Here is a 288,358-nt window from a genome sequence, read left to right on the forward strand (position 1 = left end):
ATCTCATTGTTTTGCATGCAAATCCATACTGGTCACATGACAAGGGATAGACCGTGTTTTTGTGTTGTTGTTCTTGCACAGGGACATTGAATCAGCACTTAATGTCTTTTTACATTAGTGAAGTCCATGCATGGTGCAGCTGATGAATTTGGCTCTCGCAAAGTCGTCATGAATCCAGTCAAATCAGAACCCAATAACGACCCAGTAAACATTACCAGGTAAATATTTAAATCAAGATTATTTTGTGCCATATCATATGCCTCATACATTATCCTCACAGAAGTAATGCCTTGTGGTGAAGCGTGATTTAAGAGGGGTGTAGGGCTTTGTGCAACCCGGTCCAGAAAAAAAGCTAAGCTTTTTGTAACAAGAGCCCTACACATTAGATGGATTTATTTTATAATTGACATTAGTCACTAAATAATGAGGTAATTGGTCAGCAAAATTTGAATGATTGCATTGACACTGAGGGTTTGTCACCAAGAAAATGTTTCATTTGAAAGTCAGCTGTGAGCCAATAAAGAGAAGTGTCCTGCAGGCTTAAATTACTGTCTAATGCCTCACATGTCAGGCTATTAAATGTTAAAGAATGGACAATGGTATGCCAAGCGTCTTGGAAATGAATTTGCATATGTAAGCCATCATTCAATACATAATTGTTTAAGATCCTGCCGTGTTGTGTTTTTATTTCTTCAAGGTGAGGAATGACCCACAGAACAGATTAATGCACACAAATTCATAAACATACATCCATAAAACCACTACAAAACCTCCCTGTTCTTTACTGTAATGTAAAACAGCATGTTATATTGTTAACTTGTGGAGCATTTAGTCATTAGCAGTCTTTCGTTGATCCTAACACTGACTGAATTCAGTGTGATTCATGTCCATTATATTGTACAGTTATTCGGGCAGTCTAAAAAGGCCCAGTGTTTACATGATCGTACCGCATGGTGTGTCTCAGCCCCTCCCCCGCACAGAGCGTCGCGATGACGCCATGACGTCACACACGCACGTAAGTTGTTGGGCTGGAGAATTCGCGGCGATGGCGACGACGGCTCGGTGCTGGGAAGGGACGCAGTGAAGCTGGCCTCGGCTCGGATATGACTAATGTTTATTTGATCGAGGTTTATTTGCTGCTCAGTAATTGCACGGGCTTCGGGTGAATCTTTGGCTTCCAACTTCTCATCACTCCTTTCACTGGTGAGTCCGCCGGTTGTGGTCGTTCCTCGGTGTGTTTTGACAGAGGCCTCCGTTTTGGGTTCCGCCCTCCATCTCATAACAACAAAAACAGTTGCAGAGAGCTGCGCTAGCTCCACCAGCTAATGTTAGCCAGCCAGCTTACTGGCTGGTCTATGCCATAGCTACTAATGGCAAACACCGAGTACTATGAGAGTGCAACACAACAGAACACTGCTTACTAGTAAATGTTAATATTGGCTGCAATCAAAATATCCACTTTGGAATAAGCGTTAACTTGCTAGCATTACTTTACGGACGTGCTATTCTTGATGAACTATTGACGTTAGCTAACGTTAGCTGCAGGGGATCTAGCTTAACGTTACCGTACCCAAAGAGAAGGAAGAGCGGCAGTAATGTTACCGCTAGCTAGCTTGTTACTTTTGTCTATTGACATGGGTAGTTATCTATCCGACGAACCTGTTAGCATACGTTAGCTGCTGACTTCTGCCTGGCAATAAATGGCTCTCCGTAGTTGTTAGTGTTGTGTTGCAGAGCACTCGGCTTGCTCGCACGATTCAGAAGTGTTTGGGTATGTTTTTTGGATGACTGCAGCTTATTTGTAATTAAAAACGTACGTTTATTTCATCAGCAAACGCTAGCTGACTTGAAATAACGTTGCCATTTTAGCTAGCGTTAGTTAACAAAGTCATTGAAAGTGAAGTCATAATGTTAACAGTAACCTAGCGGAATACGTTTTCTCAGACACAAAGTTAGCCGACGTGTATGCTTTTTAAGCGAGTTAATCCTTTTCAGTGCCGCTGTTATGGTCAATACCGCTACCTGATAAGATAACTAGTCAGTCATTGCAATTCACCCCCTCAGTCTGTATGTCTTTTTGAAACTTTCTAATATTAGTTATAAGATTGAGGCTATTTGCTGGATAATGTTGCAGCCTGTGATGCATGGTGGCCTGTCACGGGATAGGAGTAACGTTAAGGCTCTAAGGGGCTTAGCCTTCCCTGTGTGACTCTAAACTCAGAACCAGACTGAGCCGTAGCCACGGGTCATGAGCCCGCTGCAGTAAACAGAGACCTGTGTGTGTGGCAGATATGCTTTATCAGGTAGCACCAGCAGTAAAAGTTGGACTGCTTGGTCAGTGAAGTAATGGCCTCCTCTGGCTGCCTCACAGTGGGATTTTTGTCTCGTTTCTGCCCATAAGCATCTTAAATGATCCCGAGAAGGTGTGTTGAGGTCCTGCTCATTCACCGACCTTCTCAGATCAGATTTCAGTCTCTGCAAGAGTAGATGACCTTTACAACTATTTCTGGGCCTGTATCCTGAGAGATCCCTAACAGGTTGCCTGTTTTGAAAAGAGGTGCGAGGCGATATCACTTTGAGGATAATCTCCATTACCTGTTCATCGTTACCTGGACAAAAAAAAGTTTGTATCTATTCATGTTCTTGGCAAATGACTGTTTTTGTTTTTCCAGCCGTTCCAACTGTAGACTGGACAGAAATTTAATACCAGCCACCAGCCAAGTGTTTGGCTCTGCCATGCATGTGTGCTTGACCAGCCATTTGGGCAGGTAACCAACCGTTGTTGGGTCATTTAACTACAAATAAACATTATTTGTAGTTAAATCACCCAACAACGATTTACACTAGCACATCGGCCATATCTTCCATTAGCTTGTATTAACCTCAAGACATGGTGGCAGGGGTTTACAATTATGTATGAATCGAGTGTTCTTGTTTATTTCTGAAGGTGAACATTAGATGAGCAGTGCACGTGACTGAACCATGTCTGGCTGGGCTGTAGACTTAGTGCTTCAAGATCCAGTCGGCTTTCTTTCCATTCCACAACTGAGTTTAAGTGGTATCTCTGAGCTCACATGCAAGCCACTGTGACCACCAGTACAGCTATATTTACAAGGGGAATCAAAAGAGCTTCTGTAGCTTGAATGTCGCAGTGAAAAAGTCTGCTGTTTGCATAATGTAGACACGTTTGTAAGGAAAAGCATTTGCTCATTCTTCAGGTGTGTGTTTGCCTTCATTTCCACAGATTTCCATGTCTTACTTGTGAGAGTTTCCAAACAGGATCATCAGGACTGCTCATCGTCCGTTACTGATTGTCTGTGGTAAGTCTAAAAGATATATTGCATTACTGTTTTTATGTGATATTTTCAGCCATCTGCTGTTTCTTTAACTGTGGCCGTCAGTACTTTTGCCTCTCTTTACTACATTTGATGCAACTGACTGAATATAAGCTCTACTGAAGACCTAAATCCTGCTATTGCTGGCCAAGCCTTCCCTTGTTGTGCCATTTCATGTCGAATTGATTTGCTATTGAACGTTTTTGAACATGACTGCCCAACCACAGGCTCACGATCTCCTGGTCGATCACGAGCTACAATCAGTTCATTGCATAGACCTGCTCCCTGAGAAAGTATTTACACATCCTGATGCTTGTGTATAACATCTCTAATACAATAGGCCGACAGTCTGACCAGCCTTCAAAATCCAGCCACATAAGCACTGCAAATGAATATAGAAAGGGGTGTTTGTTTGGTTTATCACTTCAGGTACTAATTCAGATTAGATGCAGAGACTTTTGAATTTGCATTTGCACCAGCTGGTGGAAAAAAACAACACTGTAATTACATTGTTTAGATGATAAACATGTACTTATTTAAAGTATGTTTTGGTGCATTTTGTGCCTTTTTATGTGAGAGTGAACAGTAGAGAGATGACAGGAAATGATGGGAGAGAGATGGGGAATGGCATGCAACAAAGGTCCCCGGCTGGAATCGATCCAGGGACATTGCAGTTTGTGGTCGGTGCCTTAACCCGCCAGGTTTCCCCGATAAACATGTATTTACATTGTGGGACACTAACCTTCTCCCAGAACAATGATGTAAACCTTTAAAAGTAATTAAGTTTAGGTTTCATATTTATTTTCAGCAAACCGGCTGTCCAAGAATGTCCATTAACACTTGTTTTATGAGAGAGATGAGATAAACCTGCCTGATTAAAATGGTGAGCTGCTGATTTGAACAACTGAACCTTGATTTGAATTTCAAAACCAATGACCTTAACTGACCTTAAATCAATGCTGTTAAAGGGACTTTGTCAGAATAGCCAAAATAGTATTTTGATCATGAATTCACTTTCTATAAATGTTACTCCGTATTTGATCCCAGTGGTACTGGCTGCACAATGGCACACCTCCGGCAGGAGGAGAAAAAGATCTTAATTTGGAAAGTTTGGGTGGCCCGAGTTTAAAATGTAATCAGACCACTTGTGAGAAAATGATGGCTGCTTTAGTTTTTTGTTTTGAAGGCACAGCGTATAATTTACATGTTTTTCTTTTGGTCAGAATTACTTTACATCAACTTTCTGTGTTCTTCTTGTACAGACTGGTCCAGGCCAGAGTTCCTTGTTGGGTGACCTGCACTCCTTCACAGGGGCCATGGTAAAGTACCTTCAGTTCATGCATGTTTTGGAAAATAACTGCTGTGTGTCCTGTGGCTTGGGTGCAGTCTGCAGAATTGGAATCTCTCCATTGATTTTCACCTTTAATCGGCCCTGTTTATCAGGAAGCAGACACTTGCATCAGCTGCACCGGTGTCAAAGGTCCTCCGGGGCTGCTGCCTAAGGAGGGCAGCTTTCAGTATTCACTGCAGAAATATGTGTTGTGTTGTTGCATCATGACAGAGCCGCTGGATTGGGTGCGTTGCCTGTTTAACGGTGTGCGTATATGTGAGTTTTTGTGTTCCCGGCATGCTGCTGAGTGGCAGCTGCCCCCTGGCTGGCCTCAGCACGCTGCTCCTTCAGCCATGGCAACTGTGTGTATCAGCTCGGCTCATGCTGAGCCAGCATCCAACAGGAGGTGCCGTCGCTGTCCGTTATCTGCTGTCTCTTTCGACCACCTTAATCTTTCTTTGCACAATGTTCGGACTGAACTGACTAAACACCCATAGATTCATGTCGCTCTCTGTCAGCACAAGGCCAGACATTTTTTTCCACCAGTTTGCCCTTGAGGAAAAATCCCTGACTCTGCTTGTATATCCATGCCTCGCATTCCCCACAGATAGGCATCCTCTGTGGAATATGTTCATCTTGCATAAGACTACTGTTGACCTCAGACACTCGGCCGCCATGAAAGCCTACAGACCGCTGGTGAAAACTGCCTTTAAACAAAAAATGTCCATAATTCGATTTTGCCAACCCTAAATTTGATTAGAACTCTCTTTTCTTTTCAGGGTCTTGTGTAAATGAATTACCATGTCTATTTCCAGTTTGAGAGCGCTGTATGTTACTGGCATCTGTTATACCATGGCTTGTTGATTATAGTAAATTAGCCTGGGTTGCACATTACAATGTGGGTGGGAAGGAGAAGACAGCCACGCAAAGCAGCATAAATGCAGCACTGTCAACTTGGTTTTAAATCCACCCCCTGTCACAACAGGGGTTGTGACACTTTCGCCATTTCCAAATAATGTGAAAGCCAATCAGATGGTGCTGTGGCCGGGAAACTCGAGGCAAAGCAAAGTGGAGGCGTAAGACTCCCCCTAAAAAAAACTACTACTACGATGGTCTTGAGCAAGACTTTTAACTCCCCAAACAATTCCTGCAGAGCAGCTTAGTGGTCAAAGCTGTGAATGCATGTGTCAGTGTAAATGAGTGTGCGACAGCAGCAAGGGGGATAAATGAGGAAATGCTCAGCCAGCCGTCCCTGGACAAATGTCTCAAAGGCCATATTAAAACTAAAGAAAAATACGGGACTGAAAGAAGGTTGTGGTTGTTAAAGCTGATACTAGTTAAGTAAAGAGTTAACAGGCCTTTTCCTGCAGGAGGAGGAGGGGCAGCAGAGCTTGGAGTGTATCCAGGCCAATCAGATCTTCCCCAAGAAGTCCCCCGTCCTGGAGGAGGAAAACATGCAGGTGAGGAACCTGCTGCCCTCACTGCTTATCTCGTGTCGTAAAAAAGCTCCGTTAACCTGACAGTTATGTGTAAATATGTGGCTCTTCTCTGTAATCAGTTACATAACCACCATGACACACGACACATGACTTAAGCTCACTTTCAGTTTGACCAGTCAAGTGATATCTGCAAATAAAAACCGACTTATTTTATGTGGTCCCTTCATTTACATTTCTCTTTGCTGCTGCTTAGAGCAGGTAGCTGATATTTAACAGTGGTAGTTGTGTCACGTGGAAAACTTTCATCAGCACAAAATGTCTGGTCATGACGGTCATGAGCCCAGTTTATACTTTAAAGCCTTTACCTGCAAGAGTGAACCATCTCATTCTGCCTGACTGTGGTTGTAAAAATGGTTGACCTGTTGATAGAAGCAGCATCTAGTGACACGATCGATCGTACCACAGTCCCGTGCATACATCATAATCACTGGGGATCTGTGTGGCTCTGCAGTTTGTTTGAAATGTATTATCTCCTGCTGTTGCTAGGTGCCCTTTCCTGAGCTGCACGGGGAGTTCACAGAGTATGTGGGGCGAGCAGAGGATGCCATCATCGCAACGTCCAACTACCGCCTACACATCAAGTTCAAAGAGTCCATTGTCAACGTAAGTATCTTTGAAAAAGTGACCGATGAGCTTCAAGGCCAGACACGATTTAGAGAATGTCTCTTACGCAGCTCAGAATAACTGAATTCAGATCGCATTGTCTCTGCTCGAGGCTGTGTGAAAGTACGTAATAATGTTTTGTGAATGGATAGAGTTGGGGGGGGGGGCGGCATTGTGCCAGCGCTGTTGTGACCAGGCCATTCAGAGCTGATCTGCACTGGCAGCAGTGTCGCGTGACTCTTCATCACCTCTGTTTCTACACCCGCCTGCCCGCTCCGCTTTCTCTCTGCACTTGCCGTTGCCTTGGTTGCAGTGGTTCCAGAGGGGATGCATAACAGTGGCAGCCTCACTGTCCCTTCTCACCACGATAAGAAAGAGAGACTAGCTTTGTTACCCAAGTGTGTGGCCACAAAAACCTTCCTCATTTGTTTTTGTTTTTTAGACTGCTGCTACTAAACGGGCTCCATTAAATTTAGAAAAGTATGACTTAGTCACATCACATATAAGCATATATATGTACATATACATTTGTACTATATTTTCTATATTGTGGACTCTAGGATATTGTTATGTTAAGTGTGCTATCTCTCACCATCTATTTTCATGCAACTCGAATGTTTTTAGATCACAAATTCAGTATTTAGCATCATTTGACCAAGAAATGTCACTCTAAATGCCTCAGGAAAAGCATATGCTGTGTTCAGATCACCAAGCTGCTCTGCTGCTGACATGTAAGAGCAACAGCTGCAGTGTTAATATAACCTTATATTACCTAGTGTATATTGCCTCAGTGACTTTGTATTGTTTAGTTAATCAAACCTTCATATGTCAAGGCTCTATTCACTGGTTCTGATAGTTGCATCCGTCCGAGTGTTTCCTGTTTCTACTAGCTGCCCGTCACGTGTTGCCGGGGTTAATTGGACCTCAATGAGCCTCCGGTTCTTGGCTCACACACCGCCTCTCTGTGCTCACATCAGACAGAGCCAACGCTCTCCTCACACATATTTGGGTGGGTTGACGAGGCATCTGCATCACATGGCGGAGCTCACAAATCAGGGGTGGGAGGTGCTGCAAGAGAGCGAGAGGCTGTTAACAAGCAGCCTAGGAATTTTGGTGGTGGCCAGATTAGGGATGTAGATTAGAGGGCAGGAATTAAGTTGTGGCAGCAGGATGCTCGAACATCCGGAATGTGCTGCGATAGCAGCCCCACACAGACAGACAATAGTTAGGAATCGACGTGCATCACTTTCATTATTGTTCTCTCTGTTTTGTCTTGGATAGAGTTGTTGTTGTGAGGTGTCAGTAAGTACCCAGCAGAGCTGCACAGTGTGGAGTGGTTGACTTGAGTGTATCATTTGTGTATGTGTATGTCTGTTAACCGGCTGGTGCCTAGGGAGTAGAGTCCTGCTTGTTCATCCTGTTTAACACCAGGTGCTGGATTAAAGTACACGTGATGATAAAATATGTGGTGGGGGAAAAATTTATCCACGCAAAGCATTCAAGCTGCCAATCTTTTAATGCAACTTTTACACTGACAAAATCTCCATCAGGCAGCAACCCCGTCATTGAACTTGACCTGCTGATGACTGGCTGCCGATCGTGCATGGCTCTGAACTGCGCGTGAACAGCTGCTTGAGCCACACCTTTAGTGAAAGCCCAGTGTGCTACTGAAAAGTGCTCTTTACTAATTAACAGAGCTTAGTCAAAAGCAGCATATTGTGGGTATTTCCCTGCAGTATTCAAAGTAAGTCATAAGCCCATGGCAGCTCTGTACTTTGGATGGTATTTTGCCTATAAACGATAAGACTGTAGCTCTGGGCCAGAAGGGAAATGCAGACACAAGCTCTTCAGGATCTAGTTCTGAGTGTTGTTGTGCTCCCATACTCAAAGTTAAGAAGATTATGTATATTAACATGGCTCAGGGAGATGAGATGTGATGTGAAAAATTAATGAAAATGCACCTGGACAAGTAATCTGTGTGACTTGCATATTTCTAGCAGTTTGGTTTATACAATTAAATATTTAGATTAAAAATGCAGCACATGTGGCTGATTCTTGGCATGAAAGTGTTTCACTGTGTTGACCACCACTAATTTGCAAAATGGATTATCAGTTGCAGTCTACCACGCTACTTGTACTGACTGCATGTGTTTGCTTGGTATATTTTCGATATACTTGAAAATGCTGTTTTAACTTTGACTGGGTGTAGAGTTGATGTTCCCCGTCTTTCTCTCCGCAGGTTCCTCTTCAGCTCATAGAGAGCGCGGAGTGTCGGGATATGTTCCAGCTTCATGTCACCTGTAAGGACTGCAAAGTCGTCAGGTATGACCAGTGATATACTCCTCCCGTTACCTCCTTTTAGTTAAACGTATAGGGAACTTCTAGACGCAGGATGGTCTAGACGTTACAGTTAGCAAAGCCATGTGGCGAAGGTTGCAAACATAGCAGACGCTATAGAGGAACGTTTGACGGAGATGAGCCCAGAATGACCCAAAGCAACATGGCAGCTTCACCAAGTTCAGTGCTCCTGAGAAACAGAGCGGCCTTTTCCTCACACGCATCTAATCAATGCAATCGACTTGGACTCGTATTTGCAACACAGAGGTGGTTAACGACGCATAGAAGCTGTTGCATTTTGCGCCCAAGAGCTGCCACATTAAAATATGTGTAGGTGAAAAATAATATCACTGCCATTTCACAATGAATTAGGAAAAACCTCACCTGTTGCTCAGCCTCCTAAAATTCAAACAGCAGAGCTGCTGCACTGCTTCCTGCACCCAACACTTTACCAGCTCAGCTTGTTTTCTATCCTGCTGCACACCGATATCCTTTTTCTCTGTCACTTGGAATGATCACTGTGGAAGTTTCATGGGGAAAAATCCTCCATGTACACGTTTCACCTGTGATAGTCCTTCACTCTTCAACGCTTCACAGAAGTTGGGAAAACACTAATTACAGTCGGTCACACATCAAAGGTGACGCTCAGGTGAGAGCAGTGGTCTCTGTGTGGACAAACACTGCCAAACGGTCTTAAAACCCAGCATCTGAACCCGGAAATGACGATGATACAATGTAAGTAAAGAAACGGCAATTAATGACATTTTAAGAACTGGTAGAGATTTGCTCTTTGGTGAGGGAAGGATAACAGTTCAGGCAAATGTTTGTGTTGTACGTATCTGTCGTCAAAAATACCAGACTTGCGCCTTAATAATATTTTGTAGCATGTTGAAGGTGTAACTTTGGCTTTTGCATTTGATCCCCAGGTGTCAGTTCTCCACCTTTGAGCAGTGTCAGGAGTGGCTGAAGCGCCTGAATGCGGTAGTGCGCCCTCCCTCTCGCCTGGAGGACCTCTTCTCCTTCGCCTTCCACGCCTGGTGCATGGATGTGTACGCCGGCGAGAAGGAGCAGCACGGCGAGCTGTGCAGACCAGGTACCCTACTGTCTCTCTCACGCCCTCACATAACCCCAGCACAACCTTCTGCTCCCCTCTGGTCTTATCGGACATCTCCGCTCACTCTGTAGGCGAACACGTGACCTCCTGGTTCAAGAACGAGGTGGAGAGGATGGGCTTTGACACTCAAAACGCCTGGAGGATATCTGACATCAACAGCAAGTTCAGGTAATAGAGGCTTTCATTCAGGATACCTGCCGCTGTGTTGATTTCCATCACTCCCAGCTAGATAGATAGATCCGCCCTTTGCTTTCATTGGCATACAGCCCAAGTGTGTGTGTGTGTGTGTGTGTGTGTGTGTGTGTGTGTGTGTGTGTGTGTGTGTGTGTGTGTGTGTGTGTGTGTGTGTGTGTGTGTGTGTGTGTGTGTGTGCGTGGGTGCGTGCGTGCGTGCGTGCGTGCGTGCGTGCGTGCGTGCGTGCGTGTGTGTGTGTGTGTGTTAGACAGTGGGTGGTTGTGTTATTGTACTCCGCTGGTGCTGTGCTCCCTGGCCAGAGGAGAGCTCAGCCCAGGATTAGGTGTCTGTAGACAGAGACTTTTGTTGAGCCATCACAGCCCTTTGGTGCTTGCTCTCTCTCTCTCTCTCTCTCTCTCTCTCTCTCTCTCCCCCTCCAGTTTAAACTCTTGCTCTCTCTGCCCCTCTGCCCTGCCAGGCTTTGCCCCAGCTATCCTCAGCAGCTCCTGGTGCCAGCCTGGATCACTGACAAGGAGCTGGAAAATGTGGCGGCCTTCCGCTCCTGGAAGAGGTTTCCGGCTGTGGTTTATAGGTTTGTGTGTTTGTTTCACACAGGCAGAAGGTTAAACTAGTTCATTGCCACACAGCAATGTAAAAGATGTCTTATTTGATGGTGAAAGGAATGAAACCATCTTCACATACAATCTTCATGAATCAGCGACACTGTGGAGTCTCATTTGGCTTGGAAAACCACACCATGCAGCTAATCACTAATGGAGGACTACATTTCTCTATTTGCTTCTGTTCAGAGTTTGTCAAGACCACTGACTTAACCCATGACGTACGCTGCGTCATGGCTTCAGTGAATTGTGGTTGTTGTATTTAACGAACAGGGCTTCAGAGCCTTTTGATCTTTGTTTTTGGGAAACTACTCCAACCAGAAATGGCAGCTTTGTGCCCTCATTTTGTGCGTCACAGCACCTGAAATAAATATGAGACAAAAGTTTGCTTTGGTGGCTGTATAATTACTGAAGCCAGTGGCTCCCAACCTTTTTGGCCTATGAAAACGAAGGGAGGTGTCTACTCTCAGATTATTTAATTGGATTGCTTTTTAGAACTGAAATGTTTAGTCGATGAATTGATAAGTTGATTGTCAACTTTGATCGTGATAATAATTTCTTTCGTTGTTTTTTAAGCAAAAAAAGTCAAAAGCTCACTGGTTCCAGCTTCTCAAATTGGAATACCCCCCTAACATAGGCACCAGACCACGGGGGCTGTGATCGCCCGCTGCGGCCAGCCAGAGGTCAGCTGGTGGGGCTGGAGGAACGCCGATGACGAGCACCTGGTCCAGTCCATCGCCAAGGCCTGCGCCGTGGACGGCAGCTCCCATAAACACCTTTCCAACGGCAGCTACACCAACGGCTCCGACCTGCCCGATACCGACTTTGGTAAGAGCTCACACTCAGTCAGCCTCACTCGCTCACTGACACACTGTATATACACCCACACGCAAACACGCACTTAGGTCTGTGTATCTGCATGAACAGCAGACGCTGCCGTGCAGTCCGACCTGTTGGGGCTTGTCTGAAGCAGAAACAAACACACAGATCACAGTAACTTCTTATGTCAAACCCATTCTGAAGGATGTGACTGGATGAAGCTTTATTCTTGATGCTTTATTTGGACCAACCTCACCCCCCCAGCTCTAGTTAAACAAACCTGATTTGTACTGAGAGAAATGTTTGCTGTGTTTTGTTTCTGTCAGAATCCTCCATGACCAACAGCTCAGAGGTGGAGACGTTGGCCATCCAGCCCCACAAGTTACTGATCCTGGACGCCAGGTCCTACGCTGCTGCCGTAGCTAACAGGGCCAAGGGGGGAGGCTGTGAATGTCCAGGTAGGTCTTCTCTGCTCAGTCCCTGGTTACAATCGGAATATGGTCAGTGTGTGCTGTGGATTCAGGAGCTCAGTTCACCGCAAATGCGACCGTTCTGCGTGCTAAAATGAAAACCTCCACTAGTTTTTGTTTAGGCATTTTTCTTACCATTGTTTTCCTCCTGTTCCAGAGTACTATCCCAACTGTGAGGTGGTGTTTATGGGCATGGCCAACATCCACTCCATCCGCAAGAGTTTCCAGTCTCTGCGTTTCCTCTGCACTCAGATGCCTGATCCAGCCAAGTAGGTTTTTTTAATGCCTCCAGCAGTGCCTCTGGTTTCCCCTCTAAAGGTCTGCAGGCTAAAACTATTAAACCCAAAGCTCTCCAGCTTTGCTGTAGTAACTGTAGGTAGCTAGTAATCACAGCTGTGTTTTGGCCTTGGCTATACATCTGTGCCTGATTTAGAAAGCCTGGCCCAACCCCAAGTGGAGGATCTCTTTCCATCTGCGCTCCCAGACTCGACGCTACAATGATGTGTAATTGAAGCACGCTGGCTTAAGAGAGCGTTGTTGAAAGTGGTTAGAAGATCAAATCAGATGGCAAAAACAGACTCCGAAAAATCCTCCTGACTGTAGATCCTAACTCAACATGTTTAATAGGGCCACACAGTACATGTCTGAGTACAGATCCTTATTTGTGGGTCTTAGTCTTTTGCACATACTTTGTGTTTATGCAAAAAAAAAACCCAGCAGATTGCACCAATTTATCATTATTTTTCTGTTTTTTCTAAAGCTAAACCTAATTTGTATCAATTCACAAAGCACGATTGCTGAGAGACTTTGACGTCTCTGTCACAGGTGCTCCAGGTTTATAGACAATACAAAACACATGTGGTGCTTAGAATAATAACCCAGAGAAGATAAGACAAGTGAACCATTTACTCATAATTGAAATAGGTCAAGGTCTATGCATGTCTCCCACTGGTCGTGTAATGTTACGCAAGCATTATCCAAAGGCAAAGTCATCTGCTTAACTTTTCCATACACCTGGAAGCTGCATTAGTCAGTTTGTGGCCACTAGGGGGCAGAAAAACATCCGAGCAACACAGCTGCCGTGTAAAGATGTTTTTGTCAACGTTGCCCACTTTTATATCCAGCAGATGGAGAGATACAACTTCCTGTTGTTCTTCCTTGATTGTCTGACTGTCATGAGACACGAGATAAGCAGAGCATAAAACAGTATCAGTGACTGTGAGGGCCTGAGCAGAGCAAAGTATGTAAGCAGTGGAGTTGAGTCATTTATTTGGAGCCGTGCTTCTGGGAACGCTAATGCTGTAATGTATGTAAATTTGCTACTGTTTGCTAAAAAGTTCACTGTATGAACAAAGGTGATAATAATGCCAAACACAATAAATGTGCTTAGATATAAGCACAGGTTTAAGTCAAGCAATATTCAGTTTTCATTTATCTGTTGTTAGTAGTAGTAGAAAGACATCATGCATTTACATCATGGTTGTGCTTAGCTATACAAAGTCACAGACACGTCTTTGACAGGGTTGCAAGCAATGCGCTGAAGCTATAAATGCTGTGGTATGTGGCACTGGTCCATGCTATGTACTTGTCCTTATAAAACATGTGTGCCGTCGCCGAGTGTCTGAGGCATGTGAGGTCCTCTGATGTGCTGTTGCTGTCTGTGTGCCTGCAGCTGGCTTTCTGCACTGGAGAGCACCAAGTGGCTGCAGCACCTGTCCCTGCTGCTGAAGGCGGCGCTGCTGGTGGTCAACGCTGTGGACAGAGACCACAGGCCCGTCCTGGTGCACTGCTCCGACGGCTGGGACCGCACACCTCAGATCGTTGCTTTGTCCAAGCTGCTGCTGGACCCTTACTACCGCACTATTGAGGTACAGATGAAGACACTGCTTCTTTTAGTTCCATCCCTGACCCTGGCCTTTGTCAGCATTTCAATTCTTTTTTGTTGGGTGTATATTCCCATGAAAACTTGACATTATGTAATAACTCTGATATTTCCAGTTGCAGCAGTGTGATTGGTCCAAAAGTATCACGCCATTGTGAAGCAACATTGTACCGAATATAAGATCTTGAGGTGTCTTCGTGCAGGGCTTCCAGGTTTTGGTGGAGACCGAGTGGCTGGACTTCGGCCATAAGTTTGCCGACCGCTGCGGCCACGGAGAAAACTCTGAGGACCTGAACGAGCGCTGCCCCGTCTTCCTGCAGTGGCTGGACTGTGTTCACCAGCTGCAGAGGCAGTTCCCGTGCTCCTTTGAGTTTAATGAGGCCTTCCTGGTGAGTACAAGTTTGGTGGTCAAACACAACTAGCAAAGTCTGACTCTGCTCAGATCCATTTCAGAATGTTTTCATGTACAGAAGTGGAAACGACATGCAAGTCAAGTGCATTCATGTCAGTTTCTCTGATATGCAGCTACAGTCTGGGTGTCATAAGTGGTACGAGGAAACTCCTGTCATGTCTGCTCTTATTATCATACCTCAGGTGTGCATACAAGCCTCTACATGTCAGTTTGTGTGTGTATGCAGGTGAAACTGGTGCAGCACACCTACTCCTGTCTGTTCGGCACCTTCCTGTGTAACAGCGGCAAGGAGAGGGAGGACCGCCACGTTCAGGAGAGGACCTGCTCGGTCTGGTCACTGCTGAGACCGGCCAACCGCACACTGAGGAACATGCTCTACTCCTCACACTCCGAGACCGTACGTCCACCCTCTGTCCCTAAAGTCTTTAGTCTTTAGTCCTTTTAGGAAGTGCATTACTGCCAGTTCTGGTTGTTCTGGCTGTTCCGGTTTTTCATTTAACCTGATGAAACTTTAAAAGCATGAGCCGAACAAAATCTATTCTGAAGCGTGTTCAAAAAGGCCCATTGAAACCCAGCAAGGCAAAGGATATAAAGAAGTTAAAGGTGTTGAGGAAAACGTGTCAGTGGAATTAATCAGGAAAACATGTCTCGCCTCCCCAGGCCTGGCTTTCCCAATCCTACAGGTTCAGACAGCAAAGGCTTCAACTGCATTATGAGAAAGACGAGCCACAGAGCTGTGTGTTTCATAATGTCGTTTTAGATTTATTGCTAATTGTTGTGGTCTCAAACTTGATTTAGGGGCCTTTTTGCTATTGCATTTTTATGGTTGCTATTGTTTTTGTGTTTGCATTTTTGGCTGCGGGTGTCATGGCTATAAATATTGTCCACTTACCATGAGGTTCACGTTCATGTCAAATCTTACTCAAATGTCAAATCAAAACTTCAAAGAATATTTTGCTCCTATGATTTGTCATTTTCCCCTCTGTCCTCCTGAGTAAAGTGTGCAGCTGTTGTTGCAGGTTCTCCACCCAGTGTGTCACGTACGCAACCTGATGCTGTGGACGGCGGTCTACCTGCCCAGCTCCTCCCCCACCACCCCGTCCGATGACTCCTGCGCCCCCTACCCTGTGCCCGGTGGCAACCCGGAGGACACGCCCCTGGCCAGGTGAGCCTGGCGCGCTGGCACCCGACCCCCCCTCTCTTCCTCCCTCATGTAAGATAAACACAGGTCGAGGACTCCCACAGCCAGAGGGGCCCGGCTTTTCAACTCCACTGCTTACATACTTTGCTCTGCTCAGGCCCTCACAGTCACAGATACTGTTTTATGCTCTGCTTATCTCGTGTCTCATGACAGTCAGACAATCAAGGAAGAGCAACAGGAAGTTGTTTCATTTTTATGTTGACACAGTTTATGACAGCTGAAGTTAAAGAGACCAATCCTGAAGGCTTCTCTGTCATTATGTTTGTGCTGCATATTTCTTGTTTTGATGAGGCTGACATGTGATTTGATTTATTAACTAAATATTTTGTAAGGATTATATGTGCAGTTGCAGATGAAATCATAGGGTGTCAAACACACTGAGCTGAGATGTTGTTATGAAATGCTGTTTCCTGTGCGTAATTCTTCTCTCGTTTCCTCTTCAGACATACGAAGACTCGCTCCTTCGACAACTTGCCCAGTGCATGTGAGCTGGGAAGCTCGCTGGCTCCTAACCGCCGCTCCAGTGACCCGAGCCTCAATGAGAAATGGCAGGACCACCGGCGCTCTCTGGAGCTCAACATGGCAGTGGGGCCAGAGGGAGGGGGAAACCAGGATCAGGAGGTGTGGCCAAACGGAGTGGGGCCTTACCCAGATGGAGTGGACTCTGAGCTGGATGACAGCCCGCAACCCCGGGGCTCACACGCTGAGCTCGGAGAGGGGGCCTCTGCGAGCCCAGCAGCCACAGGAGAGGAAACAGAGGAGGCGGAGCTCTCAGTAGCGGTGGGCGTGGCCGAGAGCCAGATGGAGAACATCCTCCAGGAAGCCACTAAGGAGGAGGCGGGAGCAGATGGTCAGAGGGAGGGAAGTGCTGCTGTCACACATGTCATTAACGCTGTTGACACAGAGGTGGAGAAAGAAGCAAAAGTTGAGGAGGATGATCTGTGTGCAAAGGTCAACGGGACTGAGTCGAAGAGTGAAGCATTTGCTAATGGTCACCATCCAGAAAATGGCGTAATGGAGGCCGAGGAGGATGGCGAGTCTCCCCCTCTGCCCACACAGAAGGTGGAGGAGCTGGATCAACAGACAGCTGAGGTGACTCAGACACCAGAGGATCTGGTGAAGCAGGATATAGAGAACTCTTCTGTGCAAGAGGAGCTTGCACACGGACCCAGTGAGTCAGGCTCCGGAGAGCCAGAGCAGCTTGCAGCCCATAGAACTATAACTAACGGCTTTGTGGACAGGTCACCTGAAGAGCCAGGTGTGGATGAGGAGACCTGCCCTGACTCTGAATCTGACCATGGTGTCTCAGAGCCGGTGGAGCAGGCGGATAAGAGGGCCTCCCTGATGGAAAGCTCCACAGAGACTTTAACTGAAGAGGCCTGCAGCAGGTTGGAGCTACCAGCACAGCCGCCTGTATGTCCGAGTCGTCAGCCCTGCAGTGATGGCAGGAGCCAACCGCCCTGCTCCAGGAAAGAGAAAGGACTGGAGACCGGCGAGCATGGCTCTATCAGAACTTTAAACGGGGGCAGCAAGCGACCCTCTGTCAGTGCCTTTCAGTCTATGAGCGCTGACCTCAGCAGGGACGGGCTTTGCAACGGCGAAAGCTCCGAGGGGGAGCCCTGCGGAGGACCTCACTGGGCCAAAGGGAACGGGGAGAGGGCCCCTCTGAGTCGACAGGTGTCCCTAGCAAGCTGCAACTCCCTGATCCTCCATCCGCGGGGAAGCTGCTCCCAGCACCGCTGGTGCCACGCCCTGCTGAGCCGGGCCGCCATCAGCCCGGAGCAGCCGTCCCGCAGCCATCTTGACGACGACGGGCTGACGCTGCACACAGACGCCATCCAGCAGAGGCTGAGGCAGATCGAGGCGGGACACCAGATGGAGGTGGAGACTCTGAAGAAGCAGGTGCAGGAGCTGTGGAGCCGCCTGGAGAATCAGCAGCATGCCGGCTCCCACAGGATCAACGGAGACATGGGAGACGAACTGGTAAGAGGGTGACAGGTTGACAATGTGACTGACCTAGCTGATCTGTTCACTACCTGGATGTTAGTTTTTAAGATGGAACTTCAGCCGGATGAACTCCTTCACATTCGCTGGTTAAAGTGAGCTTGATTCTGATTGTCTGTGTCTCCCTCCATGCAGACCTCAATGACAGACTCCGAGTACAACCTGGACCCCAACTGTTTGTCGCGCTGCAGCACAGAGCTCTTCTCTGAGGCCAGCTGGGAACAGGTGGACAAGCAGGACACTGAGGTGAGCAGCCAGGCTAACCTGAAGCTAATTTTAGGGAGGGAAGGCGGTATCTGTTTGTAGCTTGCATATATGGACTTCAGATCTCTTCAGAAATGGCAGTTAATGATGGTTGATGGTAGTTGAGCTGCTCTGTAGTGCAGTAGTGAACTGAGATTAGTCTGTACATTACAGGTGACTCGCTGGTACCCAGACCATTTGGCAGCCCAGTGTTATGGCTGTGAGAGCAGGTTCTGGCTCGCCACCAGGAAGCATCACTGCAGGTAAGTTCTGAGGCTTACCAAGCTGCAGAAGCTCAAACCTTCAGTCACGATCCCTGTCATCAACGACTCCTCTGTCCGGATGGGGCTTAAAGAGATGTTTCCTCTGTTTGTTTGATTTAGTATTGCACTTCCACAAAGATGCAGCAGAGGCAGAGATATGCTGACTTTTAGAATGGGTCCAAAAACGTTGATTCCCACATTTCCCATAATGCAACTCGACCCTCCCTGCCTGGTTAACACCCATGGCTTTCAAACTTCACACCTGCAGTTTGTAACGCAGACTTCCTGTTACACATTTTAAGTCTCTAGCGCGAGCCGCGAGAACCCTGATGACATCATGAGGGTGATGATGTCATTAGGGTTACTTTCTTAGACTTGAGAGAGCTCCCTCAGAGCCTCTGAAGACATTATACTACTGTGTTCAACTTGCCTTGGTGATAGGTCAATATATTGATGATATGTATTTGATGTGCTGAGACAAAGGGCCAGATTGAACCACATGTGTCCATTCAAAGTGTACTCGGAAGTATCGCGATACCTTTTGGTTATTTGAAGTGTGCAGGATTCATGTGGTGCATTTTAGTATTCTGTCTCTTTCTGTCAGCTGGTGTTATTTCCTCTGGCGTTATCATGTCTTCGTGTCACAGTCTTTACTTCCTTTTCTTTGCGGTGGGTTGGATCAAGTTAACCACTGAGTGGCCAAAATTCGAGAAGGATTCATTTTGGATGATAGTCTTTGGTTGATTCAGCCAGGGACTCGAAACTCAAACGTCTAGAATTAACAGCATAGCACTGTAGCCATCTTAGACTTTCTACCTTTTTACAAAAGAATTGTAACACACATCTGCAGCAGGAAGTGTGTTTTTAGTGTGTTAAGTGTTCTCCACTGTTCAGGTAGTTCTTATCCATTGTTTGCCCCTCTCCTCTACAGTGGCAGGGAGCCTGTCCAGGAGGTCTGGTGAGATCCGGCTCCCCTGTCCCTCCACCCTCCACCCTCCACCCCTTTTAACCTGGCATTGCTGCACCTTCTTCCTCCTCCTAATCCTTACCCCCACCCCCTCCCCTCCTTCCCCTCCTCACCTGGTTTCCCTTCATTCTGTTCTTGTTGTCAGCAAATTCTCAGGGAAGTCTCTCTTCATTTCTGAGATGTATTGACTTGAATGTGCGTTTCCATTCAGCAGTTTTTAATTGGCTGTGACCGTGAGCATGGTGCTGTCAGTGGCAGAGCTGTGATTGGTCGAGGGCTGATTGTCATTTCACCTGAGAAATTCAAATCTAAAAAAACAAAACAAAAAAAAAACGTGGACTTCCTCAACCCTCCTCCTGCCATAGCACCACATCAGCACCCTGCCCCCCACCACCACCCTCGACACACACCCAGGCAGCATGCTGCCCCATACCAGCCTCCAGCATCTCACCTTCCAGCACCAGCACAGCATGGTACTGGAGACCACTCAGTCCACCTGTAGGTGTAAAAGGCTGGAGACTCAGAGTCAATTAGATGTTTCCTTTTTTGTTTTTTTAAGTGTTTCTGTTCAGGGTGAGTACAGGCAGGTAGAAGGGACCCCAGTGTGTGTTAGTGTGTGAGCATGGCCTTACATCTGAGTCTGAGCATGGGTATCTGAAACCTCCAGTGTGACCTGCCTTCCTGTCCAGTGATGATAACGTGTTTTAATGGGCTGAATAATCGAGTTAGCTCCACTGAGTGACAGAGCACCTTTTCTAACCCGGCATGTAGTGCAGCGTCACAGCAGGGCTGAACTGTCAACAGGATGAGTGGGGTTTGCTCACATCTCAGAGCTCCCATACCTTCTTTCCACCACCATTACCATGCGTCCTAGGTGATTGGATTGTAATCAGAGCAACAACAACAACAACAAAATATCATTTTCTGTAAATCAGTTTGTTTCCAGGAGACACTTCATTCGGTTCAGCTTCCTGTTCTTCAAATGTGGGTTAGCTAATTAACATGCTAACATGATGTCAGCCAGATGAAAAGATCCCGTCAATTCTCATCCGTTCTTCAAACCTATCAGAGGTTTGATTTGTGTCTTCTTCCTCTACGTTCCACTGTAGTTTATTTGGAGTTCATCTCACATACTGTACACCATCCTCCTGATGTTAGTAATATAATGTTTGTTAAAAAGTACAGTGTCCAGCTGTTCACATCTTCTAGCTTTATCTTTTAACTTAAAGCACTTAAACACATTCCACGTACGCAATGAACCCCTTCCAAAGTCTATCGTAAAGCAGAGTAAACTGTAAAGATAAGGTTTGACAAATGTCCAGCAAAATAAAGTTGGATGTTGATGTATTTTCTTTTGCTCATTTTTCTTTTAGGTAAACTGATTTTAAAAGATCATGTATACAATTCAATTTTACACCAACAGCTCTTTTGGGGATTCTTGAATTATATCAATGTTTTTTCTCTAAGGAAAGGTGTCCTATGTACGAGGTTTATCTTGAAAAGTCCAGATAACTATCAATGAGCTGACAACAGCTCTAGATGAGCTTTGAATAAATCAAAACCCAGGCTTGTACGTAAAGGGGACGCATGGTAACTGTAGGTGTGAAGAGGTTCTGTCTGAGAGTCCAGCAGTGACCGGTTTGTGTGTCCCTACAGGAACTGCGGTAACGTGTTCTGTGCCAGCTGTTGCGACCAGAAGATCCCAGTGCCAAGCCAGCAGCTGTTCGAGCCCAGCCGCGTCTGCAAGACCTGCTACAGCAGCCTCGAGCTCAGGCCGGCTCCCCTGGACCTGGAGCTGGAGAAACCCATCACGGCCAGCTCCAACTGAGGCTCCGACGACCGGGGACGGGAGGGGCGTCGGGCTGAGCCGACAGCCGCTGACACAGGCACACTGCTGAAGAAGAGCACAGGAGCTACACAGAATGTCCCATGTACTTTGTGTGTGTGTGCTGCAGATGTGGAATCTAATGTGTATATACAGAGGATGACGTGTTGGCGTGATGCCAAGCGCTCTGAGCGGAACGGTGGGTTTGCACGGGGGTGGGTGGTGTGTGTGTGTGTGTGTGTGTATGTGAGAGGAAATCACACATTGGCCACACAGAGGGTTTGTGGCTGTGATGGGACTGCACTCCCGAGGCCAGAGGAGTGAGAGTGGACATCCTGGTGCCTTGGACCAGGCAAGCAGAGAAGGTCGTCTCACTGTGTTGCTGAAGTCTCTTGGAGGGCTTCGGTCCATAGAATCATTTTCCCGCTCATCAACGCTTCTCATCAGACTTCTACGTACCCTCATCTCCCAGCTTGGACTACTACTTTTCTCCGGAAGATCAGGAGCGACGTGGAAAATGGCAATCATGAGACAGTCCCACAGCTTTAGAAACATCTGGATAGCTGATGCTCACAAATGCTGTTCAGGGAAAAGCTTAAAGGGTCAGTTCACCCAAATTATATATTAGAAAATATTATTTCCTAAAGGTGGTATCCAACCATGCATTTAAATTGAATTTGAATTGCCCAGGTTTTGAGATCACATCTCTGACATTTCACCCCAATACAGTGGAGGTGAACTGAACTATTATTTTCATTGTCAATACTGCAAATCAGTCCAAACTAAATGATATTCAGTTTAATGACATATATGATAGACATGTTTTACATTACAGAAGCTGATGTTGCATAGTAGCTCGAAACGATTAGATCATTTTCTGTAATTTGACTATTCGATTATTAAATAACTAATTGTTGTTGTCACAGCACTGAAAAGTGACATTTAAATCAGTACTGCAGTGATTTAGAATTTGTCAAAATCCTTGCAGCAAAGGCCGATATGTCCTGACTTTTAGTCCCTAGTGTGGGTCAAGCTTTAAAAAAAAAAAAAGAAGCTTGATACTGCGTTTCCCATAATGCAGTTCAATAGCATCCTTCCTGTCTGGTAACCACCCACATCTTTCAAACTCCATGCAGGCTTTCTGTTGGAGGTTTGTGGTCTCCACACCCAAGGAGAGATGACCCTGATGACATCATCAGTGTTATTGTTTCTCCTCCAGAGCCACAGAAGACATTGTACAACTGTTTTCACAGGTTGAGTAGTAGTCCTCATGATGCGTGCCCCTTTTAAAGAAAAGAAAGCTATATCTCTTTCCAGAAGCCGTCTCCTCATAACTCTGGATAATCCACAGTTTTGGTATTTGGGTGAACTGACCCTTTAACATGCTCTGGGCTGAATCTCAACTCGGCATATTTGCTTGCTTTTGTTTTGGTGGGTTTTTATCAGCGTTTCACTCAGAATGGAACAAATATGTGTGTGTGTGTATGCAGCAATTTTGACAAGCAGTTGAGTCTGCGTCAGTTTTGAGTTTGTGTTGAGATTCAGCTCAGAGTGCGGACAGGAGCTTTAGATTCTTTTTAGGTCTAAGTTTTTAACAAAAATGCTGTTGGGATATTCAAATTGTTTTTGTTTTTTTCCCTCAAAGCACCATTCTGTTGAATACTTATCGTGACCAGTGATGAGAGTAAATATTTCTTTTGCTTTTAAACAAAATCACACATGCGAGTCTTACAACAGGACTGGTTAGTGATTTATAGAAGAGGCTTTAGAAGACGTGGCCCTTTAACAGCTGATGTCCGATCAGCTCTTCCCTGCTGATAGACTGTTATTACTGGTCCGCAGGGAGTGGAAACTGATGTGTTGTGGCGCTGTCAGTTTGTGTCAGACGGCAGACGAGCTGCAGGTTGTTTGTGTCCGACACGGGCTGACTGACTGTGTAATCTCTCCCGTTAGCCATACCTTCATGCCCTTCACTCACAGAAGTATATTTTTACCCAGCAGGCACTGGGAGCTGGACGTCTCGCTTACTGTTCAGGCCTTCGGTGGGAATCACAAGTGAAGGTGTGAATTTGGCACGTTTAAACTTCAAATATTCACATGTTAAAGACGACATAGTTTTGTTTTATTGTTGAGTCGACCGTGACCTCACTTGTGATTCCCGCTTTGATTGGCTGAAACACGAAGGTGAGCAGCGGCAGCAGAAAGGGCTCTTTGGCGTTTTTCAAAAGTCTGTAACTCCACACATGGAATATGTCAGAGAAGCTTCACTGAGACGCCCACTCTGCCTAACACCCATTCAATGACCTCCTTTGCACACACACACGCGCACACACACACACACACATACATACACTTTTTTGTAAAATAAATGAATAAAATAATATATTCAGATACTTATATAGCATTTAAGAAAAATGTATAGAATCCTTGAATAGTGGCTCACTTAATTAGTCACCAAAAAGTTTTTTTTTAATTCTTTGTTTCCTATGTTATTAATTGCAGAAAATACGTCTATTTTGCAACCTGTTGAAGATAACAGGGGTGTTGTGTTTTTTTTGTTTTTTTTTTAAATAGAGAAGCAGGGTGTCCTGTTTTGATGCTGCAGTGGTTTTCCCCTTTTAAATGCGATCATTACGTTGATTTAATTTATTAAGGTTTCGTTGTTGAATTGCTGTTTTTGAAATCCAGACAATTCAATTGCCACAGGATAATCAGTGTTTATGAGACGGGGAATGAGAGATGGTTCTGATCTGTGGCTACGGCGACGCTCGCCGTGTCCGTTTAGTATCAGCCAATCGCAGCGGGATTTGCAGATGCGACGATTGGCCGATTTGTGAGGGGGGGGACCGAAGTCAGAGGCGTCACCTAGCATCATGCGACCTCTTGACGATCATGTTAAATTGAAGAAAAAAGGAAAAAGTGTGTCTGTAGCCAATGAGACGTCTATGCACTGAGAACAGTGGTCCAAAACAAGCAGCCTGAACCCAAATGAAAAGCCCGCCCTGCCCCGCCCCGCCCTGCCCCACCCCCCAACTCACACGCAGACATTTCTCCATTCAAACCCATCTACAAACACTACCTCTACTTTGTACACACACACAGATCCACGCTGAGCTTCTGTCTGCTGAGTGACTCTTGCTTTCCGCATTTGCATCATCTAGAATGGCCTTTGTAGTTGTTACTGAGAATCTGTGGTTTCCTCCGTCAATCAGCTGGAGCTTTTAAAGGTACAGCACGTGGCCGCAGACTTTGATTTCTACGATGATCTTGTTGTTGAGACTGCCAATCTTTTTATTCCTCGTCCTCCAGCTTGTCAGCAGAGGGCTCAGATAGTCGCACGGTGACGACAAAGTTTTGACCATCGGAGGAAAAGCATAAATAGAAGTGTGTGTGTGTGTGTGTGTGATTGACAGCATGATACTCTTTGATCATGCCGGAGCCGTATGACCGCTCTTGTGTTCCTGACATCTGCTGTTGGGTCTAGATGTGGTGGTGGAATCAGCAGCAGAGTGAAGTGTGCAGTGGGGGCCGCGGTTTAATGCGGTCAGAACAACAACAACAGGCGTGAAGTGTGTGTTTTTCCTCACTGCCTTCCTGTGGAAGTGGTGAGCGCGTTGAATTCGACAGCTCCACCTTCAGTCTTTCAAATTGAGTTGAAAAATAGGAATTTGTTTTGCCCCTCATAGATGAGATGCTGTCAATTTAATATTCAAGTGTTGCCACAGCAACAAGAGTGGCATTAACTGTCCAAACATTCATTTCTTTGTGAACTTATTTGAGATGGTACTACTGCATTAAATGTGCAGCGAATTCAAATGTTTGATTGGACCCTGACCAGCCTCGCTCTAACCCAGCTCTGTGTTTTACTCTCAGATCAGCTGGAGTACTGATCTGCAACCAGAACACTGACTTTACATCTCAGACCGTGACCTGTGATCCTAGATCAGTGCTCCTGCTATCAGTAGACGAGTTGTTCCGAGGCTTCACACTCCTCCAAAAACTTGTGTCTTATGTCCTAACTGTTGGAAGAAAATGTTTGCCAACACTTCGTGAGTCATGATTTCTGAAATACGGACTGTTAAATGTCAACACAGGACTAGTTGATTTGAAAAAGATGGCTACGTGAGATGCGTAACGTCCCTTTATCAGCTCAGTCTGAGGCCAAAGCTCTTTAGACACACTGACAGCCGGCAGCATGAACCCGTACTCTGTATCTTCACCACCGTCACAGGCACGTGGGGCACCGAGCTTATCTTGTTCAACAATCCATGAATGTGAAAAAAAAGGAGAGGCTATTTTTTGCACATGACATTAATTAGACACTGCCACAGAGTGCATCAGAATAAAGCTGAAACTGAGAGTGTGCTTTTCAGTATTGTAACGAGCGCCGTGGTTGCTGGTTGTGTGTGTGTGTGTGTGTGTGTGTGTGTGGGAGGGTTGGGTATCGTGGTAAACAGGTCACCAGTTAACACACACACACACACACACACACACACACAAGTTGCCAGGATGATCCCTTGCTGTTTTTTTTTTTTTCTTCTTTCTTTTTCCCCTCCCAAGAAGTCCTCTTGGTCTACACATGTTGTATTTCTCTTCATCAGAGGCGTCACTGCAGCGGCCCAGTAATCACGTGTGAATGCATCGAGCATTGTGTGTGTGTATGTGTGTGCGTGTGTCTCTTTTTGGTGGAGACTGGTGCCAAGCAGTTTTATTACGGGTCTCTCACAAAGGGATCACTCGTGCTTTTGTTTTGATTCCCCCCCCCCCCCCCCCCCTTCTGTTTGATAAGCACTTTGAACCTTCTCTTGTCTGTCAGAGGAGTGTGTAGCTGTACATAGCAATTTCCTGTAACAACAAGTGCTCCTTGTTCAGTCTGAATATTTTGTTTTGTTGGATTTTACTTTAAAAAGAGCATTACATTGTTGTAGAATTAAAGGAAAAAAAATAAACTAGATAAACCTACTGTGTTGTCTGCTAGCAGCACCTGCTCTCACTGATTAAAGCTTGATGGAATATCTGAAAACACACACACACACACACACACATAGATGAAGAAAACAGTCAGACACTTCAATCATGTTTAATGCATGTACTGGTATACATCTCTAAAAATCAAGAAAATCTTAAGATACTGTCTAACATCAATGTCTACTTACTGAATGCAAATTCAAGTGAATACGTGACAGAAAAGAACAACCAAGAGAGAGAGAATCAAGATCGAAAAGCGACGAGTGCTGCTGTAAGTTAGTCATGCTCACTGATGTGACGAATGGAGGTGGTCTTACTGGCTCTAAAGAAACGATACTAGAAAGTGACGACCCCTGACGATTACTAGACTTCATAGCACTGCACAGAAACAGGACATCTGTACCATAACCAGCGGCGGCGGCGGCGGCAGCGGCAGTGGACTAAGAGCAAGCTGAGGCGGGGTCAGCCAGCCAGCCTGACTGCACGGCGTCCGGCGTCAGAGGCAGAGCTGTGCGTTTTCTTGATCTTAGGTTTGCTAAAAACAACACAAGGTACACTTGGAGCAAAACATTGCTTAGTAATTGTTTTACAAAGTATGGCCGGACGACGACTGTCAATAAAGCAATCATGTGCAATTATATATCAAAGGCTATTGAGTCAAGAGGACCACACAGTTGATCCAAAGAAAGAAGACTGGTCATGTGACAAGGACGAGTTTTTAACTCCCGTTCAAATCCAATCTCGTGTGCAAAGTGTTGCCTCCTCGGACCTCTTTCCTCTTCGTGATTTATGCGAGTAATTAAATGTTGGTTTGATTCTCTGAACAGAGAAAAAACCTGATATTGAACGTGATACTTCAGATTCTAATGAAATGTTGATATTGTATTTCTTAACCAACGACATCAGTAATCTCCCTGCAACATCTTTAGAAACTCATTTTTAAAAAAAATAGACATGGCTTTGCCAGCCGACTATTCCCTTTATCTATAAAAACTCAGACAGCAATATTTACAACTTTGAGTAGATCTTATAAAGTAGATTCTCCTGATCTGTCGATCAGCCAAGGTTCCCTGCCACCAAATCTAAGGAGGGACTCCTCCCATGAAAGCACGTGTCAGAAAAGAGGATTGTCGCAGGAGCCGTGTCCCAGTGCAGGTTTATGTGTTGTTGAACAAGGAACTGAGACCGCACTATGTACAGGCAATGGGGCTGACGGTCAGCCTGAGTGATGTGTGTGTGTGTGTGTGTGCGTGTGCTTGCGCTCAGTGTGGATCAAGGGTTTCCCATAGTTGCTCTTCAACCTCCAGTCAGGAGCAGCGCGGAACTGGATTCACACCGATGACTGATCCCATACCTGCGAGACAAGAACAGGGGCAAAGGGTCAATGCACTGGTTCAACAGCTGTCTCCATTTGAATTCACCATTTCTACTCATGGCACTTTGAAATGAAATGATGTGTGTGAATGTCTTAAATGTGTCGGAGGCTGTCGGAGCAGGCCGTGTATGCACATTCATAGTTCCAGGTTTCTGTAATTGAACGAGAATGATATTTTCTCACAACTGAGCAGCCTTTTTACGTAAATGAGAATTTCCCCCATTGGGAATAACTCGCTAGCGCAAGTCAAAACATAAGGCTAGTGATATTCTATATTTGTATTATTGGCAATAAATCCCACGAAGAAACCAAAACCAACAATGTGTCTGTCTGTTCCCCAGTACTGTCTAACATCCTCATCCTGTCCGTGGCTCTCAGCCCATCGGTTCCTGCTGAAGATGTAAATCTTTAGAAATGGGTCACGAATAAATTGTTTCAATCAATCCAAAAAACAGGTGGGCACTGTAGTTTTGAGCTAAACAGAGAGAATTTTTATTTTATTTTATTTTATTTCTGTCCCCACCACTTTCCAAATCAAACCCACGCCCTTGCTTGTGATGTGACGAAATGATGACGATGAACTGAATCAGAGTTACAGTCCGCAGGACAGAAGGACCAGCTCTGTATGTATGACCAACAGAACCATGAGCTGTAATCAAATCCAAGGTTAAATATTCGAACACCCTTGCTACCAGCGGTAATAATTGCTTTTGCTGCTTTCACAGTATTCTCATATTTTCTCTATTTGTTCTGTATCTTGATGTTAGAACTATGATAACGTTGTTTTTATTGTCTATTATTATTATTTCAACCGTCTTTCCTGTATATTGTTTTTCCCCATTATGTTGTTGTTTTTTGCTGCTTGCTCACTTTGCTGTTGTTCCCCCCTCCCAAGAGCCACGAGATAAATCTGACGGCTTTCCTAACTTGATTAATATGATGAGAAGGAAGGAGAAAAAGATTACTGCTCTCGTTTTTTTAGTTGTTTTAAAATATTTCCTCTCTGGAGAGTTTTGTCTCCTCAACACTCTTGAAATGAAACAGTCTGAAAGCAGAAGGCGGTCCGGCCGGGGTCACACTGTCCATACAGCGTAGACCTGTGACGAGGGGCCACAGGAAGACATCGCTGGGCTAGTAGGGGTCACGGGCCAAAAAGTGGTCTCAACTACAAATATAATGTGCAGTGATGGGACCTCCCTGTGCTGTGTGTATGTGTGTGTTGATACAGACAGGATGCAAAGGAAGAAAGAGGGACATGCCCACAGCCAGAATCCAAACCCCCTACCTTGTTAACGGGGGCGAGCTGCGTTCGGACAGATCCTGCGTGAAGCCGGGTGCTGTCCCCGAATCTCCCCGGGGACCTTTCCCTGCGACTGTCGAGCACCCTGCCGGGCGACTTCTCCCTGTCCAGCGGTCGGGCGGGAGACTTGTCCCGTCTGAACTCGGTGCGGCCCTCCCGGTAACGGTGCGGGGTGCTGGGCTCCCTGTGCAGGCCGTCGTGGCTGCCGGGGCCCGAGGTCAGACGCTTGGAGATGTGCTCTGTGTAGGTGGGCGGGCCCCGCTTACTGGGACTACTGCGGGGGACACAGCAGAGAGCAACAGACAATGTGACGAGGGACACCAAACCTCTTTCAGAAACAAGAAGGTTTTATGTTTCCACAGCAGATGGCACTGTTGTCCTGTCCAATGGTCCTCGTGGTGAAAGTTCACAGCAAATGTGTTTTGAGGTAAAATAGTTTTATAAGTGTTTTGTAGGTGTTCTAGTGTTTTTAATCCACCTACACGCTACAATTTAAATTCTGTGGGTTTTTTCTCTCTTGTTCTGTTTTTGTTGTTGTTGCTCAAACTAAGTAAGGGAGCTGACCCTCGGCTGGAGCCGGTCCTCTGCAGCTCTCCCGACTCTCTGATCAGGCTCCCCTTGCAGCAGATGACCCGCAGTTTGTTCTGGTAGGAGGAGGCCAGGTAAATGGCCCCGGAGGAGATGGCCGGGCCCAGGTAGCGAGGGTTGGGGATGTCCAGGTGGGCCAGCACTGTAGGACTGCAAAGGGTAGACACACAGTGAAGTGGCAAATATAGCTAACAACCAAAGCCAAACGTCTCTTTTGCACATTTGGTCCAAGGCAAGCCGGTCTGTCTCACCCCAGAGAGGCATGTCCCTGAACCTCGATGACGTCCAGGGAGTTGAAGTAGGTGACAAACAGGTAGGGCTCTCTGTAGGCTGAGAACAGTGGGACACGATGTCAGAATGTGATGCTGCGTCGATGCAGCATGAAGCAGCGGGAGTTACAAAGTGTATTTACCAAAAGACAGAGGCAGACGGCTCCACTTGATGTCCTCAGTGCGGCTTCTTCGTCCGTACGTGTCCACAAACACTCCAAACTCTGCCACATAAAGAAAGCTTACTGTACACTCCTCTGTGGGCCTCTTATGCTGCCCCCAAGACAGCGATATCACAAATAATATATCAAAAACATGGAGAGAGAAAAAAGCGGGTCAACACTATATAATATATATAATACACTTTTGTGTTCATGCTGGCAGTGATGGTCTGTACTGTCCGATCACACCGACGGCGCTTTACCTTCCTGCAGCAGCGTGCAGACTGACTCACCGTGAAAACACAGCAGGTATTCCTCCTTCTGCATGCTGCTGGCCACCTGCATGATGGCGATGGGGAAGCTGTGGGATGAGGCGGCGAACACCGCTGACGCCAGCGACACGTCGTTCTTGTCCAGGAACTCTGCAGCGGACCAATCAGAAGGCCGGGGTCAAACACTATTTCAAAACTCTTCACAAATTAGGACAGCTTCAATATCGTCCGATGAATCTTAGCTGTTATCCTGTGATTATTATGTATCGTATTATCGTTGTTATATTGTATATATATATATTGCGTATCTGCAGGCCACAGTCAGACCTCGCTCACAGACAGGAAAGGAACATTATAACGACAGCAAGATACTTCGATCCTCGTGTGGGCTGAACTACACATTGTACATTATGTTCATGTTCCGCCCTCACCCTCGAGCACGAACTGCTTCATCTCAATCTCGTAGAACTTGTTGGTGCCGATGATGATGCTGTAGCTGGTGAGGTGGACGCAGCTGCAGGGCTCCAGAGTTTCGATCTCCTGCAGGATGAAGAACGGAGACGTGAGTGACAGACAGCACCGTGCATTGGATACAAGAAACTCTAGCGATGGCAAAAGGCTTATTATTCTCTATTTATTCAAAATAACAAAACAACAACATAAGAATGAAGCGATGTGATCCTGACTATTTACTACTTTTATACTTGGAAGGACATCCAAATATTCAGCCTCAGCTCTGCTGTGCTGCTCTTCTGTTTTGGGGTTAAATTCAGCCTCCATGGACATAAACTGTGTAAATATGTCAATATGTTTTTTAACTTTAACTGTATTGCTTTTCATTTTGTTGTTACGGGATAAAACCCCAGACATTTGTGTCAGTGAGGTACAGGACATTTTGATACAACGTGTTCTTCATACAGAGGTTGTAGTGGTGTGATGGGTTTTAGAAGCAGTCCACTTTGCCCGTTTTTCATGACACGTCTCTCTATTAAGCGTACGGTGGACACGTGGAACAAACGGCTCAGACTCCTTACCTTACGAATGCAGTATTTGTTGAGACTGTCGTTGTAGCGCAGAATGGTTATCTTGTTTGGCATTGCAGCACATATACAAGGCCCGTTGTCTATCTGCAAAGAGAGCGCAGGCGTCAGACTCTAAAGTCAGTTACGTTTTTTTTTCACAGACAAAAAAAGAGAGAAGAAGACCTACTCTCCCTGCAGCAAACAGATGGCAGCCCTTCACCGTCTCAAAGATGTAGGGAGCCAGTTCAGACTGGCTGGGCAGGTGGGACTGAGCCAGAGACTGCTTCACCCTCTTGATCTCCACCAGACACAACGCCCTCTCGTCTCCTGCAGCACACAGACAGACGTCACCGTGCTGTCCTGTGTGACAGGATGGATCATATCTACAAGTTCCAACGACATTAACAGAACGGTAGCGTGGCCTTTCGAAGTTTTTAATGATGAAAAATAATTGCAGCGCCTCAGTTATATGCCAATTTGTTAAAATGGCAGCTAGTTGTGGCAGGAGACACTGGCTCCCTGAATGGAATGAACTAAAAGTCTAGACTCAAATCCCGCTGCTCGGTAGACCCTTATCATCTGAGCTGAACGCGACAAAGCTCGACCCCTCACCGACAATCATCAGCAGCTTCTCCTGCTCTTTGATGACGTGGATCTGAAAGACCGATCCCAGGCCAGGGATGTGAGTCAGAGAGTTCTTGATAACATTCAGGGCGTACAGACCCTCTTCGGAGCCCACCAGAACTACCTGCGGCGCAGCGAGAAGACACAAATCATTAAGACAAACATAATTAGGAGACAGCTCAAACAGGGGCAATGTGGTGGCATCTGCTCTGTGCTGCATGTGCCCTCATCGACTAAGATCTTTCTACTTTTCAACACAACTGCTACTGTGGGGGAAGGTGTTTTCTAAATCCAGTGGTTCCCAACGTGGGACCCCCACAAGGGGTCACGAGATCAATCCAAAGGGTCGCAAGGTGATTAATAGGAAAGTGAAGCTGAAAAACATATTTCTTCTTCACAAAGTTATGTTTATGTTTTGGGACTTTCCTCTAATTACTGGATAATCTCAAAATTATAATAAAGCAAGAAAATGTAAATGGTTAAAATGGTCACAAGTGTGCAACCAGTGACAAGCAGACATAACTTTGTTTAAGGGATCACAGGCTGAAACATTTGGGAACCACTGCTCTAAATGACCAAATGTCTAAAATCAGCAGATTCACTATTTTAAGAAATGTTGCAGTGAGACAACACGGCCAGTACTCTCCAATAAAATGTGATTGACAACCGGTACCTGATCTGTGAGGGGGAGGGTGCAGTTAATATCCAGCCTATCGTCTCCCTCCAGCTTTAGGAGAGAGTTTCCTAGAAGCTTCTGTAAGAGCAGAGAGAGGTGAGGGGTCAGCGGGGTCTCGACCTCAACATGACCTCAGGGGGAGGCAGCAGGGGAGCAGAACAGAGGGGAGGGGCGGGGGGGGCAGAGGGAGGGGGGCTGGACGGCTGCAGGACTGTATGCAGGTTAGTAGTGTCAGAGGTGGGACCAAGTCACAAGTCAGCGTCCAGTTTTGAGCTCACAAGTAGAAAGTGAGTCTAGTCGTTGCATTGTTAACCCCTGAACCACCTTTAATTCTGGACCTCGACCAAACAGCTGAGATGTCCACTTACAGGTAAAGTACACGTTCAACAATCTGCATACAAGTCTTTAATTTGAGAAATGAAACATTTTACATAGAACACAAACATGAAACATGTTGAATACATAAACTAAAAGGTTAACCAGTGCTCATATTATATATTATATATGAGGATTTCCTGTTCACTTCAGTGTGGACACAGTGAAGTCATGGTTGTGTGTAAGTGTGGCGTTGTCCACTCATTATTAACAGTATTATCAGCATTACTGGCCTCTTTAGTGACAGTATTTTCATTAAAAACAACAATTCATACTGATATAATAATTTCCACAAATATACAATGGAATCACATTCGATTCATCATAGTGACAACAGTTTATCATCAGTATTCAATGGCAATATTCAGCTTTGGTAAAACAGAAAAGGAAAAAAAAAAGAAAAAATATATATTACAGAGAAGCGTTTCCCTGCCAACTGGAAACTCCTGCCCGGGTAAAAACCGCAGTGCACTCTGGGGATTTTAGTTCTGGGGCTTAACATGCTTAAGCCACGGCACATAAGCACAACACATTTTTAAACAAGATATCACAACTCAAAATGTGCTCGGTCAAACGGCCTTTACGGATACCAGATTCAATGGAAGAGCCACAGCTAAACTTCAAGTTACATCAACGATAACAAAACATTTACCGTTAGCTTTTGTCAGGTCACGCTCGACCAGGAACTGACTTTATAATCTTTATAACGCTGTTTTGTCAAAATGTATTCAATGACGAGTGAGGTTTAATAGCACGAGGTACCTCACTCTTGACTGGCTAACCTGAATGTACCTGTAGATGAGCAGGCAATACCAGCATGGGAAATCATCATCATCATCATCATCATCATCATCATCAAGTCAGATGTTATACGATGGAGCAAAAGATGAAGTAATTTGATACATGTGATGGTCAAATCTAGCCCCTCCAAACTGTTTCTGTCACCCAGTTTGCGACACAGGCGAGTCAGGGTCACGTGACTTGAGTCCCAGTCTCTAAAGAGTGTGCAGAGTGGGCAGCAGGGACAAAACACAGACGGGTACACGGGCAGGTAAAGAAAAACACCCCACTGTCTGATCCCCGGTCCCCCTGGACAGGACAGCTGAAGAGGATCGACCCAAAGATGATCAAACATCTTGGTGAGAAGTTGTGTACTGCGGTTATAAAAACAACACGGGGGGGGGGGGGGGGGGGGGATATTTCAGCAACATTGAAACCATTACATCAGCACAGGTAGAGTGTGTACAGGACATGACAGCGTAGCAGAGGAGAGTGAGAGTGAGGGGTGGGGGTTGGGGGGAGGGGGTGATCAACCAACACAATGACAGACACATGCACTACTGCGTGCCTCGTGAAGGATATGCAGGTGTGTGCATGTGTGGGTAAGTCTTACGTCTACGTCTTTCTCTTTACCTGGACCAGAGGAGACAGAACCATTTGTCTTTTGGACACAGCAGCCTATGTGTGCAATGACACCCAATGGGATGGGCAGAATAGAGCAAATCAACAAAACGTGCCCATATACCGGACATACAGTGTGGCACGATGAAAAAGCAACAAACAGCAGTGAGAAAGACAAAGAGAGAGAGAGAGAGGGAGAGAGAGAGAGAGAGAGAGAGAGGAGAGAAGAGGGGGACAATTAACGACACAGAAAAGTGAACTGGGGCTCATCCATTAAAACCTAGGTCTTAAAATCATGAATAGCCCCCACACAGTTAAACAGCCGGTTTTTACGACCACGGCCGCAGACAAGACAAGCCTTTTATGATTTGAGTCAGCAGACATGGAGGACACAGAGGGCCAATGGCCCCGGTCGCCCCCCTCCTGCTCCAGGGATACTCACTGCGTCGGCCTCGGCCTTCTCCCGCGAGGCTCGCCCCGCCGCCACCACGGACTCCATGACAGCCACCCAGCGCTGTTTGTCTGGGAAACTGGGAGCCATAAAGTAAACTGACTGTCCAGGCCAGCAGGGGGTGTGACAACGGGACTCCAGCTTCAGGACGTAGGGAACATCTGACACAAAGGGAACATAATTAAGGCTTCAGAACTGATGCGCTCTCTCATTTGAATGCTTTCTAGTTAATCATAGTGAAATCAAACTGTGCTTCATTTGGCTGGGACTCTGGGGGACCCTGTAAATGACCCCTGGGGGTCTCCGAGCCAAACTAGGAGAACCATAACTCCTCTAAAATACATTTTTAAAGAAGTACAGAAAATGGCTATAAAGTCTTGTATTAACAAGACAAAAACATTGAGCACTGGCGAGGAGAATACTGAGAGAAAGTTACAGATGAAGGGGGGGGGGGTTGGATAAAGAGAGACGCAAATCAATGTAACAGCACACTTTATAGTACCTGACTTGGCGGTGTTGGGTAGCTCAGATGCCCCCACTGCTCCATGAACAACCACCTCTCCATCTGACAAACACAGGTCAAACTCCTCCAGCGGCTTCACTGAATCTGAACAACACACACAGAACAAGCACGTCTGTAACTAGAGGTCCTCTGGTAGATCCAGGACTTGTTGCTGTGTGTTGCGCACCTTCTCTGGGCTCTATCTCGTAGATGGACACTTTAGTCCCATCCAGGACCACGTATTTTCTCTCCCAGCCCTGGCCTCGCTTCCCATTCCTGCAAACACACACACACAAGGCCAACTGCATTACTACAAAGCACAGAATGATGAAACGGATGCTGCAGGAAACTCTCCTAATGCCTTTGTTTAAACTGGTTTAAGTACCAGATGGGTGGACTTTGCCAGACAGAACATAACAACGAGTGCCTGAGAGCACTTGCGTTTGGTAACATCAGCCTGCCCGATCAGTGGGAGGCGATGACACAGCCTCACAGTGAGGGAGCACCAAAGAGAAGCTACATTGCTCGAGACAAATACACTAAACGGTGTGAGGGACATGACGGATATACAGCACGGAGTGTCTAAGATGTCGGCCAGCTTCAATGCTCCTTGGCATATGATCCACATCGTCTTAACACTCCCGAGACTATTCTCATCATCCGAATCTGCAGGTTAATCTTTCACCCGTCTGTATGTGTAAATCAGACGCAACATCGTGGGCTGAAAAGCATGCGTGTTTCTGATCGAGATCAGCTATTGTGGCACGTGCGGAAACCGTAGGACCCCCACCCCACGCATGGCCCGCACCCCAATAGGAAGACTGACTGGCATAGAGCGGTGCGAGAAAAGCTCAAACACCGACACCCATCGCTAACCTGGGCTGCTTCATCCAGCCCTCCAGGTGCATGTGTCCGCTGGCCTCTTTGAGCTGCTGGCCCGGGGAGCTGCCTTTGTCCCGACACGGGCCCTCAGACAGGTGCAGGGAGCAGTCGCTGGACATGCCACACGTGGCCGGAAGGCAGGGGGAGCATTTTGGGTGGCACAAAGCGTGACATTCTGAGGAGGGAAACAAAAACAACAACACTGTTGAAGAGAGAGAGAGAGAGAGAGAGAGCAATGCTACACACAAGCTTCTGGCTCCTCTCCACACGGGGGGGGGGGGGTCTGTAGTTAGTGCTGGTCAGTTAAACAACTCAAAACATTTTAATTTAGTATTTTAACTGTGTGATGTTTGTTATGTTATAAAAAGGTTAGGCAGAACAATGGGGAGAAGTGAGCAGCAGCCATCACCATAGTTTCATAATAACACTGCCATATATCATCTGTATGACCACTTCTATTTATACAATAGAAAATACATCACAAAAATAAATAATAGGAAGGCTAAAATGTTAATTATGTTTTTATGAATGGGGCCACCCGTTAAAATATGAACTACAATGTATCTTCATTCAGTTTACATAAAGGCAGTGTGGATCATTTGGTTCAGAGCCGCCCCTTTTCGAACACGTCTGCAACTCACCCAGGCAGGTAGCAGCTTGGCGACCAAAGTGCACCGTATCCAGGCACACGGTACACTTGGCAGCTCTCATGTTGAGTCCCACCGTGAAGCGGTGAGGGGTGTTGTGGTGCACCACCCTCTCTCTCTCCCTCTCTCTGTCTCTCTGACTGTCCTTCAAACGACGGCTATACTCTGAATACAGTCAGGGAACACAGTGAGGGCAGGCGGCTCCAGTACCGTGTCAGGCACATCCATCACTTCATGCCATACCCGCTATGAAATCAGTTCAACAAAGGAAGGGTTCCAAAACAACTGTAAGATGTTGAGCAAAAAGGCATAAGCAAGTAAACTCTGAAGACAAAAATGCTTGGAGAAGAATGTAGATTGAATCATTCCCTTTGCTTTTGCCCACTCTCTGCTGCGTTTTAAAGGCATTATCCAGCCAGGATCAAGTTTATTCACTGTGTGTCTACACACCACTACATTTCCCATAAAACATCTGGTCTCCTGTGAACATGAGGTTCATTTGATGTACATGTTCAAAGCAACTTCAATGCAAATATTCACTTGTAGATAATTATGCAAACATCTTTTGGAATTGAAATACATCGTAAAGCAAACAACTCAGAAAGTTACTGATGATTTATGGATTTTCTGATGTTTTTCTTTCCCATAATATACACTCATAGAGTGCTGCAGGGATGACATGTTTTTGTAGGCCAACCCGGGAAGTTAGCATCGCCCTGGTTCCCTCGACTAAAAGCCAATGGGATTTCTCCATGGGATTTATTATTTATTATTGCAGAAAATAAACTCTGCGGGAAATAAAAGTTTAAATAGATATCGATATATAGACAGATAGATATAGAGTATAAACACAACGGGGCTGTAAAGGCGGACTTGTTTTAAACTTGTTAACAGCCGCCTTTTTGAAGACACATACAAGCTTCATGCTTCATGAGCGGGGCATCCGCTGACGTATGTTATGCCGTAGAACAAAACAATTTCAGGCATCTGACCAAAAAACCCATTGACTTCCAGACAAGGGAACAGGAAGTGCAACTTATTTCCGTATTTTAAGACTCATTCCTGCAGCACTCTATTGTGTTGCTCTTATAGTTTTTTTTATGTCCATTTTACGTTTCTTGTTCTCTGTTTTTATTGTTGTCCTTTTCCTTCTTCTTTCTGTCGCTGTTAATATCAGGTCACACTGACATAAGATTAAGGTAGCTGCTGTTGCAACCTTGACTCTTTCGTAAGAAGAAGTGAGATGGAGTGGTTAATACCTTTAGAATGTGTCAGAGTGTGGGTTCAAACAGCGTTTTGTGCATTGCAGAGTTTATCACACGGTACATCTCTGTTAGTGTATGATGTGAAGTTCAGGTGGGACTGTAGTGAGTTAAAGAGCAGAGCAGACTTCCGCAAATCAGATTGGCTAAGCTTCAGCAACCAAGATAAAATGCTTCAGATTTCTAAAGCTGTGCACTGAAAAGGGGGGAAAATTTACTGACCAGCCTGTTGGGACCTCACTTTTTTTTCTTTTTTTTTTAATAAAAAGTGCAGAGCTTTTAAAATCTGGCTTTTCAAGGATGTGGATGAGGCAAAAGTAGAAGAGAGATAAGAGACCAAACTGCAGAAACCGCGAGTTTGGACGACTTACTTTCAAAAGTGACCCTCCTTCTCTCTGAAAGGTGTGTGAAAGAAAAAGGATAGTAAGAGCTTCATGAAGGATCCTTTGTGACTGATTTAACATGTGTGTGTCTACGGTAAGGGCCAGAATGTGTCAAGCATGACGCTATAAACCTGCATGTAACACTTGGGTAAACATCATCCCTCCACTCACCCTCAGGTGTGGCAGTCTCCTTCCTGCGTCCAGAGTTGGAGGGTGCCAGGTTGGTCGGGCCCTGCTGGTGCTCAGGAGACTTCACCATGGCGGACATAATCATCTGCTGGCGTGCTGTGGCCGGGTTTGTAGAGTTACCGTGATCCTTATACTGGAGCGCTGGGGTTGGAAGAAGAAGAGGAACGGCATGCTGGGTAAAGTGTTGTCTATGTTAGCAGTTTACTGTTGCTAAAGTGAACAGGTCTCACCTTCCTCTCTCAGAGAGCGCAGCTCCGCTCTCATCTTCTGCAGAGCCTCCTCCAGCTCGGAGCAGCGGGTGCGCTCTTTGTCCAGAGCCACCTTCATGTCGCTGTACTGCAGAGGCACCGGCTGGATGGGGGGCACGGGGGAAGCCTGGCCTTGACCCTGACCCTGAGCCTGGGCCTGGGCCTGGGCCTGGGCCTGGGCAGCCATGGCAGCCAACAGGTCCTCTCGACGACGCCCGAACAGACCCTGAGGCACAGGAACCAACACCGCCGTCACTTGTTTTAAACTTACTTACTTTATTTCTGAGTCTAATTCAGTGGTGATAATCTACAACTCTGTCTGGTGGAGGTTGTAACAACGAATCATCGAACACATCATATTAATTCAAAACCCCTTCCAACGACATCCAAACCGGTGTAGGAAGACAAGGCCATTTACAATCAACCCAATGAGATGTAGAATCCTGTCTGACCTTTTTCTTCTTGGAGCCACCGTGGGCCTGGGACTGGAGGAAGTCTATGAGCTTGGTCTGCTGGGTGATGGTCCCCTCCATTTTCACCTTCTCATGGGAGTACACAGCCTGCAGGTGGAGCTAAGTGAACATCACTACCGCCATGAATTTCTCCTCAAGTACTTCACTTCACACAGAGAGGGTGACAGAGAGACAGAGAGGAGGGAGGGGGGGAGTGTATGCTGTGGGGTAAAACAAAGTGTGTGTGTGTGTGTGTGTGTGGGTGAGGGGGGGGTGTTCATGTGTTTTTCACTGTTAAAGCAAAGTGACAGAACAATGGGGGAGAAACAAGACTGGGAACCTCATAATCTCTCAGTAGAGTTTTTTTTTCCTGATGTTATACATTAGTACATTTATATATGTGTTTGTGTGTGTGTGTGTGTGTGTGTGTGTGTGTGTGTGTGTGTGTAGCAGCACCTGGATGTTCTCCAGCTGGTATTCCAGGTCAGTCCTTTCTGTCTTCAGCAGGTCGGTCTGGTCCAGAGCGTCCTGCAGCCCCTGGGTCAGACGGAAGATGTGGGTCTTCTGGGCATCCATCTGCTGCTGCAGCTTCTCTTGCTGTGGAGGTAACACAGCTGTCACATTGCTGTCAGATGACCTTGCCACTCACGCTTCTCCCAACTGACAGCACCAACCAAACCTTTCAGCACGGTTTGACATTTGTTACCGTCATCTTAACATGAAGATGTGCCGTAATAAGCACAAAGGAAACATTTCAACATCTACGATGTGTGCGTAACGCAAAGGAAAACGACAGCAATCACACTGGCATACGTGTGAAACTCCAGAATGTACCTCCTCCAGCAGCCTCTGCTTCAGATCCCTCTCGCTCTCCAGCTTTTGCTGCAGACTGCGGGCGTTCATCTCCAGCATGGCATGCTTCTTCTCCAGATCATTCAACTGAGAACAGACAGCAGCAAGAGCCTGCTGTAACATGTGCGCAGCAACTAAAAAGTCAAATGCGTATTCGACAGTGTGGAAATGCTCACAGTGTCGGCGAGGCTCTCAGCTTTGAGTTTCTGGTCTTTGAGGGCCTGCTGCAGGGCCAGGATCTCAGCTTTGTGCTCCTTAACTGCCTGCTCCACAGCCTGGCGAGACTCAGAGTTGCGCTGCTCTGAACGAAGCCTAGAGCATTCAGAAAACCATTATACACATTTTAAGTGTCTTCCAGTTCAGCTATGATGTACAGTTGTTATTGGAATAAAAAAAAAAATCCAGTTTCATGTACCCGTGTGTATATGCATGTATTTCTACATGGTTTCAAAGCAGAGAGTCTACAGTTCTTCTAGGGGGTTAGTTCAGAGTAAAGGCTTGGGTTTACAGTTAAAGGAAAACACGCCTTCTAAATTCTATCTGTGTTTTGATATGCTTTTTGTGTACCCAGTTCTCATCACCCGCCCCGCCTACACCGAGTCCGAAAATAATTTCATATATTTCCCAGAATACCTTTTGACGAACCCTAGAGAATATGCCCAAACCTGTTGCATTCAGTGTGTGTAGGCGGAGGGAGCCAGATCCAACAGCAACAGCAACATTCAGAGCAAAACGAGAGTTTTTATTTCCAGTCTAGAAAACAGAAACTCATAACCCTCTCTCAAAATGTAAAATGTCTTGTGGTGAAACTATATCATGGACTACTGAAGCCTATTAATCTCAATTGTAGCTCCACTACAAACTGTGTGTGTGTGTGTGTGTGTGTGTGTGTGTGTGTGTGTGTGCTCGTAACCTGTTCTGTTTCTCCGTGTCCAGCAGTCTCTGGATCTCCCTGGTCCTCCTGTCAGCCTGGCTCTTCTCCTCCTCCAGCGTGGCCCTCCAGGCGTCCCACTGTCTCTCCTTCTCCAGCAGCTCGTCGTTCAGGGTCTCCAGCTCCAGGACCTGCTCCTCCAGCATGGTGCATGTGGTCTTCAGTGTCTCGAGGTTCTGGTACGGAACAGGATTTAGATTAGAAATACCTCGGTTTGATAACCAAACTGCAACTCTGGGAGGCAGTGACAGAGTGCTTGTGGTCCCACAGCTTGGGGTTTTAGTAGTAGAAGTATTCAGACCCTTTGCCTACGTAAAAGTAGCCCTAATTTAAAAATACATGTAATACTGGAGTATTATTATCTAAAGGTACTTTAAGTGTGTCAAAAGTAAAAGTCCTCACAGTGCAGGAAAATGACCCCTGTCAGTATATTATTATATTATCTTATTTTATCTTTATTGGTGGTGCTGCTGGCCGACAGGGAGCTCATTTTAACTATGTTACATACTGTTGGGTAGTTGATCTCTCACAATTCATCGTGTTTGGAAATTACGTATGTTTTGTGTGTAAAATCTACGTGTTTGTAAAATGTGCAAAGTAACTAGTAACTATAGCGGTCAAAAGTAAATGTAGTCGAGTAAAAAGTGCAATGCTTCTCTCTGAAATGTAGTTGAGTAAGAAAGCATATACTGTACATGTAAAGGAAGTACTCATGTGAAGTTCAAGTACCTTACGATTACTGTACTTAGGTACATTGAGTAAACATACTTAGTCACTGTAAGCTTAGTCTTCTCTCCAGGATTATAACCTGCTGCAGTAGCGCAAGGAAGACTCGGGGCCCCGCAAGGGAAGTTTCAGCACGGCAAAATTCAATGCACATAAAACAGAAGCTCCAAAATGACATTACGCAAAGACGAGATGTCCACTCCCTGGCCTTTCTCCCACCAGAGCCCGTTGGTCACAGGCCATTATGCAGAAAGGAGACAGGAACCTCTTTCTTTCCATGTCAGACATGGAATTCAAGCCGCCACGGCACTTCCACACACAGGCTTACGAGGTGCATTTGACGGCAGCCTCAACAGCATCCCAGGAGTTTGACAACTGACTGACCATGTGAATGACCTTCGGTTTAAATAATAACCCCAAAACTGCATTAAAAAATAAACAGCACCAGTGCTCTGTGGAGTTATTTACACGCCATGTTTGGAGCGGTTTTCTATGTTATTCCCAGGGCCTACACAAAGCGCTGTGTTTCTGTCTTCGAACGCACTGCTTGAGACAAAGCACGGGGGAGACAAATATAGCCTGCGCTGGTGCTGCAGCAACACCAAGGCCCTCTGAAGTCCAACGCTTCCACAGCTGACACGACCTGGGAGTGATGGGGATGACACATCCCTCCCACACGCCACCCCATCCCTCGTCTATGACTTCCATCGCTGGTTACACAACCGGCAGGACCGAGAGCGCTGCTGGACACCCACACACGCATCCTCCCACAGGGGCTGCGCACACACATCACACAGCCTCCTCTCTCTCTCTCTCTCGCTGCATCCAGAGTACAGCACATAACAATACTGAGATATTCCCAGGGTTTCTCTTGCCTGATTTACACTTAACACTGTCAGAGCCGGGAGAGATGTCTAGGTCACCTGTCAAAGGTAGTGTGGAGATATCACATAATGCGAGTAAGTGAAAACCTGGTGTCTGACTGGCTGTGAGTGGGAAGTGGGCAGGGGGAAGGGACCTGCACTAGAGGAAGGAGTACAACTGTCTAAGAAAACAGAAAACTGTTGGGGTTTTTTTGCTTGTTTTTTTGTTGTTGTTGTTGTTGTTGTTGCAAAGTTTTCAACTAATGACAGCTGATATTTTGTGGTAATTTCATGCAGAAATATGAAAACTACTAGACTGCAGTGGAGACATGTTGTCATGCTCAGTGGTAAGCACTGTGGCTGTAAAGAGCTGGGCTCAAAAGTCAGCTGTTCGATTGTTTGGGTGTTTACTTGGTGATCTAGCGACCCGTCCCAGTTATGACAGAGGATGAACGGATGTTTCTCTGTTCAAATAAAAGCAGCACTAACAGGAGCACTGCGTGTGGAATCTGATCAAAACGTCCCATTACAAGCCATTTCCTGCGGAGTTTTCTTCTGTTACTCACCAAGACACACGTGTGTGTTCTGGGGTCCAACCAAGGTGTTCAATGCACTCCTCATAAAACCTTTGCAAAAGCAGATCTTTTTGCTCATTTTGAAACCTGCACTGTTTACATTCATGTCTGCTTGCCAGCAGTCTCCTCCGCTTTGCTGTGTTTCTTGGTGCATTAGCGCCACCTGTAGGTCAGTTGAATAGTGTGGGACTGTGTAGCAGGTGAAAACAGTTTGACAACATGACTGGCTCAAAACTGATTTTTAATGAGAGACCAGCATCAGTCAATTCAATACAACGTACCAGTTTTGCATAACTGAGCACTGCCTGTCCACCTGACTTGCCTTTCTTTGGACTGCTGAAAGGAACCCACATGAGCAGGGAAATGACATGTAGCAGCCAGGTACCTGCTTCTGGTTGTTTAGGTGCATTTCGCGGTCGGCAACCTCCCGACGCAGCCTGTCCACATCCTGGCTGAGCTGCAGCCGGTCTTCTCTCTCGTCAGAGGCCTCGTCCAGCTGCTTGGACAGGTAGAAGTTCTGGCGGTTCAGCTCGGCGTTCTCCTGGGTCAGCGTGGTCAGCTGCTCCTCCAGATCTGTGATCACCTGCAGGAAGTCAACAGGACACTCAGACTGGCAGTTTGAAGAGAGGACGATATACAGAGTAGGTGCTCTGCACCCAAAGTACATCAACCAAGCAACAAACAACTGCTAATAAACTAGAATAATAATAAAATACATCCTTTTCTTTATTCTTGTTGACACACAGACTGTGTAAAAGGGTCTGGAAAAGGTCTCTATTGTACTGTTGTGTACTCAGTGTACACAATAAATGTACATCACGTTCATTTCACAACGTACACGTATGAAAAGGCCAGGCTAACATTGTGCATAAAGGCACAGCATTGTGCACGTTATTGCTCATCCACACAAAAAACACTTGACCTAACACCCCACACAGTCTAAACTCTGCTGCTGCATTATTACATGATGCAGATATCTGGGTTAGTGATATAATGCAGTAATCATTTTGGCATGATATCGAGGCTACTTGTTTTGGAGCGAGGAAGCAGGCTAATCATTTCATCAGCATCAGTCTGTTCCCTTAATCAGCCGTGACTGCTGTGCTCGCTGTAGGGAAATGAGGGTTAGAGGCTGGTAAGGCCGCCTGTTAAGAGCTCCTTATTTTCAGCTCTCATGGGAACACCACACCACGCAGAACTTCCAGGTGGCACGGGGAAGGGGGGGGGGGCAAAGCTTTTAAGTACATAAATTAGCTGTCTGTTCTGTCCTGACTCAGTGCTTCTGCTCCCCCGAGGCACGGGGACTGACAGCAGCAACTAAATACTTAAGGCGGGGCGAGGAAGTCAACGCTGGAATAGATGCAGTGGTGATCTGGCAAGCCTCTATGTTTACTCCACTTGCCTGTCACCCCCATCTATAGAGCGACTTGCAGACCTGAAGTAAATCACATCCGGGGCTTTGCATCCTCAACATCGCTGAATACAATTTGCTCAATACTATTTGTGAATGCTGTGGGAGTGCAGCAAATAAAAAGCTCAGTTAAAGAGGCGCTAAATCAGTCCCACGGTTTCCTTGACTAAAATGAACGTGACGTTTACTGTACAGTGATGGTACAAAATAAAGAGGAACATCTGCTCTCTCCAATGTAACCACTTCTTAGTGAAATCATTGCTACCTAGATATGTGTGACTGATGTGGATAAAACTGCAGTATATATAGATGTAATGGTAGTTCAAAATGTATGGATGAAATAACCAGATGGAAATGTCTTTTGACTAATGCTCATTGATTTACATTTCCCATAATGGTCAAATACAACTAAAGATATTGAAAGGATAGCTCCCTCAGTAGAAACAGTATGATCAAATCTCTCTACATCTGTCATATAGCCAGATTCTAATGTTAGCTCTGTGAAGATAGGATCTAAGCAGGAAGAATGAGCTAAGAACCTACTGACAGCGTCAGTATTTCTACAGTCTTACCAGCAGTCAGCAAATTGACTGCAGTCTGTTGATTGTGGGATGTTTTGTGAGCAAAGTTGACCTTTTTGGCCTGATGATGGCACGGGAGGAAAGCTGTGTCCCACATGGAAAGAGTCCATCCTTTGAGGGGACAGGAGTGTGCTCAGTATATTTAGAGCAAATTGACACTTTAGAGTTTGATATGTCTGTCTGTGCAAATGGAAATAAAGGCCTGGTGTTGCTGTTGGTGCTGGGTTAGATGGAGCACGTACTGAATTTACTGACAATTTGCCCCGTAGTTGTCAAGATATGTTCCTCCAGTCCAAAGTGTTCAACGGAAAGACCAACGGACAGACCAACATCGCAGGGCTTAGCAGGGCAAAAGAATAGAGTGGCATTTCGAGCTCTGCTTGTTGCAGAATTTGGCTGTGCTCGCCTGAACATGGGCCAGCTGAATCTATGGACAGTGCTTACTGAACAGTTTGCGAGTGGGAGGATCGCAAAAGTAGGGCAATGGGATAAAGGAAGACCATGATGGTCTCAGTGTTTATTCAAGGTACATGAATTTGAAGGCACTGAAACCCCTTAAATATGACAGCATGTTGCTCTTAAGGTCAGTGGGACACCAGGGCTCCACAGTAACACCATCCCATGTTGGATCGCCACATTAAGATGTATAAAAAGGTGGCTGCTATGGAGCAGTAGTTTCTTGAAGCATCATTAGTGGGTTGGCTTCACATGATGCCTCATTATCAGAAGCTCTGGTGACAAGATGCTGTGAATGTTGTGAAAGAGAGAGAGGACATAAATATCTCTGCACACATGGAAAGGAAAATGATCAAACGATGACAAATTTCAAGCTCCAACTTAGTGTGTTAACTAAACCGCGGTCTGCAAGAGCGGCAAACAAAAAGAACTGTTCCAGCAGGTTTGGGAACAGTAGCTCATTCAGTTGTTAACGTGCACAATGGGATCACAGAGAGCAGTTCAACTGAGAATGAATTGACCAACAATGTAAAAATTGGTGCCTAACAACAGCAATTCTCACTTTGACCATTGACACAATGCTTTGGGACAGCTTTGAAAACATCCTACTTTTCACCAGCCGGCAGATGACGTAAATAGAAGCAGTTACAATTGTTATTTCCACAAAAAGGACCGCAAAAAGGAAGAGTGTGATGAAATGGAGAGTAGAAGGGAAATATGTTTTTTTAAATGAAGCCCAAGAATGGCAGAAACACATATGGGCCGACACATTCTGGACACTTTAGGTTGCTAGTTATGTGTGATGATGTGTGATGATTCAGCTGGCGTTTGGTGTCAGAAGAGCTATTCTATTCCTGGAAAGAGTGAAAGAGCAAAAAGAAAACGAGAACAAAGGGAGAGGAGTGAACAGCTTACCGCACAGCTGTCTCTCAAAGCATCAAACTTGCGCTGTATCTCATCTCTGTGTGCCTGGCAGGTATGACACGAGGAGACAGAGACAGATTTCACTGAATTATATAACATCAAAGGAGACATGGTCTTCAGAACTCCTCTACTCTACTCCCTCCCTCTCTCTCTCTCTCTCACTCTGAGCACAGTGATCTCCTCCTCAGCCTCTGCAGTGGTGTCCTCCAGCTCACTCTTGGCCTGCTGCAGTTGGCTCTCCAGAGCGTGGCGCGCCGCCTGCAGGTTGCTGATCTGGGATTCGCGCTCCTGCAGGGACAGGGTCAGCTCTGTCACCTGGCGCTTAATCTCCAGCTTCTGCTCCTCATGCTCCAGCCCGATCTGCAAGGGGAGACGGAAAATGGAGCCATCCAGGGTGAGGGAGGAGGAGGAGGAGGAGGCGGAGGAGGAGGAGGAAGTGATTCACTGACACTTCACCTCGTCCGACTCCGCCTCGATCCGTTGTGCTGCTCTCCTCCGTCACGTCTGAATTCAAAATAGCAATAGCAATGTAATAACACATCTGCACTGAGGCAATAAGGTTGTTGATCAATCAATCCAGATGTGGATTTATAGCCCATAAAACCTTTCTGAAGTATTGTATAGTAGAACATTTCAAAATAAAAGTCTCTCACTCAAGCGAGCGGCTAGAGCCTATATATGTAATCATTTAACAAACGTTTTATGTGCTGCATCTGCTTCCACGTGGGGTCATGATGCACTATGATTATTTCCTCAACATATATTCAGGAGAGCAATTACACACAGGTGTGTTTCCACTATTTGGAGCCAGATAAGTACAGACGGAAGAGGCCTAGTGCTCAGCTCTATCTATCTAACATATGAAGGTTATGTGTTACGCTCAGAGACGCAGATTCTTTGTGTAAATACTCTCTGGTCAGAAAGCCTGTATTCACACGCTCTCCCAGTAATACCCCCTCACCTCTCGAAGCCTGGTCTCCAGCTCCAGCACACGGCCCTTGTTGCTCTGCTCCTGCTGACTCATTTTCTCGAGATGCTCCTCCAGTTTGGCATTCTGGGCCTCCAACTTCCCAGCCTGCGACTCCAAGTAGAACTTCTGCTGGCGAAGCTCTGAGATCATCTCCTCCTGGGCTTTCCTGCCAAGACCACACAGATAGCATGAGTGCAAACAGTTTAACAGGAGGCAATGCAGCCTGGTATATATATATATATAGCCCGGGATGTTTTATTTGCTCCGGCGAATGCGTCTGGCCCCCTCCCATTCAGACAGATTTCTATCCATCCTGATTCTGGTTCAGGCCAATCACAACCGTTTATCTAATATGGGGTGGGTTTCAGCGCAGTGGAGGCATTTAACAACCAAGATGGCGGCCGCTGATGTGGAACGTTCCGAACCTGCAATGGGTCAGTATTGAAGGAACTGGACGGTAGTTCAGGTTACGTACAAATGGCAAGTGTTGACTTCTAAATCGTGTCATGCCAAACGTCTGTGTATTATGTTGAACTAGAAGCCATTTGAATTGGATGTTGGAGGTAGCTACCTGACGTAGCAGCCTACTGCTACGCCACACGTTCCGTTGCTCTGATTGTAACCAGCCTCTTGCCCTTCATCTTATGCCATTAGGACTGAAGCAAATATTGCACTTGGGACAATCAACTAAAGGCCACAGCTGGATGGAGATTTGGAGAAATTTGGAAGTTGTTCTAATGCTTTTAATTGCTGTCAAACAGAATAACATTGTTTTGTGTATCAGTACTTACATGTTTTTCTGGGTGTAGATGCTGCTGTTGGCAGCCAGCTTGTTGGCCTCAGACAGCTCAGCGATTCTCTGCTCCAGGCTGTTCATCTTTGAGTCCATGGCATTTATGGTCTGAATAGAGATCGTAGACAGTGTAGCTTGTGTTTTAATTAAACATTCAGTTAGATTTTCGCATCATCGGCTTTATCTGGGATCAGATCATGGCTCATTATTTTTGTGCTCTACACTAACCCACCCGAGATGATTCCAAACAAGAAATCTATGTCAGTGTGATAGGTGTTAAAATACTAAAATAGTGTCGCCGCCAAGCTGGTCAGTTCTTACCGCCTTCTGCTCACTGATGATGCTGCACTTCTCCTGCACCTCCTCCTCATATTTGCTCTGACTGGACTCCAGCATCTCCTTATCAGCCATGTCCGCCTTCATCTGGGCCTCCAACACCTGCTCAATGCCAGGCAGCCCACAGAACCATAACCAGGATATCACTTAACAGGACAGAGAATGTGAAGATGACATACTGCAGATCTCCCGAGCATCAAGCACACCCACAACTCAACCTCAAGCATGGCCCGCCAAACATGGCGCAGAGCACGTCAGGGTAAACCTGCCTGCAGTTTTACAAAGTGCCAAAGAATCTGGGAGTTCTGAGATTTTACCTTTATCTTGTCTTCATAGAGCTTCTCCTTCTGCTTCAGATGGGTCTCCAACCGCTGGGCTGTGGCTTGGGTCTCTCGCAGATTCTCCTCCAGCGCCTACACACACACACACACACGCAAATATGTTATGTTAGTGATGCTTCCTGTTGGCCATTTTATGTAGTAACTCAGCTGCAGCTCGCCTTTGTCACTATGGATGTAGGAAGCAAGCAGGTGTTAATACGCGTGAGACACAGTGTCATCCATGTCAATGAGGTCAACCCGACCGTCTCTCAGGAGCCACTCTTTGTTGACCTTTTTCGCTGGAAACGCACACGTGGAACTAACACACAGCACTCAAGCCCTGGAACTGACACACCTACTACCTGCATATTCAGACCTGGGATCAGGTTGAAGCTGGGCATAGGTGTGCAGGGGATTAAGTGACGTGACCAAACTCTATGGACTAATAACAATCATAATTTGTATAATTATATATAGAGTGATTCGTATACTTGGCCCTACCCTAATGTGTCACACAAACACAGTTGGAACACGCCCATAATCAGGTAAACTAATTGAAAGCACTTGTGTGGGTGTATCATGGTATAAGGGCTTTGAAATGAGACGTGATGCTACTTATTGTACGGGGTAACTTTGTGCATATAGAAATAACATCCAGTTCATCCATAAAGGTAGTGAATGATAAGAGGGAGGTTTTTCAGAAATATTATGTAAAATAGCACTTCCTCTGCAACGATGACAATGAGCTATGTTTATCTCACACCTCCTCCGATTATTTTAGCTCCGCACACGTGGTGAAAGGTGGGTTACCAGAATCTTATCCGCCATCTGCTGAATCTGCTGGGCCTTGCTCTGGGCCTCGTCCTTCAGCTTGGTCTCGCGGCGCTCGACAATCTCCAGCCTTTTCACCTGGTTCTCCAGAGTCTTCCTGCCATCCTGCACACGCGCGCACACACACACACACACACACACACACACACACACAAGCGTTAAAGGGCGTACAGAATGTTTCTTTTAGTTTTTAAATTGCAATCTCAGGGCAAAAGATCCACAGTCCACAGTCAATCATAGCACACTCTGTAGAAATGCTAAGTAGACTTAAGATTTCCACTTCAAGGAAGAATTGATGATGCACTGCAGCAACCGCATCCGTTTGGCTTGTTAGTAATGCACCTCTGCAATGTTTATATCTCATTATTCCAAGTTCCCCACAATGGTTCCAAAGAGCCCATTTGCATTCATGTGTGATGGTGTGAGAGGTCTTCGGAGCTGTGTAAATTTGACCATATTTGCGTTTTCTTTCCTCTGACGCTCCTTTCCAAATGAACCTATGCTAATGACCAAATTAACATGTCTAGTGCTTGATGTGAAGTCAATAACAACCCCTTGCAAAAATCAAGTATATGTAACTGTAGACACGAGCAGGAATGAATACATAATGTATACACACACGTATATCTACAGCAGCATCATATTAAAGACGACTGTGTGAGGCCACCGTGCAGTTCTGACCTATAAACAAACAAAGGGTTTCTGAGACAGATACTTATGAGACAATGATGAAGATGATGAAAGGTTTGCCTGCTTGTATCTGCACTCTTGCACACTAACTGAAACCTGCACACTTTTCCTATATCTGTTTAGCAGAAACTTGATTTAAAGAGTAATTTAAAGGGTCCAAGAAGCAGATCCAATAGCAAAAACAAAACACTGGAGCTCATAAGAGTGTTAAGTTACTGAAGTGCAGTGAAATAAAAAAATGCACCATTATTAAAAGGCATTTCCACAGCTATGGATCTTTTCTTTTTGTTAAATCTAATATGTATGAATGTTAAGGCATTCACAATGTACCCAGTGAATTTGGCCTGTTTAACAGTTTATCTGCATTACAGCAGAAGCACTGAGCCGCCCGAGAACCAATTCTCGAAATGTCACATGCAGACTGATTAGCTTCATAAGACCAGCAACAATAACTGCCTTTCTGTTCAGGACCACAGATTGTCTCCACACAATGAATACTACTTTGTTAGTCATTTGTTTTCTCAATGCATGCATCAGGACTGTACAACTTAATGCACTAAAGGCCTCATACTCTGCTGTGATGTAGGTGAAAGTCTGAGACTATGCTTGTCTGCAGAGGCGCATCAATGTTTATTTATTTCATCAGCTTTGTTTAGTTTTACCCTGTGTGCTTTAAAAAAAAATGGGACAGCGAGGTAGCTTCACAAAGCAGGAAATACTACAAATCGCATGACATCACATAATGTCATCACAAGTGCGTTTGCTTTTCAGACTGTGCTATCTGACATGCTATCGTGCCGTCACAGCACAAGCGTTCCTCAGAAGGTGCAAAAACAACATGTTTACGAGACAACATATGGGCCCTTTGTGCTTAGCAGATACCCAAGCCAGATTTATTCATGTAACACAAGAGGTTTGTGATGGCGCGAAGCTACAAATGACAGAATAACAGGACGAAACCGGCAGGAGGCCAGGACACATATATGCTAGGCTGTGTGTGTGTGTGTGTGTGTGTGTGTGTGTGTGATACCAGAGGTGTGTGTGTGTGTACCTCAGTCTCACGGAGGCGTCTCCGCAGGCTGTCACTGGAGTCCTCCTTGTTCTGTAGCCTCTCCAGGTCTCGCTCCACGCGCTCTTTGGCCATTCTCATACTCTGAAGGAGGTCTGTAGCCTCAGCACTGGCCTTTAACGACTAAAATCAAAAAGTATATGTTCGCACTTGTTATTTACACACACTTGAATGTAACAGAAAGTCTATATTAATCTCTAATTTACAAAACCTCATGTCCAAACCGATACAACATGCCACTGTAGACTGTTGATTAACAACTACATCAATGAAAAGAATTGAGTCAAAATAAAAAGCATCTGAACACGTCGCAGTATAATAATTGTGTATAATTAAATACATGAATAAATGAATCAGTTATATATGCAGCTGCTTTGCCTGCTCAGTATTCCAAGCAACACTGGTGACACTAGGTTACAATATAATATAAAGCCACAAAGGAATCATTGACATCCTTTTAAAAACAACTTCTGTATATTGCTAATATGAAATCCTTCAACTTCACTGAGTCATTTTAAGAGAGACAGTCCTACCCTGCTGATTATTTCATGAACTAGCTTGCACCGAGTCAGAAGTAGACCTATCCCAAATGTGGGCTCAGTCAGCCTTGAATATCAGCAGCAACAACCTCATGTGCTCTTGGCAGAACGGATGGTACTTTTAAATATTCATTTCTAGGAAAAGACAATTAGGATGAAATTATCTTTACTAATGAGGCAAAACTGTTTGATTGCTGATAATTAAGCAGTAACTCCAGTTTGAGAAGACAGCTTAAATGCTCTCGGGCCATAAACCAAATCTGACTGTAGGCCGCAGTTTAAGAGAGAGAGAGCGAGAGAAAGAAGGAGGTCAGGGAGGGTAAAGAAGGAGTTTATACAATCTTCTGAAAGTGTAAAATGATGTTACATCTCTTGCATTTGGGAATGCACGCTCACATAAATTATTCATTCATCTTCCCAACAAAAATATCCTACCTTGCCGAGCTTCTCTTGAAGATCTTGGATCTTTATCTGCTGCTCGGCACTGGTCTAAAAAAGAAAAACATCGTTATGATGTGTAAAGATTGATCCTTTGTTGTTAAAGTCACTTGAACTTATCAGTGTCCTTATCTAGACATATTTTCTTTTGCAGTTCTCTCCAATCACAGAATCTCATTTCAGTAAAATGAACTTCATAAACTACCTTCTCCAACTTGGTCATCAGGTCATCTGCTTCTGCTTTGCCTTGCTCTTTGGCCTGTGAAGACACGGGAAACTCTGAGATCCCTCCCGGTGATGATCATGGCAAGTAGACAGTAAGGTAGAACCTCATAATGACTACAAGTCAGTTAAATGTGATATGTGTTATACATTGTGTTACACTCCAATACAGAATATGAGCAGTATGTAACGTTCGGGATCATTGACAGCTTTAGTTACGGTGTAGACCTTCTGCATCCGATGCTGGTAGTCGGCAGTCTTCCTCTTCAGTTCCTCGCTGCTCTGCCGAGACTCTTTCAGCTCAGCCTCGTACAGGTCGCTACGGCGACGAGCAGCAGACAGGTCCTCCTCCAGTTGTCTGATGGAAACTCGCATCTCCTCCAGCTGGGCATGATATTCCTGCACAAAGAAACCATAGAAACCTCCGGATAAGAGAGGAGAGGAGGAGGAGAGGAGAGGACAGGAGAGGAGGAGAGGAGAGGAGAGGAGAGGAGAGGAGAGGAGATGAGAGGACAGGAGAGGAGAGGAGGAGGAGAGGAGAGGAGATGAGAGGACAGGAGAGGAGAGGAGAGGACAGGAGAGGACAGGAGAGGAGATTAGAGGAGATGAGAGGACAGGAGAGGAGAGGAGAGGAGGAGGAGAGGACAGGAGAGGAGATGAGAGGACAGGAGAGGAGATGAGAGGAGAGGAGAGGAGAGGAGGAGAGGAGAGGAGAGGACAGGAGAGGAGATGAGAGGACAGGAGAGGAGATGAGAGGACAGGACAGGAGAGGAGAGGAGAGGAGAGGACAGGAGAGGAGAGGAGAGGAGAGGAGAGGAGATGAGAGGACAGGAGAGGAGAGGAGAGGAGAGGAGGAGAGGAGAGGAGAGGAGGAGAGGAGATGAGATGAGAGGACAGGAGAGGAGAGGAGAGGAGAGGAGAGGAGAGGAGAGGAGGAGGAGAGGAGAGGAGATGAGGAGGAGAGGAGAGGAGATGAGAGGACAGGAGAGGAGAGGAGAGGAGAGGAGAGGAGAGGAGATGAGAGGACAGGAGAGGAGAGGAGGAGGAGAGGAGGAGGAGAGGAGAGGAGAGGAGGAGGAGAGGAGAGGAGATGAGAGGACAGGAGAGGAGAGGAGGAGGAGAGGAGAGGAGATGAGAGGAGAGGAGAGGAGAGGAGAGGAGGAGGAGAGGAGGAGGAGAGGAGAGGAGAGGAGGAGGAGAGGAGAGGAGATGAGAGGACAGGAGAGGAGAGGAGATGAGAGGAGAGGAGAGGAGAGGAGGAGGAGAGGAGAGGAGATGAGAGGACAGGAGAGGAGAGGAGGAGAGGAGAGGAGATGAGAGGAGAGGAGAGGAGGAGAGGAGAGGAGATGAGAGGAGAGGAGAGGAGGAGAGGAGATGAGAGGACAGGAGAGGAGAGGAGAGGAGAGGAGAGGAGAGGAGGAGGAGATGAGAGGACAGGAGAGGAGAGGAGGAGGAGAGGAGGAGGAGAGGAGATGAGAGGACAGGAGAGGAGAGGAGAGGAGGAGAGGAGAGGAGAGGAGAGGAGAGGAGGAGGAGAGGAGAGGAGATGAGAGGACAGGAGAGGAGAGGAGGAGGAGAGGAGAGGAGATGAGAGGAGAGGAGAGGAGAGGAGGAGGAGAGGAGAGGAGATGAGAGGAGAGGAGAGGAGGAGAGGAGAGGAGATGAGAGGAGAGGAGAGGAGGAGAGGAGATGAGAGGACAGGAGAGGAGATGAGAGGAGAGGAGAGGAGAGGAGGAGGAGAGGAGGAGGAGAGGAGAGGAGATGAGAGGACAGGAGAGGAGAGGAGGAGGAGAGGAGAGGAGATGAGAGGAGAGGAGAGGAGGAGAGGAGAGGAGATGAGAGGAGAGGAGAGGAGGACAGGAGATGAGAGGACAGGAGAGGAGAGGAGAGGAGGAGGAGAGGAGGAGAGGAGAGGAGAGGAGGAGAGGAGAGGAGATGAGAGGACAGGAGAGGAGAGGAGAGGAGGAGGAGAGGAGAGGAGAGGAGATGAGAGGAGAGGAGAGGAGAGGAGAGGAGAGGAGAGGAGGAGAGGAGAGGAGATGAGAGGACAGGAGAGGAGAGGAGGAGGAGAGGAGAGGAGGAGGAGAGGAGAGGAGATGAGAGGACAGGAGAGGAGAGGAGGAGGAGAGGAGAGGAGAGGAGATGAGAGGAGAGGAGAGGAGAGGAGGAGGAGAGGAGGAGAGGAGAGGAGAGGAGGAGAGGAGAGGAGATGAGAGGACAGGAGAGGAGAGGAGAGGAGGAGGAGAGGAGAGGAGAGGAGATGAGAGGAGAGGAGAGGAGAGGAGAGGAGAGGAGGAGAGGAGAGGAGATGAGAGGACAGGAGAGGAGAGGAGGAGGAGAGGAGAGGAGATGAGAGGAGAGGAGAGGAGAGGAGGAGAGAGGAGAGGAGAGGAGGAGAGGAGAGGAGATGAGAGGACAGGAGAGGAGATGAGAGGAGAGGAGAGGAGAGGAGGAGAGAGGAGAGGAGAGGAGGAGAGGAGAGGAGATGAGAGGACAGGAGATGAGAGGAGAGGAGATGAGAGGAGAGGAGATGAGAGGACAGGAGAGGAGATGAGAGGAGAGGAGAGGAGAGGAGAGGAGATGAGAGGAGAGGAGAGGAGATGAGAGGAGAGGAGAGGAGAGGACAGGAGATGAGAGGAGAGGAGATGAGAGGAGAGGAGATGAGAGGACAGGAGAGGAGAGGAGAGGAGAGGAGAGGAGAGGAGAGGAGGAGAGGAGAGGAGATGAGAGGACAGGAGATGAGAGGAGAGGAGATGAGAGGAGAGGAGATGAGAGGACAGGAGAGGAGATGAGAGGAGAGGAGAGGAGAGGAGAGGAGATGAGAGGAGAGGAGAGGAGATGAGAGGAGAGGAGAGGAGAGGACAGGAGATGAGAGGAGAGGAGATGAGAGGAGAGGAGATGAGAGGACAGGAGAGGAGATGAGAGGAGAGGAGAGGAGAGGAGAGGAGAGGAGAGGAGATGAGAGGACAGGAGAGGAGAGGAGGAGAGCAATATGATGAAAATAATAATAATTACACTTAGTGGAGCACTCTGCCAAAAAGTGAACGGAATGGAAGACGGTCTTTTCAAATTCTGGCTACTTGTGAGCACTTTAGCCAGTTAACAGGACTGTATTTGTTTAGCAGCCATTAAGGGTGCCCTTCTACCAGTGCAGCAAATTTGGGGAAAAATTGGCAGAGTGATTACTGCATGTCTGAGGTGGAAAAGAGCTCTCCATCAGCGCCAGTGTTGTCTGGCCTGAACCTGTTTGAAGAAAATGTTCTTGTTAGAAGCCACTGCATCATTGATAAGAACAAACTCATTCATAAGAGATGTATTTTAGCTACGCTGCGAGCACAGTAGCACGTTGTAACTGAACAGAATGGATGAAAGCCATTACACGTCATATGTTTTGGTAGTCAGGCGAGTACACAGACACTTCAAATATGGCAGCAGGTGTAACCACAGTGATGGTATATAAAGTCGATGAACAGAGACAGGAACGTGGGGAGGGGAAAATTCTGATCAGCCAGAGTCACTTAATGCACATGCCTGTTTAATAGTAATTAGTCACAGCCTAACGGATCTCATTTCAACCTCCTCATCAGCTCACAGGGCACATCGGCCTGTCTGTCAGGCTAATCAAAAGCAGCATCCTTCTGCATCCAGGGAGACTGACGCTCTACCGACGCAGATTAGGACAAGTGAAGAAGACAACATCAGACACGGTGAAAACAACGCTAAAATAGTTTGACTGTCTCCCTCATCTGTTACGTTAGGGAGATGTTGGCCTTCCATATGTATGGAAACTGACCTGAAAAAGCACCAGTGAGGCGGATGTGATCCTTATAACAGCGCCTGTGTGACTACCCCTCACTGACAGCTCCCATCAATGAGGATTGACTGGATCTCCTGGGAACTACTTTTCATCTTGTCGTGACTTCCCGAGTAAATAAGCGCTATAAATGATTTCCACATTTCGGTAACTCTTAGGCAAAACAGTGACTCAGTATGAAAAAATTAAAGACGAGGGAATTCGGCTTTCAATATGACGTTAAACAACGAAGGCCTTGGTGGAGCTCTGAATCACAGTTATTACAGAAAAGCCATACAGTACAGTTCCTGTCCATGGCTCACTCTGGTTATCGGCTGCATGAAGAAGCAAACATATTTGCGTCACACGAATTGAGCCGTTGTGGTTGGCTCGGCTTGAAAACACCATAAAAGACCATAAAAGACATTCAAAACTCATACAGTTTAGTGTAAAGCCGGCAATCACTCTCAACGCTATCAATTCACACTGCAGCTTTACAGATTTAAAACCTCCTAGAGACTGAGAGAGACCTTCAAACCGGTAATTATCTGTCTGTTCGCTATCTTGGGGCTGCTTACAATCTTTATCCACAGTATCATCAGCCTTAAAGACTCATCTTCAAGTACGACTGCACTTCTCGGAGTTTAACTCTCAGTGAGGGTGATATTACTGTAAATTAGGTAATGGCACATCTGTTTATTTCATTTTGTTCTTTGGCTGGATGCAGGGTATCTGGAATGGAGTTCCATACAAGCGTTTTTCATCTCAAACCTCGGAACGTCGAGGAACATATCAAAGAGCAGTCTTTTTGTTCACGACTGATCAGCCTCAAGATTAAAGCTGGTAAACTCGCACGCTCTGCTGTTGAGGTTATCCCCAGAGTTCCACTCAAAAGACTACCTTTTCTTTCTGCTGTAGTGTTTCATAGTTTTTGAATATATTTTTCCTAGTCATTGGTTGCGATTCATCTCCGTACTGTAAGAAAATCAGACCGCAGACACTTGAAAGGACTTGAGTGTAATTAACCGGAGTGAATGTTAAAAGTACCCTGTGGAGGTTTTTGTCCACTAGCAGTGCTACGAAGCAACGTTTTTACATTGTTACAATGACTAACTCGCTCTACACTGCAACACAAGGACAATGATGTTGGTTCCTCCGCATGGGGCGTTTTCAGCCAACTCGGGCCGGGCTTAGCGAACCGTCAATTGTCAGCAGATGGCGGTAATGCGCCAAGAATAGCACCAATGAAGAAAAAGAAGAAGACCCCAAGCAAACATGGACGTAAATAATGCATGATTAAAACATTGGCAAACGTTTTAGAGGGAGGAAATTTGTCGGGACTCAAGGATATACACACAATGTGGGTACCTTCAAGTCTGCTTTCATTATATTATCATTATGAGATAACCAAGTGCACCCTCAATCAATCTAACAGAACGCTAAAGAAACAATGCAGACCTGTCCACTTGCAAGTGTAACTGTACAAGGGATTTAAAAAAAAAAATGTATGCACTCATACACACACACAACACGCACACACACACACACACACATTGACGGCCCAAGTGTCGAGCCTTCTAACCCATTTTGTGAGATTGCCCATAGTTCTACTTTCTTCTTCTTTGCTCTCGTGTCTCTTTGCATATGTTTGCAGGTCTTAATGGCTTTGGCACAGATTGCTTTTCTCTGAAAAGGAATCTATCCCCAATCTCTACTGTTTGTTGATCCAACACTGCATGGCTTCTGCATGGAAATGATAAACACTGCAGTCATATGACAGAGCGTGGGAGACAGATGCTTTTCAAGATGAAGTGCTGGATTTAGCTGGCGTAAATACCCTGCTGAGAGGCACCAATGGGAACGCAGAGCCAGATAATATTCATGAGCAGCGGACTACATTTGAAGATACATACTGTACTCTTATTGTTTTAATCACAATTTATCCAGAGAAGGTTTGCTATTTCTAAATCCCCCCCAGTTATGAGGTGATCATATCAACCACAGTGTTACAGACCAACATGAACCTTTACATACACCTCCTGATAATCCTCATGGGGTTGTGTTATGAATATTCCGCTGACAGAGTTCAACTTTAACTTGAGCCTACTGGCAAACAAATCCTGACCTTTTATTTGGAGAGACCCTGGACAGAAGACATAGACTTTGGTAGTAACGCACTCCACAAATGTCAAATTAACTAATAAGTCTATAGTCACGCTTGGCCTTTGAGGCTGTAAAGAAATAGCACTTTACATCGTAACATGCTAAAATGTACATTAGCATAGCAATGTTGCTGAGGAAAAGGATCTGACAGCCAAACACCCTTTTCCCCACGGGCCTCAATACGCTTCAACTGAGAAGCAAGGCAAACACTCTCTGAAACCCCTTGCGTGCGTTGGAAGTGGGGGATCTGCGTCCAACAACTTTTCTAAACAGACCACCTGACAATCATGCCCATTTCATGCAGCGGGATCTGACATTCTGGGTCAAACTACTGGCAATGTTAATGGATCGTGACAGAAGAAGAGAGGGTTTCGTACTAAGCAGACTGTAACTTTGGAGGATTTCCACTTGATGTTGCTAACTCAGACTGCTGACGCCTCATATTAGCTTCAGATAGACTTTTTGCTCAAAACCAGGACTGTGGATTCTGTCCCCCATCACTTAACATTGTAAGCACATTAGGAGAGAATCTTTTAATGGTCAGTAGGAACAGGAGGAATGATTACAGCAAGCAGAACCTGTTTCAATGTCCATATGGGCACCTGACCACACCTCTAAACGGGGCTCCTGCCTGGACTACTTCAACAGGCTTGCATGAACCTCCTCTACTATAATATTGTATTGTATAATTGTAATTTTTGAACCACAACACAAGTTAAATTGCGTTTTCTCCCTTTAAAAGGAAAGTGCATGCAGTACATGATATTAAATGCAAATCTCTCTCAGCAGGGGAGTTTATTAAGATAAGAGACAATAAAATGCACTTTTCAGGACAGGGTGCATTCCTCTAACCAGCATCGCTCATTTTAGGGGGATGTTTCGAGTGATGGTCAAATATTCTGTTTGAGCTGAAGCCCCAGCACCTCATCACGACAGCCTGCCCACTGCATCAGTGCTCTCTTTACTCGTAGGTATATGGCCCTCATTGCCATAGCAACCATTGCACAATGCATTCAGTGCTTGGTAACCAGCACTAGTGTAGGCTGAGGAAAACAGGTTGCTTTTCTATTACCTTTTTAAGAAGACAAAAAATGGTGCATAATGCCAGGAAGATGATTGTTCGTGCTCTCTATCTGTTGTCCTAAACTGTCATGTCTTGTAACAGCTTAATTGTCACAGTTGGCAGCGCTCGGCCGTGTGGTGCCGCCACACATGCAGAAGCATGCATACATGCCACACACTCATCACATTTGATTTCAGTAATTAAGGGTTGCGCTACAGTAAAGCTCCCGTGTCTCTTTAATTAATAGTATTCCTCATTCACACTGAGTTGACCCAGCAGACACTTGATACAGAGAACTACAGACTATATAACCAACTCCTGCAAATTAATGAACTTAACGTTTGTTTGTTTATTCTTTGTGAAGTGAATTTCTCCTCACAGCCACGTGGTAAACTGACCTTTTTTTCAGATAAAACACTGTAGATGAACTGCATCCTTGTGTAGTATATTCAACAATAATTCACATAAATAGGGGACTGCGACGTGAGGGTTTTCTGAACACGCTGTCTAACATGATGTGGTAGATGTTATACTGGCTGCAACCCTACGGAGAGTGGTGAGGTCTGATTAACATTCACACCCCACACACTGACCTGCTCCATCTGACTGCCATTATGAAATGATTATCATTAAGAATTGTACAATGATCGCAATGTTAGGTAGCTGATCAGTGCCTTACTGTGCCTTGGTTTAGTTTTGAGCCCACGACATTAGGAGTAAATAGTGTGTATCTCAACCCACTGACACACCGAGATGACGCCCACGATGCCGTCCTACCTGCTCTTTGATCTCCTGCAGCTTGTTGCTCTGCTCCCGGATGTCATGGAGGAGCTGCAGGGCTTTATCGTCCTCCTGTGACACCTCCATACGAGCCTGTTCCAAACTGCGCTTCAGGCTCTGAAACCAACACATGCATGCACACATTCAGTCAGCTGATAGTTAGTTAGCTAAAACTAATGCACTCGAACGCAACAGCAAGGCCATAATGTGCTTATAAAAGGAGTGGAAAGTGTTAAATAGGCGTCACCAAGGCGCTACTCACACTGCATTCTGTGATGTAGGTTGCCAGGTCCTGTTCCAGGATGGTCCTCTGGGTCTCTGAGGCCTTCAACTCTATATCCTTCTGCTGCAGCACTGACTCAAGGTCAGACATCTTCCTCTGGACGAGTGAGATTTCCTGCTCAACCTGGAAACGAGAACATAGCATGGACCTAACTTTTCTCTGACAGTTTGGTATCATGTATCATGAATCTCTGGGAGCCGTGGATGTGAGCAGATACGTTGCTTTATGAGTGTTTAAGATATCTTCTTACTGTCTAAAATACTAACTGCAGTATAAGTACCAATACACTTGTAATGTTTCTGTGTGTGTGTGTGTGTGTGTGTACAAGACTGCGCTTGTTTGGTGGCATTTGATGATACAATTAGATGTGCCATTACAGCATTGCAGGAGCACTGGAAACCAGAGAAACAGCAGTCACAAATACACACTCACAGCACTTAGTGTATGGCAGCACTAACACACAGTCACAATGCAGACACATGTGGGGCTGGAGCCAGTAAAAACAATATAACAACCTTACTGCACAGAATCACTAGATGCTTCAAAGATTTCCCATTTCCACCACATATAAGAGACAGTATAGTGTTGTGATTATAACGTAGTTTATTTATGGAATATAAGAAAAGCTGGAAGTAACAAACTACATTTACACTTAGTGTGTTCTCTAACTCAGTAGATGCTTGTGGCCATTCTACAGTATCTTCATCATGGAGGTGATGCCATGGCTGCGTTGGACAATTTGCCGCCACATTAAGAGGATACGTTTTGAATCATACGGACTTCATTACCCAGAAATCTCACAACAGTAGGTCAGCAACGTTTGCGCTCGTTGGATCTAAAATGATGCGAATTGCCGTCTGTGTTTCCCTAAATGGAGTATTCCCTGTTTGGCGAGTCGCTTCACACATCGCTGCAAGCTGCTAGGTGGAATATACCGAACCACGTGCCACATTTTACTTTTTGTTACAATTACAGGACAAAATAAATAGTCAGGACTTCATTTTTGAATCTCACTCCCAGACAGGAGAGCAAATCCACCATAAGATTGTCTTTACCAAAATAAAAATAAAAATACTTTAATGTGACATTATCAAACAAAATGATGATTTATGGTTTATTTTCTTTTTTTTGATCACTGAGAGAAATAAGTATTTTTGTAAAATACTAATAGTACTTTTGAGAGATGAACCTAGCTTGACCTCTCTTTTCACAGTTTTTCATTACTTTTAAGGTAGTTTCACAATCATGCACCCATGGGTGATTGTCTTTAGCCTGTCCCACTGTAACAGATTCACGCCTCAAGGACGGCAAACAGTCAGAGAGTGACGTGGGGTGCCAAGACACATGAGGACACACCAGCTTAGCTACAGCGTAAAGGCACACTGACATACAGATGGCTGACTTTGCGCGCTCTGGAAACAGACTCTTACCATGGGGAGAGTAATACCTGTGACATGTGTCCAGCAATTCTGGCGGTTTGGTGTTTTTAACGAGGTTTTGTTTTCCGAAGGGGGAGTGGGGGGGGGGCGGTCTTTTCTAGAGAGTGGATGGATGTAGTCACTAATCTGTGGGAGAGGAGAGCGAGAAGAGAGGATGGGAGATAGGGAATAGGGAGAGAAACATGACAGTAAACAGTCTTTATGCACAACCTCTCTTGGAAACTGAAGGGCTGACTCAATGCTCTTATGTAAAACACTTACCTTTTATAATCACACTGTATGCATGGCTTTTTACTGCCTGCCAACTGGAATAATTTACCTCCCATGTGTTCTGATACCCTAAAAGTTACAGCATGTCTCGAAATGTTTACCTATCAAACAAGTAAATAAGGGATATCAAGCCCTGGATCAGTGGACCCCCCACAAGGGGTCACAAGGCAAACCTGAGGGGTCACAAGATGTTTAAGAGGACAGGAATACATAAAAAAACCCAACATATTTCTGCAATACCAAATTATGATTAATTTTCGGACTTTCCTTTAAATCTTTGCTTTTCTTCTTGTGAATGACCCGATACTTTTACCTCTACAACTCATGCAGATAAAACAACGGGGGGGGGGGGGGGGGGGTCACTCTTTGGATGAACTGGTCACCAGTAAACAAATGCAAGCTGTGAAGGGGGGGGTCGCTTCATTTGAAGGGGGTCATAAGACAAAAAGGTCATTACAAATACCTAATCAAGCAAATGTGCCCTTATTAAATACACCAAGACCAAACTGTAATATTGGTTCCAACTGCAAGAATTAGTAATCAAGAACTGACGACGTGAGAAGTTCACACAGCACATAGACCTAGTCATCCCACGGTAGTCATGCTTTAGACATCGCTAACACTTCTTCCGTTCATACAGCAACGTGATCACACAGATGACTGGCAGATAGATGTATGATGAGTGCACCACAGGAGATATGCACACTGCGCTGACCAAATATGCGCTCATATTCTGGCTTAACGGAGGCTATAAATAGCCTGCTCGTGTTCACACAACAGCCTCTTTTACCACCACTGGATATATTTGGCAGCTTTTGTGATCAAGAGGCAGGCGGAAGACTGAGCGACAGGGAGGGAGAGTGTCTATTAAAAGCAGAGGCTCACCTCCCACTCCTCCCCACAGTAACATGCTCAGAGGATCACACGCAGTAGCATCTGTGTCACACAAAAAAAACAAAACATAACAAAACTAACACAGACATTGCAGATGAACAACGGATACTATGAGCCTCTTAGAGATGACTCTGGTGCTTACTAATATTTGCCCAGAAATGTGGCTGATGTAATCCTCATGCTTCAAGGGGGTCATTTGGGGAGAAGGTGGGTTGTTCAGCGGCACAGCATGTGCCCGGGCCGCATCGGAATACTGCCTGGTATTCCGGTTTCGTTGGCATGACACGGTGCCGGAGCAGGTGGCTCGTAATGAGTGATGATGGCATGGGCAAAGCGTTAGCCGAGGTGAGCTTTCTCCAGCACCTGCTGATCTTCAGCCTGTAAGCGCATGACGTCAGCGGCACATATCCCTGCTGTCTGGTTCGGATGACATGTCAAAACGTCCTGTTGGTATATTGTTGCTCTGCAACCTGCAGGGTAGTTAGAGAAACCACTCTAACCTCGCAGGTGTGATTCCCCCCAAAGATTCTGAGAGACACAGACGCCTTGTGAGTGCTGAGACGCTGCATGATTTAAAGTTGTGTACTTCTCAACAATGTGGAGAACTTCCTCAACAGCCAGCCAGTGGTTAGGTCGGTGGCCACAGGGTGCCATCCTATCACGCGGCACCAGATGGGACTCAGATCTGGCTGTCTTCCTCCCAGACTCAAGTGCTAGCTCACTGCCCATAATGAGCTGAGCTAACAGACTGTGCAGCTGGGCTCCTCCTCTGCAATAATTTGCTCCCTGAAAGCAATTACTAATAACTATACTTTTAAGAGCTCATTACAACTACAGGAAAGACAGTTCGACCCCTGAGCTGGCCTATCTGTGGTTAATGAACATCTCCGGATTCTTGCTCCTGAAACGCAACGTACATACATGTTCCAGTCCAGAGGATGACATTTTGGCTTGGATTCACAACCGGCACAAGCGGTGTAACCACAGTACCTGCGGATCAGGCAAATGCTGCTTGTCGATGAGAGCTCGTCAACAACAGAACAGTGACATTCACCGAGGAACATTGGCTTCCAACTCAGCCGAGGAGCTCTTTTCTCGTGGGCTGAATAATGTGTGCTGGGCAGTGAGTCAGAGTTGTTGAAGAGGAGGAGAGTGGAGAGAGGTTGCATCCCAGTCATGGTGTTGCTCTACATTCAGTCTGCAGGGTGACCAGGGGCCAGTGCCACTGTATGGGCTGTAGGCAGCGGTGAATCACAGACCTGTTGCAACACTGTAGTGGCACAGATCCCTCTCTAAAAACAAGCTCGCAGTCCCTCTCCCATCCACTCCCCTCCAGTTTGATCTTTCCTCTCCACACACACTGAGAGACATTTTATGCCCATTGTCATGACAACAACAAATTAGTAATACCACAGTCGTGCAAAAGGAGGATTGAGAGCTTCAGGCTTCAGCCGTTGCAGCAGCTCTCTGGTTTGTCCGGCCCTGTAGTTTCCTGCTGAACACCGCGGGCTTTGGAGATGAGGGAAGGTTATGCATGAATGCATTTGAATACACTGTTTTTTAAAAAGATTTTCACAGTAGTTAGGGGAGCAAATTCTGTTCACAGTTTACACATAGGTTTAACCATCCAGCCTCATGGTTACTGCACCAGCACACTCAAAGGAATACCTAAACACTGGTCAGAAACAGCTGCCTTTTGTTACATGAGCTATTAAAGTAAGAGCCCACCCTGAAACGGTTTAAAAGGCCTGCAGTTCCCACGCAGCCAGTTGCAGGAAGATATGTTGTCATGTGGAAATCACGGCAAGCATCCTGTGGAATGTGTTGCAGTAGAAAGGGTGTAAACCCAGTCATCTAAAACCACAGTTAGCCTCTAATCACTAATTGGTCGGTATTATTCCTCAGCTCTCCAATGACACGGCTGTTGCATGGTGATTGTCGTACGTAACAAGGTGGGTTAAATGTGGCACTGAAAGAACACCTTCAGTATTCACCAGGGGCCTGTCAAAGCCCCAGACCTGCACCCGAATGCTCTGGTATTACCAATGGAAGTGGCGGTCGAGTCGACGGAGTATCGCAATCTATAAAAGTGAGCACTTCAAAAATCCGGTCCATCATTATATCACAAATCCAAATGACAAAGAGGATCAGTGTGGGCTTCTAAAGGAGGCTTTAGGGAAAATGACACTTGAGGATATGGAGCTCTCTCTCTCTCTCTCTCTCTCTCTCTCTCTCTCATCACAGCTCACAGTAGAATTGACAGGACTGCTCTGCAGAGAGTTTTTTGACTGCACACAGGTGTCTCTCATTTCCTCTGTTGCATCTAGCACCAATTTGGTCTCCCTCCACAAACAGGTAAACACACATTCAAATAAACACCAACAGATGTGACTGCACAGTCCTCCTGCCAAACCTCTAATTATGTAATAAATATTGTCTACATATTCTCGGCAATTTATAAAGTGTGCTCCGCGTTAAGCACATAATACTGCTGTATATACTATCATCATCTATTCATCTGTTGTTTTCTCTGTCTCTCCCACAGACTCTTCATTAATATTCTGTTTTGTTCTGCCTGAAAAGTCCTGTGCGTACTGTCATTGGTGCTCCAGCTGAATAGGCGCCAGAAAGAAGCAGCAAGCCTTCCTTCACCTCTCCTCTAGCCTTGGCAAAAACCTGCTGTTACCATAGAGATACTTTCCTCCAACCACCGTCTTCGTCTTGTCATACTTTTTCCAACTGATTTCAGCTTTCTTTCTGGACTCAACTACTACAGCGCCTCACCAGCTGGAAGCTTAAAGTGAGTTGAGATCATTTAGGGGGGAAAAAAACCCTGCATGGACACTTTGTCTCAAAACTTCCTCAGTCTTGGTATAGATAAAAAACAAACAAACAACGTATACAAACAGTGTGGAGTTTGAACGCCTCCCCGGGGAGTGATAGCCATCTGTACGAGTGTATGCTACAGTAAGCACAGTGATGAAGAGAGATGGGCAAACAAAGACACAGCGTTTCAGTGTCGTGACCAGGAATAGCGCTCACTCCTGATAGACAAGATACAGCTGCTGCATAAGCTGGGAGCTACCGACGCTATCTCATCACTCCACAGATCCCCAGCTGTAGTGGCGGTCCGTCAATCAGTCAGGTAACAGCTCCAACATGCTGAGACCGGGCAAAATAACAAGAGCTGTAAAGCAAAGACACCGATTTCATTCTCTCCCCGACCAAGTCATCACCCTCACCCCCCTTCCTTATCGCTGATGGGAGCAGTGCTGTAAGTACAGCAGCATAGCACTTACTGAGAGACTGCTGCTGAAGCTCCTCAGACGCGGCACCACCTCGTCCAGTAAGCCCGTTCATTTGGGGTCTCCCTCGGAAGCCACCAGCCGGAATGAGAGCTTCGCTGGTTCATCAAATTCGGGGATGTCATCCTCACTGGGGAGAGAGCGGAGCCGAGGGGGAAGGGGCGGGGGGGGGATGGGGTGGGGGATAGAGATGCGCTGTGGCAGGGCAGAGAGCTGTGAGGCGGCGAGAGCGACTGGAGATTACTGCTCACAGAGAGGCAGAGCCGAGGAGAGAGGGAGGGAGCGGAGGACCACAGAAAAGCGGCATTGTGGAGTAATGCAGCAGACCGGTGATCACATACTGTGGCGAGTGAGACGAAGCTCTCACCCTCTCTCTCTCTCCTCTAACACCCACTCACCCTTACCACCCCCCCCAACTCTTTCCTCCTCTCCCTGCTACTGCAGCAGCCGTCACTAATCACACTAATGTATGCAGCTTGACACACTGCGTTAACAGTTGCAAACTACTGTACGGCCACTAAAGACTCCTTCAACTTGTGCAACTCATTAGTGACTAAACACAACGAGCCCCACTAAGCCTCCCCTGAATGAGCAGAGGCGATGCAATCTGGTAACTGGCAGGTGCGATCACAGTGAAATGCTGCTTTCATCTGCAAGGATACAAGAGCAATTAAAAAGGTGTAGAGTTTTTCCTAAATAGCACTGTATACTTCCCTGAAAAAGTCAAGGTTTGTAGCAAAAAGGGCACGATTTCTACATTTTATAGCAGAAACAATACTTTTAAAATACTGCATGTTTGATTCATACCATACAGTAGCATTTCGATAGGATTCATAAACTCATCAATGGTTCTATTTACAGAGATTATGATAACCCTTTTCTCAGATAAATGCAGGAGTTGTGAACCTTCAAGTCCGTCACACCGTTGAAGTTTCACCCATATTTTCCCTTCAGCTTTCTTGTATGGTTACAAACGTGTTCTTTTTGCGTTTCGATAAAGCTCAGCAGGGACCGTAATCCAGTTCAGCCAAACTGCCACTTGCACCCCTCCATCCTTGACTCTGCATTTCTGTAATTGCTTGCAATAAAGTCACTAAACAGTGCATTGCTGCTAAACTGCACGCACGGTGCACTGTGTCCGAATAATCTCTAGTAGCACTGTAGAGGAGTACAGTGAAAGTACTGTCACAGGATGTACACAGACAACAACGTAACAAAGTAAATTGAAGTATTATCGTAGCAGGGTCAGCAGTAATACAGTACATGTCATGTCTCAACCTAACAAGGCCCCCGGTGTCTGACACACCAGCTCAGGCTCACCTCAATTTGCTTGTTTTTATGCAAATGTAAGTCAAGTGACACGTCACTGTGATACTGACTCGCAAACCACACACACACACACACACATACAGTGACAGATTACACACACACTGTAACAGATGGCAGAACCTAACCTGGCAAGCAGTACTACATCAGTGAAACAGAAGGGACAAAATGCTCAGAAGGTGAAAGCACAGTGCTGTACAGTAATCAGTGGCAGACAGAGCACGAGGGCAGTGCTCACTTATACTTCTTACTGCTTGTTAATTAGACTTTTATGACTGTAGTAGGCATGTGAAAACCCTGGCTATAACAAAAGACTGTGTTTTCGTACGCTGGCCTGGAATCAGATCACATCTCCTCTATCCCCATCTCTTCACATCGTCCCTGCTGTCGGGATCTGATTGAATTTGTCTCTTTGCTCCCTGAATCCAATGCGTTAATGACATCCTCTTTTTCTTTTTTTCTAGCTCAATTGCGCCAGGCTTTCTTCGATTCAGACGAGCAGATGTGTCGCTGTAGTCCGAAGAGGAATCTGTGTCTGGACAAACACATATCCAGGAAGAATAAAAAGTTGTCCCCCCCACATGGACACCCGGACGAGGCCGTCACCTGCCACAGAAACAGCGTATGTGCTGAAAATGACACCTATGCGACCTAATATCTGCGCAGGAGAGAGGCATGGAAGTTTTCTTAGCAATAAATTATAATGTGTAATAATGAATACCTAGTACACACAGAACCTACTTTTATCTTACAGATTCAGTTACATAACGCAGCGTGCTGTTAGAGGCATGCACAGTAGGAACAGCTACTGTACACCCTGCTGTGGTAGACAGCACAACTGTACATCTGTAGTAAATGCAATGGTGAACAGACCTATGGCTATTACAGATAACAACTTTTTTTCATTACGTATACTTCAAGTCACATTAATAAAAACAGTATTCATTTCATGTAATAGCTTAGAGCTCATGATTTACTATCAGTATGAAAAAAAGGATGCCTTTTCACCGTGATGTGCAGTATTGGGTTGAGGCAGAGGCATCATACTGATGTTACCTAGCAACAAGGTACTGTATGTCTCTAAAGCCAGTCCCAGCTAAATGCTGAGGTAAAGATGGAAAATTACAATCCTTTTCACTGGATATTTTCACTGTAATGTAGTGTACTGTAATTCATTACTTGACAGTCCAGATCTTTCTGTAGCGCGCAAGCAAGGGCGTGTTTTTGCTCCTGCAAAATAATGGTAAATGCTAAATTAAATTTAAAAAAACAAACATATAGTATATACCAAATGGTATAGCAATGGCAGACCACAGGGGGTAACATAAATGATCAGACAGAGCAGTACCTCTTCAGCAGGTGCCACAAGCTGTCCAAGTACCAGTGTGAAAACGCTGCCATCCACTGGCAAAACACCGACATAGCTACTTGACAGACCACACAAGATATATTCTTGTGTGTTCCGTCAAGTTGGTATGAGGTTGTGACTATCAGAGAGAAATACTGCAATCTAGAGGTTTGAAGAGCCTGGTTTTGTTGCATAACAGGCAGCCAAACTGTGTGTTAGTGGGAAAAAAAAGGCAGAATCAGGCCTGTATGACTAAGGGATGATGTTACATAAGCACAGAACACTAAGTACTAGGAAGACACTGCTCTAGATACTCACTGTAAACTGTCGCTATCAAAGGAGCTAAACTCACTCTTTAAGAGAATTCAAGGCTGCTTACTAATGTAAATCAGGGGACGGGAGGTTGACGTTGTTGACAATCCATCGCAGACAGAAGGTTATTTATGTCCTCTGATGTCTTTGTGATTGGTTGTAAATACTGGAGCTACAACTGTACGACTGCAGATGTTTTTCAAAAGACTACATTATTGTTTATGAAATATGAATCAAAACAAATATTAAACCCAAAGTAATCAAATCATTGATAAAAAATCACTGAGCAGCAGACCTGATCTGTGCCGCTCTTTAGAGCTGTGCAGCGTAAGTATGGTCTTGTTCGTTTACCCATCATTTTGGGGAAAGTGGATGCAATATCATTTTTTTTTCCACAGAGGGAGCCATAGCCTATAATAAAGAGCAATGACGCTGTCATGTTTATCTCCATCCAAAGAGGCAGGGCAATGTGGTGGACTGGTGTCTGTTTGTCAACACTCCTGACAAAACGCTTCATGCTCTCTTCAGTTCCTTCCCCTACGATGCATTTTATCAATAGAAAAAGAGTGACATACTGCTGAGCTCATTATGTTGTGATGTTTTAGCATTAAACACTATTCATTTGTAAGCTCTCTGATGAGATTTGTATTGTATTTAACGGTGCTTCTGCCTTGTCTTTTCTCTCTGCTGTGTGGTGTAACAGTAAGTAGTAATTGTTATCGTAAATTATTGTTTGTAATAGATATTCTAATAGTAACTGTAATAGCAACTCTCAGGCTGCTATACAGAAAGTCTTTTTATATCACAAAGGATGTTGTTGTCTTTGCTTTGCATTTGCCCTCAACTCAACACTGGCAGCATCACACTAATAAGGATAATGTGGGCTGCTAAATTAATTCAGCTTAGCGGTTTATCAAAGCAGTGAGGTTTTGATGTGCTCTGAAGGAAATCACCCACGGTCCACTGCGTGGCCCCCCTTTGGCCCCTGAAGCTAGGCGACAGTGGACCAGCAGGCTGTGACCCACTTCTTTTGTGCCTTCACTTTATCAGATCAAGAGGCTTTGTTTGTAATCATTCATCGCCAATGACCCCCCCCCCCCCCACACACACACACAACATCCTAACCTCATCCCTACCCGTTCATCCCTCCGCTCACGCACACAGATACACACATATTGCTGTCTCTGTGAGGGCCTTCACTGAGTATGTTAACTCCTTCACCTTTAACCTCAACTCACACTAACCTAAACCTAATCCTAATCCTAACTGTAGTCTTCACCCTTCATTTAAGCCCTGACCCGAAATTAGCCTCTTAAAGTAGTTAGCAAGCAGCTCTCAGTTTGGGATGTTTCCTCTCCCCTTTTTCTCCCCCTGGGGAAAATATGATAGCAACATTTTGACCCCCAACTAGGAAGTCATACATCTATTCCTAACAGGTCATGAGTGAGGTCCAGCTGACTGACTGATCAGAGTTCTGAATCTAATATGCTTAGCTGCTTGGGACTGGATGCCACCACCTTCGTCTTTTGGAGAGTACCCATTAAAGTAAACAGCCACAGGGCCTGCAGAACTTCAGCCTGGTGGCCTGTGAAGACCAGGCAGAATGCAGTGGAGGCAAACAGCCACAATTACCACCGCACTTGCTTAGCAATATTATACACTTGATTTAATCTAATTTGATTCTGTCATATATAATAATAATAATAATAATTATTCATATTTTACTTAAGTAAAAACACACAAGTATTACCAGCAAAACGTACTAGTAGGTAACTGTAGGCTACTCATTTCTCAGAATATTATATATATTATATATAATATTAATATTGGATTATTATTATTTCTGATGCATTACCCTGTCAACACCTTCTATATAGTGGAGTAAAACGCACAACATGTGCCTCTGAAGATGCAGTGAAGTCAGCATATAATGGAAATACTAAATTAAAGTCAAATAGAATTGTCCTGGCAGAACAGTGCTGTATTTCAGTCCCTGTCCACCGCGGGGGTGGGCACATTTGTGTCAGTAGTTAAATACAGTTAGTTAAAAGTGAGAGCCCACTTCCTCACATAGACAGTGCCTTTTAAAAACAGCTCAATGCTGGGGTGACACCCGGACAGAGGCGCAGTGAGGACGTTACTAGTCTAACAGCTTATTCTTGAATATCATAGTAATACGTCACATTCTCCGTTTAACAAACGTCACAGGTGTCTCGCTTCACCATTTCTGACGACGGCTGCTGCGTCACTCCAGGCACTTCAGCCCTTCACGTGCTCACCTACTGGGTGCCACAGATGTGCGCGAGGAGCACCAAAATATGGCGCTATCATTTCCAGCCAATGGGAGGGCCGTTTGTAACAGGTTGCAGCCGGCGTCACTGCCGTGGCGGGAACGCGCCTTCGAGACGGGAAAGAGGTTGAGAAGGCATCGGGATCGCGCTCATCTGTTTGGCTGGCAAATGCCTCCGGTGTAACAGGCCGATCATTATGGGGGACTCGGGACCCCGAGACGGGACGGACCCTGACCGACCGACCGCTGCGCAGAGCTCATCGAGGCGGTTTATACCGGGATAAACACATTCGGCGTGCTGAGTGATACGGAGCTGCAGAGGAGGCGGTGTTTGCTGGGATTCAATCAGAGCCAGAGCCGCGGCTGCTAGGTTAACGAGGGGGGAGCGACGCGAGGGAACTGGGAGGACAGCACTTTGCAATCTCACTGGATCCGGCTCGGAATTGCGGGAATGATGGATGAATTGTCGATTACAAACCGGTCCGGTCGGCCCAACCCTGTCAGAGCAGGGTGGGTTCATCCGGAGTGAAATCGCTCGGCTCTTATCCGTTGGCTTCCCCGCCGCCGGGCGGCGATGTCCGCTTTCTGCCTCGACCTGCAGACGTCTGCCGTGGTTTCAGCACCACTGGAGCTGGACAGCGACTGCATGGAGTCCCGGGCCAGCCCCGCCGCCCAGGAGCCCGGCGGCTTTCAGGGTCACCCGCTGCGGCACGCCGGCTCCGGAGGCCTCGGCATGGCCTTGGAGGAGGAACTGGCCATGCTTACGGGGGAGCGGGACGACGACGAGGAACTGCCGGACGCAGAGACGCCTGCGGTGGGGCATAACGCAGACTTGCTGTCGCTCTTCCGTCAAAAGGAGAAAGACTTGGTTTTAGCTGCTAAACTCGGCAAAGCGCTGCTGGAGAGAAACCAAGACTTGACCAAGCAATACGAGAAAATGCACAAAGATCTCAACGAGAAATTAGAGGTAAACCAAGACAAGGAAATAGGACTTAGTCAAGTTTTAATGCTGCCCCAAACCTGGTTTGGCCCTCAAAATGCCATAGTCCGGTAGTCGAGTTTGGGCCTTCGCAATGTAAACAAACTCAAGAGGATCATAAGAAATGCTGCCAGCAGAGCTCCACGTTCAAGCTTCCAAAGAAACAGGGCATGAGTGCCCTTTTTTAAGGTGGCATATCATTGTACCTAATGTGCTATAAGCTGGGAACTATAGAGCCAAGGGAAACTTGCTGGTCATTCTGATCTAAAGTTAGTCTGAAGTCATTACAGACCAACACCTAAGCTAAAATATATATATATATGATTATTATTTTACACATCATGTTTACAATGAATCTTGTACAGCTGAGCTTTTGTTCAAAATCCTTCACACAAGCCAACACGTGGGCCTGTGGAACACCACAAAGACTAATCCTGTGGCTGTCCAGGGCCGACTGTATCTACTGTACATCTGTTCGGCCCTTTGATCCATATTCATCCCCATGTTCGGCTCAGAGACATAAGCTGCCTCTTAATATCAAACTCCTCCTGTCGTTGATGTTGTTGCAGTCCCTGTTATCCCAACTCTAACAGCGCTTCATGTTGTTGGGGTGGGGGGGGGTTTGTGTGTGTGTGTGTGACGCTGTTTTGGTTCTCTTTGATCCCTCCTTTTGTTCGGGCATCTACTCAGAGATGAAAATAGTGGCCACACAGATGCCAGATGCTTCGGCCTCGGTCTTAACCAAAACAACAACCCCCCATCCAAACTCTGGCAGCCGCTGGTGGTGCAGTGCATCTGTCCGCTGTTCATTTCCATCGAGAGAACAGAGGGGGGGGGGAAAAAAGAAACATCCATTAGCTGAACTGTCACTCCAGGAGCTTTTACTCTATGTATCAATATCTATATGCTGCATAGCTCACGATATTATGTCCAACCAGTGCTTTTCATTTTAGGCCATCGTAGTTGCAATTTTTAAGTCTTGTTTTGTAACAAAAGCGCAATCATATGTTTTCCTGTTAATGCTAAATGTATAGTCATGGCACAGAGACATCATCAGTCTCCGACTTTTGCATAGAAGGGAAAAAAAGGTGTGCATGGTTACTGAGGGGATCAAGTTGCCATCCTGAACTTTTTACTTTTATGTCCAAGGATTGAACACATCTGTTGAAGCCTCAGCATCTGTGTGAAGTCTCTGACAGACTGTAAAACTAGGGCGACGCTGCAACACTCAGTCTAAGCAAATAAAGCCTGTCGCCCTCTCTCCTCCTGTCCACCCGCAGCACTTGGAGCAGGAGAAGCATGAGCTGCGTCGGCGCCTGGAAAGTCGAGAGGGGGAGTGGGAGGGCCGCGTGGCCGAGCTGGAGACGGACGTCCAGCAGCTGCAGGGCGAGCTGGAGCGCCACCAGGTCCAGCTGAGAGACGCCGACAGGGACAAGACCAAGGCCATCAGCGAGCTCTCTGAACAGAACCATAGACTGCTGGAGCAACTCAGTAGGGTGAGGAGCATGTGTCTGTGTGCGTGTGTGTGTGTCCGTGTGTGTGTGTGTGTGTGTGTGTGTGTGTGTGTGTGTGTGTGTATGTGTGTGTCCGTGTGTGTGTGTGTGTGTCCGTGTGTGTGTATGCGTGTGCTTCAGATGCACTGCTTCAGGCCAGCTGGGCCAATCTGCATGGAATTAGTCTGGGCTTTGAGTCACTGTGTCACATGGTCTTAATGATGCTTTAAATGCCCTTCCACCCTACCAAGAAATATTTCTTTGTGTGTGTGTGTGTGTGTGTGTGTGTGTGTGTGTGTACAGCATGTGCTTCTCCCTGGCCTGACCTCAGGGCCACTCAGTCCAATTCAGGTCTGCCTGGCTGACATGACATAAGATGCTCATCCAAGTGAGGATTCATCATCCCTCTGGGAGGGGGGGGGGTTACCTCCATACAGCCTGTCTCTCTCTCTCTCTCTCTAACTTCACCTGAATTATGCCCACTCATCAATATAAAAGTGGAGCTTCCGGGTCTTATGTTGAATAATTTAGCGTGATTGGACTGCACACTTATGCAATATGCACTCCTGCATATTGACAGGTAATTTGAGTGCAGTTATTATGACGGGCAGAGTCGAAGAGGCCCCCCGTGTGAAGCGTTCAGGTGGATGGACAGATTGATGGATGGACAGACTGAGGCTGGATGCAGAGTGATGGAGCCGCGAGTGTTTGTAGCCACAGCTGATTAATCCCCCGCTAAGGAGCTCAAGTGCAACACCTCAATGTGCTCCATCCAAACCAAAACAAGGACACTTGATCCATACAGAGTGGTCCCTTAGGTGCAGCAACACAACAGCTCTGCAATGGACCTAAAGAGAGGCGTCGCGTTGCTCAACTCTCTTTGAGACTACAGTGTGCTGTTGTGGCATTGGCCTGGATTACACTCTGGCTTTTCTTGTTCTTGTTTGTCCACATTCATTTTCCCACTAGAAATAATAACATGCTTTGTCCCTATATTATGCTATTTTTTTTAATCAAAACTGAAAGGCTACGTAAAAGGGATCACTCCAGCACGCCTCACAACTGATATGTCACAGCGATGAGCTTGCCTTCCAAGTGCAGGACTGTGTCATGCCGCTTAGCCTGTCAGAGGGATTAGATATACAGTACAAACACCTGTAAGTCCGTTATAACAACTTAAGGGCCATAAACAGAGGCAGGAGAGTGTTGTCAGCTGCCAGGTAGGCTGGCAGCGGGTGCCGAGGCTACATTTCAGGATGCCCCAGAGCTGCGTATGCAAAGGTTGACAAGCCTGTGCGGGTGCTTTGATAACCCCCGTCAGCAGTGCTGTCCATGGATGACGCTCGCAGTGTGTGTGTGTGTGTGTGTGTGTGTGTGCGTGTTGTTTCCTTTCCCGGGGGAAGATATGATCTGCTGCCAGGCACACTGCTGCTGCTCAGGGAGGAGCCGGCTCTGTGCGGTTGATTTTAACCCCCAGCTCGCCGCTGTGCAGGGCGGCTCTCGTTCTCATCTTCATCAGATTAAATCAGCCTCCTGCCCCGTCTTGCCCCAACGCCATCATCACAGTGCAATCAAGGACTGTCCTGGACTGGTCAGTCGCTATGGATCTGAGCAAGGGCAGGCACTTAGCGTAATTAAACCGCATTTAATTGAATTGAAACCTGGGTGTGTGGATCTATAAAGATATCCCCTGGAAGTGGTGTATATTGTGTTTTGAGGGGAGCATATCTTGTGGTCCTTGCGGTGACTCAGTGAAATTTATGAGACCTAATTGACTGCATCGATCCGGATCTCATGATTCAGTGGATCGGGCAGACAGAGGGAGACCTGCTGGGTAATAGAATAAATGAGGTCAGCCACAGTGCTCGCTTTCTCTCTCATTTTATCCGTCTTTCCCTCTGTCTGTCTTGCTTTCTTCTCTCTCTCATTACTAAGCAATGGGCTGTGACTAAGTAATGTTAACTGCTTACAGCTCCGTGTGAATGGCGGGAATGTGAAACTACCCTGAGGGAACCCTGCTGCAGCGAAGCCACTTGAGGCCTGCTATTTTCATCTGGCCTCCCTGGTAATAGTTAACTCTTTAACCGGAACAGTCTTGTTGTGATGTAAATCGGCCCGTACGTGGCCTCCTTTAAACCCTGTCCAAAGCTATGGAGCAGCACATGTTCCCGTACACTGCCCAAGTGATTATGAGCTCGTTATTGTAGTCCTTTGGCGTGCCGGCTGGAAATCACTTTTCAGAGAGCGGAGCCTGGACAATACACACATCTATCGAGGACCAGGCTCCTAATTGACAGGACAACCACATCCACAGCCGCTGGGTTTACAGCTTGCGGCTGCCATTGTTACACCACAGGAAGAACATTGTGCTCATCGAGACTGTGGAGGACGAATAATGACTTATTCATCGATGAACAAACAAATAGATACACATTTTAATTAATCAATCATCAGAAATGAATGGAAGAACATAAATAAATGAATGTAGATTTATAGAAACGTAGAAATACATTTGATTTGCATTTAATTATTTAAGTGATCATTTCAGATTGTATTTATTTATTTATGGGTTTTTTTTTTAAATCAGCTTTTAATGTATTTATTTCTAAATGTATTTCATTTATTTGTTGATGAATAAGTCATTGTTTGTCCTCCACATGTAACTGCCCCTCTAAAACGCGGGGGATTCCTGAAGCAAACTTCAAAGTAGCCAAAGAGGACATTTATAAACACAGTGCACCCCCCCCCCCCCAACAACTCAGGAATTCAATTGGCTGCAGTGGGTTGACCTTGAGAAGGCAGGGCACTCCATAGGAGGTGATGTAAGTCATGAGGTAAGACACAGGGCTGAGGGGATTAGGCTATAATCCGTGCTAATAGCTCTGCCATATGCATCCAGTCAGGAACCAAAACAACTCCAGTCCATACTCTACTTAATGAATAACAGCAGGTAACTTCGATATTTGGGCAAAGAAGATCTAAAAATGTCGTCTCTGGCTCTGTCGTCACATCTTATCCTGGGACACAAATACCCCCTGTGGCTTTTCCTCTTTGGGTGTGGGTGTGTGCATGCGTGCATGGATTTTCCAATACTGGGTGATAAAACTATACATTATATTCAATACACCCAGAGAAATGAGGTTCTCATTGATCCAGGAGTAGAGCCGAGGTGGCGTGTGCCGGTCTGAACGGGTCTTGAGTGTGAGAACAGCCAGTCGCCTCGGGCCTAATCTGATCAGAGTGAGCCAGCGGGAAGGGGACCTTTGCCTAATTACATTACCACACATGCTCAGAGAAGGCTGGGGATGCACTGACTCCAGCATAAGCGTCTGCATGTTTTATGGCCGCAGTCCATTCTGCTCCCCCCAATCCTCTAGAAATTACTTAATTGAACGCTGACAGCAGCCTCCGGTGACTCATCAGAGTTGTTTATTTGAGGTTATAAGGGAGGACCAATTCCACTTGGAACTCTGGCTTCCTATGTTGTGTCTGTGTCTCATCCGCACAGTGTATCCGCATCACACTGTTTCACTCCTCCTTTTACAACCTCCGGCCAGCGTTCGACACGGTCCCTGGGCCTCTGTCCAGCCATCAGCTCCGATCACGTCCAGTCACTGGAGCACATAACGTCTGCCCCCCCGTCAGGCCGAGCCGGCAGTTGCTCTCAGCACCGGCCTCCCTGATCGGCGCGTATTGCCACTCTTGAGTATTTGTTATGCAACTGTTTGAGCGCGGGGTTGCCCATCCTCCATAAAGTCTAGACAAGGCAGCGCTCTGCGAAAGTGACTAAGGAAAATACCAGAAGCATTGAGACCACAAGTCGCAGCTCCACCAATCCCACTTCTCCCTGGTTGCCATGCCGACCGGAGTGACATGCAAATTGAAACTCCATGTGTTGTTACCATGGGAATGTGCTCTACAGAATGGCACAAGGATACAGATAGTTGGATGCTAGGACCTGTGATGTACCTGCAGCCACATCGGCCGCTGACAGACTGCGACTGATGTCGACCTCTCGAGTTTTGGCCCTCATCTGGGAAGTGAATGTACAGCATAAATGTCAGAGTAAAGAGGCTGTGAAGGAACGTGTCTCTCTGCTGAGCCCTACTTTGCTGCCCTGGATTCTGTCGCAGCAGTCTGATTTGCCTGTCGTGCTGATAATGCCTGATCTGGGATCTGAGGAATTTATGTGCAGATTAAGTGAGTATCTGCAAATCAGGCAGTCTGCGGTCAACTCGACACGATCGCAATCTGCCGGCGTGTCGGGCCAGTGGGTCAGATGTCACGTTACCACTGTGACCTGCCGCTGCACTGGCCTCCACTGACCTCACATCTGTCCCTCCGCACAGAGAAGACACGTAAACCCTCACATCTGGCCGCTGTAAGTGAACACCCAGTGGCTCAGAGACGCCAGCTCATAGTATAACAGTGAGACAAACTGTAGCAGTTCGGTTAATGCTTTACTTTTTGTGGGGTTTTCAAATCTAGAAGCGGCATGTGACAGTAGCACAACACAACATAACGTAGATCAAAAGGTTGTCATGGGGTACAGAGACATACAGTACATATATACTTAAACAGTCAAGAAGCATGTTCAGCACCCTGTGCCATGTAACTGATCAATTCTTCTCCAATTTCTGTCAAAAATATTTCATTTAACTCTCAACTTTTTCATCAAATGAATTTCCTGAACAATATCGAGCCATCACTCTTTTCCTGGAGGATCAGCTTTGGAAGAATGTCTTGTTAAAGCTTTTTTTTTGCCATCTGTGTGAAACCTTCTCAGTGTTCCTCTGGCAGTTCCTCATAGCGCAGTTGTTTTGAATGACATATCCCAGGGTGTCTTTTATGAGGGGAAGAGATGACACTTTTCAGTGTGGTGGAAATAAATTGACCTTCCTTAATTCCAGTTTTACCACAATTCTTTTATAAAAAAAAACTATACAGTGTTACGACAGTAGCCACAGTGCTTCCAGAGTGCTGCATTATTGGTGACCAGAGCAACAGAGCTGCAGGCAGCTCGGCCCTCCCGGAGACTCCCTGCAGAGCACAGAACTACAACCAGTGTCAGCTCAAGACAGGAGTGAACCGGAGTGAGCCAACGTATCCACACGACCAGCTGTTGAGCCTCCTCACAACGCTCCGCGAGCTTCTTGAGAAGCTGCAGCAGTGTGTGGTGCCACCTAGAGGCCGTGCTTCAGATTGATACCAGCCGTCTCCATTTTCACTCAGCGCCCACTGATTGAAAGACGAACAGGGATAAAAAAAGAAAAAAAGAAAGAAAAAAAAAGGATAATTAAAACATGTGTGGCGATTCCCATAGAGTTGAGCACTGCTTGCCACAGTACTAAAATGACATTTGTATCCTTTCTTACAGTGTATTTGACATATTAAGTATATGTTTAGCCTCCTCGGTGAGCTGTTTTTTTTTTTTCAGGATTTTGCTGTTGCCATGGCAGTGATGATAAAGCAAACGGTAGCTTCAGTGCGGCTCTATGCTAATGAAGCTCCGCCAGGCTCTGTGTGGCCTGATCCCACCTGTCCAATAAGCTCAGCTGATGCACTGAGCCTGCTGCTGGGCCGGATCGCACAAATACTGAGCAGTGGACTATTTGGGGCTTTTAAAAAGGGCCATGACATTTGGGTACAATTGGGCTTTCAGAGGAAATAAAATGCGTCATTTACAGGAACAGACTGCGGGAGGGCTGATTTACAAGCAACACTCTGTCAGTAATACTGAGTACACAGTGAACGTCAGTGTGTTTATCCATGTCTACGTGTGTGTGTGTGTGTGTGTGTGCTTACACTGGCTGTCAGACTCCAGTGAGTCACCTCAGTATCTTAGTGAGGGAACACAGACTAAAAAGCTGCTGTGCAATCTTTCTAGTTTAACTGAGCAGCTGATGTAACACTCTAACAATGTGTTGTTGTGTCAGCATTACCATGAACATCCATGGATTGTACACATCAAAGTCTCTGTCTGAGTCTGAGTCTGGTGAATTGCCTCGAATGATGTCACCTGGGTCAGTGTCAGTTGGGGCTGAGGACTACAAGTTGGTGCGACGTTAGAAAGAAGCGAGCTCCACTTTCACCACTCGTCACGAGTCCGACACTGTTACAGGAGTGCAGTGCTAAATCGGTGGAGTGCTCTTTGAAAGTAAGAGCAGACACATTTAAGGCAAATCTGTACTCACTATTTCTTTCTCTCTGTCCTGTCTGTCTGTCTGTCTGTCTGTCTCCGTCCAGGCTGCAGAGGTGGAGAGGCAGCTGTCCACTCAGGTCCATTCATTACGGGACGACTTCAGGGAGAAGAGTATGTCTACAAGCCAGCACATGACACGACTAGAGACTCTACAGGCTGAGGTGAGCTGCCGTCAGTGCCATTTCTCCCATTATACACATCACTTTATACTAAGCACACTTGATTGAACTGTACTTTTTTAGAGTGCATACAGTTTGAGCAGTCACCCAGCAAAAGCTGAAGTGCGGCTAGGTACTTTTCATTTGCAAAAATAATGTTGCCTGCTTGCAGTTACTGGTCCTCAGTGAGAAGCCCGAGCAGCTGAGGTGACAGCAGATCCCAAGGGAAGTTAAAGCGAAACTATTTCACTTTTGAAGGAAGAAGTAACACATTCTTCCTTATTCAAAAAAAACACTTGAATTCAGTAGCAGTGAAACGCACCCTTCTTCGATCGAATACACTCAGGAGTTTTGCTGCTGCACTCTTACTTGGTCTGGTACGACCAGCAGCTAAAGGTAGCTAACCTTAGCAAACCTTTATGACAGACGTTGCTGTGTAACTTTAGCTTTACAAAGGCAGTTCTTCTCTACATGTGTTTCTGTTGTATTTAGCATGTTGCAGATAATCCTTTCAATGGTAAAACAAGATGTAAACACACCATACCACACCATCACTCCCACTCCCCGGGTCACCTGAAGATGATGTCATTAAACTGTTGGGGGAACAAATTCAATGTCCCGTTATCGTACAATTACTGAGTTACATAAGTTTCTGGTGACAATAAGTGGAATAACATCCTGCTACAGGGAAACACAGTATTTCAGAGGAGGATGGTGTTCACCTTTCTCCTACCATGCTCATGGCATTTCTCGGAAGTGTTTCTTCTTTTCCTCTCTTTCTGTAATCGTTATCTTTATCTCTCTCTCCCCCCCTTCGCCCTCCTTCCCTCTTGGTTGGAGCAGCAAGGGCTAGAAGTGAGTGGTTACTGAACGCTGTCAGACTGCATGCTGCATGTACCGCCTTGTAGAATAATAGAAACAAGGATTGCACCATTTAAAAAAATAATAAATCTTTTGAATTTGAAATTGCTTCTCCTCTGTCCAATCAAATGAGTTGATGATAAGTGGTATTATTTCATGGGGTAGATTATTGAATCTCATGCTGAACGATATACTGACTCTTTTGACCTTTTATAACCACGATGCCATAGAATTTTACACTTAACCCCCCCCCCCCCAAAAGAAAGATGTATTTATTATTTATATATATGTATTTATAAATGACAAAATCCCTTTTTGACATTTCCACGTCCTTATGGCAATCCCTGTTTCCTGAGATCGAGCATGATGTGATGTCAGTTGTGGCATGTATTGATATCAGCCAGCTGCGTCATGAACAAAGGTACTGTTAGAGCTTAACAACAATTCAGATGTCCCCGTGGCTTCTCTTCACAGCCAGGCAGAAAACACCCAGACTGCAGAGCCTGCGCTATAATTGGGAGAAAAGGCTACCGCTCTATATTTAGCTGAGATACTGCAATGTCTGGGTGCTCCCACTTTTCCAACGCTTTGCCTTTATATGCCATGTGCTGATGACTAATGGCTTTTTGCCCTATTTGTGTGAAGACAGAGACTATAGCAGCCCAAAAATATCCAGGATCTGGCCATGTGGATGCTCATATGCTAGTGAAAACAACTGATGCACATGTAAGCTGGTAACTGAAGTAGGTTACCAGATGTAGGCCAAAAGCAGGAGGGACAAAAAGACATGAACAGGAACTGATGTTTGTTTAATGGGGAAAGCTGCTCAGGCAGTGACAAGGGGAAAACAGCTCATGAGGAACATGTGGTGTTGCTGCAATGCTTGCTTTCAGTAGAAGGCCGTTGCACATGCATGGCAAGGAGTAAGCTGATATCAAGCTGTGTGGAGACGCAAACATATCACCAAGACATTCCTGAAGACGAGGGTGGCAACTAACGCCTACGCCCGTGCTAGGCAACACACATTCTTTAGGCCAGCGGGAGTACTTTTTAATCTTGTGTAAGAGCCCAGTTTGCCTCAGAGTCAGGACAACAGCAAAACTTAGCCTCTAATCAGGTCCATAGCCGCCCATCTGCCCGCTACCGACCAGGAAGTCGAAACAATCCTCAGTTTCTCCCGCGCAGTAGCTAACTGGTGCTGTTTGACATTGTCAGATTAAGATGCTGTCGGAGAGGAAGATGGAGCTGGAACGTCGGGTGCACGCCATGCTGGAGGAGAACGAGCTTCTGCAAAATACAGTGGACGACCTCAGAGAGAGGACGCTGGTGTTGGAGAGGCAGTGTCACGAGAAGGACCTACAGGTACAGGCACAGCAATGAAGGACTGTTAGATCTCAAACCTTTGAGGAATAGATGTAGACACTGTGAGTAAATGACCTTCTACAAAGCTGCCTTTGTGCACACACACACACACACACACACACTACAATTTGTCCCTGAAGTAGTCACCCGACTCATCAGACCTCTACAGGTACCTGCTGTATACTTTGCACTGTTGAGTCCCAGTTTTGCTTCCGCTGTTGTGTCCAGTTACGGCAGAGCCAGCTGGAGCTCCAGGAGGTTCAGGTGTCTCACCGGCAGCTGACTGCTCGGCTGGAGGAGCTGTCGGAGGAGCACAGCCTCCACAGCCTCACCCCGCACCCGTCCAGCCTGCTGTGTGAGATAGAGCAGAGCATGGAGCAGGAGGAGCAGGAGCAGGAGAGAGAGCAGGTAGTTACAGTGGGGCTGCGCTTCAGATCACTGTCAAACACTTTGCTGTGCTTTTCTGAACACCTCCTCCCCCCTGCTTGTCTGCTCAGCTGCGTCTTCAGCTGTGGGAGGCCTACTGTGAGGTTCGCTCGCTCTGCTCCCATCTCCGGGGGAACGACGTCACGGACTCGGCGCTGTCCACCGACTCTTCCATGGACGAGTCCTCGGAGACGTCCTCAGCCAAGGATGTGCCTACTGGGAGCCTCCACACCGGCCTGCTAGAGCTGCGGAGGCTAACACAGAATCTGCTGGATGGCAACGAGTCCACGGTAATGAACAACACACTGGCAACTAGTCAGCACTAAAATAGCCTCCATTTAGAAACGTGAGGTAATGCCTAATTTTAGGCTTTTAGTCATTTTCTAATAATTTCCCAAGAAGAAATATGCAATTTGGTATTATTATAGGGGAAATAGAGATAATGGTCATAGTAAGAACCCACTCTTTTATCTCAGTTCTTAAGAAAGCACCAGGAGAGCACCAGGGGCGTATATTCTGTGTGAATTAAGCTTGTTTTGTAGATTACACACTGGCAGATTGTTATATTCATCACTTCCCTAAAGTAGGATCTGACCTGAGATCCCGTGGCTCCAACTGCCCCTCCTGCTGCCTCTGCTCAGTCATTTGTCTCTGGATACTTTGCATTGTGTTAATGTTTACACCAAGACACCTTGTAATGTGTGACCAGTTACTTCGTCAAACCACACCCCTGTCAAGAATCATACATCAATGACAGCTTCATAACTAGCAAAACTGAGCAGACACATGTAAAGAACTGTTAACTTTGTCTCAGACAGAGGGTGAACTGAGGGGCCGCATGAAGGGCCAGGAGCTAAACAAGGACTTTTTAAACTGTGAATCATGCAAAGCTACTCTAGTGGAGTCCCAGAATGAAAATATAGAGCTGAAATGAGCAGCAAATATGGGACCTTTAAATAGTGGTTTATAAGCAGCTGTTGATTTCCAACCACTTAAGTCCTAATGAGAGGAAATGCATGTTAACCAAAGTAAATACACATTTATTATTGGAATCTTCATTCTACACGTGTTGATTTGTATGCTTGCCTCTAGACACATTTTTGCACATTCAGCTGACCTGCTGTGCACTGACTGAAAGACTTTACAGGTTACAGAGCAGTTATTTGCAATTGATTCATTTTCCATTTCATTAATCACACAATCCTCTCCGGGAACCTTGCTATGAACTGACAGCTAACTTAACAACACTTTGATGGGATGGAGAGGGCCTACTTCACAGTAACAGCGCACATGCATACAGTGATACAGTGAGTGTGTGTTGTGCGTGTTGAAAGGGCTCGCGGCGCAGCGATGAGGAGGCTCTGGAGGAGCAGGTGAGGAAGCTGGGAGAGGAGCTGAGGGAAGTCAGGGAGCTGTACGAAGCCGAGCAGGACAAGACGCGCAGCAGTGACGAGGAGGTGCTACAGCTGCACAATCAGGTACAGGCTCACCCATACACATGCTGTTGTACGTGAAACACGCAGCAAGAGGTCAGGTGATACATGAAGAGGTGAAGACGGCAGAAGCCTTCGCACCGAGGCGTGTGAAAGCGTGTCAGACGGCCCTCATTAAGTCAAGATCACACCCAGTCTTTCGCTGCATGAAGGAGTGTCTAAGAATAACATTTAGATGGCCTAGTGATGCACATGTAGTGCTCACCAGTTTGCGTGCCAATGTGAACTTGATATTGTTTGTAATATAGGACATCGCTCCAACCTTGTCGTCTTTCTGCCAGGGCAGCTCACACTCTCCTGTGGGTTTGAAATGCCAACTTACATGATTTACACAAAATAAGCTATACACACACACACACACACACACACAGACAGACGCACACATGGGTGATGAACTGGGTCAGTTAAACATCAGCCTCACACATGAGCACACCTCGGTGTCACGCTGACATTCAGAGACCAGATGAGGCCTGCGTCTCACGCGTCTGCGTGGTTCTCCCGTCTGACCTGCAGATGGCGCTGCTCTCTGTGGAGATGTGCTCCCTCAGGGAGGACAACGAGCGGATGAAGACCATGGCTGAAATCCGAGAACCCAGCGAGCAGCTCCAGAGCGCTATCAGAGACAGAGACGACGCCATAGCCAAGTAGGTTCACGTCACGTATGCAAACATGCAGAATGTCGCTTGGAGTTTAAAGGATAATTCCATTTTATCACAACTTGGGTCTTATTTTTATAGTGCTGGCTATTATTCCTATTAGTAGTATTATCATTGTACTCAACAGGTGAATGGCTGAGATCTGGGGATGCGGTTACATCCCTTAAACATATAACATGTTATATCTTTTTTGTTAAATCCATACAAAAAAACAATTTGTAAAAACAAAAAGTCATGAAGTCCTTCTGTTAACATTGGACTAGCTGTCCCCCCCCCCCCCCCCCCCGCCTCCACTCTTCATGCTAAGCTAAGCTAAGCTAACCGGCTGCTGACTGTAGCCTCATATTTACCAATCTTCCCGTCCAACTCTCTCATCAAGAGATCGAACAAGCGCGTTCACCGAAATGTTGAACTGTTCCTTTAAAGAGCTGCAGCAGAGTTTCTGTAGAGCCTTCAGCAGGACGTCACCCGTCGCTCTGTCTGTGTGTCCTGCAGGAAGAAAGCAGTGGAGATGGAGCTGGCCAAGTGTAAAATAGACATCATGTCTCTGAATAGCCAGCTCCTGGACGCCATCCAGCAGAAGCTCAACCTGTCGCAGCAGCTGGAGGCTTGGCAGGTGGGTCGAAGGTCACAAGCGATACATTAGTAAAAGCCTGATGGTGTTTTTGTAGTATTTTGGAACAGCTAAGGTCGTTACATAAATAAAGCTGTACTGTAAATGTGTAAGTGTGGTGTCTGGAACTTTAGATATGATATAATGTATGTAAGAATGAAATGATTTCTAGAACAGTTTGTCCATTTCCTTCCCTTCCCTGTAACTTGTTTTAAACAATTTTAAACAGTACGCTAAACCACTCAATTAACTTCTTCATGTAGCCTGAGGTGTGTGTGTGTGTGTGTGTGTGTGCGTGTGTGTGTGTGTGTGTGTGTGTGTGCCCCCCACCCCCCTCCCTCATCTGTAACTAGCAGCTCTTTCCTCTCTCTTCTCCCTGCCCACAGTTTGCCTCCTCAGGGCTCTTTACTGTTTGGCTCTTGTGGTTTCTGATCTAGTGGCCTTTCTCAGCTTCCGTACCACCCTTTCTCCCCTGTGGTACCCCCCCCCCCCTCCTGCCTTAGAGGTGAGCCCGAGCCGCGCCAATCTCGCCGTTTCACCCCGCACTAACCCGACTACGCCATGCCGAGCCATTCCATGCCACGGTTAACTGACTCAGGAGAAAAACACCCATCCCAGCTGAATACCATTAACCACCACAGAGAAACCATCCACACCCGCCACCCTCTCTCTCCACCTGGCTCTGTCTCCATCGTGTATACACCTGTATCCTCTGTAGGAATGTTTTCAGGAGATTGGTCCACTGGTCAGCTCACCTGTTGAGAGATGCAAACACAGACACCAAAAGACACCCCTGCATCCCCAGTAGATCACAATGCTTGGGTGGTGCATGGTCATGTGTATGCTGCTGTATGTTGGGTGATATTTGGTGACATCCAAAGTAGAAAGACGAACCCTTTTATGAAATACAAAGTGTGTATTCATATGCTAAGTACTAGTTTTCCCATCACAACTGTTGCCAACTTGATTTAGTAGCTTGTCAGAGCCCCCTGGTGGCCTCATCTCTCAAAGACTACTAACAACAAACCTGGCAATGCTTTCCTTCCATTAAGTAAGTATTTGGTGCCGTTTAGAACGGTGGTTCCAGACTCTGCACTAATGTTTGCATTGTCTTGTGAATCACTGCATAATTTGACCTCCTCTGGCCTCTAAAACCTATTCAAATAAATCAGTCTGAGAGGAAAAATGACCCTCTTCACGACACATATACAACAAATGGACTTCATTTCAAGAGGTTACAAGCTGTAAAGGTCTGGGAAATACTGATTTAGAATATGTCGTCATCTGGAAACCTATAGTGTCTTTTTGAGCAACCAGAAGCCATTTTCCTTGAACATATTCCTAAACCCAAATGAACCACACTGAAAATCTGAGGCCAGGTAGTATTAATTAAAGAGAAACTGTATAAATTATACAGAGAGTGTGAGGAAACGGACTAGTAGGTTAATGTGGCCATGATCATATTCTCTGTCAATCATGTGCTTAACTGCCAGACTGGGCTGCAGTTTTTGAGAGAGATTAAGTGAAAAACTCTGAATGAAAGGTGATTGTGGTGTCTCTGTTATCAGTACCTAGCAGGTAACTCGATCAATGAGTCTGATCTCCCCAGAACTTCCTGTAACACCCCGCCACCATATGTCCTCTCTGTGCGACACTTCTCTCCTGTCTTTCCCTCACTCGCTCCTTTGTCCTTTGGCTTCAGGATGATATGCACAGAGTGATTGACCAGCAGTTGATGGACAAGTACCAGGACGAGTGGCGCTCGGCCCCTTCCTCCCTGTCGGGGTCGTCGAGGGCCCACGGCGGTCAGTCCTCCAGACGAGCTCACCGCATCTCTGACCGGGACAAGAGACTTTTCTCTTTTTTCAAAAAGAGCTGAGCCCCATTGGACTGGCCCTGAGCACAGCAGACAGACAGAGACAGGCGAGGGAGAAGGAGGGGGAGACGTCACAGTACAGGGGTAACAACACAGCCAAAGACGGGCAGTTGCACACTGAGGTTTGGGGGGGGGGGGGGGGGGGGTTGTCATTTTGCACTTTATCTGTCCCATTACTCTTTTCCTCGCTGACTAATTGGCGACTGCTGACAATGAGAGAAAGAAACATAAGAATAGGACTTTGGCTTCCGCCCCTCTCATAGAAAGTTACAGAACATGAACAGGGTCACAAAGTTTACCTCCAAAGAGGAAGGTTTCCTTGTAGTGCCTAAGACCATCTCTACTAGCCCACTGCCAACTTTGTAGAGAGGGAACACGACGTACAAGCTGTCCCTGTATGCATCCCAGTTAGCAGGCCGAGGAGTCTGGGGAAAGACAGGTGGATGTATGGGACACACGTGCAGGATCGTGGGAAAAGATGGCAGGACAGAGCTGTACGTCCGACATGGCAGGATGACGATCCTGCTCCAGCCAGCCCGTATGTGATCTCTCAGGTTTATTCATTTGTTCAGGGGACAACATGAGGCAACCATAGTGTGCTGTATATGTGACAAAACAACTGACAAAAAAGATTGCTTATTTTTCTTATTGACACCCGTGCAGGTATTTCATTTTACGGTGAAGATTTAGTTTCAGTTCCACTCTGTTCTACGGAGCGTTTTAGCCTTTTTTAGCTCATTGTTTGGGTTCAGTCTCACTGCTCTGATAAATTATACCCGCCCGATGTCCCTCGGGGAGCTGGAGAGCGACCGGAACTTTAAACGGTGATGATATGCTTATGCTGTGCTATACACATGCATGTTTAAATTCTAAGACGAGACATCCTGACTTTTAATCCACAAATCAGGTTCCAAAAACACGGGATCCTACATTTCCCATAATGCAACCAATACTCTTTTCATTAGACTCTTCCTGCCTAGCAAATGTCTTCATCTGTCATATTCCACAAGCCCAGTTTGTAGCACAGGTTTTCTGTTTTGAATTTGTACTTTCCAAGTTAAGTTAAGTCACAAAGCTCCTCCAGAGCCACAGAAGACATTAAACAGCTGGTTTTACATGCTGAGAAGTACTCAGTACCATGACTAGTAAACTAACTCAGTGGAATTCCCCTTTAAAAGCTTGAGCAGGGCAAGAGGATCCTTACAGTGTGTCACGTCTGTGGTGAACTCTATGAGGCCTTCATGTTTGTCTCCCACATCTGAATAGACCTCTGGGTGACTGAACTTTGTGATATCTTTTGTCCAGGTGGTATCATTTTTCCCCCCACAGTTCACGTTATCTTTAATATTTAAAACATCTATCATTTTTCAAAGAAAAAGGCGCTGTCCGACATCGTTCTCATGATGTCAATCATCTTCCTAGTTGACCAAATTTTCAAAATGTTTACATCAGCTCGGGAAGGGGGTGGGGGGGGGGGGGTACGTAGATTGCTCGTCAACTTTCCAAGTCAGTCAATCCAGCTCAACAATAACTTGTTGAATTTCCTGTCACTAAAAGGCACGTCGGTGTACAGAAACTCCTCTGCAGCGGTCAACATCTGCGCTGCTTTGTTTCACCACGAATAGAAAAGGTCTACCTCCATTCTCATTGCTTCAATACTTCATTGGCACTTTAATTTCTTAGCTGCCGGGCTTCCGTTTTAGGTGACATATCTGTGACTCCATTGGTAATACAGTGCGTGTTGACCTGAACTCTCCGAGCATGAATGACTTACAGTGTGGCACAGTGATGTCTCATGTCTGTCTGTGTTGTCTAATGCAAACTGTGCAAACCTATGCAGGTGTCTTCTTGTCGTCTCAGCTGGTTGTTGGGAAGGATCAACCCAAAGAATGATTTTTTTTTATAAAAAGTCGAATAGGTTTGGACGAAATCGATATATTTATAAGAAAAAAAAAAAAAGCATACCTTTTGAATGAAAATCTTTTTTTAGAGAGAAATATACCCGTACATTGTTATTTCTAGGCTGTTTTTTTTTCCATGTGTGTCCTAACCGTGAGCAGGAATTCCACTGGTGAGTTGGACATTATCACTCGTGTGTGTGTGTGTGTGTGTGTGTGTTTCTTTGACTGTTCGGGTGTGGCATGCAGTGGAGCTGGCCAGAGATTCATGAGTACTTCTAAGTTTCACCCAAATGATTCACCTAAATGACGGTAATTTAGCGGAGAGAGAGACCCCCTCATGAATCTCCAGTTAATCCAAGAGTGCCCCATAAATTGCTAATCCAGTTGATGGTTCTTGATACCACTTCCTGATAAGTCACCCTTTCTAAACAGTTTGTAAACCGTAATTGATTCTTTTTTAATTGTTAAGAAGTTGTTTACTTATGCTTTATAGATCTGTTACGAGTTATAATCAGAAAAGCCTTTGGGTTGCCAGGTTGTGAACATTTTTTTCTGGCTGTTGAGTCCCTGATAGGGTCAAGTCATTAAAGGAGTAGTTCGACATTTTGCTTCCTAACAGAGAGTTAGATGACAGATGCCACTCTCATGTTTGTCTGTTAGATACAAGGCTAGCAGCCACTTAGCTTAGCTTAGTACAAAGACTGGGAACAGGGGCAAACAGCCCGCCAGGTGATCCTCTCATCTGAGTCTCCATCTGAAAGTGAAAAATGACGAACTATTCCTTTAATAGTTCACGGTCAATAAAGGGCATTAAACGCTAAGTCTGCAGTTATAAATGTTAATACAACATCAATAAAGAGTCACCACTTTCTAACAGCAAAAGTTAGTAAGTCATCTCTAAATACAAAAGCCAATAACTCATTAATTAAGGGTTCTTACAATAGGCTAAACAGAAGTCTGCATTTGCAAATAAATTGTTAATAAACTAATTTTGGTCCCAATGCTCTGCAGCCCAGAAGGTCAGAGGTCAAACGAGAGAAATAAAGACAGATCAAGTGTCCCTCTGAGGGAGGATAAACACCAGCCATAGAGACTTTCACAACTTGGAAACCCAAAATAAAGTAACAAGGAAAGCCTCACTGAGATAAAGAATCCCTTTTTCAATAGTTCCGCAGCACTAACGAGTAACAGAGGAACAAGGCGAGATGACTCAAAATGTGCCACCAAATCAGAATTAAACAGAAGTGCGATGCAATTTCTTCCCAGAAATCAACCTAAATGGCACCGATGTATCTAAAACCACAAAATAACTGAGACCCATCCAAAACAATGACGTCATCAAGATTGGAAAATACCTCAAAACATCATCAGGTCCACTGGTACTGTATGAAGGGTGCCTTATTAGAAAGTCCTTTCACCGCTCCTGTCTGAAGATGATGAGATCAGAAACTCCAAAGAAAAACAGAAACATGTTTCTCCTCCAGGCGGAAACAGATGGAAAGCGTGAATGTGGGTGGATTCAAAAACTGAACCGTCATATTCACGAGTTTGTAGTGTGGGACTCCCTTCCATTGGCTGATTGACAGGTGAGAAGAACCCCAGTTGCCGGCAGCGAGCTTGGATTAAAACACCCATCACTGCTGCCATAACCAGACTGTAATTTGTCTCACTTCGTGTCACATTTTAGTTGTAAACAATACGCTGTAACATATTTGGTTCTGTCCACATTATGTCCTAATTGCCGTGTCTGTTTCTTGTTTGTATTGTTCAAGACTGTCGCTCCGACACTGTAGACTGTACTGATTCATTTTCCAGTCAGAAGCACTTTTTACAACGCCGCCTGCTGCGTGTTTCTGTGGTAAACATCCCGGTGCTGCTGCTGCGGGTCCAGTGTGTGTTGCAGTGACGGACAGACTTGTCTCCACTTGGGCGAATGTTGTTGTTTTGGAATTTAGTGCTATCGGTGGGCTCATTGTGCTCCATGTGAGTGCTTCCATTCACCACTGACTGACGGCACTGTTTCAGTTACAGAATGCTTCAAACTATTCAAAATATGTATCATGCAATTTTCTTAGCATTTTGGGGATTTTTTTGTACAAATAAATACTTTACAATCTGCTCGTCTCCCCTGACTTGGCCTTGAAATAAGCTGATTCTGTCTTTCTGCTGAATTACGAGAACACCGTCATCCACAAAGAATTAAACAATAGCAGGAAGGAGGGACCCAACAGAAGTTGCTCAAGTTGGAATTTGTACAAAAGGATTGTATGTCACCCCCTGCACCATGAGGGCGAACAACAAGCAAACTGAATGAGCAGCAGACCAATAACATCACAACATGAGCAAACCCGTCATGGTGTCTTCATGTCATCTCGGGTGGTTGTCGTGAGGCATCAAGACAGAGAATGATTTTCATAAAAAGTCTAAATAGGTCTGGGTGAAATCAGTGTACTGTAACAATGCACACCTTTGAATGATGGTCTTTTAGTCGCCACACTAGCAACTTGGCTCTCTGACTGGCACTTTCAGTCGGTAGACCGCTTTGGTCCAGACTGAAATAGCTCAACAACAGTCAGATGCCACCAGCAGGTCAACGGTTTCACTTACCCTGTGAAACAGCCCCACACGTACTGGATGGACTGGCACAAAGTCTTTGTACAGATGTTCATGGTTCCCGGGTGATGAACCCTAATGATTTTGATGAGTTGTAATACCTGCGGTGATCCCCTGACTTTTCATCCAGCGGCATCATCAGTCACATTTTGTCCAATTCTTTGACTCATGACTTAACACCTTCAACACCTTAATGACGTTCCCATCAGCCTCAGCTGTAGGCCCCTTTGTCTTAGCATGCTAACACAACACTAAGGTGAACATTTGCTCAACATTGTGAGCATATTGGCAATAAATGTAGTGGTCTCTCCAGAGCTGGGTGTCCAACCTCAGTACTGACCACAATGTGGCTGTTGCATGGGTATTTAGTTTGCATCAGTCGTATTCTGTTTTTTATTTTATCAGATTGAAATGTTTCCTGATCCAAATCAGGAAACATTTCTGTCTTGACACCCGTGTTCTGAAGACCAAAAGGAGCCGAGCACAATAACAAGTGCTGAATTGATAGTATAAGGAACAGGGACTGCATGTTTCTCTTTGCTATTTTCTCTTTGTTGTTCCCAAATGAATCATTCATAACCTTTTTCACAGCAGACATTGTATGTCATTAATGTGATTAGTTCCACCTGTGTTTGACAAGCCAAAATGTCCGCTGTGAAAAAGGTCTGTTCCATTTTAGTATCACTCTCTATGTTTCCCCCTGGTCATGTGTGTGCCCCCCCCCCCCACAGCACGTTCATATTCCCCCAAACTTGAGATTGAAGTGTAAGTATTGTTTTGCTGCTGTACTGACAATGAAAAACCCATCAGCCAAGTTACTAGTGATGTGTGGAAAACAGGCCGTTCAGTGACGACAGGAAGACAATGAAAACAAAGACCAGACTGTAACTGTCATGAGTGCCATGTTGCTGTTTATGGGGGAAACTGAACGTCCTCTTGTAAAACACGATGACCTGCCTACGTAAGACCAAAGACAAGCAAGCAAGAAGCTTCCCAAAGACCAGTGAACACTTCCTCCCATAGTTTTATTCACAGAAAGCAAAAAGTAAAAAATAAAACCAAAAGACACAGGTTTAAAATGAAGTTAAGACCAAGTCTCAAAGCACTGACAAGTGAGATCAGTCATTATGTGTCAAATATTTATTCCTTTAAAACGTTTATTACTGATTAAATTCATGTAGGGAAAAATGAATAGTACATCTCTTGTTCTCCAGTGTACAGCAAACCACAGCTGACGAGTGTGTTTCAACCATAGCACACGGGGCATGTTTAACACATGCGCAGTTTGGTGTGCTAACTATGTGTGTATGTTCTATATTGAATATAAACACACAAATATATTTATATATACATACACGTAATGAATAGAAATCATAAAGTGTGAGATTTTATACTATTCCTAGGCCCTGGAGGTCACAGTGACCTCTCGGCGTGCATCAGGATCCCAAACCGGAGTCTGTCCAGAGGATGAAAACTAAATGTTTCCAAACAAAGCTCAGCCAATACCTACAGCTCTCTCCATTTCTCACTCTCCCAATTCAAAAGAAAGACAAAAAATATGTCAGTTATAGACACTGTACGAAGCTCCGGCCTCTGTGACAAACCCTGCACATGGAGAGGGAGAGGAGCGCAGGCCCGAACACACAGGGATCCAGTGCTGCAGCTCACCCCCGTTTGTTCCGACATTAACAGTCCCACTGTCTGCCACACTCTCACCGTGGATGTCAAAAACACTGTCCGGTAACACTTCAGTCGAGCAGGTAGAGGGGGGGGGGGGGGGGGGGTCAGACTGTAACATTAGTTAACTGTTTCTGCGGGCTGAGAAAAAGCAGTAAATCCTCAACAGTCTGAATGCATGTCAGGCATTACCTTTTACATACCCCTTCAAACAAAGTGTTACATGCTCAGAAACAAGGGCCAAAACCACAGTCTGCTATGGATTGGAGGTCACCGCGACAACCACCAGAGGCCAGTTTCCAGAGTGAGAGCCTCCTCGCGCCCACTGATGGACCAAATGCAGGAGGCGAGTCCGTCGCTGTGAGAGGTGCTGATATGTGGCCGTCTGGGGAAAGAAGGCCAGTGGCTGCAGAAATACAGAGGGGGAAACAGGGAGAGGGAAGGAGGGCAGCCCTGAGCGCTTCCTGAGGACTCAGCAGGGTCCCAGCAGATCCTGATTCACCCTGCCTCTTGGCCAACCAGGGACCACTATGGCAACAGTCCAATGAGAGGCGCCACTGAGCTCTTAACATTTTTTTTTTTAAATATATATTGGCAGTATCATTGTTTAAAAAAAGATGGAGGAAAAGGTTTAAAAGCAAACCCCGGAAGCGTAGTAAGACTGCGGTGAACGGTGCTTTCAGAGCCTGACGGCCCGGAGTGGCTCCACTGCTCTGACGCACTTAAAATTAAAACAAAAAACAACAGACAAAAAAGAAAAACATAAAATCAACTGTTGGCTCAGCACTACTGGAGGTTAGAGGGGAGAGGGTGGGAAGCTTGGCAAAATATAGACAAAGAAAAACAAAACATGAGAAGTCACCAGTTCTGTCCATCGGATTCGTTGCTAAAGGTCGTCTACCAATCATCATCCTCATCATCCTCATCCGTGTGATTTTTTATTTCATTTTTTTCAAAATAAACAGGCGCCTGTTCCAAAAACCAACCAAACACCCGCCTCCCCCCTGCCCCCGCTCCCACCTACCCCACTCCCCCCAAAAAAATAAAACTAGAAAGAAACAAATAAATCCAGAAAAGGGTGGGCCCTCCTTCTCCTCAGGCGCAGAGTCTGACTCGACTCTGAATGTCCCGTGTGCAGTGGAATGAGAAGGAGAGATGAGATACTGATAGAAGAATATGGGGATTATGTGGATAGAAATCTGAGCATTATGGCGGTCAGTTGTCAGCTTGCAGATCCTTTAAGAAAGGAGGACCTCAGGTCAATGGTGCCCATCTGTTGAATTCCAAATAAAACTTGATCTGACGTCTAATAAAATCTGTACATTTGTTTTTTTAAGTCTTCATGATTAATTTGTCCAAAGGGGACATTTTTTCCATTGATTTTTTTAATTATTTTTTTTTATCTTTCACCGTATATTTATTAAATCTTTATCTGCTCTTTAATTTAGATGCTCTGAGTCCCATCTTGTGTGTATGCGTGTGTGAAGAAAAGGCGCTGCCGGCCTTTTGTGGATGGCTTGGAGTTTGCTAGCAGCACTTTTTCTTTCGTTTACTGTTCCGGGTGAGTTTGACCACGTCGTTCTGTTGCTGCTGCTGCTGCTTGGCTAGCACCTCCTTTTTGGCTCTTAGCACTAGCTCTGTGATGCAGTTGAACATCTGCAGGAGAAGCACAAACCGACGACGCGGGGTGAGTACAGCAATCAGTCGGCCAGACGAGCCACAGCAGAGTATACAGATCAGCTTTTTTAGACTGTAGGAAGAGACTTCAGTGATCAAAAAACAAAACAAAAAAACAACCGTGGCTGAAATCTGTTCAATATGTCAGAGTTTGGATTTCTCCAATCAGCAGTCAAACAAAACCATCAACATCCTGGTATTTTCATAGCATTAAAAAGGAACAGTTTGTCATTTCGGGAAATAAATGAGAAAGAGAGTTAAATGAGAAGGTCTGCAGCCAGCTAGCTTAGCTTAGTTTAGTGAGAAACTATGATTGTAGGCATCTGACATTTATACACACAATAATTAATCGAGAAAATAAGTAATTGATAAAGAAAATAACTGTTAGTCGTAGCCCTAAAGTGTATTTCCCCAAAACGATTCCTTTAAAGGAATGGTTTGTACGATCAGCCACGGCACCTTCAGCCCACTGAAACAGCCGACTGTCCAGCAGGTATGACAGAGCATTCAGACATGTTGCCTAATTCGAGCCATCAGCTGAGCTGCATTGCATACCGGGCATGTCCCAGAAAGTGGTCCACACAAACACGTCAGTCTGCAAACAGCCTGAGGCCAGAGACGTCACAAACAACGGGTTACCTCTTCAACATTGATGTTCTCTTTTGCACTCGTCTCAAACAGGTTGATTCCCATCTGCTCAGCAAACTTTTGCGCGTCAGTCGTCTCGACCACCTTGGAGTTGGGGTCGTCGTTTTTGTTTCCCACTGAAAAAAATAAAATAAATAAATATATATATATATATAGCCAAGGCGTCAAAACAAAGCTAGGAACAATTCTTCACTCTGCCTCCAAATAAAAAAAGATGTGCACTAGATTCAAGGGTAGGGTCTATTTTTAGGTAAATGGTGCCAAGGTGACAACAGTGCCGGGACTTCTTCTGAACACTGAAAGGTGACTACTCACCTAATATTCGGCACACATCATCACAGTTCTGGTTGATTTCATGTAGCCATCGTTTGACGTTGACGAAGGACTCTGCACTTGTGACGTCGTACACTACTATGACCCCATGCGTTCCCCTGTAGTATCTGAACATGCAGCAGGAGAGAGACACAGTCAACCTCGGACATTAGGCATCGCAGTGAGTCCCAGAAATTACAATTGATTTAAAAAAAACAAACACATCCAAACATTGTGTCAGCTCGAACACCTGAACAGCTGAAAGTTGAAACAGTTAGCTAAAAATAATGAATCAAGAGTAGAACTAGCTAGAAGTAATGGAGAAATAGTTGAAATAGTTAGCTAAACATTTAAATATAAATAATATATATTATATCCACTTTCATATCATCAGTTGTGAAATGATTTCCACTCTAAAAATCGATTCAAATGAGCACATTTGGAACATGATAGGTGGTGTCGATACAGGGCTGTGGGGGTACAAAAGGTTGGGAACCACTGAGGTAACCCTGCTGATGTCCAGCAGGGAGAGACAAATCTCAGTTTGGAAGAGACACAGCTTAATCATTTTAGAATAAAACAACAACAACAACAACAAAATCCTTAAGAATGACAAAATGATCTAAAATTAGACTGTCTGGTTCCGCAAGAGTAAACATCTGGCCCTCTATCAGTGACAAAAACATATTATTGTCTTGACTGACTCAACAAACTTTACCTCAAAAGTAACTCAATTCAAATAATGCAACACTGAAATACATCAGGACAGCATGCGTGAGTGCTTGAGAGAAGGAGGACAGCCCACAGAACTGAGACCAGCATCTGTCCCACACAGGCAACTAACCCAGAATGTGACAGTTCAACTGTGAACCTGCAGCCAAGCTTCAAACACTGCGCCAGGCCCCCAGAAAGGGAGCATCCCTGGTGTCGCTGCACTCACAAAACAAACACAAAGAACCTTTTGTCAGGCTTACTCTGTGTGTGTGTGTGTGTGTGTGTGTGTGTGTGTTAGTGTGTGGGTGTGTGTGTGTGTGTGTGTGTGTGTGTGTGTGTGTGTGTGTGTGTGTGTGTGTGTGTGTGGGTGTCAGTGTTTCTGCCTGGCGTGACAGTGTCGGGATACGGTGTTGTCTGAGCATGTCCCCAATGTCCAGTAGTAATGGGCCACCAGACAGCAGGGGTGGGTGGCTACGTGTGTGCGTGTGTGCGTGTGTGTGCGTGTGTGTGTGTGTCTCAGTGCACATGAATAGAGAACCATAAACTGCCAAACACACACAGCAGGCATGTGGGGCCCAACCTGCAGTCCCCTGTACTGCAATAAAACGCTGCACAAACAAGGTGATAAAATGTTAATAAACAGGCCCTGTCGGCCTTGGGGGTTTAAGGTGCTGACCATGTGATCCCAACGTCCCTGGTTCAAGACCGACTGGGGATATTTGTTGCATGTCATTGCTTATCTCTCTCTCACCCCATTTCCTGTCTGTCGCTACTGTCTTATGGCCCCAAAACAGTAAATACCTGGAAGGGTTACAGTATCGAGGTTTTGCAAATGAACGTATGTCTTTACAGAATAAAATCATGAACTCACAAGAAGAAGGGAAAACCTTTTGAGAAATGAAGACTAAAAGCTGTGTTTTATGTTACTCTGGGACTTTAACGGTCTTGATTTGGGCCTGAGGCTGATGGCAGCTGTGGGTAAGCCACAGGCACACGGCCGCAGGGTCTGACATATGGCTGCCTCCCTAGGTTAGTCTGCACGAGCAGGTCTCTGCCCGTGATCCATCTCCGCAGTTAAATTCGTTTAGGACCTAATGAGGCACCACGCCACTCTGCTTCAGCACAGCGAACAATCAGCCAAAATAGGCCGCCTGCTCGGTGGAGGGATTCCTGTGGAACGACTGGCAGTCGTGCTTCCAAAGTAGGACGGTCATACTCCTCAGGGGCTGAAGCGTCAGCACTGCAGAGGATTTCAAGCTTTCTGATCGTCCTCACTGCAGCGCCGCTTGTACATAATAACAACTATCAAACATGCCCTCCTGGCCTCGTTCAGGACGAAACTCAAATGGCCGGGACAGTGACAGTTCAGTATGTCTTGCGTGTAGCCTCTGTCTGCTTCAGTCAAAGTCAAGAAGGGGTGAGCAGGTAAGATGACTGCAGTTTGCCAATGCTGTGTCTATCACAGCCGCTCAGACAGCGAGAGCACCTGCACATTTATGCACAACCCTTATTTATTACCCGCTGTCCATGTGAATTGCAAGGTAATTGAACGGCAAGTCCGTATTTCAGCAGGGCACTTAGAAGGAAAAAGAAATCATGAGATTGACAGCTGGCATTAGTGCGAGGCACTGAACACATGAGTAACTGGCTGTCAGACACATTGAGGGACAGCAACAGGAGCAGTGACCGGGGTGCCGTTTATAGACGATAATATTATAATATTGAAATCAAAAGACTATGTGCACTGTGAAAGGTTGCTCGTAGTGACAAACGCAGAGAATTAACACCCAACTCTGCAGGTCCTCTCCGCTCTACGGAGCTTTATGGCGTCTTCCAGCTCATTATTTTGGTTTCACAGCGCGCAACATTACTGCTTTCATTCAGTCTCTCCACTCTCATCACAGTACAGGCAGCATGCAGCTGTTTTCAGTGAAAAGGCTCTAAAAGACCAACTGTACACAGCCTGCTCAGCGCCAAACAGCCAACGCCAGACAATGTCAGAGACTAGCTGGTGAACACAGTGGAGCATTTCGCGGCCAAAAGGCCAGATACTGTATTTCCCTCAGGAGTAGGCGGAGACCAAAAACAGAGCATGAAGCAAAAAAAAAGCAAGTGAACACTGGAATTACTGGTTTATGTGGACAGAGACATGACTTCAAATGAATGCTAATGTTGTTTGCAACTGAAAGCCAACAAGCGATATTATGTAAATGTTATAGCTCGTTTCTGCTGCCCCCAAGTGGTCATAAAATCTGTTCATACAGACTTAATATCTGGGTTTAAAAAGGACCTTTTCTCCCAAATAGCCCTTGTGGTAAGTAGCCATGCAGACAGTTTTGATTGTATTGATTGATTGATTGATTTGACAGATTTGAAGTATCTGTCTCCACTCTAATACAATGGAGGGGAGAGCAATTTTGTTTGTGTTGTTCCAGTTACTCTGCTTAATCCACAGACATGGACAAAGACAAAGTCCCTACGTAAACGTTGTATCCAGAGTAGGAGGGACACTGTGGAAAGTGATGTCATTGTTGTTAGTCATTATTATTACTACTACTATTATTATTATTGTTAGTAGTGGCAGGGGTCAAGACAACATGGTGAAAAAGCATCCATTATAGATACCAGTTAATGCCCAAAACGTTCCCCTAAATAAATAATCCAACATTTTAAATATTTGAAGATCACATACATTTTGCATTAACTGCATTTTCTCGGCCACAGATCTAACCCCCCCCCCCGTTACTGATGTGTCTTCCAACGCCCGATTAGAACCATACACGAATGTGATGTAATCCAGTCGTCTTCATCAGCACCGCGCTGCGAGCCGCAGGAGTCCGGGCAAATGATGCAGTGTGTTTTGAAAGCTTGCCCCACAGGGAAAGTGTTTCCACTCCAGAGTAGTGAGCGGCTGCGCGTTTGTTTTGTGTTGTGACTCAGCGGAGGCTAACTGGACAGATGGTAAAGAGTCGGCGGTCAGATTTAGCTTCACGGGCCTTGTGTTGGACACATGTTTGACATCTGTACTTCTACGAGGGGGGAAGCCCTGCTGTTGTGTTGCAACATGATACAATAATAATGCGGGTTGATGGGAGTCTGAATGCGCCAGCGTGAGAAAATCCAACAAATATGAGTCCTGGATTTAAAAGGATAAGACCAGCATTGTTTTATCTGTTAACGGTCTTGTTGTCATCAACACTGATCTTCTCCTACGAGCAAGTATTGTCTGTGTAGCCTGATTTACCTTGTGCCTCTGTATCATAAAACTCAGAAAAAAGGCACGTCTCTCTTAGTGTTTTTAATAGTTTTTGGGCAGCAATGGAGTTCCAGACACATAAGGAGCATCAGGTCTGTGGCTATACAGACAATACTTGGTGGTTTTTGGTCTCAATTATCACCATAAAAAACACGTGGAAGCTCTGTGTGAACCCAGAGCCGCATGGATGCTGTACACCACCACGGACAGCGGTGTGACACACATTACAAGCATAAGAGGGTAAAGACGCCCAGCCCTTGCCATCATGTCGCACTACAGCACGAGACCAGGAGCCTCCCTCTCACATCTGTAATTAGGATCTCTGGGGAATTCCACCCAGTTTCACAGAGCAGCACCGATTCAGTCTAGTTGTCTACAAACTGCTTCCTCAAATCTCAAATAATACCTAATCTGAAGGCCGCAAAGAGCCTTTCTTGGTTTCAGATTCAACTGCTGAAATGAAAATGACGAGCTTCACCTGGAAACCCATGCAAATGTGTGTGTGTGTGTGTGTGTGTGTGTGTGTGTGTGTGTGTGTGTGTGAGTGGATCTGCTTACGTGGAGGTGATGGTGCGGAAGCGCTCCTGCCCTGCTGTATCCCAGATCTGTAGCTTCACCTTTTCCCCGTTGATCTCCACCGTCCGGATCTTAAAGTCCACACCGATCGTGGTGATATAGCTACCTGCAAACACACATACCGAACACAAGGTCGCGTGAATGAGACACAACGGCGACAAAGTACCAGTCTTGAAATGATGCTACAGTGGCTGAGGTAGAAGCGCATACCTGAAAATGTGTTGTCTGCAAATCGCAGGAGGAGACTGCTCTTCCCCACTCCTGAGGAGGAAACACAAGCACAGGATGAGGTTTAGCGTACAGAGTACAACAGGTTTCAAAAATAAAAAATGAATGAGTGCATTCTTCAACATTTTTTTACTTGTAGCTTTCAAACTAAATTCTACAATTGTTTCCGGGACAAACATGAGGTTTTGTGCACCACAAAACGTCAAGTTTCTGCAGAGTTTTGGCTGCTCATATTATATTCTAGTTAGCAAAGAGTAACACCACGTGACAGCTGCAAACCAAGAACAAGACACCAACTTGAACAGTTGCTGTAATCCTTGTGTACCTAAAGATTTAGTGCAGACAAAGTTGTACCTGTTGCACAGCATACAGGGTCGAAGGATTTAAGGTTAGCGAGGCTGCACCCAACATGTTCATTTAAAGCATTTTGATGACGCTTGTACCTACAGAAGCTTAAATCAATGCAACAGCAGAAGAAACAACAGCAATTTGGAAGCTTGCGCCGAAGCCACAGAGGCAAGACAGCAAGTGGAACAAATATATCTCTGGGTTGCTAAAATTATCGTGCATGATAAGTCGTTTTTGTTTTGTTTTTTAGGAAGAAATAACAGCCACACAACAGATGACAGGAGAAGTGAAAGCGAAGGCTGAAGGGGAATGGGATTCAAAAAGGAAGATAGATGAGAGGGATCAGTGCTGTGTCTTCAACAGATCAGTTGTCAGGTTACAGCTGGAAGTTAGGAAGTTAGCTCTGCGGCCCAGCCTGGGGTGGGACTCAACCTACAGCCCTGTTACTTAGCCTCCCTTTTGTGTTATTGTCATCTCGTGTTTGATTGGCCCCAACATAAAAGCTCTCAGGTTCCTGTGGTCTCCGCGCTACAGACTTTTGTTCAAACAAAGAATAACCAAAGCAGGAGAGAGATCATCGACTTTTGGTGCCTTCTGAAGCTTTAATATTCCATGCCTTCCTTTCGTCTATAGTAAAACCACCAGAATGTATACTCCTCAGGGTGCCAGTGACGAAACCATTCATGACATTTCCATTTTCAACTTTTGCGGCCTGGAACTTGTGAACGGGACTTCATGTTGCACACCGGAGCTTGTGTCAAACCCCTCTCCGTGAGAAGGTTTTGTCATGTGCTACTGTGACTGGCCAGAGGCTTAACAAGTCCGACCAAGTGATAAAACAGCCTCGGTGCAGCTTGGAGATCTGCAGCGTGTGGAACTGTCTCTCAGCATCAGCAGAAGATCTGTCTACATGCATCTGAGGAGGGGCCAGAGGTCAGAGCGTCTTTCCTAAATAATCTCTGTGCAGCACCACAGACAGCTGTACATCCATGCTGCAGCTGAGTGGACACTGGCCTCTGTGTGTGAGTGGCAGTGAAGGGCTTGCTGTGCTGCCTTGCCCTCTACTGTGAGCAGCCAGCTGATGGGGTAGTGCCAGGATCGGGGCTGTCAATGAATGCAAAGATCATTGCCCACAAAGAAGTCCTGCAGGCTGAGGCTCTATTCCTACTGAGGGTGGAGCCGCATTACAAAAGCAATGTTTTCACTTTAATGGGGACTTTAACACATGAAGAGCAGCCCTCATCATACCTGTGTGACCGAGGCATTGTTTGCCATGGGTTTCACCACAATAAAGAAGGTAAACACAGCTACGGTGCCCTCAGCAGACAGTCGCACTTAATTGAGTGATACCACAGATGACACTAACCACTTTGTTAGTCTCACCTAACTGTACTCTGACTGGATGGGTGCAAACCAGAGACTGCAGTGCAGCATTCCTCCACTATTAAGCAGCTAGCACTACCATGCTAGCAAGCTAAATAACAAAATGCTTTTCAAATGAACCTAGCTCAGTAGACTTGGCGCCGTGCTGCAAACATAAGGAGCTATCTTTAGCTCATGCAGACAGACACTCAACTTCTTAGGACACTAGCTTCTCAGCTAACGGGAGTTAGCAACGTAAGAGTTAGCTATAAAGTGTAATGTTAGCCTAACTTCCAACTAGCTAACACAGCTAATAGGAGACACAAACTAGAGGCCAAATTAGAGGAGTATGGGTCCCCCCCGTGCAGTTATTTGGGGTTACAGCGTGTGTTTTGTTGTGGAGCTAAAACAATTGTCTCAACCGATACGAGAGCAAGACTAGAAAATCTTCGAGAGACAAACCCTGATGATCTGGAGGCGATATCCGGCCTGATCGGCTGACATGCCTTGCCCGGGCACACAACCTCCGCCCTGTCACCGCCACAGAAATATGGCGGATGTGTACATTTCACCAATCATTTCCATTCAGAAAATAAAAAACAACAAGTAGTAAACGCATCATACAAGTACACTGCGGGCCTAGAGCTGCAATTCTTCTTCTACCCTTGTAAAAAAACACGACAAGGCCCACTTCCCGTCCCGCATCCCCGGCGTCGGCTTACCGCTGTCACCGATGATGAGCAGCTTGAAGAGGTAATCGTAGTCCCTGGCCATGCCGGTAGCTGGTGGCTCACCCCCGCCTTGTGCAGCTTCTGTGCTCGGTTTGCTGTCCGACCCCCTTGGCTCGTAAAAAAAAAATCACCAGCCCCCAGATCCCCCGATATGAAAGAAAACGACCACTACCGATGCTAGAAACTGTTAGCCCCCCCGAGCCGGCGGCGTTTTTCTCGGGGTTTCGCGGCGTCAGCAATCCTCTCCCTCCGCTGCAAACAGCCGGAAACTCCGCTTCCTTCTCTGGTGGAGCTGCACCCAGCTCTGACCCGGCGTCACTGCGCAGGCTCCTGCTACAGCACAGCCGTCCCATCCCATTGATGAACACCACACATGCTCCTCGAAGGGCAGAGGACTCGTACCATGCCGTTGATTCACATCTACAAGCAGGGGCCAGTAAATGGCAGGATCCTTCACATTTCTTTAAAAATGATCTAGACAACATAATCATACATTACACCTTCTATTAACACTAATCAGATTAATGGTTAATGTGTCTGAGCAACATCAAATTAATTTTAATGGGTACAATTCCTCACATTCCCTCTGTGTATATGTGCTTTGTCTGCATACAATCCTCACATGTACTGAAGTCTAAAGTGCCAGTATGTAGTGAACAGAGGAATCTGTGGAGTTAAATTAAGTGATGAATGCCTCTGTGACCTCTGACCCCACCCTGAAGAGAACAGCTTTCCAATATTTCACACACTACATTATGAAATCAAGATCTTTTTATTTTGTATTGCCTTTTTACAACCGTATCACTGATATAAGAATTATTTTTATTCTTATAAGAGGTTGCGCTCCCCCCAAACAACTCTCACACACAAAGTCCAAATAAAAGTTAAACACAGGGGTGTAGTTTCGTTACAGCCGCATCTTAAATGCTTGAAATCATTTTGGTAAAATAAGTAGCAAAACATTGAAACATCAAAACAGAATTGGCTTTATGTAGTTCAGTACAGAAGAATAACCTGCACATTGTGAGATAAAATAAAAAAAGTTATAAATTGGGCTTAAAGGCCGCTAAAACAATGATGCAAAGTGAGAAAGAGAAAAAAAAAAAGAAATTTTTGGGGGGGAATATGTGGGAACACTACCCATCTCAGCCTTTGTCCATGAAGGGCAACATGGGCATGTGTGGTGAGTGTGTCTGGGGTTGTACAGTGGGGATCTGCAGAGATCCTTTCATAGCTCAGTCCTGCTCCGTCACGTTAGGATGGTGTCGTCTATCTCTTCATTGGAGTCTTGCAGGCTGGCGATTTTCTTCAAGGACCGGCGGTGACACTCTGACAATAGGTCGTTACTGGCAGAGTCCAGAATGGCAGTGATACTCTGAATTGTAGAAAGGGAAAAAAGTAAAAATGAGAAAGTCTTTTCCTATTTATGTTATATACATCTGTACATTAAAGTAGAGAGTCTGCAGTCTGACCTGCATGGTTTCCTCTCCCTGGCGGAGTCGTAGCAGGTTGACGATGGTGTGTTCGCTCTGAGCTCTGACGCTCGTGTTCTTGTCCTTGGTGTTGTCCAGCAGACTCTTCAGCAGGGGCTTGATGAGACCGGCCTCCATGGAAGGCGTTGCCAGGTCTTTGAACACCCACCACAGCACCCGCTCTGACACCAGTCTGATGTCACTGGACTGATTCTGAAGACACTGCGTGGTCACACAGAAAACAGACGTCACAACACAAAACCTCCATCGACTACACACCACTGAAGCAGCTACTCATCACAGTATTCAATGAATACTATGAATGTAGTCTACACTCCTCAAGTTACTATTGGACTTTTCAGCCTATGACCTAAAATGTCTTCATACTACTAATATACAACCAATACTAACCTGGTAACAAAGAGAAATACAGTGGTCAAATAAGAATCCTTACTACGAAGTGAAAATGGAGTTTTACATCAAGTAACCAATGCTGAGCAACAGTCAGTGCAACAAGACAGCGCTAATAGATTTCTTTTGTGGCTACTGAACAAGCTGACACATTATCACACGTTTTTGTGGTGAACGTGATAGCAGTCGCTTATTTAGACATCCAGCAAACAGAGCAACATTAGCATTCATTTGGTGTCATGTTTCTGGCCACCTGATGAAGTCCAATAATAACTCTGTCATGACCCTTCAGCTGCTAAATTATCCCCCGTGTTCACCAGCTAGCTGCTAACTTTGTCTATCTAAATACAGCTGCCTGCTGCTGCTGCTGAAAATGATGCTAATAAGAGCGGACTAAACCAAAACAGTCAAATACGGGGCCTTAAAACCAAAACAATGAGCTGAAAGACGTCAAAGAAACTCTGAATAGCTGCAGGGAACTGCAGGGTCGGGTGATAATTATCATAGGTTCGTCATTACTAGTGCTTGCTCATGGTGGGAACTGCTGGGTCTCTGTAATAACATTATAAAGAGTTGGTCAAGACCTGCTCTATTTGTAAAGTGTCATGAGATGACTTTTGTTGTGATTTGGCGCTATATAAATAAAATTGAATTAAACTGAATTGATACCTTTCACATTATACATAGTCATTTGACCAAAATAAGTAAAATTCTAAATATTTTTCCAACAATATATAATTTGCACAGAGCCAGAGCCAATAGGGTGAAGAACCTATTGGCACTCACTTCCTCACTTGTACAAATACATAAAGGGAAGTAAATAGCCTGTGAATCAGTTGAATAAAACAGTTCCTGCTTTACCTTGACAAACTGTGTGATGATGCGCTGAGAAACACTACTGCCTCCCTCTGTTCTGAGATGATGCCTCATCAGGTATCCCATCCCTCTGATCCCACTGGTGGCAATGGGAATCTGGAAGAAGAGCACCATCACAATATGTACTGACACACCTCACATAAGGGCAACAGGAAGAGGACACGGGACTGTAACCTACACTAATTACATACCGTACCTTACATTTACCATTTAAGTTTGAAGTCTTAGGAATTTAGGAATAAAAAAATGGGAAAATAGAGATTACTTTCAGTTTTGAATTATCTATTGAAAATTGTTCAGACAAAAAGGTTGGTACGTAAATAAGACTACAGTCGGTTTCTTTTTTCAATCATGGATGCTAGTTTTATTTAGCCCCTACTTAAATGAGTAGTTTGACATTTTGGGAAAAAGTTTGGGAAGAAGATTGATACCACCCTCATGTCTGTACGCTAAATATGAAGCTACAGCCAGGACATGTTAGCTTAGCTTAGCATAAAGACTGGAAACAGGGGGAATCAGCTAGCCTGGTTCTGCAAAAAGGTAACAAAATCCACCTACCAGCACCTCTAAAACTCACTAATCATTATGGTTCAACCTGTTGTGGTTTTTACAGTGAGTTATGGGCTAGACTATTTCTTGGGCAGGAAGCAGAGACTTCCTGGAGTCTCCGCTGGTTGCCTGGCAACCTTGCGGTAACAAAACCAGCCAAAAAAATTGTTATAGCACATAACTTCCAAAACCACACTTGCGAATACGCATGTTTCCCAAAATATCAAACAATTTCTTTAAAGGTGACTTATACAGGATATTCAATGTAGCCCTGCGTGTCAGTTCACGAGAGATGTCGGGAATATGTTGTCAAAGAACAGAACAGAAGGCCACACAAACGTTCTCCTCACCCTGTCAGCAGTGGCGTTGGCCAAAATTGTCTCTGTCACAGTATCACAGTATTCCTTCCCACACAGCTTCTCAGGAGCAGCCTTGACAGCTATGGCCAGGGCCAAGCTACGGCCATGACGCACCATCCAGTCAACACCAGACACGTCCGCTAAAGGGAGGGAAGAAAATGTATTAGCTTGTGCTCTCACTGTTCCGCAGGTGCACATGAGCAGAAAATAAGTCAACACTTATACACAGGCAAAATCAAAGCGTGATGTTGGACAAATATATCAGAAGTGTTACTATAAATATATTTATTAAAAAAGGACATGAAAAATACAACTTGCGCTGAAAGAAAAACACATTTATTAAGTCACTATTATTATTTCAGTCTGTACACCAAATCAATTGTTGTAATAAACAGCAATGATATTAAAATAGACAACCCAACATCATAAACATGATGTGATGTGATGATAACTTTGCATACAAATACCAACCCAAGACGTGCTGAAGTAACACACTCTTCAGCTCCTCCTCTGACAGGAAGGCACACAGCTCACCAACGCAGCCGGCTGACGCCATACGGGTCGCATCCTACACGCACACAGACAGACAGACAGACAGACAGACAGACAGACAGTCATTTATTCTCAAACTGACACGCAGGCTCTAAACCACCTTTTTAGAAAACCACATCCTCCCTGCCTGACTTCCGTTTTTCTACAGTGATCACAGAGGAAACTGCACCACTGAACAACTCTCTGTGAAATCCCTTCTAAGTGTTTATACCTTTATACTTTATTTCATTACTACTTGATGTATTCAGCAGCTACGGGCCCTGGAGTAGACAAACCGGCATGTTGACACAGATAAAAAATAATCTCCACAGCTATACTTGCTGCTGCAAGGCATCTTCTCCTCCTGTCATACCTCATCATGTCCCAGCATGCCTAGCAATGTGGTGGTGATGTTCTTGCGGATGGTTGGGTCCACCTTTGACCCGGCCCCCTGGATGACAAACCTTAAGGCTTGGAGCATAGTCTCCCTGTGAGAGGGGTAAAGACCACAACACAAGCATGAGAACGACAACTGTGTACCCTAAAAACACATGACCCATACCACTGAAGCCCAGAAAGTCAATTTGATTTCATGCGGTTCTTTTAGTTTAGGACTACTTTACGGGGGTTGAGAATAGAGCCTGGCTGAAATTCGGATTTATTTAAGCAGATACCAATTTTGATATTTGAGAGCTTTTAACAAAATCTGACGATATATTAGCTGATATTCATTTTTTAACATGAAACTATGACACAAACAAACATTTTTGATCCCTTAAATTTGGTTATTAAAGTTGAAAAATAAACGTGTCAGTGCTCTCTGGTGGACAAACTATGTAATGGTGACACTATTTTTAAATAACCACATATATATATATATTTGGAATCTCTGTATTAACATGTCTTGTTCGTTATCAGCAGACATATGTCGATACTGATATATCTGTGGTAAGTTAATATCAACCAATAATATTGGCCCTCTAGTTAAGAACATTTTGGGACAAATGTCAACTCACAAAAACAAAATATCATTATAAATCATTTGTGTGGAGTGCTTCTGGTGAGACCATTTCACACATATACATTAATCGTTATGGTTCTCTTCTTTGTTTTTACCAGTAAGTGGACACATGGGCCGACTTCATGCACACACCCTTGTGTCTGCTTGCAGCCCCTCATCACCGGTTATGGATGCATGAGTTGTGAGGAATTAAACAAAAGAGTGTTTTTCCTTCTCAAATTGCTTGATTTGAAGGATTTGTAGAGATTTGAAGAGGTGAAAGTATCCAATATTTCACAAAAAATAAAGAGAAAAGTCAGAAAAATTAAACAGTTTGTGCAATGGAAACATATATTTTTCTGTTTTATTCCTTTAATCATCTTGGGACCCCCTCAGAGTGATTTTGAAATGTGGGTCCAAATTCATGATACGTTTCAGTGAGAGTGTTTTCATCACTCCTCTCACTCAAACTACAGTCATGTCCAAGTATAGTTTTGTGACACAATATCAAATTACAGTTCACTTTCATTTTACTAAATTCACTAAATTAACAACAACAGTTGTCGTAATTTCAAAATGGGATCAAATGTGATTTAATATGTGTTGTCTCTCTGGGGGTCTGTGATATTAATAGCGAAATCTGTTTCCAAAAGTAGTTTGATTAGAGTTGTCAGGGCAATGTGATTCAAGTCTCTTCTAACTCTTCTAAGATTTCAGTATTAGTCTGCTCTGTCAGTGCTCACCTGACTCCTGAGTCCTCAGCGTTGCGGATGGCAGAGAGCTGCTCAGTGAACAGTGGGTCCACCTTTGTGTGGATGGAAACCAGTTGGCCCAGAGCCTCAGCAGCCCTCAGCCTGACCGCACGGCTCGAGTCCTGTAAGGCCTTCAGGAAGGTGGTCTGCAGCTGAGGCAGGAAGGGCTTCAGGGCAATGCCCACCTGGACGAGGAATACAGTCCAGAGGTTAGAGACTGATCATTTGATCATCTGTGGAGAGAAACTGGGAGATGCAGGTACAGACCTTAGCCAGCAGCAGGGTGAGAGTCTCCAGCAGGGCGGTCTTGACCGTCCAGGCAAAGCGGTCTCCCAAGATACGAATGAGCGGTCCAGTGATGTTGATAACAGAGGGCCGCAGTGCCTCCGGGGAGGTCAGTTTGATGACTCCTCCTAATGCTTTAGCTGCCTCTTCTTTCTGCTCAGGGCTACCGGTGAGGACACCTTCTCTCAGGACAGGCAGGATACAGGTCACACCCTTTGCAAACCAAGACAGAAAAGAACATCACATGATGAATAGGGCTGCAACAAACTATTATTTTCATTAATGATTCATTCATGTTTTGCGATTAACTGCTTAATTACTGAACATGGCCCACTATGATTTCCCAGAGGCTGAAGTTGACATCTTCACACTGCTTCTTTACATTTAATGACATCAATTAGAGAACAGCAACAAATCCTGACATTTGTGAAGCTGGAACCTGTGAATGTTTTTGCTTCTGAACATTTTTGCTTTATAAAAAGGTAATAAGATAAGGATATAAAAATAAACATCAATTGATGTTGATTGCTGTTGACCAAGTGTGTTCTTAACCAGGCTTAAACCATGGCCCCTGAGAATTCTCAGTTTTGACTGTCTTGCAGGATGGATTAGCTCTATTAACAGTGTGATGGGTGTTAGCAGTCCTAAGTTGAGGCACCAGTATTAAACAATAAAAGACAAATAGCATCCAAATCAACTAGGAAAGAGAGGACTTTTGTCAGGGGGGTCTTTACATCTGTGTCATTCATTACAATCATGGAACGTACAACTTGTCAGGTATCATCCCTTAAATATTCCTGTCCAGGAATAAATGAACTGATTGCAAAGGAGAGTTACGGTCACATATAGTGACATGTGGGAACCAGATTCCTGTACACTGCAGTGTCAGAGCAAACTTATATCTGTCATTTCACAACCCAGGAGCTCAGGAAGACAAAAAGATTCTGTAAAAGAAGAAAATCATCATGCAGTGATGAGGTCCCAGTGTTTACTGTGTCAGGAGGAGCCTTCTTACCTTCTTTGGCAGACAGAAACCAGGCAGGTGCTGACCCCTAACGTCTGCAGCTGCTGATCTAATGTCTCGATGCAGGTCATCAATCAGAGCCAGCTGGCTGCTTGCATCCAGTTTCTATGCAAGAAAAACAAACAACAATCAGACCACATTTACTCTTTGATTGAGAAATATTCAAAGTACTGATCTGTCTATTGTCTTTTCACCATATTGTGTAAATAAATATGTGCAGAAAAACTATGGTGTCAAATTGTCAAGTGTACGTATGACATTGTGTACAAATATCCCCCACTTTTATTTGCACTTCAACATACCTTGGTAATGGAGTTGATGGTCTCCCAGCTCTGAGACAGGACGTCAGGGTTGGAGTCATTGAGAAGGCGGATGAGACCTGACAGCAGGGTGCGAGTGTGGGCACTGTAGTCCAGGCGGGTACGAGCAAAGTAGGCGTTGAGAATGGTGACAGCAGCCTGTCTGAGGCCGGGGTCAGCGCCTCGCGTGGCCTCCAGCAGGTCCTCTATGATGATCCGCTGGCCCACTTCATCCTCCACTGAGAGAATCACTGTCTGACAGCTGCACAACTCCTGGAGCAAAGGTAACACACACAGGGGTCCCGGTTAGTTCTTCAGGCTCACACTCGACCGCAGCAGTAGACATTACAGTGAGTGAATGCCGGTATTACCTGTGCTTCATCCTCTGTTCCCAGCTTTTCTTTGAGGGAGGAGAGCAGGGCGGGCAGGATGACCCCTAGGTGGCGTGTCAGAGCGTCTCCAGCCACGGCGGACAGGAAGGCCAGGACACGGGTGTTCACAGGAGGAGCAGTCAGCTGGAACGACCAAAGAGGACATCCACTTTAGTCAGGCACAGTCGGACACGAGACTAAGGCCTAAAAAAGGACAACTTGACTGTGACACTTTACCTTTGGAACCAAGTATGGCAGCACAGAGCGACTCTTCACCGCCATGACTTGCTTCAGGCCATCCAAAGCAAACTCAGCCGTCTCCTCGTCATCCTGAAAAAAGACGTGTGTGCATTAAAAGCCAGACTGAAAACCTTGGAATATCATCTGAATGGCGCGTGTGTGCTCGTTCCCTCACCAGCTGCTTGAGCAGGGTGGGCAGGATATCGTCCAGTGCCTGGTGACCGATGGTTGCGTGAAGCTGCTCAAAGGTTTTGGCTGCAGCCTCTCGGACCTCCTCCAGAGGGTCACAGAGAGCCTTCCTCACTGTGGGGACCAGTGACTCAGAGAAGACGAGCACCTACAGTACAAACGCCATAACGTTAATAATGTTTTATCTATTCTCAGACTCCTGGCCTAAGCTACCTGGTTGTCAACAGGGTACACACTTCTAATTTGTTCTGTTTTTTACTTTTTGGTTGTTTATTTCTTTTATTTAGATTCTAGATGGAAAGGCACACTGGTGCACACCATGCTGTTATATGTCCTGCATTCAAACCATTAAAAGCCACCAGGACTCACAGACTGCTCTTTTCTGAGTATCTATTTAAGTGCAAAAGTTAAAGACGTTGTGTGTTTTACTTATTAAGTAAATTAAGTACTTTTGAAAGAGAGGGTACATACAATCCTGGTTCAAACTAAACTGGGAGCAGATCTCTCTCTGTGTGTGTGACATCGTCTGTGTGACTCACCGCGTCTTTGCTGGTGGACTTCATGATCTCACTGAGCCCGATGCAGACTCCCTGCCTCTCGTCGCTCTTGTCAGAGCGCAGTCCCTCCTCCAGGATGGGAATAATCTCAGGGAGAATCTTCTCTCCCAGCTTCCTCACCAGATCACCCAGCGTCCGAGCAGCGATCTGAAACCACACGGCGTCAGTATAAGGCCCTTCTTTCACAGCGACAGGAAAAAACGAACGCTGCTGACAGTCGCCAAGCAGGGAACATAAACACAGAGAGGGAGGAGTAATACCGTTCTCTTGTCAGGGCAGGTGGAAGCCAAGAAGCCCAGCAGAAGACTGAAGAGTGTTGGGAGGATCTCTCGAAGGGTTCTGGGGGTGTTGGACACCACGATCTTCCACACGTGGAGAGAAGCCTGTCGAACCACCAGCTGAGTGTCTGAACGGCCCATATAGAGACCAGAGAGGACACGATTACGCCGCTCAGCACCGAGAGCTCCAATGATAGCCTGGGAGAGAAAAAGTCAAAAGGTCAGCACTCCTCGACACATCAATGTATGAACAGACAAACATCAGACTGTCGTGACGGCAAATAACAAAAACACAACTTTTACTTCCTTTTATTAACTGAATGGATCTGTGAAGAATTTTTTTTGTAGAAAATACATTTATTCATACTTTATTGGATGCAGCTGTTCCAAAGTTGTCATCCTCGGAAGCGGTCTCTGTGGTCATCTTTCCTGTCACTCCGGAGATATGGAACAACAGATCTCCAAGCAGCTGCACAGAGCTGAACCTGCAAGCCGTTGGCATGGACGCACAGTTGGTCAATATAAGATATAACACTTATTCCAGCGCTAGTGTGTTTCAGTGTATTTCTGTCTGACCTGATTCTCCACAGGTCATCAAACAGGCCCTGTTCCAGCTCAGGGAGCAGCAGTGCGATGGCGTCCTCGGCGTACATGCTGATGATTCGCTGGCCGGCTCGCAGTGCCGTGTCTCTCACATATTCGTTCTCATCAGCCAGAGCCTGGCGGACAACACAGAGAGGGTATGAGCAAATGTTCTCACCAAAATCTGGTCCCGTATCCAGGGAAAAAAAAACCCTGCTGGAACCTGGTATTTTTAGCATGTGTATGCTTGTGTGTGTATGTACTTAAACAAGGATGCTTTCTCCAAACCTCATTAACACTTGATGCAACAGTCATAGATATATATATAGATATATATATATATAGACTGAATGGTATCAGAACTAGGACAGCGAGGTTCTGAAACAGCACCTACCAAGAGGCTGTTTGTGCCCTTAACTCTTAAAACATTAATGTGCTGTGTCTGTAAGACACTGTACGGGTAAGTATACATTGGTATACATCATAGCTGGTTGTGGCACTGATAGTATTCCCAGGGGAATGCTTGTTTTAAATATTTATTATCATTATTACTACTTAATTTACGTTTCATGGCCCAAGGTGGTCAGCGTATGTGAGGTGGGGTTGTTATTGTTTTTGTTTTGTGTGAGTTCACCGAACCAAATCCCTATCGACTATGTTGAACTGGCAATAAGGTACTGAATCAACAAGCGACTTAATCAGATATGCAGACATTTATACCAAGTCTGACCATATCTTTTTCTAAAAAATGTGATTTCATTTTAAGATTTTCTATTCACACTTCTGTTTTTAATATTCAAACTCCTTATATAGAAATCCTAAAGAGAAATCCTGGGAATCCCGAGTAAAAGGTGGGTACATTATAATATATAAGTATAAATAAGTAGTCATTTTAAAATCACAGGAAAATCTTCGAGAGTGAAAGCAAGGTGCAGTGAAATCTGATTCACAGCAAAATGGCAAACTACCCTCTGGTTCTAACAATACCTTGAGAATGCAGGGGATGATGGGCCCAACGTAGGGAGTAAACTTGTCTCCAAAGGTGAGGGGCAGGTAGATGAACATCATGATGTAGCCATCTCTGACGTGGGAAGCGATGTCTACCTTGCTGGCTGTTTGCACCACATCTGGCATTAGCTTGTCCAGCTTCTCCACTCCCAGTCCAGCCATCACCTCAGCCAGACCTGAGGGAAGACACCAACACACAAAACATTCAGCGAGTCATTTGATGAATGATATTAAGAGCTAAATCAGAAACAGCACAGGGGAGGAGTGGAGAAGAACCCACCTTGTGCAGCTCCAGAGCGATCTACAGAGCTCTGTTCGGAAGCCAGTGTCTCCATAAGCCACGGCAGCAGGTCGTCAAAGCAGGATTCACCCATCCCCTTCACCATGGCACCCAGGGCTTTGGCAGAGACTGTACGTACCTGGGGGGGAGGAGGAGAAGAGGAGTAGTTACAGGTTGAAGTTCACACAGATTACACACATATTATGGTAGTACTGTTTATATCAGTAAACACACCTCAGGCACCGGGTCCAGCAGAGAGGCCTTCAGTCCAGGAATAACACTGGGCAGGTAGGGTGACAGATCCTGTAAACAAAGACACGTATCACACCATAAACAAAATGCAAGTCTTTAGAATACACTGGTTTGGAGGACTAGTAAAAGTTTTATTTTGTTTTTAATTCATTGTCACATTTCGTTAATGCCGTGTACCTTCTGGTCAGTGAGGGAGTACATGTTGCCAATGATCTGAGCGGCCATCTTGCGAGTGTCTGTGGAGCGATCCTGGAAGGCTCTCTGGACGATGGGCATGATGAGGGCCAGGGAGGGGGCGTCGATGAAGTGTACGAACTTGGTGTCGAGCAGCGTCTGCAGGCACGTCTGGGTCCTCTTGGATGGATCAGTGAGAGCATCCAGCAGGATGGGGGTAATGGCTGAGAGAGGAACAATGACACCGCTATTAAAATACTGCTATATTATACATCAGTAAAGACAAGCAATTCTTAAAACTGTACTTTGATTGAAAGCCTCATTTATATAGGTTGTATTTTTTATAACTGTACTGTTTTGACTCATTGGCATTGAGTTTTTGTGATTGGCAAAGTCAAAATACAAATGAATGCAGATTTAATAAACATGACAGTTGAAATTGTGTTGTTTTGTAAATTGATCCCCTCATTAAGTGAATCAACATCTATTTGACATAGCCTGAATAAAGATATAGCAATCATTGAAACCCTAAAAACACAAAGAAAACAAGCCTTTCTCTGGCTATGAGTATGCCAGTGCTTTAAAGAGTACAGATGTAGCATTACACTCCTACAGCAGCCATTTTGAATAATGTGGAGCCGTGTAATAATTAGAAATGGGCATAGAGCCCCCCAGCTCTGCCTGGTGACTCTGAGTCACTTACCCAGGATTTCAGGGTTGCGGATGACAGAGCCGATCTGTCGGAGGGCCTGCTGGCCGGCCTTCTGCACCTTTACATGGGAGTCAGTCAGCACCTCAGTCAGCTTGGGCACGATGCTGGGCAGGCAGGAGGACAACTGCTTGGGTGCACAGAAAGCCATGGCACCCAGCAACTCCACTGAGCCTGGAGGAAGGGGGGTGGGGTTCACAAGAAGCTACTGTTTGAACAGCTCATTTGATTGTGACTGTCACTGTGTTGATATGTGATTATAAAAAACTTTACTGATCATTACTCAGTTACACACAACTATTATCACATCTCTAGACAATAATGATGTACCAGAAAACTATTCCCCATGGCATTAAAATGTCAACGTGCTACAAGACATCAGTGTATATGTATATAGTACCGGCAATGTGGAGTAGCATGTATGCTGGGACATCGTTTCCCTCCTCTTTGTAGCATTATACCCCCAATATGTCAAAAAACCATGAGGTGACCAAAATGATGACAATCCTCTCGCGACATTCCAATAATTCCTAGGAACCCTGTGCATGTGGGGGCTCCTCACCTGCTTTAGTTCTCCAGGACTCCTCCTCCAGGGCCACCAGCAGGGAGGGAAGGACCAGCTTCACCCCGTGGGCGCTCAGGTTCCTCATCACAGCCTTGGCACAGTCATCTGCAGCCTGGTGGAAGAGAAGGCAGGGGGTAAAAAGTGTAGACAGGGATCCTACACATTTTTACACACGAATTCTATGCTGATCGAGGACGGGAACACTGGATGATGCAGCAAGAAAGACCTCTTGTATTTTTGACATTTAACATTTTGATAATACATTTAAGACAGTAAGACAATAAATACACCTTGTGAGACTTATGTGAGCAGGAAGTGAGATATCAGTGCAGAAGAGACAGTGGTCTCTGGGATATGATCGGCCCGCTCACCTCTCTGACATACTGGTTCCCGTCTCCAAAGCAGAGCAAGAGGTGTGGCAGCACATGGACCACATACGGCTCAAACAGCTTCCCCAACATGTTACACAGCATCTCAAAGGCAAACAGCGCTCCTGGATAGAGACAAACAGCTGGTCAGTGGTTTCTTATTTTTTAACCCCCCCCCCCCCCCCCCCCCCCCCCCCGAAAAAAAAAAACGTTGCTAAACTTCACTGACCTTCCCTCCGTCTGAAGTTCTTCTTGTCCTGGATGGCGTCGGTCAGCGTGGTCATGATGTCCTGCTGTTTGAGCGCCAGGATCCCGAGACCTTTGACCAAGCCAGCCAGTCCGTACGCTGCTCCCTTCCTCTCTGCGTACTTGTCGCTCTCCAGCAGCAGCTGCAGCAGGTTCCTTACAATCCCTGCAGCGTCCTCCTTGATGGCAGGGACTAGAGGAGGTAAACAGCTGGCCACAGACTCTTGGACCTGATGAGGGATGACAAACCACATGAGATGCTGTCCAAAAGAAAGGGCTGAATGAAGAGTAATGGGAGTGTTAGCAAAGTGGGATCTGTCTAAAAAAAATGACAATAATTCAAACTCTTGGATGCTGAACACTCTGAGGGTGAGAAGCAGGATGAGTTGCTTACCTGCTGTGAAGGTGTAGAGAGTGCAGTGATGAGCTTGGCCACGATGGGTTTGACCTTGGGGTCATTTTTGTCCAGATGTTTGGCCAAGGAGCCCATGAGAATAACCACACTCTGACGGACAGAGTCGTAACTGGCGTCCTGGGGAGCGTTCTTTAGAAACTCCTCAAACACTGGCAGCAGGGAGCTCACGTTGTCCTGTTACATGAGGCAGGCACATAAGGTACAGTGCCAGACATATAATACGTGGTGCATACATGAAAGCATGTGTGTGTTTAGGCTGGGAAATGTACAGTAGTTGGCTGTAAAAAGAAGCGTGCAGTACCTTTCCGTGTGTGTTGAGCGCAGAGAGGGCAGCGTCCAGCATGCAGCGTCGCACCTCGGTGTGGCGGTCGTTCAGAGCATCAGGAACAAAGAAGAGGAAGAGAGGGGTGACCTGAGATTCGTCCAGGTACTGGGACAGCTTGTTCAGAGCCAGAGCAATGCCGCACCTGACAAAGACGTGTGTGCGACAAAAGCTCAGTGCACAAGAAGGAACATTTAAAATGGTATGGTTTCTGTTTACTCTCTGTTATAAAGGGATTAGCTTTTATGGTCATATCTGAGATATAACAGCTAAAGCGAGACATTAATAAGCCTGGACTGGGGGTTTGGGTATAATCAGTCACAGCATGACAGATATAGTGGATAAAAGGCTGGCTCTCTGACAAGCACCTTCCAGCCCTTTCCTCATCAACATTAGTATTTTTTTATCTCTCCCTGTTGGAACTAATCCAAATGTTTCTGGCTTGATTGATGTAGGCTAATGCAGATTAGTACTGGGGTTAATTGAGCATTCATGAGCTTTGGGTCCCGAGGACCCACTGATTTTCCCAAGATAAGTGCATTAAAAAACCCTGGTATAGCTCATCTTTGCAAACAAACATCAGGATTTACCTGGCCTCCCATTGGTCAGGTGGAGATTCAGAGATGACTCTGCCCAGGGCATCCAGCACAGGAGGTGGTCTCTTCAAAAATAAAAAATACAAAAGTATCATCGTTTGTTTCTGAGCTCAAATTCACCCACAAGCAGTGGCCAGAGCAATAAGAGTAATAATGTGGTCTGGCCATGGCGCAGGGTCTCACATAGAGTTTCTGGTGGTAGAGCTCAGTGAGCTGGCCGAGCACTGTGGCAGACTGGTCTCTGTACTGGGATACGGCACTCGACAGAGCTTCGGCTGCGGCAGATCGGACGGCCTCCTCGTGGTGGGTGACGTCTCCTATTAGCAGGGAGCAGAGCTCGGGGACCAACTCCAGGTCCAGAGACTCCCAGAGTCTGAGCAGGAAAGACAAGCCAATAAATCAGTTTAACTGTTTAATTCTTTTTGAAGGATGAAAAGTCTTTTAAATGACACTTAAAGCAGCACGGTTCAATAATCGTATGGAAGTATGGTGAAGAGAGAAAGGGGGGACATGAATGTGATTTGGAGAACAAGGACAAGACTGCTGTTGGAAAAGATGAAGAGGACACTCATGTAGGGACCGATGAGATTTAGGAAAGAACGAGCACTCAGTTAGTAGAAGAAAGGAGTATGGCACCCCATAATACATACTTTTCAGCCAAAGCCCGGCCCTCCTCCTCAACATCAAACCTGGCAACCCAAAGCCTGCGCAGCAAACTCAGCCCGCTGGCCTCTGTGCTGTCTGTGGGCAGGGCAAACTCCATCTCCACCAATCCCTGAGCACAGAGAGACCGGGTGTTAATAGCATGTCTACTAGGAATACACATAAGCTTTGCCACTAAACTTGTTCTAGAAACTGTTCTCCTTTTTTTGTGTAACAAACGTTTGGTTTTCAGCTCATAAAAACTTAATTTGTGGAGAAAACAGCTGAAAACCATCACGTGGTGACATTCCCGGTCTGTGATTCACCTGTTTACTCCACTATGGCATAGGCCATCTTCAACCAATATCAAAATGAACGGATCCAAAGCTCACCCTGAGGGAAGCATCTCGCACAGAGAAGCAGGGCGAAAGCAGGGCGTCGAGCAGGACGTCTATCTCTTGCTGCTCTGCCACAGTGCAGCCGTCCCCTCCTCCAGCACTGGCGCACAGCGCTGTCAGGCACTGAGCCGCCAACACCTGAAACACAGAAAAAGGAAGAATCAGGCAAAAACAGATAAAGAGCTTACAGAAGCTAATACAGTCGATGAGTCACACACAGTGAATACAAACAACGAGAAAAACGCAGCACTAGAAAATGAATGCTTTGTTACTAAGAAATATAGCCAGGATGGAATCTGGAAAAGAAAATCAGGCCAACAACAACAAAAAGTAGATGTGTGAATTTTAAATGAATTAAAACTCTGCCTGTAAAATCCATTGTTTACCTGGAGTCTTGGGGTGGATGTGGAGATAATTCTTGTCAGCAGCAGCAGCATGTTGACACGTGGAAGCAGTTCTGGGCCGTTCTGAGACAAGAAAACAAATTGAAATTAAATGACAGTCACAAAAAGCTTTCTCAATTTTGCTATGCCATTTATTTTTACAGACCAATGGCTCTGCTGACTAGCTATGAACAAGGTGCGAGAACACAGCTATGTCGATGTAGGGGACTGAATACATGCTGAGACACATGGGGTGTCTGCACTGATGGCTTTTTATTTTTTTCCCCACATAATCTTCCAACAGTCTTCCTGCGCAGCTCACAGACAAAAGAACATGCAATGGAGGTGTTTGTCTCTACCTCATCTATAACAATGTCATCACTGTCTGTGTCGGCCCGAAGCTGGGAGTGTTCGGTGACGACTTGCAAGGCTCTGATCATCAAGTTCTCCGCCTCCTCGGTGCTGCCTGAAGACTCCTTGAGCATGGCGTTGAGGAGAGGGAAGCAGAAGGAGAAAGCGGGAGCAGACAGCGGAGCCACGTCTGAGAAAAAGAAATAAATAAATAAAAAGAGAGCAGTCGGTATACCAGCACTGAGTTGCGTTTCTTATTTTAGAGTCGCTTGCTACAACTCTGACTTGCTACTGGGATTACATTTGAATGAAAAAGGGTTTGATACATGTGATGTGCATTAGATAACACTTACATTCTACATTCCTTAAAATAAATAGGAAAACAGGACAATAGTTCGATTTTCAACAGAAACTGAGTTGCTGTAGTGGTTTCAAACAACATATAACACATAAACCTGTTTGTAACTGTAACTTCCACTAGTGTCCATGACTGTGCTCACCACCAGTCTTGGCCTCTCTCTGCGGGACAGTGTGGTTGTGCAGCAGCAGTATGGTGCGGTGGGCTGCTGTGTCCAGGTCTTCCTGTTCCCAGGCCTCGTCCAGAGCACACTCTGGCTTCAGCAACCGTAAAGTCACATGTCCCACAAGCACGGCTGGAGGGTAAAAGACAGACATTGACTTGAGATGCTGAGGATGTGTCTATCAATACAATACAATACAATACTAAGACAAGCCATGTACCCAGAGAGTGAAGGTGTTTGGGCATGAGGCACACTCCGATGTCCAAGAAGACCTGCTGGATACGTGGAGCAGCCAGAGGGGATTGTAGCAGTGGCATTAGGACCTGGAGGGCAGCAGGGAGCTCCCTGGTGATCTGAGGTGGTCTCTCTATCAGAGCGGCATCCAGCAGACCCACCAGGCTCTGCAGCTCCACGTCCAGCTGGTGACAGGGAGAAGGAACCCACAGCTCAATAAGGAGAAATGAAGAATCTCAGTTTTAAAGATTTCATTTGGGTGACTTGGTTCCATACCCCTTGAAGTCTCTTGCGAATAGCAGCCTCCTTCTCCAGCTGGATTTGCATCATCTCCTTCTGTTTGCTGGTTAGCTGCAATTCCTCTTTGATGCCTTTTTTCTTCTTAAGCTCCTGCAAGATCAAAGAGAAATCAAAATGTGTCCCAGATGTTAACACCACCAAAAGAAAACACACAGAAGGTGGTAAGAGCACTTTACCTCCTGTAACTCCAGTTCAATGATCTGCTCCTTGTAGGAGTAGGCCTTGTTCTCTCTCTTCATGTTGCCTTTCTTGGTGCTTTCCTTCTGGGCGCTGCAGCAAGCGTAGAGCCGGAAGACAAATGTACATAAATGCCAAATAGACAACAGAAAGTTCTGGCTATTGCTGTCGAGTTCACCGTTAAGTCCACAGTGGTAGCAGAGGCTTCACACTACCTCTGGACGATGCTGTTATCATACAGTTGTCCCTCTGGTGTCTGCATGATGGCGTACTCCTCCCTGGTGACGTGGAGTAAAGCGGGTTGGGAAAGCCCCTCGGTGATGTGACTGATTACCCGCGGTAGCAGCTTGTTGGGGGAGAGGCAGGAGAGGGCGCCGACTGCATTTTTCATCGCCTGAGGAGAAAAACGTGACCACTAAGCATCCTGGTAGCATGTAGAATACATCTGCAAGAGTCAAACACCAAGGTCCCTCTTCAATCAGTCTTGGGTTCTTCACAGGAGTCAGTTAAGTACACTTTAGTGTTCTTGTGTGTATAAATCTCATGTAAATGCCAAATAAAGAGGTGTGTCTTATTTTCTGACCTGGTTGCCAGCGTTGACCTCCAGTAGATGTGGCAAAATAGCCTCCAAATTCTTTTCTATAAATTCTTCTGCTTTTATGTTCATGGAGGAGAGCAGAATAGGCCAGAGTCCACAGCGAGCTCCGACTGAAAGAGATATACATGGAGGGGACGAGATATATAAATACAGATCACATATGGGACAGAGGACCAATACACTAGCCCAACAAACCCATGTGTTATTAAGCTGCAAATCCTGGCACATGGAGAGCAACTCATAACCCTCATACCTATAGATGGATGATGAGCGACTATGAGGATCTCCATGGCCAGATTCTCTGCTTCGGTGGGGTCGCCCCATTGGCTGGCAGAGGAACAGACCACACACAGCGCGTCCAGCAGGACACGAGGGGGAGTGTAGCTGCGACCCAGCTCAGTCGGCTCTCCGGACTCGGATACCAGGACGTCATGGGGCAGAACCTGAAAGTGTACAGCACACAGTCAATAACAACCAGGCTGAGAAAACATAAACACATGTTTTAACGATCAAGCTGTAGCGGTTGACCGATTCAATAATCCACAACCAACTTTTAGAGGTGTAGCTCTATGTTTGTCAACGGTGAATACTCAGTCTGTACTTTGTGTTTGTTGATGACCACGCAGAGTTCTGCTAGAAGGCCATGAGCAAGACTGGATCCACCCAGAGAGGAGAGCAGCTTCCTGATTGTCTGCTGTGCCCGTTTCCTCACGCGCCAGGTCCGAGACAGCAGAACTGCAACTGTGGCATGATGATACATCCTGCAGAACATTCACATGGAGGTACAATTAACTAGTGACTAAAGTAAATGACAGATTAGAACAGATTGAATACATGAGCTGTCTCTTTGGACTCTTATAATCACTTCAGGCCAGGGATCATTTGGCCCTGATCTCCCCCTGGTATATATACTTTTTAATCCTCCAGGTGTACACAGTATGCAGGAAAATATGTGAACAGTGCCTCTCATGTCACAGCTGCTGGTGTATGCATTGTTTAAACTTGAGTATGTAAGCGCTCAAAGACATTTTCAAGGCCAACAGTTCTCTACATGTTGACAGAGGGACGGACTCACTGTGATTTGCTGGTGCTCAGCCTGTGAGCATGGTCCAGGAAGAGCCTTTCACAGAGCAGCAGCACTGTGAGCAGAGCTAAAGGCAGAGTGAAAAAGACACAAATGAGCCATCATTGCATGCTTTAATATTTCAAAACCGTCATAAGCCTTTAAGTTAGTAAGACAAGTTGCCTTACTTTCCTCGTTGGCCTGGGAGAGAAACTTCTCTGTGGTGAAGAGTGGCTTCTTCTCGTCTAAGATCAGGTTCCAAAAGCTGGAGAACTTAGCCTCTGCAGAGACAAAACGATACAAAATATTTTTCACCTCCCATCCTTGCTAAGCTGAGAAGTTTTTCAGCAGTCAAGTGAGAAAACGTAGTGATGCCAGCCTCACCTGTCTGTGTCTCCAGCAGCGCCAGTCGACTCAAAAGAACAGAAGCTGCTACACCTTCTGCGAGCAGAGCATGCTGGGAGTTTTGCGCAACAGCCTTCTCCACTGTTTGGAGGAGCAAGGGCATGAGGTCTGAGGCTTGGGCCAGAGTGTCACCTAAAAACCAGGGAAATGGTGAAAGCACAAGAGTGAGGACTGAGTTCAATTTAAGGATCCACGTATTAGACACTTAGCATCGCGTCCCCCTGCGTGATGACTGACCTCTGAAGGCCCCCAGCATGGCCTGAAGGTAGGCGTGTCGAACCAGGGAGGTGGACGTCTTGAGGGTGAAAGCTTTCTTCAACCAATCCAGCAGAGCGGTGGGAACTTCCACTGTGAGACGACTGCTCCACTGGGAGAGCACAGACACTGCGTGCACCAAGGTACCCTCGTGAACTAAATAAAACAAAGACAAGTTAGGAACATTACACTTTGACCTCTTGAAGAATTTCTTATACATATGACTTCTAAAGATAATTTGTTAGAAGTTAATATGTCAGTCAGCATTCTAGCAGCAAGGAGAGGCAGAAAAGACGACACCTTCTTGTTGTAAATAAGGGATGAACATCACAGTGACTGCAGAGCTGAGCGTCTGGCTGGAGGTTCCTGACACGGCATGATGGCTGCAGCTGGCAATCCCTAGGACAAAAACTCTCAGTTTGAAAAAATGTCTGCTTGCAATTCTATCTTATTGGTAGCTAATAATTGTCCGTACGGTCTCTTACCTGCCAACACACTCATCTTTTGGGCAACAACTGTGAGCTTTCCCTCAGACCCTGCAACCACGAGAATTATGATTCAGGTGAGTATAAACAGACACGACTAAGACAATATTTCAGGGCTATAGGTAATTAATTAGCTCACCTCCGAGGATCTTGAAGAGGTGTGTGACGATGTCCTGAACAGCAGAGGGGTCACTGCACTGCTGGGCCAGGTTCTGCATGGCCTGGACCGCCTCCTCCATCAGCTGGGCATTATTAGCTTTTAGCTGGCCTGAAACACACACCATACCAGTAATTAAATACACTTAATTATACTAAATGGTGCACATAGTTTTACCAAATCATACCCTCATGACAGCTGCATGCATGCTTTAAAAACATGTTCCAGAAGATGCAGACAAAGCTAAATAAATTGAGCATTAAGGCCTTACTTGCGATGGCCTTTCCAACATCCATGGCATACTGACTGAGGTCCAGAGTTACAGCGGAGACCAGGCAGGAAACGGCTGGAAAGAGACCAGACGATGTTTTAATCCACTGTATGAGAGCTGCCTGAGCATCAAGCAGGCGAGTATTTAACACCATCAACAGAAACTGAAAGCATCTCACTCTGCATGGCGTTCTCTGGACTCCGGAGCATCGTCTTCTGCAGTGTAGGCAGAAGCAGCTCCTTGAACTCAGAGTGGGACACATGACGCAGTAAGGAGCCACTTTTGTCCAAAATGTGCAGTTGTGGTTTCGTCTTGCTCATGAGGACTGATTTTATGTACAGGTCCAACAGGGCACTCTGAAAATCAGTATACACAAGGTTACACGTTGTAGCCCCAGACTATATGTATCTGAGCGAGTATCACAGCACGATTGGTTAACGATGCGAGAGCTAAAGAACCAATGAACAAAACTCACCTTATGCTTCTCTATCGTAGCTTTGTCTTTCTGAGCAGTGCAGAAGTCTAAACACACTCCCAGCATGGCCAGAGTAGTGGGGCTCTGGTCCAGACTCAACAGTGTGCTGATGTACTGATCAACCAGTCCAGGGTTCTGTTAAAGACCACAACAAAATGTCAGACCTATCCAGCATTCCTGTGTGCACTGCAGCTGCTCTCAGCTCACAGATGAGGATCCATCACCGTTTGTGGATTTTACAGGTCCACAACAGCAACGGTAAACCCTCATCCGGACAGGATTAATATTACAGGGGGAGGTGGGTAATAAAACATTTCCCCTCCTCTCTCATAATAAAAGTCTGTGGTAAATTACAGGAGCTGGTTCTGGAATAGACAATGATGTGCTACGAGCAAACCATGTGACCTTCATCAGGCTTAGTATTCTTTTATTAGTAGAATTATATTAAACTTTAACACAGACAATTTAAAGGGGTGAACAATCTAAGACATGCTCTTCAGATGGGATGAAAGTCAGTAACCAGCGCAGCTGATTTAGTCAAGATCCTCCCTAGCCTGGTTGCAGACCTCTGCATCACCAAATCATCGTCTCTGATTTGTATAGTGATTTAAATTAAGTGAATGACTGAAGTGAAACAAAATGGCAGTTGATCTTCAGGTTATATCCTCCCCTCCGACCAGATCAACATGTGTCTTTTACTGCCTGTGTGCTCCATGCAGTGTCCTGTACTCACTTCCAACAGGTGACTGAAATTCTTAAGGCTTGATTTCTGAGCCGTGGTCTTGGCTCCACCCACCACCTCAGCCACAAGAAGGCTCTGAACCTCCACCTAAAAGAGAGGACAACAGACCACAAGGTGATACCAACATCGAAAAATAAAACATGGACCCTGGTCAAGAGTGTGCCACTTCTGCAGGTAAACAAGACGGCAAAAATGTAAAACGACAGACACTCTTCTACTGACCATTTTCTTCCAGATGTGTCCTTCTCTTTTCTCTGGGGCAGAAAACACACTGGAGACTAAAATGCAGGTCCAAGACAAGCCAATGAAGGCGGCAGAGCCTGCGCTTTTACTGCAAATATAATAAGGCATGCATAAGAGAGGGGAGAGGACAACCGGGATAAAATACAATCAAAGACAGGTTCCTAGGTTCCTATTTAATCGGTTATTTGTTTTTAATTTTTCTTTATTTCCCTTTTCTATCCAACTATAAATATATATTCTGCTGTTTTAATTAGTTAATCCTGTTTATTTCATAAAACACTTTAATGTCAAATATTGTGTATCTTCTAACTGCACTCACATGCTTATAATGATACACTACACTATATAATTATTGCTCACCCTGCCTGTCAAACACGGGGTGAAAAATGAAAGCTGTCGAATGCTGACAATGCTATGATGATGTAAATGTAGAAACGTATTAAACGGTACAACTACAGACTTTATAGATTAAAAAAAAAAAAAGTTCATTACCTGGGCTCTCCATGTTTGCTGATGACTCCACTGTTCAGCAGGCAGTGGAGGAGGCTGGTCACCAGGACGTCCGGCTGACTGTCAGCCAGCTGGGCAATGACAGACAGGAGCTCTCTGCGTGATGCAGCATCCCTGAGAAGCACACACATCCATGTAAGCATTTCTATTATTTTTATCCACCCTGTTTATATCACTGAGATTGAAGGTAGACTAAATAACAGGAACCTCTCTCTGTATAATGCCACACAATTCAACAGTGCCACAAACTACATCCTCCAAAATGACCACACAGTTAACTCAACACCTCTCAAAAAAATGATGAATTCATTTATTGCAGGACTGCAGTCGTTTTAGCTAGCTGTGGCTAACAGCGTGTGTTAACGGTAACACAAAATCCTGTTTTGCATGTATTCCGTTGGGTTAAGTGTGGTTTTCTTGTGGCTGAGAATCATTACATACACCTACCGATATCTGTGTGGAGTGAGGCAGAAGAGCTTGCATAGTCCTTTGACGGCAGGCTCTGGTAACTCTGTGAGAGATATTTTAAAGAAGCATTAGTGCTGATGATAGCAACTCGTGTAAACATTGTGTAGAAAAATGAGTAACACGAAATCCCTCACCTTTGCCCTTTAGACACTTTTTCAGCTCTCCGAATATCTCCTTGCGCTCTTTCACACTGGCTGTAGTCACATTCACAGCAAATTTCTTCAGTGTGTCTGAAACCTGGAGTAAGAGTCACATTTAGCACAAGGACTGGTCTAGAGAAGTGAAGTAAATGGCAGCGGTGACTTTCGGTCGTCTCAGCTCTAGTTATATGTTTGTAAATTCATGTTTGAGACCTTGATGTTAAGATCAGGCCTGTAATCCTACAAGGACTTGTTTAATCCACTAAGGTTTACATATAGATGTTGTTCTGGGTGGGAATAAGATTTCTTCAGAGAAAGGAGGAAAATGTGTCTTTCATGCACTCACAACATGTCAGCCACGGTAACTAATTACAATGGACTACTTACGGAGGGCGTGGCTTAACTCATCATCACATTAGATGCTCGTCTGTCTAACTGAAGAGAATTCAGTCCGCTTGAAGTTAATGACAGTAAGTTTAAACCCCTGACGAGTTGGTTAACAAAACGGTATTGTTCAAATGAAGCCTCAGCCCCCCCCCCACCGTGGACAGAAGCCAGTCCTCTGTCAGCACAGGGTGGTCGTCGTTAGCTGCAGCAGCAGCAGCTCAGTCTGATGAAGCCACACTGAGGGCTACGTAGCACTGAGCTAACAGCCTGCTCGCGACCTGTTGTTGAATTTTGCCTGAGTTTGTCGTTGAATGCCAAAACACACCGATAAGTTTACCAAGCGGCACTCAGGAGACCACGAATTTGGTTTCTAACGCACTTGAATACCTTTCTGAAAGCGGATAGTCTACTATTAAAAGCCAGCCACACAAACCTGCGTGTCCGCTGCCATCTTGCCGGTCTTGATGCAGGAAGGACTTGTTGATGTCACTTCCGGGTCACTACTGCTACGTAACCTTTTTTTTTCCTCCTTTCTTTAATGTCATCAAAATTTTCAACATTCTTATTTTCTTATTTTACATCTTCATATAAAATGTAAAGGTATGCACTTAATACAAAATGGAAACATGAACAGATAAAATAAAATAAAAAAGGAGCACAAAAGGGAAAATATATTTCATTAACGTAAATGTGGATATTTTCAAATATGCAGATAACAGCTACTGAAATAGGTAATTTGGGGATTTTGGAAGAAAACACATCTGGAGGGACACTAACATTACATTGACAGACATTTAAAATGAGATAATTAAAACATGAGCTATTCCTACCTCATTCACAGTGAATATAGAACGTTTTTCAAGGTAAACTTTGGAGTGCAAGCTTTAAAGATGTGGATGTCAAACCAAAACTGTTGGTTTGGGAGCATGAAAAGAAAATATGACCTATGTTCCACTCCAGTAAAACAAAAGGCAGTAGAAGTGGGTTTTTTTTGTAAACGATAGTTGAGTGGCTAAAACACCGTCATGATTTTGTACAGTGTGTCCTTTACTTCTGGCACTGCATAAAAACAATGGTATTAATACTGCTTTAAAGTAAAAGACATTACTTTCACTGTTTTTGCAGCTTGTATTTTCTTTCAGTTACAATGTAGTTACTGAGGGTTCAGGTTTGCTACAGTGTGTGTTACAAAACAGGTTTAATACGGTGTTTATAATACTTGGTATTTCTTTACAGATCTCTCTCTATTCCAAAAAGGTGGGCTTAAAGGCATATTGTTGTTGTGTTGTGTGAATGAAGGAAATTGCTCACAATGTGATCCCTTCTTCAAGCCACTATGGTTGAAAATATGGTTCCAAGAAAAGCTGTTGAAAGTCAGCTCTGTGAAATTTGGCAGTAAATATCTCCAAAACTATCTGCATAGACACCACCAAACCTAAGTGAGAAAATATGGTTCCTGTACATTGGAGGTCTGTTTTGGCCCACCACCTGTTGGCTACTTCATACTTTAGGTGTAAATGTTTTTGGAGTTTTTCACTAGAGTTCGAGGGTGACACATTACCACACCTCAAAAGGTAGCAGGCTGAAATCTGGGTGACTCGACAGGCACATAGCTGCAGTCACCCTGCACTTAAAACAATCCTTCATTAAATGTTTATGTACAGTACATGTCTACATGTCGGCCGCACTGTCTTCATGGGATTTCAATGATCTGAAGAGATTCACGTGGTTAGATTTACCAACAACAGAGACAGACACTTCTGCTTCTGAAAATAACAGTAAATATGGTTATTATCTTAACAGATGCAGCTAATTTTACAAAGTGCCCTTACGATATGTGGATTCAGATTCATTTTTCAAGGCGTTCACACACTGTCATCAAGCCTTTTAGTAAACAGTATGTGTCCATGGTTGATAAATATAATGTCTGGTTAAATGGTTACATAAAACTCATTACACAATATACCTGATAGGTGGAGGATTTTTTTTTCCCTCTGCTCTCCATATTTATCTGAAGTAAAGACATTAGCCAGCAGGGGTCACTGTTCATTCTAATATTCTTTACTGAAAATCAAACAGAAATACAATAATTCACTATCGACAGTTCCAGGCTCAAACTTTCTCCATTCTCATTTTGAATATTTAGGCTCCAAATACTAGTTCCATGTGGATTATGGCTACAGGTTAAATCAAAGACATTTGCTAGTGGTTTGGCTATTGGTTTGCATCATGTAAAATATGTTCAAGAAATTAAGCTGTTTTCGCTGCACAGATGAAAAAATCAGAAACACATCTGATAAACTTCAAACTTCAATAAATCTTAATTTCAGACGAACAAATATTACAGCTCCACAAAATTACGTGAGTCCTCTCTAAACACATTTTAGTGATACAGACAACTTAGGGGTCATTTTATTTTTGACAATGTTGATTTATGTGACAATACATCAGTTCATTCTTCCCCATCTGAAGCTGCATATATTTACCATGTTTGGCATCTGTTCTCTTTTCCGTTTCCGTTCAAGCAAATGGCAAAAAAGTAGCATCCTCGACGTTTGGTAAATATTAGTAATTCATAATTTTAGGATGGTACCCGAGCACTTTTTATTTAGATCTAATTTGAACAAGACATCCATCCATCCACTAACTATACCCGCTTATCCTTAAGAGGGTCCCAGCTGACACTGGGTGAGAGGCGGGGTACGCCCTGGACAGGTCGCCAGTCAATCACAGGGCTGACACATAGAGACAGACAACCATTCATGCTCATATTCACACCTACAGGCAATTTAGAGTCACCAATGAACCTAACCTGCAGGTTTTTGGACGGTGGGAGGAAGCCGGAGCACCTGGAGAAAAAACCCAAGCAGGCACGGGAAGAGAGCATGGAAACTCCACACAGGGACTTGACCTTTGAAAAGTTAGAAAAGAACAAGGCGAAGCAGCCGAGCAATCAATGGTACCATATCAACTGAAGACTAATGAAGAGTGGGACAGATAGCCCCATAAATATCTCGAAACTCAGAAATATCACACACAAGCAAGAGTCCCGTAGTTTGCTCTCCTCTCTTCTGGACCTTTTATCTTTGTCCACTTCATGTCCCTCAGTCCTGACATCTTATTTTCCTTCCATCAGCAAACGAGCTGCTATCCAAAAATGGCAAAGATTATTAGTCCGACAATGACGATCATCACCACCGCTCCGACGCCAATAAACACCCCTTTCATCTTCTTGTTCTCCCACATTTTCTTCTGCTTCACCTGGTTGGCGGTCTTCTCAAAGGTTTTACTCTGGGGAGAAAACACACAAATAGAGAATGTTGTATTATGTTGCTGTGTAACTAAACTGCTTTTAAATGTCTGACAAGTCTTGAATAAATGCCAAGATAAAAAGCCTACTAAGAAAACATATCCAATGCAGAAACATCACAGTATCAGTGTTCTCTGAGAACTGCTCTACAGTGTGCTGTAACACAGGCCAGCGGGGGCCATGTGGGAACGATGTGACCAGCTTGTTGACCCCCGGACGGACATTCGCCTCGTGGCATGTCCTGGACTCACTCTGTCGTACCCAGGGAGACCAGCTCGCTTCATTCATCTTAGGAAACAATAGGAAATACCTCTCTAAAAATAGCACCATAAAACACAATCAGGATGTAAATTGTACATTTGTTTTCCTCTCCAGCTCCACCTAAGGTGTATTTATAGACATCAATATGACATTTCCTAGTTTTAATCCCTAGACGCCTGTGGAAGAGGGCCATTTGCTCCAGTCATTCACCTTATCGACAAGACCCAGAGACTTCCACAGAGACCTCTTGGTTAAAATAGTGTGGTGTGAGTAAGTAATCATGTTTTTCCACTTGGACAGCTTCTCTGAACTCCCCTGGCTTACCTTTTCCAGCAGCACATCAGCCCTGTCCTCCAGGTCGTCAAGTTTGCCAGATCTCTCATCAGCCTTGTTCAGGTTGTCCAGCATGATGACCTTCACCTCCTCCACGTCCTCCTGGGCCTGCTGCAGGCGGCTCTTCCCATTCTCCTGTCCAATCAGCACACACAACATGGTTAAAGAGTGACACATCATGTGGATTAGTCCGGTGATTTGGGTCAGTTACTGAAGTCTCAGGGTTGTTGATGACATCTAGCTTTTGTTCCTATTGACTTTGAATGCACCTATTGTAAGGAATGCTTTGGAATGGATGTAATTTAAGTTAATGTAGCAACAATATTTTAGTCCTCCTGAGCTTTACAACCGTTTTCTGTGCAATTCCACCAATTTTATACGTAAAGGTGAGTCTGCTAGTCATTGGGAGTACGACTCAGACAGTGATATAGTTGTGTATTGTCTTCAGTGGTTTATTATCCAGAAGGCCTGTGATACAAACTGGAATCATGGAATTTAAAAGACGACAGGATATCTCTGCCCCTGCTGCTTTGATTTCGACCATTAAAAAAACCTCTGTTTCTTGTGAGTCCCCCATAGTTCTTCTGTAAGGACTTTCCCATGGAGAACAAGTGGTCAATAGCAGTGTTGAAGGTTTTAAGTGCTCAGATTGCTTTTTTTCCCCCCAGTTTTGTCATAACATAATTTTTAGCTTTTTTGCACAATTTTCAAAAAAGTCAAATGAAAATCTTACAGCTTTGTTGTCCAGACAGGTTGCCAACTGAAAACAAATCAACCGGTGTCTGCCTGATACAGATCAGACGGGCTTGCTGTTTTATAAACACAAGTCATCCTGCTGTGACATGTATTTCAAGTGCACTGAAGCAAGAGTACCGTCATTTGTAACTTAATAACAACAACAATTATTCTTAAAGCATATAATGGAACACAATTATTAGCAAAAGTAACTTTCCCCAGCACTGAAACTTAAAGCTTAAGTGAAAAAAGTTATGAGACATGAAAGCAACGAAATGAAGTTTTCTCAGATCAAGAAGAATGTGTTCACAGGTTTACACTCTTTCTACTACCTCTTATGTCTGCTCGGAGGAATAAAGCAGAACCCAAGGGCAGGGACAGTAAATGGGCAAAACAACAACAACAGAGGGATAAGAACCCTGGGGCAGGATGTTTAGAGAGTAGTTTGACCTTAAAGCAATTTGTATCCTGACAGGTTTCTCCCTCACCTCTGGCCTCTGAGCCATGAGAGGAAGCCACCACCTCAGGAGTTGACAGGAACAGGAAACCGACAGATAGAGCAAAACAAGTACGCTCTCTGCATCTTAATTCACTGTCACTTCCTGTTAGAACTTTCTGTAGGTGTACTGTATGCGAGTTCACAGCAGGCTAAGAAGACTAGACGTTACATCAATGACTGGTGGGAACTGATTAATGGATGCGCTGAAAGCCCAGTTAGCTCATTTTTGGCCCACCAAATAGCAGTTGAACAATAGTGTAGTGTTTAAAATTCAGTCGGCGGCGTCTTAACACAGGAACTGCTGCCCATACCAGTTCCCCTCCTTGCTTCCTTCCTTCCCTCCCTACATCCCTCCCTCCCTCCTGCCTGCATTAACGTACCTGGCATTATCCTGGGAAACCACACCCACTCCATGTTATAGCCTGCTCATTATAGTGTAGCAGGGTACCCCATCCTCTTTGAACAGTGACAACAACTGCTACACTGACAGCCAATTATAATAACCTTGTTCACCTAACACAGTTCGTTTATTGGGATGTAACCCATGCTGTTGTTGACCGTGTGTTATAATTATGTAATATAATAACGACTTAATGAACTGGCTCCATCTGGAAAGGACAAGAAATACAAGAGAGGACCCAGATGAGCTCATCTTTCACATTGACATGTATTTACACCTCTCTCTCTCCCCCCACACCTAAACTAGAGCTACACTTTCATTTCAGCCTCAGCCTGAGGAGACTCACTGTGAAGACAGTCATCATGTTGTTATCTGAGTTTTTATCTTATTTGATGCTTTTGTTTTTGTATCTATTTGAACCTATTCGTTTATTTAGGAGGTATTTCGACCTGACGCCAAACTCGCGTGTTTCCAACTAAATAAAAGCGCACTTTGAGTCTCAGCCTTCTTCATCATCATCATCTTTCAAACATTAGCCATTTAAAATGGAAAGACGTCACAGTTGCCAGCAGCCAGCGTGTCCCACTTGCCCGCTGTTACCTTTTTGGGACTTTGCCCGCAGATCATGAAGAGGCACGGTGTATTTTTAAAAAAGCAATTCGTCCAAAACAAAGTTTCCTCCCCCCTCCCGCCATCATAACAACGCAGAGACTGATCCGGACTTACCATGTCTGTCGCGTCCCGTGCTGAGTTTGTGTCCAAGCTGTCACCGGATCCAATGCATTTATGACTCGAGTCAACTTCAGCAACAGGAAACACAGCAAACCAGTTGTGCAGTTTTAACCCTGCCTCCGTGCCCCCCCCGCGCCCTGAAACGAGCCAGCGCAATGACTTGCGGTGTGTTCTTGTTTCTTTGCAGCTTGTCTCGTAGCGTGAACTCGCCCGTGACACTTTCACTCCCTCGAGCTGCTGAACTCTGATCTGTGCTTCCTCATGAAGGTGCGTTCAAGGTCTTCCCGGAAACTTTACAGTTACGATTGGTGGTCACGTGACCGCAACGCAGACTCGATCAAATCCGGATTTATAGACGATGCTTCAAATTTCCCTCAGTTCACCGCACCATAGTGCACAAAGTTATTATATAGTAGTAGGAGTAGATTTTCTAGAATAATGGATTTAAATTTTGAAAATGTATATGCAGCACTTTGGATCTGGATTCATTTGTGTTGTCATGTTTCCCGATAAGCTAGACACGTTTATGTGGAAGTACATAATAGTTTATATGATGGTGCAACAACAACCATTAATCGCTTTCTATAGGCTATACCACTACTATCATGCAGTTTTACTGCGTTAAACTTGAACAAACGTGATGGAGTAAAAGCAAAATGAAGCTATTTCTCATATTGATTGGGGGAATCACCGGGAGAACATTAAAGCGGTGTCAGCCTCTGTGGTTGATTACTATATGATGTGATATCAGTAACTTTCCATACACACTTTCTGTTTTGCCTCTGAGTTAATTCCCCTGAATTACCAGGGCCGCCTGAATGCAGCAGCACACAGACTTTACAGTGACATTCCCTTATCTCCTTTATCCAGCAGCAGAAGCATTATATATAAGCATACTCCCATGCCTTTACCCTGTTTGGTCGTTTGACTCGTCCTCTATCTAAATCTTTGTCATGAACAATCAACTAGTCCATTTCCAGCAGGCCTTCGCAGACTTACTGCAGAACGTTGTGTGCTGTTTGGTCACTGATGGGTGTTGCCTACTTATGGGCTGTGCAAGATTTTAAGAAGGTGCTTGCTGGTCCACCCTAGTGAGAAGTGTGTGTAATATTCACACAATATCCCCACAGGGACTAACAGTGTCCCTGTGGCACTAAAAAGTTAATATATGTTGACCATATTGCACTTTATGGTACTTTTTTCCTACTGTAGAATTCAACAGTTTTGATATCTGTATATTATCCTTTATTTTCCTTGAGAACAAAACAACGGTCCCCTTGTCTTGCAACAGACTCCTTTGTGGCTTAAAAACATGGTACAGTTCCATATATGTCTCGACGTACGTTGGGTCACATGGAGACCAAAGTGTCTTTCTGTAGCAGGACGGCTGCAGAACAGTCAGTTAAAACTGTGCAGCTCTGAGGACTACACAGGCTCTTAGTCATGGCTGCTGCTGTGCGTGTCCCTGCCACACTTATGATAAGGAGCTGACAGGCAGACAACACAACTCCATTGTAGCTCAACTGCATCACTTGACGGCAATTGAAATTCTTTCCATTCTTTCCATTCATTCAGTGGCAGTTATATGCCAAACAAAACATCATCAGAAGGACCCCATTACTGCATTTGATTATGGAAAAGGTCCAAACATGATTGAGAGATCAAGGCGGATACTCTTAACACCAGTTGGCACACTGCTGTACTACATTTCGTGTAATCTGTATCAAGGGATGCAAAGAGAGGATGTAAAGAAATGGAAGATCTAAAGCTAAAACAGGTCACAGAGGACTGAAAGTAAAGAAATATCAGAAACAGGAAGTAGGGCAATTCACACATCATTTGGTTGGCTGAATGAATGCTGTAATAGTGTTAAACTCTCAAAGGCCTTAACTTATGTCCATAAACTAAATTAACTCTACCTCTTAGCTTCAATCATTTTCTTTGTACCCACATACTTGATAGATTATTTGGTTACATATTGTTTAAAGGTCAGACTTCCCTTTGGGAGCGCTGAGTTGCTGAGCAGCAAATGGTAAGAGAACAGAACCCAGCAGGATATGAAACTAAATACAGAACTAGAATGGATTGTATGTATTGATGTAAGTGCTGTGGGAAAAGTATGTCATGTGTGTGCACTTTTGTAGGCATTTGGTCGAAATTGGAATTGGACTTTGGTTTTTATTTGAATTAAGACAACGGCCTAGAAAATGTATATCTAAAAGAATTGTATTATTAAAAACCAATATTATTTCCGGCCATGTTCCTCACTGAAGGGTTTGGACTGATCAGTTATCTCCATTAGGACATGACATTGTTTGTAATTCTGGGGAGTATGGTGATATGCCTCTTTAATAGTAAACACTAAAGAGAAGGGAGTTGGCCCATGGGAATAAAGCACCCTGGGCCTCACCTAGTGTCAACACAGACCTAGTGTCAACCCATGAATAAATACAGCTAATCTAAAACTACTGCTGATAATGTGCTGTTATCTGCTTCTATTTACCATGCGTGTTACTACCTAAACCGAGCTAAAGCTGTGACTAAATCTGTGGTTTCAAACTGCAGTATGTCATCAGAGAAAAGCAACACCATCATCGTGTATTGTACATTTCAGTTACATTACTTTCTGGGGCCACTTGCACTTTCACTATTGTTACGGCCAATATGACTAACTACTTACTATTACTGCAGTAATATCAGTATAGTTGAATTGTATAGTACATCATATAATAACCTAATAATTATAATGATATAATCTGGGTCTCTAGTTTGTTGTAGTATAGTAGTGTAATACAGTATTGTGTTATAGTCTTGTATATACTTAGTATACTAAGGTATACTTTACTATACTGTCTAGTACCTTTCTGTTCCATACAGTAGTATAGTGTAGTATTGTATGGTATGGCATAGTATAGTATAGTACAGTACAGTATAGTGTGTTGTATGTTAAGTGACATGCTATATTAAAAAGATTAAATATGTAAATCAGCAACTTGAATCCAAATCTGTCAACATTGACCTTGTTAACCTGCCTCAGCTGCTAATATACTACACATTCATTTTTCTATCGCGTCATCAAAGTGAACATACAATCCCCATAATACATCTGGGATCGAGTATTTACCATTTTTGCAACTAAGGCAGCACGTGAGACTTTGTCAGGTCAGAGCTGCTGGGGTCAGAGACCCGGCCAACAAAGGGCTTCTTCTGGGAAAAGCTGCAGAAATACAAAGGCCATATTCAGCATGCGGACCACCCTCCCTTCACATCTTTGTCCAATACTCGTCCATGGATGGCAGACTCACATCCGCATGACTACAGTCCACAGGCAGTCAGTGAGTCCAGGCTGATTTCCCATCAGTGACAAATGGGCTTTCAGTGGATGTTTGTGTTTGTCTAAGAGGCTGTTGTTCCAAAAACTCATTAGGCCTTCTTAATATTTTAGTCACTACTTGGTAACAAAACAGCACATTCACTCAAATGGGATACAGAGCTTGAGTCAGAGGTAGATGAGTCAACAGGAAAGGTGAGCATGTTGCAACCTGTTTAGCAGTCTTTCTACAGGTAGTTTGGTTTGAAGGCAGTTTGTTATGTTCGGTGAGCTTTTTGTGTTTTATTTTTGATCTTGAAACATGCTGAAATGACATTAAAGGGATAGCTCACCTTAACCGCAATCCACTTGTTGCCTTTATGGGAAGGCGCTGAAGTCAGGACATTTTTAAGATAAAAAAAAAAAGCAACAGATGTGTCAGTTAATAGGCCTTAACATTTCATCCATCCTCATATGAAAACAGATGTGCGCACAGTGAAGGCATTCTGGCGACTGGCCTCACCAGCTGGGCCTGATTTGTTGTATACCCCCTTTTTTTCTGACTGCATTCTTCACAGTACTAAAACTACTATCATCCACTTTTGTTAAACCTTTTCAGTGAGGTGATTACAGTATTTCAAATACAAATAGTTGTTTTTGCTTTTTGTTTTGTTGCTCTTGCTTAGCTGTCTTTGTATCACTAAAGAGAATAAGCTGTGAATAAACTGAACAGAAACCAAAAGTGTGAGAGAATGAGCTACAATGCCCTTCGTGATTTCCCCATGAGCTGATTTCCATTACCAGAGACACTGTGGGGTAATCCCCTCACATCTATTTCCTCAAGTCGGACTCGCTGTCTCCACCTTGTGTCAGTTCAAAGGAGTAAAAGTAAAACCTTTTACCATTACCATTTCCTATATGTCAGAGCATTAAAACCATTAAATAACGTAAGTTATAAGACACATGTGATTTCTGATAATCAAACAGTTAATGGAAATGGATATATCCTTTAACACAGTGCTGCAGCCAGAGCCTGTATGAAGAGATACTGGCCTCACACAGCATGGATCATCTCAGCATGAGGGTGTGAAAAGCCACTGAGATCACAGAACCAAGTAAAATAATAATAATAATAATAATAATAATAATTGGATTATCTGTTTGTACAGAAATCACATCGAGCTTTCATTGGTCCATTTTTGCGAAAAAGAAAGTGCGTGAATAAAGCATTAGATAAGGAGCCTCTAACATACAAATGTATATAAAGCTAAAGTGGCACTGTAACAGCAGGGAGAGGTGGGAGGTGAGACACACAAGATCTATTGTGAAAAATGAATAACATTTTCTTGTGATAGACTGTGACTGAGGGCCTATTGGTTGACATGGACCCAGCAGAGGGAGCCATGGAGGGGCTGTAAATGATCTCTCTCAGCTGGTTGGCTGGAGGAGCTCGATCCTCCAAACACTAGAAGTGTGCGAACAGACATGGGCCTGAAAACGGACCTTTTACAGCAGGCGGCAGTGGCGTGTTTATTGAATCAAAGGAGCAAAGCCATGTGTTAAAGCGAGGAGCCCTTGTGCCTCCTAAAGCTGTGCTTATTTTCTGTAAGTGGCCTCTGTTTCTTCTCAGCAGCTTCACAGCAGCAGGGACACTGAGCTGAGCTGAAGAAGTCAAAAACTGCAATATGTCTGCTGCGTATCTAAAGACACTGGACACCTCCAATGTCCTCCCAGCTCAGGAGAAAGGTTTGAAACCCAACACAGTTGACAGCTGTTCGACGACAGACTTTCATGTGTGCAAAGCATCAGTTCCTTTCTAACTTTGATTGTGTATTATTGACTATTAAGTGTATGGACCTCTCGTCACACACAGGCAAACGACACTAATAAAGGAGCTGATTTCAACGTAAACATTTTTTTACACCCAATAAATGATGAACCATTTCTTAATTGCCGGATTTAATGTAGTTCGGATTGTCACATGGATTATGCACAGAACTGGTCTGATCCACAGCTGATCTGTACTGATGGTCTCAAATCAACCTCTGAGGGGGCACCATGAGGTTCCGTGCTTGGTCCTTCTTTATTTACAATCTACTTAAAGGTAACAATACTCCAACACAGACTTAAAATATTCCCATTGATTTGCAGATGACACAGATGATATGACAGGACATGAAAGCTGTGCTAGGTTCTTCTCCAACATCAGTTTTTAACGCTATGAGCCAAACCTTCATTTTCAAAATCATTTTAGGAAACGTGTCCTGGTGTTTTGTTCCCCTGAAGCAATAATAATCTACATTTTATTCACAATAGGAACTTCATATTGAAAAAACCTTTTATAGTGTAAAAAGCACAGTGCCATCTTGAATGTTTAGTATAGTAACCCAGTATGTATTCCATTGAAACCACATATGTAGAAAATAACTTTTTCAAATAAACAAACAATAATTTAAATAAGTTGTAATTTGCTGGCTGTGAGCTAAAGTGTTACTGTAATTTCTATTAGCCACTGAATTTTGCAAGTATGCAACAGTCGCTGTCCTTTGTAAAGGTCTCACATCTATTAGGGCCACTGAGATATATGCGCTGATTCGTGTGAGTAGTACTTTGTATACTGTGCAACAGGAATGTGTGTGTTCATGATTTAATTTTGTCTCTATGTACATTGTGTGTGTGTGTGTGTGTGTTTATGGCTTGGAGGTGGGAGGCGCCACAATAGGAGGCGCAGGGGAAACTGACAGGGATGACTCCAGCAGGATGACGATGATGAGGACGATGACCACGATCAGCTTGGCTGAAGACTTCCTTCCCTGGGATGAGCAACACAGCCTACGCCCAGTGAGGCACGTGAACCTCAGGCAAAAGGTGGCTGGATTAACGGATCTTAATCACCCAAATAGGTGCAGCTCAACCGAAGCCTTCCTAAAAAGGGCTTCATTCAAAGTTTAGGTCAGAGTAAGAAAACATCCACACTGAGTCAGATTCATTTGTGTTCTGAGGTCACAGTTTAACAACCTACTTCTTTTGAAATATCTCCATGTATATTTCATGATATTGATTGCAATTAACTGTACAATTGACCTAAATAGTGAACTTTAAACCTGCAGGACGTTTGTGTAAAACTAGCAATTTGTATAAAATTCTGAATGTGGATATCGCAATCTATCAGACGATGTTTCCTTATATTTTTAGAAACACAATTCTATGTCCGCATTATGATTTTCTTTTAATTTCACCATCATACACATGTCTTAACAGTCCAAACAGCCTGGCTCTGTAATAAATAAATACAGATATAAACTTCTAAAATAACTCTTAACTTTAGTTGTCTTCTTCACAGAAATGAAACAAATGCATGTATATTATATTTAATATATATAAAAATTCTTTCGCCCTTAAAATTGAACTGGGAATCACTGGTATAGATGATCCTCATTGGCATTTAATATCCAAGAGATACGGTCATACTAGGTTAGAGAAAAGTCAAGTTATGCATTTTAGAAAAACTCCATCTGACCGAGTAAACTTATGCATAAGAAGAAACAGGGTTAAATGTTAATGTAATCCGCCGCGTGAGCGGTCAGGCGGTGCATTTCATGTGACTTCATGAACATTAACAAGTTAAGTTCTTGGAGGCCTTTGTCCAAAGCGCATTGCAGCATCCCGAGCTCAGACAATTTGAAATGTAGAAGCTACCCACTGAGCTACATTGAGCGTAGACCTCTTACCCTGCCTACTGCATTGGTTCCATCACTCAATCAATAACAAGACAAAGAAACAAGCTGTGTAGAACTAAGGTTTACTGGAAAAAAAGGGTTTTAAAAACAATCTTTTTTTTTGTTTCCTCACAGGTTATTACCAACATTGTGCAATGCAACAACATTTCTTTGCTAGTAGTTCAGACACGATAAATTGCCACCTCGGATTAAAGTTCCGTCTATAATGTCTATTCTAAGGAAGGATCTCAGGAAAGCAACCCGGACATATTATTAACTTTTACTAGTATCAAAATCACCAGATACAGTCATGTTAATTGCTATTATACCTTTGATAATAAACAAGATTTTCTTCATTAAGACATACGGACGTTGAACCTGTTTTCGAGCCTTATTGTAACATCTATCACTCCTGCGGTCTCTACTGGGTGTTAGTCTACGAAAAGCTATTCCAAAAGGTAATGCTCAGCTTATAAGTTGATGCCAAGTGAAACAGACGTCACATAATTATTTTTTCCACTCTTCCCAAAATACAATCACAGCCCCGACTGGAGGTGTCAGGGCAATCAAAGCAGCATCAATCCATCATCCTCAATCACGCTCCCGACTGAGCTCTGGCTTCACGTTAAACCGGCGAGAGCAGCGGGGAGGGCACAACAGTGCTTATTAATAATTCCAACTGGGGTGGGTGGTGGGGTAGCTTCTCGGCTCAATTTGCGACACACAGTTTCATTTGGAAAATAACAGGAGAGGGTTGGGGGGGGGGGGGGGGGGGGGGGTGTTCAAAGATCAATCTCTTGATTTGTGTAATCATGTTCTCAGGAAATGGAAATGGCTGCTTCAGTGAGCCAGCGAGACAACTCAAGCTGTGTGCGACACAGTCCTCGTGTAAGAGTCTCTTGACATCTGAGATCTGAGTTATCTCTCTTCGTGGCTGATGTCTGTCTGCTGCCTCAAAGTTGCCGGCACCCCCCACCCCCCCAAAAAAAAGATTGCCAAGACTGTCCTTGTGTGACCCTCTGAGGTTATCCCTGCTCAACTCCTTTAACGTTAGGATAAAAAAACAACATTATGTTAGGTGAGGTGTCCTGCTTTCTCCAATGCTCATACTGTATGTGCGCTTAAAGCTGCAATAATCAATATTTCTCATGTTAGCAGTGGATAAAATGTGTGTCTGAGGTCTCTCGATGTGACGAACCCACAAAGAATGATCGCCCTCAGCTCACGCCTGTGGTTCCTCTCAGCAACATGGAGGTTTTTAGCCTCTTTTAGCTCATTTTGTTTTGTTGTTGTTGTTTTTTTGCGCCCCCCAAAATTTCCACTTCAACCAACCCAGTTCCCAGCCTAGCCATAAAAGGTACTGGCCGAGTCCTTTCTCGCAGGACACCGTAAAGCACCATCCTGCATTTCAGAATCCACTGCTAACGTCTTGGTTCGCAGCATATAATCAGCTTTATTACACTTCAGGTTAGCTGGCCGGAACAAACGTGCAGCTCGCGAGTTCGTGTCATGTCATTAGTGACTAGCTCCGCGAGAGGTAATGTCGTATCCGATCACAGCCTCAGGGAGAATGTGCTGAGCTCTACGGTGGATAATGGATCTCCAGCCCGGTAAGCGAGGTGTCCGCTTTCTTTGTGATCAGAAAATTCACGAGAAATCCATCAAGCTCGTGTCAATTTTGAGCGTAACTCGACTTGCAATTAAACCCAACACAGCAGCAGGATTAAATATATTGACTTGAGATGCAGTTGCAGCAATTGAGCAGGCATGTGATTAGGCTCTGTGGTTCGGCCTTTATTTAAACTCGCAGCAAAGGAGAAAGCAGAGGAGTCCTCTATGAAGAGGATTAGTGCTGGACGGCACTCCAGTGGAATATAAAGGAGCCAAACAGGGAGCAGACTTAAGTCTTCTACACATTTCTCACTTTGTTTCTGTCCATTATCCACAGCACTGTAAATCAACAGTCATTAAAATCCATAGGTATTACAGACTAATACAATACCTTGAACAATGTTCCCTATCTTGTACATTATACAAATTGAAATAACCATACAGAAATATTCACACACAGTATATTGCTACAGAAGAAAGAGTTTGGCGAGTGTGGTGTTTAAACAGATACATATATCACCAGGAAGCAAAAATCATGAATGTACAACAAAAGGTCAGGTCGTACCTTCAGGCAAAGAGATAACAGCACACAAGACAGCAAAGGCCATGAGGTCCACTCTCACATGATGAGTCCAAAACACAATGTTTGAGAAATTCAAGCCTCGGGGGCTGCAATGCATGAGCAAAAACAAAATCAAAAATAGGAACCTTTAAAGTGTTCTGTGAACGGACGTTACGTTCATTTTGAGGCTGGTACAACAAGTGTGAACAAGCGAGGGGCTTTAAAAGCCAGTTTTTAAATAATGGCTGACTGCATGGCCAGCGCAAACAAATAAAGACTGGGTGAAAAAATGGGAATTACCGGTTCGCATGGTAAATTCAGCATCATCCACATTTCCACAGCACTACAACCCAGTGCAAAAACAACATTGTCCCTACTTTACCGTTTTTCCTTTTTTTTTGACTGCTGTTAAGTTACCTCAGCACTTTGGATTTATTATAAACTAAAACCTTACCAAGAATAGGGGGGGCTACTGGAAGGCTTTTAATGTGAAACATCGGCGCAGGGCGGGTTGAGTTTCATTGACGGCGGCTCGACCGTGGAAGCCACTGGAAATAATGAGTACATGAAAGAAAGTATTTCCGTTAATAAGAGAAACTGCAGTGGAAATATACTGGACTCGTCAAGACAACAGGCGAACATGGAAGAAGTTTTGAGCTTGCATTGATAGCAAATGGCTTCTTACTACAATATGAAAAAATCTGTTGGGGTCTGGCTCGTCTATTGTAAACAGACTGAACCCATGGCAGCAGCATCAACAGAAATGTTGTGTTGTCTGACACACTGTATAAACCACTACGGTCTCAGCTGTTTGCAGTAATTACACTAAATGATCACAAGTCATTTGACTGTGATCCAGTAACACGTGCTACTTTGTGGCATAACGGTAAGTTGACAGCAGTATGAATGTTTATGTCACACCAGACATGAATCATAATTTACAGTAATACATAAATAATTCAAATGTACTCTGATAATAGGTGCCAGATAATGCAAAGGACGGTATTAATGTTGCTGACGAAAAAGAAAAAGAACTTCCACTTAAAGGGGAGCTTCATTTCAAAAACCTATTCAGCCATTTTGGACAAAACTGTTGAACTTCCCATTCTTCCAAAGCAGTGATTATTGCCATCTGTAAAAAGCAGTTACACCATAAGACAGTGCTCTTAAGACTAATATATAACTATATATAACTTTACTAATATTCAATAGCAATGGTTTACATCCTCACTGACATTAAGGAGATATTTCAAATGCCTAAATGTCCCTTTTTGGACCAAAGCTCTCCTTATAGAGCCCCTATAGTCCTCGTGGGTGGCAATAAGACGAATATTTGTGGGCATCTGAGTCCCCCATCCCGATCCTGCTAGCTGAGAGCTACTCAAGCACTCCAACGCAATGAACACTTCTTCCAGCTCGGTTGACTTGCATGAATCAGGGGGCGACGGCAACACAAGACACGCATGTGCGCATACGCAGTGAAAGGGCTCAGCCAGCCGCGGTGGAGACGCACATGCACTGAACGTGTGCAGGGGAGCCTGGGTACAGAGTCGGGAAGCTTACAGTACATGGATGAATGACGCACGTTGTGTTGCTGCTCCGTCCTATCTTTTGTGAGGACATTTGGTCTGCAGAGACACAGTGAGTGTTATCACATGATGGCGCTGCATATTTCTGCGGTGGGGATATACAGTACAATAGAGGACACGGCCACCTCAGCACAAGCTTGAGATGGAGCGATGTAAATGTCACTCATCCCCATCCGACACTACTGATGCCAGCAATTACACTGATCCAAAGTTTATATAAGCGTTAAAACAGCACACTCCCCCCAAAACTTTTACTGTTAGTTTAAAGTAAGTAGGTGAGTAATGCAGCAGTTAGTTATTAACCATTAGTATGAGTATTTTCTAGCTATACAGTACAAAGGGGGAAGCCCTTACTTTAAAAAAAATAGAACAATTTTTTTTATATAAATACAGATTAGGCCAATAAAGCAGCACTAGGCTATTACTGGCCTTTGTTGTAAAATGGGTTACAATAATCCAAGTCTGATATAATGGAGGACAGTGTGTAAAACTTGTACTGACACAGTCTGCCTAGTGAAGTTTTAAAGGGACACTCTACCAATCCTTTTATTTTTTATTTATTTTTTGTACACAGAAAGAGGAAATACCCCCTGATGATGTCATCAGCTTGGGTTTTGCTTGGGACATTTACCAGGCAGGGAGGGGAATAAAAAGACGCTTTCCCGTTGAATTATGGGAAATAGGGTCCAGTGTTTGACTGTTTGATAGAGGGGATTAAAAGTCAGGATAGCTGCACAGATTGGTATGATTCTTTTTTTCTAATCTTTCTGCGAGTGTGCCTTTAAGTTCTTTACACAAACACAAAATACATGAAGATGTGCTGATGTTTTAAAAAACGGATATTAATCCCAGAAATGTATGGCAGGTACGGCAAGGCCTGTATTTGGAGACACAGACCTTCACATTGTGATATCAACTGAAAAGCCTTCACTAGAGCACTGGTTCTAAGAGTTAATTAACACCGAAACAACAATTTGGTGGTGAGGAGAAACAAAAAAAACCCCTCAAAATCACCTCTACCACTCCATTGCTACTTTGAGTGATTCATGTTAAGTCTTAAATAAGAAATTCTAATTTACTTCACAAAATGCGAGTAAATTTTGTGTTGAAATAAATAGAATATACAGCACGTATGCTATCAGTATTCTAGCATATCTAGTTCTTATAAAGACAGTGCCGAGGTGCAAAGAGTCTGGTGTCATAGTCTCCACCTCTTTACAGAGTGACACAATGCAAGTCAGCTATGGACACACACATGCAACACAAGCTCACTAAAAAGGATCCCCCCACCCCCCCACCCACCCCCCCCGCAGGCCAGCGGCTCAAGAAAGAGTAGCTGGTGCCGGCTCAGCGGGGTCCAGTGAAATGCCGTAACGTGATGAAACATGCATGGGCGCGTCTGTCTGTTCGGCTACAGGTGACTTGAGAGACGATGAAGACGTAGGAAACCTTCACACACGCGCTCCCTGACGTCCCACTGAAGATGACTCTGTGTGGAGTGTGAAGGCCTTGGATTGGGATCTACAGTGTGTCGCCAACAGTGAGTACAATTCTTAGTATCAAACAAGGGATTGAACCTGAGTTAATACAACAGTCGGTACGAAATACTAATACGTTTATCTGAAGTTTAAAAAAACCCCCAAAAAGCTGTGTTAAATAGACAACTCTAGTTTTTGATAAGACTAATTCTAGATTTTCACTTGATAGCATGGAGAGAGATGCTGGAAATCTATTCTCTAATGCTCCAGTAAGCACTTGTTTATTTACATTTAAGCTCTAATCCCCTTGTGAATAACTTCCACACCTGACAAAGAAAAGACTTCCATCCTTATCAGCCTCCATCTTAAAAGAGCAGACAGCTTGGCTAAAGGCAAAAGAAAAATCCAATCTGTCACCCTCTAAACTCAGAAAGGAAGAGTTCTTTCTGTTCTCTGCTGTCACTCTTTTATCTAGCATCCTCTCTGAACTCAGGAATCTAACTCTAGCTAGCGTCTTCTGACACATTTAGGCTAGGATGACGAGTCCCTCGCTTCTCCTCCCTCTCTTTCTCTTTTCTCAGAGAGATAGGCAGAAAGTGAAAATGGATGAGGGAGAAAAAGTACACCGCTGGCAGAATCTACAGGGCCATCCTAAAAGTAAACAGGCCCAACTGCGCTGCCGCTCTGCCACAGAGCCGGTCCAGGAGCCTCCCGGTGGCCCTTCAACCAAACGGCCCCCGTCGCCGCACAGTGGGCTCAGACATGAGATAACCGGCCGACAGGCCGTCAGAAGGTGGGCGAAGTCACAAGAGGTCGTCGTAGTCCAGCAGCTTCGAGTGCTGGCGGCTTTTCCACAGGCGGAACAGGCGGAAGTCAAAGTACATCTCGATCATCTCTTTTCCTGCAGAAAGACGACGACACAAAAGACAAATGAGCGAAACTGTACACTCCTGGGAGAACCTGACTGAATCGCTGAATCTCACACCCCCCCCACCAGTTCTGGCACATTATTATCACTATCCTGGCCTCCCAACCTGGGGGTCAGGACCCCCACAAAGGGTCGCAAGACAAATTTGAGGGGTCACTTGATGATTTCGAAGATAGGACAGCAGAGAAACATACTAAATTCTATTTAATTTCTCAGACTTTCCAGTAATCTTTGCTTTGTGAATTACTTTTAATTCAACTAGCACACAAGTGCAACGTGTGAAGAGGGGCCTCAAGCTAGAAAGGTTGGGAACCGCTGACTTAAAGTCAGTGTTTTTGCATGTTAAGGGCCATTTACTACAAATCACGTGCTGATTATTGTCCTAAGAGGACGACAGTGTTTAAACTTTCAGTTTATTTATCTGCCTTCCATTCACTTCATGAATGACATGAAACAAGCCTCAGGTCAGTTAACTATCACAACAGACATCATGTCTGCTTTTAGTGTCTTTTTTATTTTTTTCTCCAAATTTATGGCATTTCTGTTTAGGTTCGATGTAAACGTACTTAATAACTGTCAACAGAGTGTTGATGGGAATTGATCATCAGGTCTGCTGACTATACTGTGATTTTGTCAGGAGCAGGATCTGGGTCATGGAGCTGTAGTCAATGACTTTCTGTCATGGCGTCATCAGTCATCGCTTTGGTATTTTCCAAATATATAGCATTACTAAGAGCACACTTTAGTTCAAACTTAACTTTTACAAACAGCAACCTTCTTGGGAAAATGAGCCCGTTCAATGAAATAGTGCATCTACGACGATTCTTTTGTTTAATTTATTTTTTTACAGCTCTAGGGATGTCACTCTGTTTGACTGTTGGTTGGACCACTACTTTAGTCCAGACTGAAATATTTCAGGATTGCCATGAATATTTCAGACATTCATAGTTCCCAGAGGATGAATCCTGCTGATTTTGGCGATCCCCTGACTTTTCTAGCCCTGCCAGCAGAGCGGGCCTTGTAATTGGGTCAGATCGAGTTCCGGTCCCTTTCCCATCACAAAGGAACCGCTCAAGGATTTGTTTATGACTGGACCAAGACCACTTCCTCTACAGGGCCATCTACAGGGTCAGGGTGGTGTATCCTGTCAATGTGCCAAGATACACCACCGTGCTGCTGTGCATCGACTTTCCATCCTGGCCACCACACTTACTTCTCTATGATGTGTTCGGAGCGCGCTATTGGTGTAAAATGATGCGACGCTCTGTGATGCGGGGGGCGTGGCACACTGAATTCCTGGCCATTACTGGTCATCTGCTGTCAAGCGAAGTTTGAATTGCTACCATTATGTCATTGATTCAGGGCAACAACTGGATTTAAAGAGCACCTGCTGAAAATCTTGTTTCTGTTGAACCTCCTGTGGTTTAACTTCTCGCCTTGCTGCAGCAATGTACAGGTATACTGCAGGACCCTGTGATGTCACAGTTGGGTGTGGTTACAGGTGCAACAAAGCACACCTCTGGGCGTAGAAAGACGTCAAACAAACTTGAAACTCCTCGCTTTAAAGCAGCACTCAGCGACATTTTGACGTGGAGTGATCTTGTGGGCAGCCTTTTTAGCATAAGAACCTTCATGCTAATAAATTCCAATCTAATACCTTCTGATCTACGACCCCGAACACCGACGCTTCACTGTCCTCGAGCAAAACGCATTGGCAAAACTTAACTGGAAAATAATTAGCGCGGCATCAATAGATGTCGGGAAAATGACTGATGAGGGACGCGTTGAGAGTTCAGCAGTTAACACCTGCATGTTTGCTCACTTCATTGCTGAGTGGCTTCATTGATTAACGCCCACTATTAACATTCAGCGAGTGTACAGGTTTGTATGTTTTTTTGTGCGCGTGCGCATGCAACTCTTTTCTCTTGTGTAAAGGCGGCAGGGAAAAAAAACAACAATGACAAAGCAATGTGTGAGGGTGTGTGGGTGCTCTCACCCTGCGCAGACAGCTCTAGCGGGGACTTGAATTCGACGGAGGAGGGTCTCATCAACCTCTTCAGAGTCTGAATCAGCTGCCCGGGAAAGAGGGGACAGACAGGGAGGACCAGTTAGAGAGAGAGAGAATCAGGCATTTTGAAGTGGACACCAACAAACCTGTGACGGTGCGGAGACGTGACTGTATGCACAGAGCGGGACGAGGGCCCTGCGACACTTTTGTTCGGCTCGTGCGGCACTGCAGCTGAGTGTGTGTGAAAAGGTCAACGTGCCACTTACATTGCAATAGCTGAAAGGCACTTATAGTAATGTTTTTTTTTCTGTCCATATAGACACATCTGTCAGAGTGGATCTATAGTGAGCCAGAGGCCTGGCAGAGCGGGGTCACATACAGGGAGGTAGTGGAGGACACACACACACACACACACACACACCTTAACTCACTGCCTTTAAAAGCTCACACAGACCTTGGTGTTCTAAATTAATGAGGTCATTTACGATGCCAGGATGAAACGGATGTCATTTACAGGAGGAAATGTATTTCACGGAAGCATTCATTACAAGGTGTTGGTACCAGCACGTAAGCGTCTCTTTTCAGACATGGAATATCTAACACTGCTGGCTTCATCTGCCTGTTAAAGTGATGCCTTTTCATTACTCAGACTCAGGTGACTGACAACATTTTGTGTTCGTGCATTGCGGCACCAGCTGCATGACGAGGAGCAATGTCACCGCTGGAGAACAGCGATGAGTTCAAAGTTAATAATATAAAAGGAAGAAAAGTTTTCTCTGTTCTCTTAAAACTTATTTTGTTGTCGATACCTCAATTAAATAATACAATGTTGACAATACAGCAAGCTTCGAATGACAAGATGTTAGGCGGCGGTTCCACTTTGCTCTATTTTCGCTATCAAAAAATTGAAAATATAGGGAGGGATGCTTTTGTCCCTTTTTGTCCTTTGCACAAGTAGTAAAACCACAAATGAGACCGTCTACAGAGGATCCATCACAGCATCATCAGTAGCTCCCACAAACCTCAAAGACCAAAACTGCCTGCCGCAGTAGGGAAGTGTCCGGCCCCCCCAACTCTACGCCCCTGGCCCTCATTTCATTTTAAGTGGCAGATCACTTAGTACTCATGTAATGTAGTAATGACTGTCGCGTACTCATGGGGCGGTACCAAGCACCAACCTCCCGGTCATGGTACTCATCCAGGTCTCGGGGGTATGCTTTAGGGCGGGGCTACCTTGTGATTAACAGGTCGCTACTACGGCGATCTGTCAGTCACAAGGATAGCGCCGTTCGGTTGCACTAAAAGACACTCTAGGAGTCGGATGTTTTTCCGGTGAGTTCTTTTACAAGCTAGCTTTGTGAGCCGTGTAGCCAGGAGCCAGGAGCCAGGAGCCAGGAGCCAGGAGCAGTCAGGTTGCCGGTACAGGTAGGGGTGCGTATTGTCTTCGACCTCTTAGCCCTTTTTACAGCAATGTTTATTAATGTGCACTGTCCCTGTTAAATATAGCAATACATGAAATAAGAAATGTGGGTTTGACAGATGGCAGCCCCTGAAGTGGACACAGCATACGTCTGCGCTCCTTACAGTGGACTGTTACTTGTTCTTTGCCAAGAGTTAGAAAAAGACTTGATTACCTAATGCGTGTATCTACAACACACGTGTTTACTTGTGCCTCTGGAGAGCTGTCAGACCTGATGACACCTCTCCACACCTCCACTGCCTCCTCCTCCCCACGTCGTGTTCCAGCTCGTCCTCCCTGTACCCCCTCTCACTCCCTGGGGTCTGGTCTGGTGCCAGCTGCTGTGCCATCACACACGGAGCCTGGCAGCCAAATGACATTCTCATCTCCAGGAGGCTAGCTGTGCACCCGTCAGTTCCAAGACGAATGCTTTTTGATGCTTTTTGGTTTGCTTCCTTTATGGAAAACATCAGATTTCTCGGTAAAAAACAAGGAGCCAGTTCAAAAGAGCTTACTGAAGAATTACTTTACAACTAGCATTGTATTTATCTACGTGTTTATTCATTTATTTCTTGCTTGTAAAAAGTGACGTGCAACTAATCTTATGAATTCCGCCTAAGATCCGGCATCTCTATAATTTACTTTTGCTTACTTTTTACTCTTGTTTTACACCTCATATGATGACTTTACCGATCTTTTACCTTTTTAAAAATGAATTTTGTCTTGTGAACCATTGAAGAAAATAAACAAATTTTAATAAAAACAATTAGATAAAAGAAATTCAACAGCATTAGAGGATAAAGTGATTAATGCCATCTAAATCAAAGGTAAAATCTGAGAATTGCATTGTCTAAATGTTGGATCTCTTCCTTTGCTGTTTAAAGCTCTGTTTAACTGTTTAAAGTCTGGTGAAGGTAGACGAAGATACGTGATCATGTATGTGCAACAGAATGCATTTTTCAAAATTAAATGTTAAATGTATTCATGATACTTTATTTCCCTCCAGTGAGGATGCATTAGCTCTCAAAAGATAATTCTCCACACTGCATCAGATGTAAAAGCAAAGACGGAACATTTGTGCATCTTTTTGGCACAAATGAGGTTTGTTTTTGGAAAGCTAGTCATGCTGTCACTAAGTCAATGTTAGATACGGAGGTAATTTTTAGTCTGAGTCACGCCAGATCTTTTCCTACATTACAGAAAATGTAGGATGCTAATTGGTCTTATTTTGCATTTTGTTATCTTGGAAGAAAAATTTACTCCAGAGAGGAACTGTGGTTATATCTCTGATGGTTTTTGGGACCCTGTTCTTTAATATTTGGAACCTTTTCAGTTGTGAGGACATGTAGATTTATCCAAATGTGGAGGGAATGCTGAATGTTTCATTTTGTTCTGTGGCATAAAATAGCTTTGTTTCTTTTGAGGTTTTGTACTCTTTATGTGTTAATCTACCATCAATTCTTTTCTTAAAGTGTTTGACATTTTGGGAAATATTAAATATTTGCTTTCTTGGCAAGAGCCAATAGCTGGTTAGCTTAGCTTAGCACAAAGACTGGAAACGGGGGAAACTCCGTCTCGTTTACGTAATCCGTACAAAAACCGAAGTGTACAAACAACACGTTGTGGTTCCAAAGGGGGATGTGCTGTCATAGTGGCAACCAGCGTGTGCCTGTCTGTTTTTATTTTACATCTCTTGACATATGGAGGACGAAATATGTTCTAGCCATAAATAAACGTGGCTCCCTATCTACCAGAATATGAGTCTGCCATATTCTAAATGAACTCTTTCGTCTCTGTTGATAGTGGGGTAGGGCAGACATAAGGTTTGCTAATAATAATGGCGGTACTGAATGCAGAGAGGCAGTGAAAGGTGAAAGGTCACCCAACCTGCCGGAGACTGCGTGTGCTGCTAATGCAATCTGCTCCGGCGCTTAACCTCGACATTTCCCTGAGGGAGCAGACCATCAATAGAGCAGAGCTTTCAAGGTTGGGGTTTCAATAATTTCAATAAGCAAGCAAGTAATAAAGCCCTGTGCAGTTGTTAAATCAAGTGAGTACCGACAGAGTAGCCAGGTGTCGATGGCTGAGGGGCGTTAAGTCATCATGTAACTAAATGCCACATTTACTTTTTCAGTTACACTGTGCATGTCCAGTATGGAGTCCATAGCATTTAAAATGGGTGCAGCCATTGGATAGTCTATATCAAGGTCAGTCAAGAATAGTGTTAAAAAACAAAAACGATGACAAATATATTTGTTGCTTTAATGCTGCCAATTTTCAGTACCAGTTCTATTAGTCGAAAATAAGTCAGGCAGCTTCTAAACTAGCTGCAAGAAGTCATCTTAAGTTTAATAAAAACCAGACCAGATTATTTATATACTAAACATACTAATAAGTGTCTTCGTTAAACTATAACTAGACTAAATGTCCAGAGATAAAGACTGAAAATTGAAAAGGATGAAGTTGACACAGCGAGTGGCCCAGGTCCAGACCTTTGAATCCGCCCACTCCACCGAGTTGACTGCCTGTGGTCTGGCATCGTGACATGAAACAGGCGGGACTAACACCGCTGTCAAGATTGTCTCTGGTGATTGGTTAGGCAAAATCCAATCCCGCATAGAAATCGGCTAAAGTGGAGGCAATGTCAGGCTGAAGATGGAAATGGAGCTGACAATTCTGTCACAGTGAGGTAAACAGATTTTAAATTTGGGGGGAAAGAGTGCACTGGTGTCAGATTGGTACTCAGGATGCCTTCAGGAACAGTATTGAGCGTAGGTCACTCGCATTTTGGCGGCGCGTAGAGCTCAACCCACAACCGCTGTAGTTATGTGCCCAAAATGTAAGAAAATAGACTTGAAGTGTGAAAATACACTTTGGGTTGTCTGGTGCGGGTGAATCGCCGGCCCGTGTAGAGAGCGGGACTGATTGTTCCATTGGACACGCGTGACACTGTTGACTGAAAGATGCGCCCGCATTGATTTTAATGGTATTTCTTAACTAAAATACTTTTTCAGCAGCTGCAGGTGTTTTTTCGCGCTGACTGTGGTCGGCGGTGTTTCACCAGATGTTGGCAGATTGTGAGCGTGTGATGTTGGCTTGCGCTTCTTATTTCAAGTGGATTCACTCCATCCTGAACCCTGATCCACAGTACTGTTATCATCACTGTGAGCTGATGTAGCAGCGGAATCATGTTTGTGGACATTTTTAGAATTATGATCTGTCCACCACAGCAGTTACACCAGTGTCTGAGAGAGACATATTAATATTAGACATATTCTTATCAGGCTGTTATCACACTTGCAGTGTGTTTTCCTGATTACAGTCCTGGAAAAAAATCATTCTCCGTAACAATCAGCTGTAACTTGAGTGCTTCTGCTGCCTGTACAACGCGCCCGCTGTGTGTTATGGCCGCCACTAAATCTGACAGAACTAACACCAAGATAGAAACTACTGCTCTCGTGTATTTGACTGCCGGGTGGAGCCGAGTGGAGCGTCATCTGAAGGTAGCTCAGTCAGTCTCAGTCTATTAATAGTGGCTCTCCAGCTGAGCTTGCAGGAGCGCACACAGGCAGCTGCGGGGCGGGGGGGAATTGTTAAATGCAGCGAATAAGCCCTTCCCTGTTCACCCCCCCCCCCCACCTCGTGTGCCGAATCACCGTAGAGACGATGCCAAATGTTACATTAACTGTCAGTGCGCACTGCTGGGGCTTCTTTACACCTAGAAGGTACAGGCCTGAGGTGCAAAGCAAACGATGACTGTGGTAAATGTGGTACAAATAGCATTTTGAAACATTCATATATCACAACACTCGGTTGTAATTACTGCAAACTGTACTTTGACGTACTTTGAGATCCTCTGGAAGAAGTCTTTTGTCTGTTCCAGAGGCCCGGCTGAACACTAAAGGGGACAGAGCGTTTGCAGTCAGGCCCCCGAGGCTCTGGAACGATCTGCCCGGTGAAACCAGGTCGGCTGAGTCAAGTCCCTTCCTAAAAGAGCCTTTTCTGATATCACTCGAGCTTTAATCTGTATCTTTAATGTGTCTTTTATTTCCGTATCTCCCTACACTGCGTTGGCATCTGTTTTCTTTTAAAACCTGATGATTTTATGACTTTGACTTTGCTGCCTTTGTGAAGCACTTTGTGACGTGGATTTTGAAAAGTGCTCTCACAATAAAGATTATTATCATCATTACAAATATGAATCTATTTCCATATTACTAATTTACCACAAGGTCGCTCAGCTCCTCAGACAACATGCCGTGTCACGGCTTTTCTCTGAGAGTGTCTCGACGGCCCTCGCAGCGTCGTACTTTTAAGCACTTCATTTCTAAGCATTAAGGTCAAGAGCTACACAAGCATACAATATGCATTAAATGGCCTTTTCTCCTGCACTCATCTCTGCCGGTCCAAGAATTCATTTCAAATTCAGACTTGCTCTGCGTGACTTTTTACCCCCAAAGTGCAGAACAATGACTGGTATTGCAGAAAGCAATCATAAGAAGCAGTAGTACAGTGGTTCTAGATGTGGCTGCATGAGAGTGCATGAATATTTCAGTGTGTGGGCATGTTCCTGTCCATATGCTGTCGGTGCATATAGCAAGTGTGTGTCAGTCTCCGTGGGGGTGGAAGGGTCGTGGCAGGGGTGGCTGGAGGAGGTACGAGTGTGTGAGTTAATGTGTGAGCGTGTAATTGCAGCGAGGGTGAGTGGGTGCGTGTGTGTTAATTGAGTGGGCGTCAAGGAGTGTATTTTCCTATCATTTCAGGGTGCTACGTATGTGTGTGTGTCTCCTCTTCTTCATCAACCCCCCCCCCGCCTGTGCTGTGTGCCAGCTTGACAGCGGGATCAGAGCTGCAGCCAGGCAGCAGAAGGTGCTGGTAAGGTCATGATTCGTACACATGCTGCTATGATTCATAAACAAAAAAAATCACTTTCCTATACTTTATTTTATCCTTCGTGTGCACAAAAACTGCACCTTCTTCCATTATTTTACCATGCATATGCAAAAAGAGCTCCTGCATTTACCTCATTAGGCACTGTAAGACACGAGACAAAGCCAACAGACTGTCTGAATGATTTATCTGCAGCGCGCCGTAGACAGCATACGGCTTTGAGCGTGTGTGTGCATATTTGTGATTATGAGTAAGCATGCAGAGGCATATGCATGCAGACATTTTAAGTAAACCTTTGCACTAGTGGCATGCGGTAAGTCATATTCGTTGTTGAGGCTTGCCGTGACTACTAAGAAAGAATACAAAGATGGCTACCTTTTCCCCATTAGCGCTCCCCAGCACGTAGCAGCCCATGATGTGGATGAGGTTGGGCTCCGGGTTCAGCTTACTCATCAGCCTGCTGAGGCGCCGCCAGAACCTTGACACGCAGGGGAGGTGAGAGGTTAAGGAAATCAACAACAAGTGGACACGAGCAGCAGAGGAGACGGGAAAGGTTAGCTAGTGAGAGGTTCAGGGTCAAAAACGGGAGGATGGTTTGAGGAGGGCAGGGATGAGTCACCGCATGATGGTCACAATTCTAAACACAATTTGGAGGCACTTTATGGTTTCGAGATTTCCATCGCATGCTTTTATTCCACCTGCAGTCATTCAAATGTGAAATTCAGGTGTGAAAGGGTAAAAGGAAAAGCTGAATCTTTGAACCTCCCATTCCTTTCTGTCTTTTAAACTTTCTAACACAGCTGATAGGAGCCGTTCTTTGCTCTGTACTATGAGAGAATATGTTTCTGTCATAAACATTGAACTCCTCTGGTTGGTGATGTCCCCAACCCTGAACAAATACACCTACAAAATAAAGCAAAGTCTTACTGGACCATGTCGTCCTCCTTCTCCACCTTCGCAAAGGTGGCGACTTTATTCTTCAGCAGGTACAGATGTCCTGGACCTCCCTGGGGAAAGGTGTTTGTGTTACTATAGAGTCTGGTAAGTATAAAAAGCCACCTTAAGGACCAAATTACAACCAAAAACTAATTGTAATAAAATTATATTTAAAAAAGCAAAGGCAGACATTGTTTAAGGCTTCTAGTTTCACAGAGGTATTGGGCTTGAGGGAGGATCAGCAGCAGTATGTGTAAAGCTGGCGGTACTACCAGACCAACTAAATATTTATCTCCAGCTGCAGACAGGAAACTGAGGAGAAACACTGGGTCCAATATCAAAAGAAAAGTCTAGCATCTCATCAAGTGGCCTATTTAACCTGTTTCAATTCAGAATCAGAATAACAAGCTTAAACATGATATTTGATATTGATTATGCCTAATATATTCCACCAAGGCAGCAGGGGAAGTGTTACATTATACAACAGGAGTGCAAATGAGAGCAGCATGCAGGTGGGAAACACTGTCAACAAACACCAAAACACTTTAAAGAAATCACTCAACAAAATCCGGAGCACTAGCTCACTTGTCATGAAACGTGACATTATGAATTAAGACTCGACGTGAAATGAAAAGTGTCGAATAATAATAAAAAAAAGTCAGGAGAGCGCACATCACCACTGCGTTATCGGCCATTAAAACCAGTTTAACGTTGTGAAAATGGGGGACCTTAAGCTATTTGAGTTTGGCCTGTCGTTCTATTACAGGCTGAAACTAATGGATTTGTTTTTTAAGCTGCCAACAGACAATACTTGTCACAAAATATGTTATAATGTCAATTATTGTGAAGCAAAAAGAAAGATATATATATTAATATCTTTCGCAGTTTATCCATATCTACTAGTTAGAGATTACTAACCAGACTTATTGCAACCCAGCAGTAATTTAAAGTAAAACGTGACCCAATAATGTCACCACCTTCCTCTGTCCCTCCTGTCACTCACCTGGCAGAAAATGAGCATGTTCCAGATTTTACAGCCTTTTCTGTAGGCAGCCAGCTTCTTCTCGATCTCCTCTGGGTGAGAGACAATCAGAGAGAGAGGGGGAGAGAGAGAACGAGAGGCGTCACTTTTCCCACTGGGCTGTAATGATGAGACACATAAATTGGCTGTCCCTCGAGACACACACACACACACACACACACACAGTACACAAGTACAAAAACAATGAGTCATCTCAACACTCCAGCAAGCTGAAACTTATTCCACCCTCATCTTTTCCACATTTACACCAGGAGAGTAATTTTCACTTAAGAGCTAACGTTTAAAAAAAAGACAGAAAAAAAAGAAAACACACACACACACACACTCACCGAGGATGTCATCAAACGTTGCATGTTCATGGTCCTTTAAAAGGAAGATTAAAACAGAATTATTATTTTATTAAACCCTACAGTTACAGCCATTAATGCCACTGTTCTAGGAGTGCTGATTTTACTCTTTCACAATTCCAGTGCATTAGACTTTTGAAGAGTCTCCATCTCTACTCCCTAAGATAAGTGGTCCCCAACATGGCCCCTACAGGGACAAGGTAGATCTGAGGGGTCGTATGGTTGTAACAGTGATAGGAAAGCCGCAAGAAAGTTTTATGCTACTCTAGTCTACTCTGTAAGAGTCTACAGCCACGCTAGCAGCTGTGTGAGAACATCAGCACGACAGTGCTAATATGCTGATGATTAGAAGGCATAATGTTTCCCATATTCATGGTCTTATCTTAGCATGTGAGAATGGTAACATTTGCTTTGCAGGTATTCGGTCAAGGAATCACCGCAATTCATCCTGAGGGGGAACATGAACGTGTGCACCACATTTCATGGCAGTCCAACCAATAGTTGTGGAGACATTTCACTCAAAATGTACCTCATGGAGGCGCAATAGGAAAAGGGGGCTGTCACACTCATTAGGATTCATCACCTGGGAACCATGAATGTTTGTAGAAAATTTCATGGCAATCCATCCATTAGTTACAATATTTCAGTCTGGACCAAAGTGGTGGACTGGTCAACTGACCCACCACCTTTAGTTTAGCTGTTGGGAACCACTGCCCTAAAATGATCATATTTTATTGCATATTCTGTATTGCTGGACGCATAAATTAGCAGCTTGTTTTAACCTACAAATGTCCATCTTGTGTCCCAAACACACGTGATTAGGTTTTGGCGATGCTTGAAAGAATGATGAATCCCACTACAAACTTCTAGTGTTTTGCTCTCTTTCCTGGAGAAAAATGGCAGCAAAAATTGCCTTTATGTTTTCATCTGAACAGGGTGCCACTTCAAACATCAAAGCTGGGCTGAAATGAGTCTGCATATTGCTTAGGAGAGACATCATTTCGAGTGGATGACTGACGGTGCTCTTCTTCACTCAGACAAAAATGAACCCCGCGTACTTAACTAATCCATCGTATCCCACTGCCCATCTCTATTCGACTATTCGAGGCTACGCTGACTGCTACTAGCATAACACAACTGAATCTCCGACCGAACTGTCAATCGTCGAGTTGCATTGTGGGTAATGCAGGCTCCAGGTTTTGGCAAGGACGAATATGTGGAAGAAAAAAGACCATGCCTTTGGTTCTGTTGCAATTGATTTTGATCAGTTTTTTTTAACTGTCCATTGTCAGTCCGACAATGTTACAGTAGTGCAATGCTAAATAGTTGGGAGGTGCTAGATGGAGATATATGGCACAGACATTCATTAAACCTAAATTTAATGGTGAAGTAAAGCCGCCGATCGCTGCTACTCACATAGAGAATGGGGATGATGGAGGGGTCGTCCCTACGAATGATGTTGGGAACATATTCGGCCTTTGGCACCTTGGAGGATATCAGCTGTGGGAAATGGGAAACATGCAGAGAAAGGCATGGAGAACGTGATGGATATATTTTGCTTAACTTCAAAAGTCAATTTGAAAGTCGATTGCCAGAATCCTCACCATGATTTTAGGTGGGATGAAGTCCTCTCCTTCACAGGCCGCTCTCTCCATCTCCCTCTCCTCCTCCCAGTCGGTGTCCTCATCCAGCCCTTCATCTAGTGTCCCTGAGGAGGTCTGAAGCTCGCCACCTGGCTCACACACACACAAGAACAAAGGGGCGAGATGAAAGGATAACACACAAACAAGGTTAGAGAGGAGGATGCTCCATTTAAAAGCGTTGCACCTGTCATTTTATTTTTCCAGCACAGAGGGGAGGAAAGGAGGAGTTAAAACCAGACAGCAGACGACACAATGACACTCTCCTTATGCACACAGCCAGTTGCAGGCAGCTACAACACAAAGCATCAGGCAGATGCACAACAGGTTGAAAAATGGGGATGGCCGCGCGGATGGAAGGCAACAGCCGAGTAAAGACACACAGAGTAGGAGTGGAGATACAGGCAGCACACACTGTAAACGGATAAACACACAAGGACAGTCAAAAAGTATAATAAGGGAGTTCATGCGTGTGTCTGTGTCTCTATGTGTATGTATCTCTCTGGGGACAAGTGTGAGTGTGTTTTTGTCCGTGTGCGTGAGTGACTGGGAGAGCGTCGACTCACTGTCTCTGGAGTCATGCAGCGAGTCAGGCTTGACGGGGGTGGGGTCACTCCACGAGCGGCTGAAACTCTTGGCTCGGCGGTCGGCGAAGGCTGATGGAGTTAGGGGGGGGGGGGAGAGAGTCACTTGCACACACATACACACTCTCGAAAGCAGCAACACTCTCAAAGCTCCATGGGGGGTCATGAAGCCCTCTTGATTTTAAGGGTGTTTTTATGTGTATAAAACACAATATACATGCACTGAATGAATTTCTGTGAAGAAGACAACTACATTTAAAGGTTATTTTAGAAGTTTATATCTGTATTTATTTATTATAAAGCCAGGCTGCTTGGACTATTAAAACGTATGTATGTGAGTGAAATTAATTAATAGAAACTAATAATACGGACATAGAATTGTGTTCCACTGGAAATGGTCTGTTCAGAATTGTATACACATTGCTAGTTTTACACAAACTTCCTGCAGGTATACATATCACTATTTAGATTAATTGTTCTGTACACTAACATACACATACACCAGTGTAAATATTTCAATGTAGACTGATGGATTTTGAGCAATAAGGTTATGATGACGTTTCTAACACAATATTCCTATAAACATGCACAGAACTGTTTCTCCATGCATAAAGCACAAATCAGTTCTGATGAACCTCAATTCCGATGTCATGATGGTACTGTGGAGCACGACTGGATGAACACGTACTGACATCAGCACATACACATAGATGCAGACACACTGAAAGACTTACTCTGGACCTTCATCCGGCGGCTGCCCACCATCCTAAGGTGTTTGCGGAAATTTCTGCCATTTTAGGGAAGAGAAGAGACATCAACAATGAGGAACAGAGGAACAGAGCCAGAGAATGAAAGAATGTGTCCAATTCACAAACACCGATGAATGGAAAACACAGACAAAATTCTGGGTCCTAGCCAGAGCTGTGACAACAAGATTGGTACCAGAATCAGCTCTGGGAGTACCTCAAAGATTGTGCCTCTCATGTATTAAAACAAAGCATAACGTTTTCTGACAAACACATTTCCTGCAACACCCCTGCTGCACAATAAAAAGGATCCTGGAAATGCCTTTAAAACCATGGTAAGTGTTGTTCAATAACCCCTTTACAAAGACTGCCAAGTGACTCAAATGTAATGTAAATACGTAAGAGGCACAAACTGGAGCTTCCTCAGTGGTAAATGTCACTGGAAGCACTGCAGCACTACCTTGTCCTCGCCCTATCTTTGATGTAGTACATCTGGCGCTGACAGCCCACAGCCGTGAGGGACAACCTGTACCTTTTGATGTGCAAAACGATGACAGCCTTGAAATTGGTGAAAGTGTCTCTGCACATAAAGACGTTTAAATCATGTCTTAGTCTTGCTGCGTTTTGGGCCATATCGCCCAGCCGCTACCTTCAATGCATCGACGGTACTTCATGGACAGACAAGGAATCAGCGGTAGTCTTGCTAACCCACAAACCACTGAAGTCATTCATCATTCAAACACAAAACATTTGAAATGCTTCGTGAAACTGTGATAAGGTTCGTGACAACTGATGCGGCTGGTCCACAACCCCACTACTCATTATTTTTAATAAGACCCACCTCTGTATTGCTAGCTTCTTTATGCCACTCCATAACACTGAACATCAGTCTCATTAACAAAAAGCCACTAGCAACCTCATATCTTAGCGTAACCCTAACCAAACGGCAGCGAGGTGAATCAAAGTGGGCATCTTCCTACGTGCATGCTTTAAATTTTATTTTGGGAATCTCAAGCTATTTTGCACCCAGAGTGCGATTTCAAGGCTTTCCGAAGAACAATGTTGACGTGTCAGTGGCGATTGCAGGAGTCGTGAAGGCAGAGCCTGAAATAGAGGGATGACTCAGAGGAGAGGGGGGATCCATCATCCGTCAGCCTGCGTTCATATTTTCATCCTGAGTGACAACGGCTTTTAAAATCACTAACACCCGAGTCAAACCCATGTCGGGGTGTGTGCATGAATACGTGTGTGTCTGCAGCTATCTCACCCAACCCCTCTCTCCATTCTGCCTGTGACCTTTCCAAATGCTTTGCAAAAAAAAACAACACATGCCTTGCTTATTCAAACATGAATAATTCGATTTGTGAAACTAACTGAGATGTACCTTTCTATTAAAAGCACTGCATTCTGAAAGTACGTGACACAGCCCTGTACACACACACACACACACACACACACACACACACACACAGAAATAAGTCTCCTGCGCTGTTTGTAGAACTTGCAACACACAAGCTCAAACAACGAATGGCAGGTCTCAGCCATGGTGGATGTGAGGTCTATTGCCAAATATTGATCAATTTGTTCACTTTGAGCCACAGAGCAGTGAGCTACGGCCCCGTATTAACAGACCTCACTTTAAAACCTGGTGTTCAGTGAGGAACACTGATTAAACCTGCAGCCCATAGCCTCGAGGATTCATCACACATGCCATAGGATACTATTGCAAGGTGTGTGATGGCCCTATAACAGCAGTTGAGGACAGGAGTACAGGGGACATTTCGTTTCTTGTGTAAAAGCACAGTAACTGTTTGCCAATATGCGGACAGCAGGGTATGGAGGCCAAGACAAATGCAATTTGTCACGTTTCCTCAAAAAGCCCATGGAAGGTATTAAAAAGTCAAGTTTCAATTCAACAAAGACTCAAATATTTCATCTTGCCTGCTGTAGGCAGTGGTGGTGGTTATAAAGGCGTTACCCACCAATCAATTAAAAGTGGGATTGTTGTGACAGTGGGTTGTGCACACAGGAGGCTGTTCAGATGTTGCGTCTAAAATGCATGGGAAAACGCCAGCATACTTTTATCCAAGGTGCTCGGGAGGTTGCGCTCCTGCCGCTACTAAGCAACCAAAACCGCTTGACATTGCACTGCCGCACAACCGTTAATGTTACAACTAGTAACGTGAAAACAGCCCAAGTTCTGAGCTGATACATCTCCAGCCGTTGTTCCTTCTGTTGGTGTCAAAACAGTAAGAACTTCAGACCGGATGCTGTGATGGAGCTGATGATTCTTGTCACATGACCTGCGGCGCGCAACATCTGCACGGCCCCTAATCCCGTTTTGTGGAGTTTCAGTCGTCGCCATCAGACCTGTAGCCAGCACTGACACTACCGCTAGCTCCAGCAGCAAGGAAGCTACGGTGCTGTTGATTTTAGCAAAAACTTAAATTAACTTAAATTAAAAATCAGTTTTAATTGGGTTATCCATCCATCCATTTTATGTTGCTTACTGGGCCCAGGTTGCATTCATTTAATATAATAATTATTGTCATACACTGCTGGAAGCTGGGAAAAAATATATAAATAAATCAATCTAGGTCATATTGTCCCTAATGGTTTGATTATTAATGATTATGATGATTATAACCACAATGGTGATTATGATCATCAGTAGTAGTAGTGTTGTTTTTTTGTTCGTGGGCTTGCCTGAAGGTTTCTGCTGTCCTCTGAAGAGGATCCTCCGCTGTAAGTGTGAAATTGTCCTGGAAAATGTTTCACTTGTATTTACCAACATTCACCACCTTATCTCTGTGTACTGTACTGACCTACCTATGTTCACCATTTCAAGTCCACCTGCCAGCCGACGGTGTATGTACAGTATAGGCCGCATAAATTCTCAATTAAAAGCTGTTCTTCAAATAAAGGCCGGTTGCTAATAAAGTGCAGGTTAATTACTGTCAATGAAACTCAATGTTTCCTGCAGATGTTTCAAATTAAATGCCTATTGCAGACAGGAGGGATTATGAACAAAACAAACAAACAAAAAGGCAAAGTAGAAGGCCCCAGTCACTATTTTAAAATCTAAAGTATACATAGAGATGAGGTAAAAAAAAAAAACCCAAAAACAATCAGCCAAGTGGTCCATTATGAAAAAAAGAGATCTGATATGAGACTGACGATGAGACTTGTCAAGAAGGGTTATTTCTGTGCCGTGTAGTGGGGCAGCTGTAACAGGGAGGGTTTAGCACCACACAGGACAGAACAGGACAGCCAGGACACGGTACCTCTCCATCACGGTGGCTGCCTCCTGCTCTCTTTTCCGCCTCTTTCTCTCAGCAATGCCGCGGAAAGCCCTGCCAGGACGTCAAAGCGTTAAGTGGTTTTGTGGGGAGGTAGCGTTTTATGTTTTCGCTGCGCCTGACCTAACACCAAAGAATCTTTGTCAGAACCCAAACTGACCCAAGGAGTAAATAATCTTGACAGAACTTCATCTGATTTAACTCAGAAATCGCTTATGCTGTTTGAGCTATAGTTTGTTTTTAACTTGGCCTGACTGAAATGCGAGAAATTGACCAGATTAAAGCCCTTTGGGTCTAGTTGGGTTCGGGCATAAACATAAAGTTCCAGTCAGGGTCGGATGGGGCAACAATAAAGGGGTTTAAAGTGAGGGGTTTTAAGTCGATAAGGGTTAGTGGGGGGAAGGGGGGTTGGTTAGCTTTGCGGAGTGGTTAGCAGCACAGGGATGTTTTATCCACCAGAGGAAGAAGACATTGCGGATAGTCTCAGGTTGTGCACACACACACACACACACACACACACACACACACACACACACACACAAACTAGGACCACAATGCAAGATAGGGATCTACAAGAAGAGACACTGAGGAGTAACCAGGAAACTGCCTGTCCAATGTGAATTAACTATATCGCTCACCAGTATTAAATTCCTAGTACTAATGACTTGATTGAAATCTGGCTTTTAAGGCATTACTTTTTGTGTGTGCCTGTCAGCACGTTGGTCAGCGTGGGTGTGCCTTTCCCAAAGGGGACAGTAATGGTTCTGACAGGATGTCAGACATAATGAGAATCATCGGTGACAACGTATGTCAGAAAAATGAAGTCGTGTCCTGCAGTCCTGACAGACAGCTGATGACTGGGCTGAAGTCACTGGTGTCTGTACAGGGCTTATTATCCAGTGCCTGCCTCTGCACTGCTATTACATCGTTTCTGTCGCCTCATGAGCTCCATCACTTTCTGTTCCCTCTCCCTGAAACAGATGAACATGCTGGATGTGACTCTTCCTTCAACCTGCCACTCTTTCCACCATCTGCCGTCACTAGAAACTCTCAAAGCCGAGAGCCTTCCTCCTCTTTTGTGTTTTGAGCAGATCTCCCGCCAAATTCAACACAGTGGTTAGAAATAAAAATGACATTATAGTGTAGACCTGGTAGACCTTCTGTCTGTTTATGGCGATTATATGTCTCAGATTTTCTATGGGAATGCTTTTGTGATAGTAACCTGCAATGCGTTCAATGGGTTTTTACATACTTGCACCAGCCACAGGTTGTGTTATTTTCTATACGGACCCATGTTATAGATTAAAATTAAATCATGAAATTCACACCAAGTTGTAGCGACAGAAAAACTAGTGCTAACAATTTGGGTAAAATATCAAATCTTTTGGACTGACTTTTGCAATTGTGATGTAAATTGCAATTACAGTATTTTCTGTGAGGCCTATTTGGTGGTCTGCATCGTGTTCAAACATGATGAAGTAGGACCAATAGCCACAAACGTATCTTGTCTGTATGTGAAGGGAGTCTGATAAAATAATGTTGTTGATGTTGAGGTCCATTGTCCTCTATTCAAACCCGTCAGTTGGAGCAAAAGTTCGTTTTCATAGGAAATATATGACAAATAAATGACCAATTCTGCTGACATCTTAAGTAAGATAATAAGATATCACATTGTGGGATAATGCATTACTCAAAATTGAATAAAATGATCATGACGTTCAAAACTGGTGTTAAATGTTTTAATACCGCTACACAGTTGGTAGCAGTGGTTCACTTAATAATAATAATCATAAACTGCTGTTAAGTATTTCCTCACAATGTAAAAGCTAGTCACTTAGTATCTACTAACCCCCCAACTACTGATACTGCTGTCAGACTGACCGTTCTGATGTTCCTGTCTACCTTTTGAAATGACACAGAGTGGCGCTTCTTCTTGTTTTGACGAAACTATCTTTGGTTAGGAGCTGTACAGACATTGGCGTGCAGAGAACTTATTAACCAGATAGCAGTTTTGACTAATTCACTCGTTAATGTGACTCCTCTCCTCTCTTTTATGACGCTAAATGCAGCTAGATACTGTATATGTATATGTATATATATTGTTACGCGTCCTATTTTATCAGCTTGGTCTGTGTCTCTCTTTACATTTAACCACAATGAAAATGCCTTTGCTTTGACCAATATGCTTTTCATGATGGCTGCATAAGCTCTAGGCAGACATTAAGTGTGTATACTAAGTTATCACTGTCGCAGTGTGACACTTCTTTTAAGCAACGGCCACTATTCAGACGAGGTACACCAATACCGCAATACTTAAACTTGATAATGTAGAGTATTCCTGTGCAATCGGTGAATTCAGTATTGCTGCTTCTACTGTACAGTGCCTTCCCTACACTTTAGGTGACCACTGACTGAATCTATAACTTCCAACACCCAGTCCAGCAGACACTGAGGTTGAGGGGGTTAAGGACACAGCAGACTGAATAGCACAAAGCCACATGAGGAAAAGGCATTTCAAGACATGTTACCTAACTGACACAGCGAGCAAAAAGGAAGAGCAATGAGGAAGAACAGCGGGGGCGGTTGAAAGAGTTACTCACGATATTCTACAGTCGTGGTTTGGAAGGCCGCCACACAGAGAGAGGAGGAGAGGGAGCAGAGAGGACAAAATGAGAGAGGAGTTAGCAACAGGTCCAGCCAAATACTCCACACACACATCAGAGACTGCTTCATGTTGCAGTTCTCACTTTCAGGTGAGGATACAATGAGCGAAAAAACTCCCCGACTCACCTGGAGTTGAATAGTCCTGAATATAACCTCAAAATATCAGCGAGCAAGGACAGAATCTTTGCACAGGACAGATGGTGATATTGCACATGCCTACCTGATCTGACCAAAATGTCTCGTTAGACGAGTTCAGATTAAGGACTGCCCAGAGACAAATGGCAAGAAACCCATCATATTAGAGGTGAAAGATAATGATTGGCCAATCATTCTAATCAAAGGCCAGTGCTGGGCCCATATATCAGTCTGACCCTAATAGGGACACAGGCAGACGGAAACAGATGGAAAAAGGGAGGAGAGAAGCTGACATATGGAGAGAAAAGAGGGAGCGTGGGAGAGACGAGGGGAAAGATCATGGTGGGTGAGCTTTGTCTGTTTGAGGGTCATAATTATAACATCTGGGTGATAGGTGATAATTAACTAGTCACTAAGAGTGGGGGGCACTTGTGTGTGTTGGTGTATGCATGTGAACTGTCAAGACCAACTTACATTGTCTACTTTCTAAATCTGGTCCAAGATTCTCGACAGAAGTTGATGTTTTGTTCAGATCTTTAAATGGGTGCACATTAATCCAACTAAAGATCTGGTCACACGCATTTAAATCAAGTTCTTTCAAAGGGATCGCCATGATTATTGGATTCGTTCGTGGGGGTAAGGTTTGCCGTAGCTGTGTGTCACCATCATTTTTATTTAACCTCCTCTGTTGGAGCATAAACAGCTCTGTAAAAGAGGAGTGGTTTGCAAACAGTACTGCGACAGGAGTCAAAGGATTAATGTGCTTGATTTGAATTAACTGTGAAAAACGTACTGTTCTGTTAGCGCCTGAGCTAACTGCTTGCTAACGAAGCTTGTAATGCCAACGGCTGCACAGATTAATTATGCTGAACGCTCTCTGGTGTGACCAGGCCTTTAGGATAGAAAAGCCACTGAAATAGCATTCATGCCATCATGGAAAACCTTCAATGGAATCCATAGAATAAAATGTATTTTAAGTGGTTTAGCAGATGCTAAAAGAATTGTATGTTTTGGAAGTTTATCAAATCATCTCTCGTGTGTATAATAATGTTGTACAGTAATTAGTTAGTGTTAGTTGTTTCCGCATCCTATCTGAATAAGACAGGATATTGGTGAAGGACATGCAGTGCCATCTAAGGTGATATCTGTAAGGTAGAGAAGGTTTCACTCCGTATGAGACACACTGAGATTTTGGTGCAGATACTTTTTCAATATTTCTGCCAATTTAAAATTAAAATTAAAAGTCTGTTCAACATTCTATTGTTTATTAAATGTATTTGTTTTGTAATACATTGTACTTAATGAAATGGAAAATTACATTTCCATTTGGTTGAAAGACATATTTAGATATTGGCAGCCAATGACTTCCACAGCTCACTTCTGTTATTCAACGACGAGGTGAATAACAGAAGTGAACAACTATGACTGGCCGATACTTTGTTATATCAAGTTGTACTGGCTTTATATATTGGTGAAACCAACCAGTGAGAAATGTGTGAAAGCTCATTAAGATTTTGTAGTAGAACACTACATTTGAGCTGCAAGTGTTGGAAGGAAAAAGGCTGAGCCGTATCCTGCCAACACGTGCAGCAAGACAACCGCGATGCACGGAGTGGGAGTAAAGGCGGATTCCCATGCCATACTCACGCCTGCATGGTGGTGGTGGCTGTCTGAAAGCTGAACATATTCTCTTTGGGGAACCAGCTATTAGGATTGTCCTCTGCAAACAGAGAAAACAAAAGGAGGGCATGGTGTCAGCGAGCAGAACATTCAAACACGGGCCTTGCAATTAGCGGAGGAGGCTCGTGAATGCATGGTGACATCTGAGGGTGAATGGGGTGAAATACACCTTGTTTTACTGTTTTATCCACTTAAAATTTAGTCATTTTACAGATTCTAGGTGAACCACAAAGCTGTTGACATGACAGATATATATATCTACAATTCCCTTCCCTCTTCCAAATCAATATAAGCCCCACATCCATCTTTCTTTACCCCTGTCATCAGTAGACGCCCTGTCCTCGCTGTACATCCTCTCCAGTTTCTTGCGGTGCTTCCCTCCATCTCGCGGTGAGGTATCCAGGTCCAGGGAGCGCTGGCTTTGACACGGAGCCCGAATACAGGCCACACAGTCTGGGGTGTAGTCGTCCCGCGACCCCCCTCTCCTCATGCCCCAGTCCCGGATGTTGTTGGCGCTCCCCGAGCTCTGCAGCGGCTGCGATGATGATGGCAGGCCTCCGTGATGCTGGTGGGCGTGGTGATGGTTGCTGCGGTGATGGCTACTACGGTGATGGCTACCGCGGGTGGCTGTGGCGGACGGCTGGCTGGTGCAGGACGGGTTGTCGTTGGCAGAGGCAGGGGCCTGGGACAGAGGCTGCTCCCTGGTGCCCTTCAGCACCTCCAGCTCCAGGCTCTCCTCGCTGCCACGGCCCCCAAGGGTCATCCCTCCTTCCCTGGTGATCGTGTACACTCTGGCCGGCTTCACCGCCACGCTCCCCTCGGGGCCTCTGGCACCCGGCGGGTCCTCTGTGGAGAGGCTGCGCTCGACAGACAGTCGACGTTTGGAGGGACCCAAAGGTGCTTGAGCCTGGGGGGTATTGACCTGAGGTTGAGCCTGTTTATGAGCACTGGGATCGGATTGGCTGGACTGGTTGGGTTTAGCTATGGGCAAACAGCGGCTCTGCGGTGGCAGATTGTTGTTATGCAAGCGGCTGACGTCTGGAGAGTCGCAGTCCTGGCCGGGGAAGGTGTCAGACAAGAGATGATCTGGAGACAGAGGAAAAGAAAGAGAAGATGGAGAGATGTAACGGGATAGCAAACAAAGCGACAGAGAAAACATGTTGTCTGTAATTTATACAGCTTTTGTAAATGAGCACCAGATATAAAATGTAAATGAACAGAGACTGTTGCGCTCTGGGATTTGTAGCTTTGGCAACGGAGTGGTAAACATTTGCGAGCCAGCAAAGCTTTCGGGAGGATGAGAGGGAAAAGGTGGCTGAGTGATAGGACAAGAGGAATGATGAAAGATTTGGAAATGGATGAGCTGGTACAGTGCATGAGGGGCTTTGGCAGAAACAAAAGCCCCGTCGTCCTGGAGGGTCATGGAGGAGAGATGCTCCTTCTCACAGGGTACGCAGCTGCAATGCTGTGGGCAAATAAGTAAGTGTTAGCTCATGGGAATGGGCTGAGTTTTTTCATGCTATCTGTGTCGCGGATAAACAAGTGACATGCCTGTTGCAGAGTGATACTGATGAGCAGAAAGCTGCCTTTTCCCCCCTCTGTTTACTTCACCAAACCTGGCTAATTATAATGCTCTTTTCAACACTGATGTGTTTCAGTGACACTTTATTTGGTTTCATTGCGGGTTCACTATTATAGTTTAGGGTCGTTTTTTAATGTATAAACTCTGTGTCACACCAGAAATGGGCACAGCAAAGTTCCTCCGTGCGTGCTTGCAAAATAGGTTGTGCTAGAAGCTTTGTAGCATGGTGAACTACTTTGGCTGGAGAGCTCATTTCGACAGCTCTGCAAACTAGCTGGATTGCTGCCTTACCGCTTGTAAGCTTGGTTGCTGCACCAAGCCGAAGAAATTGACATTTGCTACTCCAATGTGGCTGTAATGGCTGGTGCAGAGCCATGTTAGACTTCTGGTTTTGGTGTTCGCTGTTGGGTGCTACATGATGATTTTATTTCCACAGGGCGCGTGTCACCTACCTGCTCCGTTGCGGTTCTCTGGATTGGTGTTGGACAGGTATTCTCCAAATGCTCTGGCTGCTCTGTAGAGACACAACAAGTGCAGCAGTTAACCCTGAGCCCTACTGCCCAACTGCTATTGTCAAACACAGGGAAGTGAGAACAAAGGGTCAAGGTTTCATGGGATCTACCAGTAGATCACACCACCACAACAGTCTGTAAAAGGCAATTTTAGTGTTTGCGTCCTGAATCTATACTCTGTAACAGCCGTCTCTTACCAGGGTAACAGCGTGTTCTTACAGAGTGACTGGAGGACTGGGAAACAGCTTGGAAGCCACAGCTTGCCTCCCCTGCACAGCTGATAGGCCCCATAGGGGACTGTGACATTGCATGTGCCAGCCAGGAAATAAAATGCGGGCACGTATACGTGTTATGAAAGCGCACATATTGGCAGGAACAGTGAGGAACTGGCATGTTGTGCAGAACAACTATGTGGCAGAGTGTCTCTGGTATATAAAACATAACATCCTCTCTTAATGTTCTTCTCCTCAGATATTTCTCTCAGCACTGCTGCTGTCAGGCTTTAGGCGTCACCACCGGATTTCGGAAACATTAAAATGACCCGTTTTGGACTGAAACACAAGAGATTTACTGGACATTTTTTAAAATACAGCACCTTGCACATGTGTGCACGCATTGGTGGACAGAAAACACCATGTTCTGGTCTCTGCACTGCTACAGGACCACATCTGTGTCCTGTGTAGTGCTAAAACCATCCTAGAGAGCTGCAGAAAGAAAAGGCAGCAGCGGTTCAATGTTCCACCTCCGACAGGGGGAACAGCCTCAAACAACTGTGATTAGCTCATGAAAAATAGCTCAAAGCTCTGCGCTTCAGCACATCATTTGGCCAATCAACACCATTATAACCTTTGTACTGTATAAAGCATGCTGCCTATCTGTGGGCTACACTACAACTTCTCATGCAAAAAGAGATGATTAGTGAATACAATCATCGATACAAAAGTTGAACTGGAATTAAAATAGATTTTTGCCAGGAAATCTAGCGACCCTTTTGGGCAGACCTCTCTCTTCTCTCTTGAGGAGAGTCGCCAACGTTTCTCCGTGAATGTGCTCTCACCTGGCTGTGGCCCTCTGGACCCACTGATCGCTGAGAAAGAGCAGTGGCACGTTGAGTCGACCAATCAGCAGCCAATCACTGAGCCCCATAGGCAAATTACTCTCAACAGTGTAATTATACGGTAGCTTTTTATTTCCTTACACTTGAACTTATCTTTGAATAATAGTATCTGACACAGATTCTTCGTTGTTCAGTGGAAGTGGCACCAGACAAGTGAAATCAGCAGTTACACTCCAGTGTGTAATAGGTCGTTTTATAGCCAGATAGAGATTTCTCCACAATACACACATGCCATAAAAAGATGTAGGCTACACACACACACACACACACACACCCCTACAGAGAAACAGTAAAGCCTATAATCACTCTCCTCCCACTCACTCCGACCTGGCATTCCTGCCATCTGCACACACACATGCACAGACAGACTCCCACGTCGCCACGAGTGCGCATGTGGAGCGGCACGCATGCAGAAAAAAAAGATACAGTCATACATACACACGCATGCACACACAACACGCTTTCTACATGCACGCATGGCTGAATCTCAGGGGGGCTGCGGTGAAATGGAATTGCCGTGGCCTATATGCCCGCCTGCCATGACACTCTAAGTAATTAAATATGAGGTGGCACGTGCAGCGGCAGCGCTCGGCGTGAAAAAAACGCCCCTCCCAGCCCGGCGGATGGCGGAGGAGCACGAGGAAGGAAACATAATCACTCCTGATGCATCTGCTTGACTCTCTACTACTTCCAATAAATATTCCATATGCTACGCTGAGAGGAAAAGGGATGTCAAAACACGTTTGCAGAGGACAAAGCGCTGCAGTATCCCAAGCAAACTAATGTTGCAAGCAATGAGTTACATTACATGAGACCACACTCTTTATATGCGTTGAATCAAACTTTGCCACTATTCATTTTGTTAGGTTTTATTAGCGACTTGCTCAGGCATTAAGGGTTGATGAAGTTGTCGAATAGTTCTACATGGTATAAATGGGAACAAAAAAAAATGTGTAAATGGTAAATGGCACCAAACAGCAGACAAAGTTAGCAAACAGCTACTGAACATAGTAGAGTAACTATAGCCAGATGTTTCCCTCGGGAGTTGGTAGAGACCAAAATAGAGCTAAAAGTAGAATGAATATTGAGCTAACATTTGCTAGATGATATTATGCAAATGTTAGCTCAGTATTCATTCTACGTTTAGCTCTATTTTGGCCTCTACCAAATCCTGAGGGAAATATCTGGCTTTTTAGCTGATAAATACTCCAAACTAGATGATATTATGCTCTTATGTGCTTTTTTTTTCCCAGAGAAAAAGCTGTTTTGTACTTCAGTACAATGTTGGCCCAATTAAAGATGTTATAGTTTGTTGCTTGCTTTTCACTGTAGTTCTAGCTAATTCACTTGTGCCTGTATCTACAAGGCAAAAATGTAAAAAAATAAAAATAAAACGCCACTCGCTCCCTGCTTGTACATCCCAGCTCCTGTAGCAGCTCTTTTTCAAAATCAGACTCAAATTCAGAATCAGCATCAAGTGTGAGCTGGAAAAAACATCTGCAGACTGTTTTCACAGCAGACACTTTGACTCATAAGAGAAACAGCACCGGTGGTGAAAGTCGTGCCAGAGCACAACACCTGTGCCCTGGAACAGGAGCAGCTAATTGCAATGAAGCCGTCGTTAATCTTATTAGGTACATGTGTGCTTTTCCTGCTATTAAATGTGAAAATGTTTGCAGCGAAAAAGGTTTAAACGGTGCTACAAAAAAAACCTGTGCAATATTATTTTTTGACTATTTATGTTACAAATTCCAACCTAACTTCTTATAGAATTTGAGAAAACCGACATGATGTATCTGCAGCCTTTTCCATGTATGTGATGAGATTCAGTCCTCACAATGATAGGAGCAGTCACACACACACACACACACATTCATTCTCCCTCGGGAGTTTCTCCACCGCCGCAGCAAAGAGTCGACATGCTCCTCAGGCCAAAGTGGTTATCTGATAAGCTTTATCACGGCAGTCAACTCGGTTTGCACTCATTTATTTTTTACCCCCGGAAGACTGAAACACAAAACACACAACACGTGTGTCGGAGAGTTTTTTAACACATTCATTATACATCACAGTTGGACGCCGTTGGCCCCAGTGTGCGCAGGCAGCTTCGCTCTGCTTTTGGAGTTTTATCCTACTGCATGTTTTCAGCCATGTGACATGTGTGGGGGGGGGGGGGGGGGGGGGGGGCACACGGTGACAAGAGGGAGATGTGTTTACAAGACCAAAATAGAAAGTAAGGAGGGAGAGGGAAGTGGGATGTAGAAGGGAGGCATAATAAGTAAGGAAAGAGTATTAAATAAGAAGTGGAGGAGGGACAGAGAGAAGACATATGGTCCAGAAACTAGATGAGGTGGTCATATGTCAGACTTCTCCTCCTTCCTTCTCTCTATCTGTGAAGGAGTGGGATGACTGTATACATGAGGCACATAGGGGTGTATAGATGCCTGGGGACACATTCACGGCGAATGGCGCAGTGGTGAGCGCCACAGAGCTGGGGGGAGCGAACGGAACGGAAGAGCCTCAGTGGGACGGATGCAAGAAGGAAAGGTGCCCTGTTTGAGTGGCTTTGCTTTTGTCCATGTGTCTTGGAGTGTGTTTGCTGTGTGTAAAGGCTTTTGTGCTCACGGTACATACCAAGTATTCTGTGAATACATGCACACTGGAACATGAGTAAGTGGTTGTGAAAGGACATTTATGGTACATTCCTATATTAATTCCCACAATATAGTGTCCCTGTGGTCTTTTAGTGATGCGTGACAGTATAGTGATATAGTGACATTACTAGTCGTCTGACCCCTTTTTGATCAGTTCATGTTGTTAATGTTGTTTTAACATTTTATTATCGTGGATATCGTGCACTTCAAACTACATTTCTATGAAATTGTGCACTGCAGCTTTACCTAGCTATGTGTGATGTACTGTGGTTTCATGCGCATGCATTTCAAGGAACAAGGATCAGGGCCTTTCATTCCTTCCACTAAAACCTCTGGGCACACAGCTGTCTTTGAATAAAGAATGACTTAGAAAACATTTTTCAGCAGGCGGATACCTAACTGAAATGTGCAAAGAAAACTCAATTTGATTAGGGGTTTTCTAGACTAGTTTGTTTTTGGAGCTGCATTTAGGCAGAAACATCAATCACACCAGAAGCAGATGACACTGATGGGCTGATATTCAATAAAAAGACAATAACCGCCCAAATGGATCATCCGAGCCACATATTGTAGTAACCGATGCGGCGGCTATTTCTCTTCAAAGTGAGGCTGTGGCATCACATAATCTGTGGCTGGATGTTTCACCGTGACAGGCTGCAAGATGAGCGCCGCCTCCACAGCCAGCTCCAGCTGACAGAGGAGGTTCGTTAAAGTCTTGACCCCGCTGTGCCCCCCCATGTTCCATCCGCTCGCCAGGAGGTGATCAGAGATACAGACCATAATTAGTCAAATCAATGAGGGGACTGCCGGCTATCTTACGGCTCACCTACCTGCTTCTATCATTAACGGGGGATCATATAGTCCAGATAGTTATGTTATTAAAGCAAAGTGACGCTGCCCTCTGGACTGCTTATATATATATATATATATATATATATATATATATATATACACATACATATACCCTTATCTAGAAGCTATAGATCTTTAGTTGCATACTTGAGAAACGGCCCTTAAAGGTTGTCAAACTCAAAAATATTGGTGAGGAAAATAAAGCCATGTGATTAGGGAGAAGTGAGTCTCATTTCCTTTTGTATTCAACACACTACAAGGACTTATTACAATCCATTCTTCATGAAATGGCTCAACAAAAGCCCTTAATACTCGGGCGCACATGTGTTCACGTTTGCTAACTTGGTCTCAAAAGCCTGCAAAAGAAGGGACAACAACTGACATTTGAACGCCTCTCACTGCTGACGTACCAGCCGACACTTCGCCAACTACCTCTGGCACTTCGCCTTCAAGTGAAATTTAAACTGCGTCTATAACTGCAATCATTTCTTCATCTTCAACAGACACTTCAAATGTATTCAGTGGTTACATTTCAACTGCCTTCATCTCTTTATTGTTCAAGTTACATTCAAGTTACGCTGCTTTCAACATCGTGATTACCCACTTCCCACACCTGACAACTTCCAGCTCAATTTATCACACTTTGACGATTTCAAACACTCTCACCACTTCACCCGACACTTCAACTTCCCTCAGCTTTTACACTTAAATCAACTGTGCTCAGTGCTAACTCAAACATCTTTCAGCACCTCCGCTCTTCCACTTTTAACTCCCATTTTAGCTTCTTTCTTCCAACTTCTTCAAATGTTTCAACTGCAAATTATCAGCTGCAAGCACACTTGCACTTCCTTCATGACATTTAGCATTTTTGTTGTTGTTTTTTTTGTTTTAGTTCTCCTGTATTAAATGGCACATGCTTTGTCAGTGATTTCATTATTTTTGTTGAAGACATGAATGTCTGAAAATCTAATTGTGAACATTTGGTTTTCTTTATTTTTTGGACTGCTTGTTTGGCTCTGCAGGCACAGCTGCGTGCATGATGCAATAATACAAACGTAACTCACTAATGTGTTCACAATTGTTGGTTGATTAACTGACTAATTAAAGGAAAGCAGAGGAAAGGACTAGCAGCAGCACCAATTCTGTGTCCTACTTAAGATTTAAACAGCACCACTCTCGCCTGTGTTGTTATCACCCTGTGTCACCATCCACCATCTCACTGCCTATCTCTCCGCACACCACACACTGGCTGACTGATGGCTTCATGAAGAGACGCTACACTCCACTGACAACAAAGGCCACGAGTCAGGCAATTACCCATATCTCTGTAAGTGGGTTCATCGATAGGCGCTGGAGGGAAAAAAAAAAAAACACATGTTAAAGTATCTCATCATAAAAGACAAGAGGCAGGAGCAGCCTCAGGTTCAGATAGGGTGAGAGCCTTCGGACGGTCTGCTGACAGATTGGGCTGATATTGGCTTTTATTAAAGGAGCACTTGGTAAGAGGTTTATATCGCCCTTTAGCGCGAAATGACCATAATACGCTTCTCTAGAGGGTGGGCAGGTTATGAGTTCTGTGGGTTTCAAAACTCACTTTCTATTCCATTCTCCCCAAGCTGGTCACCAACTGGAGTTTTAAGACACTCCCAAAACCCCTGAACAGACAGCGAATAATAACTGCAAAATCTGTGACGGGACACAATGAAAGTCAGGCACCCTACATGCCCTGCGGCACTCCAACCTCCGAGACCTTACTGGGAATTCACACCCACTCCGACCTCCACTGCAGCGTCACTGTCCTTGGAAGGAACTGTCCTGTCAACAGCGAAGGCGGACCAACTTGTCTTCAGTAAGTAAGTTTTCAAGCGGACTCCATGAAAACTATTCAGCAAGAAAACGGCATTGGCGCTACTTATTGATTCGTTATTCTATTCACCTGCCCCACCAAAGCTACTTATGGTGAAAGCAGAAAACCGAATTTCCTATTGGCTATCGAATAAAGGCAAAACACGGCCATAAAAATTGTTCTTTTTAGACAATTGTGTCATTCAACCCTGAGAACTCTGTGCCTGCTGTCACGCATTATGGTGGTGGTATCGCGCTCTGGGGCTGTCAGAGGAACCGGTGCATTGCAGAAAGTGGACGGAGTAATGAGGAAGATTACCTCTGAATTCTTCGGGATAGCATGAAACCATCAGCTGGACAACTCAATATTGGACACAATAGGGTGTTCCAACAGGGCAATGACCCTAAATACACATTAAATGTGGTTTTAGGACGGCTAAATCAAGCTCAAGTTATGCTCTTGGAATAGCCTTTGCAAAGTCCCGACCTCAAAACCTTTGAAAATATGTGGACTGCCCTGAAAACACAAGTCTGTGAAAGAAAACCATTTAAGCGTATGTAAACTTTTGAGTTCAACTGTACATTGTGAATGGAACTCCTGGGGATACTGGGCTTACTGGGCCACCATCCTTACTGATTGCCTGCTGTATGCCTCTCTCTCTCTCTCTCTCTCTCATCTTTGACGTTTCTCTTCACTGCGTTAAATAAAGATGTGCTGTAATAAAGCCAACATGCCATGACATCATTAGATATTAAATATAATCTATCAGCACTGTCGGTTTTAAAAAATCTTGTATCGCATTTTGCCTTCAAAGCCGCATACATGGTTTTCCACCAGTGATTCTGACAGGTTTATGTTTTAGAGAGGGGACCCAGATGTTTTATAGCTAATAGCCACACTGGGCCGTGGGCTGGAGCTAATCTGTGCAGTGATGAGGAGACAGGGTCTCTGCTGGTCACGCAGTCTTGTGGGAAAGAGGCCATGAAATCACATTTTCCCCAAAGTGGAAACTAATAATGCCTGAAAACTCTTGTGCTGTGCAATTCCGTTCAGACGTGACTCCGACATTCTTGAAATATTAAAGGCGACGTTCGCCCTAAAGTGCTCGTGATCGTTCGCATCAGGTGGCCCATCAAAGCAGGCGGCCTGCTTTTGGTGTGCTGTTCTGTTCCACAAAGATTTGTCATAAACAGGGCAGGGAGGCAGCCTGGGCCATCACCGGCTGCTTCAGGCGCAGCACACAAACGAAAACTAATTTAACTAACCTCCCTTCAAAACTGAGAGGTTGAACACACAATTAAGTGCACAGTAAAAGACAAAGTAAAAGACAAAGAGACACTGCAAGCGTTTAAGACTTTCATCTTTTTGACCCTAACCCTTTCCCTTCTGTCTTTGCACAATCCTGTTGGTGTGTTAAAAAAAAGAACCGGCGTCGAGGCTGTTCATACATTAGCATTACAATGAACCAAAATGAAAAAAGCCAGTTTTTAAACGCAGATTTACTTTGGCATCGTCCATCTTCTCATCACATTTCTGTGCACTGAGACACTTTCCCCCCATTCTCCTGATCAACCCCAGCTCTGCCAACAAGATGCCACCCAGGCAGCCAAAACAAATATCATAAATAATGGAGACTAGTTGGATGGCCCGACTGTTCTGAAAATAATGGATTCCGTGTTTGGTTTCTGGTTAATGACAACATTCAGCCAGAGATGTAATAATGTGGGACGCACAGCAACAAGGTTGGCCTGATTTACGATCATATGAGCCCATTTCCAAATGCTAACACCAACATCAAATGTTGCCAACAGCCTGAGATATTTATCTCCAAACCTGGATATCCTGATGCAATCCTTGCAAGGTGTCATCAGCAAACTCTTCACAGCACGCTCATGTTTGCCGAGCTGGCGTGCGATTCGATCTATCATAGAGCGGCAAAGGGATGAGAGAGGCAAACAATCGAACGGGGCCATCTTCCTCAGAGCTCCTCGCTGCAAAAGGAGGCTGTTTGAATTGCACTCGTGACAAACAAGATTAAAGAGTAGCGTGGAGGCTGAATTTAGTTCTGAATTCATACTTCAAAAAGTAAATGTGTAATATCATATGTTTTACAAGCGCAAATTCAGAGGAAAAGTAAGTGTATTGAGCAATGGCAGGAAAAAAAAGCTTCTTTTTTTCACACTGCGTCTGATTACGTCACATGAATTGTCCTATAGTCTGTCCATATTTTCCCACTTGCTTTAGTTTACCACCGTTAGTTCACCATTATTGTGTTTGTCTGCACAAATTCAGTCCAACGTTCTCCTATTCCCAAAAGGAATGATGCTGGCTCTCGTGCCTGGGTGCATTTTGTTAAGTGAGGAGACGTGACTTTACTGCTGCATCTGTAATGCATCTGTAATGTGGTCATGTGCAGCGTTTAGGCCCCCCTCCCCCCACTCCCCTTCTCTCTCTCTCCCCCACTCTCCCTGAAGTACACCATAAACATAATGTGGAGGTGGGTCTAGTAATGTGAAAATGTGACTGTCCCTCGGAGGCCCAGAAGGCTCATATTTATAAAGGCCGCGGTCCGTCGAGTCATGTCAATATGTAATTTCTACCTCAGCCGCGTCAAAAGTAGTAATTGTAAAACTTGATCAAAGATTGGCCTGCTCTCACCTTCGGAGACAAAAATGAGTCTAGATGTCACTGTGGTGTTTTATATCGTTTTTTCTAGTTTCTTTGGATGCAAACCTAAAATTTGCTCTTTAGAGCTTTAAAAACACCCGTATGCTTTAACCAGAGCGCTGACCACCGCATCCCCAGTCAACATGAACCAACATTACAGTCAGAGTCAAAAGGAGAGTGCTGGGAGAAGAGGAACCTATTAAACACGCGTACTTCCAGTATAATCCCTCCACTGCATGGCTGTTCACACTGACCCAGAGACAAAGATGTGGGATTGGATTAGTTAGAGAGAGGTGAAACAGCTTGGCCCCCTGCTCATTCACTGCACAACAGATAAATTCAGATCATCCGGCAGGATCGAGACACCACTAAGACGGAGGGCCTGGGATTCGGGGGGTTGGGAGAGGGGGGTGATATTGTTCGCTGAGAGCCATTAAACTCCTTGTCAACTGGAGTGTGGCCCACGATCGCTGATGGAGTGGGCGGTACGTACGAGCACAGTCAACCTTGGCTGCAGCACACGTGCCTGCGATGCCAGCTGCGATTTATGGAGAGTTAAGCGTGAGGTGTGAAAAAAGCGAGCGAGGCGATAAACAGCGAAAAGAAGACGGAGACAAATGGAGTTGGAGAATGTGTGCATAAGGGAGGTGACTTATGTGGTGGTGACTATGTTAGTAGATGGAAAGGTCACATGTTGTGTGCTTACGCATATGTGTTTTTATTGCAGAGCTGCCGTGCACAGGATCACGCATTTAAGGAAGAAAGTAGGTGTATGCACGCAGGACCGAGTGCAGAGCTACTTCTTTCGTCTGCTGCTCTGAGGTCAGTGAGTGGGCGACGGAGGCCGCATCTCCTACCGCAGAGCATTAGTCATCCCGCAGCCTTCGGACCCAGAGCACACTGATCCGACACAGAGACCTTTCATGGCATGACTCATACGTTCAGAGCTAAATGTCATTAGAATTAGTCACAACTCCAGTGAGTCCAGCGGGAAGTTTGGGGACGACCATGTCACTAAAGCAAAGGAGGCGCACACTCTGGCTGCACAAATACAGCATGCAACAAAAAGGTCGGACAGGTACAGTTCAAGCTTTTTCTGATGTCGTAACTGACACAGTTCAGAGCATTTAGTATAACTTTATGTGTAGGTCATTATGGAGAGGGATATATACAAAAGCCAATCTAAATGAATAATATATTTTCTAGTGGTGTGTAGTTTAAAACTAATGGATTGTATAAAACAGCCAGATTATAAGTTATTTTTGGCAAGAGCTGCAACCAATGGTTATTTTCACTATTAACTAATTAGATCATTTTCTGTATTCATTAAATGAATCACTCCTATTAGTCCGAGAACAGTAACAGATGTCCATCCCGGTGTCCCAGGGATCCCAGGTGTCTTGTTTCGTCACAATGATATCAAGCAGGGAAAAGCAGACTAACCAACTCAGCCCTGAATAAAAGCTTTTTTTCTGAAGCCAGACCACAGCCAGAAAATGTTCAAATATGACTCTTAAACTAGTACATTGTGCAGAAGGGCCAGAAACCATGTTTTTTTTTTACAAGCTAACTTCATACATTACATGAGGAACACTGTTGACTTACAATAACCTACTGACAGAAAACAAGTCAAGCATTTAGAATAACAGCTAGAAGTGAAACTTCAAAAAAGCAGCTGCGCGACGAGAGAGCTGGACTGATGGAGGAGTCGCCAGCAGTGAGAGGGAGCTCCATGTGCAAATGATTGATGATTTTCACCTTCATCACAATGTGCTGTTTTATTGTCAAGTGGGAGCGAATTGGAATCGTCCCTTGTACTTTCACATCCGACTGTAATTTGTCTAAAGCCCTCCTAAAGTACCGACTTTTTCAGGCGGAAGGCTCGTCTCCCCTGCTCTCCGCCGTGCGGCTGCAGAGCGCACCGACCGACCCCCCCCCCTCCCTACACGACCACAGCACCCGGGAGCACTCACCGAACTTTTGCGGCCACGGAAGATATCGCATCACTCCTCAGATTCTTCCTTTTGGACACCGCAGTTCCCATGCTGAAGTGGAAACGGCCCAGGAGACGAAGCGCAGACCATTCCACAGACTGATCGGCGAGGGAAACAGGAGAGAAACACCACGCGGGGGAGTGGAAAGCATCCGTGTCCAGCGAGTGGCGACTGTAATTACTTCATATTTATCATTAAAAAAAAGAAATACAGAATGTTCCAGAAAGGATGCAGGCTGAGCGGAGAGAGCGCAGATATCACACGGAGGACGCTGCTCTGCGCTCTGCGCTCTGCTCTGCTCTCCTCATCCAACTGAAGCTCCCAGGAAGGAAGCTGAGACCATAAAAGGATGGCCAGCCCCGCCGGCCCCCCGCACGGCCCGCGGCAGGTGCGGGGTGGGCAAGAGCATGAAGATAAATAGGCAGGTTCATTAGGCTGCATCAGTGTGTGCTGGATATGGAGGAGGTAGTGAGTAATCCTACAATGCCTTGTTCTTCATAGTAAATACACATACAGGAAACATTTGACTTTTAAATTGGAATCGATTTACATGACATCAAACCCCACTAGGCTATTTATGGTCGCCAACATGTTTTTCTGCAATTGCCATTCAGAGTATTTACGATCTGCAATGGTCTCTCTACAGTGGTAGAGTGGCGGGGTCCGCCATTCCTGCCCCGGACTCAGATTCCCCACCTGAGCATGAGGGGACTGCAAGAAACGGTGCAGCACGCGATCCATCTCCATTTTACCTCATTTACACCAGCGCCACTGTTTGCCTCTGCTGCTTCACATTTAAAGCCTTAAAAGTCAAGATTCATCCTCTGGGGGCCACAAAGTTCTCTGCCGGGGTGATGGACCGGCATTGCTATCCCCAGAGCCACGAAAACTACAGCCACCGTGACTTGGTTTCAGCCTTATCCACCCACCCTGTCCTCTGTCCTCGAAGTATTTAAATGCTTCACTCAAGTAAAAGTAGTAATACTACTGTCTAAAAAGTCCTTCATTCAAAATAATACTTGAGGAAAGTATTATCATGCATACAAATGTACTTAAAGTAGTCGTCAAAGTAACTACTACCAGAAACTCATGTGCATGTGCATAATACAGCATGTCCTTCAAATCACAGACAGGTGTGAGCCCCCCCCCCCCCCCCCCCCACAATAAGATCAGAGAGAGAGGAGAAGTCAGTCTCTTATCAGATCTAATCATTCACCGTCTTCATCAGGCTACACCAATGAGCGTGACTAGTTAAACGCACAGTGTTAGCTTGAACACATATTGTCAACTGTTCTACTGTTGTGTTTGGTAGTTAAATCAACAGTAATGCATCATATTTTATGAACAGTATCATATCATTTGTGTGTAAAATCTTAAAAGGCCCTGCACACCCGTTAGTCCACCCACGCAGGTGTTTTCACTTGTTGTCTAATCAGTGCTGTTCTTGAGTGACAAAGCAGCATCGTTCCATCCACCTGTGTGGGTGTGCAGAGCCTTTCATTTGCAAAGTAACCAGCAACTAGAACTGGCAAATAAATGGAGAGGACACTATTTCCCTCTGGATTGCAGTGGAGTAGAAGTATAGCACGGCATAAAACAACACACTTCATTTTAGCCACACTATAGCCGAACCCCATTGTGATCACGAACGCATGTGTAATATACAAGGTGCAGGCTACGTGGTGTACACAAAGCTCATCACGTTTCAGGGCAGAATCTCTCCTCCTCTTGCTGCACTGACAGGCGGACAGACAGCACAGTGACACAGCTCAGATCTGGCACTTCATGGCCCATCATAATCGCCCAAGGCCGACATTGAGGCCGCGAATCCCTAACTTCAATAACCCCAGAATGTCACTGCTAATCAGCTGCGCAGGTGGGCACAGTGGACGGGGGGGGGCAAGACTGGCAGTGTGAAAAAGCCCCCCTGTGATAAGATTGTCCTGCTTGAACACACACCAATTCAGCACATAATGACAGGGTCAGGCAGGTCAGTACAACACAAGTGACTGGCACAGGCTTCTGAAAAATGAGCCCAAATAGGTATACCAGAGCAAGACTGGTATCTGAAAACCAGAGTGAGGTGGAGCGGGGTACAACTGAGGAACCTTACCTCAAAAAAAGAAAGAATTCAGTCACTAAGTCCCTGTAACCCCTACTGATTTCAATAGCAGCACGCTACACGGTAACGGTATGATGAGAATAGAAGAGTACCATGCTATCTGTCATCACAGCCATGGAAATAAGATTGGTCTCACCGGGTTAGACTTCAGAGCCGTTATACCTGCCTCATTATAGCAGACATACAGTGCAGGAGATGGGGGTGGGTGGTGAGGAAGAGTTCAGTCAGAGGATTTACATTACACACTGTATGTTTGTATGCATTGTATAGACTCCCGCGCCTATATAAACATTAATATCCAAACAGCAGTCGACGGTGGCCATTCAATTCAGTCCACTCGGGTTTCCATCGTCAAATATTTCCTCAAAGACTCACATAAACTCAGAAACACGTCTTCCAAACTAAATGGCAAAAATGGGTCATTTGTTGTTGCTTTCCAATGAGAACAATAGGAGCTTTTTCTGACCTGGCGAGGTTTTGGCACAAAAACGATGCGGTTTGGATTGGGAGAGATCCTGGTTTGGGTTAAAAACGCTACTTGGTTAAAATTCGAGAGCCTTGATGTCATGGCTACAAGAAGCAACGTCAAGCAATGTATTGGCTCAACCATCTACCTTGACAGAACGTGAAGCAAGTTTTAACCAATTTACCAACTGCACAATTTCATTTGCTTAAGCCGAAGCATTCTCAACTCAGCGAGCGAGGGGCTTTTTCCTCGGCAAAACTAGCTAAACTTAGGTATTCCTCCTTCCAACAAATTGAGTTCTCTGGCAAATTTGCATAAAGGCAAACTTTCAACTTTCAGTCCCACTCCCTATCTTCCCGTTGCTGGTCAGTCCAGCGCCATCCTCTATCCCACAATGCTATGAGAGGCAATTCACTCACGTCTCGCAGAAAATAAACTTTGCTTTGTGTTGCACTGCTTTCAGTGGGTCTTCACTGTTACGAGTTTTGGCGGGGCTATAACAAAATCCTACCTCTGCCTTTTCTTCTGAGACACAAAAGGACCAGACTACAACGAATAAAAGTTTAATTAAGGCTGTACTCATACGCTGAAAACATTGTCTTTTATTCGTGTTAAGGGTTTGGGCCACCTTGAAAGGCTGCCGTGTTTTATTTGACTAATAAATCACCAAAGTGCAGTGCCGTACTTCATCAGATTTCCAGTCACAGCTTAGAGAGCAGCAGGCATATCTCATTCACCAATGCTGCAGCCAGATAGCAAACGAGATAGATTCAGACCACAAACCCACAAAGTCAATTGGGGGGGAGAGGTTCTGCACCCCTATAAATCATGCAAATGCTAACTGATGAGCACACAAAGTACGCACCTAGGCCTTCAAAGTTGCCTTGCTACACGGTGTTCCTCGTGCTGGCTTGGTTTGGTTAGAAGGTATGACTGAAATATCAACGCCCCGAGCACATCAGAGCACAACCTGACCTCCACGAAGCAGGGTCACCTCAACTCCTCACTGCACAGATGTAATGCATGCGAGAGACCACAAACCCTCATTCCCCCATCCATCACTCCTCTCTCCCCTAACCCTCCTCCTTTGTTATCTCGCCTTCTTCCTTCTCTTTGCTCTTCCCTCACTCCGCCTCTCCTCCTCATCCTCCTCTTTCTCCTCCAGCATGTGAGCAATGGGCAATGGTGAGCAGAGCACGTTAACAAATCGACTGTATGAATACTTAAGTTGCCATCTGTTTTTTTTTCACTGCTCGTGTGTTGCTCGCATGCCCATCTGCAGTGACAGTTATTCACTCCCCGGGCGCACACAATCGCACACAAACACACGTAGGCATTTGCATGTGTGCTTCCACATGCAGAATCTACTACGCTGCGATAGGAGCGTGCCTCATGCGGAGGAAACTCAGCAGAGACAGTGAAGGTTTTAGCCTATGTGGTTGTAGCTGCAGCTGGAATCCTCTGCACCAAGCGCAGCATGTTTATATACCAATATAATCTGAGGCCCATGTGACCCATGTCCAATGCATGCAGCCAAAATTGACATAGAAACTGTGATCCTTTGAAGTCTTTGTCTGTGAGGATGCTAATCATGGCAATTATGATTTAGCTGCTGAGTGCTCTTGATAAATGGTAGGGTGATACTGCTGATCAGCTGTTGCCCATACCACCGACGTGCAGGTAGAGCAATGAGGAAAGGGGACTGAAGCAGACAGGCTGGCACAGGAGGCACCTATGTATGTAGAGCAACGCAGATATCCAGGGATGGAGAGGAGAGAAAAGGAGCACCAGAAGCACTTCATTGTCTGAGTTTGAACCTCCCAGGAAGGCTGCATACTTTCAGCCTTGATTGGCAGACCCTCATCCAAACCTTACCCACTCTATAACCTGACTGACTGGGAGAGGTTGCTGTGGGCAGTAAACGGCCTGAAGGAAAGTCCTGCTTGGGAAGCTCAGTTCGGGGGGGAAAAAAAGCCCCTCTTCCAGACAGTGTAGCCTGAAGCCAGGTTTCATCAGTGACTTCATGTGGCCTCAGCCTGCTACATCTGGGCCGTGAACCTGTATGAAGCTTCTGGCACTAAAATAAATCCATGCCTTCTGGTGGAATCAGTCGGATACTGTCGATCAATGCCACAGTGAATATGAAATGGATCAACGTGCTTTCGATGTACCGGCAACACATTATGAGCTGCTGCTTCATTTGGAGCTATTAGTCTGTTTGTCTTGAAATGCAAGCACCAACTATCCACAGCAGTTCATTTACAAATTAAACATTTCAGACAGAGTTAAGGTGAATTTGTGTTCGGTCCTAGTTGGTTTCAACAGAAGCTGTACTTCATGCCTCAACCACCTCTGAGGTTCAATATGAACAATTATGTATAAATGCAAAGTGCAATTTATTCATACATATAATAGCATAAAGTCGATCCCAGCATGTATTGGACAGAAAGTGAAGACAAATATCGACCTGTGGTGGTCAATGAATCAATCACAGGGCCTTACGCTATATTCTTTACTAACCTTATGAATAAAATCATATCATGTATGAAGCTAGCAGCTCGGTGCTTTGACCTTAATGTAAATGTCAGCGGGCTAACATGCTGATGTTGAGCAGGTATAATGTTTACCATGGTCAGCATCTTAGTTTAGCACGTTAGCTAATAACAATAAACACAAAGTACAGCTGAGGCTGATGAGAACGTGATGCATTTTTTAAAATGGATTTTGGTTATAAACCCAAGTATTGGACACATTTTTGTCAAATTTGGTGGCACAAAAGTGAAGGTGACCTCAAAACAGTAACATTGCAGTACGTAAAACCAAAACAATGAGCCGAAAGATGCTAAATGTGTGTTTGTCACTACGAGCAACAACTTTCCCATTAAACACAGTCTTAAAAGAAATATTGATTAGCGCAGCTTTAAAAGTTACATATTTTGAACTGGTATGACCTGTCAGTGACATCAGTAGCTACTTTTTCATTAGAATTATAATGTGGAAAAAGATTTAAAAAAATGTTTCAAATAAAATAATGATGATAAAAAAATTTCTCCTAGAGCCTTCCCTTATCAGCCCCAAGCAGCGGGGGGGGGGGTTATATGTCACGGGCTCTGTGTGTGTGTGTGTGTGTGTGTGTGTGTGTGTGTGTGTGTGCGCATACCTGATAAGCCTCTCCATTACAAATCTGCTCAAGTCGTTCAGCATGCCCGGGCCACTTGTGCACATCAACAACTGTGCGACAGTGTGGGATCCTGCTGACTGTCTTCTCCACTGCATTTCAAGTCGGGTTAGAGCGATTCGTCACTGCCCACCTGAAGAATATAAAAGAACTTCAATTATACTGATTTAAATGGAGAATATTTATGTTATGTGATGGAATAAATGTTTCATAGAGTGCCACACATAAAGTTATGGGGGTTCATGGATACTGGATACTGATACATAATTATAAACATGTCTTGCTTTAGCCTGCTAGCTTATGGTGGATTGTGTTGGCAAACTTTAGATACAGCAGGTATTGCTGCAAAATGGACATCGCTGAGGCACTTTGATGACTTCATGACTCTAGGTACAGTACGAGCAGATTGTCACTTGCGGAGGGAGATGGAGATTAGTATCAGCTTTCGAAAACTTGTGTCGTTAGCCTCCGAGTTGTAATTGCAAGTCTGCCATATCGGGGTTTCCGACAGCGGCAGTATCTCCCACTGGGTGAAACGAGCTACAGAAGAGGCAACGGGCCGTGGCCAAAACGACTGCAAAGTCTCCATCACTGGCAGTTACATCTAAATAAAATCCAATATTAACACTTTTTCTCTCATTTTGGGATTTGCGAAAATATTCAACACGAGCCTCCCTGGGTAAATTTGTGTCTAATCGCCTCTTCTCATTGTATTTGTGTATAATCGCTTCGCCTTCTCTCTGAACGCACAGTGACTGTGTGAATACTGTCAAGTCGGAACAACAGGGGTTTTCCTGTTCTCCCCATTCTGCCCACATTGTGTGAAAACATTATAACATCAGCACTGGAAAGGGCTTCATCTAAAATCCCACACAGGCCATAACAACATGGATTGACTCGGGCAAAATAATAATATACATGGAAATGGGTGTGTGTAGCGCAGGGGAGGAAGCAATGACATGCTTACGCTCTGTGGCCACGAACAACTCCCAACGCCCCGTGATAAAACAGGTCTATAGCTGTGATATACCATGCTGCTGTGGAAGGTATATCACGAGAGAGAGAGAGCACAGTAATGAAAAGTGCCAGCGAATGTATAGGCTGCATGCGGGGGGAAATCAGGGCAGAACATACTGGAACAAGATTGGAGATGCAAGCATAGAAGTTTCCTGAAATAAATCCACCTGTTCCTAACGTAGATCGACTAGTTTGAAGTGTGACATCAAACCATTTTATTAAGTGTAAGTTAGTGGAGTGCTTCCTGTCAAAGTACTGCCACTAGTTTCTAGTAAACACGAACTGAACTGCATTGTAAAAACATGCATTACATTGCAGTAAACAAGAAGGCTGTCCACCTCACGTGTGTCCTCATAACCTTATTCAGGAAAGGATACTGACAAGTATGCTTGCTAATTCTCAGTGCTGCATTGTTCGACATTCACTTCCATGCTGTGAGCTGCCATTATACTACCACGCCAGCTCCACTGAGACTTGAATCCACCTTCTGATGTATAGTTATCATGAAGTATTGCAATGTATTTGGATTCATATTCCCTCACATTCTACATCTGCTACACTTACAGCACACATTTCCCGCCTCGGGCAGCCTTTAGAGAGTAGGTGTGTAATTGTTGCACCCTGCTGTGTTTTACAGTTATCTTGAAGGAGCAGCACTGGCAAGCAGGACATTAGTGAAGCTGTAGCCGCACTATTAATGTCTCAACCTGATGTGGCCTTTAATTGGTATGCTTGTAGTTTTACATGCTACCTAGTTGGTATTCTAGCTGAATGTCTCAAACATTGTAGAGCCCTGCGTTTTAATAATCTGCAACCATCCCAATAAACCTGCCTGAGCCACCTGTCGTCCTGATGCAACACTGGCTGCTAACCTGTAGTCGCGTCCCTGTCTCTCTGTGTTCGGTAATGCTATTCCCATGGGCTTGTCATACTGGGGTGAGGATACAGCGAGCCCCAAGGGAACTGACAGCTATAGAAATGTCTCAGGTGTGCACTGCACCAGTTTTATGACGGAGTTTCAGTCATAAGTCCACTGTAGCTAACATCGTAAATGGTAATGCAACAAAACATGAAACAAAAATGGTATTTATGGACTACAATAAAAACAAAAGTGGTGGTTGAACTGATCAGGGATCAGATAATTGCTCCACCAGCTTGGTGTATGACTGCATGTGTGGAATCGCTGGAGTCTTGACTGGTCACTTTAATGAGACAGAGAGAACAATGGCCGTAATTTCAAAGTAAATTTAGCCACCATTATTGTCTCCATATTGTCTCTCCTGTCTGTCTCCAATGCATCTTGGTTGCATTTACACTCAGTTCTTTTTTAAAGGGGACTTATTATGCTTTCCCTTATTTTCTGTCATATATATACTTTGCCAAATAATGAGGTAAACGTACGTAAAAGTAATCCCTGTGAGCCAAAAGCTCAGGCTTCAGACTGCTCTGAACGCTCCGTTTCTTCGTTTCTGATGTCAGGCACGGATGTCCTTATATGGTATCTCTGCTCCAGGCACAGACGAGATGTTTATGTCAGCGTCGCTTCGTAACGTTAGGTCTACAGATTGGAAATTCTTCCAAAGGCTTCCGGAACTTGGCCGGCCAATCAGTAGAAAGGGGGCTTTTAGGGTAATAGAATTGTATTCATTTATTATTATAACGTGTATGGTCTAGACCTGCTCCATATGGAAAGTGTCATGAGACAACCTTTCTTGTGATTTGGCGCTATATAAATGAAATTGGATTGAACCTGGAGACACATGGAGATATCTCGTCTACAGGCGCCTTTAGACTGTGTAACAACAACGTGATCGTGTTAGTTTACTGCCTGTCACACCGCGCAAGAAGCATCTCATAAAATCTTGGTCGCAATCTGCATCCAATGGTACAATATTGAGTTTGAGGCGCATGTTAGATTGCGCAATGAATGCGTGCCACGAATATATGGATTCATGACGTAACCTATGATCATGCTGGATTTGGTCTCTAGGGCTGCAGATAAATATGCAATGTTTGTGCCACACACAATGCGCCATGTGCCAGTCAAGTTAATTTTATGTATTCATTTAATTTCTGCGTTTCTTATTAATTGCTCTTTTTAATGTAAAATAAAACATCAATTTGAGAAATGCTGTCTCCACCCTCCATTACTACCCCCACCTGCAAGCTAGATTGCCAACAAATTCTTGTACTACATTTTTATCAGCCACAAATCACTTTTGTTCCCCACCCATTAGATCCCACCCCGAGTATTTCCTCCGGGCCACACCATTTATCTTGTGGGAAAGAAGAAGAAAGCGTCTGAAGGGGCCATGTTACGGCGGCCCTGCTGTCTTTTGATCTGCACTTTAAAGGGGCTTTTATATTCGGGCTCATTACGATTCTGACCTTGCTCAAGGATACACCATCCAATCCAATCTCCATAAGTCAGCTGCTTGGAGGTGAACGTTATGAGCAGCCATTTCAATACGACTCACCCCATCCCCTTCCTCGTCAAGCCCCTCCCCCTCCTCCTCCACCACAACCTTCTTCCCCTCCTCCCAGTCGAGCCAATACCACCTGGTGATGGATTGGGCCCCATTGACTTCCCCAACGCTCCAGATAGTTTGTTGCCATTTAACAGTCGCAGCGAGCGATGGGATTGGAGGACAGGATGGCAAGATGGGGAGGGGGAAACAAGGTGGGGTTTGTGGGGGGTGGGGGGGGGGGGACTAGTGGAACAACACGTGCACAGAGTGATAGAACCGAGATGCAGGATGCTACCCTATCAGTGGGTGCTGATGTTTACTGTAGTCTGGATAATTGGATAAGCCTTCCAGCAGGCCTGGAAGTCAGTGAGCCATCAATGTCAATGCACCAATCAAGTCCACCACACACTCTCTCTCTCTCTCTCTCTTCCTTCTCTTCTCAGCAGTCTCACTCATCCTGTCGTTTTCTGTCTCCCTCAATCACACATTTCCTCTCCACTGTCTCTTTCTCCCATTGTCTTATCCTCTCTCCTCTTCACTCTCTCTTTCATGCCCACACACACACACATTTTCACACATACACAGCTCCTCGCTCTCCCTCTCATGCCCCAGGCTGAATCTGGGTTGTGATTGGGACATTGGGCGTGTTTGAGTTTTTGACAAGGTCCACATCAGTTTAAGTTAAGGGATGAAACGGCATTTAGAAAGTATCTAGTTTCCGTACTGTGGCGCATTTCTGAGTGAAACAGGATAGACATAACGTTGGGAGGAAAACAATACCGACTGAACTTCTTCTGTTACGGATGTACCCACGCAGAGGCAAGCATTGGGGTGCAAAGAGTTGCATGTGAAGGAATTCGTTTCCCGAACTTACTGAATTAGGCTTGTTGATTCATATTGTTTCGATAAATGTTAATGTTATTGCCTGTCCTACTTGATTTTAAAAAGTTTTGACCAGTGGAAAAATAGTGCAGCTTTCTTTCTCTCATTTTAGCGTGATTTTTGCTGCAGTATTCTACAGTGAACCTTCCGACTTGTTATAGCTATTTCTCGCAGTGTGCCTGCAGTCTCAGTCAATCGCCTCTTCTGACTGATGCTTGCCAAGAGAATTAGGCAGGCCTCCCATTAGCAAGTGTTGAGAGTCTCCTCCTGCTTGTCCCAAGAGACACACACTAGATCATCTTGACCTAAATAGCCCGCCACACTGTAGCTGCCAGCACACATAGGCAATGGAACTGATGTGATATCACAAAAGATGAGATGAGAAAAAACATCGATGGAGGATTCGGAGGAGGACATGTATTGCAATAATTCACATATTAAATTCAACCTACAATACATTTCCATCGCACTAATTCCATCAATAAAAGTCACGTCATGCGCGATACCGTGTTGCTCTGAGTCTTTCTTTTGGACAGAAATGCGTTTTTCATTCACTTATTTATTCTAATCACTTCTGCTTTGCCGTCCTTGGATCAGTGCTAAGCTACTGTTAATGAAACCGAACACTTCCCGTATGTGTTTCACATTAACGCAAAGTGCAGTTTAATACTACAGTAAACACTCCTTGAGCAGCTACATGTATATATACATAAGAGAGTGAACAGTAAACAGTAGGGCTGCTATCGATTATATGCTGCATTGTTTCCTGTGAATCCTTGGTTTAGGTAGGCAATCTGAATCCAGCATGGGAATGGCGGACTCCGCCACTAACAACAAAAGCTACTATATAGAGAGGTAATTACTGAATGTAAACACATTGAGCGGCTATTGCAGAGGAAATGCTGACCATAAACAGTATCAAAAATGGGGTTTCATTTCATGGAACTACATATATCATATAACTATGAAGAAGAGTGGTATGACATGACTATGTTGTTGTACTGAAGAAAAGCCATTATGTTGTGTTCATCACAACAACCGGAAAACATGGAGAAAGTGTTGAGCAACAGCAAATGAATACAGGGAGGTGTCTTAATATGACAAAAACAGGGACGATTAGGAATGAATGTGTGTCTCTGATTTAATTAAAAAATACCTCTACAGCTGAGGTAAATGAAGACCCCAGCTACTATTTAATTTACAGCAAGCATTTCAATCAAAGCATCGCTCATGGCTCAATAAAAATTGCTCTCAATCCATATTGGCACCATTTCTTTGTTATTTTGTCTAAGAACCCGTATGAAATGTTACACAGGAGTACTGGGATTCATTTCAGCTCCGCAATCTGCAAAGGAAAGCAGAGGCTTCATGAATCTTCTGTTCTGACATCAAATCCCTTTATGATATGGATATGTATGTAACGTAATAAACATACATTAGACAGTGCAGCCCATGTCATCTAAGGGTCTAAGGCCGGGAAGAAAGCATGATGTTCATACAGAAGGGCAAGCAACGCAGAGTTGGTGTGAGATTGGTTGGGAGGTGACCTGGTTTTGGGTACATGTGTCCTAAAATCACCTACTTCCAAGTTCAGCAGCAGTGAAAATGTAATGTAAACAATAATAATCATCGTGCAATGTCTATGCAACTGTAAATAAGGCTGTATGGTGGTACAGCTGAAGTTGAATATAATAGCTGAAGTTGAATATCACATGACATGGTTAAGCTATGTTTGACACTATAGGGCTGGCCCCCTGCTTTGCTACGATCCGAAAATCATTCTGCAGACAATGAGTCAAAGCCTCTCACCCGGGCGCCTCCTTTGATGTGAGATTGATGTCATTAGTCTAATTGGTGTTGACTGAAGGTGGCTTCTTGACCTCAGTGAAGTTCAAGGACCACCGCAGGTGAAACACGTACATTAAGCTGACAGCGGCTCTGTTGTTGGGATATTGTGGAGCTCAGTAACGGAACGGTTACAGCCATGCTAGCAGCTCCGGGGATGGCAGTGTCTGTCTGTTGGTCGGTCAGTCCACCACTTTGGTCCACACTGAAATACCTTGTCTGGATTGCCATGACATTTTGTACAGATATTCATGGTCCCCAGAGGATGAAGCCTAATGACTTTAGTGATCCCCTGACTTTTCCTCTAGCGCCACCGTCAGGTTGACATTTATAACTTTGAGTCTCCACAATAAAGACATTCATCAACAGGACAAAATTTTAATTTGTCCAATACTTTGGTTTATGGCTGAATTCCTACGAAACTAATACAATTCCATCAGCCTCAGCTGTATTTTGTTTAGTGCTAATCAGCAAATGATAGCATGCTAACATGCTAAACTAAAATGGTGAACATTGCAAACATTATAGCTGCTTAACATCTGCATAATAGCAACGTCAATGTGAAAATGTTAGCATTTAGCTCAAAACACAGTTGCACCTAAGTACAGCCCAACAAGTCCTCCAAATTACATGCAATGTAGAGCAATGCATAGAAGCATTTTCTGATCTTACGCTGCTATCAGCAGGACAGCATCATTTGCGTATGAATGAACATTTAATATCCAGGAATTCACAGTGCAGACACTATCACTGACTATCAATGGAAGAATCTTGGCCACAATTTAGTGTATTGACCATACACAGTCCAACTATATCCTGGGTTTCAACCTAGTCTTGGTAGGATATATCTGCATCGTTGTTTTAAGCATAAATGCAGGTAAGATCGGTGATTCTCAATTTCATCAAAATTATAATGGGTTTCTGATACACAAACAAATACAATATGGAAGGTGGATGACTGATTGTATGTCTTAGCCTGCCAGTCCGGCCTCCAAACACCCTGAATTAAGTATATATATTGATGGATGGAGTGTTGAACAGTGTTGAATGAATAAGTGTCGATCCTCTCTGTGTATCACCAGAGAATTCTTATTCAGCTCACATTTGACAATGTTGGAGACTGAATTACCACAGTGGTTATTTAGTATTGCCTGGCATTCAGTCTTATACAAGATAATGTTATTCATCATGATTTAGCTAGTAAAATCTGTTTGCCCTTCATAGATTTAAAAGGGAGATTCTAACCTCGGATCCTCTTGTACTAATTCATATATATACATATATATATATATAAAATCAATCTGTGATGCTGAATGCGTGCCAGGAACTTTGATGGTGTGTCCTTGAGCTGGCTCCTAAATTTCCTACATTTCTCAGAGTGACTTTAAACAACCTCCAAAGAACTGATATAAAGTTGTTCATTGTAGCCATTTGTTGTCTTAGACCAGAATAAATCTTGATGGATACTAGATATTTTACCGAGGTGTTCTCTGGAATGTTAAAACCAGTGGCTGTAAATTGTTGTTCCTCCTCAGTAATTGCAAATATATTCAACACTGTGGTTTTTCAACTTTGCTATGAAATCCTTTTACAAAAAGGTGCTCATATCTAAACCACAACACAGGTCAGTTGTCAGAGACTTCCTAACAAAACTAAGAGTCTACAACCACGCTAGCAACTCTGTGAGGCTGTTTTCAGGCAAAGCATGCTAATATGTTCACAATGACAATGCTAACATGCTGATGTTTAGCTGGTATTTTTATTTTTTTTACCATGTTCACATCTTAGTTTAGCGTATTGGCATGCTAACATATGATAATTATCCCAGACACAAAATACAGCTGGGGCTGATGGGAAGGTCATTAGTTTTGCAGGTATTTGGTCATAAACCAAAGTATTGGGCAACCTGAAATGTTCACCTGATGATGGCGCTAAATGAAAAGTGAGTGGCTCAAAAGAGTTTACAATTCATCCTGAGGGGGACATAAATGTGTTTAGCAAATTTCATGACAATCCATCGAACAGTTGTTAAGACATTTCACTAAAAAACACAAATGACAACCTCATGGTGGAGGAAACGGTAGGGGATGACCAAAGTCAGTAGGATACACTGTCTGGGAATCATGTGCATGATGCATCAGCATGTGGGCACACTATAGCACATGGCCAAGTAACCTACACACAACATGGTAGCATGTTTGCTGATAACCTATGTTGCAATTATGTTGATTATTTTGGGTTATTACATTAGCCACTTTGTTCATTTTTAATCCTTGAAATTTGCAAGAAGGAACATAGTATCTAGCTTCCGTATCGTGACGTATTTCCCAGTGAAACAGGATGGGCAGGTGGGACATAACGTTGGGAGGAATTTGATTTGAACATGGAGAAGTGGGCGTGTCATAACCATGCTGTTGCTAAACATACAAATGTCGATCCCCGGCTGCCCCCGTCATGTCAAAGTGTCCTTGAGCAAGACACTGAACCCTAACTTGCTCCCGATGGAGACCAGCACCTTGCATGGCAGCTCGGTCGCCATTGGTGTGTGAGTGAATGGGTGAATGAGACTAAGCTGTAAAACGCTTTGGGAACTGTGAAGGTGGAAAAGCGCTATATAAGCGAGATCATTCATTTATTCAAATATATCACTGTCTCCATCAACACTGCAACGTTTTCATGACGGAAAGTGGGTCAGAAAATAGAAAGCTTTGTACTTGAAAACAACTGGGGCAGAATAACATCACGGTTTTACAGCAAATAACAACCGCATCAACAAATTATTTTCAATCTCCTTTTGCACTTAGACCTGCTCAGTGTAACCTGTCGAAGACTGTCTGCAAAAGGGGGCCGATAGATTAATGTATAGTGATATCACATCATTATAATACAAACCTCATGACAGTTACAGAAACACATCATAAGGAAGTAATTGAAGAATAGGTTCTTCCTCAAAAACAAAACATTAGTTCTAAGTAAAGGCCAAATCACTGCCTATTACTGCACAAAACATGTACCGAAAATTCAGTATATCATGGGACAAGACCAGGGAATTAAATCTAGGTTGTACTTGGAGACATAAGAGTTACATTTCTGTCAAATCCAACCTGTTGACAGTGGACCTGCAGCTATAAGTGTTGCATTGTCCCAGAAATCCCAAGACTTTAAAGCTGCATTAAAGCCCCTCAAAACGTGGTTTAAATGTTAAGTATTCCTTAATGAATTTAAATGATCATGAATAAATAAACAATATCAGAGTTACACTTCAGAAAAAAAAACATCCTCAGGTAAGAGTTTAACAGTCAAAAACTCAGCTGATCTGCTTCATCAAGGCTGTGTGGGTATGGTGTGATCAGATCTGATTGACAGTTGCCTGGCAACATGATCAAATTACCCTAAAATCCATTTTTTAGTCAAATATCGCCTACTCCAACCCAGTTAGGAAAGCACAGACAAAAACAAAAACAGAAATCGGTCATGTGAAAATGTGTGCAGTGTAACAAGTTTTTGAGATATTGTATGTATATGGAGACCAAAGATCAAACCCAGAGCGAGTCGCTTCAATAGATGGACAGAAATGAGCACGTCTGCACACGTTATAATCAATACTATATGATTTTTTTTTGTGTGTGTTTTTATCCCCATTGGGAGGAGCACAGTTGCTATTTCTGCTCATCTTGAGTCGAAACAGAATTCATCACAACAGCTGCTTGCAGTCATTCGTCACACACAGCCTGAAGCTATCTGTCTTTCTCAGGCCTCCATCCTGAGGGCATTCTGTGAAATTTGGCAATGATATTGAACATGCGAGTTGAGGTGTTCCATCATTATTTGCTGGACTGCGGCAGGATTCAGATTTTCCACACGGAAGGACGAGGTGTAAAGAACTGGGTGTCTGTGGTGGTGGTGACAGTGGTCATGAGGGTCGTTCACGTGTTCGCGGTGCTGTTTTTAGATATCTGACGAGGGGGTGACGCACATCAAGAGCCCCCCCCCCCCACCAAACTCCTCAACTCAACCTGCAAGCATCACTGAACTAAAATAGGCAGACTCAGATCTGAGTAGATGCTGCTATTTATTGGTTAAGATATGTTCCTTCCTTGACAGCATTACCAAAAAATAGACAACAGAAGGCCTACAAACGTAGTATGTTCTGAGCAATATGCCTTTTCAATGAAGGCAAAAACAGCCGAACTAAAGCAATTCATTTACCCAGCAATTCATTCTCTTCTTGGTGGGAATGTATCTGAAGTATGATTTAAAAAGCACCAACCTCCGGGTTCAACCTTCTAATGGCCAGCAGGGGGAGACTCCACTGGTTGTCCGATTGTATAGAAGTCTATGAGAAAATGACCCTTCTTCTCACTTGATTTATTGCCTCAGTAAACATTTTCCTCATGAGTTTATGGTCTCAATCGCTAGTTTCAAGTCTTCTTCAATACAGCACGATGTTCTCTAAGGAGTCGGCTGTTCATTTACAAGCTGGTGAATGTGTACGGATAAATGTAGATGGGTGGATATTGTTATAATTGGCTATGTTTCGAGCTATCATGTATTCTGATTGTATGTATTCTGTATTTCTCCAATGAACCTATGATCCTGTTTTGTACTTTTCTACTGAGCACAATGTACGTCCTTGAAGATAACATGACTGGTTAGAACTGGTTTTCATAGTAGGAGATAGCTGAAACTCCTCTATTTTATCAGTTAGATTTACGCCGTACCACCAACATCCACACATGATTTATTAAGTCCAACCTCTGTACAGGGCAGGCCCAGCCCGAGAAGATAAATGTGAATCATTTTCGGACATCGGGGCTCCTTCTGACTGAGATCCTGCGAAAGCTCTGTCACTCCGAGCCCAGCGCTGCATTTACTTTACCTGTGACCGAAATAAAGTTTACATCTGTGAACTGAACATTGCTCCAGTTTGTTCTTGGGCTTCCAACTAAAGAATCGGGCTAACAATATGTAGCTATGTAAATACATGTGTGAATATGCATGCGCACACGGGTTTGTACGTGTGAATAAGTATATATGTAGAAATACATCATTTCTGTCTTTCTTGATGTATTAATGTGAAAAGGACAGACTTTATTCATGTATTTTTGGGTACGACTGTATTTTCCTGGCGCCATTTCATCACAATAATTTTCTCTTCATGGTTGAAGCAGCTCTGCAACTGTTAAGAATAATGAATTGGGGGTCATGAGCCCAGTAATGGCATAATTAAAGTGGTAAATCAATGACAATAGAGTGCCATATATGGAGTCAGATTCCAAGTCAACAGCCCATAGACAACCAGTGTGAACTCACCGAGAACCCATTCTATGGATTGTAATGGATAATGCAACTGTCCTGTCCAATACAATCAGCTGCACAATGTGGCTTTTGAACATACACACACCCACACTAATTATATATGTACCTATAAAGTGGTTGAGGTAGTCGTGAAGTCCTTCAGGTCATCCCTGGCCTGCTGTGACATTGCCCCCCCCCCCCCCCCACCTGAGGGGTTTGTGAACATAAAAATGCACTCTGACTGAAATATACGACTTTTAAGATGAAGTATGCCAACATACGTCTGGCAGTAAAAGCTGAAAGATAAAACTCAAATGCAATACAAACCTGCCAAGCCGTGCTGATTTACTCTGACGTGAATGATCCAGAATGTGTCTGTAATTAGCAGAGGGGATTATTCATGTAAAAAACACATCACATCATTGTTTCCTCTGGATGTGGAATTTGAGCCCTGTGCCAAACATAGTCAGATTTCAAAAGGAAGAGACTGCAACACTCAAAAGAAAACCTCCTGAACTGTTTACTTGATTCCCATCCACCTGTCAATCAAGTGATAACTTGGCTAAACTGTCCCCGGGTCTAGAGAGTGAATTGGCCTATTACTATGTAAATCCTGCCAAATTACCATATACTCCCAACAGTGCTGTCCAGCTGGAACCTGCACCAATAATAGACCATAATATTCCACTGCTGCCTGTGCTGTATATTATCTCTCTGCTTTCTCTGTGGCCGAGCACTGAATGCTCTTTCCCAACGGATTCATATAGGGATGCGGTTGCTGCTATACATCAGTATTACCATCACAAGATTTGTACAGTATTATGAAATAAATGTCTTTATTTGAACTGGTGTAAATTGATGTCCACCCTCAATGTCTTTACGCTAAATATGAAGCTAAAACCAGCAGGAGATTACCTTATTTTAGCATGAAAGCAGGGGATAGCTAGCCTGGCTGTTACTGCGCTTGGCCTAGAAAAAGCTCCATCAAAAGGCTTCATCTAGCGCCATCATCAGGTAAAAATATTCAACTACTTCATGGAGTCGCACAAACTCTGTACAGACATTCATGGTTCACAGACCATGTATTCTGCGGACTTTGATGATCCCGACTTTCCTCTAGCGCCATCATCAGGTGGAAAATGTGTCCAATACTTTGGTCTACCACCAAATACCATAGACTGTATATAAAGATGGACGACGCGTCTCCACTTCCTCTCACTGTACAAAAATGAAGCCAAACTCTATACGGCCGCTGCCATCTTGCGGTGGTGACGTCATTTGGAGGCAGAGTCTGGTGCAGTGGTGTTCGGCAAATGGAGCCGCGAGGTCGAGGTTCGGCCCATACACCCGTCCAACCCAATCGCGAGCACACCACAGTCAATCACAGCTGTCAATCATGACGTCTCCCCCCATTTATAGAGCATCAAATAACTAATTAAAACCAAACATATAACAAAAAAATGACCACTTGTACAGACATCAGCGTGATGAGAACTACCTAAAATGACAGAAACAATCTTTGGGAAAAATTAATTTGACGTGTACTTTGATTTTTTTAGTTTGGCCCATGTCCCACCCAAACAAACATGGAAGGGGCGGGGTTTATGACCTATACTGCAGCCATCCACCAGGGGGCGGTCGAGACGTTTTGGCTTCACTTCTGGGGAGCCGTCATGTCGTCCATCTTTACATAATAGTCTAAGCCAATACTTGGCTTAAATACAAACATAATCATGGTCCATTTTAGCCATGATGATGAAGACAAAGTAACGTAGTTACTGTACATGTCGGAGGCGGAGGGGGCACACTATGTGAAAACAACCAAACTAAACAACTGTGTTATGTAAATCAAGGCCAACATTAGTCTGGTATATCAGCCTAACTCTTGGCACGGGGAGCACTGGACTACATCCCTCTGCACTGATCACACATGCAGGTTAAGTGTGTGTGTGTGTGTGTGTGTGTGTGTGTGTGTGTCCAGCAACCCTATTCAGCCTTCTGTGTTTTGGAGCAGGTTATAATTAACACTCACCAGGGAGCGCAAGCCTCCATAAAGGAAACTCAATTTGGCCTCTCACTTTCACTCGGATCCGATGGGCCATCTGATGTCACAGACATGCGTCACCACTGTGTGCTTTGTCAGGTTCTGTGGGGTTTAATTACAGGCCCTGAAATGTCTAGAGACCTGCGACAGGTGCATGCATGTAATTATTTTAGTTCAACCAATACAGATTTTACAGGACTGATGCCTTTCTAGCTGAGGCCGCTGATGGTTGATGGTTTGTGCAAATGTACAGAAAAATAAACTTGTAAACAAACACTCCACTTCACATTAGCCAGAGTCGAAACTGACCGAACCACAGCCTCTATTCACAAATGGTCCGATGCTGAGCCCATACCTCAATCTGCTAGCAGAATATAAACACACACCTCTGGCTTGTCCAGTACCTCACACAGTAGCACTAAAGTATTACATTACTTTTATTTAGCCGACAACAACGTGGATACGATTCAACAAATAGCAAGAATCATGCGGGAATATCAACTGCTGCCAGTGCTCACATAATCAAACTTTAAAGTTCGATCTTAACTTGAATGACTATGGCATGCAGTGTTGCACATGAGAGAGTGAGTGTTCTGCACTTGTGTGTGCGACTTGTCAAGCTCTCAGTGCCACTCACTGAGTCACTCACTCCTGATTAGATTTAATATTTTGTAAAGGTTGCTTGGGACTGTCAAAGAAGGGACTCCAAACTGGGATTCTGGTGAACGAGTAACATCTGAATCACTCAAAATAATAGATAACCTGGTCAATGCACTTCAATGATAAGGCTGGTGGTATTTTGTCTATGAATAAAGGAGATCAAATAAACAGTGATGCTATGCCACGTAGAGGTCCTGTCTGTGTAACCACAGCCTGATGGAGGGCGTGCAATAGGACTATATTGTTGTTCTATACTTAAGTTCAAGTCAAGACTGAGTTCTGACAGGAGTCACGACCAAATCAAATCAGTCCCCCCCCACCCCACCCCCTGAGGCTGATGACAATGCAGGTATTTGGTCTCGGACCCATGAATGTCTCTACAGCATTGTGTGCTAAGGACAAGTGAAAACTAGAAGGTTCAAAGTCATTATGATTCATCCTCTGGGCACCATGAATGCCTGCTACATGACAAATACACACCTTCACTTGACCAGTGCGCGTCACGCCGAGCAGCTGCTGCCTTCTCCAATGAGTAAGGGATAAAAAGAAATAAGCAGCAGAAGGAAAAAATAATTAATTCTGTGACGATTCAATTAAAGCAGGACGAGACAGTGCGGGAAAATGAACGGGTCTCTTGGCACATTGATCGAGTTTCCTGTGGAGAAACGTGCCTCGTCTGCACATGTCTGATGTCCTGGGGGAGCGATTGGACAGAGTGGCAACATGTACAGTACATAACCACGTGCCGAAGCCAGGGGGGGGCTTCAGCTGTGCAATGACCTACTTACCTGCGTGACCCGCTTTGTTCTACGTTAAAAATGGATGACACAAAGCCCTGAGAAAGCTAGAGGAAAGGAGGAGGAGGAGGAGGAGGAGGAGGGGGAGGAGAGCTCTGATGAAGATGAAAAACACAAACAGGAGGAAGGCCACTAATACAGATGAAATCAATAATATTCTCCAAGGGGAGGCGGCGTATGTGTAGGGGGACCTGGCTTTCATCCTTCCTCATTTGCAGTTAAAAGGGTGTGTTCAAACACACCCTGTCAAATTTAAGTGAAAACATTTTAGATGTGAACATTACGTTTTACTTGAAACTAATTTTGGCTGCCAGCGCACTACATGATTTTCACTTGATACGATTTCTCAAAATAAGTCAGGATGCCCAGCCACCAGCAGTCTTGAAATGAGAGGCTAATTCTGTCAAGACCCCCAAGGTCAATGAAGAGACACGGCATAGGAGCAATATCATCTTCAAAGTTTGATCCAGTCCGGGACAACCATTTCCTCTATCTTGAGCTATGTCCTGCTACATTAGGCTGCCTGATGAGAGCGTATTAGGCGCATAGCAGAACTTATGCTAACAAAACACTAAAGTTTGAAATTAGATATCTTGTGCCCAAAACACATTGCAGATATACCCTCATACAAGCCAAAAGATTCAAACCTGAAATGTATCATCTCACTTTATAAAATAAAGATCATTTTGTGTACATTAGTGTGAAAATGATAAACATTTTGTTCAGTTTTCCACATCTCTGTTCATCTCCACCCACTTCACTCCCGCAGAGGAAATGGCCTCTAGTCCCCACAGACAATATGTCACTGAGTCACGTCGTGCCCTAGATCCACACTGGGGACCAGGGTACACACTGTATCCAATCTGTTTATTGTACTTATGTAATGTGGCACATTTTGACATTTTCCACAGCCCGGTAGTAACAGTTCTCACCTAGCTAACCTGACCCAGTTCTACTTAAGCCCTTCATCAGGTAACTATGCCAATGGACTGCTGTTGTGCTGATGGTGTAAGGAGTTTTGAAAAAGTATTGAGTAATGAGTGTAACCAATTGTTCAAAAAAGTTCTGAACAATTGGTAAAGGTTTGATGTCTTAAATAAAAACGAACTTTGTATGCGACAAACACTGTGTATACAGTGTATTGCACACTGCTCCACCACTGTGTGTGGGTGAGAGGGCAGACACGTTGCAGGGAAGAGTGGCATGACTTAGGAGTGAGAGTGTTTGAGCCAAATCTAAAACTACAAGCCAAGCAGGGCTTGAAAATCAGAATCAGAATCAGAAACTGTTTATTGCCAAGTAACATACATTACAAGGAATTTGCTGTGGTCTGAAGGTGCTATTGTTTTGATAACAAATAAGTAGAATATAAAAGCTAAAATAAGAATAAGAATAAAAATAAAAATAAGATAAGATAAATAACAACAGTGCAGTGACCAGAATAAAGTAAAGTGTCCAGATCTGCTCAAAACTACATTTGACGTGGTAATAAGAAAGACTTCTTATGGAGGTTATTATCCCTCAGAATTCTCTTTACATCCTTCATTTATATTGTAGGAAGGTGGGTTAAACTGCCCCCCCCCCAAGTTATTAATGACTGAATTGTACATCTGGCGCTCAATTTTGATACTTACACTACATTTAGACCTTAAATAGTCTGTTTGGCAGCATTATCTGATAGTGATTAAAATGCACTGACAAACAAGTTGCTGTGATGCTCTGATAAACTTACTGTGTGGTGTATTCCCGTTTGCATTTTGGCTGCTATTTCAGATTTGAGGACAACATCAGGAGGGTAGCATTTTGTGTAAAGCGTTTTCATTTAGACAGCCTTGCTCCAATACAGTCGTCCTCCAATTGGGTAAACTTGCCACAGGGCGCAACATGTGCATCTGGTCTCTTTAAATTAGGGGCACTGCTCCCACCTAGTGGTTCCATATAGGCTCAGCAGTTTTAAGCAAGCTGAGGCTTTTGTTTTTTGCATACTCTCCACAGGATGATTTGATTAGACAAAAAAGTATTAAGTCTAGAACAGAAAAGAGTTTTAAATTTAGATAAAATCATTGTTAGTTCAAGTGGGATTCACATTTGGTAACTAAAGCAGAACCTTCCTGCAGCTTTCTTGTTTATTCCAATAGCCTTATTGTACCCACTGTGTGGTGTGTCTCTCTACTGCGTCTTCCTGGCTCTCCTCGAGGACTTCTTGCTCCGCTTGGCTTCGCTCAGTCTAATGCTGCTGCGTTTGATCTCCTCGCGGGGATGGCGAGCACTCCTCTTCCTCATCACTGAGCTGGGGAGTGTCTGTGAGATGGGATGAAGAAAGCAAGAAAGAGAGGCAGATTCTCAGTCGAGACAGCTGCACAAATGCCAGATTAATTAAAATCTTGAATGCATCCCTGATTAGTAATCTTTTTCATTTAATTAACATTGTTACAGTTGTAACAGTGACAGTTTGGGTTTTCTTCCAAACATTGGCAAAGAGCCCACTGTTCCCAGTTTGAGATGGCCCAAACATCAGGACAAAATATCAGATGCAGCCCATTAACCTGTACCATCCTTTAAAAACTGATTTGTAGTACCCTGTCTTGGTCCACGCTGCTGAGGTCAGGTTTCTGCTCCGAGGCTCATTATTATGCAGTAATGTTGGTAGACAGGCGCTGATGTCCCCCAGTTTGTCTGCGCTGTCGGTACTGGACGCACTGGGCAACCCCTGAAGAAGAGTCACAGATTTGTCAGTTAGAAACTCATGGACATATTCAGTCCATGATCTTGATATTTCCAAGAAATTCCTCTTCTTGGCTCTTTTTGTTACTAGTTTCTCCATATGTTATCAGTTGACAACAGGACTACAGCTGCGCTAGCAGCTCTGTAAGACTATGATAAGGCACAGCAGGTGCATGACTTATTCTTAGCTTTGAGCTAAATGCTAATGTCGGCATGCTATTATGCTCACAATGACAGTGCTAACATGCTTATGTTTAACAGAAATAATAATAACCATCTAGGTTTCATATGCTGGTATTCAAGGTCCCCAGAGGGATGAATCCTAATGACTTTGGTGATTCCCTGACATGGCCTCTTAGCGCCACCATGAGGTTGACATTTTTAGTTTACAGTGAAATGTCTCTACAACTATCAATTAGATTACCATGACATTCATGCTCCCCACAGGAATTGAATTCACTTAGGTGATTCTCTGAATTTTTATCTAGCGCCATCATCAGGCCAACCTTTCAAGTTGTCCAAGACTTTGGTTTACGACCAGACACCTGCAAAACTAGTGACATCTCCACCAGCCCCAGCTGTAGTGCTAATTAGTATTAATGTTAGCATGCTAACACGCTAAACTGAGATGGTGAACATGGTGAACAATATAGCTGCTAAACAATCAGCATGCCAGCATTGTCACTGTGAACATGTTAGCATGCTGACATTAGCATTTAGCTCTAACCATTGCTGTACAGCTTCACAGTCAACAGTGTGTTCCAGTTCCATACTTCAAACTAATTTAAAGCAGGTTTCGAGTATGGAGTCTGTTTACACTGGATGAGTAGCAAAGTATATAAATTAATTACATTAAAATATATGAATATGTTAATGTATATGTTTTACTGTTAAACAGTATATTAACAGTATACTATGACAATTTGTATGTACTGTAAAGATTTATAATATAGCATGGATTTGGGACTTTGGACAGTGTAGTCGGTCTATGAAGGCAATGCTTCATGGCCAGTATGGAGAGGAGGAATGATCACAGCAACCTATAACTCTTTCAAGGGTACATATGGCATGTTAGCACTGTATTAAGATAGACTTGGAAAAATCTTCACATGTCCTTTAAAGACAGTAGTAAACAAACAGACATCCTACAACGTAGTACAATAAGTGGGAATGTTTACAGAGGACTGTTTGTGGTCCAGACCTCCACAGGCATGCAGCTCATCTTGAAGTAGAGGTTGTTCACCCCCTGCTCAGCGGTGTCCAACAGACCCTGAGACTGCAGCAGCTCGGCCTGAAGGCGCTGAACGCGGTCCACTTCCTGATTCAGCTTAGCCTGCATTTGTTCCTTCAGCTTGTCAAACCTTTAAAAAAATAATACAGATGGAGTTGTTTTTTTTTAAGACAGCCTATCTCTCCCTATATGTAATAAAAGCAACACATCAACAAAAGCCCCATCTGAACGTGTCTCACAGGTCTTCCTCAGCAACACTTTGGAGACTGATGTCATTTGTCTTCACTACAAACTGTCCCTGTCCCAGCTGTTTAAGACGATGAAGTGATGAGTGCATCGTCTGAGTGGGTCAGATATTGAATATGTCACTTTGCAAGGTGACGGGAGAGGGGGTTGTGAAAACACCTCAGGAGAAATCAGCAGAGACATCAACCAGGCCCAATCACCCCATAAGAGGATGTTGTCAACAGAGATGTCCTCGCTGTGCCAGACTGAGACATCTTCAATCCAGCCACAAGCGGCCTGTCGGGGCAGCCGGCACCGAGATACTTTTATATAATCATCACCCTCATTATCAAACCCTCCACACAGCCGCGAGAAAAGCTTGCAAAAGATGACGGATCTTGGTGAGACCCTGTGGCTTGTGTGTTGCAAAACCAGCACTTCCAAATCCAGTTCTTGTAATATTGGCAATCATCAGTATCACAATTTAGTACCAAACTTAAATTAAGGGCTCCAGCTAGTAGCTATTTACATTACCAATGAATCACCAATTATTTTCCTGATTATTTGAATAAACATTTGGTCTACAAAGTGTCAGAAAACAGTGGAAAATGCCCATTACAATTTCCCATAGTCCAAGTTGACATAGCTTGCTTGTTTTGCAGACCATTAGGTGTATTAGGTGGCCCTCTGAGCTGAATACATATTTTACTATTTACACGTGGAGACAAGTAAAGGTCATTTGAACTCTGGATAGCACAGACTGTGTGGCAGAGCTTCAATGACAGCACCTTGCAGCCGTGGGTTTGGCACTGAACTTCAGTTCGGTGCACAGCCGCTCCAGATCGGCCAGGGTTTCGGCCTCCTGCCTGACTAGCTCCTCACACCTCAATGAGGAGCTGCTCTGCGGTGGCTCGCTGTGACACCACCTTGTTAACTAGATCCTATTAAGACAAGCAGACACCATATCATACAGCCAGACAACATTGGTTTAAACACATAATATCATAATAATGATTGTGTGCATTAACCACCCACCTCCTGTAATGTGACATGCAGCCAAGGGCTTATTTTAAGTGTATAGCAATATAAATGAGAAAAATAATAATAACAAATATGCGGCACGTGTCTTAATAAATCAACAAAGGCATACAATAAAAGCATCTGAAAAGGACTGCTTTAGTTCCCGAAGACAGTTAGATGAGAAGGTCAATACCGCTAGCCAGATGCTGGTTAGCTTAGCTTGGCCTAAAGACTGGAAACAGGGGAAACAGGTAGCCTGGCTCCGTCCAAAAGGTAACAAAACTCAGTTACTTTACTTTTCGGTTGGGCACAGTGTCTTCATGCCATCTCTACTTGTTGCCTGGCAAACTCATATTGACAACAAAACTACGCCTGACCAAGAAAACAGTTACCTAACACCTCATAAACCCCCCCCGTCTGTACTGACAGGTTACATTGTGTTACGACTGTATGTGTTTCCCTGTGTTAGTCCCTGTCTCCTCTTCTGCCCTCTCTTATTAAAATGATTACTCTCTGTTGACAGGTTTAAACTCTTGGAAGTATGGTTTTATTTTGGTCCAATGAATGAAAGTACAGCAAAAACTACGACTAACGTGCATGTGTTGTTGGGCTGCCTCAGCAAAGCAGCAGCTGCAAAGCAAATTCAGCGCAGGGCACCCAAGCTTATTTATTTCAATAAAAACTGTGGACGTATTTTTTAATGAATAACGTAGGAGTGATTTGTTTTTAAGTATTCATTCCAGTTAGCTCTAATGCAATCTTCTTTCAATTACTTGCAATGAAACAGCATCAGCATAGCTCATCTGCTGCAGGTGCTCATGAATGTGCCAATAGGTGGTCTGGATTTCCTTGGCCTGTGTGATCTTCAGCCTGTGTGAGAACTATAAGTACCTTTATGAGTACTCTTTCTACGCAAGAAAAGGCCACAAATGACTGTATTTTATGCAGAGATGAAATGTTTTGAATGTTGACAGAAAGCTGACGGTGCTACTTTACAGATCCATCATTAAATCAGTACTGACCCTCTCAATGGTTTGCTGGTACGGGAATGTAAGTGTGTGAAACAGGAAAATCAAGGGGGCAATATTGTCATGGTGGTGAGTAAAATCATCGTTGAGCAGCATCATATCACAAGGCAAGCTAAAGCAGTCTCTGCAAATCAGGACCATCTTCTCTTTAATGGCTTTTACATCCTCCCCTCTGGTCCGATACACAGGTTTTAGAAAATTCCGCTATTCATGAGCACTCTTGATACTAATGTACCATACACTGACCCCCCATACCTGCATAGGTTGAGTCCAATACGTTGCGTTCTTTATAGTTCATATGTTGAGATAAAGCTGCACTAATCAACATTTTCATATTAATGATGGGTCAAATGACCATGTGTAAAGTGAAACAGCTTGTTCTGCTGCCCCCAAGTGGCAAAACAAAATTGTTAAATGCAGCTTTAATATAATATATACAGTATATATTGCTAATATAGTTCAGTTACACTGTTGTTGTTGTTTTTTGGGGAGGTGGTGACTGTGGGTGAAGCACACTAACCTGTGTCAATGTGTCACAGTTGTAATATGTACTGAATGTTCTTTGTCTTCAATGACTCCCTCAGCTCCATCAGCCTAACAGACAACACCACTCTGTTGTTCCTCTTGTTCAGTTTTATTCTGAATGACAGAAAGGAAAAAAAACAAACAAAATGCGTGAAATCGAATTAAATGAAACACCCTCGTGAGACATGTTTAAAACCCTTCTTTGCTCATGAAAAGTTTATTTTGCCACTATAACATGGTGCTAGCATGGATGAGTATTCCTACTGCTTCCCAACTAGCGTGTCTCCTTGAAAGTGATTTGATGCTGGACATTATTTTAATTGAAGGTAGTTTTATGATGGTATGATGAATTATGCTTCAACATTAGACAGATTAGCTAAAATGAACATATACTTTACTCTTCACATTTCACATATGTATGTAGCTTAAGCAATGCGCACCCAAACATAGCATTAGCTAGCTACCACCCTACTTTGATACTATTAGGTTAGTTACAGTGGCTAATGCTAGCTGTATGCCTCAGTAATACAGCTAGCATTAACGTTAACTAGTTAACTACAGTACAATGTTCTTAGAGGGACATTTGCTTTTTATGTTTTGTGGTAGGTTAACTAAGTTAGCTCAAATATTTATTTCACAGTGGAGTCTTCCTCCTCAGTGGTTGGGTATCCTTACTAACTAGCATAGCTTAACGCTAACTAACTTTTTAAATACCTGAGGTTTTGATTTGACGCATAGCTGGAGTCCTTGCATCTTTCATCTTTGTGGAGGAATTCAAACTCATTTTTTTTATCTGTAACTGGCTAGCTGTTTCCTGTAAGCTTACGTGCTCAATGTTTTGGGAGTTAGCCTTGTTATATTTTCAAATGGTACAATTTCAATTGACTGTTCACTAAAGCCTGCTCCCCTTGGTTACTGTTGCTAGCCTGTCAAGCTTTCCATTCTACAGCACACAAGCACTTAAAATGAACTGTGGCAAATTTACCATCGAAAGTCTTTGTAACCTTTGAAACAGCGGGCCCTTCATCAATTTTGTGAAGCTAAGACAATAAGAATCTTTCTATTCAACAAAAAAGACATTTCATCGCTTTGCATTCAAAATAACTGACAAAGACTGGATGCTGTCATTTTTAATTTCATATGGTCGAAATATGTTTTATTCACTTTCCACAAGATACTGCTGAATTTATTTATTTATTCAATTTTACAACACACATTTCCCACAGTACATTAACACCAACACCTTGATGCCAGAGCCTAACATCATGGCAGAACAGGTTTATCCAAGCGAGGCCACATGGTAATATTCCCATGCAATGTGGTTCAAGAAACTGTCACGAAATTAAATGTTAATGACCACCGAAGCTCTCGATATATGTCCCTCTGTACCCACTATACAACACATAGGACACTATTTCTACACACAGTACAGTTTACTCTCTCACTGGCAAGTAGATGTTGAAACAGCGCCAACAGCTCATTGAGTATGTGCTGTGGCTGAAAATGGTACTGCAGCGTCTTCCTGCGGTTGCTGGCACAGTGTTAATGACACAGTTGAGCTGGGGTTCAATTCCTTGGCAAGGAGAGGTGATGCTGAAAAGTGACAAATTGTGAAAACAATCTGATAGCTAATGTTTCCGACAGAAAAAACAATTAAACATCACTACAATGGCAGCTGTGGCATCCATGTTGCGCACAGTATCAGGAATCCACAATTCAAAGGGTCAGAATCAGCCAAAAACACTTTGAGAAGTTTAGCAATTTAAATTTTGAAAACTCGGGAGGTGATCAGAAGCAGAGTGTTTCAGACATAGGAATGGTCAGTGGAGACCATGGGTGAGATAAGATCAGCAGTGAAGCCCTATAAATACACAGAAATGTACAGTATAGAAGTGGAGTTTTTGGTAGCTACAAATTTGGCTCTGCTGAATAATGCATCCACCTCTTAAACTTGTCTGTGGGCAGTCAAATGTCATTCTAAGCATATATTTTAGGTTGACTTGACAGAGTTTTCAGAATTTCCAACATGTAGCACCTCCCCTTTGCTGCAATAAACAAGGAAGCAGTTCTCGGCAGGCACAAGATCAGCTCGATTGAATAACGCATCCTAATAATAAGACTTTCTTACATGGAGAGGATCGTGAACATTACAGCGACCTGTGGAAGCTTGGACTTGAACGCGTCTCAGAGAGACCACAGGCTGCACACAGAAAAAACATCACACAAATGGAAAAAAACACTTAAATGTGTGTGTGTGTGTGTCAAAATCAGCACGTGCGCTTGTTTATTAAGCAGAGCATAAGAGTACTAACCAGTTTAACGGCCTTCCTTTCCAGTTAAAAAAGGAGGACAATGATTGAGAAGTCAGAAATGGAGTAGGTCAGTTAGTCAGGGTTGTCTAAGTCTAGTTCAAGCTGTTCTTGAAGCCCAACAATCATCTAGTCCAGCAATCACAGGGGGAACAGATCTCTTGGGCTCTTCGTGGGTCAGTAAAGATTAACTTATCTACTAAACGTCTCCGGTGATGTTTTCCATGTCACATTCAATGCTCATGACATAATCAGCAGCAATAATAAGCTGCCATCCTCGGCTTATCCCTGGTCAAAGAAGTGGGGCAGTTTTGGTTCCCTTTTTGGTGGCTGGAAAAGGGGACCGCTCCAGCATTGGGACTAGATGAATAAAAACTTGATTGGGGGAAAAGCAACCTGTTGACATGCAGAATGTAACTGTAAATTGCAGGCACAGTTTTTCACTGGTAACCCAGCCCATGTCGTCTGAAGTGGCAAAAGAGAGGGACGGTGATGCACAGACAAATGAACTGTAAACAAAGAAGACGAGGAAAATGTAGTTGAACTAACATCAAACAATGACACAAAAGAACACATAAAAGCTAATAAGATAAACTGACAAAGAATATAGCATATAGCAGCCACTGTTACAATCTCAAAAAGTAATTCAGTGTTGAATCTCAGATTATTCAGATACGTCACATAAGGTTGCCAAGTGTCTGATAGCTAACGGACAACACTAACGGGGATTCTGCAAATGCAACATGCTTGAAACGCTGAACCAAGGGTTGAATTATCTATGCAAGCCTTATAATGAGGAATATAAGAGGGCTGAATATACTGTACCTGTATGATAAACATTGTGACAACACCTGCGCCTGTGCTGACATAGTTTCGGGCAAACCAGCTCCTCAGTTTCACGAGACAGCCCTGAAAGACAAAACGTGTCAGCGCTTCCTCGTGAAAACTTCAATTGGAATTCACTCATCTTCAATTTGTTTGAGACACTGAGGTACCCTCCCACAAATTATCTGGTCGTGCTCTTAGTTAACAACTTTCTTGTGACTAACATCTATTTTTTCTGCAGATATTTTTGAAACACAGATTGAATGCTGCACCGTGTCAAAACACCAAGAATATTATCGACTTTTCTAGGTGTGCACATCCACATACTGATTTAACGTGTTATTGAGAAGAATGTGGTGCGACTGGGTTGGGGCTCTGTTGGAGCGTGGTGATTTAAAATGTTAAAGAACATTATTGAATTTATTTTTTTGCTTATTTAACTGCAAACATAAAAAAAAAAAAAAAAAAAAGATCAAATCAGGGGGCTTGCAAGTCGATTTGGACATTTGATTTTGAGAACCGGGTGTTTATACAGGGATAATACAGAGTTAGTAACCTCTTGCCAGCTGGTGTGGATGAGGATGTTACAGGGGTCCTGGGTACAACAGGAGATTGGGACGTCACCCTTCCAGTCTTCCACTCCATGAACTCCACAGCACCTGAACTGTACCAAAGAACAATGGAAGGAACATTTCATTTGACCAGGGGAACTAATACTTGATCTACATGAGGGTGTAGAGAACATGGAAGAAGACAAATTGCATTTTAAGTCGGTTTACCAGGTGCTGGACAGCATCAAAGTCATCTTTAATGGTCTTGTTGCCTTCTGCACTGGACTGTCTGTAGATCTCCAAGCTTTGCGTCAGGTCTCTCTCAAAGTATGTGTCAATCTGTCCAACAGACAGGCAAGCTACTATTATTACAGGCCACACACAGCTGCCAACTGGATCATTAAATCTGACGGCCTCTGGTTGCATGGTAGCGTGTGCCAAGCTGGCGAAAGCGTGGGTCGTGTCCTGTCAGCCAAGCTGTTTGCGGCGAAAAATGTTTTCAAAGTGGGTGCCATATCAATCCAATCAACATCTATGAATAACCTTCTATGCATGCATTGTTGTGTAGGCCACATATAGACTCCCCTACCTCTCTGCTGTAGACTAGGAACACACAGGCCATGGCCAGCTCCACCAGCATCAGGATGAACAGCAGGACGAAAAACTGTAATCAGTGGAAATCAGTATTTGTTCGGACAACATGGTATTTTCAGCCGTATTCGCACTTAACGTGAGCTGCATTGAAAATAAACTGCAAGCCCTAACCTCATGTAAATCATGTGATACACATCATGTCGTACTCACAGTGATGAGCATGCAGCGGTTCTCCCTCATGCCTCCCAGCACCCCCACGTAGCACACGCAGGTGACGATGGTGCCGGTGACCACCAGAGTGTTGGCGGGGTAGATGGGCCAGAAGGTCGTGACGAGGGAGGCGAACTTGGAGTGTATCATCTGGAACTCCCCGAGCGCCACCACAAACGCGCCACACAGCTCCAGACACACACACACACACACACACACACACACACACACACACACACACACACACACACACACACACACACACACACACACACACACACACACGAGGGACAAAGGACACCTCAGGTTATTACTCTGGAGTTATCACATGAGTCTGGACTGTCCAGCATGAACTCGCTCTGCCTTTTCACACATCCAAACTCAGACAGACTTTGGTCACACCTCCTCCACAAGACAACCTCTTTAAGTCACTTTCCACTGAAAGGGGCACTCTACCAATCTCAGGCAGGATATCTCGCCCTCTGCTGCTTTCACTGTCTCTTGCAAGTCCCCCAACGTTATACGTTACATACCAAGCCTGTAGGATTTTGATCTGGGACCCTGCTGCATTTCCCTTCAAAATCCGAGCCAAATTAAAATGATTAAATGGATAATAATAGAAGATAAATCTCTTCTAGTTATTGCCTTTAAGGTTTAAAACTGCCACCTCACTTTAAAGAGAAGGCTAGAAGGCATGTGACCAATTCCAGGGCACACACACACACACACACACACACACACACACACACACACACACACACACACACACACTTGCACATACAATGCGTATACAATGTGTAACTAACAGCAAAGTGTGCCTATGTTTTCCAATAATTCTGGAAACCTTTTCAGGAATTTCATCTGATCAAAATATGAAATTGGTCAACTCATATTCAGGGCTTTGTGTACAACCTCTGGAATATTGATCCATTTTTGCTTATATTCAAGTACTGTACTTTTTAAAAAAAAAAAGTATTCTTTTTTTTACAGTTTTGAGGTAGTACTTACCAATTTCCACTTTCTGCTACTTGATACTTCTCCACTGCATTTTAGAGGGAAATATTGTACTTTTTACTCCACTACATATATTTTACAGGTATAGTTGCGAGTTACTAGATTAAATTGGGACCTCTCGTCACCTTTCAGATGTCTGAGCTGTTAGCAGCTCCGCCAAAGACACATTTCCCCTCTCAACTTCTCACATGGTTTTATCTAAATAAGTGCTTGAGGCCCAAAGAAGCCAAATTGTACATTATTTCGCCAAAAAATGAGTACAAAATTATATAATTACATCCTCACCAATCACCTCACCACCCCCAGGTTTTTCTTGCGATCCTCTGGAGGTGAGCCTGACCCCCAGGTTGAGAACCGCTGAACTACTCAACAGTATATATAGTAGTTAACACTACAGTAGCTTCACCTTGACCTACAGCTACAACAGCAGATTGCCACTTACACATTGATCATTCAGGATTAATGATGTCATATATTACATTCAAAACTGCGTTGAAACTATTAACAATCAGTAACAGAGTGAATGTATGTTTAAGCTTCTTTTAATTACGTACAACAGTCTGACTCCTCAGTATACCTCAGACCTTTTGTCCCCGCATGAACCTGCTCGCACTTTGAGGTCCTCGGGCAGGGGCATTTTAACCGCTTCGGACTCTCGTCTGAAGACTAAGGGGGGCAGAGCTTTTGCAATAAGAGCCCCCGAGGCTCTGGAGCTCCCTGCCTGAGGATATACGGCAGGGTGAGTCAGTGGCTTCTTTTAAATCTAATTTTTATTTTATTCTACTATGCGGCAAGTTTAGTACTTTTATCCTTTTATTGCTGTGTTTCTATGTTTTTCTATGTTATGCTTTAGGAGTTCTCTGCTTGCCATGTGAAGCACTTTGTTTTGATAAGTGCTATATAAATAAAGATATTATTATTATTATTATGTGAAATGGAACCACAGTGACCACTTGAGCAGCAGCTGTTGGCCACAAAAGCGAGTGAAGCGAGTTCATATAGTATTCTAGTTTTGAGACATCTGAATCCACGTGAAGCAGCCATTGTGAGCCACTATTCCCGCGTTCTCAATGACATCATAATGTGTAACGATGTGGAATCCTTCAGGAGCACATAAGCAGCCTGTCAGTAGTTCAGTCCCAGCACTTCCACGAAGGAAACCCACAGGCCCTCATCAGAGACAAAGATTTGTTACGGTGTGTAAGACATAGCTCTCACTAGCACAGACTTTCAGTGACAGAACTGAAAATATCAGAAAATGGAGAACTTGAGGTGCCACAAGTACATCGTGGACTTCTTCCAGGTTCATGAGAATGAGTTCAAGGTCCTTTGCAGCGACCACGACACCCTCCAGCTGGAGAATGTGCACATAAAACTGCACTATGAAAACAAGCTCACGGCGGAGAGGCAGAAGAAAACGGCCCTGAGTCAAAAAATTGACCAACTGAAGAAAAAGCTTCAGGGAGTTGACTCCGTGAGCGCCGACAAGGTGGTCAGGGTGAAGACGGTCTCCTCCTCAGCCGCGGAGGCACCCGGTCAAAACCTGGAGGTGAAGCATTGGGCACAATACCGGATGCTTGCTGCTGAGCTCGAAGTGGAGAAGAAGAAGCGAGAAGTTCTCTCTCAAAAAATGATGGAGCTCAACCACCAGCTCCAGTCAGAGAGGGACCTGAGGGCCGAGGCAGAGGCCAAAGCTGGTGAGGCTGTTGACATTGCAGATGAGCTTCTGCAGAAACTGGAGGAGAAGCACGACAGCTCAGACGAGGCCTCAGTTACAGCCAAGACGCTGGATGCTGAGCTCAAAACAAAGGTGGGAGGCCTCCACCAGGAGATTCTGAACCTGAACCAGATGCTTCAGGTGGAAAAAGAATTAAGGGCCCAGGCCGAGGCAGACTCATTTGAGGCGGTCATGGTTGCAGAGGCACTTTGCAAAGAAGTAGAGGACATACAACGGGTCCTCAAGGTCTCAAAGAGGTACTCTGATAATTCCCTGCAGAAGCTCAACACAATGGAGAAGAGCACTGAAGACATGGCCAATAGGTACATGGCAGGGAAGAAGGAAAATGATAGCCTCCGGCAGGAAATTGAGGAGCTGCTCCAAAAGCAAATCGACCTGAGGGAGCAGAATGAGACAGACAGCCTGAGGGACTTTGAGATCCTGGAAGCCCTTTGCCAAGAATCGGCGGATTTGAAAAGGGTGCCCAAGGACAATTCTGCTGAAAGGCAAAAGAACTCTTGCCACCAGGCTGGAAATGGAAGAAAAGACTTACTGTGGCTCATTCAAATGCTCGAGAAGGAGGTGCAGCTGAGGGCCCAGGCAGAAACTGACAAACGTGAGGCCATTGAAGTTGGGGATGCACTTTGCCAAATAATTGAGAAACGCAAAGTGTGCTCAAGGTCCCAGGAAGGTAAAGCAAAGTCTGCTGCCGAGACAGGTTCAAGACCTTCCAACTGAGCATCGACCCCCTGTATTCTTTACTCTTTCGATTTTGTTTTTCTTGAAAAAAAAAAGAAGAAAAAAGAAATCTTTGAAATAATACAGTGGCTGGATAGTTTGATTTTTGTAGGAAAGTACAATCTCACACCTGGATTACTGTAACAACCTTTTTACAAGCCTGAATAGAAAAAAAACTGTAGATTGGCTACAGACAGTACAGATGTTCAGCTGCCAGGCTGTTAACCTGTAAAAGGTTTGAACACATCACCCCAGTTTTAGCCCCTTTACACTGGCTTCCAGTACATTTAGGGTTGATTTTAAAGGCAACCAGCTGTGTATTTTTCTGAGCTTTCTCTCTCTGTGTGATGTACGGAGATCCCTTATGGACAGACAGCTTTATAAAGTACTGCTAACTGCAAAGTTTAATATGAATATCCGACATTGTAACATTATATGTATGACAGGAAATAAGTAAAAGCATAATAGGCCCCCTTTAAGGTTCTTTTAATTACTTACGAGGCACTAAACGTTCTGACTCCCCAGTATATCCCAAACATTTTAGCCCCGAGATACGTGGTTCTGACAGGACCGCGACGCTGCAAACAGATGATGAGCTTATAGAATATGATGATGCGCTGCTGTATGTTAAACTACCCAGCAGTATATGCAGTAGTTCAAATGAGCTCAACCTTAAACATCTACAGCAGTAACATACACATTAATGCAGCAGCAATATTAATCCAGAAACATCATACATAATAGGAAAACATTCACAGGGGCCATTTCACTGCATGAGGAGTACTTTGACTTCTGATACTTGAAGTCAATTTTGCTGATAGTACTTTACTTTAACTTAAGTAAGGTTTTGAAAGCAGGACTTTTACTTGCAGTGAAGTACTTTCACACTGTTATATTTCGGCTTGAGCAAAGGATCTTCCACCACTGGAAGAGACACATCACACTCATTTAACCTACCTTCCTCCAACAGAACAGAATTAGATAACCAAACCTGTGCTTTGACAAACAGGTTTTTGATGGCACTCTCTCCTTCAGTGGGAACTACATTTCAACCATCATTACAAGTCCAACAATGGCCACGAGCACAAGTGTACCCGTCCTATCTATTGGTTGCCACAGGTATTACACATTCACAAGACAACCCAGCGTTTGGTTTGACGGTGTGTGACGGCTGCAGTGTATGCAGGTCTTTAACCACCTACCCAGCACAGAAAGTTCAGAGTCACCACCATAGTTTTCAAGCAGTTTACACAGGAGCGATTCATCCTTCCTCTGCAAGATCTGGAAGAGTAGTAGAGTAGACCAGTCAAGAGTTCAATACAGAATTACAGAATTTAAATCACATGGCAGTCTGACAGTTATCCTGCAAAAGACTTGTGAAGGAAAACAAGCGAAGCTGCCGCTCCTCTGTGTTTACAGGACACCGCTGTTTGATATGGCAACACTGAGCCGCGAGCCACCATGGACGCCCGTGACCTATTCAAGCTCCAGTTAATCATTCTTACCTGCTCTTATCTCCAGGTGAACCCTTTGTTGCAAGTTTGCACCAAAATGTCTGAGAATGGGTTTTGTCACAGCAGCCTAGTGCTTGTTTTCCTTTGTGCTGACAAAACCACATTTAAGAGCTGTCCTCACTCTTTGCTATACAACCTCATTTCCACAGCGGCATACATTTCCTGTAGACTAATAACGTATTATTGAATACTTCTTTTTTTTTTTTTAAAAACAAAACAGAAGCTGATTAATGCCTACTTTTATAACACCATCAATATTGCGTATACCTTGATGACACTTGTTGAATTTTGTTTTTGTATGTTGTTCTTCACAAATAAAGCTGTTATTTGCATTTTTATACACACATTCATAAATCCAGTCTACTATCCCTTTAATTAACTCATCCATCATAACAAAACTGATGAAACACCCGAGAGCTTACCTTAACTACACTGTATCCAGCAGGTCTCCAGTGACAGATGCAGTGAGCAGTATTCTGGTGTTGTTCCCAACATTCCCAGTGTTGACTGACGACAGACAGGTATGAGGAGGAAGAGAAATAAGCGGGAGGAGGAAAGACAACCGAGGCCTCTGTCCACCAACCGGCGGTAAGAAATATCTATCAGTGAAGAGGAGGGGCGTCCACACTTGCAATTGCGGTAAAGAAGAGCCGCTGAGGGAGAAGTGGGACAGACGTCGGATTCGTCATGATAGTATAGCCCTAATTAAAAGTGTCAGAGAGCAAATTTGAATTTATCGCCAGTTTATTGGCCTTCTTTACTTCCTTTGGTCTGATACACGAGCATTTGGAGATGATTTTACACTGTAGCTATGGTCAATATAGCAGGTTTTTGGGGAAACCGTAGGAAGCTTGGTGACGTGGTGACGTAGTGACCTGGGGCCCCATTACAGAAAAATGTCTTAAGTTTCAAAGACAGGAAAAATCCTATCCTCCAATTACAGGAGCCTATTATGACCCCTGGCAGAGACCCCTGCCCTCCTTGTGGGCCTCTCCAGAGCCGGACGTAGCACGTCAATCAAATTCAAAATGAACCGGGGTCCGGGAACTTTAAAGCGCCAACAGATATTTTGAATTTAGGAAAGGGTCTAGGGACAGGGTCCATCCTAACTTAGGAAATTCTTCAGTTTGGGCGGTTCTGTCATAGCGAAGCTCCTATCTTGAGATAAGATCTGATTTTTTTCCTACATGCAGTTAGGAAACCTGTTTCTGAAATACTAAAAATCGTAAACTGAGATAATATGAAGATGTTTCTGTAATGAGGCCTGTGTAGGTGGCAAGCTAAGTGCCAGCTCGTAACTCACAATAGCTACTGAGGCTTCTCTCCATTTTCTCTCAACTGTTCTGTGAACTCCCCCCTGGCATTGTGCTTTTCACCATTTTACACCATTGTGTGTATCAATGTAGTTATTGAACAGGGAAAATAAAGCTCTCCGAGCTAACGGCTAGTTAGCAACAGATTAACACATGAAATGATGAAGGCACTTGCAAATGACAAGGTAATACATAACGTAAACCGTACTTTGGTGTTTCATTTTTATCTATTAAGATTTCATTAAACTCGTCTTTTTTCTTTTTACAAAATGAACCAAAACACTGACAAAGAGGAAGATCTTGGGCAAATAAGGATCTGAACAAATATGAAACTAAATTTAACTCTACTACTATATATGTATACTACTCATACATACCAACGGCTAGTTAGCAAGCTAATTAGCTTGGCCCAGTCGCAAATGAGACAATAATTTCACACAGTTTATTCATGTTTGTACCATCAACTCCTGTCTCATAACTGTCTGCAAACCATTCCTGTTTTGAAAAAAACCCCAACACATTACCACATGAGGAAAATCATCATAGAATCTTTTACTGAGAAAAAAAAAAAAAAATGAATCAGACACAGGAGCATGACAAGAACATATGCCAAGTCACTCACACTTTTTCACACAATGGGTTTGATTAGTACATTTGAAGCAGAATTGGCTCAACATATGTATTTAAATAATTAACTACAGGGACGTCTGCCCCAACGGCGGCCCATGGCGAATTCAATGATTACAACAAATACAGTAAAGACAAAAAAAATCACTTACATAGACAATTAGAGGAAAAGAGAAATACCGGTAAACCATTTAGAAGGACAATATTGGAGTCTACCCACAAAATCTGCTTCTTGAAGTTTTGTGGACGTAGGTATAATTCTAGCTATGACCATAGAGTGTTTTTAAATTCTACTGATTGATATAGCTTCAAACAGCTATGAGAACCAAAATCACATATAACTAAATGAAAATCACTCCTACAAATATTTCACTAACTGAAATTTAAAGTTGAGTGCTTTTTTAACATTAGTTAAATTATATAATTCATGAAACGAGTGCTGGTGTTCTGTTTTAACCTGCTTGTTGTGTTGCGTGAACTTTACATCCATACACACATTTATTATGGACTCCGGTTGCTTTTCCCCAGATAAACACACACATCAAACTTGATAGTAGTTGTTCATCAAAAGGGGTTATGTGATTTTTTGGCTTCTGGATTTTTTCCCCCCTGGTGTGAGCCTGAGGTTTGTTCAGAAAAACACAAAACCTCACATGAGAGGCCTGTGGTCAGAAAACACACTAAGAACTGTGGGCGGTCAAGTCCTTTTTCATGGAAGACATTTGACATGTCACAGTAGGAAAAGCACTGTTATAAATAGTTAATCATGAATGATGGCTGTATCCCTCATGGCTAACTGAGGCACTTCAAGCGAGCAGGGCCATGGTTAATGGGGTCAGTTAGACCTGTGCTTTTCTTCGCGCTGTGACGAGTCAAAATGTCTGCTGTCAAAAAGGCCTTTTTGAATATCCCCTCGTGTCCAATGGATACGGCTGTGTCACCTCTCCATCGCAGGCCAGATGTCTGTTCTTGAGCAGACACACTTCCAAAAGTGTGTGTTTTTCAAGCATATCATATCAAGCTCATTTATGCCACTGATATTTATGATACTTTGTGGCTGTACTTTGCCGTCTACAGTCATTAAAATGAGTAGAGGGAGAACCAGGAAAAAACTGTAGTACTCCCTCTCGTGCTTCAGAAAAACTAGTTTTACAGCGGATATAAAGACAAAGCTACAAATGAAATGCACCATTAAGGAGTAACTTAACATGTTTTAGTGTGAACACACCCCTCTAGCAAATAGTATTCGAACCTGGACACACACTCCCACCCAAACTCCTCACAGCTCCGTAAGATGGTCAGTGTTCCTCTATCTCTCCACCTGTCCAAACCGATGCATTTCAGACGTTTTTAGACGCTTTAATGCCTAGACATTACAACTAACAGCCATCCAGAGTTCACAGAACTGTAGTTACATATGTAACTCCGGGTTTAATGACTAATCCGGCCAGTAACCCGTCAAAATTGAAAGCAGTTGCTTAAATTAGAAAGGAATGTGACACAGCTGCATCCATTGGACACCGGGGGGAGGGGGTAAGGCATACAGCTTGTATGATAGTAGCAGTTATATTCCAGCTCAAACAACTAAAAAGTAAACATATTCACATACTCTTCAATTTACTCAAAACACACATTTGACTACACGATCCTGCGTATGGCTGATCAATTCACAGTAAATGCCGGAGCACGAGTCGAAAGCAAACGTGATCATAAATGAATTGGTTAGATTTGAACATGAAAACTAGCGCACTACAGTGACAAACTGATTGCGGACAACCCTTTACATCCACTTCACAACTGAGAACTGTTAGTGACTTGCGAATGAAGCCAAATAACTGACGTCAAACAGGAAATAAAAGGAGGCGCTCACGCCTGCAGGAAGGACTGGAACATTAAATAAGAGCTCGTCTTTATTGGTCCTAGCTAGGCACTTCAAAAAGCACTGGTGACTCAAATCCTGCATTTACAAACAGCTAACATAAATCCACTTAGGCTAATGTAAGTGCTTTGCCTGGCGTATAAAAGGTGCTCTCAAATGCATGGGAGCTCATTCAAATTGGACTTTTTCAGTGCAGCAAGAAGAAGTCTACGATGATCCACAGGTTGGCTGGTCTTCACAGCAGCTACAAGTCAGATGAAAGCTGCAGGTTGGCAGCATCAAGTGGCAGTAAGAGGTAACAACACTTCGATCACTGCAACATGCCGTCAGTAAACTACACACAGCATCTGGGATTGATGCTCGGGTTTTTGTTCGTCTCTTCCTGCTGATGAAGAAGTGACCAGCAGAAACTCATATGGGCGAATATGTTAAATCTACAGTGTCTCAGTTAGTGCAGATGTCGCAGGCCCACTGTGCTTTAAGTTGAGATGAGTGTATTTTAAACACAAACAAAATCTACTAAAGCAGCTTTATCTCATCTATCTTCCATAACACACACACACACACACGCACACAAACACACACAAATAGAATATCTCACAGCTGGCTCACCTTTTCATGATCTCTTCAGCTGTTCATCCCGGCTGTTTATGTTCTCTTGGCTCTGGGTTTCAGACCCATGAGGTTGTTAATTCGATTGTATGGTTCAGTAAAGCTACGGCAGTCTTTGCATTGTTGTGTTGTATGTTGATTAAGAAACATACATTCTGAAAAAAAAACTGTGGCTCAATCGTCGCCTGATCAATAGAAACGCTTGCGTCTGTTCTCTTTCCAGCGCCCGTAAAGCACCAGCCCTACCACTGCCAGCACGCCCAGGCCCAGGATGGAGAAGAGGAGGGTGAAGAAGAACTGGACTCCGCTCATCCCTTCCTCCTGGACTTCCACTGCGGAACAAAAGGACGAGAGATTCATTGTCAAACAGACTGTTTTTAATTTCAAAGTTAAAGGAGAGAATTGTTTATTTTTTGGAGCGGCAGAAGGAAGCTGCAAAGTGCGCTCAAGTGAAACACAACCTTCAGCTCGTCATGAGGCCGGAAATTATGAGTGAGGATACAGTATTGAATGCGCAGTATAAGATCATCCAATCTTCTGAGAAAGAACTTTAAGGGTCAACAGAGTGGAGCGGGCCATGCTGCATCTACCTTGGAACTGTCCCATGTTATCAACGCTGGGTATGGTGACCTCCTCCTCTTCCTCCTCCTCAGGAGCCCTCTCTACTGTCAGCTGGTACAGCTTCATGGAGATGATGTCATGGTTATCTAGAGCAACATGGACAGTAACAAGAGGGGAAGATCATTATGTCAATTTACTGGAATTTCCCTAAAGGTGTCATTAACGTTTCATTCCGCTTCATCTAACTAAACAGGCAGAGGTTCCCAGTGGTCGAGCAGCCTCCAGATGATCCTTCCTACCCGACAGGTCTCCAGTGGCAGAGGAGGCACCGAAGAAGTAGCCTGTAGGTAGCCGCACTCCGGAGATGTCAGCACAATCTTTCCATTCCTGCTTCCCATCTACGTCCACCATGAGCTGGAGGGAGGAGGAAGGTTAGTGTGAGTCACTGATGGAGGATAAACTAATGCTAGGAGTTAGCAGGTAGGGTATTATTTCAAAGCTGCCAATAAGAGTCCTTTAACCTGAAGAGATTTTTCAACATTTATTAACATCATCATCCTCCTAGGTTTTAAATCCTGGCTTGAAGACCTTTCCATGATGAAAAAAATCCACTTATAGGCCATATATAGGTATTTTGTTCGCTTGATGACTATTCAACATTTAAATACAAACGACATCTAAATATAATCTTTCAATCCCACCGTAATCAGACGGTTTCATACCGTGAGTCTGTTTTTGGAGTATCTGATGAGGAGAAACGTGTCGTAGATTGCGTTGCGCGCCATGGCCGCACATCCTCCAAGCTCTGTGGGCCGTCCGTCGTAATCGTGGTCATATGACAGAGTCCCGTTCCCCAGCATCACCGATATATATGGGAAAGCCCTCTGTGAGGAACACAGGGGGAGTTAAACACACAACACTGTGGCTACAACACAGACACTTCAAAGTACACCATTACACTGTTGTAGTATCACAATCTGACAGCAGACAGCACTGATGCATCACAGGAAATGAATGTCATGAGATAAAATGGGATGGTGAACTGGTGAAGACAATGGATGAACACTCTCAGCTCATGGAATAAACAGCCGAAGCTGATGCTACCTGAATTCCAGGTTGAGTCCTCTGCACATTCAAGAGGGTTGCAGAAAGAGAAATATGACACACTTTTGAGATCTCTTTAACACTGACTAGCAGGCAGTTCCACGCAAGGCTATTACATTACATTGTGTGCCAAACGGCGGGCCAGGATTGTCATGAATTCAATCATGTTCATGTCGCCCCCATTTAGACAAAGACGATAACACAGGCATGAAACTGAAGCCGCCACTTCACTCACGTCATGGCTCTTGTCTGCGTTGGGGTAAGTGTCCACAAATATTCCAAGTCCAATGAACCGGTTCATGTTGCCAAACACAGGTCCTGCGGAGAACGAGTGAGGCTCATCAGGAAACAGAAACAGTCTCACAACAAACAGCACAGAGTGTTTGTAATGAAAGTCGCTATGCTGTGGGAAAACCATATAACCTTCATCACAGGCGGGCTAAGGGGCCGTCATAATCATTCAATTTTAGTTGCAGGTTAATTGTCATACAAATATTTGCGATTGTTCATTTTATGACACCATTATATATATTATATATATAAGCCTAATACAGTACTTCCTCAACCAACTTTGTTCTGGATCACTCATCTCAAGTGTTATTGTCCAATCTCCGTCACTGTGTGTGTGCAAGTGCCCCAGCCAACTGTATTTTGTAGTAACATACAAGCGCCACAAGATGACAATAGCAATATTTGAAGTACTGGATGGTATGCACACAGGAAGTGTTGAGCTTGTGTTAAAAGTATAATGCAGTCACGAAAACAGGGCAAATGAGAGCAGATCAGAAAAGGAGGAGGCTTCATACTAAAATATGACCAAATATACTTCTATATACTACAAACTGAGGGAATTAGAAATAAAAGGCATGTCTCTTACATGCTTCAAATAAACTTCTGACTTTATCAATAGCTTGTTGTGTAGGCTACCTAATGTCACGAAAAAGTTGTACAAGACAGTTATTTAATGCGACAAAACTTCCACAATATGGCTAAAAGGGTTTTATGCTCTCTTAATGTGTGCTCTACCATGGGAGGGGGAATTCAATTAAATAAAGTCATGGTAGAAAAACACATAATGCTCTTAAGACTACAAGGGATGGGCATAGAGGCTCAGTTTAGGTTGCTACCTGCTGTGTTAAAGCAGATAAATTGGCAAAGAAGGCTGTAACATTACACAAAAACAAAGTAATAAAAGTAGCTTATGGTAGGGGGAGAGGCAAAGCCTCTAATTAGAACAGCCATGATTAACGCCAGGCAGAGGGAAATGCATTCAGACATTAAAAGGGAGACATTCCTATAGAACACAGAAGAGGTGATCTAGAGATACACTCATAAAATGTAAAAGTGTCTCTCTTGACTGAACTTCAATTACAGGAGGACTAGAGAATTTGCTTAAAAACAGTGGGTAGTTGGTGTAGGGGGTTAAAAATTACAGACATATGCGCTCCCAACAAGATTAAAATAGTAGAAATTGAAAATTGAAATATTGTGGGTTTTAGAGAGTGTTGAAGCTGGGAGTGCACACAAGGTTCCACATGCTGGTCTCTTGAGTTACTTTGTACAGGATGTACAGAGATGAAATCACCAATGTATCGATCATATCATCTGACTATGACACAGCAAAGTAAGATGAGCACATTTCCCAAAATCACAGCTTTGTAAGACCACAAACAGGAGCCAACTCTACTGTACTGGGGTCCATCCTGTTTTTTCATTCATCATTTGCAGCGTCTCGTTCCTTTTCATTGTACGAGACATGACACCCCGAGAGGGATCCTGTCTTTACCTACCATTCTGCATGCGATCTTTGGTTAACCAGATAGCCAGTCCATCCCCATTCAAGTTCTTCTTTCCCGTGCCGTGGATTTTAAAGTGGACCTTGAGCTCCCAATCCTGCAAGAAGAAAGGCTAGAAAGCCAGAGGAGTAAAGACCAGCAGGTTATTCCTGTGCTATGCATTTGTCAACGGAATTGAGTAACATGCTATCCTTTCGTAACAGGCTGAATGTGTTCAATGTTGTGTGCTATATTATATTCACAAAATGCTTGTACAATATCATGCTCAAGTTCGGTTGTCCTGTGTACTCTTCTCATCATTTCAGAGTAACTGTGTGCGAGTGAGGTACACTTACAATTCGACTCCAAACTGCTCCCTGTCTGCTCTGCAGGTCTGGGGTCAGCCTCACTTGGTCAGGTGTAACCATGGCAGTGCCCATCAGGTCCCATTGTGAAGAACTAGAGAAACCCAACCCTGTACAATATAATATATATAATATCTCCGTTAGCTACAGTATTCACGGCAGTATATACAGTAAGTGTTAGGGATTGCCCCAACTATTCTCTGTCAAGGGACAATGCAATGCAACATTTCATTTTAATTACAGCCAAAATACGCACGAACCAAACTCTAACTCTAACTAAGTTAAACATTGGGTTATTATGGTAGATGCGGCATATGAGTGGCCCGCCACAAAAGCAATACGGTATGGCGGTTGCATTTTACTGTGGTTAATATTGACCGGTGTATCGGAGGTATAAGGAGCATGAAACCAACACAATTATACAACACTCTTAACATAAGGCTAACGTCACTTTAACGTTATACATTCAACGTAGCGTTAATATGCTCCCCACCAGAGCTGCACATGTTGGAGATGACTTTGCCCTCGCTGAGAAGAGACAGTTAACTTAGCTAGTTAAGCTGGGCTTTATTAACATTGCTAACTAGCTAGCTAAATGTTGATTTGAGCTAATAGCAGTCGCTACCGTTCCCCCGTATTGTGACATTAGCTAAGATGTGTAACCAACAGTGCCTGGGGGGCACAGGGTCCCTCTTAGTTAATTATTATACTCGGCAGCTGATACACCATTAGCTATTCAAGAATTGGGCTAAATCGAGCGAAACGTTCATTTACGGTACGAGGAATTGCTACTGTTGGTTAAGGTTAACTTGGTTTAGCCCAGTTACACGCGTTAGCTAACGTTTGCGGTAAGGAAACGGCTGGGGTGAGTTGACAGTAAACTTACCACGGTATGGCTTTGCCAAAGAATATTCCCGCTTCAAAAAGTCCTCCATAAATTCCTGGTTGTCTGCCAGCGACTGGCTCATCAGTATACAAACGGCAACAAACAAACATGATAATTCACGGATGTTTTTAAAATGTAACATCGTATATAAAGAACAGAAATTTCCCAATCGACCCTGTTTTGACTTGGTCACAGTGGCAACCATCTTTACACTCCCACTTCATCTAGTCACGTGATTTCAAGCAAGTGAGCGGAAAAAACTACACTTCCGGTTATACCGTCCAAATTAAAACTGATGAAATCAGTTTAACAGGGTTTTGAGATATAACTATTCTTTATGAATTGCATTTTTATATTAACCAGTGGTGGAAAAAATATTCATATCTTATACTATATATATACTACTACTACTACTAATATATAGTGAAAAGATCAATACGACATGTACTACTTTCTGATGTAATTAGAACATATCATATCAGGAATAGCTTAAGAATCAAGTACTGATTTTGAGTATTGACCTCCCTCAGGATGTTATATTATTATAGGATATCATTTTGGTTTGTTATTATTGATGCCCAAACATGAAATTTGAATGTTGTGGGTCGAGCTAATTTGAACCACTTTTACATTTGTACATTTGGCCATCAGTTTAAATAAAATTGTATTATTGACTGAAAACATGTCAAATATGTGGAGCTTTGGAGCTGATATGAAAAGTGTTTGACTTCTGGAATCACTTATAATGTAAATGCCAATAAAGAGAGCAGGGTCAGTGTATTCACACAATACAACAGTACTGAAGCTGCTAAACCGACCAGTCAAAGGGATAAGAGGCCTGTTATCTCAGACTTGACATGAATGCCATAAAGAGTTGAAATTGATCAGTCCTTCATGAAATATGGAAACACATATTTAATATCACCACATTAAATGTAACAGATGACTCACATTGTGAGCCTGAGTGGAGGTGGTGGTTTTCCCTGACTTACGTCAGGGTGGGGGTCCTGAGTTATTTGGTGGAGAATAGCTCCATCGTCTGACAGCAGGGCCTCATGTCTAAATTATTCATGTGTAGGGGGGTCATATAGGTTCGGCCCCTCAAATTATTACCAATCATTAACTACTACTGGAAACGCTTGCTACTTTTAGGAACAATCGATTCACTTCTTGTTGTAGCCTGGAGAACTCCCACAACTGCTATTGTAGTCATTTTCCTGTTGGCTGGCACGCAGATCTTTGCTCTATTAAGAAATCATTAGGACCACCATTACCATGATATTTTAATATTTCTCTAAGCAGCATTTGTAGAAGTCTAAGCAGTGTATTAGGACATGCTGTATATGTTTAAGTTTTAATGCTGGTAACTTTCAGTTCCCGCTAAGACTTTTTGTGTAGGACAGAAATGGTTATGTTTAGGTATCAGATTACAGAAAGAAAAATTGGGAGGCTCTGATGCAGTTTTCTGTGCAAAAAATGAAAATAAGAATTACGTACATTGCCTCCAACCTGTCATAAATATTCTAATGACCATCCAGGAAAATCCATTCTCGACTATTACTAGCACTTACTACTTCAAGGACATACATTTTATTCTGAAAAGTTATAAATCTGGCATAATGAATCCTATTCATACCAGATTTCTTTTTAATTTTACAGTTTCTTCACTTATAATTGTCACGGCTGGTGGAGCAGGGCAGCAAGTAACACGGGGAATAGGACCCAAATGCAGACGCTGGCAGAACTGATGCAGGTAAAAGGTTTACTGTAAAACCAGGGGGACAAAGGCTTACAGAATGGTCAGGCAGGCAGAGGTCAAAACCAGAAAAGCAGTCCAAAAAAGGCAAAGAATCGGGGGGCTGCTGGTCCCCCTCTCTCTCCCTCTGCTACCAACCAGGCCGCTTATTTGATTCCCTCCTGAATCAGGAGATGGGCAGGTGCAGAATCTATGCAGATGGTGGAAGAACATGTCAATCAGAGCTTCAGAGCTTATAGCTTCAGCAATGTAGTGTTACTTAGCCTTTGTATTGGCTTCCCGTCGACCGTGAGATTTTGACCCAGTCTGGTTTGACTGTTCAAAAAGCAGTAAAGTATTAATCATCCAAATCTGTGTTACGCTTATTTAGCCAACTTCATTCCAACTCATTACCACAAGTATTACTCTTCTTTTTTTTTCAATTTATGGTCAGTAGACCTCATTTACATGAATTTCTACAGCTCGTTTTTCAGTGAAATAAGCAGAGTTATTTTGGATTATTACAGACTGGCATATGCCAAATATTAGCTAGGATATTTCCAGGTCAAAAATGACAGATACAATTTTATTCACAAAGAACGGAGAGCCAACAAAGAGCAAAACAATTTTATTTATACAAAAATCTAAAATCCAAAACTTAAAACTTCAGTTTCAACTTTTCAGAATAATTTCAGTTCATTTGGATTATAAATTCATAAACACAGAAAAACCCAGTGTCCCAGTGTGTGTGTGTGTGTGTATGTGTGTGTGTGTGTGTGTGTGTGTGTGTGTGTGTCTCTGTGTGAAGAAAAATAATAAAACACCCGCGATTCAATGAAAGAGTGTAGTATGGAACCATCCATGTTATTTTATGGCAATTAGATGAAAGAAACAACGACATATTTCTGAAAACACTAACCTTCCTGTAATTTGAAAATAGGAATGCTACCTAACTGCTACTGGGAATTGTAGATGTGCCAGTAGCTACTCCCCAACATTGCTAGTTGCTAACTTTGCTAACTCTCTGCCATTTGGTGCTGGTATGCTACCGGTGCAGTGGGTTAATCAGAGATCCTTTGTTGAAAACAGCTGCCTGCTGCAGCTGGAAATGAGGTTGATGAGAAACACTGCATTTGTGGGAGGACTATAAAACCTTAAACAATGAGCTGAAAGACCCTAAAAGGCTCTGTAGAGCTGAGGGAAACTGCAGAACCCTTTCACATTGCATGTAGTCATTGTTGTTATTAACATTAACAGAGCAGCTTAACAGTCTATGGATTACAGAAAGGTAGCTGCTACGTGCAGAGAGTAATGGATACCAGATACCAGCAGCATTTTGATACTGAGTTGACAGGCAGGTAGATAATCAGTCATTTTATGGCTTACACTACCCTACCCTGCATTTATTCATGACGGCTGGATCAACCAGCTGATCAATTCCGTTTGACTCAGCTCTTTGCCCAGTGCGCTCACCCAGCCTTGTTGTGTCTCATAAAAGAATGGTGCTCGGCTCGATTAATGGACAGAGCCAAGTATTGACATGTAATGGTGGATGGCGGGCTTGTGTCAGGATCCTGGGAGAAATAATACAGTAATGCAGTCAACTTGAGGGTGATGCTATTGCTCCTCAGAGACAGACAAAGAGACTGAGTGGGAATAAGAGAGCAAAACTCGGAGGTGTTTATGATCCGGCGGTGACCTGGGGCCCTTCGTATTTCCTGTATACGTCCCCTGGGAAGATATTATTCACTTACACTGAGAAAGCCAGCTGAACCTTGAAACCTGAAACATCAGCGTCTAGCACCTCTCCTGACACCCACGCATCACCATTTGTGTATCCCGTAATCCACGGCGGAGACCAACACATACAGCACGGGGCTGTCCGCGGGGGCCATAAATTCTGCCTCAGCTTATTGAGTGGAGAGGATCGCAGGGCATGCTGTGCGCAGTCGCCTCCCGCTGTGGCAGACTTGCACCGTAATCCCTGTTTGCAAGGTCAAGGGATATTTTAATGTCCGTCGGTCACAGTCAGATCCAGTGCTCATCTTTATTAAAGCCGTCCACACCTGTTCCAGTGTAAACAAATGGGAGTGAATGTTTCCCAGGGGAAGAGAGGGCATCACTTTTACGCAACCACATGCCCTGTGATTTCAGCAATGCAGCCCATGTGTGGTGCTCAGGTTTGGAAATGAAGAAACGATGTAGTAGTGCATTGCTACGATATAGTTCCCCACAGAGATAATAGTATCTATGTAGTATGTTCGTCTACCTGTCATGACAATACAGAGGATGGACTACCAAACAGTGCCCCTCGGGCCTTACTGTTCCCAACTTGTAAATACACTGTGACATGCATGCTCTGATCCGAAACCGCAATACGGACACACAACGTCACGATCGATCAGTCAATAAGTCAGATTGTGTAGACGTCTATGAGAAAATGACCCTACTTCTCACTTGATTTATTACCTCAGCAAACATTTTCCTAAAGAGTTCATGGTCTCAATCGCTAGTTTCAAGTCTTCTTCAATGCAGCGTGATGCTCATTTTGTAAATGATGGTCCCATTTCGAGTGTGCGTTCTGCATTCATTTACACCTGCATTATCACACGTTTCCCCTCATCCAGATAACATGTCCATATACAGATCGCATTTTAATGCCAGGTGTAAATGGGGTAAGTGTGTTATGCAGCACCTCTGCTCTTTTTCTCAGATGGGTGGTGTCGTCAAACCATTTCCACACCGCTGAAGTTATTCCACTTTTTGAAACCAACTCCTCCTCCAGCAGGGCCAGCAGCACCGTCACAGTTGCTTTCAGCAATGTGCTTGTACATAGTCATGGTGTAAATATGTCAACACGTCACAAAGATGTGATATTTTTTAATCACATCAAGATTTATACCGGTATTATCATGAATGATATGATATGGGACATCCCTAGCATCAACTGGTTTCGTCAGAACATGTGTTTGGCAATATTAAAGATCCCCTCCAGCATTCTGATACGTTTTCTATCTACTCCTTCTCGCTCATTGAAACTGAAAAAAAAAGTGCAACCGTATTTACATTTGTAGTTATATTTTGTTTGTAGGATTGACAATTCTTGGTCTGGTATTACCAGCAGCATACCAAGGCTAATGTTAGCAGAATTTAGGTTGATATTGCTACGCGATTGGCATTGCTCAGTGTGTTCACCTTGGAGTCGACTTCTCTCCGGCTACAACGTTTTAGCGTTCACCATCATCTTGTAGTCGCCTGCTTGTGGCCGTAGTGGTTGCTGCTCAGCAAAAGTTACATAAAAAAATATTGTTATTAAAGAGTGTTTTACAGAAGAAACAGCATGCTGAAGGCTGTGTTGAAGGACGGTGACCTGGTGTGAGCTATTAGTATTCATCATACAGCAGTTTCTTTGATGAATGGACAGCGCGTGCAGGGTTGAGTTCACGCTGCACGTGCGGCATGCAGCTCCGCCGGTGTGGCCGGCCTCCTGACAAGCTCATAGTGTGAAGCAGCGAATGATTAAATAATGAGGGGACCTTAATGCCTCTTCTGGCAGGACATGCCTCTGTTAATATACGACCACTTACAGCAGACAATAACTGTCCTCTCTGTCTGCTTAAAGAGCGCAGACATTAAGAGCAGGCAAACACCTCTGGACATAAATATTCACACTATTCAAATCAACAGGCCTGAGAGAATCCTGTCAGAGTGAAATACAGCCGCTGCTCATTTCAGACGCTCTTTAATGGGCTTTTCATCCCGCCGGCCTTTTGTGCTGACAAAAAGGAAAACACATCTTCTTAATTGAAACGCTCATTTCCTAACTATTTTAGGATGTGTTGCCCACACACACGTCACTGTGAAATGTTTCACAGCCACGCGCAGAGTGTTATTTTATGTATATTGTGATTCATGATATTATAGTAGTTCTGGTAATTTCAGTCATCCTATGCTGTTTCCATAGATATTATAATGGTAGGAAAATTGAATGGAGCACCATTTTGCACACTATGACTCAGCCTGGCTGTCAGATGGAGAGCAGGAAGCTGTCTGTTTTTTTTTTAAACCAAATTTGTAAACGCAGAGAACACTTTCTTCTTCTTCTTAAAAAGATTGACTTCCTCGTGTGGCGAAAAGCTACTCCGGAAAATTAGCAGCAGTCTGCCAGCTTCTGTAAATTACCCTTCAAAGTGCACTGGTGTTCACTTTAGGCCGCTGCGACGTGAAAAGGAAAGATGGATGAATTGTCGTGGGAGGGAAAGTGCTGAGGCGTCAATCACTTAAACACTTCCAATGATGATGGTGATGAGAGAAAATATTTGTCGTCATTACTGAGTCATGTTACATCATTTGATATCACTCAGCCATCAGAATTTCTGTTTACTGCTCAGTTATCAGTTGCTCTTAATGAGATTCTGTATACACCACTGGACGGTCATGAGAGCATAGATAATGAATGAGCTGCATGGGTTTGCTGGGCTTCCCAGGACCCTGAACACAACACATGGACGGAAGGATGAACCCATTTTAAAAGGGGATATCTAGAACTCATCACATCAAGGTTTTGATTTTTGAAACTGTTTCAACTTTGCAGCCGTACTCATCACTCCACAGGGATTTGTAGCCGCATGTGGCTGTCATGTTACGCCTTCGCCTGTTATGAACAAAGGCCAAGTAGCTTCTGCTGCCACAACAGCTGTGTTATGTTTGTTTTTGTGTATTTGAGCAACTTTATTATTCTTTATTATAAAAAGCTTGGGTGTACATAATATACTGTACAAAATTCAAAATTCTCCTTTTTTCTCATGTATGATATATCCTTTGTGGCTGATATTCTTCAAACTACAAAAAGGTTTTATCTGTACAACCTGCAGCACCCTCTATAATTAGAACCTTGATTTGGATAAGGAACTCCACAGCAAAACAAACAAAAGAGACAATGGAGGGAAACCACAGATGGGTTGCCTCCTGCTGCTGCTGCTTTGAAATTAGGTTGATGAGAGCTGTGAGACTGAACCACAACGGCCTGTCCGAATCAGAAACAACTAGCTGAAAGACTCTAAAACGCTCCACGGAGCTGACAGGAGCTGCAGAGTTACACATTACCTGTGATCAATTGTTCATGTGAAGAAGATTGAATATAAATATTGCAGCATTGAGATGTGAAGTTGGTTTAGGGGCTAAGATGCAAATCAGACATTTCAGTCTTTATTTTTGTTGCATGTAAAATACATAAAACATACATGTAAAACTGCAACACAAAAACTCAAAGGCTAAATATTGTATACAGACATTGGCCATATATCCAGACTGATAATTGCACTTCTAAATAAATTCTTGAGGGTTTCAATATGACATCTAACTTTTATATTAATCACATGGCAATCACAGTCATGGCATGGTTGGAGACGAAGATATATAGATACACTTTTCACTTTCAACATGCATACCAAAAATTGAGAGTTGAGATCTTTATATATATTGAAAAGGACTGTGTCCTGATATCCACCACATATAACATAATTCATGTCGTGTCAGTCATGCTTTTCAAATAATAGACATTTCATGATGCAGTTAAAGTGTCTCACGGCGGCCTTAAACACAAAATGTAAAAGATTGTTACACATTTGAAGCAGACTCCTCGTCTTCACGCTCGTGGACACAAAGTAATGACGGGGAGATGTTAGCTCCTCGCAGAGCATCACTTTCCACCGAGAGCTCATCAGTGGAGAAGCTGTTTTACAGTTACAGCTCTCTTTAACGTCCAGCCTTCAATCCGTCTTTCGCCTCTCAATAAGCTAATAGTTCTAATGTGTCAAAATTGATTTCCAGGGGCCTCCCTGCCTCCTCCTCCCACAGCTCTTCCTCATCCCCTTTCTTTGCTCACCTTCCTATACAGCTGATTTACGGCCTTGGTTGGTCTTTGTCTTCGGCGCATAAGCCTTTTGTTTTGTGTAAAGTTTGCTGTTTCTGAGCAGAGAGTGAACTGGAAAAAAAACAACAACAAAATCCACTCAAAAGCTTCGATGAAACAGTTTGACAAAGTTAAATAAAAGTTTCATCAAACAATATTTTTATTTTTTTTATACACTGGTATAGATATGAATAAATACCAGTGTTAATGATGTGCGACAGCTTCAGAGGAAACCCGACAGAACGAAATATGAAACTGATCTAGGTTATATGGAGATAAGAGAGAAAAGTGAAATTCCTACTTTCTAGAAATAGAATTCGTTTGAATTTGCTGAATGCACTCTACGGCAACACAAATTAACAAGCAGAATGGAACTCAGCCAGCCAACAATCAAACTCTACGAAGAGACAAACATAGATTTCATTAATAAAACAAGTTCACGATTTATAATGACTTGTAACCAGCTTGTAATATATTATATCTGCCTATACCTCAGGAAAGTCATTACTTCACCTAAAGCAGTCAATGACCACTTAAAGTACCTTATAATCACATTATGATGCATTACAACAGTGACCGGCTATAATGGAGTATTATAAGTCATTATATGATGCTTTATAATGTGTTTATTTTATAGGTATGATTATTATAGGGGCGTTATGAATATGTGAGTGCTTGCAAACCATAATTATACAGTGTTATAGGCAGATTATAACAAATGATGTTTATAATGCATTAAAGAAAGTGTTAGCCAAGTATGCACTGTACACAATATGAGAACAATGTGTACATAATATTTTATTATTTTGCATAACTGTCCATAAAGGAAGTAAAAGAAATTAAATTATATATTTTTTTAAATTTCTTTTTATCTACACATACAAAGTGATTCTTCGGGGAGTGAAAATGTGGATATGTTTTTCTGTTTCCGTCTTCAGACGACGACCACTGCGACGGTGTGACGATGGGTATTGTTGTTCATATTCAGGCCCTCTGAGCAAATACGCCTCAGCCGTGTCTGACTTCTTCCTCCAGAGGGGATCTGAGGAGCTGGGAAATGTGAGGAATGCTTAGCATCACCTTGTGAATCCTCTGCTTCACCCCCCCCCCCCTGCAGCCCAAAGGTTATCTGGTGTAGGAGCCGTCTGCATGCACAGTTTCATTTTGAAACACACCTCCGAGTGAACCGGGCTGGTGTGTGACTCACGGCGTACAGTACACCGAGGGCTCTGCCTCCGGCCTCCACGGCCTTTCCTGCTGGCTGCTTGTTGCTTGCTTAAAACGTAACTTGTATTGATGAAAGTATTATCGTCACTTGCCACTGAAAGAGCATCAGAGTGAGAAAAGGACAACTAAATGTATTGTGTTCGATGAAAAGAAGACGCCACGTGCATTCCATGATCACCCTCTTGAGAGCATGGCCACATTAACCCACGAGTGGATCCTGAGCCAGAAATGCACTGTGGGCCGTCAGCTCTGTGCATTACGTGTAAAGCACAATTTTATCATTATTTTATTATTTATTAGTAAAATTCACCATCCAAGCACAACAGAAACATCTACCTTTTCATTCAGGGCCACTCTAACACTGGGCCTCACGATTATGTAATAATGCAGACATTAAGGTCCCTATCATTTCAGACTCCAACATCAATATATGTTATGTTATATGTTAAGCTACAGTTACTGGATGCAGCATGCACACTGAGTTAACTCTGTCCACACTTTCTTTATGTTCACTTTATCTACATTCTTATCATTTTTGTGTGTGTGACCATGCTGCTGGTTCTGGGACTGACTGGTTCAATGTAAAGTGTCAAAGTTTTCATGTTATGTTTACATCCGGTGTCACTCATCAAGCATTTCCTTCCTCATAAAATTTAGAAATGTTAAATTAATTTGCAATATTTAAAATCGTGCATTGTTTGCATCCATGTTTGCTCGCCTGCACTCGTCTTCTTCGCTGCCTTTGTTGGCGTGTTGCTACGCTTCTTTATGCGATAACTGTTGTTAACCTTTATAGTTCACGTTGAGTTGTCATCGAACTGACCGTCTAGTGTTCGTTTGTAAATATTTTAGTTGTTGTGTGTAATGATGGTGAGGCCAGCCAGTATATATGTTGCCCTGTCTGTCATTTAGTTAGCTCAGTTTGTTTAAGTCAGTTGTTCAGTTTGGCCCAATTTGGCTTTTTTTTCTGTTTGAGGGGTCCTCAGAAACTAACATAAACATCAACAGACAATAAAATAAAATGAATAAGCAACAACAAAACAATTCAACATAAAATAACATAAAAAAACCCACACACCACACCTATTACTATTTCTGTTCCAAGCATCATCTGCATGAAACTAAAAAGACATAAAATAAAATAGATAAAACCTGTAAGCTGTGGGACAATACAGATGAAACAAAACAAAACAAAACAAAACAAAACACATGACTGAAGAGAAAGGCAAATGCAATTAAAAACAAGAAGTGGTTCCAGATACAAATATTTTTGTAAACTACATTTAAAATGGACATTCTCACCTGGAAAGTAAATGAGTTTGAGTGAATGCTGACAGGCATATGAACTACTTTGACTCTGTTGATTCTTCATATCTTCCTCAGTTCCGTGGAGATATGAGAATACCACAACGTGCAGTGTGAGTCTTCTGTGGGAGGAGATCTCTATCACTTTGTTAGACTGGATATGACATGAAGGGAGTTGTGATACAACACACTGCAGTCTAATGTCGACTGGCTACACTTGACTTTCTCATGGCTCCTCTTGCAGTCTGCCCCACCTCGAGACATGCGGCCGCTGTGTGTGTGTGTGTGTTTGGTATCAACTCGGGCCTCGTCTCTTTCAGCACCTCCGCTCTGCTGTTAAACTACATTCCTCCCACCTCCGAAGCCCAACTATGTTCACTCGCACTAACCTGTTACCATTAGGCCATTCATCAACGTTCAACTGTCCAAACATGAGAGGTGTTAGGGAGACAGCGCGGCCAGAGTGGTTTGGAAGCGTTCCAGTGACCCTGTCTGTGGAGACGGTTTCCAGTCAGAGGAAACAAAGCCTGCGGGGACAGGGAGGCTTGATGGGAGATGTTTTGGGATTGCACTTTAACATTCACGTCGAAGAGATTGCGAATAAACGATGCTTGATGCTACAGCCGATGACGGTAAATTTGGATGCACTGACTCATCCAAATGTCTCGTGTGTGTGTGAACCAAATTTCACAATTTCAATCCATCGTGAGGAAAAGTCAGAGGATCACCAAAGTCAGCAGGATACATCGTCTGGGTACTATGGATATCTCTACCAAAGTTCATACCAATCCATGTGGTCGATGTTGAGATATTTACAGAATAAGAGTGAACAGTTGACCTGCTGGTGGCGCTAGAGTAAAAGTCAGAGGATCACCAAAGTCAGCAGGATACATCGTCTGGGTACCTTGAATATCTGGCGGTGTGGACTCAGAAAGAAGAGATCTTAGCAGACCTCCTGCTCCTCATTTCTGCTCGAGGCCAGCGGCACGGAGCGGCATCCGCTGCTACTAGCATAACACACCTGAATCTACGACCAAACTGGCGGCGGTTGAGTTGCATTGTGGGTAAGGAAGGCGCCAGGTTTTGTCAAGGAAGAAACTGCAGAATAAAAAAGACGATACGTCTGGTTTCGGCTGCATCCATTTTGATGATTCAGTCCGACAGCGTTACAGGAGTGCAGTGCTGAATCGGTGGAGTCCTCCTTCCAGGAAAGAGAATTTAACCAAGCCGGCACAGATTCTGGGGTAAGGTTTGCGTGATAAAGGTTCCTTTCCCAGCTCTCCAAGCTGCTACTGCCTTATGGACCATGTCCCCCCACCCAAAAGGGTCCATCCAGTAATGTGGAGGTTTTACTAGGGAGAATGTGTTACTGGGCAGTGACCCAGTGGAGATCTGCGGGTTTATCCTCAGTGACAGGTTTCACACGCAGCTTGAGGGCCAAACCCACAAATAACAGCCAGGCGTCTTGTTTGCCATCATTCTCAGGCCTGTTTCAGATTACTGACTGGCTCTTTGAAGTTGGCTGATGGACAGGCAGGGTTTTCCCCCCGCTTCTCTGCCAGAAAAAGATTGGGTCATCAACAGCGCTGCCACCCGCCGCATATCTTGAATGACCTCCGAATAAGAAGTGTGCTTACTTAGGCATCCGATCAGAGAGCCACCGTGAGGCTGCAACAAAAGGTCCAGCGTGAGGTATTTCCTGATTTCACAGCAAAGTCCTCGCTGAAATACAAGCCTCAGTGTGCTTTTAGAAAAACTGCTGTAACCCCTTACCATTGTTCCATCAAAGGCCATGACTTTGAAGTTGTAACCAGTTATAAATAAGTGGACGGCCATTGAACTTTAAGCACTGTGGCTGCTACTCTTGTATTTTCCAAGAAAACGAAAGTCATTTCACTATCGCAAGTCGATTTTCCTTTTTGATATGTATACTATTTCATAGATTCTCTGTTTTTACAACCTGTGCATCTCCATGTCTAAGATGGCCCTTTGAAATCCTCCCAATCACACTTGCTTTTCACTAAAGTACAATCAAGTGAACACACTTCATGAGTGAACAAAAAAGCCGTCTACAGAAGCATTCTGCTGCACATGTGAGTGAAAATTAGAGCGTGCAAGAGGTGAAAGTAACTTTTCAGAGCTCAGACACCAAATACACGGATTCGCTACACTTCGATGCAAGCAAATATTGAATCTAATTTCTCTGCTATCTCTTATTAGCGAAGAACGGTGTACAAAACATTCAGGTAACATGTCCTCATTATTAGGCTTTCGCCGGTTAAAATGACCAGAACGTGGCCAGCAGCAGGTCATACCAGCTGTCGCTAATTCCTGTTAATTAGGCGAGTAGCTGGAGGATAGGCTAAAACTTGGCTGTTTGCAAGCTGGCATCTGTACTTGGCCAAAGATTGTTTGTGAAGGGAGGAGCTCCACTCTGTAACGCCACCGTTACAACTGTGAGTGGACGGTTTCTGTGGTTCCAACAACTACAACATGAGCGATGGATCTTCTCTAGAACGTCAGGGGCCGCTCATACCACATCGACAATTTAAGCTGTTCAGCTTCGTAGTTTTGAACCAGGACCTTCAGTAATTTGTATCAAGCAGCTTGTGAAAATTCAAATTTAGTAGTCTACACCTGTTATTTCAACTTGCTCTGTGCTTTGTTAGGTCCCAATGATAAAAGATGCATTACTGTTAGTACTTTACAAAAAAACCTGTGCCCATAAAAATGAATGTAGTCACGAAGCCCTGAGAGTCTGTACAGGCGCATCATAATAACAACATTTAGAGCTTGCACAGTATTCTCCTGGCATCGCTGATTCTGATTCTGTTTCTGTTTCTGGTAGCAGAAACATGGGACAGTGCAAATTGATGTCTGCGTGCTGCTTTCAATGCGTTTATTCCCACGACCTCGTAGTGTAACCATGATCTTTCCCCAACCCTAACGGAGCGTTTTAGCTGCCTAACCTTAACCATACCGGAGTTGCCATAGCGCAGATATTGGAAGTGATATAGAAAGTGAGAATGTGAAAAACATTGGCATTTGATGCAAAAAACAAACAAACAAACAAACAAATCCAGGATTTTTCAGAATTGTCCAATACTGACGTTCTTGTCTGGTGCTGGGATTGTTTCAATGTAATGTAATGTAACCTAACGTGTGAGATGTGTGCGATATAATGGTCCACGTACGAGGTTTCTCTTCCCGGAACCTTCATCAATACATGGAGATGAATGAAGGCGATAAAGGCCACGAGATGCTGAATCCCCAGAAGGAATCTGGCAAGTTAACATTAAAATCAAGTCAAGAATGAACCTTTAGGCTCAGAGTGAAACACTGCTTGATTTGTTTGCTGAATGGGGTCTTAATGTGAACTCAAACGCGGCATGATAATGGGTAATGTGTTTCTGTGGTTAAATGCTGCATGAATGTGTGCAGAGGTTGTGTCCGAGCAACTGCTCCAGAAGCAAAGCATGTGTTTTCATTAACTTTAATTTTAGTAATATTGTTTTGTTGAATTAAAACAACACAGAGTACTTGTCTGTCTTCACACTTTATAATTTTACGTGTGCTTCATAGTGAGCACCACCTCCTCATGTTGACACACTGCAGAGCCCCCCTGCAGTGCTGAACATGGCGGGTGGCACACATGCATCCTGAACCTGCCGCCCTCACTCACAGAGTTTTCCCTGGGACGCTCCTACGCTGTCATGCACCATTGAGCAATAAAAAAGCCCTGTAACCAAACCCAGGGCCTAATCCAGCCGGGGACAATCGCTGGCAGAGGCTGCACCTCGGCAGAGCTGAATCCCTGCAGGCCGTCCCTGTGCAGCCCTGCACGGGAGGGGAGACCACATCAGTGAAGCTAATCAAACCGCAGGGTGCTGGAATGATGTGGGAAGACAGAAAGTCAGTGTTTTGAGCCAGAATGTCGGGTTGTCGCTCAGATTGCATGATGGGTGTTCATCACAGTGTTTATGGCGGACCCTCAGATGGGGCAGCACACATAAGAGTCTAATGTATCTTGATACAAAAGCAGGGGAACTCAGTTTTGTGCCTAAATAAAGTTCTATGTGGGTTCAGGCTCAGGTGGCTCAAGTTTGGTGTTGTTGCTTTAGGATGGATAAAGCTGCTTTTAACCCCAAATTGTCACAAACAGCTTCATCAGCCAATGAAGAAACTCCAGGCGGAATTTTCCTGCACATAAACTGCAATGCCAGGAAAACTCCACCCACTGCTGGGTGTCATGCTGACTCCAAAGACAGAGTGTCAAGGTGCAAATCAGCTTGGACACAGGCTGGGATGCATCAGAGCGCAGTGGACTAGCGGCAGGATTTTTCCAAGACAAAAACATCCAGAGAAAAAGCAAAGATAGTGTACAAGCTGCCGCCTTCAACCAGTTTTAGTTTATAAATATGCAGCTAGGTTTGTGCGGCAGGTAACCCAAGTGTAACCCAACCAGAGTCGCGCGTAAAAGTTAGTTTTTCCTTTGGAGACCATGCGCAGCTTCTCGGAGCCGTGCGTCCCAGGCGAGGTACCGCCGGGCTTCCCAACAAGAGCCGGAGATGCGGCCCTTCACGGGACTGTCTTGGCCGGACCCCCGCTGTTCTCAGCCATCGCCTTACCCTCCAGAGGATCACCAGATCCCAGTTTGGATGCCGGCGCGGACCCGATGATCCACACGTCGGCGCGGTCTTCGGTTTTATGCGGCCCTCCCGATATTCCGGAGGGGGGGCAGACGGCAGAGGACGAGCCGAGAGTTTATTTGGAAGCCAGCGACCTTTGGAGACAGTTCCACAAAAGCGGCACCGAAATGGTCATTACAAAATCTGGGAGGTACAGTAAATGTCTAATAATCACGCATGGATGGAAAGTTGCACTGTGTTGTAATGAATGCACGCATCCCCCCCCCCCCCCCCCCCCCCCCGCAGGCGCATGTTTCCGCCGCTCAAGGCCAGGTGCAGCGGGATGGACAGAAAGGCCAAATACATCCTCCTGATGGACATCGTGGCGGCCGACGACTGCAGATACAAGTTCCACAACTCCCGCTGGTTGGTGGCGGGGAAGGCGGACCCGGACATGCCCAGGCGCATGTACATCCACCCGGACAGCCCGGCCGCGGGCGAGCAGTGGATGTCCAAAGTGGTCAACTTCCACAAACTGAAGCTGACCAACAACATATCCGATAAGCACGGATTTGTAAGTCTGGGTTTTGACTTTAGCATCTTTTTTTAAAACGAATTTGAACCTTTAATAACCAACAATCTGTTTAAGGCGCGTTTATGGACTTTTTGGGGGACGTTTAAATATGATGGTTAATATATCTGTCTTGTTTTTGTTATTCCCCAAAACATTAACTTCATTATCATATATTGTTTTTATTATTTGCAGACAATTCTCAACTCGATGCACAAATACCAGCCCAGGTTCCACATAGTGAAGGCGAACGACCTCCTGAAACTGCCGTACAGCACCTTCAGGACGTACGTCTTCTCTGAGACGGAGTTCATCGCGGTGACAGCTTACCAAAACGACAAAGTAAGAGGCTGCGCTGTACGATTGTCATCAAGCCCGTGAAGTGAACACGTTCAGGTTTTATTATCCCTCTTTCTGCTCACACTGCCAGATCACACAGCTGAAAATAGACAACAATCCGTTCGCGAAGGGATTCCGAGACACGGGCAACGGAAGACGAGAGAAGAGGCGAGTCATGACGGCAGAGTGGGACTTGAACACGTTGCTTCAGTGTGCAAACGCCGGACTGGCTTCATGGTGGCGGGGGCCTTTTGTCTCTTTGGTTCCTGTGTCATAGATCTGAGGCTGGATACGTTTTCAGAGCAAAAGTAGCCACACTAACAATGTAAAAAAACATTGTAGAAGTTCAGCCCTCAACATTTTACACATCATCGTGGCTGGTATTAACATGCAATATGTAGCAAAAGTAAAAATACACATTATGCAGAATGGCTCCTTTCTATATGCAGCATATTATTATTATTATTATTATTATTATTATTATTATTAGTAGTAGTAGTAGTATTGTGTGTTATTATAGACATTATATGGCTGGTTGGAAAATAGAAATGCTTTACTTAAATTATACTAGCTACAGAGTAAATGTACTTAGTTACTTTCCAACACTCCAGAATATTTTCATTTCTTCTTGGTGGCACTACTACTACTACTACTACTGCTACTAATACTTCATTTTGTAGTTTAGTTGTAAGCAGAGCCATAGCCAGGATTTTTTTTCCTGTAAATGTTCACGCAACATGAAGGCCTAAATGTTGTCCTCTGTGCCAGGAATACAATTCTAGCTGGGGGGATACACTGAATTAAGATTAAGATAGACTTTATTAATCCCACAGCGGGGACATTTACAAGTCACAGCAGCAAAGACAGAAAGGTGCAGAAACACACAGCAGACAGCACCGTGTCAATAAGAATTAGAAGTATTTAAAAAGAAAAAAAAAACAGTATACAAATAATAAATACAGGTATAAAAAAATATGAGGGGGGACAAAAATAAATATACACAGGGATAGTTTATTTGTGGTTTTTAAACGTGGTCAAATTTAAATATGTTGAGTCTAAAAAACCCCAAAAAGAAACACTGGAATCAGCCTGTGAAATAAAATGTATAAACTGTCACCAGAATGCCCAGAAAAAGCTACAGAGGACATCACCTTTGTGTCCTGAATTGTAGCTTAGTAACAACTGCAGTTAACATGTACAAAGAAAGAAAATGGAGGAAATGTTCAAATTAAAAATGATATAAATGAGCTTTTATGACAATGTGATTATTTTCCTGATGAATCGTTTCATTATTTGAAAATGAAACACTGAAAATGCCCTCCACAGTCCACCCCAAGAGAGGAGCAGCTCAGACTGATATAAAACAATATATCCTCTGATATAAAAGATTTGTTGATTATCAAAATGGATGCTGATTCATTTTCTGTCAATTGATGAATTGTTTCAGCTATACTCATATATCGCAACAAGACAAACTCGGTATTATTTTAAAGGAGCCACAGAGTAATACTAAATTACAGAATCAGTCAGGTTATTTTGAGCATTATTTTGGCAGAATCTTCTGTAAAAAACAATTTCATTTTGAATTTGCTTCCACACATTGCATCTATCCTTATACTGTAGAGCCACAGGAAGCTGAAGTTGTAGGGTGCAGCAGGGTTTCAACCGTGAAACTTGCCAGAGCAGCTGAAGAATGTGCTTTGCCCTACAAGTCCTCTTGGTAGGCAGCATTGTGTTCAGCGAGAATCTGCTTGGACTGTACACAGAGAGATAATCTCACTGCTCAAGCCTTTAAAAGTCAACATGACGCTGCTCCAGTATCCTCAGGTCAGTTTTATACTGCTGAGCGGCCACTGCCAGCTTTAAGGAGATGGTGATGGAAGGATTCTAAAATAATGATTTGAATCATCAGCAATTTCATGTATCAGCATTGACTGTTTTCCTTTATTTTGTTGCATCAGGAAACTACAACATTCAGCACAAAAGTCCAAAGAGATGCGGATGACCGACATGAAATCTGGACCTGTGAAGGATTCATCTACACAATACTCCGACAGTTCCAAATCTTCAGGTACACAAAATGTGTTTTTCACTTCCACCTGTATGTCATTTCGTCAGTGCGTAACATTCTGTGAGCTTTCAAACGTGAATCCAAAACTCACCTTCCCCTTTATCTTTTCTTTTTCTTTTCTTTTTCAAGACGCCCATGACAGTGACAGTGACAGAGACGACAATGCTGAGGACAATCCTGGGCCAGAGGTGCGCACAACCCACCAGGAAACAAAAGCTGAAGCAGAGGTTTCCGCGACAGGAGGGACGCTTCAGACCCCAGGTGGGAGAGAAATGGAGTCCAGACCCAGCCACGTCATCGCTGCACTAACTGATGGAGCAGGTTGCCACCAGCCACACGACTCACAGGAGGAACATTTGTGCAAAACATACAGCTGTGTTTATCCACCGGAGTTACACAGACCTCTGGGGGGTCCGAGCATCCCCGACAGCCTCCTCCACCCTGCTCAGGTGAACGCCTGGAACAGCCTTGCCACCACAGACAGGCCAGCGCCGTGCGGACTGAGCCTGGCGGCACCCGTCAGGACTCCGGGAGCTCCAGGGTTCCCCATCAGTCTTCAACAGCACACGCTGGTGCAGGTACACAGACGGCCAGCACACCAGTGAACCGCTTATTAAAACACATGACATACTTACAGAACACATTTTTACATTTCACTATTACTCCTATTACACTATTATTGGAATTTAGATAAGTAAAAGTTGAAATATATGCACTTAAGTTTAAGTACAGAAGAGGTAGCAGTAAAATGTACTTACAGTATCAAAAGTTGAAGTACTCATTGTATAAGAGCATGGCCCCTGTGAGTATTTTGTTTGGAGTTGTTACATATTATGATATTGGATTGGATGAATAATGTGTGAGCAGGATTTCCTGTTTCATAAACACGTCGCCGTTTTTTTTTTAATGTTTTATCTTCATTTGCAAAGTAACTGCTATTAGTAAAAAGTACATCATTTCCATCTGAAATGTATTGTATGCTCAAGTAAAGTACAAGTACTTTACATTCCACAGTTTAGCTGACGCTCCTGTGAGGCCTCTGCAGCCTGAGTTACGCAGACCAAGTGGGAATCTTCGACCTTGCAGTCTGTTTAGTATAAAATCCTCTCTGTGTGTCTCCTTGCTAAGCTGCGGCGGACGGATAGCCACACAAGGACGTTTATATAACATTCTGTATGACATTATTACACTATCATATCACACTTTTCAGAACAACTGATAATCTGCTGTATGTGTCTGTCCCTTGTTAACAGGACCTGGTGAGCCTTTCACACTTCGGGGCCTTTCTGTTCTATCCCTACTCCAGCTTCTCTGCACCATCAGCCCAGTACCTCGTCCCACCAGTGCGTTCCAGAGTGGATTTGAGAGCCTATCCCAGCCTCCACAGTCGGGACTACCTAACCTCTCTGATGATGTCTTCATCTGTTCCTCCTGTGGTTGGTGGCGGACTGAAATGTCTCGCCTCTGATTTGCTACCCAAAGCAGGCCCGAAGAACTTTGTGGACCGAGCTGAAATTGGCGGCAGTCAAGACGAGTCACAAAGAGGGTGAAAATACTGACTTGAGAGCAGCTACTGCTGCTTTAAAGTGTCCCTGCATGGGGTCTGCCCACTCCCACTCACAAGGCTCTTGTGGGAATTAACTTATTTCAAAATGAAACTTATTGGTAAAGTCTCATACATCTGCATCTTATTGCCCACATGACTTAAGACTGAGAAAAAGAATCGCCGTGGTGCAAAGAGCATTTTATTTCAACTAATGTTGGAATACTATAAACTGTAAGTCTATAAATAATATATGAAGTCGTGATTTTATTGAAATGAGGGGCTTCTACATTTAGAAAATGTCTTACCTTTGAACCCAGCAACATTAAAGTGACTGATTTCTGAATTAATTTTGGCGTATTCAAATATGAAGAGGCCCAAGTAACTAAATAACTCAATAAATCTGAACCTTATGACGGTCTTTCCACACTTTTCTCAGTGAAACGCCCTGAAAAGTTACAAGCCAACCTTTGCACTGCTTACACACACATTTATTTGAAATTAATAGCTTAAAACATGTCAGCTTCTTTGCATCGAAAGAGTCGATTATTTGTCCATGTATTTCTTTTACTCAGAGACTGAAAGACAGATCCAATAAATGATGAAAAATGATGTTTATCTGAAAAGAGTCCCCTTGTGTTATTGGTTTCAAATCCCCTGAAAACTCAGCTTCAAGCATGTTTATATAACATTAAATATACATTTATAAATAACCAAAAATTAAAGTCAAAACAGCATTTTTTAGGTATATTTGTTAAGAGTTAAACAGTCAGTATCTGGTTTGATGAAATGGGATAGACAGCGATCAACATCCCAGCAGCTGTCACAGACTCTGATTCAAATGTTGCTCAGTCCTGACTGGTGCATGGAAGACTGTGGCGTCATCTTTTTTTTCCGGCTGAGCCCCCGCACGCTTCAAACCAGAGAGAAGAGCATAGAGAAAATAAAGAAATACAGACATCTCTCATGTGAAATAACCAACACTGTTCAGACTTTTGAACAAAGGTTGTGCGTTCATGTTGGAGACCATCCCCCATAGTGTAGAGAAAACATGTTTTCAGGCCCTTTAAGGAACTAATGGCAAGCTATACGTTACATTACATCTGGCAGACAGCTTTTTCTGAAGCCACTCACACGTTTTCCGGATGTACGTACACCTCAAGGGACTATTTGGGGTTCAGTGCTGGACAGGTGGGGAGGAGGATACGGGGATCGAAGCGCTAACCTACAGGCCAGCAGTGCCAAATTTTGAAATGTACAAACAACATTACACAAACAGCAAATGTTAATAAAGTGTCCGATTTGTAATACCCCACTGTGTTTGGGTTTTGAATTGATGGTGTCACTAACATATACATGACCATCCTTGCCTTCAGCTGCAGTCATTTTCTGTTGATGCCATGAAGAAAAAACACTATAATATCTGAAGTATTCATTCACTCCTGCGCTGCAGCCAGTATTTTAGACATACTGAGGCCATGAGTCAAAGTCCTCCTTAGACACCGAAAAGAAAGTCTCTGAATGTTTTGAATTATTTGGATTTTAGCTGCTCAGTTTGATATAAATCGAGTAAATCTTTCAAGGAAACTCCTCTGGAAATCAACACCTGCTTATCTCCACTAACTGAATTTGAGTGTCTCAGAACTTTGTAGAGGAGCTAATTACTTCTATAAAGTAACAAACTTATGGAATTTGTTCATCCATGTTTCACAGCCACAATAGAATCAAATAAAAGAAACTAATGTTAAATTGTAAAATGAGGCAAAAGGCAATTTAGTCCAGACATTTTTGTTTGTTTGTTTCTTTGCAGAGGTTTTGCACAATGAAGGCTGTGCTGTGTGTTGTGAAAGCGTTTGCAGCAGGGAAATGAGGATTGTTAAAATAACATCTCTAAACTACAGATGTGAAGCCCTGCCGGTCTAAATAGCTCACAGATCAAGTATAAAAAACGTTCTCCTGTTTTATGCATTCCTTTCTGTTTGTGTCTCTTTTGTTTGAGGAGGACAGGCCAATCAAGCCTTTCTGTCACTGCCCCCTGCTGCCGGACTTCATCCCTCATCTCCATCCTCACCACTCCAGGCGCATTTAGACGACGTCATACACACGAGACCCAAACAAACCTTCGTAGACAGCTAGCCAAATGTCGCTGCTAAGCATGCTTGGCTATTTTATGAGGATGAATGTGGTATTTTGAGGGTGACAATGATTTCAGTGAGCTATATTCTGTTGTGCGGACAGTTCCTGCTGCTACTGACGGTGATTCTGCTGCAATGCCTCGAAGGAATTCACTCCCAAAACTCGTCGACGACGGAGACCCCTGCTGCTTCTCCTGGTCAGGGAGCTACCGCACTCCCGTTCAGCGAGCAGCCGCCTGAAATTGTCAAATACGAAATACCGGTGGAAAGTACAAATTATACAGAGCCCTATGAGTACAAACCCCCGTCTCCAGTCGTCCTCTGCAGATATCTGTAAGTAACCTGCGCAGTAGGCGTGCTAGACTCGTTAGCATGTTAGCTAATGCTGACTACGCGCAGCGTAGCGTGCTATTGGGAGACTGACGCAGCGAAGTGTTCGCAGAAATCTGTCAAATCGGTCTCACTTGTTCATCAAAGATTCAGTAGTAAAAGTAGTGCTGTTTCCAAACATATAACATGCCTTGTAATACTTTTAGAATATAACGTATAATTGAATAAGGTCAGTGAAAATTCGTATCTTGTTGTTGTCTTCTAATTGAATTGAAATAAGCTCCCGCATTGGTAATATCTTGTTTGCCGAATTTAGTGCAAGTTCATAACAATAAGTACTTGTCCTTAAGTCATGTTCTACCCGGCGCCCATTGTTGCGAATAATTTGGGCAATTGTTAACTGTCAGATTTTATGAATGAAGTTTGGCGTGTGTTTTCTACCTACCGCAAACAATGGAATCTACAGTTGTGGAGTTGTTGTAGGTTATCAGTCATTTTCGCAGCAGCGACATGCTACATTGTTCACTCTGTCTTTTGTTATACGTACGATACGATATATGATGAAGACCGGAAGAGTTCATCTACTGTCAAGACCCTGTGGATCATGCAGGCAACCACAGTGCCTTTCTGGAGATGGGCTATGGTTGTGTTGGGGTGAGTGTTGTTGTTTTTTTCAGGAACATTTGATGGTGTTATTCACTCAACACTTTATTCATTAATTTACTGTTTTCATGTTTAGTGGGGCGGCCAGACTGCAAAAGAGGTGAACCTCACGATGGTTATCTGCACTGCACTTGATGATATAGAGTGTGCCGGACCCAGAGAATTCTTCAGAGAAAACGTACCCTGCATCAAGTAAGGGGGATACCCTGCAACTGTACAAATCTACATGTGCCAAAACCGTCACACTAAGCGTCTTTTGAAACAGTATTAATTTAATGTGTTGATTATAAGAATTGTTAAAACACACACCTACGTTTGGGAATATGACACTTAAATGAGCTGATGTTTCAATATAATATTCAGTGTGATTTCAATGAATTTGACTGAATGTGAAACAGACAAGAACATTTCTACCTGTTGTTCTGTTCCTGTTCTTACCCTGTTATTGTCCATGCCTATTGGCTTAACCTGGCATGTGACTTTTTGAATTTCCATATAATATTTTACTTAAATCTTTGATAAACATAAAGAGAGAGCAGGGATATGATTAGGGGAAGCTGCTCACTGTCTAGCCTTTTATTGTTGTGGGCTTACATTAATGAAATGACTGGCCGCCTGAAGCTGTGTATATGTGTCTGGGATGGTGTGACATCTACCAATAATAATAAGAAATGAATCTACAGAGTGCAGACCTCTGCTGGAGCCTGATAATCTCCCCTGTGTATTGTCACCTTCACAGTCAACATTGTACTGGGTAGATGACCGGAGTTATGTGAGAATGGCCAGATGGTGGTGCTAGAGGAGAGGTGGTAAAATCAATGACCTGCTTCTTCTTCAGATATTGTGTCTGCAGGAGAATCGGGCCAGGAGCCAAACTCGTTGGGAAATGGAAAGTTAGAAACAGATGTTGGTGCCAGAGGAAAAGTTGTAGAGTCATTAAAATGTCTTTCTGTTGGGTGCAGGGTGAGATTCATAGCAGTCTAGCCATTCGTTTTTAAGATTGGTTGGTCCCAGACAAACAAAGAAATGGACAGACAGGCGATTGCACAGAGACTGGAGCACACAGATTGATTTGCAGCCTTTAATTGTGGAAAGAGACTAATGTTTTCGACATCATCAGAGTCAAAAAGGACGAAGACATGAGGCGAACAACACATATAGGGTGCTTTTACCTATGCAAACTTGTGCTTCCTCGCGTCTCCTCCTGTGACCCGGACATCGTTCCTCCTCTGCCATCATGGAGGATCTTCCAATCCCTTAAATGCACCTCAAGGAGATGAGGAGAGAGGAGGCTTATGGAGGAGCTTAAAGCGTGGAAACACAGGTGTATCCTACAAGGAAGTCTTTCATCAAGTGGCGTGACAGGTGATACAGCTGTGCAGCAGCAAGTAACTGACGTCCTGGAGGAGCCGAAGCTTGGTTCCATAGAAGAAGAGGCGTGAGGAGACACGTTAGCATCATGAAAAGCACCCATAGGTGTACAATTGTCATCGGGTAATTGGTTGGACTGGATTCCAAATCTATTGGATAATGAATCCCAGGGTGGGAGTTGCCATAGTCAATGTGTATTAGTCTCTACAAAAACAGGTGAAATAGAATTCGGTTTTTAACTCGGATTACACAAAACTAGGCAATTTTATTTTAAATCAAGGTGCTTTTTCTCTCATTTTTTTAAATTTACTTACTTATGATATGATGTTTCTGTATCAGGACTTCACCACTAGAGGGCAATGTTTACAAATGTATGGAGCCACCACTTTCCCTTTTTTTTTTTTTGCCATGTTTTCACAGTACGCCATGTTCTCCCAGCATCTCTCTGCATTCATCAGCACGTGAGGTTAATCTCTGTAGTAACTGCACAGAGATCAGAGACGTGCAGCGGCTGGACACAATCAAAGCAGCACCTGTACCAAGGCGCCACTGCAATCCTAGTGCTCGGATAAATGCCGCCTTTGTGAAGCTCATAATGTTCCGTTTCTGTTCACACTGTCTGTCCACCCATTCTGTTGTACAGAGCAGGTGTTGCTTTTATTTTGACCACCCCTTGTAGATCAGAACTGCAGGTGTTCTGCGCTAGCTTCTTTTAAGGTTTGGTGGTTTGTGTCATCTTTTATCATGTCAGTATTTCCATTATTTTCTGCTGAAATATTGGCACATTTATTTTTTAACATATTGAACTTTACATTGGACATCTGCAGGTTCAGAAATTATACAAATGATTCAAGGTTTTAAATGGTGATATTATTTGCCCAATTGTTCCTATTTCATTCCAGCTGACATGAAATTGCTTTAAATGTCCTCTTGCACCTTTTTGCACAGGTACACCGGACACTATTTCATCACCACGCTGCTGTACTCCTTCTTCCTGGGTTGTTTTGGGGTCGATCGTTTCTGCCTGGGCCACACCGGCACTGCTGTTGGGAAGCTGCTCACCTTGGGTGGCCTGGGAATCTGGTGGTTTGTGGATTTGATCCTGCTCATCACCGGCGGCCTGATGCCCAGCGATTACAGCAACTGGTGCACCTACTACTGAGAGCGACCGCAGAGCGTGAATGAAGACTCGAGGCCACTTCTCAGTCGGATATTATCAGTTAAATATTGAAAATTTTCTGGCCTCTGCTGTGCAAAGTGGAGTCCAGGGACCTACTGAGGACTCCTACAGGGCTCCCAAGAAAAATGTGGAATATTTTGATTTAATTTTGATTTAATTTTCTTGAAATTTCCCACTTTGAGAATGCATAAGAATGAGTGACAGTGGTAACAGCACTACTTCTTAGTACTAAATTGTCAACTTGGGTCATTTTTCACACCTGTAGTTCAGTTTATATGGCCCGGACCAGGGTTACCAAATGATTTGCATATATATATATATATATATATATATATATATATATATATATATATATTGCTGTATGGATTTAATAGTAGTTTGGCTCTTGAATTCCTGCTGAAATCACATATCTACCATCATGAAGTCCGGTGGTCGGTCGCTCAGCTTTCACACGCGCGCTGTCAACCTGTTTGGTGTGGGTTCAACAAATTCTGGTGCATTTCACACTGTGGTGCAGACCAAACAACCAGACTTAGACCGCCTGAAGAGGGTCTCCGTCCGTTGCCAAGCTGACTCTGGAGAGGTTAATTTGTAGTGTGAAAGCAAAACAACCACAGGATTTATTTTAAGTAAATATGTGATTTTAGCAGGAATAAAAACATGGTACAAGACACCGTTTTTTTTTCTCCCTTTCTACTCTACATATGATGTACAAGGTCCAGTTTCAGTCTATACTAGTAACAGCCATCAGTTTTTTTTTTTTTTAAAAGCTCTTTGTGACACCAGAGAACATAAAGCGCTTCGTTCATTTGTAAAAAGCCAGAACTAAAACTGGACCAGAACTAAAAGGCGACAATGTACTTTCTTTGTTTTGGACCAAATGAACTGAACTACAGGCGTGAAAGTGCCATGAAATCCTACAAAATGTTTTGAAAGTTGAAGCACATCAGGATCTGTGGCCCCAGTTTGGGATTTAGCCTTCATGTCCTGGAAAGTTTGGGGATTTGATTTGAACGTCTGCTGTAAAAATGATGGAAAATACAATTCAGCCTTGATGTGCATTGGAATCCACGCGTTCTGTGGAGTGATGCAGCCAGGTTAACGGTCACTGTTCACACACATAAAGTTGCATATCGACCAAAAATCCTCCGTTCCAGTTAAACTCTGAGCAGTGACCTTAGAAATATTCTGCCAGTTCCCGAGGGCAACATCCTAGACTTAGACTAGAGTTATCATCACAGCTTTCCTTCTTCACATGACCAAACAGCCCAGCTTTGACCCCTAACTGTCCTCTTCTGCTGCCGGCCTTCCGACTTGTGTATTTTCTCCACTGCTTTAATGTGCTCCAACTGTACTTTTTGATTGATTGACATTACAGCCTCAAGCAGACACAAAACTTAGGACGGATAGTGTTCACAAAACGAGGCGAGGAGATTTAGTGGTTTTCAGTTTTGACTCTTGGAATGTTTTGGGGGGCAGTAAAATCGTTTACCTGCCTGAAAAGCTGCATCTGTGCCGTGTGGGAGGGTATCCCTCCTTTGCATTTGGAGTGAGAGTCTGACCCTGTTGAAACATCTCAAACTAAAACAAGATTTTGATCGCCATTGACGTTCTCCAGCTTGGCCCGGGTCGCGCATTAAATATTGAAATCTTCATCTTCCACTTTGTAAAAAAAAAAAGAAAAAAAAAGAAAAGTCTCATCTTTACCTAAACTGAAGGTTTATGTGCTCTCTCGTAGATCCAGCAGGTTTCATTACCTAAGGATCCATAAAACCGTGACACAATCGTCAGCGTGTCGACTCCTCTCATCCAGAAGAAGCAGCTTGCAATATGCTTTGAGCAGGCAATATATTTTCAGCTGGCTAAACCTCTTTTTGTAGGTGGAAGAATTAAGACACTGCTTTACATATTGCATTTTCCACCTAATTCACAATATGGCCATTTATGTGCTGTCTTACACACCTGTAAAAAAAAATATATATGTAGAGGTTTTTCATACATGGTGAATGTAATTGTTTAATCTCAATCCAGCTCTGCAGAATCGCCCTATATCAGTATAAAGACACTGTGTTCATGACAGCTGTAATGTTCTGGAGTCTCTAGTAAGATACTGTATATAATATTTATCCGCCCAACAGAAGCTTCACTTGGGGAGCGTTTTATATTCTGTAACTTTAATCCACTCTGCTATTTATTTATTTGCCTTTTTTATGTGTTGAGTCAGAAATGTTTTTGGAGTCTTAAGTTGATTTGACAATGTTTCCTTTTGACATGATCTCATTTGGCTCGTTTCTCCTGAAATAAAATCAGAAAACGTATAAATATTATATGCCATTTGAGGTGAATTGAGCAATAGGGATATTCAGTTAATGGTGGTTCTACCAGATTGTTCTGTTATAGATTGTTCCTGTGCTCTTCAGCTTGTTAATTAAAGTTACATGTGCTCCTGGAAAACCCAATTTCCCCCTATCGTGATGGTAAGACGGAATCCAAAGTGTCTTGTTCCGTATTTATCACTGCTCGCAGTTGTTGACTCAATAAGAAGTGTCTGGTGCAGTGTGTTCTCTTAGTTCTCGGAGTGGATAACGGGCCCTGGCTGGCGCAGGGTAGGATGTCAATGAAAGAGATTGTTCTCTTTACTCAGAAATTCAAGATATTGACTCCGGTTACAAGATTGGCTTGATCGGGCCATGTGAGTTCCTCCAGTGATGCAGCATACAGTGTGACCAACATATTGGACAGCAACAGACAAAACTGTATAAAAATAAGAACCATAACAAATGTGGATGAGACTATGTTACGTTTGGGAGAAGAAATAAGACTTTAAGGGTGGCAAGATCTATGTTTTCCATATTGTCAAAGAAACCCCAGAAAGTCCAAAACCAAGACTGTGTGTGTGTGTGTGTGTGTGTGTGTGTGTGTGTGTGTGTGTGTGTGTGTGTGTGTGTGTGTGTGTGTGTGTGTGTGTGTGTGTGTGTGTGTGTGTGTGTGTGTGTGTGTGTGTGTGTGTGTGTGTGTGTGTGTGTGTGTGTGTTAAAGCCTGATATCTCTTGTTCCTCTGTGCCATAGAGCTCCATTGTTGTCCAGAACCTATTAAAAACATATCAGTGAGTCACACTGCCGCACTGGCTGGCACCCTGTGGTTTATTTTGACTCAATCACACATACACCGACCTACACCAAATTATATTTAGTTTCTCAGACTTTCCAGTAATCTTTGCTTTGTGAATTACTAGACAATGTTACTTTTAATAATTGTCCAGTAAAACAAGGGGAAAAAAAGACACCCTAGTGACAACCAGTACACAAATGCAACCTGTGAAGAGGGTCCTCAAGCTAAAAAGGTTGGGAACCACTGCACTAGAGCACCAAGTGTGTATTAATCCGCAGCTGAAAGTAGTCCCCAACAAATGCACTATTTCCTCCTGTATAATAAGGTTTGCTACAAACCACAGTGACCAGCTGTTTTAGTAAATGGCAGAGCCTTTAATATGTACCATATATATATAACTACATAATGTTTGTACAGATTTACATCTTTAGTAGAAACAAATGGACTTGGGTCCGAGTGTCACAGACAGGGTGGATATGTCTCAAGAGAATTGTTGAAATATGGAGATAATAGCGCACATTTTCAGACGGTGTTCCCTGGAAGACATTCAGTGTTGCACTTGTCGTTCGCGATTCAAGATTTTAATTGACAGTCGCAATCAATCAATCACTACCGAGACACTTTCGTTTATCCTTTACTTTTTCACCTGTCTGTATTTATCTCAAGTGTTATACATATATACAGTTGATATTCACCAAAATCAAAGAAATAAATCAACTACAGCACAAATAACACACAACTCCACATACATATACTACCATACACACTGAGGATCAACGTGTTTACACTTGCCAAAAGTATTCAGTTGGGAATATAGTGTAGATACAGAGTGATAGAACTTGTTTACTTCCCTTAAGATCCTCTTTGGCGGGACTAGAGTATCACTGAGCTTCAGAGTATATTACCCCATTAAATCACCTGAAACCTTGTGTGCGACCTACAGTACAGTGAATGCACTGTAAGTCGAATCTGTTTGAAATTTTGCAAACGATTTGTGCCAATCAAAACACAGAAAAATGGAGACGAAAAAAATCAGTATATTTCTAAGGTTTGTGGGAGGACACACTGTATTTAAAAAGTGTGATAGTCAAGTTCTACATGTATACATGAGGTTAACTTGACAGTTAGTGTTAGCTTATCCTTTGACTTTTTCACCTACAGGTCTGTAAAATAACCTTTATCGTTATCGGTTATGCAGTAAAAAGTGTGTGTAGTGTGTGGGAAGTTGTATGTAACAGTAAATATGCGTGAACCCAATGAAACTTGGAACACAACAAAGTAGCATGTAGCCTGTAGTTACAGACAGGAACAGTTTTGCATCTTTTGTGCCCTGACTTGCAGGCTACATATTAAACTCACCATCTTGAACGTTTCTAAAGATGGTACAAATCTAGCTCATGCTCAAAGAAAAAAAAAAGAAATGTTAACCTTTGAGGGATTGTTTCACCCCAATTAGAAATCCTGTTCTTACTTGCCTTTGTAATTGGATCTAGCCATGCAAATAGTTTTGGTTTTGTTTGGTCAGGTTATGAGATATCTGTGAAATTTAACCCCGATAAAACCCCAATACAATAAAGGTGAATGGAATTCCTTGCTCATCAAAACATTGAGATGTTGGGCTTAAAAAATTCAACACCATCTCCTTCCAGAAACAATGGGCCTCATGCAAGACCCGCTTGTACGAACAAACTTGATCTTAAGTGGCATGTGCGAGTGAAGAGAATTCCTGTCATTCACCAATTTCCCCACGTAGTTCGAATTTTGTCCAGAGTGGTCCAGACCCGTTGCACAATGTCATGTAAAGACAGTCTGACTCTCTTCACAGGAGGAAACACTCATTTGACCGGAAATCCTTGCACCTCAATCTGATGGAAATTTGGTTTAAACGTGATACAGAAATGAACTAAAATAAAATACATCGCGTCTTGCCAATTTACTGAGAGGTTTTAATGATCTTGTTGACATATTTCGACACAACAATCCCTCTCACACCATCAGCTGGCTCGGGCTCATGCAGGTGTCTGTCCAGTGCCATCCTCTGTTATAACATCCCGTCCCAGCCTTTGTAATTGGTTCAATGCCACTACTGAAACAGCTAACTGTGCTCTCTTTTTGTCTGCTGGTGTCCGACGGCAGGACCTGAAGCTCTGCGCTGGGAGATCCCTCTTTTTACACTTTGGGGACATTTCCTATATGGCAATTTAAGGGTGCATTGAGTATTGCTGATGATGAAATCTCACAAATGCACACCTCGTGTACTCATGTCGAGTTAAGACAGTTTGGTGAATCTGACTTGGAGCCAACCTCACAGAAAAAAGGAAGAGAGGTTCAGGATAAGAACACAATACAATGCACGTTCTTGCACGAGGCCCACTGTCCCTGTTACTCTGGATAATCCACAGAACACGCTGTCAACAGCTTTAACAATACCTCATAGTGGGGCCTGTTGGATTACATTTTCTACAAGCAGGTGCAGAAATGTCATTTTTCAGTGGTGTGAGCGGCACAAATGGAATTCCGTTTTTGGAGAGGAGATATTTCTTAAAACGACGACTGTGTGCATGAATTGGGGTGAACCGACCCTTTAACCGCCAGTTTGTGATGTTCATTGCATTCCAGGAGTTATTCTGTAACAAACGTTACAGCTGATTCCTTTGGTAAACACACCTGTTTTGTCTAATTTAACTTCAGTCATTAATTTACTTCATAAGAAAAATGTGTGTGGTTCATAGTTACTGTGGTTTGTGAACACTGGGGTGTGTTTGCAGCTGTTGGCTTGTTGACTCAGTCGGAACTTGTCTTGACGTGTCTTGTGGCTTTACGTCTTGGGTGTTGAAATGTTGACCTTGACCTTTAGTGATTTCTTCCTCTATGATGGTTTGCGTAAAATGGCGGCTCTTTCACGCCGAGGAAGTGACAGAATGTGGCATTTGCACCTTGACGTTTTGGATCACTGAAACATTCCCTGGTGCCGCTCTCTTTTGCGCTCGCACTCGTAAAACACAAAACAACAGAGTAATGCAGGGCACATCACCGTCTGTTTTACCAGCGGTACAGTATATTAAAGTACATTTCTTCTTTAATGACAGCCGTTCACAGTCAGTCAGTCTCCTCAGGAATAATGGTTAGCGTGACGTCCTTGTCCTTTCGTCTCACCAGCACTGAAAGCGCGGTGCCGCTCTGGACGGCTTCGCTCACTTCCTGCAAGGTGTGGACGGGCCACCCGTTGATGCCGATGATGACGTCATGATAGAGCATGCCAGCGCTGTGGGTGAAAAGGGATGCCGTAAATCACTCGCACGTAAAGCCTTTCTGAAACAGACCCAACCCTGCAGGGTAGCTCTCACACCCAGAGGAAAACATCATTGACCTTTAGACAAGTCTGTTCCTGTGTCGGGTTCCTTCCCCCTCAAGAGACAGAGTAAACAATGGAAGCGTTGGGGTCATGGATTTATAATGCACTGCACTGCTTGACATTTACATTTGAGGCATTTACTCTTGCTGATGATCTTATGCGGACTGATTGACAATAGAAAAGACTGCAGTGAGATTAAAGATTACATTCACATTTCACCAGACAATAGTGAGGGGTGCAAGGAGCAGTGTAGCGGACAAGTCAGCATTGTCATGGTAAATTGACATCCTCTGCTGTACTGGTTTTGTGTTAGACTACTGCTGTATGCTGTTCAAAGCCTCAGGCTTCAATGTCACAGGAGGAGGAGTTGGACTATTAAGAATATAGAGAGTCTAAAGAGTCAGAGAGAGAGAGAGAGAGAGAGAGAGAGAGAGAGAGACACATCCTGTCTTCGCTAAGAGAAAGATGTTGGAGATTTGCCTGTGGGAGTGCACAAGTATAATGAGCAACCGGACCACAGTTCAATCTGCAGCCCTGAGAACTGCAGGGATGCTCTCATTCCACGCCTCGGAATAAAATATCCAGAGAACTCCAAATGCCAGTTCACAGCACTGCCGAGGCATTTTGTAAAAACCTTGTGCCTAAACAAGCTCTTACTGTGCATCACGCTAACTAGCTCCAGGTAAAAACTATCTCACTAGTGTGGTTCTACTTTGAAATGTAAAAAGCACACACATTTAATCTTTTAACAAAGTAACGTCTTTCATGCAACATTTTAACATTTTAGGTTGACATTGAAGAATAGCATTGACATGTGTCAGTTAACGCTGATATGTTTTGGACTGAAACCACCAGTGCGCTGCGGAAGGGCCTGAAAAAAACAGGCGCGCGGAAATGGATGCGCATCGCAAAGGCTTCGTTTTTGAGTTCACTTGTCGCACGTCGGCATTGAAAATCATGAATTTGTGCGTGCAAGAGACGGAATATCTGAATGGCCCCTTAAACTGCTAAATGCTCCACAATGCTTGCTGAAAAAAGCTGCCTGCTGCGCTTGGAAACGGGGTGGGTGAGAGCGGTGAGACTGAACCGAAACAGTAAAGTTGCGGGCTCTAAAACCAAAACATGGAGCTGAAACACACTAAAATGGGAGCTGAGGGAGACTGCAGAGTTGGGCTATAATTCTCTGCATGTAAGCAACACTTTCACATTACACACAGTCATTTGATTAATTGTTCATATGAAAATATGAGTGTGGCTTTAAAGGTTAGTGGGATCAGTTGAGGTTAGGGTCCAATAGACAACCAGTATAATATCAATCAATTACATACATCCATCAAATAAGGAATCTGATTCATATGAAAAGCCAATTACGAGTAAATATCAATAACAAACATATGCTGTTATATTTTGCTGAATGGAGGAGACTGTAGCTTGACTCTTACCTGGATGCAGCTGTTCCAGGTATTACCTCGTATATGTAGATCCCTGAGTTCACATCTGGAAATTCACCCTCACGCTCCTTGAGATCTCGAATCAAACTGGACAAATGGATTAGAGAAACTTTGAAACAGTTCCATCAGCCTTGGCTGTACTTTGCGTTAAGTGCTAATTGGCAAACGTTAGCATGTAGCTCACAACACCAGTGCATAGTGCAGCCCTTGGTTGTATTAAGAGAGCTGGATAGTCCGCCGCTACTCAGACTTATGGCCAATTTGTCCCAGAAAAAGAAAAAGTCCCCTGCAGCCCAAAAAGCCTTATCCTCATAGACAGACCATTATAAAGTGATGCCTGTCAAAGTGCTCACAGGCCACCTCCAACTGCAAACAAGGTCAATGATTACTCTTTGCATTAAGACTTTTTTAACGCTAAATGTTAAGTAAATCCAGACGCTAAAAAAACCCTTTTTGACTTATGTGCTCATGATTGCACTTGCCATTGAAATGAATGGGTGGCATCTTTCCAGATCTTATGATACATCCATGGAACAACCTCACAGTGGCTGGCCAGAGACTCGAAAACTTGAGTCTTGTTAAACAAGGACGTCTTCCTAAAATGATCACATGGTATTTTGGAAATTAGTTGTTGCGATGTTAACTTACGAAGGTGAGAGCTGCAGCATCCTTACGCCTATGTATTTCTTTTTTGGTCCTGTATTTCCTAAAGGCAAATGAGCGAACAAATGAAGACATGAATTACTTGAACGAGTGAATGACATCATACAGCAATCCCTGTATGGACAACACCAGCATCAGACCTGCTGCTCACCGTTGACCTGTCTGTTGTATGATTCAGCAAGGAACTGGCGTATTCTGTCCGCGGGGATGGCGAAAGAGATTCCTGCGGCCACTTTCAGAGTATTTATGCCAATCACATCGCCATCCTGTTAAACACAGAGTGGAAGGAGAGTCGGGAGATTGTGGTCTTAATTGTTTCATTGATTTCATAGCTTTGCTACATGGAGGAACAACACAGCGGCGAGAGAATTATGCCTCTTTTTCCTCTAATGCACATAAGTGTTCTTTTTTTACCAACAACAAAAACCATTGGTCTTGGTTATTGTAGTCACTTATCTGTGTTTTCACAGTGAAGGACTATTTATAAAACGCACCGTCGGTATGGCAACTGTTTGCCTTTAGAAAGAAGTGCAATTTTAGGGAAAAGGACGCTGGCGGCAGCAACCTTGATAAATGAATGTACCATCTGTACGATTCCATTCCACGGTAACAATGCAAAGGCCTCCGTAATCAGGTCTTGTCCTAAAATACTGTGGGGGAGGCTTAATCTTGAACCTGGTGGAGCAGACTGGAGACTTTGGGTATTAAATAAAACAAAATCATGACCTCAGTCCTCGCCATCATGAATAAAACAAGAGAGATCGCCTACATAGCAGGAAGCATAACAAACATGCAAATGGATTGCTATTATCCCTTTTTATACGATACAGCACCATAAATCCTCTTACCAAATTGACAAGTGGTCCACCAGAGTTGCCGTACTGCGAATTGACAGAGCAACAGAAACTGTCAAGACAGATCAAATGAAATGCAGAACCAAGACAGGAAATGTGTTTGTGATGGTAATTGTGGCTTCACTTCACATTTATGATGGCGTCAGTTTGGATGTAGTCCATGTCAGAGTCCTTAAAGCCCAGCTCCAGGCCGTTGCGCTGGGCGGTGCTGATGATGCCGGTGGTGACGGTGTTCTGCAGGGAGAAGGGGCTTCCCACCGCCACCACAAACTCACCGGGACGCAGGTCTGAGGACTGGCCGAGGCGAAGCACAGGCAGGGGGCTCTGCAGCAGCACGGCACAAAGAGAGCCGGGGAGAAGGGTAATGAAAATAATGTCAATATGTCATTCATTAGCGGACCTTGGCATTGGAAGGTCAGCAGGGTAACTAGCCCTCCTAGATACAGTAACTGTGGGTTAGCATAGAGTCAATAGAAGGCCAATGAGGCTGCATACAGCTAACTAATTAAGGCTTCATTGTTTTTTTTAGAAGAGACGACAAGTTCTGTATGGTTGTATAAAGCCTTTATGTGGATAAATGTCCTCAAGTGATGTCACTTGAGTCAGCGTCCTCATCTCTGCTTGAATAAGACACCCAAATCTACCACTAAAGTGTCGGCGGTTGAGCAGCATTGTGGGTAATAAGGTTATATAAAGGCGGCAGGGTTTTGACAAGGCAGATGCATGCGTGGAATAACCTGGTTCTGCTGCATCAATTTTGATCCTTTTTTTGTTTGTTTTAAACTGTCCGTCACAAGTCTGACAGTGTTATAGGAGTACTCTTTTAATAAGATTTACTTCCATCAGTGAAATTACTTCTGCCTGCCGCTCTGCCTCCGAGAAAATGAAAATAAATCAGAAAATAGTTGTGTCGTCATGTACCTAACCTGTGAGGGTCCAGAGTTTTATGTCACGCTCCATCAAGTCTCTAGGACTCGTGTGGAAAACCAAACCCTCTCTGGTGATTAACAGTTTTGTCAACATTATCAGTAGGTAATTAAATCACTTCCTAGTCTTGATTGCTTCTTCTTGAGCTGACTTTGAGTGCCGAATGAGTGGTTGTTTCTGTCATGAGCACCAACCCACACGATTTCAACATGGGATCCGCTGAGCATAAACCAAACTCAACTAAGCCTTAGCTTGTCTCTGCCTGCCTCCTCTTACTCCTGGGCTGAGGCCATTTATCTCCGGGGTGGATCGCAATGCTCAGTCAAATTTATAGCCACTTCTCCCGGGGGGCATGGAGCCTTATGAGAAATTTGCCTTTTAGGCAAGCTTCAGAGCTCCTTCTACAAGGAATGCAACACAGAGAGCTACAGCAGTGTAAAGCTTGTCCCCACGCCCTGGTCGTTTCTAAGACACATTCCTTCAACTACAGAGCAGTCAAACACAGTGATTCCTCTGGTTTACTCCTTGTGAGCTTGAGGTATTCTTGTATTCAGATCAGTACTACCGAATGTTAATCATGTGCTTCACGCTGAGTGCAGTCTGACTGAAGTGGTCGGGAGCAGAGTCCCCTCTACCATACAAAGCAGCCGGCGGTGTAAGAGCATGTCTGAGCAGTGATGGGTTATTCAGAACAGCACTCGCAAATACACACACACACACACACAGACCCCCCCCGAAAAATGATTACTTGACGCTTTGAATTTACGAGTCAGACGACAAATTGGCCACGTTAAGGAATGGAGTCTGATTTTGGTGGGCAAAGGCCCTTGTTGACTTTCTCCATGGAATATCCGCCCCACTTTGTGTGCATGAGTAATACACTTTGATGTTAGCCGCTGACCAGCTGCCAGGCCAGAGGAAAACACAAGACAGAATTTAGTCCAAGGCCCTCGGGGGGGGGGTGGCTGAGGGCAAACGGCGGGGCACTCACATCTGGTTTGATTTTGATGAGTGCGATGTCCATCTTCTGGTCCACGTCCTTGACTGTGGCGTCGTACTGCACGCCGCTTTTCAGCTCAACTTTTATCCGCTGTTTGTTGTTGAGGACGTGAGCGTTGGTGACGATCCAGCCGTCCTCGGACACCACGAACCCGGAGCCGCTGGACACGGGGACCTCCTCGCTGGAAAATGGCACTCTGGCGAGAGAAGAGGCAAAGAGGGGGAGACACCATTTCGTACCTGCAGGATACGCGTGAGTGTTGAAGGTGTTTTCACTGGTCTTGCTTCAGGTCGTTTTACCTTCGGTAAAGCTCCAGATGCACCACCGCTGGGGCAATCTTATCCACCACATCTGCGATGAAGTTGAACTTGTAGCGCATGCTTCCTGGATGCTGGATTCCTTTGAGGACACAGGATAACAGATGACAGGTTAGGCCACTCAGTTACTCTAAAATGTGATGCATTAAATCTGGAAAATATAAAAAAATATTGAAACTGTTTTGTTTTGCGTGTCTCAAAAGACGGCAGTATCTAGCGGTTAGCCGGTCGGCCAGTTTTGATCCTTTTTTTAAACTGTCCATCATGAGTCCAACAATGTTACAGGAGTGCAACGCAAAATCAGTGGAATACTCTTTTAACATTGCTTGCATACTATATTTTCCACTCATTACATCTCCCCGGCTGCATTCTAAACCGCCTACTACATAATACCGACTAATGCAGTATGCAGTACGTACAGCATACTGCTTTTCTTATCAGTATGCAGTATGACACTGTCAAATCGATTTATTTTGCAGTATGCACGGCCATATTTTGCTTTTGTTTGCATACTACATGCTACATTTTGGCCAAATCTGTAGGTACTGCTGGTATAGCAGGCGGTTTCCAATACAGCCCCTGTCTTTTCACTGCCCTGCAGTAGTTCAGCAATCACACTGACACCCACCTGTCCACCTGTTCCCAATCTCCTAATCAGCTCCCCAACATATATACCAGCCACTTTCCCTCAGTGCCCCACCTGATCCTCTGTTGTGTATTTGTGTGGCTTTGCTTTGCCCGCTTTACACCTTTTGTTGCTTTGTTGGCATGTTTGAACTGACCACCTGTTGACGAACCGTGAATTTGAATTCAACCTGCCTGTCTCTGAGTTGTGTGTTTCCTCTCTACACTCACAGAGCAGCTGGTGCCTCAGACTTGATTAGTTCAAGGTGAAAAGACCTTTTCAGATCTTCTTTGTCCCCTTTATAACTAGTATTGGTGAGACGCGAATGGGCAAAGAGGCTACAGAAAATAGCGAGAGGTTAATTAGACAGTGGTTTTCCGTTCATTTCTCATCCTATCAGTAAACGCTAGGCTGCATTTTCAGAGCACATGACTCACACTGTGTCTTACTTCTCGGGCAAATCGTTCATCATCTGCAACCTTTTATGGTTGGCAATTTCACTGAGATCGTGGGCTAACTGCAAGCTTAAACAAACCCCCTCATAAAAACAGACAAAGCGCAGATTAGCTGTTTTTTTTAATTGAAAGAGATGAAGGCTTGAGGGCCTCCAAGAGGAAATGGAAGGTCGAACCTCAACAGTTCAAGTTGGGTTTACAAATTTACATTTACTGCTGTGGACACCTGTGTTCGTGCCACCTAAGGGCCCTTCCCCGGATAACATCTCCAAAGTTCTCCCCCTCCTCTGCTCTCTCCTGAAGCCGCCGCATTCTGATTGATGCCGTGTTTACAGAGTTGCACAAATGAACTTGTCTCTGCAGAAACAGCCTTAAATGCAAATGACAGTGCGCCCATTGCCAAGAGCAACTGTGGCAGAACACCAACTATTTTGCCTGTCAGAGAGCTCTACTAACAAATCAACAGTGTGCTCCCCGTTGGCAGGGAGATCCTGTAGCTTTCACTATCCGCTCAATTACAATGTGCGGCTATGCCAACTCGTGCAATTGTGGATCATCCATCAGATGAATAACATTCATACTTGACATGTCATCTAATCTGCTATCCAGTCTCCGAATTGTAAAACTAGTGTGAATCTGCTTATGGGGCACAATGCAGATCATGCACTACATTCTCCATCACAGATATGTGTTATTTCAAGTTTCACGTTTTAACTCTTTAATGTTTTATTGAGCCACAGACGGAGCACATTTTTAGTTAGTGATGTCTTGCTGAAAACGTTTGTTGTACTTAAAGGTACCCTGTGGAGTTTTTGGCCACTAGTAGCGCCATGGAGCGATGTTTTTATGAGTGGGTGAGTGAGTTTTTTTTTTTTTTTGCACATGCATTCGCTCAAGCATGACGGCATTGGGATTCATATTCCTGCAGGAATCGGCTTAGCGCTGCTCCACTGGTCGACGGCGGAATAGCGGTAGCACGCTAACGAAGGCGGTGAGTACGAGTGCAAGCTAGCAAACGTGGATGTAAACTATGTATGATGTAAAAGATGTTATGAATTGGAGGAAGGAAAGGCACTCAGCACGCCTTGTTAGACATCAAAGATACACACAGTGTGTTTTTGTGAGTTTTTTTTGTTTACAAGAAAACTACAGAGGGCGTCTTTAATCAGCCTGGTTGAGCAATTCCTTCCACTTTGTCAAAATATGTTAGGCTGGAATAAAAACATCCCCACAGGGCACTCCCCTGACTTTTCCTATAGCGCCACCAGCAAGTAAACTCTCCATTTACTCTGTACTACTTGATGGATTGACACAAAAGTGTGTACAGGTATTCATGTAACCCAGAGCATGAGGCTTACTGACTCCCATGACTTTTCCTCTAGTGCCATTAGTTATCATAGCAACTAAGATGATGCTAAACATTATACATTGGAAACATCAGCATGCTGCACTGTCTCACTGTCTCACTGTCATTGAGAATATTAGCTTGTGGACGTTGGCGTTTACTTCAAGTACAGCCTCACAGTGCTCCTAGCATGGCTGTAGACTCTTGGTCTTGTGTTGCTAATATGATAAATCTAATGCCATCCCCTTGTTTAAATATTTGAATTAGATTTTAAACGAAAATACAGCCACTAATCGGATGAATCTGGGGTGATGGCAGCCTGTCCAGGGTGAGCCCTCTTGCCCCAATGTCCGCTGGGATCGGCTCCGGCCCCCTGCGACCCCCTAAGGATAAGCCTTTATATATAATGGATGCTTTTAACCATTGAAGGGTTCCTTTTACTTGTTAAAACTGAACAGACACATAGTTGTTTCACAGCAGCCCCTCAGATAGAGAGAAGAAATGTTATGAAGTATTTAAAGTACTTCTTAAGATGGGTTTTTCACATTACCTATTCATTTTCTTAACCACAAGGTTGCATTCATGGCAGATTCTATCATTTTGCAAAGAGCATTTTCTAATGATATAAATACACAAATACAAACTAATATATTGTGCAGTAAAAGAAGACCGCAGCTCTCTTTGGAGAAGACCTATGATTAAAGCTGGAATATAGTGAAATGCAGACTAGATGTTGTTTCCCAAGGCTTCAACAAAGACGGCTGAACAAGCCAATGCTTTCAACATAATTAAATACTGATCGCAATAATGCCATGGAAATATCTGAGTTAACAGGCGTAAGCAAAACAGTCAATGGGGAACACAATCAGAGGTTCAATGTACGAGCAGTTTCTGTGTGGTATTATGGTGGAGGCTGGGGAGCATATGGTGGGTGCTCTCTCTATCTCACTCACACACACACACACACACACATCTCACATCAAGCAGACAGAGTAGGTGTGGATATGCCAACATTTTGGGCTTGTCTGTTTCCCGATCGCCGTGGTTACTGAGCAGCAGTGGAAAGTGATGAAATGTACTGACAGGCCTCTTGATATACACACCGCTATCTGCAAGTCACAGGGCCACGTTGCCCTCACCTTGCCTTCCCTGCACTGGTAGCATGGGTCACATGGGCTTAGGTTTTCTCATTCATATATGTATTGCATTTTTGGGTGATCTGACCCTGTAATGTTAACCCCCGACAAGTCTGTTTTCGGTGGATTTGATGAGGCGAGCGGCGGCTGGAGGTCACATAAATTCCGACACACCGTCATCAGCATGCACCCTGCTGGGAACCCAAATAAAAGGACAGAAACCAATCAGCATGCTAAAATATACATACATACATGCATTATGTAAGAAGCACATTCATTTTTTATATGGCATCGTGCCAGCTCTGTGGTGGCAGCTGTTAGTCCATAAGGATTTACAGTCTGCGCGTTTTGGCTGTAGGACATTATCATTGTACGTAACGGTAGTGTTGGCCAACATTAGTGTCTGCTGACGGCTGGCTTTTGATTTGATTTACGCCAATGTGGAACACAATTTATAAGACATACATACAAGCGGAGCAAAATCCCACCAGCACCTCTAATGCTCACTAACTGACACGTTCCATCTCTTTCTTTAATCCGTAAGGAGTGAAAACGACAACTGGCCGCTTTACAAGGGGTCACTGTATGTGCCGGACTATTCCCTAACCCTTGGAACTCTAACCGAGGAAGATACTGGTCCCGATCCAGCAATATGGTTCGGTTCTTTGCAAAGAAGGCTAGAGGGGTCCCCAGAGCATCACGTCACACTGCCTTTGTTGTGGCAGAAAAGAGATACAAATGTTAAATACCTGCTAGAAACAAGACCAACATGTACTGACTGTACACTTCTTCCTAACTCACTTGTTCACTCTGCGTTCTTGGTCATGTTGCTGTCTATGTTCTGTTTGCTATGTTGTTTGACAGCAGCAGAGAATCTCCACTTGACACGAATGTTCCTGACAGAAATCATGATGCTCAGTGACCATCATAAACACAACGGGTTTTATGTGGGCAAACAAATAAATCTAATTAGGTAGGGATGAGTGGATCTTCTCCATCGCAGCTCTACATTATAATTCCCACTGGCCTCGCCTGCCTTAGCTTTACACACTGGCTAGTTCCTCAGTTCCGTTTGGTCACCTCTCAATGGTCACAGAGTTTCCCTTCAGTCATATGACTACACCTCTTAACAGGGAAGTTTCTGTTTATTTATCTCCCATGTATTTTATATTTTACGGCTCCCTCTACATTGTATGTCTGTGAGCTTCGGCATACCTGCTTGTATAGGAGAGCCGTAGGAGGTCTAAAGCGTGATGAATTCTCTCTCCTCCGTGGATGGCTGTGATAAGGAACTGCACATTATGAAAATGGATAGCACAGGATGGGAAAATGAAGAGGATATATTTGCACAGCAGTGTGGTGCTGGGATTCCCTCAGGAGAATTAAACACCATCACCGGAGGATTTGTGACTGCATTTTGTCTTGTTGCTCTTCCCGAGCATGAATATGCAGAGCGCCGGAAGCGCACTATATCAACGCTTTCTGGGAAGACACATTTTCCAGATATATAGTCTTTCACAGTCTCCAGAATGGCTTTTTAGCTTCTCAAGTGAAATTAAAGAGCACAGGTGATGATGAGTGGGAGATGGGTGAGCCATCTTTACGGAGCATAGTGCCTCTCCTGTCAGTCCTGACTGGGACCCCCACAGTCTGTTAGGTCACAAGAGCGCCAACAGAACATATACATACATGTATGTGTGTGAGTGTGTTATTATATCATATGTAGGCCTCGGAGTGGTCGAGGCAGAAGTGAGAGTCTTAATAATAACAGTGTCCTAATAGCACTCAAATGAATTATATTGATCAACAAGTTAAATAGTTAAATGAAATAAAGCCCATTTTATTGTTAATGTCAGCTTGAACAGCATTGGGCAGGTGAAGATGTTCCATTATATGAACGAGAGAAAGAAAAGAAAGGCTCCTCACACGACTCACCTGAGTTACACCAGCCCCTCTGGATCAAGATGACCGGGGGGTTCTCCCCGAGCTCGGCTCTCCTGTTCTCGGCTGTCAGGCGGCAGATGCTGGGGTACGTCCTGCCGTCGCTGCCGCACACCGGGCCGGAGGCGGCACACACGCAGGAGCTGTGGAGCCCGCCGAGCTCCCCGGGGAAAGAGTCGCACCGCAGCCCGTCGCCGCAGGAGAGGCCGCTCCGGTCCCCGCACGCGTCACCCTCCCCGGCTGCGCACACCACGCAGCAGCCGCATCCGTCCTTCACGTGGCCGTAGTAACAGGCCTGCGGGGGCGCAGGGCAGCGAGAGGCATCGCAGACCGGCGTGCAGGTCTGTCTTGTCCTCAGCGGACCTGCGTGAACTGCGGAGGCGAGGAGGGTGAAGTAAGCCACGAACTCCATCATCATGACCTGAGATCGCTTCACAGTCTTCCTCTTCTCGTTGACTCTGTGGCTGCTGCTATGTGCCCATGCTGATGAAGTTCATCCAGGTGTACACCGCCACGCACAGACAGCCTCATTGCTGCCGTTTCCATAGAAGTGGCTGAGGGCCAATAATTATCTTCTAGTAGCAGCATGCTGATCCTGGATCATCCTCCACGTTCCTGTATGCTGTGTCCTTATGTAACCACTATGGAATGCAGCTGCAGCAGGTTATCAGTCTTTGAGGACACCCAAAGGCGATGCAGTCTCTGCCTCCCACTCATGGAGACAAAATTACAGGTGATGAGAGCCTAAGTGGAGCAAAAGCCTGTCTGTGGTTTGTGATTAAAGACCTGCCATTTAATGCTGAGGTGAACCTGAGAGCCAACACGGCCTATCATGTCATGTCATGTCATATGTTTTCTTTATTATATTCTGGACAAAACAAAACACTTAAATGTGTTTTTGTTTGGAGCTGTCATGGCATGCCATCATTTTATTGGTAATCATATCATCACTTCGCATTTCCCATAAACCCTGCTGTCTACAGGCCTATTCTGTTTTTCTATTTTCCTTTTTCTTGTTTCTCTTTTTGAGAATTTCTAGCAATGCATATTACATTAGTCCCAGAAGAATAAAAAAAAATGTTTTGACAAAAAAAAGACATGCTAGAGCTGATGTTTGCGTTGATTTCTTCTTAGCTCTTGTTCTTGTTTGTATTAAATAAACTGTTACTGTACTGAAGTGTTAAGACGCTTTGATTGCCACGTGTAAAAGCTCGCCCAGCGAGGTCGATGAGAGTTGTGACAGTGAATCCAAACAGTGAAGCCGTGGAAAACCGAAACATCTGGACAACAGATGCTAAAAAGCTGCACAAAGGGGAACATCGGACTGAGGGGAAAGCAGAGTTGGACTGTTTTGGCTGGCTTTTTTTTTATACTTTAGACTTTGCCTTTACATACCACATTAAAAATGTTTACCTTATCAGTGTTTGGTATCTTTATTTTTTTCAGCACAGCACCACCTGTATGACCTGACAATTATCCTTTCACTTTGGCACACTGTATCAACGTATTGGACCCAAAACACACAAAACACATGTTTTGGTTTCTTTTTACTGTCAAAACCACAAACACATTCAATGAAGCATTTTAAAGGTTGCAAATGTAAACACAGGTTGCAAAGATAACATGTGGAAGGTGAAATTGATATCAAATCAGGCAAAAAAAAAGCCGGTGCAGGATTAAATAAAGAATGGGGTTGAATTTCAGAAGTCCTGTTTTTTCCTGTTTTTTTTTTTTAAATAATAATTATATCACCAGTACAGTATATTACATGCTTAAAAGTTGTTTTTCTTTAATTAGCATCTAACTAAATGTCATGCCAAAAGCACTGGAGTATATATTTATAACTGCTAATTACCCAGTTGTGATGATGTCTTACATGAGTTGTTTTTCTCTCTCTCTCTCAACTCACCCTCCCCACCCTCCCTCTTTTTTCAGATACACTCGCAATTCTTTTTTATATCTAATTGAGATCCGAGAGAGCATCTTCAAAAGATGCAGGGTCCGTTTTAAAGACTTTTGTGGGAAACTGTGAGTACTTACACAAATACAAATGGTCTGTTGTATCAGTCAACAACAGCTTCCCATGACAATATCATAACCCTTTTCTCAGTCACACTTTCAAAAGACAGCAGGTTTCATTCTACTCTACTCTACTTCTCTTTGTTTGGGCTTTGAGACAGTAATTAGCTGACTGGGAGAATGGCTCTCTATTGATCAGAGGCTGTTATCGCTCTCCTGTTGGAAGCCAGTGCCTTCCTATGATCCACAGATGGAACGTATTTACTGACTCTGACTTAACTCACTCTGCGTGACTCATCCGTGTCATCTTCTCTGAAGGATCCGAAGCCACCTTTGATCAGATCCTGCGGCTCGGCTAGATGGACACTGAAATCGAAGCAAGGAACTTTTTTATTTGCCTCAGTGAAGTTTCCCCCCCCCCCCACTCCTCCTCCGTGTCCCTCCACCCAGTCACCTCTCTCTTCCCCCATGCCGATGCATTTTGTTGCCATTCTCCTTCCATCCGCCAGATGATCTCAGACTTTTCTCCCTTCATTCCAGATCCTGCCACTCCCACCTCCCCCCTGCAATCACCTCATTCCCCTGAGGGGCTCCACCTGCGTCTCATTCCCTCATCAGCCACTCGTGCAGTATATATACGGACCCAGATGCATTGTTCCTCTGTCAGCTGCTGTGTGCCTCATGCCTTTGTTTTCAAGCCTGAACTGGAACCTGAACCGGAACCTGTCTGCTTCCCTGTATCTGCCTGGCTGTAACCCTATATATAGTCTCACTTTGACAATAAATTATTGAGCTCTACCAACATTAAACTCTCCTACTTAACAATCTTGCAGTTGGTTAGTAAGCAAGCTTGTTAGCTTAGCTCGGTTGCTCATGGGACAATGTATTCGCACAGTTGATTTAAAAGATGTATTTGAACCATTGACTCATTGACTTGTCTCATAAGCGCCTACAAGCCATTCCTCTTCTGTGGAACACTGCCCCCCCCCCAACAGAGGAGGTTAGATAAGAGTTAACACAGCTAATAAGCTTCTGCCTGTCTTTGTATTGAATGTCAGTTTCTTAAATATCATTCAGGCCCTCACTTAGGGTTAGGGTTAGATGGCAGAGGTGTGTTTCAGTGTGGCAGATTAGCCGTGCAAACAGTTTTGAGATGACTCTACTTGCTTCGTGTTGATTGGAGAGGACATAGATGGTCCATCTGTGTATTTATTTTCCCGTCACTGTGGTCAGCGACGCTGTGATTGCAAGCCAGTGTGAGTCCGCTCATTCTGCTCGGTGAGACAGATCTCGGCAGTGGCTCGATAGTCTCTGGCGTGCAGCCAGGCTGAGTATAGCATATGTGAACCTCTCTGTGTTGCACACTGTAACGTATTCCGCTGGTTTGATTCCACTCGCGGTGATCTTAACGTGGGAGGAGTGGAAATGAAATGAGGGCCATGCAAATATTTTAGTCTACTGGTTCTTCTTAAATTAAAAACAAAACGGGTATTTACTCACACATGAAAGTGAGCTGCATGCGTGATAGATACACAGTATGTCATGACTAATATACTACCAATACCAACACTACTACAACTACTACAGTAGAAATGAGTGCTGTTACTGCAGCAGCTGCTACTACCATTGATGTTGTCTGCAAGTCCTTAAAATGTCGGAAATTCAATTTATTCAAATATTTCAAAATACAAAAGGCAGAAAAGTCATTACTTTGTCTTGAAATCTGATTTTCACATAAGTGATCTCTAAAGCAGCAGGACTGGACATCATTGCGTAACCTTATTCTATGATACTAATATACCTATTTACTTCTATGTCTTCGCTGAGAGAAATAAAAAAAAAGAGCCTTAATTGCATATGCCTGGGAGGAACCCTGGAAGAAAAGGCAATATCGTGACACCACCTCATCAATGATGTTGCTATATAATAATTAGTAGTGTTTATTGACAGAACAATCTGCTGAAAAGACGCTAAAACTGATCGTCAATCAAAGATAAAGCAATAAAAGACAGTTCTGTTTGTAGTAAAGGTGTGAATAAAACATTATGTGATGTAATATTCTGAGGAAAAATGTACAAGATTAAAGTCGTAAATTTACGGGAAAGAAATTATGTGGTTCCTGTGACGAAAGAAAACTCAACGTAACTAACGGTAAATTTGTGACTTCAATCTCCAATCTCTTGTAAAATTTACAATTTACCATAACTTTGAACCTACAATGGCCCTAATACGCCATCGTATAAATGTATATAAATGAAGAAAAAAACATTTAGAGTACTTGTGTATACTTGTTTGCTTGCTGTCGAAGAACGCGAAAATATACGTCCATATATGTAAATATGGACTGTATGTTTATATATATATATATATATATATATATATATATATGGCCATATATCGGGTTTTCAAAATAGAACACTCATATCCCTAAATACCGGTGTGATTGCTATTAGTACTAAGACCACTACCAATAACAAACACCACGATAATGTAGTACTACATATATATTTGAACTGTATCACTCTACTTTCAGGTTTACGCCACGCTTCCTCTGTCCTATTCAGCCTTCACACACAAACTCGTACATCATAACAGTTTCTATTATTCTTTAATGTCACCTCTTTGAACATCAATCTCAGATGCACCTCGGGGGGGGGGGGGGTTTGCTCTGTGATACTAATTGGACGGGCTGATTAAAACATATGGGGGAGTGTTGCTTTTAATGGGGTCTTGATGATAATGCTAACAGTTTGGGTAAAAGTAATGACACCGGCATTAAAAGTGCCCCACCCTTTGGCTAGAGTTCAATTGCATGGCGTATATGATGTGTTGACTGCCTTCCAGGCTTCGTTATATGGTGATGGAGAGCAGATGAACCAAGGAGCATAGCATCTCCCGGGGTTCACTCTTCCTGTGAAAGACAGTTCCAGTCAAGCACACATCATCCTGAAAAATGAAACCTCGTGTTTAATTGAAAAATCTAATGTGAAACAATCACTGTGAGATATATATATATATATATATACATACTAATACATGAGGTGTTTTGTGCATTCAGCTGCTGTAGCGCTCGAGTGTATTTGTGTGATTTGATGGTGAGGACAGTGATGATTGACACGGACCTTTCAAAGCACGGCCCACATTTCTCCCCGAGCTGACAGCTTAATGGCCAAAGTGAGACACAATAATGGCAGTGTTCAATTCAATTTCCTGATTATTTTGTTATGATTGTAATTACAGTATGTCCACATGGTAAATGGATTACATTTAACATACTGCAGTTAAGAACCCCTTACATCAGAGGCAAAAGAAATGACCTGACATTTCCATAATGGCTGACTGTAACCGCGCGAGTCGCTTTTCTCATTTATAGCTGCTGTCATTCCGGCTGTTCCTCCCAGCATACAAATCCATTATTTCCCCCGGAAAACTCATAATTCATAAGCTCATTACAGAGGGTGTGAATTAAGGAGGCTGCGCGCGTCCTTTGTGCAATTTCCTGATCAGGAGTGGCCTAGTTTTGAAAGTCAAGAACAGTTTCAAACGCCTCTCCTCTTCGAACTTCTAGAGATTCTTTCAGTGACTTTGAAAGGAGTCGGTCTGTCCTCGTGTAAGTGCTTGTTCACAGGAGTTTTTCCACGCACTCCACTTAGCCCTGACATGTAACACTGCTGCTATGAGCTAGGCCTTTTTTGTGCGACTTGGCCTTCTCCAGAGTCCGGTCTTTTTTTACCACCGGTACACTATTTGATCGTCACCTTGTGCTGCTGCTGTTGGTCTCTGGAAAGCAGCTGAGGAGGGTTGAATGTTGCCTTTGCTGCCAGTAGGGGGCAGAAGTGATCCATAGTTCATGCTCTGCGTAATCTAGGGCTTCCTATCTAATTTGGGGCAGGAGGTGCAGCAGGGAGAATGCCTTTAAGCTCCACTGCCTCTATAGACCCAGATGCATCAGGGAGGGTCTGCTGGCTCCCAAGGTCAGCCATCTGAGGACCAGCGCTGACCGCAGATCCTCTCCTCTTCCACTGATGACTGCTGGACTAATTGGCTATGGGTTGCCTCTGAAATGAAACTGAAGCGAAATGACAGCCCCTCTGGACTATCCGAGACGCAGCTTTTTAAAGGTCCCATATGGCAATTGTCAGAGCCAGGGCTGTTTTGAGGGGAACTCTCCATATCCTGTTTCATTAGCCTTGTCTGCTGTTGTGGATGAGATGTAATGTGGTGGCAAAGTGCATCGCAACATCCCCTCTCCGGTGGTAGCTGTCAGATCACCATGGCAAATGAGCTTAGTCATGGATGCTGGGTTTACTCCCTCGCTCTCCTTTGTGTGTGCTGATTGATGGCGCGTAATCTATTAAGAGGATTTGGGCTAGTTTGAAATTGAAGGGCAGGAGTGTCTGTGAATTAGCCTCTTTAACGTCGGGAAATTCTGGTTGAAAACTACAGGAACAAGAGGTGGGGGCAACGTCAGCTGTGGCCTGGGAAAACTCATTAGCTGTTCAGTAGCAACATAATGTCTATGTGTCCATAGATAAGCATGTCACAGAACGTCTTGACACCGGAAAGCATGGAGGAGGAGGAAGAGGAGGAGGAGGAGGAGGAGGAGACATTTTGAATCATCACCAAACCACGGAAGAAACAATATATTTTATCCCTCCCCAGCCTCAGCCCTTAGTCATCGCCGCGGGCTGTTGCACCAACTATGTGTTTAAGTTCAAACGTAGCATTAGCTTAGCAGTGGAGGAGTAAAACTTGGGTTGCATTGTACAAGTAAGTTTACAATAAGGTAAAACTTTGTCTGTTGCACCTGTGACCACACCCAACAGTGATGTCACAGGGTCCTGGAGCACACCTGTACATCACTGCAGCAAGGCGAAAGGTTAAACCACTGGGGGTCAGCCAAAACAAGATTTCCAGGGACGTTAAATTACCATTAATCAAATTGCTGCACAATCTGAAGTCATACAGTATATTTCTTATTTCTCATTTTCTCAACATATTGTAGCTTCACTCTTGAAAGGTTTTACAACGCTATACAACATTATAACGTCATTTTTTCTTTTCTTTTAGGTGTTCATTATAAGACAAACACAGAGAAAGGATCACCGTATTTCATAATAAAAGACAACCAGTCAAGACTTCACTGGAATCATGTTTTAACATTGCAGCATAGAAGTAGCACAATAAAACATAAAAATGTAAAAAGAACAACATATATATATATATATATATATATATATATATAAAATGAGTAAAGTTAAACAGTAATCTGTCAGCGTACGTGGAAATTATTACATATAGTTGCAGGTACATTCGTCATCAGATACCCATCAACTCAACCTTCTGCTGTCTAAAACAACTCAAATAACATGACCTCCTCCATCGAGCTGATGATGTTTCACCCGCCACCGTCAAGGGCTTATGGGAAATGGTGTTAAAAACATTGGATAAACAACTTTATGTATACTTTTTTTTTTAAATTCACCATTCTTATCTAGATGTATGGCGTGCACCACATGACATACTGTAGAGCAAAGTAAGTTGTAATTTTTTGAATGAGACTTTATTACTTCTGGAAAACAACCCAGAAGTTCAGCTTTTGTTTTTGTTCAGCTTTGTATTACTGGAACTCCAGGAGCAAATCATTTTATTTTTCTACCAGAGGCAACAAAGGTGTATGTATATTTTTATTACAGCCAGCTTGACGGAGACAGGGCCATGTAAGAACTACTTTGCCTTGTAACTTTCAGCTTGCCTTCGGAAATTTACAAGAAAAACAGTGAGGCCCTTTACAGAGACTTTATATCCGAAATCATTTTGATCAGACAGGTCTGAAGGAAGATTCATCTTTGTTGTTCTCGTTCTTATTGGATTTCGCTTTGTTTTATGTGAAGGGGTTCTGAACTGTTGGCTTCCAGCAGTTTGGTGGCCGTTTGATAAGGGAGCACAGTAATGATTTGGCAGTGCAATTACCCCTCGGGAGCGGGCAGCAGTGACAGCTGGGAAAGGACAAGAGTGTGTGTGTGTTTCAGCGTGGACATGGTGAATGTCAGGCAGATGTAGAGGGAAGCCCATCAAAGTGGAGCTGAATTAGTTGTTATTTATGCCTTCATACCAACTTCCCCAGAGACTTTAAGGATCTCTCCAACTTTTTAAGAGTCTGGCCCTTTGGACACCTTATCTAATCTGTGGCGACGAGAGGAACCAATACTTTGTGATCATTACTTTTACTGTAATGTTTTAGCATCAAAGTTTAGTTTTAAATTCCATCTCAAGGTCCTTGCAGGGATAAAATGTGTCTGTGCCACACTGTGGTCCAGCCTCTACCAAATCTTTTGAAACGGCCATCAGTGAGCGCAGCACCAGACCTAAAAGTCTTCTATGTGAGTGCTGATTTCAGTTTGAAACAAAACCACTTTTATATGAATTTTTATTTTATTTATATTTTGTTTATCATTATTATGTACACAGGGACTTGCACCAATCAGTGACAGTCGTTTCACAGGAATTACAAAATGAGTTACAATTACTGTTACAAAAATAATATATAAAACAATACCCATTGTTGGGATTGAAATCAAACGATGAAGCTCACACATTTCTACTTGTATTATCCTGAGTGAGAAAATAAGTGTTCTCCTAAGCTGAACGATTTCTTAATTAAAGTTACATATGTTTAAACCTGGCAGGCTTTTTGTTCCCATAAGAAATATCCTGTCCCTGGGCAGACAAACCCACCAAAGAATCATGGCATCTAATATTATAATTCATACAGAGGTACAGAGAATACTGCATCAAATGAAAAGCACTTTCCATTTAAAACATGACATCATAAAAAAAAATGTGAAATGGAATACTCCACGTTTAGTACTTTGTGGTTAATGGTCATATGAATGGTTGATGATGATGTAGATATTTATTTTGTTTTTTAAAAGTTATTCATCTACAGCCCAATACAAAACAAAGTGGTTGTCTTCAGACAATAACTCAAGCCTATGATTTGATCCTTTACTGTGTACTTTAACATACATTCAAGATAAGTCTACTTTGATGTTGGTAGAATGTATTTGACACTTCCTAATATATATTCTAGCAATACTACACTGATCCTCGAATAAAATAATAAATTCTGCTTAAGGTCAAAAGCAAGAGTCACCTTCGTAAGACCACCTGTTGAACAGGAAGAGATTTGATGATCTTTTGTATATGTAAATTAGGTAATTTACTCTGGTGCAAATATGGGGCAGCATATCAGAGAATCTGCAAAAACCAGAAGAAATGGCTGCTGGCAAATGTTTTCCATCATTTTGTTGAGTATTATTTGCTTTTACCTTGACCCTCGTGGAGAGGGCACTCACACCACAATCTGTCTGATAGCTACCATCTGTCAACAAGTGCATCTGTGGACTTTAATTCAACCTCATGAATCTCAAGTGTGCAGCACCCCCTATGCTCCTCTATATTACAAAAATCCATCCACATGTCACGCTATGGAAGATTTAAAATGCCTAAATCAAAACAAATCAAACAAAGGAATAAAGTCAAATGCAACAGACTGAATGAATTGTTTTTTGTTGTGACATGAATTTTCCATGCCACATTAAAACTAAACCACAACACAGAAAGAGTTGTATTGCATTTCAACTGTACAATCACAGGTTGGGGGGCAGGACCATCTACCTCTACCATCCATCCCACGTGACCTGAATGCGGCCGTAACCAGGTTCTAAGCTGGTCCGGCCCTCAGGATCTGATTGGACAGTTGACTGTTTTTCATTTTGCCATGGACAAAGCATCTGCAACTCAAAAAAGAAAACGCAACTCCTCCTGAAAGCTAATGATTATGCTAATGCTTTGTATTCAGTATTGGCAAGTCTATGCTGCTCACTGAAATGCAACACACCTCTTCACTTTGTTTTCTGTGTTGTGACTTGATCTGAATGTGCCGTGGAAAATTTTAAGAAAAAAACAATTCATTCTGTTATTGAAGACAAAAAGCTAAATAATAGTCATTTTAACGTGTTTGTCATGTAACTATGACACACTAAATGCAGATATAAAAAGGAAATACGTAAAACAATGTGTGCTGTGTTTCACTTTATTTCTTTGTTTGATTTGTTTCATTTAGGCCTTTTAAATCTTCCATATAGCGCAGAGGTCTGTAGATTAATGTAATCAGCAGGACAATGTACTCATTTAAAATCAGAGGAACAAGCCAGTTTACAGGGATGTCTGGATCCTCCAGCTTTCCCACAGACCTGGGAATGCTTCTTACACCAGAGCATAACAGGCTGTGAGGGGCTCTGCTGAGGACTTTGCACTGGATATACAGTTATGAATATTTCATAGTTCATACCTTTACTTTTTTACTGGTCTCTGTCGGCGAAGCCCGCTGGTTGCCTTCCCCTTGTCACATGCAAAGTGCAGATACACGAGGGGGGGGGGGTGTTTGACAGTTTGTTTGTATAGGGACATCATAAGGACAATCCAGCCTGCCTCAACATGACTGTAATACATGAAAAGCAAAGATGGCAGTGTGGTGCGGAGAAGGCGATTCCAGCAAGTTGACATGCTGATTATCAGCAATAAAAAGGCAAATATGGGTTAGCCAGCTAGTCACAAAACACAGAAACAGATGCTGTACAGACAAAGGATTCATGTATGTCTGAGCGTCCTCCTCCAGCTCTCTCAGCATGTGTTTGGGAAGGTGAAAGGAGAGAAACACTACATGCTGAGCTCAGTGGGGTGAGAGCTGAGCCTCCCAGACAAATCGTAGGCGTTTGCATGCTTCAAAACCCTCAACTTATTTAGGAAAAAATGACAGTGCGTGTAAGGTTCAGATGCCACCTCCAGTTACAGTTTGGAGGATCTGCACACGTGCATAAGCTCGAAATCTAATTCACTAGCAAGGACCACACCATAACAATATGTCATTTAGGTTTAATGAAAATTCTGGTATCTGTATACAGGGACAGATGAATGAATGTAAAGGGGAGGGGTGGAGGTTGAAGAGGATGTCGTCTGTTAGGCTGGTCTGGGAGGTCGCAGTGAAGACCGGGGCAGACGAGGAAGACTCAGTGTGGGGGTTCCGTCTTGGTGTGTTTCCACCAGAGCTGATTACAGACCCCCAAAAAGGGTCAGATTAAGTTGAGCCAAGTTGAGTATGAGCATGATGGAGATCGTTAACATTGTCGCGTATGTAGGAGCGATATGCCTGAGATGACCAGTGGCCGAGAACCTGGATGGTTTGATCTGAGATGCCCAGTCTGGCAGCTGTGGACGCTGCACCAATGCAGAGGGAATGGCTTGAATAGTGTGCTGACAATAAGTCTAAAATGTGGAGGACCTTGTGTAAATGCTTCTGGAACTAGAATCGAGTGGCCATTTTTCCTGATTCTGTAAGAAAAAGAGGGCGTTGTGGTGATGCCTGGGCGGCATACCTGGAGCTGATGTATTTGGTCAGCGGTTCGTATGGGCTGAGATAGGAGTTGAGGCGGAAAATGTAGATAGGGAAAGAAACTCCCAGCTGTTCTATTTTACTCCTTCTGAGCGTGAATATGAGAGAGTCGGAAGTGTGGATGGTGATGTCAGATAGTCTGGGATGAAGGGAAGGATTATAGGCTGATGAAGTCGGGGCAAATTCGGAGCGCCTCAGGAAGCCAAAGAAAGCCAGCAAGAACATGGTTAAGTCAACCATAGGGGATATGTAGCCTGAGCGTAGAGAGTGGATGAAGAGGCTGAGATGGTCAGACGTGAGTGGCAGGCGTCTAGCTGTGAGAAGGGGTTCCTGTTTTCGCAAGCCTTTTGATTAACATTGTAACGTGGGAATGGGAGGTAGAAGGACAATGGAGGCCAGTGACTAGTTTGAAGAAGAAGTTGATTCGTGACGTGGCGATGCTGGTGGTGGTTGGCCCTGGGGAGGAAGCCGGAAGCCCTGGAGGCCTGGTGGTTACTGATGCGTTTCCCTCTCAGGAATCGTTGGAGGAGAGCAACTGTCCAGTCTCGGATGCTGGGCTCCGTTTGTGGAGATGGCTGAACCGGAGAGGAGGGCGCGCCTCGCTGTGGTGGATAGCCGGGGACTGTATGAGAGTGAGGCTGCCTGTGGTGATGAGATGTTTGGTGCAGCCTCCCCCGGCTAAGCCTGGGGCATCCGCGGTTTTCGGCCCTTGCTGATGGAGGAGAGGAGGCCTGAGATCTACCGGGAGTCGGAAAGATCTTGTTAGGGGAGCTTGAGTGGAGATGCCGGCCGGGCCATGGTATATTAACCACTGAGCGCAAGCGGCTCTGCTGGGACGCTTGGCTGTGGTCTGACTGCTGTGTCGCGGCTGGAGGATAACCAGTGTCAAATAGATTGTGTACAGATCATCATCTGAATCAGGCAAGTTGATTTGTAATTCTGGATCCATGATCAAGGTTTGAAATGGAAGTTTCGGCGCTGTCTAAGTATTTTATCAATGCGATCATGCATTTTAGCGTGAAGCACGGGCTGTCTGTCCTCGAGAAATCTGAGACAAACAGTGCTGGATGGTTTGCCGGGTATAAGTAGGCTTGACAGGTTATTAGAGGTGTGGTTGAGGCGTGACCCTGCTCCCGAACCTAGTAACTAGTTAACTTCATTTAGTGAGCATTGGCTTCATACGCCATCCACCTTAAAGAGGTGGCCCATCTGTGCACAGGAAACGTGTCTTAATAGGCATGTAAAGGCAACATATGCTGCAATTAGGTCACATGGCCAAACAAATTGATGTCTTGTCCTCTATGGTTTTCTGTGTAGGCTTCTTCCATATACATATACAGCTAGATTTGGCAGGAAAGGCTCTGCTCTCTAGGGGAACTCTCAAGCAATCCAAGCAGACCCCCTCCAGATGTGGTCTGGCTGAACCGACCACATTGTGATCCCAGGTGGGATCCGCTCAGGTGGTGGGAAAGGGATTATTGCACGGCAGGAGGGAGTGGCCAGATCTGAATTGATGGCCGAAACGATGGAAATGAGACCAGAGTTTTGAATGACTGGAATTAGTCTTCAAGCTGACATGAATGATGTTTTCCTGAAGTGTTCGCCATGTGAAAAAGAGAGGAAGAGGGCTTTGTAGTCATATTTACAACATGAAAGCTGTGGTGAAAAGCATTTTGCAGTGTGTAGCAGCTGCGCGGTGACAAGACAGTTTTTTTTCTCATGCAGGAGACTCATATTTACCATCCTTCCCCTACAGCCTAAATGTGGCATGATATATATATATAATGAGGGGGACATGCAAAAGGATATATATATATATATCTATATGTATAAAATGATGGTGCAGAAAGCCTTAATCATGAGAGAGCGAGCAACAGATTGTGATTGATGGGTGGCGTGTCTGCTGAGACGTGGGTGGAGGAGACAGTAATGGCACAGTCAGCTCGTCAGCAGATGGTTGGTGATACAGAGCCGCAGCCTCGTTCCAGATAGGTTAATTAGCCTGATAAGTAAAAATGTGTTGGATTTGGCACCTTTACGGCAACTGGTTGATATTTCCCTCATATGGTCACCACTTATCCTTTCGACTTTCGGGAAGCTGCAGATGAGCCTCCCCGTGTGCTCAAGTGAGAGCCAAGCTGTCGGTGCTGCTCCAGTAGGTGATGTCGGCTCCCTCCTGCCTGACTCTACTGACAGGCGAGTCGGTTTTACTCGCAGGCGTCAGTCAAAAGGAGGGGAGAAATTTCGCCTAAAACATGAATCACTTATGTAAGCAGAGGATGGTTCTGTTCCTGTGGGCACTGCATCACACGGCAGTGCAACCCTGTCTCTTAGAAAAAATGTTTACGGAGTACTAATTTTCTGCCAAATATGTTTTTTGGGAGAAGATGTGATTGCAGCCCCGGCGTACGTTCAATGGCGACAGTTTTTATGATCTTGCATAGAAGATACCGGGAGCAGGCTTTGGTTGATGGTTGAGTGTACAAAGCACAGGACTTTACAACACTGGTGGCAAGGATTTGTGTTGCTCCCCAAATTTAGTCCGATTTGGTCTACCGAACATTTGGTTTAGATCAGAGGGAGATGGCGTTGGTTAAAGATTAGAGAGACTGCATTGTTTGATATTTTCTGGACACTTGGGAGCAGCAGAACCAACTCAGATATGGCAAATGTGTTAGCACATTTGTAGCCTCGCATAGCCACACTTTGGAGAAAGGTCTGGCTCAACCCATTATCATTCTGGGATAGGGGGGAAATGAGTCAGACTTAATGTAAAAAAAAAAAAGGGATTAGTGCAGATTTAAATATTATATTATATGTTATTATATCATATTTAAAAAGTTGCATCTTGTTCTTCAAGTCACATTGACTTTTTCACTAAGGCCTTGATCTGTCCTTCACCTTGACCAAGGGCAAGGTAATGCAAGTTATTTGTATGTCGAGTCAAGTCCAATATGTGTCCAAAACATTTTTTTCCGTCTAAATAGCATACAGGTACGACACAAGACTACTTAGTGCTTTGTGTGTTAAATTGTATGGCCAGATCAGGGTTGAATCGTCCCTGGTTGACACTTTGCACAACATGAACAGAACATGGCGACACAGAGGCGGCCACCACATTGTTAGTGTTGGGATATAATATGGAGAAACAGAATTACAATAATAAGTAAATAAAGTTCCTTAAATAACGTTCAGAAAATATTAAGTGTAATAAGTTAAAGAGCTCCAGGCAGGTATCGGAATGTCATTTTTGGGAGACAGTGGTGTTGGGCAGCGACAGAGCAGCAGCATCTGTTAAGTTTGCAGAGTATCATGTTCTCGGTTGTTGCTTCTGCAGTTTAAACTTTCCTCCGTGCCCCTGCTGGCATCACATCAAATCCTGCAAGAGCCTCCGCTGCTGCCCTCCCTGCCGTCCTGCTGCTGCAGGAAACAGCAGACTTTCTCTGCTCCTTTAAACAAATTTGTCAAAGGTGAGCAAGCACCATTAAAACTAGAATTGACCCTCTTTGTGCTGAATAGTGAGCGGCTCTATATAATACTGTGGCCAGCAAGCAGAAGGTATTTCATTAAGATGTGCTTATTTCCTAATACCTGCTGGCAACGTGGTATCGCCAGCTTCCAATTTGCATACAAATGCAATATATTTTATTGGTGTATTGTGAGAAGGATTCATTATGTGCAGTTCAGCACACAGCCTTAAACACAGTCAGACTCTATTATGGTATTGCTCTCATCAAAGATGGGTCTCTATTATTAAGACCTCAACCACTAGAGCCCAAACACGGGCCTGAATAACAGATTAGGCAACTTGGTTTGATGGTGCTATAAGGCACTTCAAACATTTACTTGAGTCTGATGTAAACAAAATGCTGCTTGTTCAAAGGATATCAGGGAAGGAGGAACCTGTTCATGGAGCTGAATAATGCAAGACGCTGAGAATGATCACAGCCTGAAACTCTGAGCATATTCCACTGTGTACTGCTGGATGTGTGCCCTCAGATCGACACGCCTTTAAGAGTTTTATTACTTCTTGTAAAAAGGGAAAAAAACAACAAGGTGTAGTGGCTGAACCCTGTGTTGTTGAAAGCATCAAAAAGATGAGATGTCATAAGAATAGCACATGCCCCACCCGTGGCTCTGTGAACCCGTCTTTGTTCGGTTTCAGAGCTAACCAAAGTGATTTAAGACTGCGTCATGCAGCACATGCAGGTTGGGAACCTTGAGTCGACCTTTAGGATGTGAAAACATGTTTTATTATTTTTTTTATCTTGTATTAAATAAAGGCAGGAGACGGCATGATGAAAACTTAAGTTTGCACAGTCATTGAAGTTCATTTTAAAATGTGCATATGCAATATGCACATTGTATCAACTCAAACAATGGTCTTAAAGGTCCCATATTATGCTCATTTAAGCTCTACATTTTTATTCTGGCACTCCACTAGAGTAGCTTTGCATGATTCACAGCTGAAAAACACAGCCCCTCAGTTCACCCTCTGTCTGAAACAAGCCGTTTTAGACAAAGGGGATCAAGATCAGGCAGTAAAGACTGACTCCTTAAAACCTTAAAACCCCTTATCATGTCAGTTGATGTTGTTCCTTGGTATAGTGCATATTCCCAAATGACGTTACGATTAATCAATTTATCATGAAGCGTATAGCTTCACAGTGAACCTGGGGCTTTGGGGGCCTGGGTTGATAATGCAGCCTTGGTTAAAGCTCTAACCAGACATCATATAATGTTGATGGAGGTGTAATATGAAGTAATTGAAACGCATCGTCTCATCTTGCAGCAGAAAGACTGACTTCACCCAAAAGAAGCAACTTTTCTTGCAGCACTCCGACATTGACTCAATCAGCTAAACAGGCATTTGAAAGATGTGGGGAAAGCTGGCAAGAGAACCGTTGTCACACCTTTGTTTTATTTTGAGCATCCTCGATGAGTGTTCAGAGCGCTGTCAGCGTAGCATCTCCTCGCTCCGAATAAGATGAAGGAGCCAAAACTCCCCATGACAACCGCGAGTTGTTGTGCTGTTGCATGTGGCGAAGCCAGAGCTCAAAGCATGCAGATCCTGACAGCGCTGATGAACAGCTACATGTTTTATCCTGAAGGGCAATCCGATGCTCTTCAGGAGACGCTTTTGAGTGTCTTAGATGTTCGAAATTAAGACGGAAGACAGGGGAACAAACTTTCATCTCAGTTTATGTCTGCCAGCTCTGTGAAGCTGACTCCCTTGTTCCCGCTCTGCAGACACAACTGTACCATTCCCGAACATTGTTATGTAATGGATGAATAATGGAGGCATGCATATTAGAGATCCGTCTAATTAACTGATATCATTGAGGTACACAATGTCAGACAGATCATTTTCTAAAAGTGTCTATCTGCTCTTTGGTTTTGAAAGAGATGGAAATTAAAACGAGACTAAACTGTCTTTAGAGAGAATTTATCAAACCACTGAAAATGAATTTTGGACATCCGTCAAGGATAAAAGGAGGAGTTCTAACTTGATCTAAATCGTCTATCTGAGTTAATTGACGGTCACTTGGGGGCATCACAACAACACTGACATACTAGTCAAGTTTGCATTCAAATGCAGCACGAATTCTAATTGGATTTCTAGAAAATCAGCAACAAAAAAAAAAAGAAAAATGCAAATGATTGCGTCTCCATCCACTACCGTGAATGTGAATATTAGGAGTTGAGCACCTCCACATAAACAGCTGGTGGCACCCAGTCTCCAGTCTGGTGCCGTTAAACCATTGAAGAAGAAGAGGACACAACGGGATGATGTAATTAAAAGATATCCAGTCAAAACATGATGGATATATTGCATTTCTGTTTGTTTCATGTATTTGAAAACTGTCATTGCACCAGCAACATGACATGCGTGGTGTTTTTTTCTTTTCTTTTAACTTTTTCTTTTTGTTTGTAGACAATGCTTTTTTCTTCATGTTTTCTGACATTTTGTAGACCGAATGATTGATTGAGAAGATAATCGTCACACTGATGGAGGAGATGGTCAGTAGTGGCGGCCCTAATGCTGTATATGTGTTCATAGGTATTGTTTGTTCGCACATACAGTACCTTATTGATTACCATAGAGTTAGATGAGAAGATCAAGTAGGAAATGTGAAGAAAAAAAAACAACAGCACAGAGAAAAAGATTTACTTTGGGAGTTCCAGGTGAACTTGTGGGAGCCATTGCCCATTGCCAATGACGCTCCCCTTTCCTGCTCCCCTCAAACCCCTCACCTGCACGCCAAAACTGGGATAGAGAATTTAGACTGAAAACCCCAAAAAAGATTGTCATGAAGAAAGAAAACAGAAGATTTTGAAACACTGAAAAACACATCCGAATGCAAAATAAAATAAGGTGATAAGATTGTAAGTGCATGGTCAAAAATTCATTATGAGTTATATTAATTC

General features: G+C 44.1%; 12 protein-coding genes across 13 annotated transcripts; 4 read left to right on the forward strand and 8 right to left on the reverse strand.

Annotated features, from left to right (window-relative positions):
* The first annotated feature begins 6,104 nt into the window (after positions 1–6,104).
* Positions 6,105–21,705, forward strand: mtmr3 (myotubularin related protein 3). The gene is made up of 19 exons (XM_070904177.1): positions 6,105–6,125; positions 6,651–6,767; positions 8,049–8,069; positions 9,007–9,089; positions 10,031–10,197; positions 10,290–10,386; positions 10,871–10,984; positions 11,650–11,840; positions 12,158–12,289; positions 12,459–12,570; positions 13,974–14,169; positions 14,387–14,572; positions 14,822–14,992; positions 15,615–15,760; positions 16,240–17,779; positions 17,936–18,046; positions 18,218–18,306; positions 19,238–19,264; positions 20,930–21,705. Exons 1-19 carry the CDS (start codon positions 6,120–6,122, stop codon positions 21,099–21,101), a joined length of 3,678 nt encoding a protein of 1,225 aa, XP_070760278.1. The 5' UTR covers positions 6,105–6,119; the 3' UTR covers positions 21,102–21,705.
* A 5,691-nt stretch (positions 21,706–27,396) lies between these two features.
* Positions 27,397–60,898, reverse strand: LOC139283861 (citron Rho-interacting kinase). The gene is made up of 39 exons (XM_070903910.1): positions 60,734–60,898; positions 60,469–60,588; positions 52,892–53,071; positions 52,656–52,709; positions 52,448–52,501; positions 51,456–51,596; positions 49,694–49,819; positions 48,881–48,976; positions 48,549–48,665; positions 48,226–48,335; positions 47,426–47,600; positions 46,627–46,824; positions 46,456–46,509; positions 43,478–43,675; positions 40,911–41,104; positions 40,174–40,309; positions 39,980–40,084; positions 39,602–39,742; positions 39,146–39,265; positions 38,676–38,919; positions 38,428–38,586; positions 38,245–38,268; positions 36,606–36,776; positions 35,959–36,139; positions 35,270–35,358; positions 35,083–35,187; positions 34,572–34,741; positions 34,142–34,186; positions 32,351–32,431; positions 31,666–31,801; positions 31,241–31,380; positions 31,066–31,158; positions 30,463–30,571; positions 30,053–30,181; positions 29,742–29,822; positions 29,581–29,659; positions 29,306–29,479; positions 28,727–29,015; positions 27,397–27,420 (listed from the first exon to the last, which is right to left on the reverse strand). The coding sequence occupies exons 1-39, from the start codon at positions 60,896–60,898 to the stop codon at positions 27,397–27,399; spliced, it is 5,007 nt and encodes a 1,668-aa protein (XP_070760011.1).
* Positions 60,899–72,512: 11,614 nt separating this feature from the next.
* Positions 72,513–88,060, forward strand: LOC139284686 (BICD family-like cargo adapter 1). The gene is made up of 10 exons (XM_070905039.1): positions 72,513–72,905; positions 74,198–74,413; positions 80,657–80,773; positions 82,847–82,993; positions 83,222–83,401; positions 83,491–83,709; positions 84,754–84,897; positions 85,426–85,556; positions 86,064–86,184; positions 87,884–88,060. The coding sequence occupies exons 1-10, from the start codon at positions 72,513–72,515 to the stop codon at positions 88,058–88,060; spliced, it is 1,845 nt and encodes a 614-aa protein (XP_070761140.1).
* A 7,226-nt stretch (positions 88,061–95,286) lies between these two features.
* Positions 95,287–104,369, reverse strand: rab35b (RAB35, member RAS oncogene family b). 2 transcript variants are annotated; one of them, XM_070903938.1, is made up of 6 exons: positions 104,092–104,369; positions 101,642–101,692; positions 101,414–101,537; positions 96,889–97,013; positions 96,565–96,689; positions 95,287–95,904 (listed from the first exon to the last, which is right to left on the reverse strand). In XM_070903938.1, exons 1-6 carry the CDS (start codon positions 104,141–104,143, stop codon positions 95,776–95,778), a joined length of 606 nt encoding a protein of 201 aa, XP_070760039.1. In that variant the 5' UTR covers positions 104,144–104,369; the 3' UTR covers positions 95,287–95,775. The 2 variants fall into 2 exon arrangements, with proteins under 2 accessions (XP_070760039.1, XP_070760040.1); XM_070903939.1 differs by lacking the exon at positions 96,565–96,689.
* Positions 104,370–104,859: 490 nt separating this feature from the next.
* gcn1 (GCN1 activator of EIF2AK4) lies at positions 104,860–128,466 on the reverse strand. Its single transcript, XM_070903829.1, has 57 exons — positions 128,449–128,466; positions 127,623–127,725; positions 127,468–127,531; positions 127,003–127,134; positions 126,490–126,598; positions 126,259–126,354; positions 125,526–125,660; positions 125,229–125,406; positions 125,051–125,125; positions 124,762–124,890; positions 124,623–124,673; positions 124,438–124,536; positions 124,120–124,293; positions 123,862–124,014; positions 123,666–123,758; positions 123,490–123,565; positions 123,016–123,175; positions 122,668–122,857; positions 122,400–122,524; positions 122,032–122,210; positions 121,816–121,909; positions 121,616–121,729; positions 121,326–121,524; positions 121,076–121,237; positions 120,593–120,774; positions 120,237–120,317; positions 119,845–119,988; positions 119,461–119,585; positions 118,994–119,183; positions 118,805–118,875; positions 118,194–118,359; positions 117,872–118,066; positions 117,461–117,707; positions 117,235–117,356; positions 116,861–116,975; positions 116,293–116,472; positions 115,593–115,813; positions 115,398–115,466; positions 115,164–115,302; positions 114,863–115,059; positions 113,870–114,012; positions 113,661–113,778; positions 113,276–113,491; positions 112,998–113,162; positions 112,445–112,606; positions 112,267–112,359; positions 112,030–112,173; positions 111,662–111,931; positions 111,351–111,464; positions 110,318–110,548; positions 110,042–110,235; positions 108,672–108,786; positions 108,239–108,335; positions 107,759–107,907; positions 106,845–106,955; positions 105,573–105,794; positions 104,860–105,475 (listed from the first exon to the last, which is right to left on the reverse strand). The coding sequence occupies exons 1-57, from the start codon at positions 128,464–128,466 to the stop codon at positions 105,350–105,352; spliced, it is 8,022 nt and encodes a 2,673-aa protein (XP_070759930.1). The 3' UTR covers positions 104,860–105,349.
* A 1,588-nt stretch (positions 128,467–130,054) lies between these two features.
* Positions 130,055–134,517, reverse strand: vamp5 (vesicle-associated membrane protein 5). The gene is made up of 3 exons (XM_070904368.1): positions 134,280–134,517; positions 131,911–132,054; positions 130,055–131,306 (listed from the first exon to the last, which is right to left on the reverse strand). The coding sequence occupies exons 1-3, from the start codon at positions 134,280–134,282 to the stop codon at positions 131,163–131,165; spliced, it is 291 nt and encodes a 96-aa protein (XP_070760469.1). The 5' UTR covers positions 134,283–134,517; the 3' UTR covers positions 130,055–131,162.
* Positions 134,518–147,357: 12,840 nt separating this feature from the next.
* Positions 147,358–182,186, reverse strand: nsmfb (NMDA receptor synaptonuclear signaling and neuronal migration factor b). The gene is made up of 16 exons (XM_070904692.1): positions 182,116–182,186; positions 170,947–171,008; positions 169,228–169,998; positions 168,880–168,952; positions 167,034–167,039; positions 164,419–164,487; positions 161,123–161,175; positions 160,371–160,460; positions 159,769–159,896; positions 159,581–159,664; positions 158,147–158,180; positions 157,779–157,849; positions 156,767–156,846; positions 156,215–156,317; positions 149,479–149,554; positions 147,358–147,455 (listed from the first exon to the last, which is right to left on the reverse strand). The coding sequence occupies exons 1-16, from the start codon at positions 182,184–182,186 to the stop codon at positions 147,358–147,360; spliced, it is 1,869 nt and encodes a 622-aa protein (XP_070760793.1).
* A 28,595-nt stretch (positions 182,187–210,781) lies between these two features.
* Positions 210,782–219,650, reverse strand: LOC139284187 (leukocyte surface antigen CD53-like). Its single transcript, XM_070904378.1, has 8 exons — positions 219,561–219,650; positions 218,827–218,905; positions 214,156–214,344; positions 213,941–214,015; positions 213,580–213,690; positions 213,357–213,464; positions 212,801–212,884; positions 210,782–212,484 (listed from the first exon to the last, which is right to left on the reverse strand). Exons 2-8 carry the CDS (start codon positions 218,887–218,889, stop codon positions 212,416–212,418), a joined length of 699 nt encoding a protein of 232 aa, XP_070760479.1. The 5' UTR covers positions 218,890–218,905; positions 219,561–219,650; the 3' UTR covers positions 210,782–212,415.
* Positions 219,651–223,429: 3,779 nt separating this feature from the next.
* Positions 223,430–228,388, reverse strand: LOC139284219 (VIP36-like protein). The gene is made up of 9 exons (XM_070904418.1): positions 228,261–228,388; positions 227,366–227,484; positions 227,025–227,142; positions 225,458–225,552; positions 225,235–225,255; positions 224,853–225,014; positions 224,430–224,544; positions 224,160–224,276; positions 223,430–223,901 (listed from the first exon to the last, which is right to left on the reverse strand). The coding sequence occupies exons 1-9, from the start codon at positions 228,340–228,342 to the stop codon at positions 223,759–223,761; spliced, it is 972 nt and encodes a 323-aa protein (XP_070760519.1). The 5' UTR covers positions 228,343–228,388; the 3' UTR covers positions 223,430–223,758.
* Positions 228,389–242,942: 14,554 nt separating this feature from the next.
* On the forward strand, positions 242,943–247,600 carry LOC139283864 (T-box transcription factor TBX3-like). Its single transcript, XM_070903914.1, has 7 exons — positions 242,943–243,280; positions 243,376–243,643; positions 243,836–243,982; positions 244,071–244,165; positions 245,941–246,050; positions 246,180–246,628; positions 247,304–247,600. The coding sequence occupies exons 1-7, from the start codon at positions 242,943–242,945 to the stop codon at positions 247,598–247,600; spliced, it is 1,704 nt and encodes a 567-aa protein (XP_070760015.1).
* A 2,195-nt stretch (positions 247,601–249,795) lies between these two features.
* On the forward strand, positions 249,796–253,254 carry tm2d2 (TM2 domain containing 2). Its single transcript, XM_070905022.1, has 4 exons — positions 249,796–250,061; positions 250,625–250,712; positions 250,798–250,913; positions 253,041–253,254. Exons 1-4 carry the CDS (start codon positions 249,796–249,798, stop codon positions 253,252–253,254), a joined length of 684 nt encoding a protein of 227 aa, XP_070761123.1.
* A 6,229-nt stretch (positions 253,255–259,483) lies between these two features.
* On the reverse strand, positions 259,484–270,871 carry htra4 (HtrA serine peptidase 4). The gene is made up of 9 exons (XM_070903940.1): positions 270,448–270,871; positions 264,934–265,033; positions 264,626–264,830; positions 262,837–263,031; positions 262,702–262,734; positions 262,005–262,119; positions 261,839–261,896; positions 261,182–261,277; positions 259,484–259,649 (listed from the first exon to the last, which is right to left on the reverse strand). The coding sequence occupies exons 1-9, from the start codon at positions 270,869–270,871 to the stop codon at positions 259,484–259,486; spliced, it is 1,392 nt and encodes a 463-aa protein (XP_070760041.1).
* Positions 270,872–288,358: the final 17,487 nt, after the last annotated feature.

Source organism: Enoplosus armatus, chromosome 4 (genome assembly GCF_043641665.1).
Source record: "Enoplosus armatus isolate fEnoArm2 chromosome 4, fEnoArm2.hap1, whole genome shotgun sequence".
NCBI classification, from domain to species: domain Eukaryota; kingdom Metazoa; phylum Chordata; class Actinopteri; order Centrarchiformes; family Enoplosidae; genus Enoplosus; species Enoplosus armatus.

Bases quoted from the DNA above. Each gene is read 5' to 3' on its own strand.
- mtmr3 (XM_070904177.1), top strand. The intron at 10,985-11,649 runs GTTTGTGTGTTT...CCCCTAACATAG, and splicing joins TTTCCGGCTGTGGTTTATAG to GCACCAGACCACGGGGGCTG. The intron at 12,290-12,458 runs GTAGGTCTTCTC...CTCCTGTTCCAG, and splicing joins GGGAGGCTGTGAATGTCCAG to AGTACTATCCCAACTGTGAG.
- LOC139283861 (XM_070903910.1), bottom strand. From the start codon at position 60,898: ATGCTATGTTCTCGTTTCCAGGTTGAGCAGGAAATCTCACTCGTCCAG. The intron at 38,587-38,675 runs GTGAGACCTGTT...TTCCAACCCCAG, and splicing joins GCGCTCTCTGAGAGAGGAAG to CGCTCCAGTATAAGGATCAC. The intron at 34,742-35,082 runs GTACTATAAAGT...CCTTTGTGTCAG, and splicing joins ACCCAACACCGCCAAGTCAG to ATGTTCCCTACGTCCTGAAG.
- LOC139284686 (XM_070905039.1), top strand. From the start codon at position 72,513: ATGTCCGCTTTCTGCCTCGACCTGCAGACGTCTGCCGTGGTTTCAGCA. The intron at 80,774-82,846 runs GTGAGCTGCCGT...TGACATTGTCAG, and splicing joins TAGAGACTCTACAGGCTGAG to ATTAAGATGCTGTCGGAGAG. The intron at 84,898-85,425 runs GTACAGGCTCAC...TCTGACCTGCAG, and splicing joins TGCTACAGCTGCACAATCAG to ATGGCGCTGCTCTCTGTGGA.
- rab35b (XM_070903938.1), bottom strand. From the start codon at position 104,143: ATGGCCAGGGACTACGATTACCTCTTCAAGCTGCTCATCATCGGTGAC. The intron at 101,538-101,641 runs GTATGCGCTTCT...GTGTGTTTGCAG, and splicing joins TGCAGACAACACATTTTCAG to GTAGCTATATCACCACGATC. The intron at 97,014-101,413 runs GTAAGCAGATCC...CTGCATGTTCAG, and splicing joins TTCCGCACCATCACCTCCAC to ATACTACAGGGGAACGCATG.
- gcn1 (XM_070903829.1), bottom strand. The intron at 124,891-125,050 runs GTAAGGCCTTAA...TGTGTGTTTCAG, and splicing joins TGTTGGAAAGGCCATCGCAA to GCCAGCTAAAAGCTAATAAT. The intron at 118,360-118,804 runs GTAAATCCTGAT...CGTCTTTGTCAG, and splicing joins CCTGACCAATGGGAGGCCAG to GTGCGGCATTGCTCTGGCTC.
- vamp5 (XM_070904368.1), bottom strand. The intron at 131,307-131,910 runs GTAAGCCAGGGG...TTTTCTCCCCAG, and splicing joins CTGATGTGCTGCTGGAAAAG to AGTAAAACCTTTGAGAAGAC.
- nsmfb (XM_070904692.1), bottom strand. From the start codon at position 182,186: ATGGGAACTGCGGTGTCCAAAAGGAAGAATCTGAGGAGTGATGCGATA. The intron at 159,665-159,768 runs GTGAGGATTCTG...CATTTCCCACAG, and splicing joins TCATCCCACCTAAAATCATG to CTGATATCCTCCAAGGTGCC. The intron at 157,850-158,146 runs GTGAGTGTGTGT...TCTCTCACCCAG, and splicing joins AACGTTTGATGACATCCTCG to AGGAGATCGAGAAGAAGCTG.
- LOC139284187 (XM_070904378.1), bottom strand. From the start codon at position 218,889: ATGAATCGCTCCTGTGTAAACTGCTTGAAAACTATGGTGGTGACTCTG. The intron at 213,465-213,579 runs GTAAACCGACTT...TCTTTGGTACAG, and splicing joins TTGATGCTGTCCAGCACCTG to TTCAGGTGCTGTGGAGTTCA. The intron at 212,885-213,356 runs GTTACTAACTCT...TTTGTCTTTCAG, and splicing joins TCCACACCAGCTGGCAAGAG to GGCTGTCTCGTGAAACTGAG.
- LOC139284219 (XM_070904418.1), bottom strand. From the start codon at position 228,342: ATGAGCCAGTCGCTGGCAGACAACCAGGAATTTATGGAGGACTTTTTG. The intron at 225,015-225,234 runs GTAGCATCAGCT...TGTTCCTCACAG, and splicing joins GGACTCAACCTGGAATTCAG to AGGGCTTTCCCATATATATC. The intron at 224,277-224,429 runs GTAGGAAGGATC...ATGTTGCTCTAG, and splicing joins TGCCACTGGAGACCTGTCGG to ATAACCATGACATCATCTCC.
- LOC139283864 (XM_070903914.1), top strand. From the start codon at position 242,943: ATGCGCAGCTTCTCGGAGCCGTGCGTCCCAGGCGAGGTACCGCCGGGC. The intron at 243,281-243,375 runs GTACAGTAAATG...CCCCCCCCGCAG, and splicing joins GTCATTACAAAATCTGGGAG to GCGCATGTTTCCGCCGCTCA. The intron at 246,629-247,303 runs GTACACAGACGG...CCTTGTTAACAG, and splicing joins AACAGCACACGCTGGTGCAG to GACCTGGTGAGCCTTTCACA.
- tm2d2 (XM_070905022.1), top strand. From the start codon at position 249,796: ATGATTTCAGTGAGCTATATTCTGTTGTGCGGACAGTTCCTGCTGCTA. The intron at 250,062-250,624 runs GTAAGTAACCTG...TATATGATGAAG, and splicing joins GTCGTCCTCTGCAGATATCT to ACCGGAAGAGTTCATCTACT. The intron at 250,713-250,797 runs GTGAGTGTTGTT...TTTCATGTTTAG, and splicing joins TGGGCTATGGTTGTGTTGGG to TGGGGCGGCCAGACTGCAAA.
- htra4 (XM_070903940.1), bottom strand. From the start codon at position 270,871: ATGATGATGGAGTTCGTGGCTTACTTCACCCTCCTCGCCTCCGCAGTT. The intron at 265,034-270,447 runs GTGAGTCGTGTG...GTGTCCTCAAAG, and splicing joins GAGGGGCTGGTGTAACTCAG to GAATCCAGCATCCAGGAAGC. The intron at 261,278-261,838 runs GTAAGTTAACAT...CCATTTGTCCAG, and splicing joins ATGCTGCAGCTCTCACCTTC to TTTGATTCGAGATCTCAAGG.